Below are 258740 nucleotides of genomic sequence, written 5' to 3' on the forward strand. Positions count from 1 at the left end.
GGATTCATGTCAATGTATGGCAAAACCAACCAATACAATATTGTAAAATAATTAGTCTCCAATAAAAACATAAATAAATAAAAAATAAAAATAGAATAAGGCTTGAATGGGGAAATAGTGGAAACAGTGACAGATTTTATTTTGAGGGGCTTCAAAATCACTGCAGATGGTGACTGAGGCCATGAAATTAAAAGACGCTTGCTCCTTGGAAGAAAAGTCATGATCAACCTAGACAGCATATTAAAAAGCAGAGACATTGCTTTTCCAACAAATATCTAGTCAATACTTTGGTTTTCCCAGTAGTCATGTATGCATGTGAGAGCTGGACCACAAAGAAAGCTGAGCGCCAAAGAATTGATGCTTTTGAACTGTGGTGTTGGAGAATACTCTTGAGAGTCCCTTGGACTGCGAGGAGATCCAACCAGTCCATTATAAAGGAGATCAGTCCTGGGTGTTCATTGGAAGGACTGATGCTGAAGCTTAAACTCCAACATTTTGGCCACCTGATGCAAAGAACTGACTCATTGGAAAAGACCCTGATGCTGGGAAAGATTGAAGGCAGGAGGAGAAGGGGATGAAAAAAGGATGAGAAGGTTGGATGGTATCACCAATTCAATGGATGTTAGTTTGAGTAAACTCCGGGAGTTGGTGATGGACAGGGAGGCCTGGCGTGCTGCAGTCCATGGGGTTGCAAAGAGTCAGCTATGACTGAGTGACTGAACTGAACTGAAGGCTTGAATTATTGTTGCTTTCTACACAAAACCCATTATAAAACTTTCTAATTTTTGTGCTGGTTGTTGGGTATTTTCAGGAGATGTGGGACAAAACTGCACTATCTCTTTTTGTCAAAATCTTTTTAGTTATTTCTTGATTGAAATGTATCTTGTTCCTATCTACAGGTGTTCTCTGCTTACATATTTGTAAAAGTGCAGTAAAGATCTTAGTTTAGTTACTATATTTTCAAAACCTATAATACTTTTACATAAATGAATTTGTTCCATATATAATCCAGGGTCTTTCCTGGTATAAACCCATAGTCAATATTATTTTCATGGTGCAATACACAGTAAAGTTTCTCTGATACCTACAGTATATTTAACATTTGATAAATTACCTCTGTTATTCATGAAACAAACCTACCCTATTAATAAAATATGTGCAAATGATTTAAACTAAAATATTTTATCATATTAACAGTTTCAGTGATTATTACCAAAGACTGACTAGAGGTAAAGTATAGTTTCTTTAAGTTTGAATCTTCATTAATCTACTTAATATTATTCACAAGTAATTCTCACCTATCTGCAGTATATATGGATATGGAGTATAAATGTTAAGTCTCCTCATTTCCTATAAAATTCCAGTTTGATTGTGTTCATCCTTGCAGTAGAGAAGTAATAGTCTTATTCATTAACTTGGATGAGAAAATGATTGATTGATTGCTTAATATTTAAGCTGTTCTTCCATGTGCATTGAATTAACTCCTCTACTGATAGGGTAACTGTCACACATAATGCTTAGACAGCTTAAATAACAAATTATTTCATTAAAAGAACTGCAGTATCATCATTGTTATTTGTTATTCGTACAAATTATGCTAATGATTACTATGTCATATTTTAAGATGCCTAAATGGAATCCTTTAAAATTAAGCAATAATTTTAGGTCTGTAAAGTAATGCAAAAAGATATCCTGCTTGCAAAATAGGGATTATGTGAGCTATGATTTTAGAAAATGACCTTTAATGGTAACTGCATATCTCACTTGTTTATGTATCCTAAATATTTTATTATGTATGTACATCAAATATCTATATAAATAAATATATGCTTGGATACTAAATATATCCATTTCTATTTGATGTCATTTATTTATGATGATTCATAAATGATAAGGCTTTCATCCTTTTTTCTTTCTTAATTTACAGGCTCAATCGTTAGCGGTCCTGTGTTCATATCTGGACTAGCAGAAGTCAGTGGAGAGGCAAAAATTTCACAGTTCTTGTATTTATTGTGTACTAAGATAAGTGGGCTTCCCTGGTGGCTCAGAGGTTAAAGCGTCTGCCTCCAATGCGGGAGAGCAGGGTTTGATCCCTGGGTCGGGAAGATCCCCTGGAGAAGGAAAAGGTAACCCACTCCAGTATTCTTCCCTGGAGAATCCCATGGATGGAGAAGCCTGGTATGCTACAGTCCACGGGGTCGCAAAGAGTCGGAAACAACTGAGCGACGGAACGGAATGGAAGATAAGTGAAGAATCATATTCTTGAATTTCCTGGTGTTCAGTTAATTTTTTGCAGAAGGACTATAACATGGTTACAGGCACTATTAGAAAAGAGCACACTAATTCATTTCAACTTCTATTCAAGGGATGCTTTTTGCAAAACGCTGTATGAGACACTATGGGGTACATAGGAAATGGAAACCTATCATTCTTCTCTAGGTCTTTATTATTTCAGATGGAAAAGAGTGACACGGGAATTAAGCAGAGAATAATGTAAAACAAAATAAAATATGTATCATAAATGTTATATATAAATCATCATAACAGCTTTAAAGGGAGGATCATATTCTATCGTAAGGAATCAAGAGAGTATTCACAAAGATGTGGATTTTTAAGAGCAACTTCAGTTCAGTTCAGTTCAGTTGCTCTGTAGTGTCTGACTCTCTGCGAACCCATGAATCACAGCACGCCAGACCTCCCTGTCCATCACCAACTCCTGGAGTTCACTCAAACTCATGTCCATCGAGTCGGTGATGCCACCCAGCCATCTCATTCCCTGTCGTCCCCTTCTCCTCCCGCCCCCAACCGTTCCCAGCATCAGAGTCTTTTCCAGTGAGTCAACTCGTCGCATGAGGTGGCCAAAGTATTGGAGTTTCAGCTTTAGCATCACTCCTTCCAATGAACACCCAGGATTGATCTCCTTTAGAATGGACTGGTTGGATCTCCTTGCAGTCCAAGGGACTCTCAAGAGTCTTCTCCAGCAGTGTCAGAGAAAATAGTGAGACCGTACTCTTTTCCTATTTGGAACCAGTCGGTTGTTCCATGTACAGCTGACTGTTGCTTCCTGACCTGCATACAGGTCTCTCAAGAGGCAGGTCAGGTGGTCTGGTATTCCGATCTCTTTCAGAATTTCCCACAGTTTATTGTGATCCACACAGTCAAAGGCTTTGGCATAGTCAATGAAGCCGAAATAAATGCTTTTCTGGAACTCTCTTGCTTTCTCCATGATCCAGCGGATATTGGCAATTTGATCTCTGATGCCTCTGCCTTTTCTAAAACGGGCTTGAACATCTGGGAGTTCTCGGATCACATATTGCTGAAGCCTGTCTTGGAGAATTTGAGCACGACTTCACTGGTGTGTGAGATGAGTGCAATTGTGTGGTAGTTTGAACATTCTTTGACTTGGTCTTTCTTTGGGATTGGAATGAAGACTGACCTTTTCCAGTCCTGTGGCCATTGCTGAGTTTTCCAAATTTGCTAGCATATTGAGTGCAGCACTTTCATAGCATCATCTTTCAAGATTTGAAGTAGCTCAACTGGAAATCCATCACCTCCACTAGCTTTGTTCGTAGTGATGCTTTCTAAGGCCCACTTGACTTCACATTCCAAGATGTCTGGCTCTAGGTCAGAGATCAAGTTATCGTGACTGTCTTGGTCATGAGGATCTTTTTTGTACAGTTCTTCTGTGTATTCTTGCAACCTCTTCTTAATAACTTCTGCTTCTGTTAGGTCCATACCATTTCTGTCCTTTATCGAGCCCATCTTTGCATGAAATCTTCCCTTGATATCTCTAATTTTCCTGAAGAGATCTCTTGTTTTTCCTATTCTGTTGTTTTCCTCTATTTCTTTGCATTGATCGCTGAGGAAGGCTTTCTTATCTCTCCTTGCTAGTCTTTGGAACTCTGCATTCAGATGCTTATATCTTTTCTTTTCTCCTTTGCTTTTCGCTTCTCTTCTTTTCACAGCTATTTGTAAGGCCTCCTCAGACAGCCATTTCGCTCTTTTGCATTTCTTTTCCATGGGGATGATCTTGGTCCCTGTTTCCTGTACAATGTCACGAACCTCCATCCAGAGTTCATCAGGCACTCTATCTATCAGATCTAATCCCTTAAATCTATTTCTCACTTCCACTGTATAATCATAAGGGATTTGATTTAGGTCATATCTGAATGGTCTAGTGGTTTTCCCTACTTTCTTCAATTTAAGTCTGAATTTGGCAATAAGCAGTTCATGATCTGAGCCACAGTCAGCTCCTGGTCTTGTTTTCGCTAACTGTATAGAGCTTCTCCATCTTTGGCTGCAAAGAATATAATCAATTTCATTTCGGTGTTGACCATCTGGTGATGTCCATGTGTAGAGTCTTCTCTTGTGTTGTTGGAAGACAGTGTTTGCTATGACCAGTGGGTTCTCTTGACAAAACTCTATTAGCCGTTGCCCTGCTTCATTCTGTGCTCCAAGGCCAACTTTGCCTGTTACTCCAGGTGTTTCTTGACTTCCTACTTTTGCATTCCAGTCCCCTATGATGAAAGGACATCTTTTTTGGGTGTTAGTTCTAAAAGCTCTTGTAGGTCTTCATAGAACCGATTAACTTCGGCTTATTCAGCATTACTGTTTGGGGCATAGGCCTGGATCACTCTAATATTGAATGGTTTGCCTTGGAAACGAAAAGAAATCATTCTGTCATTTTTAAGATTGCATCCAAGAACTGCATTTCGGACTCTTGTTGACCATGATGGCTACTCCATTTCTTCTAAGGGATTCCTGCCCACAGTAGTAGATATCATGGTCATCTGAGTTAAATTCACCCATTCCAGTCCATTTTAATTCACTGATTCCTAGAATGTCTATGTTCACTCTTGCCATCTCCTGTTTGACCACTTCCAATTTGCCTTGATTCATGGACCTAACATTCCAGGTTCCTATGCAATATTGCTCTTTACAGCATCGGACCTTGCTTCTATCACCGGTCACATCCACAACTGGGTATTGTTTTTGCTTTTGCTCCATCCCTTTATTCCTTCTAGAGTTATTTCTCCACTGATCTCCAGTAGCATACTGGGCACCTACCGACCTGGGGAATTCCTCATTCAGTATCCTATCATTTTGCCCTTTGATACTGTTCATGGGGTTCTCAAGGCAAGTATACTGAAGTGGTTTGCCATTCCCTTCTCCAGTGGACCACATTCAGCTGTGGTCCATGTGATCAGATCGACTAGTTTCCTGTGATTATGATTTCAGTTTGTCTGCCCTCTGATGCCCCCTCTCAATACCAACCGTCTTATTTGGGTTTCTCTGACCTTGGGTGTGGGATATCTCTTCACAGCCGCTCCAGCAAAGTGCAGCCACTGCACCTTACCTTGGATGAGGGGTATCTTCTCAAGGCCGCCCCTCCTGACCTTGAAAGTGGAGTAGCTCCTCTCAGCCCTCCTGCGCCCGCGCAGCCACCGCCTATTGGACGTGGGGTAGCTCCTCTCAGCCGCCGGCCCTGGCCTGCCGGGACTCTTTGCATGGTCGGTTGCGCCAGGGCCGGCGTCTCTCGCGTCTGCGCCACCAGGGCCCGGCACCTCTCGCGCCTGTGCTGCCGGCCTGGGGTCTCTCAGCGTCTGCACCTCCGGGGATATTAAGTGATGACCTTATAGAATATCAATGTAAAGGACTGATTTTGACAGAAACAGTATCTCCAGAGTCCATACTCATATCACTATGCCAAGGGGAGAAAATGGCAAAGGAAACTGGAAAGGATAGGGAATAGTAATTTATAGTGTTTAAAACATACATCACCAAACTGTGTTTATGAACAGAGCAAGAAACACCAACTAGTCTCTTATTATCATAGTATATTTGTGGAAAGCCGTTTTGAAGTAAAAATTAATATATGTAGCAAGGTTCTGTATCAGCAAAAACACACATTAGATAGTATCCAATAATACAACAGAGGGATCATGGAGCAAAGATTTAGAAGATGATGTTTCTCTTCTTATTCCTCAATGACAACCTCTGTAGGTTGGAAGAAACTAGAAAAAGTCATGTGGACTAGCTCCAGCTACCACAGTTTTACATACACCTTCTTAGATAACTATTCTGAGATAACCATTTAAGTAGTGGTTTTTTCTATATCAACATCTTCTGAACAATGTGTTTCAATGTCTGTCATCATAAAGATATTCAAGATGTTGCTCTTAAATTATAGCTTATTGTGCACATTCCCCGGAGAAGGCAATGGCAAGCCACTCCAGTACACTTGCCTAGAAAAATCCCATGGATGGAGGAGGCTGGTAGGCTGCAGTCCGTGGGATCGCTAAGGGTCGGACACGACTGAGCGACTTCACTTTCCCTTTTCACTTTCACACATTGGAGAAGGAAATGGCAACCCACTCCAGTGTTCTTGCCTGGAGAATCCCAGGGACGGGGGAGCCTGGTGGGCTTCCGTCTAAGGGGTCACACAGAGTTGGACACGACTGAAGTGACTCAGCAGCAGCAGCAGCAGCACATTCCCAGGTAATTAATACTCAGAACACTATGATTTAGTTAATTATTTCTGAAAACAGCACATATTAATGTTTAACATAATCTTGTACATTCTTGAAGTCAAAGAACACTACAAAATAATGTTACTGACATTTTAGAGTAGATTTTAGAACAATCAGATTGAAAGGAAAAAAAACCTGGGACTCAGAGTAAAATAATGTTTCATACAGGATATGTTTGCTCTACTAGTATTCCAGTTTTTGGTCCTACTATTCTTAGATGTCATGACCCTTTTATTTCCTATTCACTGCATGCATTATATTTAATATGGTACATTGTGACTTTATTTGAATTCATTAAACCATACAATTAACTGCATATATTAATATGTTTGCCTGCCTCTTTTCCCAAAATGATTCTCAAGAGATTTACACGTTAAAAGCAAATGAAGTGTCCTTGAGAAAGTTTCAGACCTGGACCTTAGTAAATATTATAAAAACAATAATTTCTTCATAAGTACAGGGAACCAGTTCAAAAAAGCCTGAAGAATATTAGCTAAATGTTCTCTGGGAAAAATGGAGAAGGTTAAAATTCATCATTTTAGCTGATATCCTTTCTACAGGAAAATAAGCAATGCAAAGAATACCAAACAGTTTTAATTTTGTATGTCTTTTAAGAGGAAACTTGTTTAATTCTTTCAGTTGCAAATAGATTTCTTCTAATAATTATTGATTTTATATTTAATTGCCCTTAATGAGATATATTTGAGTTTAAAAAACTTTTAATGAAAAAAATTTATCATCTTTCTTTTAAATGCAGCACAACCCATGAATTGCAATTTTAACTCTATCATGTCAGATGTGCTAAATCTCATATTTTGATTAGGCTTGAGCCTGTCTTTCAGGAGTACAAGGAATAGAATTTACTTCAACCACAAACTCAAAATATCAATGTTCTCTCGGGAGTATGAAGTCGGATTTTTTTTAAACTTCAATTATTCTTATCTTTTAGCTACCTGGTGGGTTACAGTCCATGGTGTTGCAAAAAAAATCAGACAAGACTGAGCCACTGACCATACACAAAGTAAGAGAAAATTTAAGGTCATCATCATTCTGCTAGCTGCTTAGGAGGAAAAAAAGAGAGAGAGAGAAATAGTAAAGTATGACACCATGATAAAAAATTTTCTTAGGTTCCAACCTTCATCTGACTAAGGCCATGCCAAAGATTGTTCCTGTCAGAGAGTAACTCTGGCTTTATTCCTTTTACTTAGAAAAGAAATAAAAATGTCCTCACCCAGAGACTAAATATCGCACAGCAGACCAAGAAAAGTTCAAGAATCGGTATACTGAATGGGAATTTTTGTTGTGTTTGCTCATCTTGTTGCTTAGTTTCTCAGTGTAGTGGCCACGGGGTTCTTCGGGAGGCCCATGAACTGTGATTCTAGAACAAAAGAACACACATTTTCTGAAAATAGCTATTAAAAGGGATGTGACCTTAAGGGGTATTAATGTAAAATCTTTGATTTTGTTTAAATATGGGGGCTTGCTTTGGGAGCCTGTAAGACTTGGAAGAGGAATCTAGACACCAGGGCTGACATAAGGGCCCAAGGATACAGAATCCCCTTTGTATCAGTTAACCAAACTGAGTTGTAGGATTATTTAAGGGTGAAAGAGAAACTGGAGGCTTGGTTTTTCCTGAAGTATCTTTGTGTATGTGAGTGGGAGAAAGAGAGATTTGAGAGAACATCCTTGATTCTGACACTTGTCTAAAAACCAAATTGGGTCCCAAGGGATGAGGTTGGCTAGGAAGTACTGAAGCAAAGGTTGGGTTGCACAGATGCTCAGAAAATCCTCGGTTTTACTTGTAGACCTTCAATGTAAAAACATCCCCAATGCCTATTTTATCCCAACATTTCTTCATCTTTCCCAGTATTTTTCTATCTAGCCTTTCAAATCTTCTGTAATACTTCAACATTTAAGAGAAACAGGACCACATATTAAAATAACAAATGGAGCATCTAAACCTAATCTTTTTCTAATCTTAGTTTTAAACTTTAGACTTGTTTTCCAGATATGACTATGATTTAAATGCTAATTAGTCCATTATGGACCGTGTCATATTAGAAAGTTTTTTTAGCTTCTCTGAATTTCTCATTTGTAAAATGAGCATAATCATCTATCAAAATGTTATTGGAATGATTAAATGACACATAATAAACTGCCTAAAGTCTGCAATTAAGCTTCCCAAGTGGTTCTAGTGGTAAAGAACATGCCTACTAATGCAGGAGACATGAGAGATTCAGGTTGGATCCCTGCATCCTCTGGAGGAGGATATGGCAACCCACTCCCTTATTCCTGCCTGGAGAATCCCCACGGATGGCAGAGCCAGGTAGGCTACAATCCATATGGTCACAAAGAGTCAGACATGACTGAAGCAACTTGGCAGACACACATGCAAGGTCAGAAATAAATAAATAATTATTTTCAACAAATATAAAGCTTCAGCCATATTTGCTTAATCTTGCACTTCTTTAATTCTGCAGCTTGCTAGGAAACCCCACGGTATATTTTCAGTTTTATTGATATTTGGAGTGTATAACCATGGCATTTTTATGTTTATCTTAAAAAATTTGGCACTATAGCTGCTGCCCTTTGCTGTGGTGCCAGATTATTTTATTCCAGTGCTGGGGAAAAGAGAAATGGGGTCAATAAAATCTTCTTACATCTCTCAAGCCACTTGCTATTATGAGCAATTAATTATTACTCCTGGAAGTTTTCATATTAAGTTTCCACTGGACATGAAAATAGCATAAAATATGATGTTTTAGCTAATAAAAAGTCTAAATAAATATACATCAGGCAATATAGATTAGCTCCTCCTATGAACTTATATTTATAATTTTTATTTTAATAGAAATTGAAGTGACCTCAGTTATTGATATTATTTAAGTAATTTTTGCTATTGTGAGAGATTATTATCTTAAAGATACTTAATTACAATTATATATATTTTAGCAGATTAGATTTTACACTTTACCTAATAAAGGGAAAATTAATCATTATATGTTCGGTGCTCAGTAGTGCATATCCTTTGGTCATTATTCTTTGTTCAGTTGTTAGTGAAGTGAAGTCACTCATTCGTGTCCAACTCTGCGACCCCATAGACTGTAATGGCATCTGGTCCCATCACTTCATGGGAAATAGATGGGGAAACAGTGGAAACAGTGTCAGACTTTATTTTTTGGGCTCCAAAATCACTGCAGATGCTGATTGCAGCCAGGAAATTAAAAGACGCTTACTCCTTGGAAGGAAATTTATGACCAGTCTAGAAATGATATTAAAAAGCAGAGGTCCAACCTGCTTTTAGGTCCAACTTTGCCAACCTAGGTCCATCTAGTCAAGGCTATGGTTTTTCCCGTGGTCATGTATGGATGTGAGAGTTGGACTGTGAAGAAAGCTGATCGCCGAATAATTGATGCTTTTGAACTGTGGTGTTGGAGAAGACTCTTGAGAGTCCCTTGGACTTCAAGGAGAGCCAACCAGTCCATTCTAAAGGAGATCAATTCTGGGTGTTCATTGGAAGGACTGATGCTAAAGCTGAAACTCCAATACTTTGGCCACCTCATGAGACGAGTTGACTCACTGGAAAAGAGTCTGATGTTAGGAGGGATTGGGGGTGGGAGGAGACGGGGACGACAGAGAATGAGATGGCTGGATGGCATCACTGACTCGATGGACATGAGTTTGAGTGAACTCTGGGAGTTGGTGATGGACAGGGAGGCCTGGCGTGCTGTGGTTCATGGGGTCACAAAGAATCAGACACTACTGAGCAACTGAACCGAACTGAGACTGTAGCCTACCAGGCTGGCTCCTCTATCCATGCGATTTTTCAGGCAATAGTACTGGAGTGGATTGCCATTTCCTTCTGCAGGGGATCTTCCCAACCCAGGACTCGAACCCGGGTCTCCCTCATTGTAGACAGACACTTTACCACCTGAGCCACCAGGGAAGTCCAAATCCTGTCCAGTTCTTTGCGACTCCATGGACTACAGCATGCTAGTCTTCCCTGTCCTTCACTATCTCCCAGAGCTTGCTCAAACTCATGTCCATTGAGTCAGTGATGCAATCCAACCATATCATCCTCTGTCGTCCCCTTCTCTTACCTTCAGTCTTTCCCAGCATCAGGGTGTTTTCAAATGAGTCAGCTCTTCACATCAGGTGGCCAAAGTGTTGGAGCTTCAGATTCAGCATCAGTCCTTCCAATGAATATTCAGGGTGATTTCCTGGCTTGATCTCCTTGCTGTCCAAGGGACTCTCCTTTGCTCATACAACCATTATTTTTAAGGTTCTATCTCTTGTTATCACTGTATCTATTTAACTCAGCTGATTAGAACATGCTGCTAATGAAGTTGAGGGCATGGGTGACATCTGCATTCAGGACAGTTAGTTTTATTCTATCCACAGACCATAATCCTAACCTAAGGCAAATTGTACTAAAATTGAAATGCCCTCCATTACAAGGTGGTCAGCCTGGGATATATGTGATTCTTTTATCCAAACTGGAAAAATAATTTAGTTTCTATGTCTGAACGAGTTAAATCACTGTAGTCATAAATAAACGTACCACACTGTCATTTTCTTAAATTACCTATTCATGTATAAGTTCTTACTTCTCGGATTCTTTTGAAACAAATAATCCATTGATATTTGCATCCTTTTTTAAAAATTATCTCTTGCATATGCTATACTATGAATCACAGAGAGATGAATAGTAGTTCCCACTCTGAGTATCCTAGTTGCCATGAGTTATAATCTTACAAAAATAATTTCAACATTCATGTTATTCTCCATGAGTCCACAAATAAATATTATTTGACCACTCTGCTTTAGCATTAATTTTAATTGATGATCTTTATCTTTGCAGTCATATTTTTTGAGCCAGATTTATTATTACCGGAAGGGTCTTGAGCCTTTAGAACTGCACATATATGTCCTACCATTAGTTAGTCCCTAAAAATGTAGCTGAACATTTTAAAACAGTTTATAAATCATTACAATTAACAACTTTCAAACTGCCCATCCAAAGCAACTGGCTTGACATGCCATCTGTTATTTTTCCTTTAAAACCTTCTAGTCTGTTTATCTAAGGCAGCCATTTAACATTTAAAATGATGTTCTTTTTTAAGGTATGTGATGGGCTGATGAAGACAAGCTTTTGTTTTAATTATTAACAATTTCTGTGATACGATATAATTTTTGCAGTGTGCTCAGGGCCTTTTACAAATCAAAAGGAATTCAAATAAAACAGTAATTAATGTCAAATGACTAGTCACAAAAGGCCCTATTTAATTAAAAAGTTCTAATCTTTGATTAAACCTCATCACACATTCTCCTGATTGCAAACTGTTGTCTGAAAAAGGAATGTAATTGGGCACATAGTCTATTGTCTCTCTAAAATGACACCTGCAAATTATATGAGCATGGTTTGTTTAAAATTTGAAAATGATTCCTAAGTTATATTTTTATATTGACTGTTTTCTCCTTTTGCCACTATAATTGGAAGCCTTCTTTTTTGTTAAATACATCAGTTAAATATAAAGTCAAGTAAACTTATGTATGATTTATTAAAAATCAGTTAATAAGAATATTTTGGACTATTTTCTTTTGAACTTCAAATTAAAATAAAATTTATTCTTATAAAATCAATAGAAAAGTGAGAAAATGTAATTTTGAGTCTAATAACTATGGTATGTTTTGTGCTTACATTTAGAAATATTTAAAAATCTAAGTGATTTTTTTAAAAGTTCCCATTTTTTTAATACTTCTCATATTCTGTTTTCTCTTTTATTGCATATTGAAATCACCAGTTACTAATTTAGATTTATATATTGCTTTTCATTACATTTATTTATTTTGTGATCATAGTGTTAGATTTAATCCAGTTCAGTTCAGTCGCTCAGTGTTGTCCAACTCTTTGCAACCCCATGGACTGCAGCACACCAGGCCTCCCTGTCCATCACCAACTCCCAGAGTTTATGCAAACTCATGTCGATTGAGTCTGATGCCACCCAACCATCTCATCCTCTGTTGTCCCCTCATAGATTTAATTATAGTTATATAGATTTAATTATAGTTATAGGTCTATAGATTTAATTATAGTTCTCCTATTCTGGGCTTGATCCCTTAATTGGGAAGATTCCCTGGAGAAGAGAATGGCTACCCACTCCAGTATTCTGGCCTGGAGAATTCCATGGACAGAGGAACCTAGCAGGCTACAGTCCATGGGGTTGCAAAGAGTCAGACACAACTGAGCAACTTTCACTTGTTCACTTATTTGGAATAGAAAATGTACTATGTTAATTAGATCATTAAAAAATAAGGATAGGGGGATTCCCTGGTGGTCCAGCAGTTAGAACTTGGTGCTTTCACTGTTGCGCCCAGGATTTATTCCTGGGTTCAATCCCTGGCCAGGGAACTAAGAACCACAAGACATGTGGCGTGGCAAAATAAAAAAAAAAAAAAAAAAAAAAATCAATGATTTTGGTAAGCTTTCAGGACACAAAATTAATGCACAAAATTATCTTATATTTCTATATACTAACAGCAAAATGTCAGAAAGAGAAATCAAGGCAACAATCCCATTACTATTTCATCAAAAGAATAAAATTCCTAGGAATAAACCTACTTAACAAGGCAAAAGACCTATACTCAGAAAACTAAAAGATACTGACGAAATCAAAGGTGACACAGTTAGAGATATATACCATGCTGTTGGATTGGAAGAATCAATACTGTTTAAATGACTATACTACCCAAAGCAATCTACAGAATCAGTGCAGTATCTATCAAATTACCAATGGCATTTATCATAGAATTATAAAATTATGGTTTAATCATAGACAATATAATTCCCTGTGATATACAGTCAGACATTGTTGTTTATCTATCCTATATAGAATATTTTGCATCTGCTAATCCTAAACTCCCAGTTTGTTCCTCCTCAACCCTCCTCACCCTTGACAATCACAAATCTGTTCTTTGAATCTGTGAGTCGATTTCTGTTTCTTAGATATGTTCATTTGTGTCATAGTTTAGATTCCACATACAAGTGGCATGATATGATATTTGCCTTTATGAATTACTTCATTTAGTATGAGAATATATAGGCCTACTCATGTTTCTGCAAATGGCATTACTTTATTCTTTTTAATGATGTATATACATATACACATATATATCTGTGTGTATACACATATATGTATATGCACAAAAGTTTAACTACATACAAATCTTCAAGTTGCAAACTCAAAGATGCAAATGTGCATTTGCATGTCCAATCCCATAAATTTTTCATATGTCTGGTGTACATTGTTATGTGCACGCATCCTCTACAAGTGACCATGCTTTTGTGTACGGTGTTGTATGGAGCAGTAATGCCCAAACTTTTTAGCACCAGGGACCAATTTCATGGGAGACTATTTTTCCACAGGATGGTGAGGGGATGATTCATGTGGGAAATGTCACTGGACCATCTAACTCCTACTGTGCACCCTGGATCCTAACCTGCTGTGGGGGTTGGGGACACTGGTATAGAATGCAGTAGATGTCACTTGGTCTTGTAACATGAATCATTCAATCATTGGCAGGATTCCAAAGTATAAGGCCAAAATCATTGTGCCAGTGACATCGAGTCACAGTTTAATGCTAATTAAAGAGAAAACTAAAAACCTATATGAAGACTTGAAGAAGAAACACAGAAAAGAATCAGAAAGTTTATCTTTTAATGCTAGCCATGATTGGTTTTATTGGCTCAAGACTAGAGCCAATCTTCACAATATTACAGTATTGATAGGTAGTGAGGAAGCAATTTATGATATGGTAATTGCCTGGGAATTTACTGAAGCACTGAGGAATTATTGATGAAGGTGCATCTTTACCCAGGGAGGTTTTTAATGTGGGTAAGACAAGACTGTACTAGAAGAGGATACCAGACCGAAGTTACATCAGAAAGAAGGAAAAGTTGATGCCAGGTTAAAAAGTAGCGAAGGATAGACTAACTCTGTTGCTTGATGGCAATACCTCCAGGGATATGAAATAGGAGCCTCTCTTAGTTTATCACTCAGAGAACCCAAGAACCCTTAAAAACATAAAAGGGCTCTCTTCTTTTTATGTGGAAGAGCAACTCCAAAACCTGGGCTATGCAAGCTATTTTCCAGGACTGATTTTTCCACCACTTTATCCCGGAGGTAGAGAAATATTGCTTGGAGAAAGAAGTGCCATTCAACATTCTTTGTTGCTCCATAATGCTTTGGATCACCCCCTATTCCTGGATGACTTTCATCTCAAGTTAAAGTGGTACATCTGCCACTGAATACCACAGTGTTCATCTAACCTATGGACCAGGGAGTTACAGTGACTGTCAAGAAATATTATTTATATCACACTTTTCATCAGATGGTAAAGGTGAGTGATGAATCAAGAACAACCTTGTGACAATTTTGGAAGAACTATAGCATCTACAAGGCCATAAAGACATTGACTTTGCTTGGCATGAGGTTGTAGCTGTCACCATGAGTGGGGTTTGGAAGAACATTTGCCCACCATTTATTCATGACTTTTGTGGCTTTGAGACAGTGGAAGAGAAGTCCAAAGAGGTCTTTAGCAACTTGGTAACCTTCATGACAAGCTGGATCTGCAAGAGGTCAACTTCATTGAACGCCTTCTTGTACAACATTCGGAGCTTACTAATGAAGACCTGATGGAATTGGGGGCCCAGAGAAAGGACAAAGAGAGGCACAAATAAGAAGTAAACAGAAGAACCTAAGAGATTCATATCACAAGAAATGGAGGAGAAGGAGGAGACACTGTTAGTTATTTGAGATGTTACTATTTTTGAAGCACAGGAACCTAATATAGAATTGTACACAGAGGTTGCAGCAGCCATTCAGAATGCAATCCACTACTACAGTGCCATCTATGATTATAAATAAAAAAAAAAAGAAATCAAAGCTACTACCCAGACATCACTGGATTATTTTTTCAAGAGAGTAGCAAGGAATCCATCAAGGAATCAGAACCTGTGCAATCAACATCATGCATGAGTGAAATGCAGCTTGCCCTCCATCTCCTTTTGCTAATGATCCTTCAGCTCTGCCATCTTTTACTTCCTTTCCCTCCTCCAGTCCACGACTCTTCTCGCCAGCCCATGTATGCCAGCTGTTCTACTGTATTATCATACTTTTCAAGGTACTGTGCTGTGAGGTGTAAAATGTTTGCTTTATTTTTTGTTTGCTTTGTTATGTATTATTTATGTGAAAAATATTATAAACCTATTATACTGAAGTATTATAGAGCCAATCTGCACTTCCCAGGTGGCACTATTGGTAAAGAATCCACTTGCTAATGCAGGAGATTCAAGAAACATGGGTTCGATCCTGGGTTGGGAAGATCCCCTGGGGTAGGGAATGTCAACCAACTCCTGTATTCTTGCCTGGAAAATCCCATGGACAAAGGAGCCTGGAGGGCTACAGTCCATGGGGTTGCAAAAAGTCAGACATGCCTGAGTGATTGAGCATAGCACAAATAGCTGATTGTGTTAGTTTGGTACCTAGGCTAATTTTATTGGCCGTAGGAAAAATTTGGACTTATGAACACGCTACAGGAAGGGAACTCATTCATATATAGGAGACTTACTGTCCCACATCTTTATCTATTCTTCTGCCACTGGACACTTAAGTTGTTTTTGTGTATTGGCTATTGCAAATAGTGCTGCTATGAACATAGGGGATGCATGTAACTTTTTGAATTACAGTTTCATCTGGATGTATGCCTGGAAGTGGGGTTGTTGGATCATATGGCAATTCTATTTTTAGTTTTTTGAGGGACCTCCACACTGTTCTCCATACTGGCTGCACCAATTTACATTCCCACTAACAATACAGGTGGGTTCCCTTTTCTCCACACCCTCTCCAGCATTTGTTATTTGTAGGTTTTTTAAAGTATGGCCATTCTGTCAGATGTGAGTGATATTTAATTGTAGTTTTCATTTGTATTTCTCTAATAATTTATGACATCTACACCTTAAATTTAAAAAAACTTTTTTTTGTATACTTATCACATGAAATATGTATAAAAATAGAATATATAAATATTTTATTATATTGATTAACACTATATATTAATAAATTGTAACTGAAACTTTAACAACAAGCTGTTGTACTTATGACAATTTGGTATCTCATAAATTATTTTTAATTCTAAGATCAAGCTAATGACTAAAGAAATAGAAACGCTTTCTTGAGTCTTCATCTTAAAGTAGAGTTAAGCTCTTTTGTTTAATTATCATAACAGGTCTCAAACTATAGCATCGAGTCAATTATATGCACGACATATATGAGTGGAGCAGTTTGCTAAAGTCTGTGGATCTGACACATCCGTAAAAAACGAAATTAACTTCATAAGGATAATTGAAACAATAAAGCAAGTTAAAAGACATATTATAAAATGATTCAAAAATTAATCCTGTCAAGTATTTAACATGGTGTCAAAATTGATAACTATCTATGGAAAATGAAAATATAAATATAAATTCTTATTGAATGTTTATGACTTTTTTCTCTGAAAACTTAACAGACTACTATAATTCTTTATACATAATAATGTAATAAATTCTCTAACTCTGGATACAGTTCCTGTGATAACAAAAAATTCTACCAGTTAAACAGTCAACGAGACTTTATCAAAGACCATTCCAATAAGGGAGAAAGACTGAACTCAGCTTCACAAGGGAAAAAAAAAATGTAAGAGTTTTTAAATGAAGGGATGAGCTGGTACAAAAGGACTAGAGAACATTAGTGGGGAGGTTTGGTCACTGAGGTTATCTGTATTTCCTAATTATCACTGTAGAAGTTAGCCAGAAAATTGGGGGATAATTACATTTCAAAGAGATGACTCTCATTTATTCCAGAAATACATTCGTTTGTTGTCAAAGATTTACATCTCAAAGAGGCAGAGAAAGAATTTGCAATTGTAAGTTTGCTAAGCAAATATCTTATGAAAAGTCAGAGGCCTGGAGTCAGGCCAAAGCCTGTCTGTAGTTGAGTTAAGCAGAAAGTGAAGGCCTTCTTGGTAAGATGAATTTTCTTTTCACCTTTTACTTAAAGTGAGCATTTTGTGAAGAGTAGAGATGACACTAATAATAGTTTGTCAATTTTTATATTGCTTACTTTGGACTCCAATGAGTCCTTGTTAATTAATATATCTTAAATATATTTAAGGATTTAAAATATATATATATTAGGATTCTTCCAAATGTGATATCAATGACACCAGCACTGAAGTGATGTGCTATTTCATTTGCCATTGACATTTCATCTCATCACACCACCCTAAAGCAGACATTTCTATTATCTCCATGTTATCGTTGAGGAAATCAAAGTATAGAAACTTTAAAGTAACTTACCTAAGGTCAAACTTGAACTGCCACTGCATGTTGTAGCTTGTTGACCTGGGCAGAGACAAAATGGATTAGATAATTAATAAAATGGAGCAATCATAAGCAGCATCAGTATGGTGATAACAAGGACTAGTAGGGGCATTCAGTTCAGTTTAGTCACTCAGTTGTGTCCGACTCTCCGCGACCCCATGAATCACAGCACTCCAGGCCTCCCTGTCCATCACCAACTCCCGGAGTTCACTCAAACTCATGTCCACAGAGTCGATGATGTCATCCAGCCATCTCATTCTCTGTCATCCCCTTCTCCTCCCGACCCCAACCTTTCCCAGCATCAGAGTCTTTTCCAGTCAGTCAACTCGTTGCATGAAGTGGCCAAAGTATTGGAGTTTCAGCTTTAGCATCAGTCCTTCCAATATAGGGCATTAGCCAACTCCAAATTCCCATCACCAGGAGGATCCCCCAAAGAGAGATTGTAGCCACCCTGAGAACTCTCCAGCTCGTTCTTTGAGATCCTGTAGGGTCTGAATGTTTTTCTTGAGGACTGTGAGACTTTCTTTAACTTAGCTGAAGGTATTTACCCAGAAACAACACGTCTCATTCAAGATGACTCAAGTCCCTCCTTGTTCAGGGATCAGGAGATCTATCTCCTGTCTGTTTTGGAGTACAACCCCTGCCAAGATGTGTTGGCTATTGAGTGTTGTCCTGGGAAATATTATCCCAAGAAACTAGATTTTGGGGGCTATTCATTAGAAAGGCACTCATTGGTAGTTCTGAATACGTATCTGAGATCTCCCAGGGTTTCACAGGTGTAATGAGTGTCCTCTTCTATTTTCTTCCATGGCTTGACTCATGAGTAGTGAATCCAGGAGTCATGCCCTGGTACCTTAACTGCTGTGGGGATAGAAAATATTACAGGGTAAGGGTCTTTCCAAGTGATCTGGAGTTGAGACTTTGGGGACCCATATTTACAGGCTTTAATTAGGACTTGAGTCCCTGGAGCATATAGTGGTGGCTCTTTAGAATCTTTTGGGTCTTGGTTGACACACAACAAGCATATATCCTTTTGGAATTGCCCAGTGGCCATGGTATAAGACTGGAGACTCTGAGCCTCTGGATCTAGGAAGAGGTCATTGACATAAACATCTCATGTAGCATCTCATAAGGACTAAGACCAACCTGTTCCTTAGGGGCAATATGGGTGTGGAGAAGAGTTATTGGTAAACCCTCCTTCCATCCCAGGGAGGTCTGCTGAGTTATCATTTTTGTCACTGATTTTAAGAATTGGTTGACTCTTTCTACATTTCCTGAAAACTGAGGCATAATGGAGATAATAAGTAATGCCCAATGCAAAATCACTGTGGATGCTGATTGCAGCCGTGAAATTAAAAGACGCTTACTCCTTGGAAGGAAAGTTATGACCAACCTAGATAGCATATTAAAAAGCAGAGATATTACTTTGCCAACAAAGGTCCGTCTAGTCAAGGCTATAGTTTTTCCCGTGGTCATGTATGGATGTGAGAGTTGGACTGTGAAGAAAGCTGATCGCCGAATAATTGATGCTTTTGAACTGTGGTGCTGGAGAAGACTCTTGAGAGTCCCTTGTACTGCAAGGAGATCCAACCAGTCCATTCTAAAGGAGATCAATCCTGGGTGTTCATTGGAAGGACTGATGCTAAAGTTGAAACTGCAATACTTTGGCCACCTCATGAGAAGAGTTGACTCACTGGAAAAGACTCTGATGCTGGGAGGGATTGGGGTAGGAGGAGACGGGGATGACAGAGAATGAGATGGCTGGATGGCATCACCGACTCTATGGACATGAGTTTGAGTGAACTCCGGGAGTTGGTGATGGACAGGGAGGCCTGGCGTGCTTTGATTCATCGAGTCGCAAAGAGTCGGACACGACTGAACGACTGAACTGAACTGAACTGAATGCATTTGCAGCAAGCTATTTTAGAAGACTTGTCATGGTTTGGACACTTTGGCCCAATGCCCTGCCTGTCTACAGATTAGGCATTTGCTAGTGCCTTGTCTTTAAGGACTCAGGGTTTGCCATAAAGCTTCCCTGGAAGTCAGACAGCATCTGGGCATGCCTTGGCTCTTCCTTTTCTCCCTTTCCTGGGTCATGGCTTCCCTCTCCTGTTCTCTGTTATAAAAGGTATTGGTGGCTGTCTGGACCATCTCATCCAAAGAGGCTTCAGGGTCCTGCTGTTGTAGCTGTTGTGACTATCCTGATGTCTGATGCATACTGGGGCAGGAATTTGTCCTTTAAAATCACCTGCCCCTCCTAAGAGTCTTAATCCAGATTGGTAAACTTTTGGAGGGCCTCTTTTAGCCTTTCTAGAAAGTCAATGGGGTTCTCGTTGGGCTCCTGAGTTATTGCTGAGACCTGGGCATAGCTGATTACTTTTTCCTGGGCTGCTTTCAATCCTGCCTTTACACAGATTAGAAAACGATCCCTTTCCCAGATGTGCTTGCTGCTGCTGCTGCTGCTAAGTCACTTCACTCGTGTCCGACTCTGTGTGATCCAATAAACGGAAGCCCACCAGGCTCCCCCATCCCTGGGATTCTCCAGGCAAGAACACTGGAGTGGGTTGCCATTTCCTTCTCCAATGTGTGAAAGTGAAGTCGCTCAGTCGTGTCCGACCCTTAGCGACCCCACGGACTGCAGCCTACCAGGCTCCTCCATCCATGGGATTTTCTAGGCAAGAGTACTGGAGTGGCTTGCCATTGCCTTCTCCGCCAGATGTGCTTAGCGTCATTATAATTCCAATTAGGATCTGAAGAGGGGACTGCAGTTTCCACTCAGTTCAGTTCAGACATTCAGTCGTGTCCGACTCTTTGCGACCCCGTGAATCACAGCACACCAGGCCTCCCTGTCCATCATCAACTCCTGGAGTTCACTCAAACTCATGTCCATCGAGTCGGTGATGCCATCCAGCCATCTCATTCTCTGCCGTCCCCTTCTCCTCCCGCCCCCAATCCCTCCCATCATCAGAGTCTTTTCCAGTGAGTCAACTCGTCTCAAGAGGTGGCCAAAGTATTGGAGTTTCAGCTTCAGCATCAGTCCTTCCAATGAACACCCAGGATTGATCTCCTTTAGAATGGACTGGTTGGATCTCCTTGCAGTACAAGGGACTCTCAAGAGTCTTCTCCAGCACCACAGTTCAAAAGCATCAATTCTTTGGCGATCAACTTTCTTCACAGTTCAACTTTCACATCCATACATGACCACTGGAAAAACCATAGCCTTAACTAGATGGACCTTGGTTGGCAAAGTGTCTCTGCTTTTTAATATGCTATCTAGGTTGATCATAACTTTCCTTTCAATGAGTAAGCGTCTTTTAATTTCATGGCTGCAATCAGCATCTGCAGTGATTTTGGAGCCCCCGAAAAAATAAAGTCTGAGACTGTTTCCACTGTTTCCCCATTTATTTCCCATGAAGTGATAGGACCAGATCCCATGATCTTTGTTTTCTGAATGTTGAGCTTTAAGTCAACTTTTTCACTCTCCTCTTTCACTTTCATCAAGAGGCTTTTGAGTTCTTCTTAACTTTCTGCCATAAGCGTGGTGTCATCTGCTTATCTGAGGTTATTGACATTTCTCCCAGCAATCTTGATTCCAGCTTGTGCTTCTTCCAGCCCAGCACTCCTCTTGATGTACTCTGCACACAAGTTAAATAAGCAGGGTGACAACACACAGCCTTGACGTACTCCTTTTCCTATTTGGAACCAGTCTGTTGTTCCATGTCCAGTTCTAACTGTTGCTTCCTGACCTGCATACAGGTTTCTCAAGAGGCAGGTCAGGTAGTCTGGTATTCCCATCTCTTTCAGAATTTTCCACAGTTTATTGTGATCCACACAGTCAAAGGCTTTGGCATAGTCAATAAAGCAGAAATAGATGTTTTTCTAGAACTCTCTTGGTTTTTCCATGATCCAGCGAGTGTTGGCAATTTGATCTCTGGTTCCTCTGCCTTTTCTAAAACCAGCTTGAACATCTACAAGTTCACAGTTCATGTATTGCTGAAGCCTGTCTCGGAGAATTTTGAGCATGACTTTACTAGTGTGTGAGATGAGTGCAACTGTGTGGTAATTTGAGCATTCTTAGTCATTACCTTTCTGAGTATTTATCATTTGACATGTGAAGCCCCATTGCATACCTTCAGGCTTCCATTAAGACCATAGTATGCTCAGGTTCAGATAAAGTTTGACTAAATATGTCCATGATGTCCTTCCATATCATGTCAAAGGCCAAGGTAATATGTTAGAATGTATCTATATATTTGCCTAGGTCATCTGTATAGCTTCCCAGGTCTTGTTGGATCTGTCTTAGTTCTAAGACAGAGAAGGGCTTATGGACCCAGGCTGGTCCGAATTCTCCTCCAGTTTCAACTAACGGACATACTCTAGCTGGCTTTTGTGAAGGGGGTGCTCCCAGATATGGGGGCACGTTTGGATACAAGGAGGGAGCACCATGCAACTCAGGAGCTGTGGGAGGTGAACCTTCACGGGGGGGGGGGGTGTTCCTTCTCTTGGTTGTCTGTGCCTAACACCATTTGCCTAGTAGACTCACTTTTAGGGCATACAACAATCCCATACTTAAGACAGAGTTCCTTCATATCTCTTAGTCAGAAGAAAATTTGGACATAGGGGATCTCTGCCCATTTCCCTTGTCTTTTGCAGAATAATTCTAGCTGAAGGATGGTATTGTAATTTAAACTCCTATCCTCAGGCCAGTGTTCCTTGTTCCCCAGTGGATAGCGTGGCGACGAAGTGGCACAAAAAATTTTAAGTGACTTCTCCTTAGAGTTAGAGGATCAAACAGCTTCCAGTTACCAAGTATGCATCTAAAGGATGTCTTTTGTGAAATGGATTAGTTATTTCCCATCTGAAAGACAGTGATGACAAGGAGGAAAAGAAAAAAAAAAAAAAGAAAACTAATAAGCCTCCTTCAATTTCCTTGGGTGGACTTCCTTAGGGGTGAGTCTTTTTGAGACTTATCCTACCCAGTACTGTTGCAACCTGAGGCATGACAGCCTCCTGGAGATTGAATCCCCGGGCAGGTTGAGGCATGTTGGCCTCCCGAGAATTGGGTCCCTGGGCAGGTCAAGGCTTGTCGACCTCCTGGGACCTCTGGACTGGTAGATCCCAAAGCAGGTTGAGGCATGACAATATTTTGAGGGCCAGATCCCTAGGCAAGTCAAGGCAGGTCGACTTCCTGGGGCCCCTGGACTGGAGTTGGGCGTCTCCAAGGTCTCCATTGTGAACAGTGCTGGGTAGGATTAAGGGGTTGTAATTTTAACTCTTGACAAAACTCTATTAGCCTTTGCCCTGCTTCATTCCGTTCTCCAAGGCCAAATTTGGCTGCTACTCCAGGTGTTTCTTGACTTCCTACTTTGGCATTCCAGTCCCCTATGATGAAAAGGACATCTTTTTTGGGTGTTAGTTCTAAAAGGTCTTGTAGGTCTTCATAGAACCGATTAACTTCGGCTTCTTCAGCATTACTGGTTGGGGCATAGGCCTGGATTACTGTAATATTGAATGGTTTGCCTTGGAAACGAACAGAAATCATTCTGTCGTTTTTAAGATTGCATCCAAGAACTGCATTTCGGACTCTTTTGTTGACCATGATGGCTATTCCATTTCTTCTAAGGGATTCCTGCTCACAGTAGTAGATATAATGATAATCCGAGTTAAATTCACCCATTCCAGTCCATTTTAATTCACTGATTCCTAGAATGTCTATGTTCACTCTTACCATCTCCTGTTTGACCACTTCCAATTTGCCTTGATTCATGGACCTAACATTCCAGGTTCCTATGCAATATCGCTCTTTACAGCATCGGACCTTGCTTCTATCACCAGTCACATCCACAACTGGGTATTGGTTTTGCTTTTGCTCCATCCCTCTATTCCTTCTAGAGTTATTTCTCCACTGAGCTCCAGTAGCATACTGGGCACCTACCAACCTGGGGAATTCCTCATTCAGTATCCTATCATTTTGCCCTTTGATACTGTTTATGGGGTTCTCAAGACAAGTATACTGAAGTGGTTTGCCATTCCCTTCTCCAGTGGACCACATTCGGCTGTGGTCCATGTGATCAGATCGGCTAGTTTCCTGTGATTATGATTTCAGTGTGTCTGCCCTCTGATGCCCCCTCGCAATACCTACCGTCTTATTTGGGTTTCTCTGACCTTGGGTGTGGGATATCTCTTCACAGCCGCTCCAGCAAAGTGCAGCCACTGCACCTTACCTTGGATGAGGGGTATCTCCTCAAGGCCGCCCCTCCTGACCTTGAAAGTGGAGTAGCTCCTCTCCGCCCTCTTGTGCCCGCGCAGCCACCGCCTGTTGGACGTGGGGTAGCTCCTCACGGCCGCTCCTCTTTGCGTGGTTCGTTGCTCCGGGGCCGGGATCTCTCGCATCTGCGCCGCACTGGTCATAGCAAACACTGTCTTCCAACAACACAAGAGAAGATTCTACACATGGACATCACCAGATGGTCAACACCGAAATCAGATTGATTATATTCTTTGCAACCAAAGATGGAGAAGCTCTATACAGTTAGCGAAAACAAGACCAGGAGCTGACTGTGGCTCAGATCATGAACACCTTATTGTGAAATTCAGACTTAAATTGAAGAAAGTAGGGAAAACCACTAGACCATTCAGATATGACCTAAATCAAATCCCTTATGATTATACAGTGGAAGTGAGAAATAGATTTAAGGGATTAGATCTCATAGATAGAGTGCCTGATGAACTCTGGACGGAGGTTCGTGACACTGTACAGGAGACAGGGACCAAGACCACCCCCAATGGAAAAGAAATGCAAAAGAGCGAAATGGCTGTCTGAGGAGGCCTTACAAATAGCTGTGAAAAGAAAAGAAGCGAAAAGCAAAGGAGAAAAGGAAAGATATAAGCATCTGAATGCAGAGTTCCAAAGAATAGCAAGGAGAGATAAGAAAGCCTTCCTCAGTGATCAATGCAAAGAAAAAGAGGAAAACAACAGAATAGGAAAAACAAGAGACCTCTTCAAGAAAATTAGAGATTCCAAGGGAACATTTCATGCAAAGATGGGGCCGATAAAGGACAGAAATGGTATGGACCTAACAGAAGCAGAATATATTAAGAAGAGGTTGCAAAAATACACAGAAGAACTGTCCAAAAAGATCTTCATGACCAAGGTAGTCATGATAACGTGATCACTGACCTAGAGCCAGACATCTTGGAATGTGAAGTCAATTGTGCCTTAGAAAGCATCACTACGAACAAAGCTAGTGGAGGTGATGGAATTCCAGTTGAGCTATTTCAAGTCTTGAAAGATGATACTGTGAAAGTGCTGCACTCAATATGCCAGCAGATTTGGAAAACTCAGCAATGGCCACAGGACTGGAAAAGGTCAGTCTTCATTCCAATCCCAAAGAAAGGCAATGCCAAAGAATGCTCAAACTACTGCACAGTTGCACTCATCTCACACGCTAGTAAAGTCATGCTCAAAGTTCTCCAAGCCAGGCTTCAGCAATATGTGAACCGTGAACTCCCAGATGTTCAAGCAGGTTTTAGAAAAGGCAGAGGCACCAGAGTTCAAATTGCCAACATCTGCTGGATCATGGAGAAAGCAAGAGAGTTCCAGAAAAACATCTATTTCTGCTTTATTGGCTATGCCAAAGCCTTTGACTGTGTGGATCACAATAAACTGTGGAACATTCTGAAAGTGATGGGAATTCCAGACCACCTGACCTGCCTCTTGAGAAACCTGTATGCAGGTGACGAAGCAACAGTCAGAACTGTATATGGAACAACAGACTGGTTCCAAATAGGAAAAGAAGTACGTCAAGGCTGTGTGTTGTCACCTTGCTTATTTAACTTATATGCAGAGTACATCATGAGGAACGCTGGGCTGGAAGAAGCACAAGCTGGAATCAAGATTGCTGGGAGAAATATCAATAACCTCAGATATGCAGATGACACTACGCTTATGGCAGAAAGTGAAGAGGAACTCAAAAGCCTCTTGATGAAAGTGAAAGAGGAGAGTGAAAAGGTTGGCTTGAAGCTCAACATTCAGAAAACGAAGATCATGGCATCTGGTCCCATCATTTCATGTCAAATAGATGGAAAGACAGTGGAAACAGTGTCAGACTTTATTTTTTGGGCTCCAAAATCACTGCAGATGCTGATTGCAGCCATGAAATTAAAAGACGCTTGCTCCTTGGAAGGAAAGTTATGACCAACCTTGATAGTATATTAAAAAGCAGAGACATTATTTTGCCAACCAAGGTCCGTCTAGTCAAGGCAATGGTTTGTCCCGTGGTCATGTATGGATGTGAGAGTTGGACTGTGAAGAAAGCTGATCGCCGAAGAATCGATGCTTTTGAACTGTGGTGTTGGAGAAGACTCTTGAGAGTCCCTTATACTGCAAGGAGATCCAACCAGTCCATTCTAAAGGAGATCAATCCTGGGTGTTCATTGGAGGGACTGATGCTAAAGCTGAAACTGCAATACTTTGGCCACCTCATGTGACGAGTTGACTCACTGGAAAAGACTCTGATGCTGGGAAAGGTTGGGGGCGGGAGGAGAAGGGGACGACGGAGAATGAGATGGCTGGATGGCATCACCGACTCTGTGGACATGAGTTTGAGTGTACTCCGGGAGTTGGTGATGGACAGGGAGGCCTGGCGTGCTGTGATTCATGGGGTCGTGGAGAGTCGGACACAACTGAGCGACTGAACTGAACTGAACTTAACTGAATTTTAACTCATTGCCAGTTTATTCACCGCAGATGGGAATAGATATCATGATGTAAAGCAATCGAAGCCTGTGCCCTGAGACTGAGTAAGAGGATAACTCTTACTGCTCTAAGGGAAGGTTCAGTTCAGTCGCTCAGTCGTGTCCGACTCTTTGCGACCCCATGAATCACAGCACACCAGGCCTCCCTGTCCATCACCAACACCTGGAGTTCAATCAAACTCATGTCCATCGAGTTGGTGATGCCATCCAGCCATCTCATTCTCTGCCGTCCCCTTCTCCTCCTGCCCCCAATCCCACCCAGCATCAGAGTCTTTTTCAGTGAGTCAACTCGTCTCATGAGGTGGCCAAAGTATTGGAGTTTCAGCTTTAGAAACAGTCCTTCCAATGAACACCCAGCATTGATCTCCTTTAGAATGGACTGGTTGGATCTCCTTGAAGTCCAAGGAACTCTCAAGAGTCTTCTCCAACACCACAGTTCAAAAGCATCAATTCTTCGGCAACCAGCTTTCTTCACAGTCCAACTCTCACATCCCATACATGACCACGGGAAAAACCATAGCCTTGACTAGATGGACCTTGGTTGGCAAAGTAATGTCTCTGCTTTTTAATATGCTATCTAAGTTGGTCATAAATTTCCTTCCAAGGAGTAAGCGTCTTTTAATTTCCTGGCTGCAATCAGCATCCACAGTGATTTTGGAGCCCAAAAAAATAAAGTCTGACACTGTTTCCACTGCTTCTCCATCTTAAATTGAAGAAAGTAGGGAAAACCACTAGACCATTCAGATATGACCTAAATCAAATCCCTTATAATTATACAGTGGAAGTGAGAATTAGATTTAAGGGACTAGTTCTGATAGATAAAATGCCTGATGAACTCTGGATGGAGGTTCATGACATTGTACAGGAGACAGGGACCAAGACCATCCCCATGGAAAAGAAATGCAAAAAAACAAAATGGCTGTCTGAGGAGGCCTTACAAATAGCTGTGAAAAAAAAGACAAGTGAAAAACAAAGGAGAAAAGGGAAGATATAAGCATTTGAATAGCAAGGAGAAATAAGAAAGCCTTCCTCAGTGATCAATGCAAAGAAATAGAGGAAAACAACAGAATAGGAAAAACAAGAGATCTCTTCAGGAAAATTAGAGATATCAAGGGAATATTTCATGCAAAGATGGGCTCGATAAAGGACAGAAATGGTATGGACCTAACAGAAGCAGATGGTATTAAGAAGAGGTGGCAAGAATACACAGAAGAACTATACAAAAAAGATCTTCATGACCAATATAATCACGATGGCGTGATCACTCACCTAAGGGAAGGTAGGTCACTGATTTCCTCAACTAGTCCTCCATAAAAGCAGCTTAGGGTGTTTCCAATGGCAAACATTTCATTATCAAAAGTCCACTTAAGGTAATAACAGAAGTAATGACAAAGGAGTGGGTCATCTGGCCCTGTTAGGGGCATTAAGAATATTTTAATAATAAGCAGGGTGGAGCAATATTGCCTACAAGTGGGTAGGGTCCTGATTGTATGTTTAGTAAGTGGCTTAAGAACAAATTGATAAGAGGCAACAGACCAGTTATTCTATAAAAGTAGAGTGGAGATTTGATCCTGGGGTAGGTTTGTAACTTTAGGAGAAGGGTGGTAAAGCTTTGGGCCCAAATGGCCTGCAGGTCTAGCTCCCAAAGTGGCAAACATTGTCCCTGGAAGCCCAATTTCCTTCGAAGGGATGCCAACAGATGGACTTCCAGTAGGCATTGTGTGCCTGTCTCCTGCCCTAGCAGGTTCACTGAGAGAGGTTGATTTTACACATGTTGTAGGAAACATGGAAGATGAAGGCCTGAATGACTAGAGGGATTGGATATCATACAGTGTTTCCCTCCCAAAGACCAGCTATTTTCTGGTTGTCCCTCCAGAAGATTGTAGCGGCAACATTGTGGGCCCAGATGGGGCTCAGGAAAAGAGCATGAAACAGGAGGGAAAGGGGCAGGGCACAACTTTTGAAAGAATGACGTAGCACAAGGGCATAGCATAAACTGATTAAAATCAAATGGGTCCAAGATGACAAGTCAAATTCAACTAAACCTTGATTTCCCAAACTGCAAGCTAAATGACACACCCAGGTGGCAGGACAGTTCCAAGGCACTGTCAAAAGAATGAGGAGTCGGTGGCTCCCAATGTTTCAGATGATCCTCCCACTCATTAGCATATGAATTCACCTAGCTGGAAAAAAATAGCCACACCACATTCCTTGGCCAAAGCACTTGCCCTCTGCAATGGCCCACACCCTGCAGAGTGCTTCTTTCTATATCAGAACAAATCCACCTCTTACCTATTGTGTCTCTGAGACATCAGAGCCTGAGCTTCATTAGGTTCTGAAGCCAGGCACCTTGGGTTTTGGCCAGTCTCAAGTCCTGGGAGAGAGGAGCTGAAAGACATGAGGAAAAAGTAGTGGGAAAAACATGCCAAGGAATCCCCTTCATAACCTGCTAGAGAATCTGCTAAATACCTGACATGTGCTCACAGTTTTCATTGACCTGATCCTTGCCACAAAGAAGAATAAGGACAGAAGAACCCCCACCAGCTTGGGCAATAGCTACTGGATCAATAGTGGAGCCTTTGGGGCACACTGAGGAGTAGCCCCTGCCAGAGTCCCACAGTTGCACCCACGGCTGCTCACCTGTTCGCAAGGGTTGGTTCAAGGAAACAAGAAAAGAGATTGTAAAGAAATTAAGATTTTGTTAGGCATGTGTCCTTCCATCTATAGGAGCGAGTACATCCTACCTTAAGCAGTGGTCTTCTAGAATCTGAGACTGAGACACGTGAGCTTTCTGCTGAGTTTGTTTTTTGCTGTCTTGGTTTCCAGCACTCTGGGCTTCTTGTCACTTCCCCTGCACTGGGTTTTCTTTTTGTTCAGCTTCCACCATGGGAGAGTTCACCCAGTTGGGCTCCTGCTGTGTTTGACCTCCTCCTTGCGGGGGCCATGCTGAGGTTGTTTCAGCCACATTAAATACGAGTGTATAATTTCCTCAGTTCTGTCTCATCACAACAAAAATTTGAAGTGACAGATGGACCAGTGTTACAGCCCTCGAATGGACCAGTGTTACAGCTCCATATTACAGCACAGCTTTATTTATAAAGTAAAGGAAAATACATCCTTCAGTTGTGAGGGCATGCTGACCCAAAAGACATGAAGAGAAGAGAGTCCCCCCACCCAGTTTTGGTTCTTCTTTTTATATGTTTTTTTTCTCCTCCCCTGGTCCTGCCCTATGTAAATTGTGCTAGCCAGGAGTGCTGTTTGTTTTACCTGAGATCCTCACTCCAGTCCTTGGGCCTTCCTTTGTTTTTTATTTTCTCAGGCTTTTCTCTTCCTTGTCTTTTCAGTTCAGTTCAGTTCAGTCCAGTTCAGTCGCTCAGTCGTGTCCAACTCTTTGTGACCCCATGAATCACAGCACGCCAGGCCTCCCTGTCCATCACCAACTCCCAGAGTTCACTCAAACTCATGTCCATAGAGTCGGTGATGCCATCCAGCCATCTCATTCTCTGTCGTCCCCGTCTCCTCCCACCCCCAATCCCTCCAAGCATCAGAGTCTTTTCCAGTGAGTCAACTCGTCACATGAAGTGGCCAAAGTATTGGAGTTTCAGGTTTACCATCAGTCCTTCCAATGAACACCCAGGGTTGATCTCCGTTAGAATGGACTGGTTGGATCTCCTTGAAGTCCAAGGGACTCTCAAGAGTCTTCTCCAGCACCACAGTTCAAAAGCATCAATTCTTCAGTGATCAGCTTTCTTCACAGTCCAACTTTCACATCCATACATGACCACTGGAAAAACCATAGCCTTGACTAGACGGACCTTTGTTGTCAAAGTAATGTCTCTGCTTTTTAATATACTATCTAATTTGGTAACTTTCCTTCCAAGGAGTAAGAGTCTTTTAGCCACTGCCATTTCTGAACACCTTTATCCTATTCTAACTACCTAACATACTCATGGAGGAACTTGAGCAGAGGAGAATTCAGCAGAGAATTTGGGCAAATGTTAAGAGTCCAAGCTTTAGCTAATTGAAATCATATCCCTGGTTTCACATCCATGGATACAGCCAACTGAATGGAAAACATTACAAAAAAATACCAAAAAAATTGCAAACTGCAAAACTTGAATTTACTGCATGCCAGCAAGTATTTACATGACATTTATATTGTGTTTACAACTATCTTCATAGCATTTACATTGTACTAAGTATTATAATTAATCTAGAAATGATTTAAGGAATAATGAAGGATGTAAATAGGTCATATGCAAACACTACTCCACTTTATATAAGGGACTTGATAATCTATTGATTTTAGTATCTGTGGAAGTCCTGGAACCTATCCCCATTGCATACCAAGGGACAATTGTACAAGAAAACAAATACATTGCCCAGTCTTAATTTTAAAAACATCATTCAAAAGATGAAATGAAAAACTATGAAAGGAATTGGGAACTAATTCAACTTAGGTTTTACACTGCAAAGAAAACAGTGACATAATGAAAAGACAACCTACTGACTAGGAGAAAATATTCTGAAATGATATGACTGACAAAGGCTTAACAACAAAAATATATTAGCAGCTTATATAATTCAATATCATAGAAACAAAGAAGTCAATTAAAATATGGGCACAAGATCTGAATAGACGTTATCATAAAGATGATATGCAGAACATGAATATTGCTGATCAGCAGAGAGATGCAAATCCAAACCACAATGAGCTGTTTCCATACACCTGTCAAAACGGCTATCATCAAAAAGTCTACAAATAATAAATATTGGAAGGGTGTGGAGAAAAGGGAATACAAGTACCTTGTTGGTGGAACTATAAATTGGAGCAGCCACTATTGAAAGCAATATGGAGATTCCCTGAAATACTGAAAATATAACTACTATATGATCCAACAATTCCACTGCTGGGTATATACCTGAAGAAAATGAAAAAAACTAATCCAAAAAGATACATGCACCCCAATGTTCATAATAACATTGTTTACAACAGCCAAGATATGCAAGCAACCCTAGTGTCCACCAATGGGTGATGAGTACAACAGAATATTACTAAGCCATAAAAATAATGAAATACTAACATTTTCAACAACATGAATGGACTAGAGAATACTATGCTCAGTGAAATAATGCAGATGGAGAAAAAAATGTACTTTATGTTATCATTTATATATGGAATCTAAAAACATAACAAATGAATGTACATAACAAAAGTAACAGACTCATCTTTAACTCCTTTTCCAATTTTGAACACTTTGGTTCAAACTGGTAAAGGAGCATGTCAAGGCTGTATATTGTCACCCTGCTTATTTAACTTACACACAGAGTACATCATGCAAAATGCCAGGCTGGATGAATCACAAACTGAAGTCAAGATTGAATCACAAGTTAGAATCAAAACTCAACTTTTAAAAGACAAAGCTCATGGCATTTGGTCCTATCATTTCATGGAAAATAGATAGGGAAAATGTGGAAACAGAGTAAGATTTCATTCTTGGGGGCTCCAAAATAACTGCAGACAGTGGCTGCAGCCAAGAAATTAAAAGACACTTGTTCCTTGAAAGAATAACTATGACAAACCTAGACAGTATATTAAAAAGCAGAGACATAACTTTACTGACAAAGGTCTGTGTAGTCAAAGTTATGGTTTTTCCAGTAGTCGTGTATGGATGTGAGAGTTCGACCATAAACAAGGCTGAGTAGTGAAGAAATGAAGCTTTTGAACTGTAGTGTTGTAGAACACTCTTGAGGGTCCTTTGGACAGCAAAGATACCCAACCAGTCAATCCAAAGGAAATCAGTCCTGAATATTCATTGGAAAGACTGGCATGAAACTGAAGCTCCAATACTTTGGTCACCTGATGCGAGGAGCTGACTCGTTGAAAAAGACTCTGATGCTGGGAAATATTGAGGGCAAGAGAAGGGGGCAACAGAGGATGAGGTGTTTGGATGGCATCACTGACACAATGGACAAAGTTTGAGTTTGCACAAACTTCAGGAGATAGTGAAGGACAGGGAAGCCAGGTGTGTTGCAGTTCATGGGGTCAAAAACAGACAACTTAGTGATTAAACAACAGACTCATAGATATAGAGAAAAATTGGAGACTACTAACAGCTCAACATTCAGAAAACAAAGATCATGGCATCTGGTCCCATCACTTCATGGGAAATAGATGGGGAAACAGTGGAAACAGTCTCAGACTTAATTTTTTTGGGCTCCAAAATCACTGCGGATGCTGATTGCAGCCATGAAATTAAAAGACGCTTACTCCTTGGAAGGAAAGTTATGACCAACCTAGAGAGCATATTAAAAAGCAGAGACATCACTTTGCCAACCAAGGTCCATCTAGTCAAGGCTATGGTTTTTCCAGTGGTCGTGTATGGATGTGAGAGTTGGACTGTGAAGAAAGCTGATCACCGAAGAATTGATGCTTTTGAACTGTGGTGCTGGAGAAGACTCTTGAGAGTCCCTTGGACTGCAAGGAGATCCAACCAGTCCATTCTAGAGGAGATCAATCCTGGGTGTTCATTGGAAGGACTGATGTTGAAGCTGAAACTCCAATACTTTGGCCACCTCATGCGATGAGTTGACTTACTGGAAAAGACTGTGATGCTGGGAGGGATTGGGGGCGGGAGGAGAAGGGGACGACAGAGAATGAGATGGCTGGATGGCATCACCAACTCGATGGACATGAACTTGAGTGAACTCTGGGAGTTGGTGATGGACAGGGAGGCCTGGCGTGCTGTGATTCATGGGGTGGCAAAGAGTCAGACACAACTAAGCGACTGAACTGAACTGAACAGGGAGTAGGTAGTGGGAAGGGGCGAAATAGGAGTTTGGGACTAAGACATAAACTACAATGTACAAAGTATACAAGATAATAAGTGTCTATTTTACAAAACAAGAAAAGATAGTCATTATTTTATAACTTTAAATGAAATATAATCTATAAAATATTATATCACTAGGTAGTACACCTAAAACTAATATAATACTCTAAAGCAACTATATATCAATTAAAAAATTATTAGGACTTTTGTTTCTATGCATTTGAAAAGAGAAAATAGAAAAATTTATATAGCACTTTTTGAGTTTAAATTTTTCCTTTGTATTGATTTGACATATTACATTAGGCCACATAATATACCTTTTCCTTATAGGATGATTATGATAATGATGATGATGATGATAAATACTGAAATTAATTATTACAACTTCTGAGCTAGGTTATTTGCATTCAGTAGCTGATTTAACACTGATATATAATGAGCTGTTTTTTTTTCCAATAGTGTTGATTTATTAAATCAATACCATTCTAGAGGAGATCAACCCTGGGTGTTCATTGGAAGGACTTATGCTAAAGCTGAAACTCCAATACTTTGGCCACCTCATGCGACGAGTTGACTCACTGGAAAAGACTCTGATGCTGGGAGCGATTGGGGGCAGGAGGAGACGGGGACAACAGAGAATGAGGTGGCTGGATGTCATCACCGACTCAATGGACATGAGTTTGAGTGAACTCCGGGAGTTGGTGATGGACAGGGAGGCCTTTCGTATTGTGGTTCATGGGGTCGCTAAGAGTCGGACACGACTGAGCGACTGAACTGAACTGAACTGAACCACTGACTTTTATTTTATATTCTAATAATAATAATAATAAAAACATTTATTTCTCAAATCACTTGTCAAGACTTGCATCAAGGTTTTCATATCTGGTAGATCATTAGCTACTTACAGAACACACAGGCACAGAGAGCATGAGAAAGCGGCCCGCAGTAACAGAGCAAGCGAATGGTGAGACCAGGGTTCACGTCGGGGAAACTGGCTTCATAACCTTCAACCTGAAGCATAAAGCTCAGCTGCCTCATCCAGCATTCCCCATGTTACATAATTAACATAAAGTAAGGAAAAGTAAAGGGCTTCCCAGGTGGCAGTAGGAAAGAACCTGATACCAATGCAGAAGAGGTGAGGTCCATATCTGGGTCATGAAGATACCCTGGAAAAGGAAATGGCAACTCACTCCGGTATTCTTGCCTGGGAAATCCCATGGATGGAGGAGCCATGCTGGGCTACAATCCATGGAGTCTCAAAGAGTTGGACATGATTTAACAACTAAACAACAACAAAACAGCAAGAACAAAAAAGGAAGAGTTATAAAACAGATTCCAAAAGTCATGAATCCTTTGGTTATACATCTGATAGCTCTGTGACACTGGAAAGTTATTTGATCTCTCTGATCCTCAGTTTCCTCTTTGAAAAAAGAGAATAATAATTTCTGACATATCTATTTCAGACGAGCATTGCATAATTAACATAAGTATAAAGTGTTTTATAAACTGATAGAATACAAGTTCTAGTTAATATCATATTTATCATTACCGCCCCCTCCAAATGTAAACACATAAATAAAAGTAAAAATTAGTCCAATAGACCCAGAAAGTTACAACTTAATCCCTTAATTTTCAGTGGGGAGAGAAATACTTCATTTTGACCTTAAAAAGTGAATAAGTGCATTTAAATATATATTCAAGGTAAAAAACCTATTTTTGAATTCTTTAAAGTTTTCCTACATTTATTTCAGCTTCTTAAGGTCAATAAATTTATTTAATTCAATACATTTATTATTGTATAAGCAAAGCATGTGATTTAAGCAGTGTTTTTCTTCTTTGGGCTTCCCTGGTGGCTCAGACAGTAAAGCCTCTTCCGGCAATGTGGGAGATCTGGGTTTGCTCTCTGGAGCGGGAAGATTTAAATCTTGATAAAGATTTGCGGCTCTATCAAGGTACTCAGTCTTACACAGATAAAAGTTTTTACTAAAAAAAGACAAGTCAAGCATATAATTTATATTTAGAAATGCATGTCTTTATCATTTGTTGCTGTTCAGTTGCTCAGATGTGTCGGACTCTGCAACCCCATCGACTACAGCGTGCCAGGCTTCCCTGTCCTTCACTGTCTCCTGGAGCTTGCTCAAACTCGTGTCCGTTGAGTCAGTGATGCCATCCAACCATCTCATCTTCTGTCTTCTCCTCCTCCTGCCTTCAGTCTTTCCCAGCATTAGGGTCTTATCTAATGAATTGACTTTTCGCATCAGGTGACAAAGCATTGCAGTTTCAGCTTCAGCATCAGTCCTTCCAATGAATATTCAGGACTGATTTCCTTTAGGGTTTACTGGTTTGATCTCTTTGCAGTACAAGGGACTCTCTGAAAAGCATCAATTCTTTGGCACTCAGCCTTCTATATGGACTCTCACATCCATACACAACTACTAGAAAATTAATTCCCTTTTATGCCTTTGAAAAAATTTCTTTAGGTCTTGAAAATTTACATAAGGTATGCAGTTAGACCAATACTTAACATAGATCAAGAGATTACAAGATGGATGGTAAGTTGTGAGAGTAACTGGAAACTCAGATTTTCACAACAGAAAGGGAGACAATGGCTCAAAAAGTGGAGGGTGTTAACTCCTACTGTAGCATCAGCAAGATGTTAAGGGGATTTTTAATTTACAGGGGTCATGGTCTGCCATAAGTGTAGGGTCCATATTACAGTACGTCATATTCCTTTATAGTTCTGTGCCACATTCTGCATCATCATGACTGTTTTCTTAACCATCCCCTTCCCTCTCCAGCATAAAAGCCTACTGATATCTCAGCCTTTCATTTTGCCTTTCTGTAAATCCATCCTCATAGCTGCTAGGGGTGATCTTTTTTAAAATGTGGACTTACAAAGCAAATCCCTACACAATATGCTTCAGCATTCAACACCCTGGCATGGTAAAGCAAATTCTTCACAAGATTCTCCTTACATTATTGGTCTCATCTTTTACTGTTTCCTTTCTCTCATGCATGATCTAACCATTCCAGCTACCTCTGCATGAATCAGAACATTTTATCAACACAGGTCCTTCTCTTCTACCCTCTTCTGGGTAGCTTCCCAAACTGAACACATCTTCTCACAGGTCTTGTACCTTATTACCCTGAACCTCTCCAGGTGGAGATGGCTTCTCAGCAGGAAGTCTGAGCCCTCCTGCGCTCTGCTGACAAGCTACCTAAAGGGATAAATTGGAAAAGTCACAACTCATGGGACTGCAAAATTTCAGCTTCCGTTGTGGCTCAGCTGGTAAGGAATCACCTGCAATGTGGAAGAACTGGGTTTGATCCCTGGGTTGGGAAGATCCCCTGGAGATGGGAAAGGCTACCCACTCAAGTATTCTAGCCTGGAGAATTCTATGGAGTGTATAGTCCATAGGGTTGCAGAGAGTCAGACACGAACTGAGCGACCTTCATTTTCACTTTCAAACCAACAAATGTATCAGCAAATTCACTGGCAGTCTTTTCTGTTGTCGAGTTTCTCCTTGATCCCATTCTGTTCTTAGTCATTCTCCATTGAATTCAAATTAATGATTTATATCTTTGCAATGAACCACATTTAAAGAAACTTCTGTTTTGAAAACTGATTAATTTTCATCTTTAAAAGATGTTGCATTTGCATTTAGTTAAAGCAATGAGCGCTTCCCAGGTGGCTCAGTAGTAAAGAACTTGCCTGGCTTGTGATCCTATTCCTCTTTGTTTGAAGTCAGCAACATTGGACTAAGTCTTCTTACACACTGATGCCTCTATGATTCTCTGTTGACTCCTTTTTTCACTTACAAGAAACTTTATGATTACATTGTAACCATCGAAATAATCCAGGATAATCTATTTTAAGGTCATCTGATTAGCGCACCAGAGATCAAATTGCCAACATCCGCTGGATCATGGAGAAAGCAACAGAGTTCCAGAAAAACATCTATTTCTGCTTCATTGACTATGCCAAAGCCTTTGACTGTGTGGATCACAATAAACTGTGGAACATTCTGAAAGAGATGGGAATCCCAGACCACCTGACCTGCCTCTTGAGAAACCTGTATGCAGGTCAGGAAGCAACAGTTAGAACTGGACATGGAACAACAGACTGGTTCCAAATAGGAAAAGGTGTACGTCAAGGTTGTATATTGTCACCTTGCTTATTTAACTTATATGCAGAGTACATCATGAGGAACGCTGGGCTGGAAGAGGCACAAGCTGGAATCAAGATTGCTGGGAGAAATATCAATTACCTCAGATATGCAGATGACACCACCCTTATGGCAGAAAGTGAAGAGGAACTCAAAAACCTCTTGATGACAGTGAAAGAGGAGAGTGAAAAGGTTGGCTTGAAGCTCAACATTCAGAAAACAAAGATCATGGCATGTGGTCCCATCACTTCATGGGAAATAGATGGAAAAACAGTGGAAACAGTGTCAGACTTTATTTTTGGGGGCTCCAAAATCACTGCGGATGCTGATTGCAGCCATGAAATTATAAGACGCTTACTCCTTGGAAGGAAAGTTATACCAACCTTGATGGTATATTAAAAAGCAGAAACATTACTTTGCCAACCAAGGTCCATCTAGTCAAGGCAATGGTTTTTCCCGTGGTCATGTATGGATGTGAGAGTTGGACTGTGAAGAAAGCTGATCGCCGAAGAATTGATGCTTTTGAACTGTGGCGTTGGAGAAGACTCTTGAGAGTCCCTTATACTGCAAGGAGATCCAACCAGTCCATTCTAAAGGAGATCAGTCCTGGGTGTTCATTGGAGGGACTGATGCTAAAGCTGAAACTGCAATACTTTGGCCACCTCATGCGACGAGTTGACTCACTGGAAAAGACTCTGATGCTGGGAAAGGTTGGGGGCGGGAGGAGAGGGGGAAGACCGAGAATGAGATGGCTGGATGGCATCACCGACTCTGTGGGCGTGAGTTTGAGTGTACTCCGGGAGTTGGTGATGGACAGGGAGGCCTGGCGTGCTGTGATTCATGGGGTCGCGGAGAGTCGGACACGACTGAGCGACTGAACTGAACTGATTAGCAACCTTTGTTCCATTTGTAAACTTAATTCTCCTTTGCCATATAGCCAAAAATATTGACATTCTGGGGATATGTACATTATTCTGATTACCACAACCTCTCATTTTGGGTTTTTCCAGTATTTTCAGTAAGGATATCACACATGCTGCTTCATTTTATTGCACATAAATGCACAGCAAACAATATGTACTTGTTCTTTTATTAGTGTTGTTAATATTAATCATTTGCTGATAATAGATCAGCCACTGTAATGTTAAGAGATTTTTTTAATGTTAGTGATTTTGTTAATAGATAATGTTAATGCTGATAATAGATTTTGCCACTGTAATGTTACTTATTAACAGTAATAACTACCTTTGTGAGATTATGTTATATCCCTTGTCCAGGGGATTTTCCTGATCCAGGGATCGAACCCAGGTCTCCTGAATTGCAGGAGGATTCTTTACTGCCTGAGCCACCAGGCAGGACCAGTCTTTATAATCTACTACTAACATTATTTTGATACTGTAACCTATCAGTTTGGCCAGTAGGAATCTTTTCAACTTAGTTTTTATTTTTTTGTTACTATATCACTATCATTCATTGATCATTTCTTTACTTTGTTACAAAACAAAATTTTTAAGGCTTTTGTCTCTACCCCAGACCTAGAATCAACCCTTCCTTCAATGATTTCTTAATTGGAGAGTGATACCTGAAGAACAAGTAGGAACTAGAAGAGCTCATTGATTCTGGAGTGTCATATGCCCCAGGCTCTTTTGATGGAAAAAGTCAGAAAATGAATATGTGTCTATACACATATGCTGATAACCATGAAATCAGTACTTTCAATTTCACTGCAAAACTACAGAGGTCACACTGCCTTTACCCACTTCCAAATTTATAGTTTCCTTGCTGGACTGAGAAATAGAACTCCCATTATTTCAATCCTCTTGAGTGTAGCCAATCTTTCACTGATGCTGGGCTCCCACATCTCACAAGAGTGACTCCTATGCTGACTTAAGCCTGCCTTGCCCAGGGCTGCCTACCTCATTTGAGTTTGCATCAGGGAACGTTGACAGTGGAAGAAAGCAAGGAAGCAAGGAGAGAGGAAGATAGAGTGACGTAAGTGATAAATGCTGTTTAAAGAGACAGAGGGAGAACAAAAGAGGAACAAGAAGAATCAGTCTTGCTTTTGAGAGAGCTGTTTATAAATGTCTATTGATTTTTATAAATGTTTACTTAGAAATAATTTCCAACTTACAGAAACATTGCAACAATAACAGTAGTACAAAGAATACTTATATATCCTTTACTAGATTTACCTTTTATAAATATTTTACAATATTTGCTGTCTTATCTTCTCTATATGGCACATGAGTGCAAACAAATTCATCTACAGAAACATATATGTACTTTATATACACATGTGTATACAATCTGTGTATACACACACACTTTTTCTTTCTGAGTCATTTGAAGTTTTATATACCATAGACATTTATTTTCTGAATATTTTTATGTATATTTTCTCAAAATAAGAATATTGCCTTGCATAACCCCAGTACAGTTATCGGCATGAAAAAATGTAACAGTGATACCTTTTTGTCTAATTGACTATGTGTATTCCAGATTTGTCACTTTATCCAATAACTTTTATAACATTTTTAAAATTCAGTACAGAATCAGAATTCTGTCTAGAATCAGAAATTACAATTAATTGTTATGTCTCTTTAGTCTCCTTTAATCTGAATTATTTCCAAAGCCTTTCTTTGTCATTTATGACATTGACATTTGTGAAGAATACAGTTCTCCTAACTTTTTAGTGTGTGTGCTTATTTGCAGAGTCTTATCTGACTCTTTGTGATCCCATGGACTGTAGCCTGCCAGGCTTCCCTGTTCAAGGAATTTTCCAGCAAGAATACTGGAGTGAATTGCCATTTCCTCCTCCAGGGGATCTTTCTGACCAAGGATTGAACCTGTAGTTCCTGCATCTCCTGCATTTGTAGGTGAATTCTTTACCACAGTGCCATCTGGGAAGCCACCTATCTTTCTAGTATATTATATTTTTTAATTAAAATATATATTCGTTTAGACCAGTCCATTCTAAAGGAGATCAGTCCTGGGTGTTCATTGGAGGGACTGATGCTAAGGCTGAAACTCCAATACTTTGGCCACCTCATGCGAAGTGTTGACTCACTGGAAAATACTGATGCTGAGAGGGATTGGGGGCAGGAGGAGAAGGGGCCGACAGAGAATGAGACAGCTGGATGGCATCACCGACTCGATGGACATGAGTTTGAGTGAACTCCGGGAGTTGGTGATAGACAAGGAGCCCTGGCGTGCTGTGATTCATGGGGTCGCAGTCAGACACGATTGAACGACTGAACTGAACTGAATTAATTTCTCATAAATGTATTTTGTGTGAAAATATTTCGACATGTATAGAAAAATGTATTAATAATTGTGTAAACTTCAATACTTTAAAATATCAAAAGCAATCTTATATATACTAAGAATTAGTTGAGTGAACTCCGGGAGTTGGTAATGGACAGGGATGCTTGGCCGTGCTGTGATTCATGGGGTCGTGGAGAGTCGGACACGACTGAGCGCCTGAACTGAACTGAATAACACATGATGATATGTTACACAATAAAACTCAATGTTTTGCTATGGAAAAATGTGCCTGATTTATCATTACTGAGAGAAAAATAAGTGATATAAAAGTGTGATTAGTACTGTAATCACATACCTATCCTACCTATTATTTGAAAAGACCCTGATGTTCATTAGAGAAAATGAAAAGACTCATTTGAAAAGTCTCACTAGAAAAGACCCTGATACTGAGAAAGATTGAAGACAGAAGGAGAAGGGGATGACAGAGGACGAGATGGTTGGATGGCATCACTGACTCAATGGACATGAGTCTGAGCAAACTCTGAGAGATGGTGAAGGACAGGGAAGCTTCGCGTGCTGCAGTCCAGGGTCGCAAAGAGTTGGACATGACTGAGCGACTGAACAACAACAACCTTATCTACATGGTATATCTTACCAATGTGGTATGGTGTTGCTGCCTTTATAAATACTGTGACTGAACTACATTTCAAAAAAAATTATATTAATATTATTTTGTTCTAAATACTATTTCATATCAAACACACAAATATAGAATATTTTTCAAATTACATTTTAATTCCAGTCTAAATAATTAAAACTTCTCATTAAAAACTTTAGAAATTTTACTACTTGGCAGTTTTCTGACATTACATAACTCTAAGAATTTTAGTGACATCTAAAAATATTAATATTATCATAACCTCAAGTATCTAATTCAACATAGGATTTCTGATAGTAATTCTTCTTACAAATTCAGAAAAAAATGTATTCACTAGTGTTTTGGAATATGTAAGGTTGTTATTAATTAATCTAACTGATAATTTTTTACAACATGTCCAGTATATAGTGCAAATTGCATTCTGGAGGAAAATGTCTATGTGCTAAATGTTAAAACAATATGTAAAAGTTGTCTTTTGAATCAACTTGCAGCTATTCAGCAAAGAAAGCCCCATGTCGAAATGCCCCCTATATAATCAAGAAACACGTCAATCCCCACCCCCCAGAAAGAGTCATGCAATAGGCAGCAGAATATTGTTGCTAATTGGTATATGCTTTTCTTCTCAAAGTGAAAATTCTAACCTTTTACTTGACAGATGTTCGGGTAAAATGCCGAGTAACATTTTGAGAGCTTATCTGTGCTCTTTACAGTTGTGTTTATGCTTCTACACACCCAGGAGCAAACAATGAAAAAGTAACCACAAGTAAGACTGTGACCTACTTAGCTCTCTACAGATAATCGTAAATTAAAAGCCAATTTCTTTCAAATATGTGAAATATTTAGTAGATAATCTAATAAAATATTGACCTAGAAAGCACATTTCTAAACATTTGGAACACTTGAGAACAAATGACCTGTAGGATGATTAGAAAATTAGTAATTATAAACAAATACAATTCTAGATTATTGCAAGCAACTGTATGCCAATAAAATGGAAAACTTGGAAGAAATGGACAAATGCTTAGAAAGAATTAGGAAGAAATAGGAAAAAAGAACACAGATCAATCACAAGTACTGAAACTGTGATTAGAAAATTGTCAAAACCAGAAGTCTAGGAGCAGATGGCTTCACAGGTGAATTTATCAAATATTTAGAGAAGAACCAACACCTATCTATTTTAAGCTGTTCCAAATGACTGCAGAGAAAGACACACTCCCACAATCATTCTATGAGGCCAACATTACCCTGATACTCAAACCAGACAAAGATACCACAAAAATAGAAAATTAGAGGTCCAATAACACTGATGGACAGAGACACAAAATCCTCAACAAAATATTAGCAATCCTAATCCATCGTATACCATGATTATACACCATGATAAAGTGGGATTTATCCCAGTAATGCCAGGATTTTTTAATATCTGGAAATCAATCAATGTAATATATCACATCAACAAATTACATAATAAAAACCGTATGATTATCTCAACAGATGCAGAAAAAGATTTTGACAAAGTTCAATACCCATTTATGATGAAAGCTCCCCAGACTGGGCATAGAGGGAACATATCTCAATATAATAAAGGCCATGTACAACAAACCTATAGCTAACTTTCTCAATAGTGAAAAGCCAAAAGTAATTCCTCTAAGATCAGAAACAAATCAAGGATACCCACTATTATCACTTATTCAACATAGTTTTGGAATTCCTAGCTATGGCAATCAGAAATGAAAAATAAATAATAGGAATCTAAATTGGAAAAGAAGAAGTTAAACTGTCACTGTTTTCAGATAACACACTATAAATAAGAAATCCTAAAGATGTTACCAGAACACCACTAAGGCTCATCAATGAATTTGATAGTTTCAAGTTATAAAATTAGTACACAGAAATCTATTGGATTTCTATACTCACAACAAAAGATCAAAAGAGAAATAAAATAAACAATTCCATTTACCATCACATCAAAAAAAAAAAAAAAAAAACTAGAAATAAAGCTTCCAAACGTATGGTGATGAAAGAAATTCAAGATAACATAAACAGATGGAAAGATATGTTCTTGGATTAGAAGAATCAACATTGTCAAAATAACTATACTAAATAAGGCAATCTTAGGTACAGACTCAATGCAATCCCTATCAAATTTCCAATGGCATTTTTCACAAAACTAGAACAAAAAATCTTAAAATGTGTATGAAGGCACAAAAGACTCTGAGCAGTCAAAGCAATCTTGAGAAAGAAAATGGAGCTGGAGAAATCAGGCTCACAGATTTCAGACTATATTACAAAGCTATAGTCATCAAAACAGTATGCCACTGGCACAAAAATAGAAATATAGATCAATGAAATAGGACTGAAAGCCCAGAAATAAACCCAAAAACCTATGGTCCATTAATCTATGATAAAATACTAAAGACTATAAAACGGAGGAAAGACAGTCTCTTCAAAAAATAGTGCTGGGAAAACTGGACAGCTACACATAAAAGTGAAATTAGAATATTCTTTAACACCATACACATAAAAATGAGCTCAAAGTGAATTAAAGACCTAACTAGGAGACCAGATACTATAAAACTTTTAGAGGAAAACAGAGGTAGAACTCTCTCTGATGTAAATCACAACAATAACTTTTTTCAATGAGGTTCCTAGAGTAATGGAAATAAATGGGAACTGATTCAACTCAAAAGCTTTTGCACAATAAAACAAAACACAAACAAAACTGAAAAACAGCCCACCAAATGGGAGAAAACCTTTGCAAATGTCGTGACTGGCAAGGATTAGTTTCCAGAATTTACAAACAGCTCATGCAGCTTTATATCACCAAAAGAAACAATTAAAATTAAAAGACGGGCAGAAGACCTAAGTAGACATTTCTTCAAAGAAGACATACAGATGGCTAAGAAGCACCTGAAAAGATGTTCAGCATTGTTAATTATTAGAGAAATACAAATCAAAACTGCAGTGAGATATCACCTTAGGCCAGTCAGCATGACTATCATCAAAACAGCTACAAATAATAAATGCTAGATAGGGTGTGGGGAGAAGAGAACCCTTCTATACTGTTGGTGAGAATGTAAATTGGTGACACCACTATGGAAAACAATGTGGAGGCTCATTAAGTAACTAAAAGTAAAGCTATGTATGATCTTGCAATCTCACTTCTGGGCATATAGTCAGAGAGTAAAGCATGGTCTGAAAGGATACATGTCCTCCAGTGTTCATTGCAGCACTGCTTACAGTAGCCAAGACATGGATGCAACCTAACTGTCCATTGACAGAAGGATGAATAAAGATATAGTACATACACTATGTAGTACATGTACTACAAGGAAATGGCAACCCACTCCAGTGTTCTTGCCTGGAGAATCCCAGGGATGGAGGAGCCTGGTGGGCTGCCATCTATGGGGTCGCACAGAGTCGGATACGACTGAAGTGACTTAGCAGCAGCAGCAGCAGTACATATACAGGGCTTCCCAGCTGGCTCAGTGGGTAAAGAATCTGCCTGCAATGCAGGAGTTGCTGGAGATATAGGTGTGATCCCTGGGTTGGGAAGATCCCCTGGAGGAAGACATGGCAACCCAATCTAGTACTCTTGCCTGGAGAATCCCGTGCACAGCAGAGTCTGGTGGCTACAGTCCAGAGGTCGCAAGGAGTCAGACACAACTGAAGGCACTGAACACAGCACAGAATAGCATGTATACACAATGGAATATTACTCAGCCATTAAAAAGAATGAAACGATGCCATGTTCAGTGACATGGGTGGAGTTAGAGATTGTTATAAAGTAGGTCAGACAGAGAAACAAAAATGTCATATGACATCACTTGTATGTGTAATCTAAAAATAATAATTTAAAAAAGGATACAGATGAAATTATTTACAAAACAGAAGCAGACTCACAGACTTAGAGAAGGAACGTACAGTTACCTCGGGGGGAGGGTTCAGGGGAGGGATAGTGAGTGAGTTTGAGACTGACATGTACACATTGGTATATCTTAAATGGATGGCCAACAAGGACCTACTGCATAGTACATGGAGATCTACTCAATACTATGTAACAACTTAACTGGGAAAATATTTGAAAATGAATAGATACATGAACATATATAACTGAGTCACTTTACTGTACACCTGAAACTAATACAATATTGTTAAATCAACTATACTGTTATACAAAATAGTAATAAATTTTTAAAAAATATTCTGTATTTTTTTACAGAATATCAAATATCTGGTCCCCAAAAATTTGGGAAGGAGGAACATCAGATACTTTATTGGTATCTCTGAGATGATAAAACTTAGTCTTGAGAAGTTAACTGATTTGCTTACTGGACTAGATGAAGCCAGTCTCCCAGTAACATTTTCAGCATCATTAGTGAGGCAGTCTACGCTGAACAGCCCACCTGACCCCACACCAATACTGTTAGAAACTGTTAGGCACAGTTAAGACTACCTGTGTAATTTATCATGAAATATTGTTATATTTATGAATGAGTGTTTTGCTGAATAAATTGATCAATTAAAGCTTATGTTGAAAATTCTCACTAAGACCACATCAAGTGATTAGTGTTGTTTAATTCCTGAGTCATAAATACCTTCACCCTAAGATGAATAAGTGTATTCAATAGGAATGAAATGCAGATAACTGAGTTTTAATGATTTAATTATCACTTTTATAAGAAAAATAGCAATTTATTAATGTGGCACTCATTTAATGGATTCATTAAAAGAAATCTATCAAATATTGGACCTTACACAAATAGCAATACTGAGTCATAGCAATTAGGATGCCTTATCTGAAACTTAAGCTATATAAATAACAGTGAAAAGTACTGATAAGTTTTTTCACTTTGAAATGTTATGTTACAGTATGCCAAATCAAGGGTTCTTATTTCATGTTCATATATATTAATTCTCCTCTTTAACATTGACAGGTTTCCCAACAATGCACTAAAATAAAACAGAATATTAGTCAAGGGCCTACCTCAAGGATGCTGCTTTTCTACTTAGAGAAAAAAATTATTTATGATGAATGCAACAATAGAAAACAAGAGAAAGTAATTACTAGCAGTCAGTTGTTTACTGTTAGTGTTTCAGAAAACTGAATAATTTCTGCAAGGAAAAGACTTGCCAGGTGAGAAGAACAAAAGCAAACATGGAAATTAACATTGCTTATATGAACAAGGGTACATGCTCAGTCACTTCAGTTGTGTCTGACTCTTTGCCACCCTGTGGAGCCGGCCAGACTTCTCTATCCATGGGATTCTCCAGGTTAGAATGCTGGAGTGGATTGCCATACCCTCCTCCAGGGGATCTTCCTGACCCAAGAACCATACTCGTTTCTCTTGCATTGTAGGCAGATTCTTAACCACTGAACCACAAGAGTAAAGTGATTGGAATTAAAGTATTGGTGAGGGGAAATAGTACTATTAGGTTATTAGTGTATTTTCTTTTTTAAAAAAATTAATTAACTTATTTTAATTGGAGACTAGTTACTTTACAATATTGTAGTGGTTTTGCCATACATCGACATGAATCTGCCATGGTGTACATGCGTTCCCCATCCTGAACCCCCCTCCCACCTTCCTCCCCATACCATCCCTCAAGGTTGTCCCAATGCATCAGCCCTGAGCGCCCTGTCTTATGCATCGAACCTGGACTGGCGATCCATTTCACATATGATAATGTACATGTTTCAATGCTATTCTCTCACATCATCCCACCCTCGCCAGAGTCCAAAAGTCTGTTCTTTACATCTCTGTCTCTTGTGCTGTCTCGCATATAGGGTCATTGTTACCATCTTTCTAAATTCCATATATATGCATTATTATACTGTATTGGTGGTTTTCTTTCTGGCTTACTTCACTCTGTATAATAGGCTCCAGTTTCATCCACCTCATTAGAAATGATTTAAATGTATTCTTCCTAATGGCTGAGTAACACTCCATTTTGTATATGTACAACAGCTTTCTTATCCATTCATCTGCAGATGGACATCTAGGTTGCTTCCATGTCCTGGCTATTATAAACAGTGCTGCGATGAACATTGGGGTACACGTGTCTCTTTCAATTCTGGTTTCCTCGGTGTGTATGCCCAGCAGTGGGATTGCTGGGTCATATGGCAGTTCTATTTCCAGTTTTTTAAGGAATCTCCACAATGTTCTCCATAGTGGCTGTACTAGTTTGCATTCCCACCAACAGTGTAAGAGGGTTCCCTTCTCTCCACACCCCCTCCAGCATTTATTGCTTGTAGACTTTTGGATAGCAGCCATTCTGACTGGCGTGAGATGGTACCTCAGTGTGGTTTTGATTTGCATTTCTCTGATTACGAGTGATGTTGAGCATCTTTTCATATGTTTGTTAGCCACGTATATGTTTTCTTTGGAGAAATGTCTGCAAAACACTCTCTGACATAAATCACAGCAGGATCCTTTATGACCCACCTTCTAGAATAATGGAAATAAAAGCAAGAATAAACAAATGGGGCCTAATTAAACTTAAAAGATTTTGCACAATGAAGGAAACTATAAGCAAGGTGAAAAGACAGCCTTCAGAATGGAAGAAAATAATAGCAAACGAAGCCACTGACACAGAATTAATCTCAAAAATATACAAGTAGTTTACTCAGTTCAATACCAGAAAAATAAACAACCCAATCAAAAAATGGGCCAAAGAACTAAGCAGACATATCTCTAAAGAAGACATAGTGTATTTTCTTTAACATAAATTGTTTTGTGTTCAAAACAAAAAATGTAAAATCAGCAATAGTAAGAAGTCACCCACTGCCCTACCACCCAGACATAAATGCTAACAGAATATCCTTACAAGTGCTTGTTTCTTATCTTCCACTTAATTTTTATGTACAAGTATGAATATACAAGTTTTTAGAAAGTTGTAATATTGTATACACTGCTTTATTAAATGCTGTTTAATGTAAATTTCTGGGCTGTTGTATTTCATTACTTTTTCTTGTATTAACCTCTTTGTGTAAAGCCCTGTGGCAAAATGCCCCTCCCAAAGACGTCCACATTCTAATCCCTGGAATCTGTAAATTTGTTGCAGCATATGGAAAGGGGGACTTCACTTGTGTAAATAAGGCTGTGCTTAGTTGCTCAGTCGTGTCTGACCCTTTGCGACCCCTTGGACAGTAGCCTGCCAGACTCCTCTGTCCATGAGATTCTCCAGGCAAGAGTCCTGGAGTGGGTTGACATTCCCCACTCCAGGGGATCTTCCAGACCCAAGGATCGAACCCAGGTCTCCTGCATTGCAGGCAGATTGTTTACCATCTGAGCCATCAGGGAGGCCTGTAAATAAGGTTACAAACTTCAATTTGGGGAGAATGCTTGAGTTATTTGAGTGGACTCAATCTAACAGCATGAACCCTTAGAAGCAGAGGATTTTCTCCAGTTGGAGGCAAAGAGATGCAACAGACAGGGAAGTCAGAGACGTTCAAAGCTTGAGAAGAAACGGGCTCTGCTGCTTTGAAGATGGAGAGGATAATGTAATGAGTAATGCAGATAATGTTAGAGGACTGAGGGAGACTCCTGGCCAAAAAGTGGAAACTTCATTCTTCTGGTCACATAGATGTGAATTTGGCCAATAACACTGAATCACAGACAGATGAATTTTCTTGTCTGCGTTGTTAACTATTATAATTCCAGAACCTAAAATGTACATCTCATTTACTAAATCGGTGAATGAATCATATTTCTACATGTGTAGATTGTTCTTTAATATCACTTGTACAGCTGTGGTTTTATTTTATTTTATTTTTTTGGTCTCATGTGATGATTCCATTTTTCTTGATTTGAAGGAGCCAGAAGTTCTGTATTAAATGTGTAGTACTGTTAGGATGAGAAATTTCTAAGAAGAATCTATCTTGTAGAAAGAAAAAATAATGCACCAAAGTTAGTTACTAGAAAAAAAAAATCATTTGGTAAAATCAGGAAACGTGTTGTTCAGTTAACCTTAAAGAAAGAGAAACAAAATAGAGAGAAGAAACGTGCATAACTGTGGACATTGCATTTTTACTCTGGTACAAGAGAAAAGAAAAGAGAAGGTAGGACTCTGAGTATATGGAGCCAAGGTTTATTTAAGACTGAAATGTCACTGCCTGGTTACAGGGAGGAGTGTAGAATGAGTCTATCTAATAAAGGCAGTCATGAGAGGAGAAATGTGCATTATTTATAAAAATCTTAAATTGAGTCCAAATGCTAAGGAGCTTCTGGGATACTGTAGAGCTCTCTTTTCTACTATGGTTTAGCTCTGGTATTTGCCTATGAGTCAAGGAATTCAACTTCCATGCTGTCTTGCTCCTCTCCCCATCAGCTTGCTCTCTGAAAATGTCACTTATCCTATATAGTTGAGACCCACTCCTGGGACCAGCGGGCTTGGGGGCTTGAACAAATGTAGCAACTGCTGCTCATTTGCTCTCTCTGCCCACAGGGTGGAGCCCACCCAGAGCTTCACTGGGGGGCATCACTTTGAGATAACACAACAATAATTCTTATCATCCTTGAAATTCAAAAATTAAAGGACTATTTCTGACTTGACTTTTACAGTTCACTTGGTAGTCAATAAAATATTTCAATTAATAAAACTGGCTATTTGTTTAACCCCAAAACCTTTTCCCACATATTTTCAAAGTTATTGATCTTCCTCATTTTCCCATTCTATATCTCTTTTACAATTTCTGTTATTTACTATTGTGTTTTGTTAATGAATACCCTGCAGCTCTCATTGTATCTGTTTTTCCTCTGAGTTAATTTCTCTACATTGGCTCCTTTCCTCTGAGTTACAGGAAAAAAAAAAAAAAAAAGCTGATTTTTTTTCCTATAATTCTCTACTTTTTTTTTTAGTATTCTTTCTGCTTTTGACTGAACCTACTGTAGTTTTACAAATTGCAGTCGTGACTTTTCAAATGTTGTACTATTTCCCTTGCATGGCTACTTCTTCAAATATCTTGGATTCACTATCACCAAAAATATTTTGAGAATATGAACCAAAAGTTTGGAAAGACTTTCTTCACAAGAGAATATATGCTTCCTGAATATGGTTCTGAAACTCCCCTCTGCAGTACCTATCTTTCAGAATGATACATTTACCTGGTTCATCTTCACAGAGGGTAAAGACAGGTAGACAGCTCCCTAAGAGACTATGCAGATTTTGATCAGATCCAGACAAAAGCAAAGGCTCAGTCATTTGCTGCAGTTCCCAGAACTACTGATAAAATATGCAACCACCCTTTCCCCACCACCTGCTCTTTCAGCTTTTTCTCTCCAGTGGGCACGGTATTTACATTTTTCCAAATCTCTGCCTCTTACACCCAGGTAAGTGACTCTGGGAAGCTAAGATTTCAGAAGTTTCCTTCCATCTAGTCTCATCTCAACTGTATCCACAAAACACTCTTTGTTATTCAATTATGTCATTGTTGCCTTTTTCACAAGATGCACACTTTTCTTTATTTTTCCCTTATTTTTCTAATGATGTTGTCAATCATAATTTAGCAAGATTTGAGGCAAGGGAGGAACAGGTGACATCCACACATGTCATCAATTCACTTTGAAACTAATATTGCCAATTAAACAAGATTTTAGACTTGGATTAATCAGAAATATTTCCTTCTTTTAATGTATGCATGCATTTCAAAGTACTTTGATTTTCTTTTCTTAAATGCTTTCACCCTTGACTGAAACAACTTAGAGGGATACACTATGCTGTCCGCAGGGCTCAGGTCTTCTAATCTAGAGTCCACGGAGCACAAGGAATTCTATGGGTTGCACCTTTTTTAAATGCTCGCTTACAAACTATGTAGTATTTTCTATGTATGTTTTTATATGAAAATGTGTTGGAAATTGGTTCTAAAGCATTCAACAAATTCCTAAAAAGGTCCACAACTTAACAATCTAGTGACCATTTTTGACATATTGCTAATTTATATTTGTTGAAATGGCTGAGTCATAAAATAAACGTTTAAAGCCTCACCATGAGTATGTCCTTCTCCAATTGCTTTTGTCTGTTCACAGTACCAGGGTCCTTTACCTCTAACTAGGCAGAATTATATGTCCATCTTTCACCAGTCAGAGTGAGGAAGATTTCTATATTTCAAAGGTCTTTTGGCTGCTAAACCTGAGTAGTAAAATGAAGAGGCTGCTCCCTGGGTAATCTTTTACTTCCCTGCTGCTTGTGAGGGTCGTTTGTAGCACAATAGTTACAATCAATTAAGCTTCCCACTGCAGGTGAGGTTTCTGATCAAAGTAAAGGAAGCTTTTTCTTTTAAAAAATTGATTTTTCAGTTATTAAAATATATCTCATAAAGTGCAGTGCATCACACAAATTCCTCTCATTTCTCTTTAAATTTTAATATTAGTAGAGCAAAGCTGCTTTTGTAACATTTTCTAAAAGAGTTATTTCAATATTTGTTCACAGTGAGTATGCTAATGAGGTATATACAAATCCTAAAAGTATTTGTGAAAATATTTGTACAAACTGAATTTATAGATCACCATCAGATTTATTGGAAAGGGATTCTGCAGCATTCAGCAGATTCTCAAAAGGATCTTTGTCACTAAAGAGTTTAATTAACACTGTATGTTATTGATACACTTTCAGAATATTGTTCATTTATATTTGTATAAATGACTGAACAGTGCAATAATTTTAAATTCTTTGTTATGCTTTCCTCTGGTTAACATGCCTCAATTCAATCATTTAGAATACAAACACAGATAATCCTAACTCATCTACTTATTATAGCCAATACATTTCAGGATTTAATTTGTCCATTTTCAAAGTTGAGTTGGCCAATATTTAAGCAAGTACTCAAGCCTTTAAATTTCTTTTGTTTAATATTATATTTATGGTTGTCACATATCAAACTCACACTGCAGTAGCTAATTTTAGCGAGAAATAAAGACACATTGCTCTTTTACCACCAAAGTTGGATTTAAGTTTTTCAGTATTTAATTAAAATACAATACTTCATTATATTTCTGTTTTAGTATTGGCAATTTATAAGTGACCATGGCCTTTTTTCTCTCATCTTATCTAGAAACAGTTAACACTGACTTGGAAAGATGTGGACACTCTCTCAGACGCTGATGTTAGAAATTAGGTTTCAGCAGCTCTAAAATTCCATCCAGCCATAGTATTTTTAAAGATGATTCATTCCAGTGATTCCAGTTATTTAACATTTAACATGATTTAAAAAACATCATCACTTAAGAGCAGAAATAGTTATTAGATGTGTACTTGTTTGTATATGTTTAGAAGGGAAAAGCTAAACAAAAGTCTGCTATTTCCAGGGCGACAGACAATAGCTGTTTAACAGTGCTTGGTTTTGAATTGAACTGCTCCGAATTTTTAAAAGATAAGAGGAAATAATATGTCTAGCTCACTGAAAAGAGGAATTTACATAAGTAGGACATAATCATCCAAGTAAGATCTTGTCACTGAGACTTGGGAGGGTTAATGATTATGATGATAATTAAAATGCAGAGGATTTGTAGAGTAGTTATTTGCTTTCTGAAGAGCTCAGTGTGCTTCTTATATATTCTATTCTTTTCATTGATCTCTGTGCGATAGCTATACGAAAGGATGTTTAAATACCTCAGAATAATGGAAAGAAACATCTGACCTGTTATAATCATAAGTGATTATAAGCTTTTGGGTTTTGCCTCACCTGAAATGCAGGACCTCCAATGACATAGCTTTTTGAAACATCATTTCAGGTCATCATAGCAAAACTGACTCTGAGGAAAGAGTGCCACCTACTGAATCAAATTGCCCCGGTTCCCTCCAAGGGCTGGTCTCTCAGTTTCAGAATTCTCTTAACATGCTTAACTATAAGGTTTAAAATGGTCCTAACATGCTTAACTTAGCAAGGGATTGTTGCACCATTCATGAAATAATTATTATTGTTTCCAGCTTCAGTCATTTTATTTTAACAAATCATCAGTTATGTCTGTAAATTAACCATTTCATTCAAAAACTTTTTATTTGTTTTGAAAACTAGTATACAAAGAATTATTGAAGAAATCTATGTTCTTTAACGCAGGGAATTTCCTAAACAAAAGCCTGTCTTTTTTATTGTCAAAGTGGCCACAAGGGGGAGCTAGCATGCAATTTCTTATGGGGCAGGAGAGTGGAGGTTTCACAATTAACTGACCTCTTTCATTTCTGGCTAAGGCATAAGAACACATAAATAATGCCATTAGAAATTTATGAAGTTCAAGATAACTTTTCTCAGACTTACATTTTACACAATGTAATCCAACTCCCCTTTTTGATGTATGCTACTTAATACATTAATTAATACATTAGACACACTGTAACATATATATTTTTAATGTGACAATTTCTGTTTTCTGTATGACCTCTCTCTCAGGTACTCTACACCCAAGTACATGGACACATTTTGTTTAAACCACTTCAAATAATTTGCAACTGTAAAACCTATATATAAAACGTTTAAATTACCTCTTAAATTTAAGTCTCAATATTTTAAAATAAACAGATTAAATGTATTCAAAAGTTGATCACTAGTGACTAATTTATGAATGTCCACTTCTGATTTATATGCATATAAAATAATGTATATGTGTATATAAAATATGTAGCACCAGTTGGAAATTTAGTTTATTACTGTGTGAATTTCAAATTAGTAGAAATTACAAGTTTTTGTAAGGTTAATCCTGTAACTTTAATTTGACTGTTCTTTGGGAACTTACTTCTTGTGTACAGGAGAAGGGTACCTGTATGTGACTATATTATATTGTAACATAACATACATATCATATAGAACGGACTCAATATATATCATTTCCTGACAAAGTTTTTAGTAGCAAGATTTAATCATTTTAATTAAAATGAGAAAAAAGTTAACATTCAATCTATCATACTTTTTATAGATATGCTTTACTCTTTTCTAATTTATTATAGAGGAGAGATTTAGTGATCAAAAATATTTTAATTATAAAATATTTCTCTTGAAACTTAAAATTATACTTAATATGTATTACTTTATTAAAATCATATTTTACTTATCTTTATTCACATTCATAAAGGAGAAAGATGTTTTAGTCATTGTTCTACTAGTAGGATAAATTTGTTATTTATTAAAAGGGGAAGCTTTGATTAAAAGTTAGCAAAGGATCAATGGCTGTATGTAGAGATGAACCTCAAGTGTGTCTAATGAGAACTAGAACTAACTATAAATAAAAAATTCACTTGTAAATTTAAATATTATATGGCAATTTTTGATATTAAATCTAAAACAGTTTAGCTGTCAAAGTCATTTTTGAAAATTCTCTGTTAAATAAAAATTTATGAAATCAGATAGTGACATAATGGTAAAAATGACAGAAAAGGAAATAGTGGGAAGAGAATTTTCCAGTCACATAAACATTTGAAAATATAAGCAGCAAAGATTTCTCTTAAGAACTGTATTTTATTGAATTCAAGAATGTAGCAAGTAGGACAAGTTTTGGAAGAATGTTATAATTGCTGCCATTTTGACAACATGCATAAACTCTTGAAACTACAGCTATAGCTAGTCAATATAAATGTTAAAGAGTCTCTTGGAGGCAAATTAAATATCTTCTGTAATTAAAAATCATGAATAATAATGATATTTAATTATTGATTTAATGTAACAGCATTAATCACCCTTTATCAGTCTATAAAAATAGACCTTAATATTTGTTTGAAGCTTTCCAACTTAATCAATTTATTTTAAAACTCACCTACCATATATTATCTTATTAATTAAATAATGCTATGTCTATGTGAGTATTTCTCAATACTCTTTCTTAATGAGGCATCATGTATATATATTTTGTTTGAATCACACAAAAGCTTTGGATGTTCAATATATGTGATAATAAAAGAAGAGCACATGGGGCTTCCCTGGTGGCTCAATGGTAAGGAATCGGCCTGTAGTGAAGAAGATGCAGGTTCGATCCTTGGGTCAGGAAGAGCCACTGGAGAAGGAAATGGCAACCCACTCTAGTAGTCTTGCCAGGAAAATTCCATGGATAGAGGAGCCTGGCGGGCTATGCAGTCCATGGGGTCACAAAAGAGTCAGACATGACTTAACGATTAAACAACAACAAAAGAATAATATGATTTTGGTTTAAGGTTAAGACTATCAGTTGTAATTTCAAATCATGAAATCATGATTATCAACCAGTCTTTTCTTGAGAAATATAAGAAATATAGATATCATGAGTTATGCTCAACTTTATGGTCCTCTGGATTCCTTATTAAATCTCATATGTTCATAGCCTCCTGTGGTATAAAAACCAGTAGGATCTTTGAAATGTTAACAATACTTACAAAATCTCTTTTTGTTTAAACTGAGCTCAATATTTTAAGAATGGTTAAAAATAAATTATTCAAAATGATATTGAAAACAGAAAAAAAAATGTTTAAGAAAAAATTGAATTTGTGTTACAAATTGATTTTACTTTCACTTTTCACTTTCACACATTGGAGAAGGACATGGCAACCCACTCCAGTGTTCTTGCCTGGAGAATCCCAGGACAGCGGAGCCTGGTCGGCTGCGGTCTATGGGGTCGCACAGAGTCGGACACGACTGAAGCGACTTAGCAACAGCAGCAGCAGCACAGTTTTTAAAAATTGTATCTGGTTAAAGGGAAGTCAATGGGAAGTATCATTTGATTCAATTTCCTGTAAAAATGAAATAGGGATGAGACAAAGATTAGAATTAAGGACTCCCCTGGTGGCTCAGCAGTAAAGAACTTAGCAACTAAAACAACAAGAAGATACCTGATACACAGCAGTTTTGTTTTGCTCCCTTTGACTTAAACCCTGGGGTAGTCACCATAAGCATGGCAGTTCTCTTGTAGTAGTAGTGTTAGTCGCTCAGTCGTGTCTGACTCTTGGCGACCCCATAGACTGTGGCTCGCCAGGCTCCTCTGTCCACGCGATTCTCCATGCAAGAATACTGGAGTGGGTTGCCATTCCCTTCTCCAGAGGATCTTCCCCACCCAGGGATCGAACCCGGGTCTCCTGCATTGCAGGCAGATTCTTTACCGTCTGAGCTAGGGGGAGGTATGACACAATTATTCTGGAGGGGTGGTGGGCAAGTTGGTGTCTATGAGGATGTGCTGGTCTTTCTGAGACATTGTGGGTTTCCCCTCATTTGGATAATAGAACATCAAATTAAGAATAATTAATAAATCATATTACCGTTTCCTAGGAACTTTTTCATTCTCTTGTGTTTGCTTTATTGTTAACCTCAAGTAAGAATATTTTATGAGTTTCCTTGAACGAATAAGCAATCCAAAAAAACCCCCAGATTTTTCATATTTAAAATAAGTAATGATTAATAAATGAATGTGTAACCTCTCCTTTTGACTTAAGTTAGTGGCTGCTTTTAAAGCCTCTACACCTCAGATTTCAAGATACACATATTAGGAAAGAGGTACTAACCCCTGCCTGAGAAATGTTTCACAGGGCAGTGTGGTTAGGCACCCACTTGGCAAAATAACCTAGCTTTCAACACACTGCTAGCTCTCTTGTCTAGCAGATGAATGTGCATGACAAACTACCTATTCACAAAATGCAAAGACATTTTAGGATTTGAAGGACTGGCTGGCTGCAAAGAATTCCTTTTTGCATTTTTAAACTCTTAAAGATAGTCTTTCGAAGAACTGGTGAACTTTGGATCCAATCATCTGCAAATTCATACTATAGGTTATCTCATTGAATCCTCTGAGAAATAATAGCTCCTTTACCTGAATCTTTAAGCAATTATCCCGACAACAGTCATCAGAACTTTCTTGTAATTGGTCTGGATTTGATTTCTTTGAATCTTGAATGATTCATGTTACAGACTTGTATGTTAGTCATTCACAATTTATAAATGGCAACTTTACTTTAGTATTTATGAATTGCGATCAATACTCTAGCAATCAAAACACTCACCTTTTCTATTTCAATACTTCAATTTTCTTTTGCATTCTTAACTCATTCCCAGAATGACTGGATCATGAACAAAGAAGTCCTCCCTTATGTATGTTCGTGATAATAGTTTGGGGAGAAAGAATCTCTGAGATTAAGAAGTGAAGTTGTAGAAAAAGTAGATGAATCAGGAGTGTATTTGTGTGTGTTTGTTTATGTATGTGTGTGTGTGTAGTGGTTGTGGTGGTGGAGGTGGCGGTGTTATTACTTAGAAAGTACGAATCTTACCAGATTTCCCACTGATCTGTCTTCATGGTTATGTTTTAGATTCTACGCGTAGAGGCTTTGACAAATACGGTCATTAACACCTGCTTGGTCTTAAGGATACAGCATTCAAATTTCCACATGGAACTTTAATAACAAGATCACGGTAAACAGAATACCTCGAAAACTATTACGAGTGAGTATATGGATGTCCGCTTTACTTTGAATCTGGGCTAAGATGCTGGCGACTGAAAAGGGTAAAGCTATGAGTATTATTTAGCCAGATTTGGGTTTTAACAAGCTCCAAGCTTAAATTGACCGTGAGCCTTTCTCCTTAAAGGAAAGGCGCTTTTTCCTCTGGGGAGACAGGGCCTCTCTTTCACTGGGCTTCTGCTTTTCTTCTGAAGCACTTTCATAATCAAGTGACTTTCCTTGCCGGGGTACCTGGGGACCGCTGATTTTTTCTGAGGATGCAGAAAGTTACATATTGATTGCTGTTGCTCGCGGTTTGTTTCCACCGGCGCGGGCAGAAGCGGTCGCGCCAGCACCCTCGCATTTATACACACACTGAAATACACAACACACACACCCTGCCTCAGAAATGCGTACACACCCCTCTGCACCTCATTTAGATGGGTCCACGCTCAGCAGGAAGATATACGTCCTCCCTTGGTATGAGTGAATGTACGGTGCGTGCGTGTGTGTGTGGGAGAGAGCGAGAGAGCCGAAGCCCACCAGGAAGACGGCAGCTATCTTATTCTGCGAGCACACTGCGATTCCGGCTTCCGCGTACACCGGATAAAACAATAAATAAATCGCTGTCAAACTTTTTTTTTCAGACTCTCTTTTTTTCCAGAGGAAGACGGAGGAGGCGTTTCTCCCGGCAGTTTAAGACTCGGGGGACCCTGCGGCGAGGCCCGGGGCGCCCCCGCCGCGGCGAGCGCGGGGCTGGGCCAGCCCGGCCGGGCCGGGTCTCGCGGCTCTGATCAATGGCTCTGAGGCGCCGGGACCGCAGGCCCCGCCCCCGCCGCCTGTCCGGCGCTCCCATTGGGCGCGGGCCGGGGAGGCCGGGCTTGGCGCCTCGCGCCTATTGGCTGGCGGGGAATCAGTATCAATGTTTAAGCGGCGGCGTGAGGTGAATAGAGTCAGTCAGCGAGAGGCGCTGGGGAGAGAGCCGGGACTGCGAGCCCGGCGGATGCGGCAGCGGAGGGCAGCAGGGGGGACGCCGCTCCAACTGTTGAATTTTCACCTTTCCTTTCCACCGGTGCTGTGCCTGCGGACATGGATTTATTTGCTTTGAAATCCGCACGTCTTTCCCAGGCTGTGAGCTGATCCTGTCAGGCACCAGATTGAAAGAGACCACCCGTTACAGAAAAGGAGGAAAAAAAAAAAAGCCTCCACAACGGACTGCACAATTAACTACGCACACCAGTACTGGACTTTGTGAACAGAAAACACTGACAGAAAAATCGTGAACTGTGATGCGGAGCTAAGCTGTGAACAGTCTCTCTAATCCAGATTTTTTTCTCTTTTTTTTTTTCTCACCCAAGACTGAAAGATTTGGGGGTTCCTTTACGCCTAACAAAAAGGGAAGGTTTTTTTTTTTCTTTTTTAAAATAAAAACACCTAGCAAAACAGACGCCTTGCTTTCCAGAGCCTCGGACTCCGGCAGAAAGAGGTAGAGTAAAAGTGCTGCTGGATTCAGCTTCACCTCCCTCCTCCCCTCCCTGCCTTTCTCTCGCTTTTTCTTTTTTTTCCCCCAAAACATGAATCTGGCTTTTCTTTCTGTAGAGTGAGTCAGAGAAAGCGTTAGGAAGAAGCCACAACTAATGTCTGTGAAGGGAGGATCATGAGGCGAGAGTGAATTCGATTCGTTCCGCTGCTTCTGACTCATCCGGCAGATCGGAACACCTGCATTTCTGGATGTGTCATTCCCGTTTGTCTAGGCGCCTCGAGAACCCGAGATAATGTGTAGACAGACCCGTGCCTAGCATCCCCTGGGCGGTAGCTCCCCGGGGTGGGTGCCCCGGCTGAACCGCCGCGGCCGCAGCTCTTCGTCCGCTGCCCTCGCGACTCGCCCAGAGAGACTGCGAGAGCGAGACTGCAGAATTCATCACGCCAAACCTTGATGTGTTCCTTTCATCCAGCCCACCCCTACTATAGGAAAAAATTTGAAGAAAAAAGAAAAAGCCCGCACTTTATTCGCTTCAAATATTCACCACTTTTATTCCTCGCCAAGGTTTTCCTTTCTAGATGAAGAGGACTGGGAGGCAGGGCCATTGGAAGGAGATGCTGAATAGAAAGAAAAGAGAGGCACTTGACAGCCCAGCCCTGTGAATGCAGAGACTGTTTCCCTTCTAGCGAGAGACAGGGAGAGTGTGTGTGCGAGGACTGGGAGGGTGGCTCCCCCTTCCTTTTTATTCCGCCTCTCCCTCCCCCTTCAAATCTGCACATCCAACCATGAGTTGCCTGTTGATTTCCTTTCGCCTGGGAAGAAAAGCAAACTGGAATTAAACTGCAGGGAGAGAAGTCCTTGCTCGCGGGCAGAGAATGGGATGGTAGCGGCGGCTACTGGCTCAGCGTAGAGAAATCAGAGTGCATTCTACCAACAGAGGCGGAGATACATCTCTACATTTTCCCCCTCCCAACAGAGTCAAACCGCAAACGCAGATCAGGCTGTGGCTTCCTCGTCTTGGGGGAGAGCCTTTTCCGAGGAAGAGAGGGAGGAGCCTCGTGGAGGGAGGAAACTACAAATCCGGACACTAGTTCTTTGCGCTGCATTTCCTCCCCTCCCTTCGGCTGCTTGGAACGGAGAGGGAGGAAAAAAAAAAAGAAACACCCTTGGCTTGGAGATGCAGTCTGCCGCCACCGCTGCCTCAGCCACCAATGCAAGATTAGATCTCTAAATGCAGCAAAACACTGCCTGAAAACAGACTAACCCGCGAAGCAAGCAGACGTTTCACAAGGCTCCGAGGAAGCTTCAATATATCTGACTCTCTCTCTCTTCGCTGTTCCTCATTCCCATCAATTTCATCACTGGAGAAGAGAAACAAGTAAGGATTTCACTTTCTGATCTGCCTAGAGACACACCTCCCAGCTCCCTCCCCCACCCGATGTGAAGAGTATTCCGGAGGCAAAAAGCTGGAGTGGATTTGCAGCGCCCTAGCGGGAGTGAAGAAAACCAACGGATTCTTTAGCTCATTACCATCCTCCCCAGACGCGATTTCCTTCTTATCGCTGGTCTCATCGCTCAAGTTTGAGTCGCCCGAAGTCCAGGAGGGAGAGACAAAGCCCCGGGCTCTTCCCCAGCCGCAGGGAGCCTCCGCCTTGCTCAGTGCCCCTGCAGCTCCGCTGCACCGCTGCTCGCAGCCCAGTGCGGATGCTGTAGATCAACAGGTTCGGGGAACTTGAGCGGAATAAGGAGAGACCGCCGGGTGCCGCATCCCGGGAGCCGAAGGAAGAGAGGATCCAGAGACTTGTGGCTCGCGTCGGGCGCGGAAGCTGCGCCCCGGGCCCCAAGCTGGCGCGAACCCATCCGCTAGCCCCTCCAGTCCGGCTGCTTCTGCCAACACCCCGCCGGTCTGGGATGTACCTTTCCATCTGTTGCTGTTTCCTCCTATGGGCTCCAGCCCTGACGCTCAAAAACCTGAACTACTCAGTGCCGGAGGAGCAAGGGGCCGGCACGGTGATCGGCAACATCGGCAAGGATGCTCGACTGCAGCCCGGGCTTCCACCCTCAGAGCGAGGCGGCGGTGGTGGCGGGCGAAGCAAGTCTAGCAGCTATCGGGTGCTGGAGAACTCGGCGCCGCACCTGCTGGACGTGGAAGCGGACAGCGGGCTCCTCTACACCAAGCAGCGCATTGACCGCGAGTCTCTGTGCCGCCACAACGCCAAGTGCCAGCTGTCCCTCGAGGTGTTCGCTAATGACAAGGAGATCTGTATGATCAAGGTAGAGATCCAGGACATCAACGACAACGCTCCCTCCTTCCCCTCGGACCAGATTGAGATGGACATCTCAGAGAACGCGGCCCCGGGCACCCGCTTCCCGCTCACCAGTGCGCACGACCCAGACGCCGGCGAGAACGGGCTCCGCACCTACCTGCTGACGCGCGACGACCACGGCCTGTTCGCGCTGGACGTCAAGTCCCGCGGCGACGGCTCCAAGTTCCCAGAGCTGGTTATCCAGAAGGCGCTAGACCGCGAGCAGCAGAACCATCACACTCTGGTGCTGACCGCCCTGGACGGCGGTGAGCCGCCGCGGTCCGCCACGGTGCAGATCAATGTGAAGGTGATTGACTCGAACGACAACAGCCCCGTCTTCGAGGCGCCCTCCTATCTGGTGGAGCTGCCCGAAAACGCCCCGCTGGGCACCGTGGTAATTGATCTGAATGCCACCGACGCCGACGAGGGTCCCAACGGCGAAGTGCTCTACTCTTTCAGCAGCTACGTGCCCGACCGTGTGCGGGAGCTCTTCTCCATCGACCCCAAGACCGGCCTGATCCGGGTCAAGGGCAACCTGGACTATGAGGAGAACGGGATGCTGGAGATCGACGTGCAGGCTCGAGATCTGGGTCCCAACCCCATCCCGGCCCACTGCAAGGTCACGGTCAAGCTCATCGACCGCAACGACAACGCGCCGTCCATCGGTTTCGTCTCCGTGCGCCAGGGGGCGCTGAGCGAGGCGGCCCCGCCCGGCACCGTCATCGCCCTGGTGCGGGTCACCGACCGAGACTCGGGCAAGAACGGGCAGCTGCAGTGCCGGGTCCTGGGAGGAGGGGGGCCGGGCAGCGGCGGCGGCCTTGGCGGCCCGGGAGGCTCCGTGCCCTTCAAGCTGGAGGAGAACTACGACAACTTCTTCACGGTGGTGACCGACCGCCCGCTGGACCGCGAGACCCAGGACGAGTACAACGTGACAATCGTGGCGCGGGACGGGGGCTCGCCTCCACTCAACTCCACCAAGTCGTTCGCCGTTAAGATTCTGGACGAGAATGACAACCCGCCTCGTTTCACGAAGGGGCTCTATGTGCTGCAGGTGCACGAAAACAACATCCCAGGAGAGTATCTGGGCTCGGTGCTGGCCCAGGACCCCGATCTGGGCCAAAACGGCACAGTGTCCTATTCCATCCTGCCCTCGCACATCGGCGACGTGTCCATCTACACGTACGTGTCTGTGAACCCCACCAACGGGGCCATCTACGCCCTGCGCTCCTTTAACTATGAGCAGACCAAGGCGTTTGAGTTCAAGGTGCTTGCTAAGGACTCCGGGGCGCCCGCGCACTTGGAGAGCAACGCCACGGTAAGGGTGACGGTGCTAGACGTGAATGACAACGCTCCGGTGATCGTGCTGCCCACGCTGCAGAACGACACGGCCGAGCTTCAGGTGCCGCGCAACGCCGGTCTGGGCTACCTGGTGAGCACCGTGCGCGCCCTCGACAGCGATTTCGGCGAGAGCGGGCGCCTCACCTATGAGATAGTGGACGGGAACGACGACCACCTGTTTGAAATTGACCCATCCAGCGGCGAGATCCGCACGCTGCACCCCTTCTGGGAGGACGTGACGCCAGTGGTGGAGCTGGTCGTGAAGGTGACGGACCACGGCAAGCCCACCCTGTCCGCGGTGGCCAAGCTCATCATCCGCTCGGTGAGCGGCTCCTTGCCCGAGGGCGTTCCCCGGGTGAACGGCGAGCAGCGCCACTGGGATGTGTCGCTGCCGCTCATCGTGACCCTGAGCACCGTCTCCACCATCCTCCTAGCGGCCATGATCACCATCGCTGTTAAGTGCAAGCGCGAGAACAAGGAGATTCGCACTTACAACTGCCGCATCGCCGAGTACAGCCATCCGCAGCTGGGCGGGGGCAAGGGCAAGAAGAAGAAGATCAACAAAAACGATATCATGCTGGTGCAGAGCGAGGTGGAGGAGAGGAACGCCATGAACGTCATGAATGTGGTGAGCAGCCCCTCCCTGGCCACCTCCCCCATGTACTTCGACTACCAGACGCGCCTGCCGCTCAGCTCGCCCCGGTCCGAGGTGATGTATCTCAAACCGGCCTCCAACAACCTGACTGTTCCCCAGGGCCACGCGGGCTGCCACACCAGCTTCACCGGACAAGGGACTAACGCGAGCGAGACCCCAGCCACGCGGATGTCCATAATTCAGGTAGGAGACTTTTAGCATCACTGGGACTTCACTTTCTTGCTGACTTGGGGAGCTGTCCTGAAACCTTTGAAACAGGACGAGCCACACTGCCAGCAGCTGTGAGAGGGGCACTTACTGAAAAGGATTTACATTTTGGCCACTGCCTGCACAGCATAGTCTACACATAACCCCTCCCATGTGAATAGTCGAAAATTTACAAGATGTAAAATGTCTTACTTTTGTTGCATTTTAAACGTTTATTTTATTATAGGTTTTAAAATGTTACCAGGGTTCAGTGTTCACAGTTTATTTTACTTTGCTGGTCTGCATTTCTCTCCACAACAGAGGATTAATAGAGTAGAACATTTTTTTTCAGTTAATTCACTTAAAATTTTTGTATTTCATTTAAAAAATCTGATGGCAAAAGAAAGAAATGTATTCCCCAATATTAAGTAGTTAACTGCTTTTTAAAAGAAGCTAACTACTTAAGTACAGAATAGCAACCAACAACCCATCAGAATTTTCAGAGCATGAATCAATATCAGCTTTTACCACCACCTCCCAAATCAGTGTTTCTATTTAAAAAGTATTCTAAAGGACCCAAATCTTATTAATTCTTCAGCTGAAACTGCAGACAGTGCATTAGTGTAGCTTAACCTTGGAAATGTGAATTATACTCTGAAGATCTTTGAGAAACTTGAAAAAGTATAGGCTCTAGATATGACTTATATCTATATCTATGAAGAGTTTGTATTTATTTTGTCCTGTGATTTTCCTGATCTGTTTCCTTACAGTCATTGAGAGATGAACAGAGTACACTAGAGGTGTGGTCTCATTCCCTGCTGTGAAAACAGGAGGCAAAGTTACACTAAAGGCACCTGTACCAAAAAGAATTCCAGGATGCATTTAGTTTGCATACTGCATATTTTCAGTATATTTAAATGATCTTTAATATATATCAGACAGTAGATTCACATTATTGGTATATGAAAAAAACTAACTGACCCAACATGGGTGCTGGACTAACTAAAGCAGTTGATTGTACTGTGTTTAGTTACTGCCTAGTTTCTTTATCTACTATTAAGTTGTGTCACAAAAACCAACTTAATTTTTGCTTATCAGTGTGGGTTGCTAAAGATTCCTCTGGATGAGCAGTACTTGCAATTTGAAATTGAGTTTACTGAAAGTGACATTTTGGGAGGAAAATTAGTTTGGGACAAATGAAAATAATTTGCTCAGAATTTTGTGCTTTGGAAAAACAAATACCTTTTAGTGACACTTGACTCAGTAATTTTTTTATTATTAAAAACATTGATTATTATAAAACAGAGTAGTAGAATTTCATAATCTTATCATTTTAAACAGAAGTGTAGCAAATAGTAAACCTCAGCAAAACAGTGTCTTATAATATTTTAATGTCCTTGTCAATCAGACTCATACTGAACGCTCCTGAATGCTAAAGTGTCCACTGTAGTTTTAAATCCCATTTTTTACAGTGTTTACTGTACATTAGTAATCATGATTTTTGGAGATCTCTACAAAACTGAACAAGAAATTTCTTCCATGAAAAATTATAGTTTCTATGAAAGTCTGTGTGTAAAACTGGTATTTATGACAATTTCTATAAATACACTTGTTATATACTTTTCTTATAGTTTTACCATTGACAGTTAAAATGATATCACAGAGGGTTCATGCTTAATCTTCCACTTCAAGTACTATGAGTTGAATTCTTATTTAGTGTCCAGTAAAAATGAAGTTTTTTCTGTGAAATCCTCAGCAAGCCTGATTCCTGATCAGTTTGCTGCTGCTGCTAAGTCACTTCAGTGATGTCCGACTCTGTGTGACCCCAGAGACGGCAGCCCACCAGGCTCTGCCATCCCTGGGATTCTCCAAGCAAGAACATTGGAGTGTGAGGAGCAATCTTGGGTAGAAGTACCAGGAGGCTTTGATGGACAGGGGTCCCTGTGCAATGTTTACACCATACTGTTCTTGAAGCTGGCCATTGCCCAAGGGACAGATGATGGTAATTTCTCTCATTAGCAGTAAAACTTGAGCCAGAGCAAATCACACACACACACACACACAAGGTTGGGGAGAGAGAGTTTAAACAGAAAACGAAGGAGGCAAACTTCCTTGTTTTCCTGCTATTCCCTTTCTTCCAGAATCTTACTTCATGACATAAAGAAACAGGATATGTTTAAGTTCTTGAAATGGTTTCCAACCTGGCTCAGTTGCCCATATTGCTTCTACCCTGGGAGTTTTTGCAGTCTTATAAGGGATGCCTTATAAGTTCCTAATATGTGAATTTCTTTTTAAGTGTGTCAAGTTTTTCTCAGTGCCTATTATGGGGAACAGAGTAAATTGAGTACAGTGACCTTGCTTTTTTTCTTTCTTTTTAAAACTAGTGTGCTGCAAACACTTTGTGCTGAAGTGACATGCTCAAATTAAAGCGTTCAGGCATCCCATATTCTTGTTTCAAGTTCATTTATTAGTGTGTGTTTATTTAACACAACCTGTTGAGGAAACATACTATTAAACCCATGTATTTCTGAAGGAAGAATTTTGGTCCACAGAATACAGATAGACTAGGAGCTATTGGGTCTGGTTTATCTTTATTTTCCAGCATCTTGGGTGCTGTTTAAAATATTCCCAGTGTATTTCTATTAATGAAATGAAAAAAAAAAATCATACTGTTTTGAGATGCACTGTTAAAGGGTGGTGAAATGAAATTTAGGAACTTTGGGATTTATAAGATTCATGTTACAACTCAAATTAAAATTTCTCAAAAGATTTTGTGTGAGTTGCAGACTCTAAAATTTTAGGATTAATATCTATAGATTTTTTGGCATGAATTTTTATTGAGAATAGATGCCGAAAAATCATGTAGACTGGTGTAGAAACAGTGGTTTGTGAAAAAGTATTTTATTGCAGATTTTCTTCAAATTTCTCAGCCCATGTAAAGTCAGTCTATAAAGTGTTCAAACAATTGACTAGTGATTAAAACATCCTCAGTAGTGTGAATCATAATACAATATTATTATAATGAAATATGTTATTAACTTTAAAGACACAAAAGTAATTTAGAAGAAAACAGGAGCACAGATTTCGTGGTCGGTTAGACAGATTATTCCACAAATTTATAAAAGCACTCTTCATCGGAACAGTTTTCATGTGAATTATTTCATAGTTTAGTGTAAGGATCTAAAATCAAGTGGAGGTCATTACTAATTGTCATGAGTTACTGCTAATTGTGACTTATCAAGAATTACTTATTAGGTAGATGGGTAAATTTTCCACAGGTGCTTTCAATGATGGCCTGGTTGCGAAGAGGGAGGGGGCTAGGGACTTCTCACTGGTAGGAGAATTTCCAGTTTTGTTTGAACATCTGTGTTTTCAGTTTTTCTTTTTTTTGGTAGCACATAAAATGTAGTCATCTTAATATGCTGTCATAGAAGAAAATATGTTGACCCAACAGAATAAGATATACTAAAATAAACTTTTGAAAAGAATACATTCTTACACAGTTCAATTTTAAAAGATTCACATTCTGGTTGACTTTAGACTTTTTATCCTGGAAGAGGAAATCCTTTTGATATACCTGGATGGCCTTTTCAATAAAAGTGAATTAAACATATGAAAATACCTTCAGTCAATCCAAATATATAAAAATGAGATTGAGGCATAGAGGACTCTAGTATCATAATATAGATAATAAACTCAGTATCTTAGAATGAAAAGGTGAAAGACAAAATACATCTTTCCTAGCAACATTAACTGTTGTCTGTCTTGTTCCTACTTCTCTAATAAAAGAGATTTTTGGCTTGGGGCCCGGATGAGTTCTCAAGACCACAATTTTCAAAACTTCATACTCTGGTATGGTAGACATTTCAGTAACAAGCACACATTCATGATTTTAAAGAATCTTTTGCAGTATTACTCTAAGATGAAACAGTTTTATTAGTTACATGCACTTATTTCCATAAACCTGATATATGTCTCTATTTCTAGGGTTTGTGATGGGCTGAGTAGGAAGGGAATATCCCTATCTTACTGCATGCCCCTAGAATTATCTTGTCCAGTTGCATTTTTTTAAGTTTTTTTAAAAGATAGGTTTCAGTTCTAATTCAAATTCATGTGAATACACAATCATCAAAGATATCTTTCTATTTTTGAAGTTGAAGTGCTAGTTGCTCAGTCATGACCGACTCTGCAACCCCACGGATTGTAGCTCACCAGACTCCTCTGTCCATGGAATTCTCCAGGCAAGAATACTGGACCGGGTTGCCATTCTCCTCTCCAGGAGATCTTACCAAACCAGAGTTTGAACCTTGGTCTCCTGCATTATAGGCAAATTCTTTACCATCTGAGCCACCAGGGAAGCTGGCTTCCTGTTTTTACTATATATTAAAAATAGTACGAATAAAGTAGGAATAAACTTTAAAAGATACTCAGCAGTTAAGGTGGATACTCAGCAGTTTGAGTTTCTTTGGAGAAGAGTTTAAAATTCAAATTATTATCATTCTTGCTGCTAAGTCGCTTAAGTCGTGTCTGATTCTGTGTGACCCCATAGACAGCAGCCGACCAGGCTCCGCCATCCCTGGGATTCTCCAGGCAAGAACACTGGAGTGGGTTGCCATTTCCTTCTCCAATTATCATTCTTAATATGTTATTATTTTTATTCTTACTTTTGAGTGTGCTTTTGAAAATCTCAGCTGCAGTATAAATCTCTGTGCATTTCTCTATTTTATAATAAAGAAAAAAACAAAACTCATAACATTTTTACTATATGAACTAGAACCCCGAGGCTCACTTTTAGTATCAGGTGATCTAACTGCTCATGAGGTAATAGTTTCTTTAACCATTATTTTTTAGCTTTCAAGAAAACTTTCAAAATATTAGCTAGATAGTACTCTATTATCTTTAAGGTCTTATGCTTACATCTTTATCAGACTCTTAAAATGTAAGAGTAAGATGATTTTTAATTTTATTTAAGTTCTTTGAGTGACTTGTACAATTTTTCTTGAATTTTATGAGTGAATTTTGTAATATCAATAGATATTATTGTATAGAAATCTGCACGGAGGATTTTATTCTTGGCATCTTCTTATTATTTAAGGCTGTGTGCAATCATGAAATATAGCAGGCCATAGAAAAGCATGCTCTAAAATTCCTATTTCAACTGCTTGAACATATTTTTAGTCAAGAAAATAAATTTACATGTTCTAAAGCATTACCTGTTGTCTATAACTATATTGATCAAGTCAAACTCAAAAAATAAAATAAGAATATATTTTCCAAAAACTTTTCTTTATAAAGTTACTCATAATACATTTTATTCACTTTTTTATGATGCATAGATACACATTTATATATGAGGTTAAAATAAATGTTAGTTTTAAAATAATCCCAAATATTATCTCTTAAAAGACTTAGAAATATTCATATTTAAATCTGTAGACAAATATTTAATATTGTTGAAAAGGATAATATTTATACTTTATCATGTTTCACTACTATCATCAGATTTCAAATTTTTCACTGTTAGTGCTGTTTATGTAATAAATGCGGTAGAAATACATCTATATAAGAGATGTAAATTAAGAAAATATTAAAAAAATTTTAAAGTTAATAAAGGTTTACATGCCTTAATTCAGTGAAGGCTGGCTCTGCCCATATTTATGAACACGTGAACAAACTTCCTGGCAGAATTAATGTATGCATATACATGTGTATATGTCCTTACATTTTCAGTGTGCTGTACATAAAGGGTCAAGCACAAATATTAGCCCATTTTTATACTTTTCTTATTTCAAAGGTAGTTTTCTTTTCTACGATGAACTCAAACCTTTCTTTTTCCTTGAAAATATTTTTAAACTTGATAATCTCACTGTTTAAAGCTTCAAACATTTTGAAGTTCCTTAAAATAGAGGCAGTTATTCCAGAGTAGTTCAGGAACAACTGGCTTTCAGTGGACAGTAGGTTGGAGTTTATGTAGATTGGGGCTTCCCTGGTGACTCAGATGGTAAAGAATCTGCCTGCAATGCGGGAAACCCAAGTTTTCTGATTCTTCCGGTAGTGTGGTGGGGTGTCTAGAGGCACTGTGAGAGTATATGATGAAACCAGAGCGGGAAGGTGAAGCCAGTGGAACTGGTCTCATGCCAGTTAGGAAGTGAAACTTAACTCCCCTATGCTGAGAAGTCTTGCAATACACTCAATAGTGGGTAAATTCTTACAAATGCACCTGCTAATTGTGATTTTAGTCATTGCTTCAGAATGTATTCCCCTCAGTGATGCCTCTGTTTAATAAATCCCACTGGGCATTATCTTAAAGCCATCTTTTAGCAAAGTCTTTAGGGAGAGGGTGAGTTGTTTTTTTTTCTATTGAATTCCTTCAACCAATGGCTGTCTATTTGTTAGAGACTAACATAATGGTCATCTTGCCTATCAATTTGAAGATAGTGTTGACTTCTGACACCCATCTACAGAATACTTTTAAATCTTCATTGGACCTACACTAACCTATTGTCAACCTGTTTTAGCAAAGGAGATGTTGACAAGAATTCCCTTCAAAGGCACACAGTGTTTTACAGTTAGTCATAGCTTTCACCACTAGCTTTGACAGTGATGTATTGCTATCCTTCGGTCTCCTGAAATAAATTATCTTGTAATAAAGAAGTTCTTAATGGAATCAACATTTTGTCCTGTGACTAAGCAGAAGCCTGTTCTTGCTTCCTTGCTACTGCAGAACTATAAATTCAATATTTTTAAGGTAAAGCAAAAAAAAAAAAAAAAGATTAACAAAATACAGATGCAAAGTTGTGGAGTGTGGATGGCATTTTTCACTCTTGTGCACTGTGTTCTTCCAGTGATAGACTGTAAAATTGGTTTCAGACAGTGTTTGAGAGAATCTATTGATATACATGTGACACACTTCTATTTGTCTGTTCTGATCCTAGTGACATTCTGATTACTGGTATTTGTAGGCTCTGCCCTGGATCTATTCCAAGGATTTTTATTGTAGTGAAATGACTCTTACAGTTCATTGAGCATCTAGCATAACTGTGCTAAATATGATTGGCACGTTTGCATATATTTATTCAAAAAATAAGGCAGTTAAACAGCATAATTATGGGAAAATGAATCATAACAATAAAAGACCATTTAAGTTAACAAGCTTTGTGATCAAAGGATAAATACAGGTTGGATAAATTAGACTTTAGATGTAACTAATCTACATAAATAGACTTTATTCTGATTAGGGGAATGGAATATATTAAAATAATTTGATGGTATAAGAAATGCATTTTATTTCATACATTATGAAATATTTAAAGATTTGAGTTATTTTCTTTATATTTCTATTCTTTGTAATGGTTGTGAACCATATTTGTGTTGAATGAAAAACAGGCAAGGTAAAGATGGCTATTATCTTGTAAACTTGTTTGGTAGAATACACGCTGTAAGAAAAATATTTATTTTTTAGGCTTGTAATATATTTTATTGATTTTTAATTAGTGAAACATATTAAAGGGACCATTTAAAGGAAAAATTTCTTGTTTACTTATTTTATCAACTAGAAGCAGCCTTTGTAGAATATGAAAGTGTGAACATTAAAGCTCTATTTCATGTTTTCAAAGTTATATATTCATAATCGTTTTGTAGATATATGCTGTTTTCAAGAAACACTGGATACATGTTTGTAAATTATATTAATATGGATATATATAATATGGATAATGACTATATTCTCAACTTTTCTAATGCTATTTTGATGGCATATTTATTTTTAAGTGATAGGTTTAACTTACGTGACTCAACTAATTTTTTTCCAGCAACTGTGGTGCTTAGATATGTTTTCTTAAGCTTCACTTGGTGGTAACTTTAAAAATGGAATTTAAGCATAAGTCATCAACTGGTATACTTTTACAATATTTCTACCTGAATCAGTAATCATTGTTAAGCAATGACTGAATTATACTTATACCTAGAATTTTCATGTCCTCCAATTCAGTAAAACTCAAATTAAAATATATACATATATCCCAAATTTTAATAGCTTTTATAAAGCAGAATCACAATTATTTTATTATAAGAATAAATATTCACAGGGTCAAAATTTCATTTTTATTTTCAGAATCCAATTTTCGACAATCAATGTCTTAGAAAAATTTTTAATTTTTATTTATGTGCAGTACAAACATTTGTATCAGTTTCAAGACTCAAAGCTATAGTTTTCACCCTTATGATATATTATTCCTTTTATTTTCACAGATTCCCATGTAAAAACCTTTGCTAAAAGCTCTTCATTTTCTTTTGCACACAGCATAATTTAACAGAATATACTGAGATTATTTTAGGACGAATGTTTGATAGATTTTTGATAATTTTCCACAACACCAGAGCAACTGACTATGCAAAACTGATATATATATATGCAAACAACTCACTTATAATTACCACGAGAGGGATTATCCATCCACAGTATGAGGTTACCAAAATGTACTTTTACTGATGTCCCTATTTCAGTAAATGAGGTAACAGTAAGAAATTAGAATGTTTGATAAATAATATGTTTAAAGTCTTAGAAAAACTTGCTAGAAAAAGTGTTATCCTTTAGTATTTTTGAAAAAAAGAAGACAGCTTTCAAAAGGGAATATTTTTTTTTCCATTTCAAACTTGGCAATTGCTTAGTTATACATCTTTACATAAATATTAGTTATAAAAATTTCTGGACAACTTGAAAAATAATTAGTTTTGATTTCAATAGTTCTATCGGCAAAAACCCAGGAAACTGCTTGATATTGGTGACTTCTATTACTGTGTCTTCTTAAGACACAAAATTTCTATTTTGCTTTGGCAGTTTTGCATCTGTTTTAAAATAGTTTATCCCAAATCAAATTAATGCACTAATAATATGAATAACAGATATAAACCATGCAAAATGAAAGATAAATCAACCATCTATCATTACAAGCATTGCAAATTAAAGATTGTGCGCAAACTTGCCTTCACAAAGTTTTAAGGCAAGACACTTGATTGCTTTATGTTTATTATTTTAGCTTTGGATGACATTGTGTAACATTAACAATTGTGTTTTTTCTTTTTGTTTTAAACCAACCATTATTCTCTTACTTTAATTTTGATTAATTAAATCAGAAATTTCTGATTAATGAGAAATGTTTGGAGATATAGGTGACTCTTACTTGGCATGGCATAGGCACAAAGTCCATTTGTAATTTTAGGAACAATGAAAATATATTGGTGCTAATGCATGCATCTAAATGTAGGATAAAGACACTTTATTGAGTGAAGATATTATATGAAAAATAGGAAATATTTTGATACAATACATAGGTTGAAAAAAAAAGTTTATAACCTTATACTTTAAGTGTTGGCAGATACATGGATAGTACTTATTAGATAAATTTCCAAATCCTGACCTTCTAGGAAGGCTAGTATTTATTCTTAGATAATACTAAGGCCAACAATAAGGGAACTATCTTAGTAAACAAATCCCACTCCCAGTCAAGATAAGGTTACTGACAAAAGCCTATTCTGCAGTGTGGCCCTTTCATCAGCTGTGCCAATACCAACAAATGAAGCAAAATGACTAAGCTGGGAGAAACAAGACAGGGAAAACATTTAAGGAGACTTTCTTTTTTTTTTTTCCTGATTTTGAGCAATAGGTTTTCCATGTTCTTTTTTTTTTTTTTTATAATCAAGACAATTACATAGTAATTTGGGTTAAAATGCATGCCCAGTTCCCCGTTTCAAAACCCAATTTGTTACCACCTGTGGCTATTTCTATTAAAAAAAAAAAAAGAAACATAATTACTATGAGTCTCAGCAGTCTTAGAGTAAATTTTTGCAATTACAATACTTCCCTTGGGCAGATGTGTGAAAATGGCAGATTAATTCCTGCCAGGATCTTTCTGTTCCTTGTGCATTTTTAGTTTTGGTGTTGCCTGCTTATTAGAATGGCTCTGTTTGCTCTGGTTAAAGGTTATGTCAGTGTTTCCATAGTAAATCTCTAGAAATGAAGATTCACAAGTGAACCATTAAATTTTGCCTTAGGTGAAAAGTTGACATGTAACGTCTTAGCAAAGGAGTAGTTATTATTTTCCATCACACTCTGTTGCTGGGTTAAGTTTGAAGTAAATGGTAGCAGGACCATTTGGCAGTGTTGAAAAAGCAGGACTGAGGCTAGCAGGCAAAAAGAAAAGTGCAGTCTTTTGAACTATGAAATAATATCTAATCAACAGAAGCTGATGGAAGTATTTTGATTCAGTGCTTCATCTCTAGCTACTTATTGCATAAGATTTTTAAAGAGCCACAATAAAAATATTGAGGCTGAATAGCTAATAAGAGATTTAACACTCCATCAATTTCTGTTCATTCCTTCGTTTCATTATGATGTGTAAAGTGAAAGTGTTAGGCACTCAGTTGTGTCCGGCTCTGCAACCCCATGTAGCCCGCCAGTCTCTGTCCGTGAAATTCTCCAGGCAAGAAGACTGGAATGGGTTGCTATTCCCTTCTCCAAGGGATCTTCCCTACCCAGGGATCAAATCCTGGTCTCCTGCATTGCAAGCAGATTCTATACTATTTGAGCCGCCAGGGAAGCCCTGAGATGCATAAACTATATTCTTAATAAAGACCTAATTGATTTACACACAAAATAGCTAATGTTATTAAGTTTGAATAGTTTTTTGAATCTCTGGCTCAGTGTTATAACTCTTTATTCATAAAGTTAATTTATCACAAAGTGGTCTAGATAGGAGAATGGTTGAAGACAGTGATCACATCCATCTTGTTTGTCTTTGTCGTTGACAGAATCTAACATAGTTTAATACATAGTAGGCACGTAAAATATGACTTATTTGTGATGACATGCGTGAGCCGGGGCTTGGATTCAAACCTAGAAGTTATTCAGGTTAAAGCTAAGGTTGTTTATAGAAACATGTTGAAATATTGATCTGTTGGTAAATAATGTATTTGAAGGTGGCCTATTTGATAATTTTTATTCATAGTTATTACATTTTTAATAACTGCAATGAAAATTTCTATAAGTTATACTGATAATTTTACCAGTCCATGGGAAAAAAAACAGGTGGTCAAGGTTCACAATTTACACAATATGTTTATAGTTATGTGTGTAGATATATAAATATGGGCTTCCTAGGTGGCACTAGTGGTAAAGAACCCACTTGCCAATGAAGGAGACTTAAGAGATGAAAGCTCAATTCCTGGGTCGGGAAGACCTCCTGGTGGAAGGCATGGCAACACACTCGAGTGTTCTTGCCTGGAGAATCCCATGGACAGAGGAGCCTGGTGGACTGCAGTCCATAGAGTGGCAAAGAGTGAGACACACTGGAGTGACTTAGTATGCAGGCATATATAAATATAAATACATAGGTTATCTCTAATTCACATATCAATAGAAACAGTGTTGGTCAGAATATCTTTCTTTTGTTCTATTACTTGGTATGGTTTATAAAATACCGAAACTATGCGATTCAGATATTATATGTTAAGATATTATATGCTATATATGTTAAGGCTTTGAAAACCCCACAGCTGTAGTAAACTAAGAAACTAGAGATTTTCCTGGCAATACAGTGGTGAAGAATCCACGCAATAATGTAGGAGATGCAGGTTCTAGCCCTAGTTGAGAAATTAAGGTCCTGCACACTATTGAGCAGCTAAGCCTGTGTACCACACCAGATAAATAAACTCAATAAAGACTAAAAAAGAAACTAATGTGATACTTTTTCTATGTTTTAATTTTAAGATAATTATATGTATAGAGACTCCATAAAATGTACTTATTTTCTAAATTAATTTTTAATAAAATGAAATTATAGGTAAATGGCAACTAGTAAATTTTGATTAAATTTATTTGTATTTATTGACATCTAATTTTATGAGTTAATCATTTTCGTACCAGCCATTTGCCATTTATAAATGGGAGAAGAAAATCACTACGGACAGTTATCAAATTCATGTAGTAATAATAACCCAATTTACAAAAATTTCAGAATCTATCTTATGTAGGTGATATGATATTTCAGTTCACATATTGGAGAAACATTAACTACACATTCACATAAACAATATTTTCCCATTTCAGTAGTGTTGTTTAAAATGCATCCACACTCTTCAGAGTTGTTCAAGCCATATTCATTAATTCAAGAGTAAGTCATGAAATATTTTGAAGAGCTCTTAACTGAAATACTTTACTGCCAGTGCAGGAGATGCAAGAGACGCAGGTTTAATCCCTGCGTTGGGAAGATCCCTTGGAGTAGGAAATGGCAACCCATTCCACTATTTTTGCCTGGAAAATCCATGGACAGAAGAGCCTGGCAAGTTATAGTCTGTAGGGCTGCAAAGAGTCAGACAGACTAAACGCACACACGCATACACACATTGCTTTTAAACTATTACAGGACTTAATTACTATTTATCTGAATTTTAAATTTTGATAGCAAAATTCAGGTCAAACAATAAGGAGGCTTGGTAGAATAAAGGCTTCAAGCAGAATGAGCTTTCACACCATATTTCAAATTTAATCATCCTCATTTTCCATCAAAATAATGGAAAAAAACAATGGAAAGGAACATAAAAATATAAATTTAGGAAGTTCAGAATTCATTATCAACTACCATTTATGAAAAAGAAAAAGACTTTCATAAAGAGTAAACTAACTGGGTCAAATATTACATTGATTAGCCTATAAAAAATTCTCAATGGGGATATTTATATTCACAATTATGTAAACATTATAGTTCAAGTCCATCTGTAAATTCACCCTGGAATATTTGTTATTGGTGGGGAAGAAGGCCCATCAACAGTTAGTGCTGTTCTGTCCAGATGAGCAGTCAGGCTGGGTCTTGATTCATGGCACTCAGTCAGTCAGTCAGTCAGTTCAGTCGCTCAGTCCTGTCCGACTCTCCGCGACCCCACGAATCACAGCACGCCAGGCCTCCCTGTCCATCACCAACTCCCGGAGTACACTCAAACTCATGTCCACAGAGTCAGTGATGCCATCCAGCCATCTCATTCTCTGTCGTCCCCTTCTCCTCCCGCCCCCAACCTTTCCCAGCATCAGAGTCTTTTCCAGTGAGTCAACTCGTCGCATGAGGTGGCCAAAGTATTGGAGTTTCAGCTTTAGCATCAGTCCCTCCAATGAACATCCAGGATTGATCTCCTTTAGAATGGACTGGTTGGATCTCCTTACAGTATAAGGGACTCTCAAGAGTCTTCTCCAACACCACAGTTCAAAAGCATCGATTCTTCGGCGATCAGCTTTCTTCACAGTCCAACTCTCACATCCATACATGACCACGGGAAAAACCATTGCCTTGACTAGACGGACCTTGGTTGGCAAAGTAATGTCTCTGCTTTTTAATATACTATCAAGGTTGGTCATAACTTTCCTTCCAAGGAGCAAGCGTCTTTTAATTTCATGGCTGCAATCAGCATCTGCAGTGATTTTGGAGCCCAAAAAAACAAAGTCTGACACTATTTCCACTGTTTTTCCATCTATTTCCCATGAAGTGATGGGACCAGATGCCATGATCTTTGTTTTCTGAGTGTTGAGCTTCAAGCCAACCTTTTCACTCTCCTCTTTCACTTTCATCAAGAGGCCTTTGAGTTCCTCTTCACTTTCTGCCATAAGGGTGGTATCATCTGCATATCTGAGGTTATTGATATTTCTCCCGGCAATCTTGATTCCAGCTTGTGCACTAGATACCAAAGGCCCATGTAGCCAGGGCACACATTCCCCTACACAGTGGATCCAAGCTGGACCCGAAATATTAATATTTCATAATCTGTCTGAATTTTACTTCTTTCCAGAATGTGCTTGTTCTTGAACTATCATACATGCTTTTTTTTTTAAGAATACAGCTGAGAAATCTCTGGAAAGGTGACTTCCAAATAATGTTGGTAGAATGTGAATGTTTTGCAAATATACTAGTTTTCATGAGTTTAATTTCTTTTCACATAAAACCAAATAATCTAAACACGTGTGTCATCTGTTTAAATTTCAGGAAGGGGAACTTGTGTGCACCCAGGGTGGATTCATGTCAATATATGGCAAAACCAACCAATATAATATTGTGAAATAATTAGCCTCCAATAAATAAATAAATTTCTCAAAAAGTTGTTTAAATAACTGAAAAGTATCATCAAAACACGTAATTTGAGTGAAGCAAATGGAAAGAAATTATCGTTTATATTTTTTATACTGATCTAATTCTTTTCTTCTTATCTTTGCCCTCTGGTATCTTTTCTGTGATATCCATTCAGAAAACATATTTTTACATGGATAGCTTAAGAACGTTCTACATTTATGTATAACTTAAATATTTTTAAATATGAATATATATTTGAAAGAAAAAAAATATATATGTATATAGGTTGATGAGACCGTGGTGGTATTTCTCACCGAGTTAGTACTTAACTGTATGGTTGCCCATCAGTATCTGTGGGGGATATATTCTAGGACACCCTGAATTCCAAAATCTAAAGATGCTCAAGTCCCATATATAAAATGGTATAATAATTACATGTAGCCTACACATATCCTTCCATGTACTTTAAATTATCTCTAGATTACCCACAATACCAAAGGCAATGTAAATGCTATGCAAATAGTTGTAAATATAATGTAAATGCTAGGTTAATAGTTGCAGCTTACAGCAAATTCAGGTTTTGATTTTTGAAAATTTCTGGAATTTTTTCCCCCAAATGCTTTTTGTTTGAGATTGGTTGAATCTGGGGATGTGTGACCTGAGGATATGGAGAGCTGACCATATGTACATTTGGACTTTAGATCATGTAGTTGATTTTACATAGTGGAGCTGTACAGGGGTATGTTGAATTTTAGATAGGTTGGATTCAAAGTACTATGTTTGGCATTATTAAAATGTACCTAATAGACAAGATACATTTATTTAGTTAAAACTAAAAAGCTTCTTATTTCCTTTAATCTAGACTTGAGTGTATATTTTAAGAAGTAAAATATTGATATTCTTTTTATATAAAAATGATAAAATGAACCTCTCCACATGACTCTCTCATTTTGTTCAGGCAAGAGTGTGCTCCATTGAGATATAGTAGAGAAAGGATTCTCCATCTGCCACTCCTGAAAATAGAATGCTTAGCTTTTTACCTCTTGATAAATCTTTTTTATTTATTTATGACTATACAAGTCAGAGAAATAGACTAACATATCAGTTCCTAACATAAGGAAAGGAAATTTATAGTTAAACTTTGTCAACAAATTCTTTAAAGTTATTTTCATTTGAAATTTCCTGTTAAGTTTCAGTGAACTGCTGTATTTAAATAGTCATCATTTAACTAGAGAAATTTAATCTCCAAGGACACATCTGTTATTTAATGATATTATAGGTTAGGTTTTGTTTGGTGGAAGTGTGGGATGCAAAGGTGATAGGGGTTGGAAAAGGAAAGGGGCTCTAATTCAGTATCCCCGGGTAATATGATATAAATAATTGGAAAATGGAGATATCATTTCAGTTGGTTAATTGTAATAAACCTATTATCTTGTTAGAGGATTAAGGTAGAATCAACATGTTGGGAAATAGATAAAAGGTGCATGAAAGCATTTAAAATTCAATCATTAGGTTTTATAGCACCCATCTGCTCCCAGAAAATATAATTGGAAATTTGATTCATTGACCTTTAGCTGCCATTTTGGATCATAGTTCCAAAGTCTGTGTTTTCAAGTTGGATATTTGAAGTTAATTTGATCAGAACCATACTCAGTACATTTTTAATTCAATTACCTTTCTGAACAAAATTTCAAAAAATAAAATCAGGCTTAATGGGCTGGTGTGTATTTGACAATAGCATCAGCATAGTTATTTAATTCTGGATCTGGTTAAAGCAACTAATGTTCAACTTCATTAAGGTTTCTATTAACTGAAAGGACTGGCAAACTTTTTATGTTGCTTTATTCACAAACTCCTACTTCTCATTAATTATTCTCCGGATCTATATTACACTAATTTATAGTTACAACATCCAATTACACTAAAATTACCTACCATGACATATGAAAAAACAGTATTTAGTATTACAGGTGATTATCCTTAATTTAAAAAATATTTGGCACTCCTCAAGCCCCTTATGCCAACATAAATATGATGCTACAGAACCCTCCTAAAATATTTCTTACACTTCACTCAGAAGAGTGAAATGTAATAAAATTACATGCCTAACAGAAGAAATAATTATGTAAATTGATCATGATTTCTTGTCAGTGTTTGTATACTGCTCTGTTCACTGAAGTTCATGTAACTTGGAAAAGAATCACGATTAAACAGGTGTTTCTTCAGCCTATGAGATCAAATATCTGAAATATTTATATAGTGATGAGCCAGATGTACAAAGCTTAACCTTATAATCCCATTTCGCAGCTTTTCCAAATACTTGGAAACTTGTTAAGTATGAAACTGATTATTTTGGCAGCATAGTTCCACTAATAGGATTCAGATCTTCCTTATTTACAAGCCAGCACTGTTAATCTAATCTAGTATATTAAATCAACATGGAAACTGAAAAAGAATCCATTTAAGTGTTCATTGACAGGGAAGGGTTTCTCTAAAGCTTTTTTTTTTATCCTTTTTTTCTTTTTTTTTAATTGACTTCTTTTAGAAAACACAGGGTGCAGGTGAATGATGTAAATGTTTTAGATACTATGCTACTACCACTTTGGTGTGAAGCAACTATTACTCTGATTTCTCATACTTTTATCATAATCTTGATATATACCATATATGACAATGCATCTGCCCTTTACAAATATCCCCTTCAGCATCATCTCAGTTGCAAGGCCTTGCATATCATTTGGCATGTGAAATTATTTTAAATGCACTCATTTTTTTAATGAATAGAGGCAATACAGAGTAATGTAATAATGTGTCATGATTTTCATTTTGCCTATTTATTGGTTCTGCAATAATAGCTGGAGAACTTATTGTTATGCTTTCAGTTTGAACTGTTTATGCACCATGCTACTAGGTGCACCATTTCATATTTGTGATGTTCTGTCCTCTCAGGAAAAAAAAGAGTATCAAGATCCTTAAATCAAATTAGACTAGGAAGAGTTTTATACTTTGTCTTTTTTTAAATTAAGTGCATAGATTTATGAACTACCTGACTCTACTTGATTAATAAACTAATGCTCCTTCAGAGAGAGGAAAAACCTATTTTTCAAACTATATGTGACCACCCAATTCCCTATTTCATAAAGTAGGAAAAAGGAAACAGACTATCAGTGAGTAGAACAATTCTTCTGCTCTTTATCTGTCTTGGGAAATTTATCTACTTTGCATCTTATATTTATAAAAAATGTGTCTAATGGACCAAAAATAAAGAGACATAATATTCTTAACATTGCTAATCATCAAGGAAAGGCAAATCAAAACCCCTCACCTCACAGCTGTCAGAATGGCTGCCATCAAAAAGAACTCAAATAACACGTTTGCAAGAACGTGGAGAGAAGGGAACCCTGTACACTGTGGATGTGAATGTAAACTGATGCAGCCACTGTGAAAGGCAGTATGGAGGGTTCACAAAAAACTAAGACTAGAAATACCATAGACCTAGCAATTCCACTCCTGGATATATATCTGCGAACAAAACAAAACAAAACTCTAGTTTGAAAATATATATACACCCCAATGTTCATAGATCATAGCAGCATTATTTAAAATTGCCAAGATACGAAAGCAACCTAAGTGTCTATCAACATATAAATGAATAAAGATGTGTAATATGTATTTATATATACACAATGGAATACTACTTATCCATAAAAATGAAATTTTGCAATTGGCAGCAACATGGGTGAACTTGGAAGGCATTATGCCAAATGAAATGTCAGAGAAATATAAGCACTGTATGATAGCACTTATATGTGGAATCTTACAAATATAGCAAACTAGTGAATATAACAACAACAACAAAAAAGAAGCAGACTTGTAGATACAGAGGGCAAACTAGTAGTTACCAGTGGGCAGGGGGGCAAGACAGGGGTGGGAGTACAATCTGTTGGGTGTAAGAGATGCTCAAGGATGTATTATACAAGATAGGAAATAGTACAGTTATTGTAAATGGAAAGTGACCTTTAAAAATTTTCTTAAAAAATTCTTACAGCTCTAAAAATAATCAAAATTCCTTGAAAAAAAAAAAAAAGGAAAATCTCTACTTTTACAAGGAGAGGCACCTAGCTATCCTTCATGGCCAAAGATATTAAAAGCTAATTTCCATATTAAATTGGCACAGGTCTGAAAACAGATTTTTCTGAAAAGCTAAGTATTTGCAAGTAAACTAGAGAATATTTGTCCAGAAGACCTGGCATACCTAGAAAATATTCAGATAATGACTTTAAATAAAGTTTCAAGAATAATTATACATTTTAATAAAAAAAGTGTGCAAACACTGACCAAAAATCCTATATAGAATTAGGTAACCTAAAAAGAATTCTTCAAGGACAATGGATATGTAAATATATGTTGAATAATAAAGTCTTTGGACCATTATTTTTTTCTGTGTGACATATTAAAAAATAAGTTGCTCTGTTGAGATTGTGCCTCTGTATCTGTGTGGTTAAGACCCAGACATGGCTGGTCAAGTGCCTCTTGGATTTCAGCTACTCTAGAATTGATGCTTTTGAACTGTGGTGTTGGAGAAGACTCTTGAGACTCCCGTGGACTGCAAAGAAATCCAACCGGTCTATCCTAAAGGAAATGAGTCATTAATATTCATTAGAAGGACTGATGTTGAAGCTGAAACTCCAATACTGATGTGAAGAACTGACTAATTTGGAAAGAGCCTGATGCTGGGAAAGATTGAAGGAGGGAGGAGAAGGGGACGACAGAGGATGAGATGGTTGGATGGCATTACTCAATGGACATAAGTTTGAGTAAACTCTGGGAGCTGGTGATGGACAGGGAGGCCTGCTGTGCTGTGGTCCATAGGGTTGCAAAGAGTCGGACAAGACTGAGTGACTGAACTGAACTGAACTAATCATCAAACTGGGAATTTGTAGTCAGCCTCCAGGGACTACATTTGACCACAGGGAGAGTTACTCCCTTCCTGTTTGATTTTTAGCAAGTCACTAGTTTCCACAAGAAGACAGTTTACTCTTGGGAACAACAACTATTACAAAACCCTGATATGCAAAAATTAAATTTTTCAATTAAAGTAATTTCAATTTATTTTTCAGTTTATGTGTCTTTGGTTTTCTTTTTTCAATTATTTTTATATTAAGTGACTATATGTTTTCCTAATTTTAAGAGGAATTCTTACTTATTGGAAAAATTCTGCTAAATAAACCATACCTAAAACAGTGTCTGGTATATAGTTAGAATTCATTATATACTTGTGGATTGAAGATAAAGTTGAATTTAAAAAGTTATAATTGCTTATAATTTAGGACTCAGAGGTGGCTGTTTGGTTTAGATCCACAGTCCCTTCTCTAATTATAAAATCTAGAGGATTCAGCCCTGAAATGATTTAAGGTTATTTTAAATTTTTATTTATCCCACTTAGTGTTAACAAAGATATTTTTACCAAAGAAATATTAATATGTTTAATTTTGAGTTGTTGTACCAGTCCCTGCTGGGATGGGCAATACATGACATACATACACACACACATATGCACACATACACACACACACACAACTAGATTTTTACAACAAGCAGTATATACTGTATAATATTGTAGGCAGCTGTATTTCAAGTTTAAAATATGATATATTCAAAACAATATATTGAAGCTGCTTTTTACTCAAATTTATATGAATATAGCATAGATATCTTTCTATGTCCATGATGTATTTTCATATAAATGATTGAATTCTTGGCCAATTATGAGCATCTTACAATTCATCTAATCTTACTCCCATTGACAGACTCTTTTTTATCCAAATTAGTTTTTATTTATTTTTAGTTTTTATATTTATATATTTATTGACAGATAATTGCTTTACAATGTTGTGTTAGTTCCTGCTGTACAACAAAGTGAGTCAGCTATATGTATACATATGTCTCCTTCTCTCGGGCCTCTCCATCTCACTCCTCTGTCTCACTCTAGGTCATCCCTACCCCCCACCTCACTCCTGGAGGTCACTGAAGAGCTGAGCTCCTTGGGCTATGCAGTCGCTTCCCACTAGCTATCCATTTTACAAATGGTGTTTATGTGCCATTCTCTCAGTGCATCCCACTCTCCCCATAGCCACGTGATTGGCAGATTCCTTACAGTGAGATTCTATTTTCAAGGCCTTGGCTTTTAAAAGCAAATAAAACTTGCTTTTCAGTCCAGAGCAAGTTGCTTAGCTTCTTTTTTCCTGTTTCCTCACCAGGTGTAATAATAATATTTATTACTCATAATGCTGTCATAAGTGTTAAGAATGAAACACGATTGTGCTGAAAAATAATATTCATGATACCAAATTCAAAATAAATATTAACCCATATTAGTACTTTTGTTAACAGCAAAAGACAGAAAACATTCTGGAGCAGTTAAACTTTTGGCTTCTAATATGTAGACATATTTCCTGCAAAAACAAAATTTCAGTAGGCCTCAATCCTGGATTATTTATGATTATAAAAATGTAGTTTTACTGGAATGCAAATTTGTTTTACTGTAAATTTCTATTTTGACCTCTCTAAGAGTGATCACTTTTGTTTTAATATTAGACGTTTTAAAATGTGATTGATTTTTGATAGAATTTGTCTTGTGAAAATTTGTTTCTAGATGTCTAAAACTTCTTACATCACCAAAGTAAACTCTGAAGGGAAGAGATGCTATTAAGTCTTCCTTAGAATTGTGCTTTTTATTCAGGGAGACCTTGTGAGAAGTAAAGCTCACACTGGGTAGAAACTGAAGAGAAGTTTCCATGAAAGAATTGTTGTAAGCAATGAATATTAGAAAGTTAGACACACATGACAGCATCTGATTTCATTTGCACTTCTTTTCATGAGAGAAAATTGAAGCACAGAAATGTTACCACAGCTTGCCAGGAATAGAGAACTAATGTCATCTGACTCAGAGTTTAGGGTGTTTACTCCTACATATATATATGCATTTATATTGAGGTATCCGTAGAGTATGAGAACATCTTATAGCATGAAAATTGCTGCTATGAAGTAATACAACTTACTTCCTAAACTGCAGGTCAATTTAAAAGAGAATTCTTTAAGACTTCTCCATAAGCACCAAACACTCCGCTGGAGCCCATGTACAGCATGTTGTCACAGGATGGGAAACCAGCAGTAGTGTCATGAAGCTCTCTACTTGTTCTTAAATACTGAAAATACTTTCAAACTTTGGAGACTCTAGAAGCAGCCCTGCAGTCTCATATTTAATCACAGAACTGGCTTTGATTATTTTATTCTCATCAAAAATTGTCTAGTAGACATCACTACTTTTATTTGTGTTTGATATCAGGGCTGACCAATTATAGGAATAAAGCCATTCAAGTCGGTGTGACCTGGTATTAGAAGTCTGTAGACAGTGTTGGTTAACAAGCATGCTTAGAATGAAAATAATCTGTGAGATGCGTCACACAATGATAAATAGAATCGAATAGAAAGAAAAGGATAATACACACAAAAGCAAGATGAATCATATAGCACTTGCAGGTTTTTTATTTGAAAGAGTGAAAAATTTCGAGTCAAATAATTTCTTCATATTACTTACTCATACTGGAACTTCTGGCTAGTCTTTCATGAAATCCACAGGCATCAGTTTCTCCATCCATAAAATAGAAATAATTATAATGGCACCAGTCAGTCAAGCTGAAAGAAAATAATAGACTTGAAAGAGTTGAAATACTGTGATGACATCAACCTCTAAAATGTAAAGAAGCACAGGAGACAAAGTTCAGCAAACTGAAGAATTCTTTTCTTTGGGAAGGAATGGGTTACTGTTATCCTTAAGAATGCTTTAGAAGAACTTACAATACAGTTCAGGAAACTTCATGCATCTAAGTGCATTTTGCTTTCAGGTGTTCCCATGATGGTACTGTTTCTGCAGTTTTAAATTGTTTGGAATTGAATATAAACATGCTATAAATCACCTGAGGCCTAAATCCACTTAAAAATATGATTTGTTTTTCAATCAGGTACCTTCTAAATGCATACTCTGTGAGGAAGTCTGTGTCTCACAGAGGATGAAAATGATTTGTGTTTTTTCTAAATCATGACCTGCTGGCTCAGCAGATAAAGAATTGACATGAAATGCAGGAGACAAAGGAGACACAATTTGATTGTGTCATTTTGATTGTCCCCTGGAGAAGGGGATGGCTACCTACTCCAGTATTCATGCCTGAAAAATCCCCTGGACAGAGGAGCCGGGTGGACTACAGTCCAAAGGGTTGCAAAGAGTCAGACATGACTGAGCAAATAATCACATATGTGAAAATGCCTCATTACTATTGATATTTTATCTACCGAAGTGAGTAGAGTAAAACATGTTAATTATATGTTAAGAAATGAGACTTAGTCTTTGTAAGTCAGGAGCCTGCAACTTTTTTTTTATGAAGGGACAGATAGTATATGTTCTAAATTTCAGGGACAGTATGGTCTCTGTCACAGCTACTTAACTTTGCCACTGAAGCACAAAAGCAGCCAAAGACAACATATTAGTGAAAGGGCATGGTTGAGTTTCAATAAAGCTTTATTTTCAAAAACAGAGAATGAGTCCCATAACCACCCAGAGTTCACCAACCAATTTTGTGAGTCATTCCTGTTAATATTTCTTAATTTTTTCTATTTGAGTGTCTGTTAAAAAAACTGCACTATTTAGACTTTAAATTGTTGTTGTTGTAGTCACCAAGTCATGACTAACTCTTTTACCACCCCATGGACTGTAGCCTGCTAGACTCCTCTGTCCATGGGTTTTCCCAGGCAAGAATACTGGATTTGGTTGCCATTTCCTTCTCCAGGGAATCTTCCTAACCCAGGGATAGAACCTGAGTTTACTGCTTTGACAGGCAGGTTCTTTACTACTGAGCCACCAGGGAAGCGCAGACTTTAAATGGTTTCTAACAAAATAAAAATGACTATCTTTTCCTTCAAAACTAGATATTTGATATATTGGAAGAATGCTTTCTTATTGTCTCATGAAGTGATTCTCTAGCTAAGAGTACCAGAGGAGAAAAATTCTTAGAATTAAAGTCTTCAAGCAAAGAAAGAATGGGGGGGGAGGGCAGTGCTTGAATTAGGAATTAAGTGACAGCCTGATAAAGAGTAGAGATATTTCATTTCATTTTGTGCTAATGTTTAATTAAAAATATGTTAACGTTAGTAAAGACACTTAACTTTATTTTAATTTCGGGTAAGAACACTAACCTAAAATAGACTATTTCCTTTGACTCATGCATTTTAAATGTGATACTTATTCTTATATTTCAGAGGGAAATGAAAAATATTCTAGTAATCTAATACTCATAAGTTTGATTAATAATTAATTTTCCTTAAATATAGGAATGCCTTTTTCTTTGTAATGTTCATTTCTGAGGACAAGTCTTCCAGATTCCTGTATGTTATCTTCTAATTTCCATAATTATGGTTTCAAATTACTCTCTTGTTTTTAAGCCAGAAATTCAATCCAATGAGTATTTTTTAATTTATATTTTTATATAATTTTTGTTCTTTGGAAGGAGTTAGTAAATTATCTTTAAACCCTTGCAAAATGTTGGGGACCTAGAATTCCTCAAAAGTATATACTAATTACTGTAAAATACATTGTCTGTTTAGCTGGTTGACTGAATCATTACTTATAAAGAGTTAAAAATTCTCTATGCCTATCAAGCATTGCTGCTACTGCTAAGTCACTTCAGTCGTGTCCGACTCTGTGCGACCCAATAGACGGCCTCCTACCAGGCTCTCCCGTCCTTGGGATTCTCCAGGCAAGCACACTGGAGTGGGTTGCCATTTCCTTAGAAGAGGGAAATGAGAGAAAGGTGCTACACCATTTAATTTCATCTTGAATTCCTCCTACTTTTTTCTTCTCTTAAGAATTGGAATGCACCTACACAGCCGATGACTTGAAAGGCTGATGCAAAATCATATCAGAAACCGATCTTGTTGATAACTTTTTCTTGCATTTGTGAATATAACCATCATTTTAAAAATAATTGACTGTTAATATTTTGAGTCACAAGACTGGTAAATTGTGCTTACCAAATCATTGCATGCAGAAAGTTTTAAATTTTAGTGTATTGTGAAAAAATACACTAAGGAAGTGGATAACAGCCATACAGATTGGTTTACTTTTTAGGTTAGTTATTTGCTTTTTAAGAGTTTTACCTAGTGATTGACTAAATGTAATACCTTAAATTTGCACTTTAAAAGGTAAGTGTTCAGAAGTGCCTATTTTGACAATTGATAATATATGACTATAATGATGGTAAGTATACAGTTAAACTTACTGTATGCATTATATATTTGATAATAGATTCCATTATTACCTTTTTTAGGGTTTCCCTGGTGGCTCAGATGGTAAGGAATCTGCCTGCAATGCAGGATACCTGGGTTTGATCCCTGGATCAGAAATATCCCCTGGAGAAGGGAATGGCAACCCACTCCAGTATTCTTGTCTGGAGAATTCCATGGACAGAGGAGCCTGTCAGGCTACAGTCCATAGGGTCGCAAAGAGTCAGACATGACTTAGTGACTGGAAAAGTCTAGTCAGTAGAATTAAATATAATATTAAGCATATTAAAATAGTTTAATATGAAAGTATAAAAAGAAAGGTACAAATGCACAAAGAGCCATCTTGTTATCAGGGGTAATAGTAGTACTATTTTGCTTATTATGTAACAATAATTTTTAAGATCATTTCAAGGCAATTCACATTAATGTCTCATTAAGTTATTTCTGAAAATATTGGGGGAATGAAGCATTATTTTTCTCTATTTCTCAGAGAGGCAGTACATCAACCGACGGTTCCTGGCAGTCTTTGGCAAGTGTTACTGTTCTACAATGAATTAGGCATATGACAAGTGACCCTATGAAAATTAGCTGTAGTTTCTCTGTTTAAAAAAAAATGTGAACCGTGACTGTATTGTGTCTCCTAGGGCAACTGAAGAGAATGAATAGTAAATATCAATAATACTATTTTGCAGATACTAATGTAGGACAGCATACTACAAATCTCCAAGTATAGAATAGTGATAATGGTGTGGTGATACCATTTACATGCATTTAGATGCAGTGAGGTAGAGTTTCAAAGCATTTCCATATTAGCTAAGTTAATTGGACTAAAAACTGGTTTGAATCAAATAATTCAATTTTTAAAAATTTCTATTTGGTTATGAGCAAGTTTCTCAAAATTAATAAAATTAGATTTTAAAGAAATGTATTTTGCAAAAAGACAGCACTCATAGTGATAAGAAGTCAAATAATGTATCACTAATTTTTCTCCCTCTCTTTTTGTCCTTTCTCTTATGTGGAGCATTCTAGAAGTTCAGGCTTATAATGAATTTTTGTTGGTGATGTATATTTGTGTCGTTAGTTTCTTGGAGGCCCAATTGCAGAGAATTTAGTTTCAGATATTCCCTCCAGGGGGAAAAATCCTTCCATATTCTTCATAGAGATGGAAAAAGAGTACAATAGGAGGAAAGCAGAGGAGAGTTTCTTAAGACTAACTGTTTGATGAAGAGTTAAAAAGAAAACAAAAAAACATCAAACTTCCTCTGCTACTTGGAAGAAAAAGGGAACTGCATATTGCAAAGGGCTGAGATGGAGATGCTTAGCATCCTGAAGAGAACGGATTAGGGATGTTGAAGTTCGCAATCTTTCAGTGAACTGGTTTGGATTCTTTTCCTAAGACATCAACTCTTGGCCTAATGTGCTGCCCTTGCCAGTGGACTACCACATTAGCATCTGGTGGATCCCAGTGGCCTCTGGGCTCCAACTTTCAGCAAATATATAAAGAGAATGTGCAGCATTCTCTATTTTGTGTGCTTTTCTAGGTAACAAACAGCTCTCATTTTACCTTTTGAGTATTTAAATTTTCTTCTTTCTTGTCAAAGATGACTTTAAGATCACAAATTGCATAATTAAATTCTGGCATAAAAGCTATTATTAAAGTTATCAATGCTGTTTATAAAAGGGTTAACATTTTCAAGAGTTTTTCAGATATAGCCACATCACTTCAAAAATTCATCTAAGTCATCCGAGTTGAATAGTGGACTTAAAATTCTCACAGGATATAGCTTGTCCCCACATTTTTTAATTTAAAGTAATGTTAGTTTTTGCTCAATGTGGTAAGAATTTCTCTTTTTTTCCCTTGTGCTTTTAGTAACATCACACAAGTGTGGACCACACTGTATTTGTATAAAATGTATTATTTTGGAAATCACTGATAAATACAGTTATTGCCATACCTCATGCACTTTAGAAATTTCAAAGCCATAGGTGCTGTCAGATAACTTTATAAGTGGTGGCTTAAAATGTTGTTGCCTACTTCAGCAATGTGTAGAGAACCACACCATATATTCTGTTGAAGGCAGAGCTATCAGAAGCAATGTCAGTATGAAAAGTCTTAAAGTGAATTATTCACCTCTTAACACTCCCTGGTGTTCAGACTGCTGTAAAGAGAATGCTTGTTATCAATGTGAAAAGCAGTGCCTTTGAATTAAGGGAAAAGTTCAACTTGTTTCATTTTGTTTGCAACCCGGTGGCATCAATACATACTATCAATCTTCTGTCCTTAATTCAAAGGTACTTTCAAAATTTCACTCCCCTGTTCCTATGAATTAGGAAAACACTAATCATCTAAGTATAACTGAAACTATAACTGCACATCCAACTGAACATTCATTTGTGAGAAGTTTTCTCTTAATGATGACTTAAAAGAGTCAAGTTCACACTTTCGTTTTTCTTCAATAACTCCAATTCTAGATCAATAACACTAGAATGAAAGCTTTCTTCATATTTGTATTGCAACCTCTGAAAGAGTCTTTTTGTATTTGACATATCTGTCTGCTCTCATATGTTACAAAATTATAAACAGGCCGATGGCACAGATATATAAAGCTTATTCAGATAAACATTTATATTATATACACATATATATGTATATATAATTGGTGAGGTAGGTGCTTCTAGAAGTTGATGCAAAATGCTACATCTTTTGTCCCTCATTGTCTAATCTGTTGTCAGTATTATTTATTGTATCTTTATTTTCAAATAGTATAGTTTTGAATTTTAGTTTTAATTTTTCAATTTTAGAACTTTCATTTGACTCTATTTCTTGTCTTTAGGCCCAAGACGAGAATACCGCAAGACAGGTTCTTAGGGCTCAAACCTTGAGGCACTTACTCTCAGGGTCATGCTTTTACATTCCTAGTCATATTTTCAATATTTTAAGAGATTTTAAGGTACTTATTGGTTAATTCTGTCATCTTTTTCATGCCAGGGTCTCTTTTTTATTGATTGTTCTCCTAGTTATGGTTTATATTTTCCTGGTTTATTGCATGCCTTGTAATTCTTGATTGAATCTCAGATATTGCAAATTTTACATTGTTGAATGCTAGATTTTTATATTGTGCATAGCTTAAGCTAAATGTATGCTTGTGTAATGAGTTTACCTACTGAACCTCTGTCCAAAATGCCTCCTCTTTGGTAAGAAACAGACATAGAAACACAAAATAATATCCAAAAAATGCCAGCAGTTTTTAAACCACTGTCTTCTGTGTTTCCACAACAACAATTCTGGAAATGCCAGAACTGTTCGGTTTGTCAAAATTGATCTCTCCATAGGAAGTTTCCTGACTGCCTCATGACTCTATAATGGGAAATGTAAGGTATTGCTGGTAAATTAGCACCAAGGTATTGTGTATGTATTTATCACATAGTTATTGCAGTAATCATAGACTGAGTTCTAACATCATTAACTTAAATGGTATCTATGATGGTGAAAAACAACTCTAGAATCTGCTTTCCTAATGCCCACAATATTTTTCTCTCTTCCTTTTGTAGGCATACAATTGAAGAATAGTATTCTGATTTTTTCTTAGAAATTCTTTTGAAATGAGACTCAAAAGGATGAAGATTTTATTTTTCTCATTCCACAGTTTTCTCATTTTCTAGAAATTCAGTAGTGTTTTACAGTTTACTGGACTTTCATCCAGTTATCATCATTTTGAGATTATTACAGTGCTGCTTATAGGATTAAAAAATTTTTAAATTGTGAATTCCCTAGTGGACCAGTGGTTAGGATTCTGCACTTCCACTGCAGGGAGCCTGGGTTCAATTCCTGGTTGGGGAACTAAGATCCTGCAAGCTGTGAAGTACAGTCAAAAAATAAAAAGTTAAATAGTTATAACAGGAAAGCTATTATACAACTAAGAAAATTTCACATATTATCTCATGTAAAATACAAAACCACATATTTTACATCACCTTATCCTTTGATACCATCAAAGTTGTAAAATTATTTTGACAATTTTTCATACACTTTGGGGCATCTTCAATTCAGTTCAGTTCAGTTCAGTCACTCAGTCATGTCCGACTCTTTGCAACCCCGTGAATCACAGCATGCCAGACCTCCCTGTCCATCACCAACTCCCGGAGTTCACTCAAACTCATGTCCATTGAGTCGGTGATGCCATCCAGCCATCTCATTCTCTGTCGTCCCCTTCTCCTCCCGCCCCCAATACCTCCCAGCATCAGTCTTTTCCAGTGAGTCAACTCTTCGCATGAGGTGGCCAAAGTATTTTAGATGCTGATATTTTCATATTCAGTGTCTTTAGTCTTTACAAAGATTCACTTATTTACAAATATAGAGTCACTTTCATGAGATATTTTCTAAATTAAAAAACTCACCATTCTTAAGGCTGGTTCCTAGTTCTTCATGATATAGCTACATTTTTTCATGCATTGAAAGGAAAAGCTTCTTTGCCATAAATGCAGTCTGAAATCTTTATTTATTTAATGAATGTATTTTATGGCTGAGTAAACAGCAACTACACACAAGAAAATGATCTTTGAAAAAAATGAAAATTAAGCTAAATAATTCATATTTAAGATGACTGTCTTATAGAGTATTTCTTGGGTTTGTCAGTGTGGCTGTATAGTTTTATATCTCAAATCCCTTTGTAGCCTGTCCAAATAAACATGGAATCTCTACATCGGATTTTGAAAGTTAACTGTATAAATTTTAAAGACAAAGTCCAGAAATACTCTTCATTGAGACAATTTAATGAAAACAAGTTTAGTTTTATAATTATCTGTGAGACAGAAGTATCTTCAGTGTATATGAGATGCAGATGATCACCATATACGTTTATATTTAGAATTACCTGTTATTAGCATCCAGTAAAATGAACCTTTTTTGAATGTGTGTGTGTTTCTTGTATAACAGCATACTAAAGAGTTCTATCACCCTAAAAAGCTTCATCTTAACCCTGGCATCCACTGATCTATTCTTTTTCATAACAGTTTTTGCTTTTTTGCAAAGTCTTATAAATGGAATCATACCGTGTACAATTCTTTTGAGACTGGCTTCCTTCACTCAACATAATGCTTTTGCGATTCCTTCAAGTTGTTGGATCAATTGTTCATTTTTGTTGTTGTTGTTTATAGTTTTCATTCTATATATATACCACAGTCTGTTCACCTGTTGGAAGTTATCTGAGCTGATTCCAGTTTTGGCATAGAGAGCTCTTAAAAAATGTACACATATCTGTGTGATCATAGTCTTCATTTATTTAAGATAAATACAAAGTTATTGGGTTAATTTTGGTCTTTTCTTTCCCCTATGGATCATATTTTTGTTGTTATGTCAAAGAATTCTGTCTAACACCAGGTCACATAGATTTTCCACAGCGTTTCCTTCTTAAGTTTTATATTTTCATTTAGATCTGTAATCCATTTCAAGTTTTTAAAAATGTTTTGTTTTGTTTTAATAAGTTGTTTATTTCTGTTGGATTGCCTTTTGCAACCTGGTAGAAAATCAGTCGAATATTTCTGTTGGTTACTTCTGAATAGTCTCATCTGTCACATTGATCTGTGTGTCTTTTCCATTGACAATACTATAGTCTTCATAGTGTAGCTTCATAGTAACTCTTAAAATAGGGTAATGTGATTCCTTCAAATTAAATCTTTTGTTTCAAAAATATTTTGAATATTATAGTTCTTTTTGTTTTAAATTCTAGAATTCTCTTGTCTATAGCTACAGAAAGTCATGCAAAGAATATGAACAAAATTATATTACATGTATAGATTATTTGAGGAACATTGATGTTTTTACTATGTTGAATTTTTTAATCCTTAAACATGATATATCTTTCCATTTATTTAGGCCTTCTTTGACTTATTCCCTCACTTTTTGTAATGTGCATCATATAGATTCTGTATTTGTTTTTGTTTTTTTTTTTTCTTGTAAGTTATCTATTTAAGTATTTGATTCTCAAGGAAATATAATCTGTTGCTTCATATATTTAAGTTTCCAAATAGTTCATTGCTATAATATAGAAATATGATTGAATATGGCAACGTTGCTTAATCTATTTGTTTGTTTTGAGAAGTTTTGTTTGTTTTCTTTTGTCTTGATTTTTGTTTTCTGCTTGAGCAATACTATTACCTGAGTACACAACAACACTGTGAGAAAAAATTTTCCTCCTTTTCCAATTTGTGTGTCCTTCTTTTATTTTTCTTGCCTTATTGACTGTGGCTTTCATGCAGTGGTAAATAGAAGTGGTGAATGATTTCAGTCTTTCAAGTATGATGTTTGTTAGGTTCACTCGCTAAGTCATGTTCAGTTCTTTGCAACCCTGTGAACTGCAGCATGCCAGGCTCCCCTGTCCTCCACTATCTAAAACTCATGTCTATTGTGTCCGTGGTGGTATCTAACCGTCTCATCTTCTGCTGCCCCCTTCTCCTATTGTCTGCAATCTTTCCCATCATCAGAGGCTTTCCCAATGAGTCATTTCCTCATAGGAGGTGGCCAAAGTATTGGAGTTTCAGCTTTAGCATCAGTCCTTCCAATGAACACCCAGGATTGATCTCCTTTAGAATGGACTGGTTGGATCTCCTTGCAGTCCAAGGGACTCTCTGGAGTCTTCTCCAGCACCACAATTCAAAAGCATCAGTTCTTGAGTGCTCAACCTTTGTGGTCCAATTCTCACATCCATGACTCACACATGACTACTAGAAAAACCATAGCTTTGACTAGACGGACCTTTGTCAGCAAAGTGATATTTCTGCTTTTTAATATGCTGTCTAGGTTTCTCATAAAGATGTTAGTTATACTCTTTTTTGATAGGTCCTGTTTATACAACTGAAGAAGTTTCTTTCTATTCCTGTTTGCTGAGAATTTTCATCATTAATAGATGTTAAGTTGTGTCAAATGTTGGACATATTTTTAAAATTTCTATTTGTATGCTTCTAATAGTTAAAAATCTATTTTGACTCCTTTTGCTATTTTCAGCTCAACTTTTTTATGTACATGTAAGTGGTCATATCAAATTAATCTACTTCCACAAATAAAAAGTCTTCCCAATTTCGGGCAACATGGTTCAGCTTTTAGTAGGTGTTTTTTTTTTTTCTCCAGTGATACTAATTTTTAAAATTGGTAATTTATAGATTTACTTTTAAAGTTCTAACAGATGAGCAAGTAGTGGAAAATAGTATATCTTCAGTTCAGTTCAGTTCACTTCAGTCGCTCAGTCGTGTCCAACTCTTTGCGACCCCATGAATCACAGCACGCCAGGCCTCCCTGTCCATCACCAACTCCCGGAGTTCACTCAAACTCATGTCCATCAAGTCGGTGATGCCATCCAGCCATCTCATTCTCTGTCGTCCCCGTCTCCTCCCACCCCCAATCCCTCCTAGCATCAGACTCTTTTCCAGTGAGTCAACTCATCTCATGAGGTGGCCAAAGTATATCTTAGGAATAGTTAATTACCACCTACTGCTAATAAAACTTATGATTTCAAGTATCATTTATAATTTACTACAATTTGCTGAGTACTAGAAGAGAAAGGCAAATATCAAAGAAACCATTTGTATCATATAGAATTTATCTGCTTTGTTTGTTTACTTGATTACTTTGTTTATGTTTTCTATAGAAAAAGAATGTAAAAAAAAATCTAAATTTTTATCTTCATCAAAAATCAATACAACAAACCCAAAAAATCAAATTAGGAGGGTCAAGCAGGTTTATAAATTAGTTTAGATTTGTTTTAAATAATCATTTTGAGTAAATGATCATGTTTTTAAAAAGTAACAAAACATTTGTCTCTTTATTTTTGAGTGAAATAGTTTAAAACGATCATCATATCCTACAGTTTAATTAAAAGTGTTTACTTTAGAACTTTTCTGTTACTACTCATCAATTCCATGGATCCATTTTTTAATAATAAACAAAATTATATGCTTTAAAAATAAATGGTAAAAGTTGTCATTTTCAAGTTGCATTTGAAGGGAATACATTCTAGTGATTCATTTTTATGGAAAAGAATAAAGTTTTCAAGAGTTAAACATATTCATAATTTAATTACTCTGCTGAGACCTAAAAATCGATGTCTTTGACTTCAAATTTTACTTTCTTTCTAGACTTAAAATTTAAGAATTTTAAATGTACAATGTGGAACTCAATCTTTTTAATACACTGATGGAAAATAGCTAAAAGCCCTTCTATTTCTAAATTTAGCACTTGATATATATGGCTTTATGCCTGTTTTTTGTTTTAGTCTGTAAATACTGTTATTTTATATTTAGGTTATTTTTAATGAGTTTTCAGACACCCATGGAGCCTGGGTAATGAAAATGTTTTTTTCTATGTTAAAATCAGTGCGGTTTTTATAGTGCATTAGTCATAAGTTTATTAAAGGCTAAATGGCTATTTCATTATGGTAATTATAAACACGCACTATCTCTCACTTTCCTACCTATATTAATGGCAAAATGCAGACAGACATTATTAGTAAACTTCTGATTCTCTGCTACTCTTAAGTTTCAGACTTCTAAAATTGTACTTTGTGAAATTTCATAATAAGAAAACAACTTTTTTTTAAACTACCCTCATTTCTCCTCCTGTATGTATATTTCTACTTTACTCTTCCTCCTCTCTCTATTTTCCTCCTGCCTTTCTCCCTGCCTTTATTTTTTCTCTTTCTTTCCTTTCCAAAATTATTTCTTTTCTGACTGTCTCTTGTTTGTTTGTTTTTATTTTCATCAAAACAATATTTGGTAGCATTACCATCGCCCAGTGGTCACAAGAACTCTGAGACATACATACAAACATACAAAGACACGTTTGCACATACACTAGCATATAATTTAAAATAACCATTCACTTAATTGGAAAATGTATTTTATTTCTCATTTTGAGTCTCTTATTAGAATTGCTTAGAACTTTGATATTATGCAAACATTTTTAGTTACTGTCTCTATCTGATCAGGGGAAGAAAAGTTTTCCTAGTCTATCTCCCTGTGTCTAACTGAATAGGGATCCATATTGTATGAAGTTCCACATAACCAAAGCCATTAATATTACAAGATTAGCTGTAATAGCCCTGATATAGCAAATATCAGGGGTTTCCACTTTTCACTTTACACTTTGCTCTTTCCTTAATGGGCTTCCCCAGTGGCTCAGTGGTAAAGAATCTGCCTGTAATGTAGGAGATACAGGAAACCCAGGAGATGTGGGTTTGGTCACTGGATAGGGACAATCTCCTGAAGAAGGAAATGGCAACCCACTCCAATATTCCTGCCTGGAATCCCATGGACAGAACAGCCTGACTAGCTATGGTCCATAGGGTTGCGCAGAGTCAGACTGAACTGGGCACACACTCTCCCTAAACCCTGGATTCTGTTTCTGATCTAAATACTCAGGCTTAACTTTCAGCTGACAGCCATAGTGGGTTGATTCATGTTTTCAGCCAATTAAAAAAAAAATGAAGTAGATGATTTTAAGTTTATATGTGGAGTTTCTAAGCAATTTTAGTTTTTAAAATCGGCAAAATTCTTTTGCAAACATTTTTGGTCTTGGTGTTGGTTCCCGTTACTACTTTAATGGAAGATATTTATCTTTTGAAGATGGATAGCTAGTTATGGAAGCAATTAAGGTGCTTCACATAATCTGGAAATTTGTAAAATATATTAGTAAAATATATCTGCTACCAACGACTAGTGAAAATAGATTAGGAGTGAGAAATTAATCTAGCTTGTTTAGCATCATCTTTGCATTTATCTTGACAAACGTCATTAGAACCACAAGAAACAGATCAAGAAATTTGTGGTAGTTTTTCCTGTCCCCCAACTTCTAGCAGACAGTGAACCTTGGAGAGTACTTTAAGCTATTGCTCTCAACATTTTTTTCCAGTAATAGTTGAAAAAGCCAAATAAATTATTAACATGGGACAAGAAAAGAGTCTTATTAGTTGAAATTAGCCTTATTTATAAGGAAAACACATATTGCCCTGCATTAAGCCTTACCTTGGATCCTTTGCTTCATGAATTATGCGCTTCTGTATCACGGATACTTGCTCACTTGATGATCTTATAGGAACCCATAGCTGCTTCAGAGCACAATGCTGTGATATGAAGTGAGGCAGAAAACAGGAGAACCTTTGTCACTGAGTCAGCTGCAAGAAGAAGTAATGTGTATGAATGTACAGTATAGGGAGATCTATGAAAGATCTACTCTCTTTCTCCCAAAAGACTCTGTTCTATGGTACAAGGAGAATTCAGTTCTGTTTGGCAGACCTCCATGTCAGTTTGGAAGCAGTAAAAACAACCACAAAAACAAGTCTCATTTCTCAGTGTCTTTAATTCTCCATGTTTTAAGTAACATTTTAATTCTCATTTTGATTTCACTTTGTTTTAATAATCAAGAGCTAACGCCCCTCTCCCTTGTATTGCATAAAATTTCCAGTGTAAGGATGCAGTTAAGAATGAATTACAGAGATGAGTCCAGTCATAGGTGCTATGCTTGTGTTTGTCACTGGTACAGTTTGAAGGAAGGGCCCTATATCTCTTAATTGAGGTGGGATGACTTTAAATGATGTTACATCAAGGAGGGCAAAGAACCCCAGCAGATGATGCAAATTTGTTTAAAAATGAGTATTATTAAATAATTCATGCTTTTAATATGGATAAATTAGGTCATTTTTCCACTCCTCCCACAAATGTTCAATCTTAATATCTAAGTAATGAAACAACACAGAGAGTGTTATCCATCCTGGTACTAACAGAGAATGCCAGTTATGACAGGCTCATTGTTTACTTTAACAGGTAATTTGTGGACTGGAATCATTTAATTGTTCTGAGTACATAATTACATGTCAGCAATTTCCAATTTAATTAAAATGTACAAATCTGAAGATTAAGGGAATTTTTGAATTATTAATCATTTTTCCACTAGGAAATCTTGTTGCTCTGCAGGAGATTTGTCCAGTGTACAACTATACGTATTTTTTTTCCTTCTTTTTCGCAGACAGACAATTTTCCCGCAGAGCCCAATTACATGGGCAGCAGGCAGCAGTTTGTTCAAAGGTAAGGCCTATTAAATAACTTTCTCGGCTTCCCCATTTGCATTCGTGTCAAAATTGCTTTGCAAGAGTCTACACTTCAGGTTCAAACTCGAGAGACAATACTTTCTCTTCTTTTTCTTTATATGTATTTCAGTAGCTCCACGTTTAAGGACCCAGAAAGAGCCAGCCTGAGAGACAGTGGGCACGGGGACAGTGATCAGGCTGACAGTGACCAAGACACTAACAAAGGCTCCTGCTGTGACATGTCTGTTAGGGAGGCGCTCAAGATGAAAACGACTTCAACTAAAAGCCAACCACTTGAACAAGGTGAGTGAAGCCTTCCAATGCTTACCAAGTATAAAGCTTAAGCAATATTAATCCTCAGAATACTAGTTGTAGTTTATCACCTTGGAATGGAGCTTTTATAATATAGCAAAACAAGCAGCACGTTCCAAGGTTGCCTCAGACAAAAAGGAATTTTTCAATACTTCAGTAACCACAGAAAAATGAAGTTCATGGATTCTAGCCTGAAATCTTCCTAAAAGGAGAACTTTGCCAAAGTCACTAGATTATACTTATTTTTATGAACATTTGCTAACCTTTGCTGTTTTGCATTTTAGTAAAGGAAAATATGGTATATGTTAACTAGATATGCACATTTTAATATATTAATATAAAGATTAAATGAATAAATTTAACATTTTTAGGTGAAATGAAAACTTGATTGAAATTGTATAGCTCTTAGCAGGGTTGGTGTTATTTTTAGTGTGGATTTCAGCTTCAAAGTCTTTTTTCAAGAGTCAAATAACAGCTAAGCCAGAGTTCTGGCTCCTTCTTTTGATTTACATCTAAGTCTTCCCGGATATCAAATAAACATGAACTTGTTTACTCTGATAGAGGTAAAAAAGAAATGTTTCTTCATGAATACATATGTCTTTTCTGAAAGTCTAACTTCAGTTTATTAGCGCGATATGTCTTTTTATTAATCATGATATTTTTAATGTTTCAAATACAATAGAATGTTTATTAATGATTCACCCAAAGAGAATTAAGCTACTCTTTTGTGTAAGACTTAGATGTTGTGAAAAAGCTTTCTTATATCCAATTATACAAAGTAAAAAGAACTGTTGCATAAATTGAATTTCAGAGTTACAAATGCATATTAGTTAATATTAGTTTTCAAAATATTGATAATATGCAAGTATTTTGATATTTAAGTTTTGATATTTAAGTTAAACTATTTGAACTTATTTATTCTTCTAAGTCATTTAACGATAGATGATTCACAGAAAGTAAATTTTTGCCTCTAGTGCAATCTCTCCTATCACATATATATCAGCAGATAGAATGCTTTTTAATTTGTCTAATCATGCTGAAATTTCGATTCAAATATGCACATACACACATATATACATTCAATACAGACATTAATTAATATTTAAGTTTCTGCACTCAGTATAATTATGGTGGCCTTAAGAATGACCCTCTCCAAAGCCTTCTTTTCTAAGTAATAAGCGCCAGATATATTGTACCAAGTTTTTGCATAACAAGGCAATATTGTTTTAAAAATTACTTGAAACAAAAGTTATTTGAATACTTACCTAATATTCACAATTCTTGCAAATTTGAATGTTTCTTATGTGGTCTTTATGGGTTTGACTATACAATGCCATATAAATATTTTAAGAACATTTTAGTTAATGAATTTTTGGATTTCGGTATGTGAATACATAGCCTAGCAGACTTATCTACATGTGTGATAAAGTGGTTTGCAGGTAATTCATTGGCTACTATTGGTAAAGCTGCATAGAGTAAGTAAAGAGTTTACATTTACTGTCACATCTTCATTAGAAAATTTGTTAATTAAAACGAGCCTGCTGCTCACTATTAACTTCTTAATTCCTTTCCATACATTGAATGAGCAATACAATTGATAAGAATGAAAAAAAAAAAAAACCCAATAGGTAAAGGACATTTATGTCTGAAAATGTAGTTTATACTGAAAACCTGTTATTTTTTCCTATTTTGGTATCAAAAAGTAATATCTTAGAAGGTTGGCAATTGTTCTTAAAAGAACATATAGTTGATACATATTTTAATTAATATTACACATAAAATAACTTCTAGTCTACGAGTGAGAATGCCAATAGAGATGTCTCTTGTAAAAGAGTAGTTTCCATGTATCCTTATTAACAAACATGAGAAAGTTATGAATCTGAAAGCCACACTTAGAAGATAATTTCTGAATTACATGGGAGACTGACTTGTACTTTAAAACATGATTTTTGAAGGATTAACTAAAAGAGTATTTCATTGATTGATGGATTTGGCTCATTAATTCATTTATTTAGTAAATGTCTATTAAATGCTTTCAATAGTAAGGAAAGTTAGATACTTTGGAAACATCAGAAATAAATTTGATTTGGAGCCTGCCTTCAAGAAACTGTATGTAACTGTAGTAGAGATGGGAGACTCTCTCTGTGTCTCTCTCTCCTATCTCCTCTCTCATTTACCTTTGTCTCTTGTCTATCTCCCTACCTATCTATCTGCCTCCAATCTGTCTTTTTCTGTCCATCACCTAGATCATCTTTTTGTCTCCCTGGCTCCCTTCCCTTGTTTTTTGTCTTTTTCCTATCTATGTATCTTACGTATACATCTATCTACCTACCTATCTAGATGCAGAGGAAGCTGGTATCTATTGTTTTTACTACTTACCATAAACTATGCTAACTTAATTTCAACATTAGCTTATTTAACCTGAAAACTCTAAAATAGCTAGCATTTGTATCTTACATATAAAAAAACTGAGCTGAGCTTATGCAGAACTTGTTAACTTGCAGAGTAAGTTGGAATTTTATCTTAGATCTAGATATGACCAAAATTTATATCTTTCCTATAGAACTTTATCTCCAAATAGGAGAATTTGCTCAAATATACATTCTGATTCATTGCTATGACTAGATATTAAGTAAACATTGAAGGTTAAGTTAAAATTTGAGTTCATGTATATGAACCTTGGGGGGAAATATCAAAATGACTTACATGCATTGAATTATTAGTGGCTAAAACATAATATTCTTTTTGGTATTCATTGCATTTATAAATAGATGAATTTAGTTCCTCTCACATTTATAGATGTTAAGAAACTGTCAGTATTCCATGCTGTAAGTAGTGAAGTCAGCATTAGAAATAAAATAACATGCCTCCAGGGTTTGTCTTCTTAACCAATGCTTTATGCTATTCATATAATGAATGGTTTACTCAGAAAAAAAAAATTAAATGTTTGAAGAAGCAATCAGCCATTGTCTTAGTCACTGTACTCTGTTAATTTATTTGAAAAGCATTGCAAGCACCAGTGCTAAATTAATTTAATGCACACCTAAAAGAGTAATTTCCTTTACAGATGAAAGGAGATGACAGCAGTGTTCAAATAATTATCTCATGTCTAAGTTTCATATGTTAAACAATAATTTTTAATATCTTAAAAAATCTCCTAAAAACAGAAATAAATTTCCTTTAAAACAAATACAAAAAGAAACCTATTTATCACTTTTGCTCATTCTAAAAAATTTATAGTAGTGCCTTAATAGTTTTTAGTTAAAAGGTTGTAGCCTGTTATATTTCATATTTTTATATTCATTTAGTTGGCTTCTTTCCCTGTTTAAATTATCTCTATTAAGAAAAATAATGTTCTATTTCTAAATTAGAATACTATTTTAACTTAGAAATTAAAATCAATTTAAAAAATAATCTTCATATTTTCAATGGACATATTCTATGCTAATAATGATTTCCCTTTGCAAATAGCTTAGTACATTTGAAATTTTATTTCATTAACTCAATTGTTGCTGTTTTATTTTCTCTTTTGTACCATTATATTTTTTCCATTTGTTTCATTCCTGTTATTTGTATATTTTTGCCACCATCAGTAGCGTCCCAGATAAACAGCACTAGTATGTGTTGCCCATTATTTTAGAAAAAAAAATTTTTGAAAGGATTCAGTAGCTAATTGATGGTGTGATGTACTGCACTATAGCTGAAGATAGCTTTAAGGATTTTATGTTAATAAACCCTCTAATAGAAAGAAGTTATTTTAGTTTCTCTTAGTGTGATTTAAAAAAAAAAAACCTCTCAAAGAATGTACTTAGTTTCTTCCTATTTGAGATCAGTTTTCTGTCTGCCTCTCTGTCAATTAGATTTTTCCCCATATAGTCTCCATCAAATATTAAATGTAGATAGGTAGGTTAGTTGGTAGATCGAGAGAAGGAGGGAGATAATAGTAAAACAGTCTGAATGTTTTAGAATTCATATGGTACCCCGAGTAGCACATTCACACACACATTATTTAATAAGTCATTGTTTATCGGAAAATGACACAGAAAATTGACTGAAATACATTTGATCTAATTCTGCTGATTATATATTTTGGAATGAGAAAAGCTAACTTATATCAAGAACTAATAAAAATATATAATGTTACTTCTGTAAGCAAGAGACACAATTTTATAAAGGAAAAAAACTCTTTCAAAAAGTTTTAAAGGTAATTTACTACTTATGCCTCAGAATACCATTTATACTTTGACTTCAAGGAAATACGGTACCCTTAAATTTCTATCCATCAGAAGCCCTGTAAAGTATTTTGATTGTTAGCAATAATTGCTTTTTTTTCTTTTAAAAGATGTAATAAGCTTTCCCTAAAATTCAGTAGTCGCTATTGATTCCCAAATAATAAATGTGCCGTTTTTATAAATGCTGACCAGCAATTTCTCTGAGCTTCTTATTGATAGCTCAGTGACTGTTCTCAATTTTTCAAGGATAATTATTCTTCTGATATCTTTATAGTTCACTGAAACCAACTCCTTGAATTGAAGTCTGACGCTAGTGGAGTAGCATTGTTCATCCTGAGTACTGATGGCCTGGCTTGTGCTAGAGACTGCAGTGGAACACTACCCACATGGAATGTAATATGCTGTGGGGGCCAGATTGTTGGTCCCCTCCCTGGTGACTGGCCTCCAGGACATTTCTGAGCCTCAGGAGTTGTTCTTTTCACATTCTTTTTCATTTCTCATTTTAATTGCCTTATAATTTCTTTTATTCTGTTCAAGTCTGTGTCTCCCCTGTTCTCTCTACTGCCAGAAAAATCTGACTTCTTAAATTATGTTCTGAATTCAAAACATTTCACAATGGAATCCCTGATTATAATCTAATAAAAATATAATCAGTAAAATGTTGAGAATAAATGAAATACCAAACAAAGTAGGTTTGCTCCAGTGAATTCAGTTTTAAAACTAATTGCATTCCTAGGGTTGCCTTTCCTCTTTCCAGAGGACATTCTAGAAAACTACAAAACTAAAGTTAAGGGATTTTTTTTTTTTTTTGTAGCTGTTCCTTTTTTTCTTTAAGTTAGTGTTTGAATGTTGCTTGTGGACCCATACTTCATAACAGGTTTATAATAGTTTCAATGACTGCAATATTTGTTATATGATTTCAGAGTTTGGTGAGACTCTGAGGTCCACTCCTTTTAATCTCCCTCCCTAATTCACTGCATAATGGTGGAATGTCACCATATTTCTAATTATGTCTGGAAAGGAAACAGTTTCCACAACCTCTGCTTTACCAGGAAGGAGCTATTTCAGAAAGCAGTAGTAGGGAAACAGGATAGTAGAGGATGAGATCCTTGTTCACTGGAGTGAAGGGGGAGCCACGCATTCAGGATTTGGGGGGAGCTTATTGAGACAGAGGGTTGGGAGACTAAGCACAAATGTGACCTATGTTACAATTTCCCCTAGAACTGACCCTGAATAGAAAAGTACTAGCATAGTACTTCTATATTCTCAAGCTTCTGTTCTATATTCTCTTCTGCGTTATGGTTACCTTCAAATCAAGCAGTGTATTTTCCCAGGCCTACCCAGAACAAGCAATAGGAAATCTACTTCTACACAAGTAAGAACATGAAGATGGTGACTGTGTCCATCTTCTCAGCAGCCATCTGGCAGTCTCTGAATATAATTTTTAAAAGAAATATTGCTATAAACTTATTAATAGGAAATTTATCTTAGGAAGGGAATGGAAAATTACAGCCATATATAGGGGGTGGGAAGGAACTGATAAAGATTTAATGCCAAAGAGAAATCATTTATGAAATTTTAGAGGAACTTTTGCTTTATGATTCACATTCATGCTATTTAAGAAATTGTATCATTTTCCAAGAATTCATATTTTCAAGCCCTGTGAGTTTTTATTAGGCTGCATCTATCCAAGAGCACTGTAATATCTTTTTTGCCATCTCCCTGTGCTGTCTTTTAGGACCTTCCAAATTCATCTGGCTTTACATTTTACTAGATAGAATGTTTCTCAGACTGTGAGCAGCTTCACTTTATTTTTGCTTACCAGGCTTTGCAACTGTCCCATAGTTCACCTAACTTTAAAAGTTTCAATGACATCTCTTTTTCTCATGTGCAAACATCTGCTTCTAGAATTCAGCATCTGGTATCATGAAAATAGAGAGATTTTATCACCCTCACATTTGTTGCTCATCGTAAAGCCTCTCTAACAAGTGTTGCATGATTTACTATAGACTCAATGTGATTTTGAGATTCTCTTGCTTTTAATAAGCACAGCAATGACTTTTGCTGAAACATCCCAATTAGGAAATGTTGGGAGAGTATTTCCCAAACTTTTGAAACTAGTTTTGCTCTCTACTTTGGGCAACAGAACCCTCCCCAGCCTTAGAATTACACACTCTCAAATAATCCCAATCAACTAGAGGATTTAAATTTTTTAAAATAATATTTATAAATTACAATGTATTTTTTAAATTTTTATAAATAAAATTCTATACTAATTGTATGCATTTTTATGAAAGCAGGAGTGTGCCCATAAATGCTAAAAATATAAAATGGATATCAGCTCCTCTGTTAATTAAGAACTGCAAGAAAATCTTGTCATTTGGTCTAAAACCTCCCAGTAATTTCCTGTTATTTCACTCTAATAACATGTTATAATATTGCAGGCTCTCTATTCTTTTGAAAGCCATATTACAAAACTTCATGGTAAGAATCCCTGAAGTATAACTCCTCGATAGATAAGAAAACAGATTGACTTCCATGGGGACTTCAAGCTAGCCAAAGAGGTAGTATTTATTCCAGGTTTATAATTTTCTGTCTAGAACCCTTTCCATCCTTCTGTGTCACTCCTGTGTCACATTAATAGACACCTCAAAATCTCTGAAGAAGCACTTCAGATTCATCATCATACTTCTATTCCTTATTAATCTGAAGAGGTCAACCGCCATGCTCCAGAGCTTGATTCTTTCATACGTATTGAATAAATACTTCACATATTCATATATCTTATATACATTGAATAAAGATATTGAATTATAGTTCCAAAAGGTCAATTAAATGTATCATTCCTTATGCTATACACTGATGCTTCTGGATTATTTGTCACCAGGCATTCTGAAATAAATATTCTTTTCAATCTGGATACATTACCTATACCTCTCCTAACTGTGGGTCCTTGATACCTTCTTAGCATGCTAAGGAATGGTGGTGCCAAAAGAGATTTTCAGTCATTCATTCAATATTTTAATAAATGATTGTGTCAGGGATACAAAGATATATGAAAACATGGGCTGGGTCCCCAAGAAGTTCACACAGTATTAAGGGAATTTGACCTACAGATCATGAGATTGGTGCACTGAGAGGTTTGTCCCAAGTATTAACGGAGTCAGGAGAATGGAAACCCTGCCTGGATTTGGAGGATCAAAGAACATTCCTGGAGAAGAAGATATCAGAGGTGATTCTTCAGCATATGTTTAGCTCATTTGGCAGAGTGAAGTTGGGGTGGGTGGGAAGATGACGGGCATTCTTAGAAACACAGGAAAGGAAGCAGAGTTTGGCAGGCTGCTTAGAGGCATGTGAGTAGAGATGTGTGAGAATAGGAATGCGGAATAGAGCCTGGGGAGGTGAGTAGAAGCCCAGTGATGGGACCACTGAAATGCAGCCCTGGGAGGTAACGGTTCAAACTTCTTCTTAAAGGTATGATAGTTATGGCAGTGTCTTGGGAAATAGGAATACAATTAGAAAATCGGGCAAGTAACACAAGGCAAGACAGTATGAGGCCTAGAGTGGTGAAGAAAGGAATGGAACAAAGTGGAAGATTCAAAAGTTTTAGTATACGTCGTTACCTTTATGATTATAATGAATTGCTTAGTATTCACTTGAAATTGATTTTGATATAAGGATTTCTAAAGGAAAAAAAATTCATTTGATGCCCAAGTAAATGGAATATCACTTGAATTATTCAATGCATTTTAATGCATTTAAGTTAGTCTTATGTAGTATATGCCACATATAGTAAATTAACACATAAATATTTGAGATGTTAGCTTTTTCTCTAAGAGATCAATGTTTATTTGTACATAGGAATCCATTTAATAAAGAAATTTACCATTCAAGAATGCTAGAGAGAAAAAAAAAACAAGGAAAAAACTTCAGTTTGATCTTTGAGAAAAGTTTCAGAAAGCAGTGAGGTAGTATACAACTTGGTGTGCTAATGAATCTTAGGATTGTGACTTGGGTGACTGAGTTTTTGTAAAGTGGTAGACACAGGGTGAGAGTATCATGGGGAAAGCATTTGGAAAGTCAAAACCATTTAGAAGATTAACAGAGAGACGACTTAAAATTACCATTTGGTAATGAGAGGAAAAGACCCTGATGCTGGGAAAGATTAGGGGAGGGAGGAGAAGAGGACAGCAGAAGATGAGATGGTTGGATGGCATCACCGACTCAGTGGATACGAGTTTGAGTAACCTCCAGGAGTTGGTGATGGACAGGGAGGCCTGGTGTGCTGTGATTCATGGGGTTGCAAAGAGTCGGACACGACTGAGCGACTGAACTAAACTGAGTGAGAGGAGAGTTTGGCGATATAAACATTGAAACCATTGACATAGGAGCATACTTAAAGTAAATCGATGACAGAGATTATTGAGAGAAAAGACAATAGAATCCATGACAGAATCTGGCTAAAAACAACAGTAAGAAGTTGGGAAAGAGTAAAGCTCAATAATCGTTCAATCAGTATGTTCTAAGACAATGCAAAATCTGGAGAACGGCTACATGAATTATTTGACCGAAGCCAAAAGTTTTTAGATTTCATTTCCACCCATCATAATTGAGAGCCAAATTAAATCAATTCATTAAGCCAATCTAGACAAGTCTGTTTTTATTCAAAACAAAATCTGAGGATAGTTCCGAATACATGATCTCACATCACTGGCATAAATGTATGATTCCAGAACTCACCACTTAAAAAAAAGGAACATTTACCTGAAATCATATGTTTTGAATTTTTACTGTAACTCAGTAATTTTTTGTATAGTATTTATTGTATATATTTATTGTATATTTCTTATTTATTATGCATATGTATATAGTATATGGGAAGATCCCCTGGAGAAGGGCGTGGCCACCCACTCCTATTCTTGCTTGGAGAATCCCATGGACCTGAGAGCCTGGCGGATTACAGTCCACGGGGTTACAAAGTTGGACATGACTGCAGTGATTTAGTATATATAGTATATGACACTGTCTTAGATGCTCTGCTGAATATTTATTCAACAAATATTTGTTAGGTTTCTGGTATGTGTCAGGCACTTCTCCAAGTGCTGAGGATGGAGTAATAAGCAGAATAAATATTCCTGTTAACATGGACTTTACATTTGAATGTGAATGTGTTTCTCAAATGAACCATCTTCAGACTCATGAATCCCATTCTCACAGAACTTATAGTCAGAAAATATAAAATGTAGAAAGTAACATGTTATTGATTAGGTATAAATAAAAGTGTGAGAGTTTCAAAAGGAGGAGTAGGATATTGATCGTTTTTCTAGGAGGACTTCATACATAAGATGAAATTTGAGCTAGGACTTAAGGAATGAACAAAGTTTTTACTCCGAGATAGAAGAAATAGAACAAATCCATAAACCAACCATAGGATACAGAAGTGATATTTAGGGGATAATGAATAGTTCAGTGTGTCTAGAGAAGAACCTATAGAAGGAAGAAAATACGCAAATGAAAACAGGAAAGAGTGGTCAGTAAAGAGGGGGAGATAGGCAGTGATAGTGTCACGGTGGTGAAAGAGAGACAAGAAGCGTGTTGACTCTAGATAAATTAAAACAACAATAAACAAAAAAAAAACGAGGCTCAAGAACATCTATTCAGTCTTATTCCTGCAGGTCTATCTTGGTTTCCATGAGAGAGGTTATGATGGTTAATGAAAAAGGGAAACAGATTTTTAAAGGTTATACCAATGAAGCATCATCAGGAACTGGAGACAGACATTTTTCTTATTCCAAGATAATAATGGAATAAGAGAAAGGGGGGAAAATAGTGAAAGAAGGTGGTATTATAGATGGAAATTGCTTTAATTATTCAAGGTAACTGAGTATCAATATACTGAAGTAAACAATCCACCTAGAAGGAATTTTTGAAGAATTGAATTAAATAGATATTATTTGAGCATAAAAGAGGAGGCTAGCTTTAAAGTAAAGATAAACTCTTTTTCTGTAAGGGAAATATAACAGAAGATTTGAAAAGATAAACGGGATGTTAGAGGCAAAAGTTAAGTAATTGTTGGTTCTGATCTTCTCTATAAAGTGGAAAGCAGATTTCATTCATCTCATTATTTCACAGAAACACTTGTATAATATAAATGACACTCAGATCTGTGAAAAGCTAGAGGAGTTCAGACAATTGCCAAGATAATCTATTGCAAGATGAACATCTGTCAAAAACAGATACTGCTATTATTTCATTTTTATAATTGTTGAAAAAATAAAAACATATATTATACCAACCCAAAGACATTAACATATTTAAATTAACTCCTCATGTACTTTTCAATTTTATAGCTTGCATGGAGTTTTCAAAAAAGATGTTTTGATGTATAAGCCTACAGTCTAGATTTTTCTAGAATTATATTGTTTCAAATTCTATTTAGAAAGATGATATATTGCAAGATGATATATTATGTTTTAGCCCCACTGGGATCTGTGCCAGTACTTGCAATTAAACACATTATCAGTTTTGCCATGAAAAGTCTTAAATATTGACACTAAATGGAATAAATGATTAATATAGATAGCCTATGTCAATTCAAGTTAGTTTCTTCCACCAAATGAGTAGCAAGATAACATCCAGACCTGAAATGGTTTTTTGATTTCAAAATGGACAAGAAATTGTAGACTTGTACTCAGTTTGCATATTGGAGCTTTTCATTCCTTAAACTCTTGATAACTAATAGTATTGATGATGATCCCAGTAGTAACGTAATGATAAATATATATAATCTATCAACAAGAGAAACTATTTAATCAAGTTTCCTATTAAGTCATAATAGAAATCTGCAAAGGGGGAGTCTTACTTAAGATCAAATGGAGATGAAAATATTCTATGATCATTTTAATGTGATAAATACTTACTTTGGGAAGGACACTTAAATGTTTAATCACATCATAAGAAGATCTTGAGTAGTACTTTTAGGATTTGTAGACAGATACAAATGCCCTGCTACCTCTGATACAGGATATATTTTTGAAACAAAATACATATTTCATGGAGATTGATTTGTCTGCCCTGGATTATTTTTTTTTGAGGTTTTGAAAATTCATACTGAGGGATGAAACTCTGTTTTGTTTTTGCCCTGAGTCATTTCCTTCCTAATTTTAATTACTGTGTTTATTACATAATATCCTTTTATAGCCATCCGAGCTTTTACCTCTAAAAGCTGACATTCTTAATGATATTTAAAAGAAGGATTGTGAGAAAACTTCAGAAAGTTTTGATACATGCAGAATGCCTTCATGGCATGTGTTCCTCCACACAGTTGGAAAGCAATAGACAACAGATTGAAACTTAAGTAAATATACCTGAAAAAAATTTTTTCACTCTGAGTTGTGACTCCTGTTCAGGAATGACTCTCATTAACATTAATATATGAATGAATTAATTCCATACATTTTATTTCAGTACCCATATATATGACTCTACCTTCAAGGTGTTTAGTTTTTAAAGTTGTCATTCTTCTGTCCATCTAGCTATAGTTCCATTTGTTAAATACCGTAATATATGTAATAAGTAAAAATAAAATAAATTCTGCTGGAAAATAAATGGAGAATTATTTCATGAATTAGATGAACCTCTAATAGTGTCTTATAAGTAGAGTAGGATTGCAGGATAAAGGTGAATTGAATATCTGAAGATGGGATAATAGCAAGATCCAAGATCATGCTAGAAATGTCACAAGTATGATCCAGGCTTCCCTGGTGGCTCAGAGGGTAAAGCTTCTGTTTGCAATGCAAGAGACCCAATTCGATCCCAGGGTTGGGAAGATCCCCTGGAGAAGGAAATGGCAACCCCCTCCAGTATTTTTGCCTGGAGAATCCCATGGATGGAGAAGCCTAGTGGGCTACTGTCAAAGGGGTTGCAAAGAGTCGGACATGACTGAGCGACTTCACTTTTAATTTCTTTCATAGCATGATCCAGGAGTGCCAAATAAATAGGGATATTTTTATTGAAGTTTGGTGTATAGAGTTATAATGGAGAGTTCAGTACAGTAGCTCAGTCATGTCCGACTTTTTGCAACCCCATGAATCGTAGCATGCTAGGCCTCCCTGTCCATCACCAACTCCTGGAGTTTACTCAAACTCATGTCCATCGAGTCGGTGATGCCATCCAGCCATCTCATTCTCTGTCGTCCCCTTCTCCTCCTGCCCCCAATCCCTCCCAGCATCAGGGTCTTTTCCAATGATTGAACTCTTGGCATGAGGTGGCCAAAGTATTGCAGTTTCAGCTTTAGCATCAGTCCTTCCAGTGAACACCCAGGATTGATCTCCCTTAAGATGGACTGGTTGGACCTCCTTGCAGTCCAAGGGACTCTCAAGAGTCTTCTCCAGCACCACAGTTCAAAAGCATCTATTCTTTGGCGCTCAGCTTTCTTCACAGTCCAATTCTCACATCCATACATGACCACTGGAAAAACCATAGCCTTGACTAGATGGACCTTGGTTGGCAAAGTAATGTCTCTGCTTTTTAATGTGCTATCTAGGTTGGTCATAACTTTCCTTTCAAAGAGTAAGCGTCTTTTAATTTCATGGCTGCAATCACCATCTGCAGTGATTCTGGAGCCCAAAAAAATAAAGTCTGACACTGTTTCTACTGTTTCTCCATCTATTTCCCATGAAATAGATGCCATGATCTTTGTTTTCTGAATGTTGAGCTTTAAGCCAACGTTTTCACTCTCCTCTTTCACTTTCATCGAGGCTTTTTAGTTCCTCTTCACTTTCTGCCATAAGGGTGATGTCACCTGCATATCTGAGGTTATTGATATTTCTCCTGGCAGTCTTGATTCCAGCTTGTGCTTCTTCTGGCCCAGCGTTTCTCATGATGTACTCTGCATATAAGTTAAATAAGCAGGGTGATGATATATAGCCTTGATGTACTCCTTTTCCTATTTGGAACCAGTCTGTTGTTCCATGTCCAGTTCTTACTGTTGCTTCCTGAACTGCATATGGGTTTCTCAAGAGGCAGGTCAGGTGGTCTGGTATTCCCATCCCTTTCAGAATGTTCCACAGTTTATTATGATCCACAGAGTCAAAGCCTTCAGTTCAGTGCAGTCACTCAGTCGTGTCCAACTCTTTGCGACCCCATGAATCACAGCATGCCAGGCCTCCCTGTCCATCACCAACTCCCGGAGTTCACTCAAACTCATGTCCATCAAGTCAGTGATGCCACCCAGCCATCTCATTCTCTGTTGTCCCCGTCTCCGCCTGCCCCCAATGCCTCCCAGCATCAGAGTCTTTTCCCGTGAGTCAGCTCTTCTCATGAGGTGGCCAAAATATTGGAGCTTTAGCTTTAGCATCAGTCCTTCCAATGAACACCCAGGACTGATCTCCTTTAGAATGGACTGGTTGGATCTCCTTGCAGTCTAAGGGACTCTCAAGAGTCTTCTCCAACACCACAGTTCAAAAGCATCAATTCTTTGGCGATCAGACTTAGGCATAGTCAATAATGGAGAGTGTTGGACCAAGTAAATGGACTAGGGTTAGATTATCAACACCTTAAATGCTGTACTAATGATTTTGAATCTAATTATATAGGCCATTAAAACTTTGAGTAGAGTTACTTGATCAGAATTTTGTTGTAGATGATTCAGTTAATATTATACCAGAGAAGGGTTGGAAATCAAAGGAGATCAAAGGCCAAGACTAATCATTCATCAATTTCAAAGGGACATTAGCATGTTTAATATTTTCTAATTTTTGTGTATAATAATGTAATTTAATTGCTGAGCCTGAGAATTTTCATTGAAATCATTCTGAGCAATAAGTGTAACTCAAAATACAGATTATTCACTTCAAAGGACCATCTATTTGTGTCTGTCAGTTATGAATAAGGTTGACTTTTCTCTTTCGTTTTTATTTATAGCAGAGCTAAACACTCTACCTTAAATGTCAATCTTAATGATACACTTAAAAGATTATAAATGTATAACAAACTGTATGGACTTATCCAATCAGATAACAAAAGAACAACTAATAGTTACAGGTCATGAAAAAGAAAATGAGCAGCTACTGTATGTCAAGGACTGCACCAAGCACATTTAAGCAAGTTTGTCCTCATGGAAGTTGATGAAATGGCTGTTATCTCTAATGGATGGAAAACCTGAGCATGAAGGACTGAAGTAGCTTGCCCATGGGTGATGCCCTCAGCAGTGTAGCACTTGCTGCCCTGATGTCATGAGTGTGCTTTCTTCATTCTGGTTCTTTTTGCTTTTTTATAGTCTTCAATAACAATGTACAAAGGAGAGTTCACAAGGAAGTTATACTAGTATTTCTAAATCGAAAATAGGGTGTCTTACTTTTGAAAGTAGAGTTGAATCTGATGATGTATGTCTAAGTATACAGAGATATGAGCGGCTCTTCAGTACCACATATAGTCATCTCATTGCCATTATTTTATTATTATCATCATTATGACTTCCTCTGCAGTGGTATCTGATAGTGAGATGATTGTTTTTCATCCTTATATAGACTGTTTGTCTTTACCCTAAATACCATTTATTTCAGCGCTACAGATCCTGCAGTTAACCTAGTCATTAGACAGAAGACACAATACTTGCCATGCTAACATTTTGATACTATTTGGAAAATACTTTGCATATACTTCTAAAAATCACCTTCATATGTGAGGGCTATTTTTAATTAATGTGTAATTGCTGCTAAACAAAGAATATAACAAGATAGTTCCAGGTATGTGTTCTACCTCCCCATTCATTTCCATTGTTTGATAAAAAAGATACTTTTACTATTTTTGAGTTACATTTTGTTTTTAAAGTACTATCTGTATCAAGCTCTAGCATTAATTTACTTTTAAGCCTATGACAGACTACTTCAAGTTATCTATTATAGACACAAATTTAATTCCGTTTTATTTACAATCCATAATTTGTAAAACACTGTAGTCCATATATATTCTTAAGAAATGTCACAGTTCTCTAGATATTTGATCAAAGTTTTTTTTTCAATTAAAATGGAGCGAAAATGGTATAAATTCTATTTTTTACATTTTTCTACCCCCAACACGTTTTTTTCTACTTTCCCAGGCTCCCCCAACTAGCTCCCTTCTAATCCCAGTTACTGGTACCACCGTCTGTCTAGTCACTCCAATCAGAAACACAGGGACTCCTATTTCCCGTCTCTTCCTCATCTCAGCTGCATCATTAAGTCCTATTGTTACCATGAACCAGTTCTACCTCTTCAGTTCACTTACCTTTGATGCATTTTATCCATCTTTTTCTCACCACCATACCTTCCCAGGGTAGGTGGTCACCTGCTTCCCTGGCTGTCTTGTTTGAGATATAAGTTCAAACTTATAGTTTGTTTGAGATATAACTTCAGATTTCACTCCAATTAAGACTCTTTAGTCAAGGCTATGGTTTTTCCAGTGGTCATGTATGGATGTGAGAGTTGGACTGTGAAGAAAGCTGATCACCGAAGAATTGATGCTTTTGAACTGTGGTGCTGGAGAAGACTCTTGAGAGTCCCTTGAACTGCAAGGAGATCCAACCAGTCCATTCTAAAGGAGATCAGTCCTGGGTGTTCATTGGAAGGACTGATGCTAAAGCTGAAACTCCAATACTTTGGCCACTTTGTGCGACGAGTTGACTCACTGGAAAAGACTCTGATGCTGGGAGGGATTGGGGGCGGGAGGAGAAGGGGACGACAGAGAATGAGATGGCTGGATGGCATCACCGACTCGATGGACATGAGTTTGAGTGAACTCCGGGAGTTGGTGATGGACAGGGAGGCCTGGCGTGCTGTGATTCATGGGGTCGCAAAGAGTCGGACATGACTGAGCGACTGAACTGAACTGAACTGAAATGAAATGGCTTCTGCAGAGTACTTGAAAAATGTTAGGCTTCTGATACTGACAGTGTGAACCCTCCTGACTTGTGACTCTCCTGCTACCTGACTGTACAACACTGGAGGGCTTCATGCAGTTTCTTCTTTCCTCACTCAAGAGAGAGGCTTCAGGTGCATAAACCTTTCTTAGCATGAATTTGTCTCTCTCAGGGATCTGCATATTCTATGCACAAAGTAGATACATTTGTTCTCCAATGTAGTCCCAGTGTTTAGTTTTTAAAAAATGGGTTATTGTGGATAAAACTGCAGATTAAGAATAAGATTTTAGGGAACTCGAAGTCATTGGATAAACATTAAAGGGTCTAGATGGGGTAAATAGCATGATATTGAATTAATCTTTAGAGAAGCCAGTTCTATAGTTAACAAATCCAACAAACATTTAATTACTTCCAGTAACTTAATTGAATTATCTCATTTACTCTATACAGTTTTTAATAGCTTTATAAGGTAGGCAAAATAGTTTTATAGGTAGTTTTTTAAGGGCTTCCCTGATAGCTCAGTTGATAAAGAATCTGCCTGCAATGTGGGAGACCTGTGTTCAATCCCTAGGTTGGGACGACCACCTGGAGAAGGGAAAGACTACCCACTCCGTTATTCTGAGCCTGGAGAATTCCAGTGGACTGTATATTCCATGGGGTTGCAAAGAGTCAGACAGGACTGAGCAACTTTCACTTTCAAGATAGGCACTTCCATTTCCATTTCAAATAGAGGAAATGACCAACCTAAGATCATCAAACTTTTATGTGACTGAGTCAGAATTTTAGCCTAGGGATCTGATTCTAATTTCATGGGTCTTTTCATTATTTCAGAATGGCAGTGGCCACATGAGAAATAACAAAGTTCTAACTGCTCTAAATGATAGTGGAAATAAGGGAGTCATTGGAATGACAATATTTGGAGAATAAAGACCTTAACATCTGGGTAGGGAGTAAGAGACAGTCATTAAATTCTGCAATATTAAAAACTTCCACCAAGTCTAAACAATATGGTTGGATTACTTAATAGTAGTGACTGGCTAAAGCACCATGCAAAGAAAAGTACACGGTACAATAGGATTGGGTGAAAAGAGAAATGGATGATGCGAAGAGTACAATCTGCTTGAAATATATGGTTTCTGTATTTGAAATATGTTAATGAAGGCATTCAAAATGTACTGTACTATTGAGGAAAAAGTGGATAAATTTGGGTTAACTTTTGAGTGTCTTATTAATATTGGACTATATGATATATACAAAAATTAGAGCAAGTAGATAAGCTAACATGTTAAGGAAAATAGTAAATCAGGTTGCTTCTATGAAATACTGGAGACAAATTAGCAAAATGAAAGCTTATCTTGTGAGTGAGTGCAGCAACCTGCCCAAGGTTGGGCAGGTAAAGATTCCAAAGGGCTTAGCTCCTTCATATCACTGGACCCAGAGCTACATAGTAAAATAATTAGATTTTAATCCCTGCAGGTAGTGTTCATTTATTTGTGAAATATTGATGTGTGCCTGCATGCATGCATACATGCTTAGTCGTATCGCACTCTTTGCGACCCTGTGGATTATATCCTGCCTGATATTGTTGTTGAAATATATGTACTGATTTTTTAAAGTGTCAGTTTATATTAGTCCACCTAAAATAATAGAGATGTGGTAAAAATAATAGTGGAAATGAAGGCTTTGCCAAAAGTGATAATAGATGATACTAAGACAAGACATGAAAGTACTCATATATTGAATAGTTACTAAAAAGAAGAGCAAGTGTAGTTCTTCAGGGCATGATGTGAGATCCTCTTGAATTCATACAAGAATATATATTTCAAATAATAAAGATTAAAGAAACAACACTCTAAAAGCCAAAATTTTCTAGATTTCTTCCTTGCATTTTACTGAGAACACTGGTAGTATGTTTTTCCTCTCTCTTTTCTTCTATAAAATATTGAGATTTTAAAAAACTAAGCTACATAAAACTCCAGAGGTTAGGAAATACACTCCCTACTAGATTTTTTTTATGGGATATAACTGTGACTTTCTATCTTTTGATTACTAAATTTATTTTCTGTTTTATACCCATACGTATTTGTATGAAAACACAAGTGAGATTGTGTTCACCTATATTTATCTTCAATATTTGAATGACAAAAGCTTAATTTTTTTTTTAAATTACTCTTAGCCTATATCCACAAGAATATCATTAACTTCTCCAATGTATTGTAATTGTGTTTGGAAATTATATCAGGTTACTAGAGACTTGTCCTTGAAATTACAAAATGTACGAACAATATATAATGCGTCTTCAAATAGATTTATTAGCACAAGAGTATTCAAAACCCATTAACAACCTAATTATTCCTGTGTCCACGTGACAATATTTTATTAACCATCATTTACAAAATTTTGAATGTGGAAAATAATAAAAAGAGAAGCTTTTAAAAAAGCCATAGGGCAATTTACTTATTTTTAGGTTATGAATGTGCATTAGTTGCTCAGTCGTGTCTGACTCTTTGCGGCCTCATGGATTGTAGCCTGCCAGGCTCCCCTGTCCATGGAAGTTTTTCAGGCAAGAATACTAGAGTGGGTTGCCATTTTCCTCCTCCAGTGGATATTCCCAACCCAGGGATCAAACCCACATCTCCTGTGTCTCCTATATTACACACAGATTATCTTCTGAGCCATCAGGGAGGCCCTTTTACGTTTTGAGTAATATGTTTTTATGAATAAAGGTTGCATGTTTTTCTTAATTTGCTTTTAGAATTGTGTTTTGAATATAAATATGTACATTCATTTCACTATATTTATTACATCAGTTAATTTGAACACTCTGGATACTTTTATTAATACCATTAAATCAGCGTTTGAGTGATTTGCTATCATTTCCTTCAGATATAACCAGTTTTTCTCTGGTATTAATTCAATAATGTTAAACTAATCAATTTCACTTTAATGATAACAGTACAGTCAGTAATTCTATATGGGGGGGAACCTATCTGCATCATGAATTACTTTAAAAGAAGATAGATTCCTACCTTGTTTTAATTCAAAGATGTACTGAAATTCAAATGAGTCAATAGTATGTTGCCATATAAATCCTTATTAACATCTTCAAAGATATGTAGATGTGATAGATAGTAATTAGTGTGTTATCTATAATTTGCCTCTAATTTATTTAAGGGAGACTAAAAGTACTTTGTTCTTTTAGAATTATAAGTACCTCTTTATAGTTCTGCTTCTGTTCTTAATGTTCAATATTCATTAAAATATTCAAAAAGGTAAATAAACCTACTTAGTAATAATTATATTGATGTATACTTGCTAATAATTATACTGATGTATAAATTAAACTGACACCTCAAAGTGAAGCATATTTTTTCTATCTTCTCAAATATAGTTTACATTAAAGGATTAAACATTTATTTGTTCCAGAAACTGTACATGGTACTAGGGAAAGACATTATCCACAAAACAAACCTAGTCCTGATCTTTTGTTGCTCACCTCAGAAGATGTTTGTGTTATTAAAAGTTCTTGGGACATCTAATTTGATTTTCTGTTACTGAGACATAACTAGTCTGAAAACACAACTTAGATCTACCATGTGAAAAATCAGCAACTGTGTGGAAATAAGATTTAAAACTTAGGTGAGATACAAGTATATCTTACCTACACCTGTGAAAGTTGTAGGATGGAATTTATATTCCCTTCATACTGATAAAAATATTGAGGAATGGTATCCTGCATGGAATCCTTGAAGAGAAAAATGACATGAGGTAAAATCTGAATAAAGTATGGACATTATTGTATCAATATTGGTTCATTCATTGTAACAAATGTGCTATATGAATGTAGGATGTTAAGATAGGCCCATTTTGTGAGAGATCCATGCAACTCTCTAGTATCCTCTCCATTGTTTTGTAAATCTAAAACTATTCTAAAATTTTGAAATTATTTTAAAAATGATTAACTTTGGAAGAGAAAAAACAAGGATACCAAATTGTGCAGAACTTTAGATAGTAACTGAAGTATTTTAGCATTTTTAATGACAAGCAGGGGGCCATTGAAAATGTATGGGCAGGAGACTAGTGTAATTAATGCAATCACTTAGGGACACCATTTCCTACTGCTGCACAGACAAATTGTAGGAAGGGAGTGGTGATTTCCAAGAGATCAATCTGATTCGGTAATTTCCATACAAAGTGATAAAGGTGAAATTAATGTGGTAGTCAGTGTGACTGGAAAGACAAAGATTTGACACAGTTCAGTTCAGTTCAGTCACTCAGTCGTGTAAACAAAAAATTAGCAGTATTTGTCAATTTATTGGATATGAAACCTATCAGAGAAATAGTGTGGGTGATTTAGAGGAGAGATGTATGACATAATAAGCTACATATAGAATAAAAGTAAAATGTAATTTTAGATTTAGAAATTACAATTGCTGATAGTGTTATATTAGTTAAGGTAAAGGAAGATAAGTTTGAGTTCCCAAGGTCAAATGAAAATTTAATCATTTCCTTCAGGAATATCCTTTGGTTAAATAATTTGAAATCTCTTGAGCAATGAACAAAGAATATTTGGAATTTTTGAGCCTAGAGTGTCACTGTGGTCTGTTTTACAACTTTTTTTGTTATGATAATGATTGCTCTTTTATTTTAAATATTCATATTTTCTCATAAGCACATCATGAACCATATGTCTTAATGCATAAACTAATAATTAGGAGTAAAATAGGAAAATTTCCAGTTGCCAGACATCTCTTAATCAGTAATCTCTAATACATATTCAGAATATCAATTAATGGTTATAATAGAAGTCTAAGAATGGCACACTGCTCCAATTCCAAATTCATATGATGAAATGAAATTTTAGGTAGTTAACTTTTATTTTATTCTCATTTACATTTATTCCTTTGATTATAAAAAGTAATTTTATGTTCTGTATTTCACAAGTGGAAAATAAATTACTTCTGAAATTTTGAAGAAAGGAAAATGGATTGGAATTATCGAATTTGAAATTGACCCACAAAACACCAGTAATGACTTGAAAGAGAGCACTGAGACTTATATTCTTATTGTTTGAAACAGTCCCTTAGATGTCTACCAAGTTTCCCTGAATGTTTTTGTAGACCATTTAAAGTCTTCAAGTTAGAAATAAATTTCAATTAAACTCAGTCTCAATTGGATTTAAATTTGCATTTTATAGACTTGACTGGCTCTTTAGGGTCATTCTTATGAATGAAACCAACTCTTTATTAACAAAAATTCTAAAATTGCATCACCAAAAGAATAGCTATAAAATGATTCTCTGAATGATAAAGCAAACAGAGCAAATTGTTAAAACTGGAAAATACAGTGAAGCACATGTGGAAGTTCTTTTTGCTATTTTCTAAATCATTCTGTAATTTTGAAAATATTTAATAATAATTTTTAAACAACCACCGTATAACAATGGGAGCTTTTTTGTTGGTTTCATTTTGGTTTTTGCCTATGACATGGATTCTAAATGCTAGTTAATATTAAGAATTGTGTGAAAAACCTAAATGTAATTCCAATCTACTGAACTGGAATCTTTAGAGAATGGTCTGGGAATCTCAAGGTTTTATGATGTTTGGAAAACATTACCTGATGACTTTGGCAATAATTTTTTTTTAAAGAATAAATGCAATAAATGAAGGAAAAATAAAATAAAATTAAAAAAAAAAGGAAAAAAATGATAGTCTGGGTGGGAGAAAGGGCCTCACATTCATTGTTGATCTGAATCCGTTCAGTTCAGTTCAGTCTCTCAGTCGTGTCTGACTCTTTGCGAGCCCAAGAACCGCAGCATGCCAGGCCTCCCTGTCCATCACCAATTGCCGGAGTCTACCCAAACCCATGTTCATTGAGTCGGTGATGCCGTCCAACCATCTCATCCTCTGTCATCCCCTTCTCTTGCGCTCAATCTTCCCCGGTGTCAGAGTCTTTTCAAATGAGTCAGCTCTTCCCATCAGGTGGCCAAAGTATTGGATTTTCAGCTTCAACACCAGTCCTTCCAATGAACACTCAGGACTTTAGGATGGACTGGTTGGATCTCCTTGCAGTCCAAGGGAATCTCAAGAGTCTTCTCCAACACCACAGTTTAAAAGCATCAATTCTTTGGTGCTCAGCTTTCTTTATAGTCCAACTCTCACATCCATATATGACCACTGGAAAAACCATAGCCTTGACTAGACAGACCTTTGTTGGCAAAGTAAAGTCTGCTTTTTAACGTGCTGTCTAGGTTGATCATAACTTTCCTTCCAAGGAGTGGGCGTGTTTTAGTTTCATGGCTACAGTCACCATCTGCAGTGATTTTCAGTTCAGTTCAGTTCAGTCACTCAGTCATGTCTGACTCTTTGCGACCCCATGAATCACAGCACGCCAGGCCTCCCTGTCCATCACCAACTCCTGGAGTTCACTCAAACTCACGTCCATCAAGTCGGTGATGTCATCCAGCCATCTCATTCTCTGTCGTCCCCTTCTCCTCCCGCCCCCAATCCTTCACAGCATTAGAGTCTTTTCTAGTGAGTCAACTCGTCCCATGAGGTGGCCAAAGTATTGCAGTTTCAGCTTTAGCATCAGTCCTTCCAATGAACACCCAGGACTGTTCTCCTTTAGAATTCCCTTGCAGTCCAAGGGAATCTCAAGAGTCTTCTCCAACACCACAATTCAAAAGCATCAATTCTTCGGCAATCAGCTTTCTTCACAGTCCAATTCTCACATCCATACATGACCACGGGAAAAACCATAGCCTTGACTAGACGGACCTTGGTTGGCAAAGTAATGTCTCTGCTTTTTAATATGCTATCTAGGTTGGTCATAACTTTCCTTCCAAGGAGTAAGCGTCTTTTAATTTCATGGCTGGAGTCAGCATCCACAGTGATTTTGGAGCCCAAAAAAATAAAGTCTGACACTGTTTCCCCATCTATTTGCCATGAAGTGATGGGACCAAATGCCATGATCTTTGTTTTCTGAATGTTGAGCTTCAAGCCAACCTTTTCACTCTCCTCTTTCACTTTCATCAAGAGGCTTTTTTAATTCCTCTTCACTTTTTGCCATAAGGGTTGTGTCATCTGCATATTTGGAGTCCCCCCAAAATAAACTGATCCACTGTTTCCTCATCTATTTGCCATGAAGTGACAGGACTGGATGCCATGATCTTCGTTTTCTGATTGTTGAGCTTTAAGCCAACTTTTTCATTCTTCTCTTTCACTTGCATCAAAAGGTTCTTTAGTTCTTCACTTTCTGCCATAAGAGTGGTGTCATCTGCATATCTGAGGTTATTGACATTTCTCCCGGCAATCTTGATTCCAGCTTGTGCTTCATCCAGTCCAGTGTTTCTCAAGATGTACTCTGCATATAAGTTAAACAAGCAGGTGACAATATACAGCCTTAACACACTTCTTTTTGTATTTGGAACCAATCTGTTGTTCCATGTCCAGTTCTAACTGTTGTTTCATGAACTGCATACAGCTTTCTCAGGAGGCAGGTCAGGTGGTCTGGTATTCCCATCTCTTTCAGAATTTTCCACAGTTTAATGTGATCCACACAATCAAGGCTTTGGCATAGTCAATGAAGCAGAAATAGATGTTTTACTGGAGCTCTTGCTTTCTCCATGATCCAGCGGATGTTGGAAATTTGATCACTGGTGCCTTTGCCTTTTCTAAAACCTGCTTGAACATCTGGATGTTCACTGTTCACATATTGCTAAAGCCTGGCTTGGAGAATTTTGAGCAGGACTTTACTAGTGTGTGAGATGGGTGCAATTGTGCGGTAGTTTGAGCATTCTTTGGCATTGCCTTTCTTTGAGATTAGAATGAAGACTGACCTTTTCCAGTCCTGTGGCCACTGCTGAGTTTTCCAAATTTGCTGGCATATTGAGTGCAGCACTTTCACAGCATCATCTTTCAGGATTTGAAATAGCTCAATTGGAATTCCATCACCTCCACTAGTTTTGTTCATAGTGATGCTTCCTAAGGCCCACTTGACTTCACATTCCAAGATGTCTGGTTCCAGGTGAGTGATCACGCCATCGTGATTATCTTCGTCGTGAAGACTTTTTTTGTACAGTTCTTCTGTGTATTCTTGCCACCTCTTCTTAGTATCTTCTGCTCCTGTTAGGTCCATACCATGTCTGTCCTTTATTGAGCCCATCTTTACATGAAATGTTCCCTTGATATCTCTGATTTTCATGAAGAGATCTCTAGTCTTTCCCATTCTCTTGTTTTCCTCTATTTCTTTTCACTGATCACTGAGGAAGGCTTTCTTATCTCTCCTTGCTCTTCTTTGGAACTCTGCATTCAGATGGGTATATCTTTCCTTTTCTGCTTTGCCTTTAGCTTCTCTTCTTTTCACAGCTATTTGTTAGGCCTCCTTAGACAGCCATTTTGCTTTTTTGCATTTCGTTTTCCTGGGAATGATCTTGATCCCTGCCTCCTATACAGTGTCACAAGCCACCATCCATAGTTCATCAGGCACTCTCTATCAGATCTAGTCCCTTAAATCTATTTCTCACTTCCACTGTATAATCATAAGGGATTTGATTTAGGTTATATGAACTGAACTGAACTGATACCTGAATGGTCTAGTGGTTTTCCCTACTTTCTCAATTTATGTCTGAATTTGGCAATAAGGAGTTCATGATCTGAGCCATAGTCAGCTCCTGGTCTTGTTTTTGCTGACTGTGTAGAGCTTCTCCATCTTTGGCTGCAAAGAATATACTCAATCTGATGTTGGTGTTGGTCATGTGGTGATGTTGATCTGTATAATGCTTTACATATAAATTCAGAGAAATGTGGCATAATTTTATGATTGAAATGCATAAAAGATTTATACTTTTTGACACTAATTTCACCATGAATACATGAAAAGTAATGGGACTTTTGTTCACCCAAGAGGATGAGTTACAGATACCAAAGCTGTGGAGGGCACTCCTTTGTGAAGGGGGTGAACCTGGAGTATGATTGATTATTTTCCCTAATCAGACGCAAATATAATCAGAATGCTTGGATTCTTGTGAGTGCACTTGTTCAGGATAAGCTGTGTAGAGTGAGACTGTTCGTTTATATCACTTGGAGAACAGTGGGTTCAAAACATCTTGGAAATGTTTCCTTTGCTGAAAAAGCTTAGTTCATTCACCACCACTCCTTCCATTTACTCTGAAATCATTAGAGGTCATGGACTTACCTTTCTTCACAGTTAGGTAGTTAGTGCATTTAAAAATTCTATGGGGAAATTTGTATCTGTATACAGCAAGTATAATAAAATTTCCATTTTTATACTAGGCAACACATATTAACTCTTTTTATTTATCCATTTTTTTGTTGAGTAAAAGCAAGGCTATTGACTATTATATCTGAGACTGATCTTTCTCTTTAACTCAGAATTTATTTTTGTAGTTTGCAAATATATACAGACATTTAGTTATCAGCTACAGTTGCCTAAGTATTTGCAGAAATGCCATATAGTATATAAAGTTGTTTTATTTTATCATCAAATACACAGAAGATGACTTGAAACTTTTTAAAAACTTTGTAATGAATATTAGATCAGGAGTCAGTAGACTTCAGTTCTAGTACTAGTTCAGTAGTAATCCTAGTTGCATATCTGTGTCTTGAACTATGACCTTATCCTGAAAGTGAAAGTGAATGTCACTCAGTAGTGTCTGACTCTTTGCAACCCCATGGACTGTACAGTCCGTGGAATTCTCTAGGCCAGAATACTGGAATGGGTAGACTTTCCTTTCTCCAGGGGATCTTCCCAACCCATAGATCAAACCCAGGGTCTCCCACATTGCAGGTGGATTCTTTACCAGCTGAGCCACAAGGAAAGCCCATGAATTCTGGAGTGGATAGCCTATCCCTTCTTACTACCTTACAATGCTCGATTATATACCAACATAAGAAAACTGAAAAGTAATGCCAACTCTACTTGAAATCTGTTGATTATTTTCTCAATGCAGAAATATGATTACTTCTACATTCAGTTCAGTTCAGTTCAGTTCAGTCGCTCAGTTGTGTCCGACTCTTTGCGACCCCATGAATCACAGCACACCAGGTAATAGCAATAAGCATCCATTAGAGAAGGAAGTCATTTGTACCATCCAAATTTTCAAAAGCCTATTGCTGCTATCGATAAGGATATATTAACATTTCTAGGCAGTAAGGTTCATTTCCTTAGGCTCCAAAATCACTGCAGATGGTGACTGTAGCCATGAAATTAAAAGATGCTTGCTTCTTGGAAGAAAAGCTGACCAACGTAGACAGCATATTAAAAAGCCGAGACATTACTTTGCCAACAAAGGTCTGTCTAGTCAAAGCTATGGTTTTCCCAGTAGTCATGTATGGATGTGACTGTTGGACTATAAAAATTGCTGAGCACTGAAGAATTGATGCTTTTGAACTTATGTGTTGGAGAAGACTCTTGAGAGTCCCTTGGACAGCAGGGAGATCCAACCAGTCCATCCTAAAGGAAATCAGTCCAGAGTGTTCATTGGAAGGACTGATGCTAAAGCTGAAGCTCCAATTCTTTGGCCACCTAATGCAAAGAACTGACTGATTCGAAAAGATCCTGATGCTGGGAAAGATTGAAGGCAGGAAGAGAATGGGAAAACAGAGAATGAGATGGTTGCTTGGCATCACCGACTCAATGGACGTGAGTTTGAGCAAGCTCTGGGAGTTGATGAAGGACAGGGAAGCCTGTCCATGTGGTATCAAAGTGTTGGCTACAACTGAGCAACTGAACTGAACTGAAGGTTTATTCATGTAGCATGTTTTTACTGTGTGTCTACAATAAGCCAGGTACGTTTTAGAAAGAGCAGACAGAAGTCCTCATAGAAAATATAGCTTTCTAGCCACCATATGGAAGGAATGGGGCAGCAGAGCCATGAAGGAAGTGATACACCCAGGTGACTCTCTAGGGAAGAGTTCCAAGCAAGGAGTGACCTGTGCAGTTCCTGTTAGCCTGGTGTATGGGATAACAAGCACCAAGTCCAATGCTGCTGGGGCAGAGGAGGTGACTTTGAGGCAAAGGTGGTGTCAGATGAGGAGGAAAGTGGTAAATCAGTAATACTAGGGCCGTAGGGAAAAGACACAATTCATGCTTATTTATCTTACTGATGATGCTTATGACCTGTTTATTGAAAGAATCGTTGAAATAGGGTTCTCTTTCTCTTATATTAAAATATAAGATTTTTGTGGGGATTATACAGTAAATCAAACCTGCCTGGACCTATTTGCATAGTTTCTCGACAGATGTCTTTGAATGTATCTATCTATATCTCTGTGTCTAGTCTATAACTAGATACATCACAATTGGATTCATCCAATATATAATTTGTACATTTCCTTTAACACTTAGCAATATGTCTTGAACAAATCCCTGATCCCTTAATTTCTTCCAAAGTAGTAGTCTGATTCATCTTCATGTTTAAAGTCAAAATTCAAACTTTTGATTGAACAATTCTTTACTGAGGCATAATTCTATTTGGTAAATTGTATATAATACATATATAATATACTTTATAATTATTTTGATATTTAATACACTATTCCAATTACTCTTACAGACAGTGTACTATTGAAGATATCTTTTACAATAATATATTTTATTATTTTCCTAAGAAGTGGTCCTAGGAATAAATTACTTGTTTCAAAGAACATAACTTTTCTTAAAGTTTCTTGATTAAAAACTGAAACTTCATAGAATTTAAAATAAAATAAATAAGCTATATATTTCTCAAATTTTTCACATTCAAAACCAGCCCATTGTCCATTATGTCCACAGAGGAAATATTCTGGAGGAACTATAATTAGTTTGTCATATTTCATATTTAACTAGACTTCAAAAATCATGTATGAAAAAATAATTATTTGAATTTTTAAACCAGCACCTTAACTGTGTTCATGCTGAGTTTTTATTATATTGTTGGTCTTATTTGGGGAAAAATATTTTCACAAATTAGTTTTAAGTATTAGTGTATATCAACTTAATGTAATAGAGTTTAGTGGATTGTGTTCAAAGGCTCTTTATCCAATTAGAATGAAAAGAGATCATTTAATGAAATAAAGGACTTTTGTTTTTAGATACTGCAGTTTAGAAAACTTAAGCATATTGCCATAATATTCATGAAGGAATATACCTTATTTTATCAAATTATTTAGCTGAATTCAAATGAAAAATGTGAAGATTACTAAAATTATGAATTTTTAGTAGGTGAAAAAATATTTAGTAATATCTATTATCGGAGAATTTGACTTCTGAATAAAACTGAAAATCTTCATGGGTGAGCAAAAAATGATTCAATACATGAGTCATAGTACAAATCTTTATAATACATGTCCAGATAGCATCATTTATGTGTGATGATGTGTAATGTATAAATTGTGAAGTCGTTACCTCTTACCAGGTACAAATTTCAAAATAATCTAAACAGAGCATGTACACTAATTGCATTACAATCGTATGTCCTTCATCACACAGTGTAGCTATATAACCTTTGAAAATCGTGTCTCTTGTAATTCTTAAATGCAGAATCATTTCATAGACATTTAAGTTCAATGCATTTGAGTTAAAAACTACAGTTTCTGAAAAATGTCTGCAATATACTTATAATTTCTGTCTTTCCTTTCTTATTGGAATTATAATAAATTAATGACTTTTGGTGGCTATTTGCCAAGTCATTAATCAAAAATGTTTTATAAATTGAATACTAAAATTTATGGACAAATATTTAAATTCTGTTAAATGAAAAAATTGAAAGAAAATGAAACAAACTTATTTTCATTTGAAATTAACTTCATTAATTGATTCATGGCAGAATTTAATGGGATGACTATACTATTTATTATCCAAAATGGTTCATTTTTTTAGGATGCAAGGGGCTTTTTAATACTTCAGTTGAAGCAGATTTTTTAAGATAAATCTGAATTTATAGGTGTGATATACAGGAATATTTTTTAAAAATAATGGGATAAAAAGTGACTGTGCAGAAAAATCAAAATATAAGTAAAATAGAGAGATTAAAAAATGAGAAGTAAAAATTGATATTTTTTTAATTTGGCTCCTCTATGATGATTTTTTTAAGTGTTTAAGTTTTCAACATTTGAATTTTAGTTTTTAAAAAGAATGCTAGCTTTTTTTGTTACTCTTAGATGTAGAATGTGTACACATCAATTAAAAGTTTAATAGCTTCACCCATTTCCCTGTATGTTTAGAAGTGAAAATGGGTGATTTGAAAGGGAATCCATGAGAAAAAAAATTGTTTAAAATTTCAGTTCAGTTCAGTTCAGTTCCTCAGTCGTGTCCGACTCTCCGCGACCCCATGAATCACAGCACGCCAGGCCTCCCTGTCCATCACCAACTCCCAGAGTCACTCAAACTCATGTCCATCGAGTCAGTGATGCCATCCAGCCATCTCATTCTCTGTCGTCCCCTTCTCCTCCCGCCCCCAATCCTTCCCAGCATCAGAGTCTTTTCCAACGAGTCAACTCGTCACATGAGGTGGCCAAAGTATTGGAGTTTCAGCTTTAGCATCAGTCCTTCCAAGGAACACCCAGGATTGATCTCCTTTAGAATGGACTGGTTGGATCTCCTTGCAGTCCAAGGGACTCTCAAGAGTCTTCTCCAGCACAGCATGTCTAGAATAAATTTAGTTGCTACCAAAGTGAAAGTGTATTGTCCTTACATATGTTGCCTTTGCCTAAATCAATAAATAAATTAATATTATGGCAACTAATAAAGGTAATTTATTTTTGAATTAAAGGCAAATCTTAATATGAATGCATATTAGACTGTCTTTTTTTGAATATATACTAGAGTTTATTAATTTTTAATGCAGATAAACCTATTTAAGGTGACTTATGGCTTAATGAATGCCAGTGAGAACAGGAAGTTTAAAGGCTTATAAAATTCAGGAAGATAATTTCAACTTGATAATGTTTCACAAGGAAGACTGGTACAACTTTCTATTATCATTCATTCACTATTTCCTGGTGTATGGACATTGATATTTAGCATTTTCATGCTTTGAGAAACAGTTCTATGCTTATTGTTAAGTTGTCTGCAATTTTATGAATAAATGAATGAGAGCTCTTCCATTTCTCAGCCGTATCCAGGAAGCATTACTGGCAGTTTTCACTTCCATACATCAACTGAATGCTGCTTTAACTAGCTTCTCTCTTGGTTTATCAGCAATTAAATTCATCTGTGTCAGTTTACTTTTGCTTTTTACATTTTTAATATTGTAATATCTATTGAGGTTAGCAGAAATGGCAACCCACTCCAGTGTTCTTGTCTGGAGAATCCCCAGGACAGGGGAGCCTGGTGGGCTGCCGTCTATGGGGTTGCACAGAGCCGGACACGACTGAAGTGACTTAGCAGCAGCAGCAGCAGGCTGATATGTGGTAATCTTTTAAGTCTTTTATTAAAATGAGTTAAAATAAACCATAAACTGGTTTAGCTACCTCTATTGCAGCTTAGATATTTTACTTTATATAGAAATTTTACTTCTGGGCATTCTAAAATGATGTATGTATTTTGTATTTCACATATCTTTGGGACATTTCTAAAAGTAGCAGTATTAGATGAACTAATCTAGAATGGTGGGGAAGAACACAAAATAACGTGTATTTTAAAATTCACTAATTCTAGATTATTATTTTTCTTTCTTTTTTTTTCGCTATTTTAGATTCCTATTCAAAGAAGAGGAAAAATCTGTTTAATTTTTCCAATTTTGATTATAAAAGTAAATTTCACTTTCAAAATGACTTTCAAATTAAAAATATGTATGCACTCATATTTATATAAATGTATGTATTTGGCAGTAAAATAATCTGTGTGATGCAGTCTGGATTATATGAATTTATTTTATAATTAAATTATTTTATGTTAATTTCTCACATAAACAGATATACTTTTAGGAACTTTAAGGATTTCTTCAATTTAAGAAATAGTGACATTCGGATTCATAGCTTTCTCATAGCTAAAAAGAAATGCATGACGCAGCTTGGGTTGGAGGCTACAGCTTCCAACTCTTCATCTTAAGGGATGTGTCTGTTGTTAGCATTTCCACTTTAAGATACTTTCACAATTTTCAGATACCAAGAAAGCTAGTGTTCTTAAAGTAGTAAGGGTGAACAATGGAATACAGATGAACAATTTTTTCTATATCAATAATTCATTGAGAATTGAAATATTCAAAGTAAATTTTTAAGAAGGAAACTGATATACTTTCATATTTTCTCAAATAATGTTCAAATGTCAAGATTCAGATCTACTAAAATTTTTGTTTTGCTTTTTCATAGTTCATTTTTTAAAGCTTCAGCATATCATTAGAACTACAGATAGATCAGAGTGGAAGTAGATTCTGTGTATTTTATTTGGCAATAGTGAATGAAATAAAATTGCATAAAATCACTTGTATTTATTACTTTAAATATTATAATAATTCAGCATTGGTAAGTGCTTTAGTTTTAACTTTTCAGCTACAAAGAAATATATTTTAAGAAGGGTTAAACTATTACATAGCTGCTGCTGCTAAGTCACTTCAGTCGTGTCCGACTCTGTGCGACCCCATAGATGGAAGCCCACCAGGCTCCCCCATCCCTGGGATTCTCCAGGCAAGAACACTGGAGTGGGTTGCCATTTCCTTCTCCAATGTGTGAAAGTGAAAAGGGAAAGTGAAGTCACTCAGTCGTGTCCGACCCCTAGCGACCCCATGGACTGCAGCCTACCAGGCTCCTCCATCCATGGGATTTTCCAGGCAAGAGTACTGGAGTGGCTTGCCATTGCCTTCTCTGTATTATATAGCACTTTATTCCAAATAGTACTTTTTTAAATTATATAAAGTACTTGATGTTGCTTTTTTTCACATTTTATGATCTGTTTATTGTTTTTGGAGAGTGCACATGTTGTCAGAGATAAATGAATGCAGTTTTATAAATCCCTGATTTAAGAAGAGAATAAAAAACAGCGTATTGAGTTTTTGCAGTTTTATATCCTATATTCTTTTATAGCAAACAATTCAAATGTCTTCAGAAATCAGTTAAAGTCAAAAGTTTGTAAGAATGCTTCCAATGTATAAACTATAGATGCATAAATTATAGAGGTCATATTACAGCATTCAGTTATTTTCTTAAGGCAGTCTACATAAAGAATGACATATCAAGGAAGCCCAGATAATTGACGGCAGTAGTTGGTGATGGACAGGGAGGCCTGGCGTGCTGTGATTCATGGGGTCGCGGAGAGTCGGACACGACTGAGCGACTGAACTGAACTGAACTGAGATTGTGGATATTACATACCCAAGTTTTATGAGGTTTTTCCCAGATTGAGGTAGATGCAAAATGAAATCAAGCCTACCTTGATGTGGCAAAAGTTGACTCAGTTATTGAGATGGAATGCTATAAGCAGGTAAACCAGCCTATGTATATAAGTTGTATGCTGTGTTTTTTCAGCAAAAGGTGTTCATTGTTAAAAATGCCTGATGGAGAGGGGTTGTCTCTGCAGTAGATTTTAGGGCACATTCTAATTTCTACATTATAATAGCGACCTTCTTATCTGTGGAATTATGTTAGCAGTGCCTTGCATTCTCACCATAGAGAGCAATTGTTAGTATCCAGTAAGTAATGAATATGTAAAGGATTCAATAAGAATGAGGGACTTTTTTTCCTGTTCAGTCTTGCTCTTATATGCTGGGCTTTATCCTGTGAAAAGGAGCAAGTTTAACATTAGGAAAAGTGTTATGAAGCATTAGCTAACTCAGAATTGAGAAACAAATGTTTAATCTTCCAAAATGAAATCTGTGTGAGTTCATACTAGTTTTAGTACCTAAAATAAATACCATGAAAAATTTTACGTTTATTTTTACACATCTTGAATTGAAATCTGTCCTCTTGAAATCAGCATTTGATTATTAAAAAAAATAACCTTTTGTTTAAAAAAATTTACCACAAATTGTAAAACAGTAGCAATATATGGTAGTATAATTGTTCCAATTTAATAGTGTCTATTTTTTCCCCCAGTCCTCAGAGAAATACTATGTAGGCCATTGCCAGATGCATCATTCTAGAGTATATTAATCAAGGATCTGAATCGGATGGCAACTCCTGTGTGTCCAAAGAGCTGGGTCAGGATGTTTCTATAACTCCCTGATGAGGAGTAGAAAGATATTGGCCTTTTGTGCTATATAGACTTCAGTGTTTTCTCTTTTATTAACTGCTTGATTACTGCTCGATGTACCTGCTAAGTAGGACACACTTTTTTTCCAGTAAGTGAAAGTCTCATTGTATGGTTGAATGTAATTTTTAGAAAAGTTACCCACTGGCTGCAAGAAATGAAATAAACTATGTTTTCCCTTTGCAAATAAATTAAAATCAAGGGTATGGAAGAGAAGGGAAATTTGAGTGGGTTTTTCTCTATCATAGAATATCTGGATATCTGATATAAAACAATGGCTCCAAGTATGTTGATAATTTGCATCTTAAAAACAAATTCATAAAAAATCAGGGACATGATCACATTTAGTTTGTTTGTAAATCATAGTCTCTCATTTAGGAATTCTAGCCTAATTCTTTGGCTATGACACGCTGCCAGAAACAGAGTTTTTATGTAAAAACATACAAGATAGGTTGAGATTACAAATCTCAAAGAAAAGAAAGAAAAAGAAAGGAAGGAAGAAAATAGAAAGGGGAAAGGAAGGGTGAAGACTCTTCTAAAAGTAAATTATGTCTTCAGGTGAAATTATATTTACTGAAATAATTTTGATGAAAATAACCCATTTTTTAAGTTATAGTCTGTTATTTCTCCCATCAAAATAATCTTGTCTGCAGCATAGTAAATTTTGGTTAAAAAAGTGAGGTTGGATTAAAAATTATGGACCAATGCAGTGGAGAACATATCTGCTGTTTACCACCTTCTTTCCTTTGTATCCACCCCTTTATATACATCAGCACTGTCCTCACAGAAAAATGTTCTGTAATTTAAGTTGGTCTTAGGTTACCAAAGAAGAGATTATGAATCAGCAAATATTCTTGTAGTTAAGACTGCTCAAATTATCTTCATTGTTTCCTGAAGAAATGGACATGAAGCAGAAAGGCCAGGTGCTGGTTTATTTCTGCCCCTTGTCCCTTTAACTCTGGATTGTCTTTTGAAATTCAGAACTAATATCAACTGCTTTATCTTCTTTAAAGATGGTTTATGTGTACTGATACATGTAAACACGGTTTAAGCTTTCTCTAAATACGATGTTATTGTAACAGCTGTTCTTAGTAGTAAATAGGAATAGGTTGATCTTCATATTTTATTTGTAATTATTATTTTGGTTTTCCAGACCAGTTACCATTTTATGAAAATAACTATCTTGATCCTAGAATGCAAAAAGGAGATCAGATTGTATAAAATTATTTAAATCTTCAGTTTTAGTCAAATTGTCCTTATTTTACATCTTAAAAAACTAATTCATAAAAAAGAGGGACATGTCACATTTAGTTTGTTTGTAAATCGTAGCCTCTCCTTTAGCAATTCTAGCCTAATTCCCTGGCTATGACATGTTGCCAGCAACAGGGCTTTTATGTAAAAACATACAAGATAAGTCACTTTAAAAAAAGTAGACTTGCAATTTTGTATAAACTAATTGTATTGAGTCCTAAAATTTTAAGAAATAAACCAAACAAATGATGAACATATTAAAATAAAATATCAATAAAAATGTCAGTGTTACTTTAAATAGATTATTTTAACAAAGGAAAATATACATAATACTTTTTGCAAAGAACATGAAAATAATTATTTATAGTCTTAAACTGTATCCAGCAAAATATACTACATATGTCATAGCATTAATAGTGATATTTAAATTTATTTTTATCATTTATACTGGAAAATGGAAGTTAGTAGTTCTCTATTACAAACAAAATATGATTTTACACATTTTGAGCATTAACAATAAAAATTAGGTAGGGTTTATACATTGAAATTCATGATGAGAAAAAAAAATATTTTCCTTCTGAGTGGTAATGAAACTGCTAAAGTTTTTTTATGTGTCAATATGAGAAAGAAATCATATATGAATGTTGGCAATATTTTTGTCTACTTAAATTCCTCCCACATTCACAGTTGATTGACACTCTCAACAAACTGATAATAGCCCACTCGATTTGTTTAAATAATTCTTATTTTTTTTGAATTTTCAAGTTCAGTTCAGTTCAGTCACTCAGTCGTGTTTGACTCTTTGCGACCCCGTGAACCACAGCAGCCAGGCCTCCCTGTCCATCACCAGCTCCCGGAGTTCACTCAATTTCGTTGTAGACTTGAAGAAATCATTAGGAAATACTTGCATCAAGGGTAATCATGTGTCTATGATCTTATTTATTATTTATTAGCATTTTACTTTTTTAGAGCAATGATTTGCTGTTTTATTCTAAAGTGGGGAAATTCATCTTCTAAGGAGACATCCTTCTAGTGTTTTAGTCACCTGCTTAGATTTTCAGATGATTGTCTATCCATTGAGCTCTATGTACTTATTTTTATTAAGTGAAAACCCTATGAATACAGGTTGATTTTCCACTCTTTCTAGAACTTTATGCTATACAGAATAGTTATTATATATTCATGAAATAAAATGTTTTTTATGCATATTAGCCATGTTGTAGAACTGCAATTTAGCAAATTTTTGCATGAGTGTTTTGTGCTAGAAATCTAAAATCCTTTATTCTTGAAAAGATGCTAGGTTTTTTAACCCAGCATTTACATTTGTGTTGGTTAATGTGTTTAATATCCACTGTGAACAACTCACACAGGAAAAGATGCAAATATCTTGCCAAATAAGCAAAATAGGAAATTATGTTTAAAAGGTAGCTGTCCCTTATATCCAACATGAATAGCTCAGTTGTATTTTTCTCTGTTATTTACTTAGGTTTCAGTTCAGTTCAGTCACTCAGTCGTGTCCGACTCTCTGCGACCCCATGAACCACAGCACGCCACGCCTCCCTGTCCATCACCAACTCCCAGAGTTCACCCAAACTCATGTCTATCGAGTCGGTGATGCTATCCAGCCATCTAATTCTCTGTCGTCCCCGTCTCCTCCCGCCCCCAATCCCCCCTAGCATCAGACTCTTTTCCAGTGAGTCAACTCGTTGCATGAGGTGGCCAAAGTATTGGAGTTTCAGCTTTAGCATCAGTCCTTCCAATGAACACCCAGGATTAATCTCCTTTAGAATGGACTGGTTGGATCTCCTTGCAGTCCAAGGGAATCTCAAGAGTCTTCTCCAGCACCACAGTTCAAAAGCATCAATTATTCGGCGATCAGCTTTCTTCACAGTCCAACTCTCACATCCATACATGACCACGGGAAAAACCATAGCCTTGACTAGAGGGACCTTGGTTGGCAAAGTAATGTCTCTGCTTTTTACTATGCTATCTAGGCTAGTCGTAACTTTCCTTCCAAGGAGTAAGCATCTTTTAATTTCATGGCTGCAATCAGCATCCGCAGTGATTTTGGAGCCCAAAAAAATAAAGTCTGACACTGTTTCCCCATCTATTTGCCATGAAGTGATGGGACCAAATGCCATGATCTTTGTTTTCTGAATGTTGAGCTTCAAGCCAACCTTTTCATTCCCCTCTTTCACTTTCATCAAGAGGCCTTTGAGTTCCTCTTCACTTTCTGCCATAAGGGTGGTGTCATCTGCATATCTGAGGTTATTGATGTTTCTCCCGGCAATCTTGATTCCAGCTTTAGGTTTACTATGACACATTTCTACTAAAAGTGGATTATAAAAAAGTTGTTACCAAATTGCAAGATGAGATGAGAATGATTGTCTTTATATCCTCTTATATAGTATTAAAAGTCAAATATTCTAGAAAGTTGGTTTTTTTTAAAAGATCGTAAATGAGCTTCCCAGGTGGCTCAGTGGTAAAGAATCTACCTGCCAATGCAGGAAATGTAAGAGATGTGGTTCAATCTCTGGGTTGGGAAGAGCCTCTGAAGAAGGAAATGGCTACAAACTCCAGTATTCTTGCCTGGAGAATTCCACTGACAGAGAAGACTGGTGGGCTATATTCCAAGCGATTGGAAAGAGTCAGACAAAACTAAGCGACTGAGCACTGAGAATATTAATAATGTAATGAAACCCTGAACCCTGGAGTCTATATGCTTATTAGCATCCTTATCCTATAATGCATAACAAAAGTAATTTTTGTTGTTGTTGTTAATCTACAAAGAATGTTGGAAAAGGGGTCAGAATCAAAACGAGCAAGACTTCAAGTCTGGAGTACTTCACATTAAATGAATTCAAAATATTTTTGTTATACAAAATCATATAGATCTTAATTCTACTTTGGGTTTTCATCATTCTTTTAAAAATGTTAAAATATAGTATGCGTGTGGGTGCAGACTCAGTCGTGTCCGACTCTTTGTGATCCCATGGACTGCAGCCTCCCAGGTTCCTCTGTCCATGTAATTTTTCAGGCAGGAATACTGGAGTGGGTTGACACTTCCGTCTCCAGGAGTTCATCCCAATTCAGGAATTGAACTCGGGGCTCTTGTGTCTCCTGCATTGACAGGAGGAATCTTTACCACTAGTGCCACCTGGGAAGTTCAAAAAGAATAACATAGTATCCCAGATATTCTTGGTTCCTTACATGTATAAATAAGTCATAGCAACGGGACATCTAAATTTAATGACACTAAACATCTGTAATCTTGGTAAGGAAGTAAAATGTAGATTTGGGGGTAACAGTATACACGTAGATTTCATCAAGTGGATTTTTACCTTGACCTGATGTTCTTTGTGACATCATAGATGAATAAATGTTCTGGATTGAATTATTGCTTTTCAGTATATAAATATGAGGGGAGTGTATAGAGAAATACATATAAAAAGAGGAGAGGATGCTTTATTTTTTCATAACAGAAGATTCTTTGTTCATTCACTTATTTTCAGTACCTTTACTGGAAGATAGATTCTTACGGGAACAAACTTCTCTTACTGACCTGATAGAGAAATTGAAGCTACACAGTATACGTATAAAGTCACTGTTTTGACACAGTTTTGAAGTAAAATCAAAGTTGAAATTATATATTTCCTACTTCTTTCTCTTTAGTTTTCCTGATAAACAGATGCTGATTATGGGGTTCTGGTAATTATTCCTGCTCATGTAATTGGAAATACTGACAGTGTTGTTTTGCATAATTTCAATTGGCAATTTTGAGCACTGTGTAGTGAGTTGAATTTATGCATTGTACAGAAATCTTTGAGTAATATGACACTCTTGAAAAATATTACACGTTGTCTTTCATTCTGAAGCTGTTTCTTTCAGGCCATAGAGATAAAATTATCAGAGATGTTGCCTTGTAGCCATGCCTTGAACACCACCAAACCCAACTTTCAGAGACAGAGAACTCAAATGAGGGTTCACCCTCATGTTACAGAACATATATTTCTGAGGAAAAACAATGACTTTTGGCACCTTGTAGAAAATCAATATGAGATATACCAGCTAACCATTTTTTTTTGCCAACAATTGAAAGGATAAAACATAATTTAAAAAGCCTTGACATCTTTGTCCCCCAATCTGATTCATTTTTATGTAAACAGAGCCCCATTTTGACAACTGTTTGGCTCAAGGCACAGATTTGAAGCATTAGAGATAATGGTAGATTTATTAGATTAACTTTTGCCGGCATCTCTTAGTGTCCTAGATAATTACTGGCCATGGTACATCTGAATGGTTTCAGCTTGTATGATTGTAATGCATGCATTCCCTTTCAGACATTGAAGTTGTGTCAAAGAGATACTAGAGGTCTATATTTAGTTATGTTTCATTGATTTGTGTTTTGAAAATTTATATGTGTGAAATAATTCATATCTCCAGCTTGTTTCATCCTCAAATTAATAAAAAATGCCAAAAATTTCTTTCTATTAATTTTCTGAATTTTTAAGAAAGTATTCTCTTAGCTATCTTTCTAAGTTCATTATTGATCTGTCATTCTTTGATTACTCAAGTGAGCACCATCAGAATTCCTTCATCAAATTTGTACATTACATATCTTTGTTTGTATGATTAGTTGATGCCTTCTCTTTACACACTTACATTTTTATTCTGTATCTAATGCCTTTTTATCCTTTTATGTTTATATGCTGTACTTTACTTGCTACTTTCTCTATTAGATTTTTTACAAGACATTTTTATTACTACTTTTTATAGTTTTTAAGTGATTTGGAGTTTTTTGATTAGGTTAATATTTTATGATTTTATCAACCATTCCCCTATGTTTCTTCATGGTGGTGCCTATTGTTTCTCAAAAAAGCAGTAGATATTTCCCTACTGCATTTTTCTGTGTATATGGATGAAACATATTTTAATGCAGTCAATAAATACACAATTATTTTCCAATTTTAAAAGGTAAAGATTTATATTATTTTCTAGACAAAATGTGGATCCTATATGAAATTTTTGTTTTATTCTTAAAAGATCTTGGAGCAAATCAAAGATTTCTAAACTTGTCCTTTATTTACACTCTGGGTAGGTCATGGTTTCCTCAAAAAAATCTCTGTCTATACCTATTGTCCAGGCATAAGTATTAATAGTGGCCTCTATCACTTTCAAAAATACTCTTGTTTGGATAACAGGTTATGTGATGACCCTAGTATATGTGACTACAGTAAAACAACAAGAAAAATACTTAGATATAGAAATATGGGGAAAAAGCTCTACTTGGGATCAGGAGAATAATTTTTGTTTTGCCACTGTCTACTCTGAAGCTGTTTTCCTGCCTATAAAATGAAGATAATTTTTTCTTGAATGAGCTCTAGCATCCCTCTCATTCCTAAAATATAAATTATAACACCTAATTATACCTCTTTTGAGATTTAAACTGCACAAAGATGGAGTATACATATAAAAATAGGTACAAGGAATGAAGCTTAGATGAATATGTTTGATTTAAGAGATGGCCTGATTGTAGGAGTGAATATTTGCTTTCTTTGCTTAGACCTTTGTTGATATTGCCCAAATACCTTTGGAAAATATAAAACAAATTTATTTAATAATATATTCTGTGTGTGAGCAGTCAGTCATACACATGGAAACCTGAACTTGACCCAAGAAAAAGTTCAGGCCAAGCAATTCTATAAAGACAGTTATTTCCACAGTGTTCAATAAGAGTTAAATAAGACGTACTTTTCCTGTGTCATCGTTTCTTTGAAAGGCAATAAAGCATAAGTAAATAATGAATAGAAGGCCCAACTAAAAATAAACTTTCCTCATTATTTTCATCTAATGGTAAAGATATAATGGAAAATAATTATTAAAATGAAATTTAGTTTACTAAAAATATCAAAGAAAGCAAAAATTAGCATCACTTTTTCTGTAGTTTATCAAATTACCATATCTCAGTATTGCTTTATCTCTTTTGACTCTCTGATTTTTGTCACATAAATTGCAAAAGTGGAGGGTGAGGAAATAAACCCTATATTGTAGACATGGGACATTTCATCTGACCTCCAGAAGGTCTGCTTCTATTTTGCATGTGGCCCATGTCAAATTCTTCACCTTTCTGGTATTTCTCAGATGATTCCACTAAAAGATAGTAAATGCATGATTATGAGTCATCAAATGACTGTTAGAGGTGTTTGATTCTTATGTTCTAATTTTAAAATACCCAGAGCTCGCAGTTGCTCTGAGGCGCGCGCTGGGGCTCCTCGCTGACTCCATTTGCCTGAGGGACCTGTGGCCACCCCCGGCCGGCACCGCAGCCTCCCGGCCCCGAGCTTGTGGGACCTTAATTCTCTGACCAGGGATCAAACTCGAGCCCCCTGAAGTAGAAGTGTGGAGTCCTAATCATTGGATTGCCAGGGAAGTCCCTATAATATTGTATTTTTAAACAATTCAGGTTATTCAAATGAGTCGTCCAGATCTGATTCCCTTTCTGATGAAATACCAGATGGCTCTCATCGTTGGTATTCCTTCCGTTTTTTGTGTTGGAAGCAAAAAGACTTGCTTTGAATAGGCCAGTTTTTCTTCACGGTCGTAAGAAAAAAAAGATAGCGAACGACAGCTGACAGGTACTCCAGGATCCTGATTTTGCCGAGTCCCTCCTGAGGGATCCAGATACTCCTACCATAAGGAAGTCAAGAGGAACATCCACTCAAGGGACATCCACACATGCTCCTTCAACTCAGCTGGCCGTGGCGGATGACCAGAGAAGTACAGAAAGGAGTGTCCACAGCAAAGTGAGCAGCTACCACGGCAGCCTCCACAGGTCTTGTGATGGCAGACAATGGGCTGCTTTTCTGGGTGCCTGATGTCCTCTGCCAGCATTCAGAAGTTGTTTTGTGGACTTTACTCCACGTTCAAATGTTCTTTTGATGAATTTGTGGGGGAGAGAGTGGTCTCACCGTCCTATTCCTCCGCCATCTTGTTCCGACAGTGTCCGGCAGAGCAACCTAGAGCCTGTGCAGTGTAGACTGGGACAACACACACACGCTGTGAGCAGGGGCAAACCCAGTGTGGCCGAGACTCTGCAAGCACTCCCCACAGAAGCCAGAGATATTTGTCTGCAGCGTTCCTCCTTCCCAGAACAGGACTGAACAAGTGAGCCTTAAAAAGTGTCCACCCACCCCCTAATATCAGGGCGGAAATTAGATACTGAAGAGACCAGCAAACAGAAGGTAAAACAGAAGGAACCACCTTGGAAATGACAGATAGAGAAGTCTAGAGACTACTCCAAGAATAAGACCAAAAACCAGAGGCAAGAGGCTTAAGCCCGAATCCTGAGAACACCAGAGAACTCCTGACTCCAGGGAACATTAATCGATGGGAGCTCATCAAATGCCTCCATACCTACACTAAAACCAAGCACCACCCAAGGGTGAACAAGTTCCAGAGCAAGACATACCATGCAAATTCTCCAACAACACAGGAAAATAGTCCTGAGCTTCAATATACAGGCTGCCCAAAGTCACTCCAAACCCACTGACACCTCATAACTCATTACTGGATACTTCATCACAATCCAGAGAGAAGAAATCCAGCTCCATCCACAAGAACACCGACACAAGCTTCCCTAACCAGGGAACCTTGACGAGTCACCCGTCCAAACCCACACACAATGAGGAAACTACATAATAAAGAGAACTCCACAAATGGCCAGAAGAGAAAAAGGCCACCCCAAGCAAAGCAATATAAGCAAGATGAAGAGGCAGAGAAATACCCATCAAGGAAAGGAACAAGATAAATGCCCACCAACACAAACAAAAGAGGAAGATATAGGGAATCTACCTGATAAAGAATTTCGAATTTTGATGGTGAAAATTATTCAAAATCTTGAAAGCAAAATGGAGTTACAGATAAATAACCTGGAGAAAAGGATTGAGAAGATGGAAGAAAGGTTTAATAAGGATGTAGAGGAAATAAAAAAGAGTCAATATACAATGAATAATGCAATAGATGAGATCAGAAACACTCTGGAGGGAACAAACAGTAGAATAACAGAGGCAGAAGACAGGATAAGCGAGCTCGAAGATAGAATTGTAGAAATAAATGAAACAGAGAGGCAAAAGGAAAAATGAATTAAAAGAAATGAGGACAATATTAGAGACCTCTGGGACAATGTTAAATGCTCCAACATTCGAATCATAGGAGTCCCAGAAGAAGAAGACAAAAAGAAAGACCATGAGAGAATCCTTGAGGAGATAATAGTTGAAAACTTCCCTAAAATGGGGAAAGAAATAATCACCCAAGTCCAAAAAACCTGGAGAGTCCCCAACAGGATAAACCCAAGGCGAAATACTCCAAGACACATATTAATCAAATTAACAAAGATCAAACACAAAGAACAAATATTAAAAGCAGCAAGGGAAAAACAACAAATAACACACAAGGGGATTTCCATAAGGATAACAGCTGATCTTTCAGCAGAAACTTTTCAGGCCAGGAGGGAATGGCAAGACATACTTAAAGTAATGAAAGAAAATAACTTACAGCCCAGATTACTGTACCCAGCAAGGATCTCATTCAAATATGAAGGAGAAATCAAAAGCTTTACAGACAAGCAAAAGCTGAGAGAATTCAGCATCACCAAACCAGCTCTTCAACAAATGCTAAAGGATCTTCTCTAGACAGGAAACACAGAAAGGGTGTATAAACTCGAACCCAAAGCAATAAAGAAAATGGCAACGGGATCATACTTATCAATAATTACCTTAAACGTAAATGGGTTGAATGCTCCAACCAAAAGACAAAGCCTGGCTGAATGGATACAAAAACAAGACCCCCATATATGTTGTCTACAAGAGAGCCACCTCAAAACGAGGGACACATACAGACTGAAAGTGAAGGGCTGAAAAAATATATTCCACACAAATAGTGACCAAAAGAAAGCAGGAGTAGCAATACTCATATCAGATAAAATAGACTTTAAAACAAAGGCTGTGATAAGAGACAAAGAAGGAAACTACATAATGATCAAAGGATCAATCCAAGAAGAAGATATAACAATTATAAATATTTATGCACCCAACATAGGAGCACAACAATATGTAAGACAATTATTAACAAGTATGAAAGGGGAAATTAACAACAATGCAATAATAGTGGGAGATTTTAATACCCCACTTACATCTATGGATAGATCAACTAAACAGAAAATTAACAAGGAAACACAAACTTTAAATGATACAATAGACAGGTTAGACCTAATAGATCTCTATAGGACATTTCACCCCAAAGCAATGAATTTCACCTTTTTCTCAAGCGCACACAGAACCTTTTCCAGGATAGATCACATCCTGGGCCATAAATCTAGCCTTGGTAAATTCAAAAAATTGAAATCATTCCAAGCATCTTTTCTGACCACAATGCAGTAAGATTAGATCTCAATTACGGGAGAAAAACCATTAAAAATGCCAACATATGGAGGCTGAACAACACGCTGCTAAATAATGAACAAATTATAGAAGAAATCAAAAGAGAAATCAAAATATGCATAGAAATGAATGAAAATGAAAACACAACAGCTCAAAACTTCTGGGACACTGTAAAAGCAGTGCTAAGGGGGAAGTTCATAGCAATACAGGCACACCTCAAGAAACAAGAAAAAAGTCAACTAAATAACCTAACTCTACATCTAAAGAAACTAGAAAAGGAAGAAATGAAGAACCCCAGGGTTAGTAGAAGGAAAGAAATAGTAAAAATTAGGGCAGAGATAAATGCAAAAGAAACAAAAGAGACCATAGCAAAAATCAACAAAGCCAAAAGCTGGTTCTTTGAGAAGGTAAATAAAATTGACAAACCACTAGCCAAACTCATCAAGAAACAAAGGGAGAAGAACCAAATCAATAAATTAGAAATGAAAATGGAGAGATCACAACCAACAACACAGAAATACAAAGGTTTATTAGAGAATACTATCAGCAATTATATGGCAATAAAATGAATAACCTGGAAGAAATGGACAAATTCCTAGAAAAGTACAACTTTCCAAAACTGAACCAGGAAGAAATAGAAAATCTGAACAGACCCATCACAAGCACGGAACTAGAGGATGTAATCAGAAATCTTCCAACAAACAAAAGCCCAGGTCCAGATGGCTTCACGGCTGAATTCTACCAAAAATTTAGAGAAGAGCTAACACCTATTCTACTCAAACTCTTCCAGAAAATTGCTGAGGAAGGGAAACTTCTAAACTCATTCTATGAGGTCACCTTCACCCTAATCCCAAAACCTGGTAAAGATCCCACAAAAATAGAAAACTACAGGCCAATATCACTGATGAACATAGATGCAAAAATCCTTAACAAAATTCTAGCAATCAGAATCCAACAACACATTAAGAAGATCATACATCATGACCAAGTGGGCTTTATCCCAGGAATGCAAGGATTCTTCAATATCTGCAAATCAATCAACGTAATACACCACATTAACAAACTGAAAAATAAAAATCATATGATTATCTCAATAGATGCAGAGAAAGCCTTCGACAAAATTCAACATCCATTTATGATAAAAACCCTCCAGAAAGTGGGAATAGAAGGGACATATACCAACATAGTAAAAGCTATATATGACAAACCCACAGCAAGCATTATCCTCAATGGTGAAAAACTGAAAGCATTTCCCCTAAAGTCAGGAACAAGACAAGGGTGCCCACTCTCACCACTACTATTCAACATAGTTCTGGAAGTTTTGGCTACAGCAATCACAGCAAAAAAACACATCAAAGGAATCCAAATTGGAAAAGAAGAAGTAAAACTTTCACTGTTCGCTGATGACATGATCCTTTACACAGATACCCTAAAGACTCTACAAGAAAACTACTAGAGCTAATCAATGAATACAGTAAAGTTGCAGGATATAAAATCAACACACAGAAATCACTTGCATTCCTATACACTAATAATGAGAAAATAGAAAGAGAAATTAAGGAAACTATTCCATTCACTGTTGCAACGAAAATAATTAAATACTTAGGAATATATCTACCTAAGGAAACAAAAGACTTGTACATAGAAAACTATAAATCACTAGTGAAAGTAATCAAAGAGGACACTAATAGATGGAGAAATATACCGTGTTCGTGGATTGGAAGAAAAAATATTTTAAAAATGAGTATACTACCCATAGTAATTTATTCATTCAATGCAATCCCTATCAAACTACCAACGATATTTTTCACAAAACTAGAACAAATAATCTCACAGTTTGTATGGAAATACAAAAACCTCGAATAGCCAAAGCAATCTTGAGGAGGAAAAATGGAACTGGGGGAATTAACCTGCCAGACTTCAGGCTCTACTACAAAGCCACAGTCATCAAGACAGTATGGTACTGGCATAAAACAGAAATATAGATCAATGGAACAAAATAGAAAGCCCAGAGATAAATCCACGCACCTGTGGACACCTTATCTTTGACAAAGGAGGCAAGAATATAAAATGGAGAAAAGACAGTCTCTTTAACAAGTGCTGCTGGGGAAACTGGTCAGCCACTTGTAAAAGAATGAAACTAGAACACTTCATAACACCATACACCAAAATAAACTCAAAATGGATTAGAGAGCTAAATGTAAGACCAGAAACTATAAAACTCCTAGAGGAGAACATAGGCAAAACACTATCTGACATAAATCACAGCAGGATTCTCCAAGACCCACCTCCCAGAATATTGGAAATAAAAGAAAAAATAAACAAAGGGGATCTAATTAAAATCAAAAGCTTCTGCACAGCAAAGGAAACTATAAGCAAGGTGAAAAGATAGCCTTCAGAATGGGAGAAAATAATAGCAAATGAAGCAACTGATAAAGGATTAATCTCCAAAATATACAAGTGTTTCCTGCAGCTCAATTCCAGAAAAATAAATGACCCAATCAAAAAATGGGCCAAAGAACTAAATAGACATTTCTCCAAAGCAGACATAAAAATGGCTAACAAACACATGAAAAAATGCTCAACATCCCTCATAATCAGAGAAACGCAAATCAAAACCACAGTGAGATACCATTTCACACCAGTCAGAATGGCTGCTATCCAAAAGTCTACATGCAATAAATGCTGGAGAGGGTGTGGAGAGAAGGGAACCCTCTTACACTGTTGGTGGGAATGCAAACTAGTACAACCACTATGGAGAACAGTGTGGAGATTCCTCAAAAAACTGGAAATAGAACTGCCATATGATCCAGCAATCGCACTCCTGGGCATACACACTGAGGAAACCAGAATTGAAAGAGACACATGTACTCCAATGTTCATCGCAGCACTGTTTATAATAGCCAGGACATGGAAGCAACCTAGAAGTCCATCTTCAGACGAATGGATAAGAAAGCTTTGGTACATATACACAATGGAGTATTACTCAGCCATTAAAAAGAATGCATTTGAACCAGTTCTAATGAGATGGATGAAACTAGAGCCTATTATACAGAGTGAAGTAAGCCAGAAAGAAAAACACCAATACAATATACTAACACATATATATGGAATTTAGAAAGATGCAAATGATAACCCTGTATAAGAGACAGCAAAAGAGACACAGATGTATAGAACAGTCTTTGGGACTCTGTGGGAGAGGGTGAGGGTGGGATGGTTTGTGAGAATGGCATTGAAACATGTATATTATCATATGTGAAACAAATCGCATGTTACAGGATGCTCGGGGCTGGTATGCGGGGATGACACAAAGGGAGGATAAGGGGAGGAGGGAGGAGGGAGGGGGATTCGGGAGGGGGAACTCATGTACACCTGGGGCGGATTCATGTCAATGTATGGCAAAACCAACCAATATAATATTGTAAAATAATTAGCCTCCAATAAAAATAAAAATTAAAAATAAAATACCCATAATTTTGCCATTTTATGACAATATTTTTTTTACAGAGCAGTCATGATTTAAATTATTTTCCACCTATTAATATTTTTCTTTGGGAACATGTATCTTGCCTATTTCTGCTTTTGTGTATTTGAACACACTTTTCTGTTAGAGAAGCATAGAAATACAGCTCTGGGATTCTGATTCCATCATTTCAAAAGTCATTCAGAGTGAGAGTACTGAGCATTTATGACCTTTTCACTTCAACTGTAAACTAATATCACCCTCAGAAGACTAGGGGTTTCCCTGATAACTCAGTTAGTAAAGAATCCGCCTGCAATGCAGGAGACCCTGGTTCAATTCCTGGGCTGGGAAGATGTGCTGGAGCAGGGATAGGTTTCCCAACCTAGTATTCTTCGGCTTCCCTTGTGGCTCAGCTGGTAAAGGATCTGCGTGCAGTGCGGGAGACTCTGAGTTTGATCCCTGGGTTGGGAAGATCCCTGGGGAAGGGAAAGTCTACCAACTCCAGTATTCTGGCCTAGAGAATTTCATGGACTATATGTATAGTCCATGGGGTCGTAAACAGTCAGACATGACTGAGCGATTTTCATTTTTATTTCTCAGAAGATTATGTGTTCTGTTCATTCAATGCTTAAATTGGTATGGCAAGTAATATTATAGTGAGCATATTAAAAGCACCAATTATATGTTTTGCTTTGTGATTCTAAAAGAGTCCAAAAATGAGTAGCTCTTACTTGAAAGAGGCTCTGCCTTCAAATTTAGGTGTCCAAATTGTGTTATACTTTCCTTGACTTGTTGATCCTGCCATAATGTTATAACCTAATCCTAGTGTTCATTCAGTGGTTCTGTGAACTAAGTGCTTTGCCTGCATGTGCACATTTAACCCCCACAATAATCCTATGAGGATATCCCCATTTTATAGATGAGAAAGTGAAAGAGTATAGAATTTAAGGGATTTGACCCAGAACACATGTAGTAAGTCTTCAGATTCAGCTATTGGGGTTGCCAAATTCAAGTTCTGCCTTCCTTAATAGTCCAGTTGCTAAACACAATTGACACTTGTAAGAATCCAGCTCTAGAGACTGAAATTCTCACGGTCCTCAGGGATGGTTTGAGTATTCCCTCATGGCCTCAGTTATGCTCTCTGAGTCCTGAATGGGCTCAGCAGTGCATATGCAGTTGTGTGTAGCAAGACAGGCCTTCTCTGACCCATAAATTTCCCACATGCATGGAAGGACACAGTCCCTTCCTCACTGTCTTTGCCACATTCTGAACCCCTGCTGCTGACTGCATTCAGAGAGCCGTAAAAGGAAATAGGCGTGGCTGCGGATGCCAGCAGGCTCTCATGTGACACTGCTTTCCTGTGTCTCTGCAAAAATGTACGTGCATGTGTGTGCAAGTGCACATGTGAATTTGTGTAGCCTGTCTTTGTTTTTATATCATCAATTTACTTTTATGAATATTTCACAATTGAGACATTTATCTAGTTTTATAAGTCTCCCCATTTTTGTAAAGATGTGATCTCTTTCCCTAGGAAACTACTAAAGAGTTCAGTAAAAAAAAAACCCTCTTTTACCCCCTTAAATTCTGAGAGAATTAGCAGTTAAATCAAATGAATTTGGATATATTTAATCAGATTGCTTTTAGGTATAACATATGCCAGATATAAACTGCTTGGCATGAAAGAAAGTTCTCTTGAGAAAGGAAAAATCTATAGGTAATGTGGGTGAGTAGTGAACTTATGGGGAGAGTAAATTGGCCAAGGTGATACTCTCAATTGGGAAAATGAAGGAAGTCAAATAAATTTAGGGATAAGAGAAAATGTGTTAAAAGGAGAAACGATAAGGAAAGGGGAGTAAATGCAGCTCGCTTTACTTATCTTCATGGAATCACTTCTGTGCCTTCGAAGGAGGGAATTAGGTGTTCTTTCTCCTCTTCCTGTTATATTCTATTGATCCTTATTGCTAGAACTTCAAATTAAAGCCAGAGTCAGTAGTCATGGTACTATTGTCTAACCACACTGTAACATTAGCAGTTTTAGTTTTTGTAAACTAAACCAAAAATCTATTTTATTATGACTTTTAAATATAGTAAAGTACATTTTGAATTCCCAAGTAAGGATAATGAATAAATTTTCAGAACATTGGTCATTAGCAATTGTGGAATATGTGTGTGTGTTTGTCTGTGTATACACTCAGAATATTCAGTTGCATGGATATTCACTAGTGACGCTTGCTTTCTGTCACAAGAATGCTGACTCATCTTGTTCTTTTTACTGTTATTATTTTTGTTTTAATGTTATCATTACTGTCTCCACTGGAGAAGGGAATGGCAAACCACTTCAGCGTTCTTACCTTGAGAACCCCATGAACAGTATGAAAAGGCAAAAAGATAGGACACTGAAAGATGAACTCCCCAGGTCAGTAGGTGCCCAATATGTGGAGAAATAACTCCAGAAAGAATGAAGAGATGGAGCCAAAGCAAAACAACACCCAGCTGTGGATATGACTGATGATGGAAGCAAGGTGCGATGCTGTAAAGAGCAATATTGCATAGGAACCAGGCATGTTAGGTCCATGAATCAAGGCAAATTGGAAGTAGTCAAACAGGAGATGGCAAGAGTGAACCTTGACATTTTAGGAATCAGCAGACTAAAATGGACTGAAAAGGGCGAATTTAACTCAGTTGACCATTATATCTACTACTGTGGGCAGGAATCCCTTAGAAGAAATGGAGTAGCCATCATGGTCAACAAAAGAGTCTAAAATGCAGTACTTGGATGCAATCTTAAAAACGACAGAATGATCTCTGTTCATTTCCAAGGCAAACCATTCAATATCACAGTAATCCAAGTCTATGCCCCAACCAGTAACACTGAAGAAGCTGAAGTTGAATGGTTCTATGAAGACCTACAAGACCTTTTAGAACTAACACCCAAAAAAGATGTCCTTTTCATTATAGGGAACTGGAATGCAAAAGTAAGAAGTCAAGAAATACCTGGAGTAACAGACAAATTTGGCCTGGAGTACAGAATGAAGCAGGGCAAAGGCTAATAGAATTTTGCCAAAAGAATGCACTGGTCATAGCACACACCCTCTTCTAACAACGCAAGAGAAGACTCTACACATGGACATCAGATGGTCAATACCAAAATCAGATTAATTATTTTCTTCGCAGTCAAAGATGGAGAAGCTCTATACAGTCAGCAAAAACAAGACTGGGAGCTGACTGTGGCTCAGATCATGAACTCTTTATTGCTAAATTCAGGTTTAAATTGAAGAAAGTAAGGAAAACCAATAGACCATCCAGGTATGACCTAAATCAAATCTCTTACGATTATACACTGGAAGTGAGAAATAGATTCAAGGGATTAGATCTGACAGACAGAGTGCCTGATGAACTATGGATGGAGGTTCGTGAAATTGTACGGGAGGCACATCCATAAGAAAAAGAAATGCAAAAAGGCAAAATGGTTGTCTGAGGAGGCCTTACAAATAGCTGTGAAAAGAAGAGAAGCTAAAGGCAAAGCAGAAAAGGAAAGATATACCCATTTGAATGTAGAGTTCCAAAGAATAGCAAGGAGAGATAAGAAAGCCTTCTTCAGTGATCAGTGCAAAGAAATAGAGGAAAATAATAGAGTGGGAAAGACTAGAGATCTCTTTAAGGTATTTAGAGATACCAAAGGAACATTTCATGCAAAGATGGGCTCAATAAAAGACAGAAATGGTATGGACCTGACAGAAGCAGAAGATATAAACAAGAGGTGGCAAGAATACACAGAAAAACTATACACAAAAGATCTTCATGACCCAGATAATCATGATGGTATGATCACTCACCTAGAGCCAGACATCCAGGAATACAAAGTCAAATGGGCTTCAGGAAGCATCACTATGAACAAAGATAGTGGAGGTGATGGAATTTCAGTTGAGCTATTTCAAATCTTAGAAGATGATGCTGTGAAAGTGGTGTACACTCAATATGCCAGCAAATTTGGGTAACTCAGCAGTGGCCATAGGACTGGAAAAAGTCAGTTTTCATTCCAATCCTAAAGAAAGGCAATGCCTAAGAATGATCAAACTACCGCACAACTGCACTCATCTCACATCCTAGCAAAGTAATGCTCAAAATTCCCCAAGCCTGGCTTCAACAGTACATGAACTGTGAACTTCCAGTTGCTCAAGTTGCATTTAGAAAAGGCAGAGGAACCAGAGATCAAATTGCCAACATCTGTTGGATCATCAAAAAAGCAAGAGAGTTCCAGAAAAACATCTACTTCTGCTTTATCAATAACGCCAAAGCCTTTGATTGTGTGGATCACAACGAAATGTGGAAAATTCTTTAAGACGTGGGAATACTGGGCCACCTGACCTGACTCTTAAGAAATCTGTATGTAGATTAGGAAGTAACAGTTAGAACTGGACATGGAAAACAGATTGTTTCAAAATAGGAAAAGGAGTATGTCAAGGCTGTATATTGTCACCCTGATTATTTAACTTATATGCAGAATATATCATGAGAAACGCTGAACTGGATGAAGCACAAGCTGAAATCAAGATTGCTGGGAGAAATATCAATAACCTCAGATATGCAGATGACACCACCCTTATTGCAGAAAGTGCCGTTTGGTGAAAATGAACGAGGAGAGTGAAAAAGGTGGCTTAAAAGTCAAAGCTCAGAAAGTTAAGATCATGGCATCTGGTCGCATTGCTTCATGGCAAATAGATGGGGAAACAGTGGAAACAGTGACAGACTTTATTTTGGAGGGCTCCAAAATCACTGTAGATGGTGATTGCAGGCATGAAATTAAAAGATGCTTGCTCCTTGGTAGAAAAGTTATGACCAACCTAGATAGCATATTGAAACGCAGAGACATTATTTTGACAACAAAGGTCCATCCAGTCAAGGCTATGGTTTTTCCAGTGGGCACGTATGGATGTGAGATTTGGACTATAAAGAAGGCTGAGCACCGAAGAATTGATGCTTTTGAACTGTGGTGTTGGAGAAGACTCTTGAGAGTCCCTTGGACTGCAAGGAGACCAAACCAGTCAATCCAAAAGAGGATCAGTCCTGGGTTTCATTGGAAGCACTGATGTTGAAGCTGAAATTCCAATACTTTGGCCACCTAATGTGAAGAACTGACTCACAGGAAAAGACTCTGATGCTCAGAAAGATTGAAGGTGGAAGAAGAAGGGGATGACAGAGGATGAGATGGTTGGATAGCATCACCTACTCAATGGACCTAAGTCTGAGTAAACTCCGGGAGTTGGTGATAGACAGGGAGGCCTGCTATGCTGCAATCCATGGGATTGCAAAGAGTCAGACACGACTGAGTGACTGAACTGAACTAATTGTTTTTGAATGGAGGAAATTCACAGAGAAACTTTCAGATAGGATCTATCCTGTTTTAGTTGACTGTTTGAATGGTTTCAGATACCTGTCTTCTAATTTCAAGACTAAAAGAATGAGAATTCAGTCATGCAGGTTTGTGGTCTCTGTGATTTAATCACAACTCAGCCTGTAACTGTCCTTGTGCCATTTTGTTTTATCATCAAAGTAATATGAATTAAATGCACTCCCTCTTTTCTGTAGCATTTGTCAAGGATAATTATGATAGTAAGGCTATTATGCCTTCCTGACATTTTGGTAGGCATTACAGATTACAAAATTTACTAACTGGAGCTGTCCAGTAGTCAGTAGAAATTCTGTAGAAAACCAAAAGTGTATCGAGAGTTTTTCTCCTTTGATTGCTATTCTGATAATATAAATCTGCTTTTAAAAACTAATTTTACATAATATTTCCATATCTGTATAATATTTGAGAACCAAATATCAGGATAAAATTTAATTGAATAGCTGTTTCTTATTGTAAAGCCTGGCCCAGTGACTAAAGTTTCTACCAAGAACCCACTGAAACCTAAATGTGGGCATGGTACTTAAAAGACGTTATTTGAAACAAAGTGACCGGGGGTAATTTGCTATGCTACAAAATCCATGCATTGATTTTCATTTAAAGAAACCGAAATAACACAGCAGAAAGATTGTACTGTGAAAAATATCACAAAACAGTAAGATATATTTTCTTGCACTGTGTGTGAGATACCAATGTCACTTTTTAATACATCCTTAGATTCAGTCACTTTTAGAGAATTTATGTAACTTGGATGTATTGATACTTAGGCTTTGAAATTGCAAAGGGCACCATAAATCCCAATAATTAACATATACATGTATTTGTATATGTATAGTTATGTGTGTGAAGGCTTCTGTGGCGGCTCAGATGGTGAAGAATCTGTCTGCCATGCAAGAGACCTGGGTTTGATCCCAGGGTTGGGAAGATCCCCTGGAGGAGGGCATGGCAACCCACTCCAGTATTCTTGCCTGGAGAATCCCATGGACAGAGAAGCCTGCTTGTTTACTGTCCATGGGGTTGTGAAGTCAGACACAACTGAACTGCTAACACAACATGCAAAAATATATCAAGTTTTTATCATTATTATTATTTATTAGTTCCATAACAGATCAATTGAAAAATATATTCAATTTCTTTTTAGATCTATGACTTTCAGTCTTCTCCCCTCCCACAATATTGATTTTATTTCATGAAGTAAATGCTATGTACTGAAGATTTGTTTGTATCCTACTGCCAAATTCTTTCTCTGAAACCTAATCCCCAAGTTGATGGTATTTGGAGGTGGGGCCTTTGGGAGATGTTAGGTCATGAGGGTGGAGCCCTCATGAATGGGATTAATGCACTTGTAATGGAGGCCTCCTTCCACCATATGAGGACACAGGAAAAAAACAGCCTTCCATGAACCAAAAGCTGGATCCTCTCCAAACTGAATCTGCAGGTACCTTGATCTTGGTTAGACGTTTTCTAAGCTTCCTGGCGTGCTGTGATTCATGGGGTCGCAAAGAGTCGGACACGACTGAGCAACTGAACTGAACTGAACTGAAGCTTCCAGAACTGTGTTAAATAAATTTCTATTGCTTATTAGCTTCCAGTCTGTAGCAGTTTGTTATAGCAGCCCAAACAGACTAGGACAAGTGCCTTATACAAATGATTTATTTATTTATTTTTAATTCTTTTTTTGCCGAACTGCTTGCGGGATCTTAGTTCACTGAACAAGGATTGCAGCTTAGTTCCCCATGGCAGTGAAAGTGCTAAGTCCTAACCACTGGATCACCAGGGAATTCCCCAAAAAAATGAGTTAATTTTAATATACTGAGACATAAATCCCTAAATGCATGTGTGTATTGAAGTAACTTTAAAAATGCCTTTTCTAATAATGCATATAGCTATTGTTAATGTACAGTATATTTTAGTGAAATTCAGTGTCATATTTCTTAAAGGAAATATATGTCTGCCTATTTTTCTATTTGGGTGAAAAATGTAGTCAACTGCCTTTTGATCCATGTATAAAAACTGAATATTTTAATGTTAATACATTCATTCTCCAAAGGTGTAGGAAATTTATTAATACATGGTTTGAGATAATGTTGAATATCTGTGGACTTGAATCATCTATTCCAGCTATCCATAGTAAAAATATTCTCACTAAAAATATGCATGTGTTTGAAGCTACATTTACACATATGGTGATATACTTTCTTGTAAGAGACTATTTCTTTTTTCATTGTTAATCCAAATACTCATGTACATATGTGCACATTTTTTAATAGTCCCCTAGTGTACATGGGAATTTTAAGCAAATTTGCCATGCAGATGACATTAAAATATGATTATTAAACATAAAACATTGAAAGTAATATAAGTTGAGAAGCTAGCAATCTGAGGAAATAGGGAAAAAGAGCTACTATTTAGCAAGCATTACAAAAAATTCTGTTTCACAGTTTTTGGTAACATTTAGGACAATCTTACACACATATTTTTCCTAGGTAATTTCTGAATAGACTTCTACTCCTTGTATCAGTTTTAGTGATTTATGTACTAATCTCTGATACTAAGTTTAGCTTATTTATAAGCCATAATATTGAAGACAACATTTTAATTTATTCATGTCAATCTTGTTTCACTTTTCTAGAATCTACATTTTATTTTTCCTATTGTCATTCTGGACAGGTATCTGAGTATTCTATATTTTTTAAGTTTATAGACTTTTTTTTTTTGACGTTACGTATTAGTTTCTTAGGGTTAATGTAGCAAAGTGCTATTGATTGGGTGGCTTCAAACACAGATTATTTCACGTACAGTTCTGAAGACCAGAAGTCCACACTCAAGGCAGCAGGGCCATGCTCTCAGAGCCCTAGGACAGGACACGCCTTGCCTCTTCCTGGCTTCCGGTGCCTGCTAGCAAACCCAGACACATCAGTTCTATGTCTGCCTCCATGGTCGTATCGTGTTCCCCTTGTTTGACTGTCTCTGTATCTCTCTCTTTTTTTTTCTATAAGGACACCAGTCATTGTTAATGGACATCATCTTAAGTAATAATGTCTGCAAAGATTCTGTTTCTAAAATAGGTCACATTCTGAGTTTTCAGGTGGACATGAATTTGGGAGGATGCTAATTTAACCCAGTGTACTCTCTGGCCCCCAGCTCATGTCTGTCCAGTTTGTAAATCCATTACCCACTTTCAACTTCACCCCACTGTCATAACCCTTTCCAGCATGAACTCTAAGTCCTGAATCTCTTCCAGATATCAACTTGAGAAGTCCAAATTGCAGCATCTAAATCAGGTGTAGCATGGTTCATCCTAGGGCAATATTTACTTCTTGCCACAGACCTATCAAGCTAGAAAACAAGTTGTCTGCTTCTAAAATAGTGGTGGAAGAAGCGTAGACTAGACATTCTCATTCTGAAAGAGAAATTGGAAAGAATAAGGCATTACTAATCTAAAGGATCTGTGTAGATCACAAAAAACTGTGGAAAATTCTTCAAGAGATGGGGATCCCAGAACACCTTACCTGCATCCTGAGAAATCTGTATGCAGGACAAGAAGCTACAGTTAGAACTGGACATGGAACAACAGACCAGTTCCAAATTCGGAAAGGAGTACGTCAAGGCTGTATACTGTCACCCTGCTTACTTAACTCATATGCAGTGTATATCATGCAAAATGCCAGGCTGGATGAAGCACAAGCTGGAATCAAGATTGCCAGGAGAAATATCAATAACTTCAGATATGCAGATGACACCACCCTTCATGGCAGAAAGTGAAGAGGAACTGAAGAATCTTTTGATGAAAGTGAAAGAGGGAAGTCAAAAAGTTGGTTTAAATTTCAACATTCAGAAAACTAAGATCATGGCATCCTGTCACATCACTTCATGGCAAATAGATGGGGAAACAGTGACAGACTTTATTTTCCTGGGCTCCAAAATCACTGCAGATTTTGATTGCAGCCATGAAATTAAAAGACATTTGCTTCTTGGAAGAAAAGTTATGACCAATAGACACCATATTAAAAAGCAGAGACATTACTTTGCCACAAATGTCCATCTGGTCAGAGCTAGTATGGTTTATCTAGTAGTCATGTGTAGATGTGAGAGGTGGAACATAAAGAAAGCTGAGCAATGAAGAATTGATGCTTTTGAACTGTGGTGTTGGAGAAGACTCTTGAGAGTCCATGGGACTGCAAGGAGATCCAACCAGTCAATCCTAAAGGAAATCAGTTCTGAATATTCATTGGAAGCACTGATGCTGAAGTTGAAGCGCCAATACTTTGGCCACCTGATGTGAAGAACTGACTGACTTGAAAAGATCCTGATGTTGGGCAAGATTGAAGGCGGGAGGAGAAGGGGACGACAGAGGATGAGTTGGTTGGATGGCATCACTGACTTGATGGACACGAGTTTGAGCAAGTTCTGGGAGCTGGTGATGGACAGGGAGGCCTGGTGTGCTACAATCCATGGGGTGACAAAGAGTCAGACAGTGAATGATTGAACTGAATCTAAAGGAAGCTGACAACACAGCAGGAGAATTTCCATTAGCTTTCAAGGCCTGAAAATAAACGTCTGTGTTTTTTGTGTGTTTTAATGCTTTGTCCTGACCTCTGCACTTAGCCCACTCTTCCTGGTCCCCGCATCTGTATTCTCAGACACACTGTCCCTGCATTTTATTCCATATCTGTCCCCTTCAGTTCGAATTGCAGTGTTTCTAGTGGAATGTAATTGTTCAAAAATGTTTGTCTCTGTGGATGTTGAGGGGATCCATGCTGTTAGATACAGATTCATAGATTATTCCTTGATAATCCCATTCCTAATTCTGACTTCTCTTGAGATGATTGAGTGGATCCATTACTTATATGCCAAATCTCTGTAGCAAATAACTGTCCACCATTGTCCCTATTTCCAGAGCATGCTATCTGGATAAATAGAGACTTTGCCAAATCAAGTGGTGGTTTCATTTTGCCTGAAAGTCCATTCCTGTTAATCTCTTTCACATTGCACTATAACCAGCAAGGAGAAACCAGACCACACCTAATGTACTTTGCTTGGAAATCTCCTCAGCTAAATATCCAAGTTCATTGATTATACATTCTATTTTGCACAGAATAATTTGTCCAGGTTTTCTGCTGCTTATAACAACAATTGCCTTCCAGAGTCCAGGAACGTTCCCATATGAGCTCTCACAAGAAGCAATTGTACTGTTTGTACTTCTGTCTACATTGTTCGTGATAACCACATAGGTTTTCTCTGAGATGACAGATGCTTTCTGTACAGCTCTCCTTGGCTTCTTCCTGAGCTCTCAACAAAATCACCTTTAATGTCCATATTTCTTCCAGTAGCTTCCTTAAGGCAATTTAAGCTTTTTAAAAAACATACATTTCAAAATCTTGCATCTTCTATCTGTCCCCAGTTCCAAAGTCACTTTTACATTTTTAGGTTGTGTTTTAAGACTAACATCTCACTTCTGGTACCAAAATCATTATTAGTTACCTAAAGCTGCCATAACAAAATACCATAAACTATGTGGCTTAAAATAATAGAAATTTATTCTTTCCCATTTCTGGAGATTAGTGGTTCCAGATTAAGGTATCTGAAGAAGGAAATAGCAACCCACTCCAGTGTTCTTGCCTGGAAAATCCCATGGACAGTGGAGCCTGACTGTCTACAGTCAGTGGGGTCGCAAAGAGTCAGACGTGACTGAGAGACTAAACAAACTAACCAACCAACCAGTCATGGTATCATCAGGGCCCTGCTCCCTGACGGCTCTGGAGGAGGACTTTTTGTCTCTAGCTAGCTTCTGGTGATCACCAGCAATCTTAGACACAGTACTGCAAACTTAACTTCCATTTTCACAGGGTGAGCCTCCTGTGTGACTGTCTCTGTGTCTTTTTTTTTCCTAAAAGGACAGCAGAGTTTGGAGGAGGGCCAACTATCATCCAGTATGACCTCATCTTTAATTATATCTTCAAGTACCCTGTTTCCAAAGGTCATAGATTCTGGGTGGTCATGAATATTTGGGGTACAGTATCCAACCCAGTGAATAACCTTTAGCTTCTTTATCCCTAATTGGGATGTGGTGCATTTTTCTGAATAAAAAGTCTATACTTTATGTGACTTTGGTTATACTATTTTAAAAATATAAGATATGTTTTGAATATATCTGAAAAATGTTAAATGTTGATTTCTTTTTTTTTTTTTTGGATTATTATCAAATGAGTGTGAAGTGCCTTTTACACAGTAAAATGGTCAGTGGATAGAAAAAAGTTAAGTTTGTGGTAGGACTGAAAATTTAAGAGAATCATGTCAAATTTATGAAAGACAAATGAACCTGGTAACAAAGTAAGAATAAATGAAAGTTGTAGACTGTAACTTTTTCTCATCTAACTTCAGCAAGAACTAAATTGTCTTTTCAGAATTTTCAGTTGAGTACATAATGAGATAACTTACAGATTAATTCTTCTTCTTCCCCTAAAAAATACTCTATGTGTTCTGTTTTCTCTTTACTGTGCTAATCATCACAATAGGCATTATTTAAACATGTGCATGAGGCAGACTTATTTTCAGGTGTTTCCATCTGTTGTGGGAATATACTTTAAGAAGAAGAGAGAAACACAAACACAAAGACAGAGGGGGAAAAAATGAAACATCTGTAGGGCATCAGGGCAAAAAAAAATGTTTGAGCTGCCCATTATTAACTACTCAGCCTGTTTTATATTGGATTCTGCATAATCACATTGCAGGGGAGGGGCAAACAACAGATGATGAATAAAGGTTGAAATAAGGAAATGAGTCTATTTAGAAAATAAAGCTACTTTGCTCACCAGCAAGCATTTTTGTTTTGGCAGAACTTTTAGGCAGCAATCAGTTTCATATGTTAACTACACATTTCAATAACATTAATGAAAACGAAATGTTCTTTTTTTAGTCTAAGTTGATCAATATATACCTAAGTTAGGCAGAAGTTCAGAAAAAGCAAACAAAAGCCAAAAGCCACATTTCCTTAGTTTTATATTTAATAACTTCTTCTACGGTGCTTGGGAAAAAGTAGAAAATGTTACAGAAATACATATGTTCATCATTAGTACTGTCAGTATTAATTCTAAAAATCAAGTTTCTCGGCAGCAGAGTAAAGTGTTAAATATAGTACACATAGTCTGTTGTTTCAAGTACCAAACAACATATATTGTGTAACTAACATTAAGAAAAAAAATGCAGTTAAAACTATTAAAGCCTTACTCTCTAGGGATATTGGACAGTTTGCAAGTTTAATTTTGATCCTGCTTGTTTACATCTTCTTTATTGAAGAAAAGTTTTTATTTTATTTAGGAAAAATGACTCGATCAGCATCACAAGATTATTTTCCCTATTGTCCTAGGCATTCATATAGTTAATTTGCATGTTTCTATCTCATCTAAACTGAAGTACTTCAAACAAGTAATTTCCTTCCAATAAGACTGTCTTTTGTATTTGGGGAAATGCCAATAACCATGTCCATAAGGACTGATCCATCTAGAGAATTGTAATATAAAATTTGAAGTCAGTAGAGAAGGATTCGTGATTCTATCGGCCCTATTTTCCAGCTTGGCTTTTCTATTTGTTAACTAAAAATATTTTATTTTTCAAGCATTCCCGACTTTGCTTTCCTTTGCTATCCTCACCCTACACACCATCACAAGTAGACTTCAGTCTGTTGATCTGCCTCCTCCAGGTGAGCAATTTCTTCATCTGCTAGCTTTCTTTCTGTAATCCGAATTTTACTTGTTAAATGATGGCAGTCAGAGGACTAGACACACATACATTATATATTTACATACGTATATGCTTACACATATTTGTATATATATCCAGGCAGAACTTGTAGACTATTTTTAAAGGAAAATAGCATAGTAAATGAGTAATTTATCCAGTGATATCTGCATTGGTACTGTTAGTTATAGCAGGAGAATCTATCTAATATTAAGGATTGAAAAGAGAATATAAATATTTGTTTATATTGTTGTTCATATTTATTATTCTTATGTGAATTGAAGTGGCTCAATTCTTAATCATTTAATATAAAAATATCTACAACTTGCACTAATTTCACTTAGGAAAACCTGTAGGTAGGAAAAGCAAAGTAAGAAATTGATGGAATGAAAAGTGGATTGGGACAAGAAAAAGGAGCTGGTTATTTTATTTGGATGTTATATGTGGGTATAGAGTAAACCTTCACTGTTTGGCACTGAAGAATTATGCTTTACCTGAGAAACTGGATCCCCAAATTCTAGTTTCCTTTTGGAAAGACAATTTCATTTTGTGTTAGATGAGTGTTATTTTGTAGAAATGCTTTAAAGGCTCTTTTACATGTTACCTTGAAAAATGTTTACACATGACACTAATACAAATTTTTATACATATATATATATATATATAGCTGTGCTTGAAAAATACATGTGTATGTGATAGCAGTCTAACTATCACTGTTGTATTTATTTGTGTAGCTTGACTGATGCCAGAAAAAGGTTGCATCATTTTTGCATGGAAATGAATGGAGACTGGAGAGAAAAAAAAAGAAAAGACCTTAGGCACAGAACTATAGAGTCAAAAAGTTATATTTGTTCCTGATTTTGGAGGGTGAACTGGAAAGTTTGGCAATGTGGATGTGCAGACATACTCTCTCTCACACACAGACACACATCTATAAAAAGTCTTTTTTTTACCCTTAAATAGTTGTGATTTCACATTCATTAAATTGCTACCCATTTGGGTAAAAGAGTTTTATTTTCCAGTTCTGTAAAAATTGAATCAAAAATAATATTTATACCCATAGAGCAGTTCAGTTTGTAAGATGTACATTTCTGTTTGTCATTTTGTGTATTCTTAAAATTCTTTCTCTCTCAATCTGAGACCCACTTTCTGTTCATGTTGTGGGTGTGCTCCCTGTGACTGTGTGTGTACGTACACACCTGTGCTTTCCATGGCCAGCTTCCAGCATGAAACATGGAGCCATCTGGGCACTGTGACTGAGCACCAGGAAAACCAGTAGGTGTTATTGCGTGGATTAGGCCATTTTTGTTTAATATTCACTAAATGGTTCTTGAAGAATTGTGCCCTTAAGCAAGGCTCCTTCCATTCATTTCCATCTGGTACAGGAATGTGTTCCTTTATCGTGTGTACAAAGGGTGAATGCAAAATGGTATGCACAGTTGCTTTTCAGTTGTATTTATTTGTTGATTATTATCAGATATATTGGGGTTATCTTACTATTTCAAACTTATATAGTTCTTTTAAAGTATCAAAATAGTGAAGCTAGTATAAAATTCAATTTAGAACTCAACTATTGGAGCTCACTGGATACAATATTTTCTACTTATATATAGAATATATATATTTTATTTATTATTATACTACAATTATTATATGTAATACAATCATCATATATATGTAAGTTATTCAGTAATCAGAATAACTCTCTTTTTGTTTAAATCACTACCTCCAAAATGTATGGTTTCTTTTTTTTTTTTTTTTTAATATTTTTATTTATTTGGCTGAGTCAGATCTCAGTTGTATCATGAGGGACCTTTCGTTGTGGCTGACGGACTCCCTGGTTTGGCTGCACTGGCTTATTTGCTCCCTGGCATGTGGGATCCTAGTTCCCCAACCAGGAATCGAACCTGCATCCCTTGCATAACAAGGCAGATTTTTAACCACTGAACCACTGGGGAAGTCCCAAAAGTGTGTGGTTTCCATAGCTACAGCTCTTATGTTTACGGATAATGAGTAGTTCAGTGACCTAATGTTAGACTTCATACTTTTAAAAGAAAAGCTTAATCTCACAACACATCATTTATATTTGAGATTTTATGCAAAATTATTTATAGATATATGTTTTTAATAATAAAATGAGTACCTAATAGTTAGGAAAGTTCTATTTTTCTGCATACTCCTAATTTAGAAGTTTCCCAGTGTGTAACAGTACTTAACACTATAATCATATTTATAATAATTAGCTAGATAATTTTCTTTTGTGATCATGTATATTTTTATTGATTCAACTAATAAACATTAAAACATTTTATTAGAAATTTGCCAAGTTAAATAGTAAAATTTAATTTTAATTTAGCCTGGACCTTGTATTTTAATATTAGGTAATATTAGATTGAGAAACATACTCATCTGAACTTCAAAAATGAAAATAAGTCACCTAAAAATTTAAGTCACCTTATAGCAGAAAGTGAAGAACTAGAGCCTCTTGATGAAATTAAAAGAGGAGAGTGAAAAAGTTGGCTTAAAACTCCACATTCAGAAAACTAAGATCATGGCATCTGGTCCCATCACGTCATGGCAAATAGTTGGGGAAACAATGGAAACAGTAACGTATTTTATTTTTTTGGGCTCCAAAATCACTGCAGATGGTAATTGTAGCCATGAAATTAAAAGACACTTGCTCCTTGGAAGAAAAGTTATGACCAACCTAGACAGCTTATTAAAAAGCAGAGACATTACTTTACCAACAAAGGTCTGTCTAGTCAAAGCTATGGTTTTTCCAGTAGTCATGTATGGATGTGAGAATTGGACTATAAAGAAAGCTGAGCACTGAAGAACTGATGCTTTTAAACTATGGTGTTGGAGAAGACTTTTGAGTCCCTTGGACAGCAAGGAAATCCAACCAGTCCATCCTAAAGGAAATCAGTCTGGAGTGTTCATTGGAAGTACTGATGCTGAAGCTGAAGCTCCAACACTATGGCCACCTGATGTGAAGAGCTGACTCATTGGAAAAGACTCTGATGCTGGGAAAGATTGAAGGCAGGAGGAGAAGGAGACGACAGAGGATGAGATGGTTGGATGACATCACCGACTCAAATGACATGAGTTTGAATAAACTCCGTGAGTTGGTGATGGACAGGGAGGCCTGGCGTACTGCAGTCCATGGGGTTGCAAAGAGTCAAAATCAACTGAGCAACTGAACTAAACTGAAAAATTTAAGATTTGAGTCATACTTTCTCAATTCAAGTTTCCTCTCCTTTGAGCACACAGTTTATACTCCTGACTATGTGTCAGTGACAGATTATATTAATACATTCTCCAACTGACTTAAATCCTATAATGCTCTAAAGGAATTTTAGAGTTCAGTTACAAAATTGCTGCCATTTCCTAAAGATTACAGAGATTTGGTGAAAAAGAATGTGTACAAATTAGACTTGTTAGAATTTGTTTGTTGTTGTTGTTGGTGGTGTTGCTGGTTTTTTGTTTTTTTTTTTTGCGTGCGCGCGTGTGTGTGTGTGTGTGTGTGTATGTGTGTGATAGAATTGTCTAGCAAGTTTCTTTGGGCCAGATTAAAGAAGGCTTTGAACAACAAACTGAGTAGTTCAGATTATGACTATTTTCACTATGACCTTGGAATTGTTAAGCAGCTACTCAAAAATGACTTTGACAGCACAAAGGATCACTTCTTTCTAAGACTGAGCATACATATTTTTAAAGGGAAAAGCTCATATACAGTATGCTCAATTTAAAAAAGACTGTCTCTATGAATTTCCCTTGTAATTTCAATATGGATTTCCTTTTAGATTAGATTGAGAGTCTGAAAATAAAATAAGTTCTCATATACTAACAGTTATTTCCCTGTTATTATTACTCAGGCACTTTATGTTTATCATCTGTTCTATGCTTTGGGTTTAGTCGATTATTAATTAAACATCGGAAAATGCTCTCCAAGATAAGAAAGTCCTTAAAACACCATGTAGGCACCTTTTGATGTTTATACTTCATTATGTGTGCATATGTTTCATATCCTTTTAAAAACACGTTTTAATCTTTGCTCTGATTCAAGAATAGTTTTTTCCAATAGTTTTTTTACGCTAGGTTTGATTACATATCAGGGTGACCCAGAAGGTCCTGTATCCTCTCTTTCTGTATGTGAGTTTCATACTTTTTTCCCCAATATCTTTGCTTTGGTCTGTTTTAATGATTGCTGCTGCTAAGCTGCTAAGTCACTTCAGACGTGTCCGACTCTGTGCGACCCCATAGACGGAAGCCCACCAGGCTCCCCCCTCCCTGGGATTCTCCAGGCAAGAACACTGGAGTGGGTTGACATTTCCTTCTCCAATGTGTGAAAGTGAAAAGTGAAAGTGAAGTCGCTCAGTTGTGTCCGACCCTTAGCGACCGCATGGACTACAGCCAGCCAGGCTCCTCCATCCATGGGATTTTCTAGGCAATAGTACTGGAGTGGCTTGCCATTGCCTTCTCTGTTTTAATGATTACAAAATGTTAAAGCAATTAATAGAAAAATGGCCTGTTATTGCCAGTAAAACCCATGATAACATGCATTTGTGAATATTTACTCTAGAACATGGATATTGAGTATATTGACTTTGCTTAAATATTCATTCTTGGGGTGACCCACTCTTAAACAGAGTAAAAAACACCAGCTTTGTAAACTTGCAGTTATAGTAAAGGTAATAAGAACTAACTTAATGATTTTAGAGATGTAATTCCAAGAATAGGCTTTATTTAAAATGTCAATTAAAATGTCACTGTCTCTTTTCCTACTGTTTATATCTTTCGAATTATAATAATAGTAGCAATGACAGTGGTAGTATTAGCAACTTTGTGGTAGGAGTTGTTTTAGTATGATGAGGGCCAAATTGTTTTGGTTCAAAAGACCTGTTTGTTTTTCTGAATCTACCTTGACTCATTATCAAGTTTAACAGTTCTCTCAGAAAGATTTCTCTAACAGGACGCATTTTTGGTGAAACTACATGTTTATTGTCATTTGTGCATGTGGATACATTCATATTGAGGATATTTAGATTCAATTTATTTTAAATGGTTGTAACAAGTAATTTTATAGGAATTATATATATTGATAATCATAGTTTCATCTATTTTCCCCAGTTTTAAATCTTAAAAGAAAACATGTTTTATATTACTTATTTATTTTTAAAAATTACATTTTAAAATGGCTCAGCTGGAATTCCATCACCTTCACTGGCTTTGTTCATATTAATGCTTCCTAAGGCTCACTTGAATTCACACTCTATGGTGTCTGGCTTTAGGTGAGTGACCACAGCATCGTGGTTATCTGGGTCATTAAAAGCTTTTTTGTACAGTTCTTCTGTGTATTCTTGTTACCTCTTCTTAATCTCTTGCTGTTTTTGTGCTTTATTGTGTCTATCTTTGCATGAAATATTCCCTTGGCATCTCCAATTTTCTTTTTTTTTCATAGTTGATTAACAATGTTGTATTTGTTTCAGGTGTACAGCAAAGTGACTCAGTTATACATTATACATGTAATTCGTGTCCCATCTAGGTTATTACAGAATATTGAGCCGTGTTCCCTATGCTATATAGTAGGTTTTTTTTTTTTTTTAATTGGAGGCTAATTGATGCCGTGAAAATGCTGCACCCGATATGCCAGCAAATTTGGAAAGCTCAGCACTGGCCACAGGACTGAAAAAGGTCAGTTTTCATTCCAATCCCAAAGTAAGGCAATGCCAAAGAATGTTCAAATTACTGTACAATTGCACTCATTTCACATTCTAGGAAGATTATGATCAAAATCCTTCAAGCTAGGCTTCAACAGGATGTGAACAGAAAACTTCTAGATGTACAAGCTGGATTTAGAAAAGGCAGAACCAGAGATCAAATTGCCAGCATGCTCTGGCATAGAAAAAAGAAGGGAATTCCAAAAAAAAAAATCTACTGCTAAAGCCTTTGACTGTGTGGATCACAACAAATATTCTGTGGAATATTCTGAAGAGATGGGAATACCAGACCACCTTACCTGCCTCCTGAGAAACCTGTATGCAGGATAAGAGGCAATATTTAGACCTGTACATGGAACAACGGACTGGCTCAAAACTGGGAAAGCTGTACATCAAGGTTGTATATTGTCACCCTGCTTATTTAACTTATATGCAGAGTACATCATACGAAATGCTGGGCTGGATAACTCACAAGCTGGGGTCAAGATTGCCCGGAGAAATATCAACAACCTCAGATGATACTACTGTAATGGCACAAAATGAAGAGGAACTAAAGAGCCTTTTGATGAAGGTGAAGGAGGAAAGTGAAAAAGCTGGCTTAAAACTCAACAGTCAAAAAAAGAGATGACCAGGGAAAATCCGATGCATGAAGCAGAGCACCCAAAGCTGGTGCTCTGGGACAACCCAGAGAATGGTGTGGGGAGGATTGTAGGAGGGGGGTTCAGGATGGTGGGACACATGTGCACCTGTGGCTGATTCACGTCAATGTATGGCAGGAACCATCACAATATTATAATGCAATTAGCCTTCAATTAAAATAACTGAACTAATTTTTTTAAATGAAAAAAAATAAAATAAAAATTACATTTTAAAAAATACTGACCTGAACAAGACATTCATCTGTTCTTTTGGAACTATGTCCACCTAATTGAAGGTAACCAAATTGAAACTTTAGTTCTATCTCTAGAGTAGAGTTCTATGAATTTAATGAATAGCTTTTGGAGATCAGAATGTCATTAACATATAACAGTATTAAAATCTTTTTAAAAAATCCACCTTCTGGAGCTCCCAAATCCTACTGTCAGGCATTGATTACTAAATAGTAAGTAGGAGAGGATTAGTTGCATCTGAGTTAACTGTTTTCTGAGAATGCTAAAAATGATACCAATTCTGTTTATTTGTCTCTAGCAATTAAACACAAACAAATGATAGAAACACATAAACAGTGAGACTTACACTGGTAAATAGGTGTTCATCTGAACAGAAATCATATAGCAGACAGGAGAGAAAAACACTGAAAAGATGATCTTGCTTGCTTCTTACAAAGAGTTTGGCGTAACATGCATATTTTCATTGACCGTCTTTGCAGAATTCTCACTTTCCAGGAGAGTGATTGGAACTTTAGATGTATCCATCCATGTCATCAACAGTGGTGTCGTTATCAGAGATGCTGTTAGTTACACAGATGACAAAGCTGAAGGAAAATGTCTCTTCCATAGTAGTATATTGGAATAGTCTTGGGTCTGAAATTCACAGTATTATTTAACTTCCTAAAATTTAAATTTGTCCTTGTAAACCAAACAGCTTTTACTAACTACTGTATGCCAGAGTATAGGTTTCTCACTGCATATAAATCAGGAATTTTGGAAGTTGCATTAACCCTTTTAAGAAAATAATATTACAAAGACTTATTAATTAATTCATGTTGATGGAAGCTATCAGATAAACCTTAAAACACTGAGGCAGCTACCTTAAATCAAAAGAGAGAAACTGGTACATTTGACCCAACAATGCAGTAGGAAAAAAAAAAAGGCAAAAGGAGAACCTAGCAGGGAAGAAAAAAACTTATAGATGATGACATGTAGGTTTTTGTAGAATACTCACTGTTTTTGTAATTTAAAATTATAAAGAGATGATTATTTAAACATAGATTTTAACATCAATAACAGTATCACCAGTTTAAAAAATTAACTTAAGTGGAAAATATTCTGACTTCCATGTTTCGGTGGATATATGTCAGGTAGGATTTGTTTATATTATTGAAAATGGTACCAATAATAATAAGATAATTCTCAATAATAAATAGAGAAGTTTGGAATTTTATATGAATATAGTATTTAACAGATCTGATATTACTTTAAGTACTGTGTATCTCAGAGCAAAAGAGAGCTATTATACATAATTTTGTTAGGTCCTGGGATCATTCTAAAAACTGACATTACGTTCTCATAAATGAGCTGAGTAATTTGTAAGGAATGGTCATTTGTATTATAGATAGCCAATAGTATTTTATACCTTTTCAATTTAATCTGACTTTATATCCATAGTAGCATTCTGTTCAAATTCAGAAGTGAAACTGTTGAGTGTGTTCTCAAAAAATAGAGCACGAAAGAATATACCAGGACCTCAGAGTCTTGATCCTCAAGGAGTGTAGGGAACTCATTGAGGCAAATAGATTAAAAAATAATAGGCAAAAAAATGAGGCATGCAGTAATGCTAAAAAATAATACAATAGGAAAATCGAGGCATTATGTTTTTCCAAATATAGAAATGTATTTTGGAAAATATTTTCAGGTATTTTCATTATTTAGTTTTCTAAGGAGCCAGAATAAATTTTGAAAAGTTTCTGAGATTCAACATCTTCATTTGTAACATTTTCCTTGCCTTGTAGGAGTATTATTACTTCTCTCCTATAGTGATACCTATAGTGATCTTATTTCTTCTAGCCCTTCTGTCTTCTGACCTTCCAGAATATTTAATCTTCCTGATATGGGATCATATGCAATCTTATGGTTGGTTAATAAATAGCAGTTAGAACTGGACATGGAACAACAGACTGGTTCCAAATTGGGAAAGGAATACGTCAAGGCTGTATATTGTCACGCTGCTTATTTAACTTACATGCAGAGTACATCATGTGAAATTCCAGACTGGAAGAAGCACAAGCTGGAATCAAGATTGCTGGGAGAAATATCAATAACCTCAGATATGGAGATGACACCACCCTTATGGCAGAAAGCAAAGAAGAACTAAAGAGCCTCTTGATGAAAGTGGAAGAGGAGAGTGAAAAAGTTAGCTTAAAACTCTACATTTGGAAAACTAAGATGATGGCATCTAGTCCTATCTCTTCATGACATATAAATGGGGAAACTATGGAAACAGTGACAGACAATATTTTTGGTCTCCAAAGTCACTGCAGATGGTGACTGCAGCCATGAAATTAAAAAACACTTGCTTCTTGGAAAAAAAGCTATGATCATCCTAGACAGCATATTAAAAAGCAGAAACATTACTTTATCAACAAAGGTCCATCTATTCAAAGTTATGGTTTTTCCAATAGTCATATATGGATGTGAGAGTTGGACTATAAAGAAAGCTGAGTGCTGAAGAATTGATGCTTTTGAACTGTTGGAGAAGACTCTTAAGAGTCCCTTGGACTGCAAGGAGATCACCAGTCAGTCCTAAAGGAAATCAGTCCTGAATATTCATTGGAAGGACTGATGCTGAAGCTGAAGCTCCAATATTTTGGCCACCTGGTGAGAAAAACCGACTCATTGGAAAAGACTCTGATGCTGGGAAATATTGAAGGCGGGAGGAGAATGGTACGAAAGAGGATGAGATGGTTGGATGGCATCACCGACTCGATGGACATGAGTTTGAGTAAACTCCGGGAGCTGGTGATGGACAGGGAGGCCTGGCGTGCTGCAGTCTTTGGGATCACAGAGTTGGACACAACTGAGCGAATGAACTGAACTAAATAATAACAGCAAATTTGAGAAAGCAGGAAGAGAGATAAAGTAGATGTAGGAAGAAAAAGATATTTTTCTAATTCAGATTTATGAAATGCAGGATTTATGTTGTTAATATAAATATCTGTTGATTCATCACACATTAAGGCTTTCTTTAGTTTAGAAGTGGGATGTAAGCAGATTGGGGCAGTCCTGGAGTTGGAATGATGGTGCCAGAGTCATGCCAGCTCCTTGGTGCTCTGTTGGAAACATATCCTGGTTGCAGCCAAAACGCTATATGTTTCAGAAGCAGTGTTGATTTGAATACTACTTGCCCTGTGGCCATCCCAAGTTTTTATATTTATAAGTGTTGCTCAGGAGTGTTCCAGTTGAGCTCCTAAGTATTTTAGAAATCTTCTGATCCATGCAGTAAACTGCTCAGATACTTACATTTAGTGCTCCATGCCCTGTTGCACTAAATTTGGTCCTTTATTCACAGCTTTGCCACTTTCTTTTAAATTCTAGCCAGTTTTTCCTATGTAATTTTATTTTTGGTATTACAATCTATGTCCTTCCACCTATGCAGCTGGTCTCTCATTATCCCATGAAGTGCACATTTCTCTGTGGTGATTGTTGCATGTCCTGCTCTCTTTACCTAGATCACCCTCTCCCTGCTCTCCACTGTCTGTTGAAACCCTGATTATCTTTTGAGTTGCAGATCAAGCACTATCTCTTGTACAAAGCCTTTCACAATATTACAGTCTATGCTTTTCTCTGCATTTCTGTCATTTGTTTTCCTATCAATTCATCAGTTCAGTTGCTCAGTTGTGTCCAACTCTTTGTGACCACATGAACCACAGCACACCAGGCCTCCCTGTCCATCACCAATTCCCAGAGTTTACCCAAACTCATGTCCATTGAGACTGTGATACCTTCCAACCATCTCATCCTCTGTCATCCCCTTCTTCTCCTGCCCTCAATCTTTCAAAGCATCAGGGTCTTTTCCAATGAGTCAGCTCTTCTCATCAGGTGGCCAAAGTATTGGAGTTTCAGCTTCAGCATCAGTCCTTCAATGAACACCCAGGACTGATCTCCTTTAGGATGGACTGATTGGATCTCCTTGCAGTCCAAGGGACTCTCAAGAGTCTCGTCTTCCTTTGCTGCTGCTACTGCTGCTGCTAAGTCGCTTCAGTCATGTCCGACTCTGTGCTACCCCAGTTTAAATTATAATTGCTCATGAATTATTTTCCCTATCCTAATTTCAAATCAAGTTTCTAGCTTCCAGTCAAAGTGTAAACTCCTTGGTGAAAAGATAAAACCTTGCAGACTGGTAAATTTTAGAGGTGGATAAATATGAATTCCTTTAGCACACCCCTTTACTTGACATAACACCTATTCCACAAAATTCTATCAAAGATGCCTTTGCTTAAAAACTTCCAATGCACAAAGTCGGTGTTTAGTTCTTTCTTACCTTATGAATGATTGAATATACTATTTTTTTTTTTAAACTGCCGAATCACACACATCTACTACTCTCACTGAATTTGAGCTATCTTTAATCTTGTGGGGTATTTGAGTTGTATTGTTTATCCTTGAGAGGTCATATCAGAGTCCTTTATTCAAAAAACAAAAGCAAAAACAAACAAACAAAAAACCTTGTTCCAGTTATTATCGAATTGAACTTCAGAATCAGTTCTCCTTAGTGTACCTGTTAAGAAAGAGATGGCCCCATTTATCTGTAACTTCACTTCCAGGGTTCTGCTTCTGCCCTAGGTGATGACTGCATCTCCAGTGTGGGATCAGGGAGGGGAGCAGCTACGTTTTGAAAGTTAATTTCAGAGCAGTGTGCCACAATTCACAGTTACATATGTGCCACAGGTTCCCAATGCATGGTTTAGACTCTCATTTTTTGTTTTTTTTGTTTTTAATTTCTGGTGCTTCCATCTCAGATTTCCTATAAGGAAATAAAATCCTTTTGCTTTTATTCCTTAATATATGTTCCCCTTTAATTTCTTTTTTCTTCATCTCAGAGCATTATCTGTGATTGTCAACATTTATACCAGAAAATTCATTCTGGGAGACCTGTTATTATGTCCAAAGTGTCACAAGCACACGAAACCATCCCTGAAGGTGTGCAGGTGCATTGAATAGTAAATGTGAATGCTCCAGGCACCCCAGATACCCAGTTGCAACTGGATTCAGTTGAATGCGATATAGATCAGTGGTTTCTGGTGTCTGAAAGCAGCCAGGACAATACATTCTGAAACATTGTGTGATGCAAGTGCTCGCCAGAGGACTAGTACTTCAAAGCTGTTGCAGTTTGACTATTTGATAGCATTATACCAACTTCCTTTTCAAAATGTGCTCTCTGCCTATCAAAAGCAGATGAATGGCATTTCACAACTGAGGTCAAATCTGAAAGCCAAATTGGCAGTGCACCCACCTAAAATATATACATTTATCTCATAGCATTTTTATTTTGCAAACTATGTTCCTAAATCCTGACTGCTTATGGCCAATTATTAGGAAATAATTTAATTCCTGGAGTCTATACGCAATGTTATATCATGATATCACTGGCAAAATGTAACAAGCATCCTCAGGAAATGAGCAAAAGAGCATGTTGTAATAAGATACATTATCTTACACTAAAAAGCAAAAGAAGCAAAAACACATCCCATATCTATGTATTTGTGTATCAGTTATTTGATGAGTAGAACAACCTAGGTCACGGTGCATAAGTGAGAAACACGGGAAATACAAGGCAATAGATGAAAGATCACTTAGCTGAAGAAAAGGAACTGTTCTCTGATGCCACATTTTCCCCTTTTCTTCCCTGCATAAAGGATACACCAAGCATATTAAAAATTATGCTAAAATTAAACCTGGCAGTCATGTGAACACTAACAGAAAAAAAAGTGTGATAAAATTATTAGGATACTCCTTTTTTTTCCCGACACAGAGAAAGATGTTTTGAGACAACTTCCCAATACTGTCTTGAGAAATAATATTGAAAGTGGAATTTTTAGCCCCTTTATAGTTAAATAGAGGGAAATCAGAAAATTTATTTTTAACTAATGTGCTAGTAAATGGAACATAGAAATCATAAATGCAAATAATCAAATGAATAGATTGTTAAAGTGCTATTTATATGGAATGACTTACCCTATCATTGTAACAAGTGTAAGGAGTTTACAGTATGGTAAAGGGAAATAAGTGAATAATCATTAATATTGTCAAAAAAGGAGTGAATGGTTTATGGCAGAAAGCTGTCAGTTCAAAGGATGTTATGAATTGTGTCAATTTACTGAAACATTTTATTTGAGGTTATTGAACTGTATTATGACTAGAATTTTAGTTAGTATTGGTGTTTTGAATTGGTATTTAGTATTTGTATTTTAGTGTTGGTGTTTTTTCTGTTGGAATGTATTTGGGTCAATTGTACTTTGTTGTGTTCATAGAAAAGTGTGCATGCTTGTGTGAAATTGTGTGTGTGTTTGTGCTGAAGAAAGAAAAAAAAACAGCAAAGCAAGATGTGGTTACATCATTAAAAAACTTTCAGTAGAAAACTGGTATATTCGAACTGTCCAAGGTTCTGGTTTGTCATTGTTTACTAGCAGATAATCTGTGAGAGGGGTCAATTTAGATTCTGCAGAGTTCATCTCCAGAACACTTGGGCCAGCCACGAATATAGATGGGTGCCAGCTCTCTGCTTTCCCAGACAGCTAATTAGGTGTTATGAAAGCTTACATTGGTGAAAGAAGGTCAAGTGAGAAGTGAAGTCACTAAGTCCTGTCCAATTCTTTGCAACCCCTTGGACTGTAGCCCACCAGGCTCCTCTATCCATGGGATTTTCCAGGCAAGAATATTGGAGTGGGTTGCCATTTCCTTCTCCGGAGGATCTTTCCGACCCAGGGTCGAACCCAGGTCTCCCACATTGCAGGTAGACGCTTTATCATCTGAGCCACCAGGGAAGCTCGAAAGAAGGTAAACTAGAAATAAAAAAGAAAACTGAGAACAAATGAAAAATGAACTTCCATTTATAGAGCTGTCTACTTAGAAACAACTCTAATTTTAAGATGCTGTTAGAAACAGGAGCAACCACCACACTAACAGAAGAGCACTTTTCCTATTTAAAGCTATTTACAAAACAGAAATAAAACTATTGTGTTGACAGTCATGAAGCACAGAAAACTCTCTCAAATGGCCTTCCCCTGCAACCACAGCCCTTCAGAGCTTCCTTTCTTAATGTTCTGATTTATGGATTTTGGTTTTCAGATTTCTGTGACAGAGACTTTATTTCATCATTATAAAAAATAAATCAGATGTGTATGTGAGACTCCTATTCCAGAAATAATATGCATGTTTTCAGATGTACAAATATGTGGGCTCCAGAGGCAGCAGGCAAAGCTGAAACCAAGGGGAGGAAACCCTTTTATGTTTTCTAATATTTCCCTAAGTGTTAACAAATTAGTTGCTAATATCTCTCTTTGGGCGGTGTGGTATAATGCTTTGAAGACAAGGAAAATAAGCTTATCTTATAATTTACTTCTTGAGAGTGATACAGATTAAAATAAAGAGATAGATTTACTCTGAAGTAAGAAATTTTATAGACTGGTTCCTCAACATGTTTCCTTTGTAGTGAACACTACAGAGTCACAACACACAAGGATTTTTTTCCTCTGACTTTTCCCAAAATAGCTATATTCAACATATGCCCCTTAATCTTTAATAATCCTTGCTGCCTTAAATAGTGTTTTGACTTCAAATTTTACAGTTATACATAACGATTGTTGGCACCTCTTACCCATCTTGAAATGGCTGTGCACTCTTAATGATGTAGTGACATTACAGTGTTAAGATCACGTTATGAACATTAAGTTCTGGTAACCTTTGTGGAAGATTGCTAAAATCCAATACTTTGGGAACAGATAATTTCATGTATTACCTAAATCTTTTTTCCTCACACATATGTAACTTTCACAGTGACTGTTCCTTTGAAGGTATATTTTGGCAGGAAACAATTGCTTGCCTAATATCTTTAAGATTAAGTTGTTAAACAACTTAGTCTAGGTTTAAAAAAAGATCGAAAGAGCTTTCAGATTTGTCAGCCAATATGAATATGCAAATTTCAAACATCTTTATTTCTAAATCAATTTGAATGATATAAAATTTTAAAATCAGTAGTCAAGTTGTTTATTCAGTCAGAGATTTCAGACTCATTTAAAAGGAAAAGAGAAATATTAAAATGTTGTTTATTGGTGATTTTAAATAAAAAGATTTATGCATGTAAATTATAAAAATGTTTATATACATATGCTTATAGATATATATCTTTTGTATTACTAATACATAATTTCTATATTACTAATATGTAACTTTTATATTACTAATATATAACTTTTCTGTGCATTTTATTCATTCACCTGTATTTCTCTTATGGTAGTTACTGATTTTTAATTTTCAGGAATACATTGGAAATGCATTTGAGTTTTAAAATATTGTTTGGACTATCTGCTGGAGTAAGCTCAATTTTATTACACACATACAAATAGAGATTTGTACGTGTGTGTGTATGTGTGTAGTTTATGGTGGCAGCTGAATTGCAAGTACTTCTAGTAATTTGAGTGACTATATCTTTTGCAAAAATAAAAAAAAATATTCACATAAATTTAGGGCTTCCCTGGTGGCTCAGCTGGTAAAAAATCCGCCTGCAATGTGGGAGACCTGGGTTCAATCCCTGGGTTGGGAAGATCCCCTGGAGAAGGGAAAGGCTACCCACTCCAGTATTCTGGCCTGGAGAATTCCATTGACTGTATAGTCCATGGGGTCGCAAGCTGAATTGCAAGTACTTCTAGTAATTTGAGTGACTATATCTTTTGCAAAAAAAAAAAAAAAATCACATAAATTAAAATTGACCTAATTAAGATGACTATGTTTAGATCCCTCCCCTAGGGATCTTATATAATAGCAGATGTGACTATAGTGGTAAAGAAAGTGCTACTTGCTCAGTCATTTCCAACTCTTTGTGACCCCATGGACTGTAGCCCACTAGACTCCTCTGTGCATGGAATTCTCCAGACAAGAATACTTAAGTGGATAGCCTTTCCCTTCTCCAGGGGATCTTCCCAACCCAGGGATTGAACCCAGGTCTCCTGCACTGCAGATAGATTCTTAACCATCTGAGCCACCAGGGAAGTCCATAGTGGTATAGAAAGTGATTCTTAATAGTAAACAAGAATTTAAATGTATGCAGATGTCACATGGTCCTTCAGGTAATTATTCATTTAAAAGATTAGACACTGTAAACTTTCTCTATAGACAGAACTGCCCATATTTCCAGCTGTTGGACTTCAGAGTTGTTTTCACTTTGCAATATAAACATGCTTACCTCTTGGTTACTCTCATCTGTATACCTTTTGGATTATCCGATCTTTCTTGGCAAAGGGTGATTTTGTGAAAGAGTTATCATGTTATATTGAGGAAATGACAAAAAATAGGGTAAATAATTTCTTTGTAATCCCAGATTGGCCCAGAAGAAAAAGTGAATCTTGGGTCAAAATTCTCTAAGTTTGTTTTCTGTCCAGGATCCCTACATTTTTTTTTTTTGATGCAAATATCTAAACTCTGTAAATAGTGGCTGTCTATATAACTTGCTTCTTTCTTCATTTCTATAGTTCATAATTCACCATGTCTATTCTGGAATTCATTCCCCCGAGGTACAGAAAGAAGTTTGATTATCTACCTTTATAGCTCTAGAGCTGGAGAAAATCCTCCACGTTATTATCCTTTATTATGCACACTTAGTTTATTGAGGGGATTTTAAAAAATTATAATAGAAGGTGTGCATAGCAAAAATCCTCCCAATATGACTCCTCTTCCCTTAAGCCTCTAGTTCCTCCCTCCATCCCTCTCTCCTCTCACTTAGCATTCCTTCTTGCCTCTCTATTTCTTTTTGTCTTGCTGGTCAGTTTTTTTTTTTTTCTTTTTTGGTCTAGCTGGTCATTCTTTATTTACTGCCAATGTCTCTCTTATGTACCAAACTAATCATCTATTTATTTATGTTACTTCAGAAATAATTTGACTTTCTCATAAATTATTTGACCCTTGGCAATTATAGTTCACTTTCTGTTCATAGTTTCTGCTGTTTATACAAAAGTGTTCACTTAATTTTCTTCACTGTCTGTGAACTGCTGCTGTCAAGTCTATTGCTCAGTCATGTCCGACTCTTTGCGACCCCATGGACTATACAGCCCACGGAATTATCCAGGCCAGAACACTGGAGTGGGTAGCGGTTCCCTTCTCCAAGGGATCTTCCCAACCCAGGGATTGAACCCAGGTCTCCTGCATAGAACGCAGATTCTTTACCAGCTGAGCCACCATGGAAGCCCAAAAGTGAAGCTGTTTCCACCCAATTTCCAACCGGAGACCTCGCACATGTTAGGGGGACATGATAACCACTAAACTGGGGAAACCACAGGGTTGTAGTTTCCTTAGTGTAGTGGCTGCTGTCAAAATTACAGTCTAATCCCAAGGTGAACAGCATGTAATGTGTCATAATCAGTACTCGAAATTTTCTCCCTCAGTTGTGACATGAAGTTGAGTAGTAAAACTGCAGAGTTTATATTGATGGTTTCAAATTCAAGGTCGATTTATGCTTTCATACATCTGCATTATTCTATCTCTTTCACTCTCTTCTTAGATTCATATTGAATTCATTCAGATCTGGGCTATCCAAATTGCTGAAACTGAGGCCATTCAATATTGAAAAATAAAACTATGTTAGTGTATTTCAAAGAGAGCGTATGGGTTGTAAATGAAGTTTTTAAAAATCACAACTCTAAAAGGTATAGAAATATTACCAAGTGAAATGGATGGTAAAGTTTTTCACTGGATTTTTGAAGAATAAAATTAGTTGAGTGAAATAATACATATTTTTTTTCTAAAACTTACTGACACAGGTATAATATTGATGGTTTACTTTCAGAATACATAGTGTAAGCAGATACCTGACATTAAACATTTTCGATATGCTGTTGTTTAAATCCTACTCTACTTTCAATCTGCACAGAGAGGCTTTCCAGAAAATTGCCTAGCTTCTTCTGCTTCTGTTTGTGTCCATCTGTCTGACAGCCTTCCAAATCATAGACAGTATTTGAGTTTGTGAGTAGATAGTAGATAGTTTAGTTTGAGACTACATCTCAGTATTCTTGACTGCATTACATAATAAGCTTAACATATTCTATTCACTGCTAGGTAAATGTATTTTAAGAAGAAAGGCAATTAGAATAGGGAAAAGCCACCTAGATACTTCTTTTTAACATTTCATGTGTGAATGATACATGCTATGAAATATCATAGAATTTTTGTTCTGTCAAAACACCATTTTGATTCCTTTCTAAGAGTTTAGTTTTATAGAAAATTATTTTATCCTAAAACCTTTTGAGGTAAATTAAGTTGTGGTTTATTTTTTTTTCTTTTTGGATAAGGAATTACTTATGTGTTTTAAATATAAACAGATTTTCTATATGACTTTTAAATGTAACTGTATATATTTATCAGTGCAGTTAAATTTGCTGATTTTTCCCTTGCACATAGGACACTATACATTATAGAGATCCTCTTGCATCAATTAAATGGTAATCCCAAGAGTTCCCAAATGTGTAGGGAATTCTATTCCCAACACATGGAGTTAAATTGTAAATATTCTCTCTTGAAAAATAGTCCCTGTTTTAAAAAGGATCATTAAACATAAGGAGGACAACCATTTGTTGATGAAAGGGAAAACTGGGAAGATATAGTTCAAAGTTATAGCTTAAAATATTGAGTTCATGGACTGTTGTCATCGTGAAGGAATTTTGTTTCATATTTTCTTGTTCAGCATCTTTGAAATGGTGGTAATTAAAAGAATGGTTTATTTAGATTATCTACATGTTATCGTGAAAGAGAAGCAAAATTCTCCCAGAAAGCATTACTGTTTAGGAAATCAAGATTTGTCATTCATTCTGAACTATATCTGTTGACTAAATCCATTTTCACTTACTCACACCAAAAACAAAACAAACAAACAAAAAAATTGAAGAAACCTGATTATGTGATCCATCTGCAAATCTACTACAATAGGACTATGTACATTTTTGACAAGGTTGTTTATAACACATTTGGATAGAAAATTCTATTTGCTACTCTCAGTAGGAAAAGTAGGCTTTTAAAGGAAAAGTTTTATTTCATGACTGTTACCAAAATAACAATTACAAGCAAAGTAGGGATAAAACATGGGAAAAAAAAAAAAACAGGTTAGGATTTGGTATGGAAGTTTGCAATTCAGTTTTTGTACTGTTATTTGATTTGAAAAATTAATCCTGGTAATCCTTTTTGAAGTTCCCTGTTTCCAGGATGGGTTATTCAGAACAAAGACTGATATCCCCAGAAGATTAGTTTACAGTGATGTTCTATTCTACTGAGAATGATTCTCCAATGGCCACTTTTTACTTCTTTCCAGGCTATGGGAATTCGTTAATATCTAGAGAATAGACTTAAATAAAACCATTGTCTCAACCAGCAGGTTTATGCAACCATCCTGAAATGTTTTAATTATTGTTTTCTTTTCTTTTTAATTAAGAGACCAGAGGTCAAGCAAACCCAGGGAGAGTGGATCACAGTCTCGGTAGAAATGTAGAGGCAACCCTAGTGATGGCTTTGCTGTCTTTCTTCTGTTTTGCAGAACCGGAAGAGTGTGTTAATTGCACAGATGAATGCCGAGTGCTTGGTCATTCTGACAGGTGCTGGATGCCACAGTTCCCTGCAACCAATCAGGCTGAAAATGCAGATTACCGCACAAATCTCTTTGTACCCACAGTTGAAGCTAATGTTGAGACTGAGACTTATGAAACTGTGAATCCCACTGGGAAAAAGACTTTTTGTACATTTGGAAAAGACAAGCGAGAGCACACGATTCTCATTGCCAATGTGAAACCTTATTTAAAAGCCAAACGTGCCCTGAGCCCTCTCCTCCAAGAGGTCCCTTCAGCATCAAGCAGCCCGACGAAGGCATGCATCGAGCCTTGCACTTCCACAAAAGGCTCCTTGGATGGTTGCGAAGCAAAGCCAGGAGCCCTGGCCGAGGCGAGCGGCCAGTACTTGCCCACTGACAGTCAGTATCTGTCCCCCAGCAAGCAACCAAGAGACCCTCCCTTCCTGGCTTCTGAGCAGATGGCAAGGGTCTTCGCAGACGTGCATTCCAGAGCCAGCCGGGATTCCAGCGAGATGGGCACCGTCCTGGAGCAACTTGACCACCCCGGCCAGGATCTGGGCAGAGAGTCGGTGGATGCAGAGGAGGTCGTGAGGGAAATCGACAAGCTTCTGCAGGACTGCAGGGGAAATGACCCTGTGGCTGTGAGAAAGTGAGAAAGAACAAAAGGCACTGGCATCTTCCTGTTTCTTCTTTTGATTGAAAAATGATCCCTCCTGGTGACAACCCCATTTTACAGGGATGAAGAAAGACCGATGCAGCTTTCAGGCTCTTAGTTAACATCTGAAGTGCCCACGAGTACGTTCTTTTCACTGCTGTTTCTTTTTCAGAGATAATGATGGTTTTGTTCTGACCAGACTTATATTAGGACAGAATTAACAATGCTCAAAGAGGAAAGACAAACAGAGAAGAAAAAGGAGCGGAGATAAAAGAGGATGATGAAGCAAGTAACCTTTTGACAATCTGTTAGGAAGGTATGCAGTGTGAGAATGGAAGATTTTTTCCTGATCGCTCTAAGACTGTCCTCCATGATTTATGCTGACTTAACTGTTTACCTATAAACCCCATACAAAGCAGGGTCATAATTTTTGATCTGTGGTAGAATTTCTAGCAGTCACCACAGGCTTCTGCTGAACGTCCTGCAAAGACCTTGCAGTAGTCCAAGCTACACCAAACATTAACATATATTTGTGGTAAACATTTCTGTATAAAGTTACCTGCCACACATATAAACACAGAGAACATTCCATATCATTAGTCGAAAAAAAATTAAAAACTGGGTCATTTGTAAAACTCCTCATGTCGTATAAAAGTTAAATGTAAAAAGATATATTCCATTTTGTCCTGCACACACATAGACTAATTCACTTCATGAAAGGAGAAGAAAATTTAAAAGTTTAAAATGCCTCTTTAGCATTTTAGTGTCCAATAAACATATACATAACAACGGATATGTTTTAAATTTGCCCTGGAAAAGTTCTGAAAAATAGTTACCATTGAGTGCTGATATTCAGAGACAATTAACATGATTGATATGTTTTATTCATTGGTGGACACTAAAATAGCTCAGGAACATGAAAATGTTTTAGACATACACAAATCACATGACCATTTAAATGTGCAAATGTAAGAAGATTAAATGTGTTTACATCAAATGACATATTTTTATTGATTTATTGCAGATTCAGTGCATATGAGCCAAATTGTTGAGTGTATAAGAGCTATATTGTGTATTTTATTAAATTAATATATAGTTGTGTTGCAAAAATATTTGGGCTTATATTGTAAATGGCAAGTGTTGCCTCGGTAGCTGTCGAACTCTATGAGTTTTGTTTTTCCCTGCTTCCTTTTCCCCATGGAGTGTTGGAAGCAGTGCCTCAGAGCAAAGTCTCTTGTTTAATGTATAGTCTACCAAGTACTACAGTACATAATCTGTTCAAAATGTGTTTGAGTGAGCTGATGGAGCTAACTGAAAGGTCAGAAAATACATCTGTCAGTCACGGTTATGTGCAAGTCCTTTGTGGAAGCTTTTATTAAAGTCATGCTAAATCACAAGAATTACATTTGTACCAGTACCTGAAACTTCTTAATGTTTTTCAATAACTTGCAGCTTCTGCCTATGTAGATATCATACTGTTGATTGGTTCTCAAAAGTATCCTAAGTGGTTCAAGGTGTGTGTTCCCATTATATTTCAAAACCATGCAAAATGCTTTAATGCATGTGTGGTACCAGCACTGGTTACTTGCATTGTGTAGTGTTTTACAAGAGGTCTTGGTCTTAACAAAAGGTTTGCCTTTTTTTTTTTTTTTTTCAGTGCTCTTCTGCCTCTTTTTTCGGTGTCCTTTGAGAACAATACACCTTCTATTCCTTCATTTTGTTGCACCTTTCCTTGTGACATTTAGCAAGTTTCAAACTTACTTCCATATGAGGCTAGGAAACCTCAAATTTCAGGAATTGGGAAAAAGTAAAATTAGCACTTGCAGAAGTAGCAGCAGATGGGAAAATGCCTTGATTGACATTTTCCTTCAGCGTTTAAAAATTTTGGCATTTTACAGCTTCATGACAAACAGTTTCCAGCCCATACCTTAGAATATGTGGTGCTGAGTTAAATAAAGGCTGTTTGTGCACTGGAGCAGAAAAATGCATTATTTGCAAACTGGTGGAGAATTCTGTGCCTTCTTTCCTGGCCACCAAGCCAGTGTAGTAACAGCATAAATGTCATAAAATCCTTATATCAAAAACAAAAGCAAAAACAAACACAGAAGTGAATTCAGTTTTGTAATTTTAAACCTCGAAAAATCCAACTGAAAAGATTTCCGTCCAATGCTGTCAAGATTTGAGACTGTACCTCGTTTGCAGAACTGCTTTGAAAGGGAAGAGCGGACGACTCCCATCAGCCTTATTCTCTTGAGAACTGTATTTGGTTCCTAGTAACAGCCTTTCCAAAGCTCTACTCTTGGTTTTTATTATTCATAAATGTTTGAATTAGAAAAGAAAGGATCTTGTACATGTGAAACTTAATTGACTCTCTATATTTTGGACAATTTATGTATCTGAAATGTGTTGTCTCTGTTATATGATGTTATTTTTTGCCAGGAGACTACAGGTTGATTTAGCTTGCTAGCTGCGATTTGATGGAAAACTGATTTCCATTTAGTCTTACCAAGTGTTGCCTCTCTCTTACTAGACAATAGCAAGTAGTAAAATCTAAGGCAGTATGTAAATGAAATCAACAAAGAGAGTAGGGTTTATTTTTTAAATGTTCTTAATGCTGAGTAACCAGTTGTTCAATTTATTAAAAGTGTCTGAAGACATTAAAACACTATCAGATTTTAAGAATTGGTTGTGCCAACGTGTGAGGAATTACTTTTAGGCTCTCTGTCACCAGTGATTTACTAGCGTTAGCTATTTAACACATTATCTGTATTTAGTAGTGATTATTTATTTACCAGTTGGTGATAATTCAGCAGTCAGGACTCTAAGCTTTTATAGTTGAGTTGAAGGGAATCTTGCTTTTATTCATTTAACTGGCAACTGCCTTTATCACAGACCTCTGGTGCTTGGCTTCCATGGAAGGCTCTGAGATGCCAAAATTACCCCTTTGGGGAGCAACTTGCTCTAAGGGGTGATGCAGTGATATTTCAAGGGGTTTTTGTCGCAATTCAGGATGTGAAAAATTATCTTAATTCACGTGCTCTGATTACTAGCCCCTCAAAAGAATCCCACACATTCAAAATAAATAAAAATACTTTGTCTTTTAGTTCCTTAAATAACTGTATCAAGCACAGAAAAGGAATCTATAGAATTTTTCATAAGAAAGTCAAAGTTCTAAAAATTGTTTACTGACGAACTAAAAAAGTACCGGTAACAAAGCAGTGTTTCCATGAAATGTTAATGTGTTAATGATAAAAGATTTTTTCATCAAAATTAAAAGTAGTGAGAATCAGTGTTAGTTGTAAGTATACCAAAGTAAAAATAAAAGAGACGTATCACTCAATTTCAAAGAATGCTTTCATTTTATTTCTTAACCTGGCATACTTAATCCTTACTGCAGGCAATATGCAAATATTGGCTCACTACTCCATAAATTAATTGAATTCCTGGTTGGGAAATTGACTTGTTTTGTTTTTCTAAATTAGCTGAGATCTTGTAAAACATGACTTCCCTGTAAAGGATCTAGGTACTGCTCAATTTAAAAAATGACACCATAAAAAAGAAAAAAAAGTAATGTAGTGATGGAGCAGTATGCTTTATTAGAATCAGGTTAAAAGCTGTTTGTTGCCTAATGGAGTAGAAGTTGCTGAGGTCAACAAGTAGACTGAGATTTGGCATAATATATGCCCACTCGTTATTGTCTAATTATATTCTTTCGACAACACACAACACTTATCGGAGCATTAATTCAAATGAGAGTTTAGGCTATCAAGATGTGTTGATTCGAAATGTAATGGAATGAGACCTGAATAAAGTCTGACTTTCCTGGCTCCAGTGTTTCGTAGGTTGGCTATCCCCATTTATCAGCCCCATCGCTCCATAAGGTTCTTAGCTGCACCAAGTGATTGGTGAACGAGGACAACAACAAAGCAGAATACATTGTATGGATTTATCTCAACGCTATTGTTTAATGGCTGTGTTTAATGTGACCTATCTGGAAAATGAGGACTCTGAATAAAAAGCTATTACTAATAGTGGTGTTGCCTTCCCTTGCATTCTCTAATACACTGTGTACCGCAGGGACCCCGATCATAATTATTTTGGAAAGCAATGTGACATCACAAATGTTTGTGCTATTCCTTTATTTGCCAGTAAAATAAGCTTTTAGAAAACTTATTTAACAATAATGTCACTCAGTGGGAATTCATTACCAGGCTTTCAGATAGCCTGATAAGTTGGATAGTCAAATACTTACCATGGAGTCATAGCCTAATGATACTAGTGGCTTTTCATATTTATGACTGGTTTGAAGATACTTTGGTACAAGATCCTAAAGGACTTCAGAAAAATCATTTTCATAAGACCTCTCATAAGCTTACATGACTGATAAAACCACCTATTTATAAACGGCATTTTAAAGTTAGTACATGTTTATTGTGGCATCTTAAAATAATAAGCCTCTCTTTCTACTTACTAAACAAATGTTTACTGAATTCCTACTCTGTGTTTTCCTTGGGCAATTATGCCTCAGGAGTAAACAGTAAAATCCTAATGGTACCTGAGTCACAGTAGTCTGGTGGGAGAAACAAAGAGGTAAGTTCTACTCTTTATGAACTAGATTTGCTTGTTGGCATTTTCCCTCAGCTAGACCACACATCCCATATCTCTGCCAGTTCACACCCAGTGAGTGGCATCTTCTAAATTACAAGCCAACATAATGTTCTGCCCCTGTTGATTTTTTTCTTTTAATCTTTCTTTTCTTCTGACAATATACATTACATCAAGAAGTGTGCATTGCTTTTCCATATTTAAGATCTTTGTGGTTTAGACTTATTAGAATAGACTAAATGTCCTATCCATTATTTTGCTCATTTATTGGTTAACATGTCTGTTTCTTTTTCAATGAGCACCACTTAGGTGTCAGGTTCCATACAATGGTCCTAAGGTACAAAAAACTAAAATAATTACATTTTACCTTCAGAGTACTTTTTGCTTTTACCTAGGTGGTATATGCTAACACAGAAATTGACCTTATATTGCCTTGAATTATATTGCCTCATAGAAATTGACCTTATATTACCTTTTATAATAAAAAAATATTTCCGTGTTAAGTAGAGCAAAACCACATGGTTATCACGTCATTTATTGCTTTCAAGTGTGTTAATTGACTCACCTGAACCAGTTGACCAGGGCTGAAGGAGTTGGAAGTCATTCAGATGAACAGCTCTACCTGGCTAGGTTGCAATGAGGAGGAAGTCATGGGTGGAACATGTATCACAAGCTTCTGTCATGTCAATGAGCTATTAAAGCCCCTCAGATTAGGGTATTTTTTAAGTAGATATGCCCCAAAGATACAATTATTTGACAATCAGAGAGCAATCATTTGAAGAATATAAAGAGAACAAATTCTTAAGCATCACTATAGCATCAATACAGCACAGAGAAATAGATCATCAAGTTAATGGACCATCTTCAAACTCTTTATTACATGCTTTTGTAGATGGTTGCACATGGTTCACCAAGGAAATATATCATTTTCTGTTCATATTAGAAATTAATAATGCTGGATAATCCACTGTCCATTAGGATTTATAAAAGAGTGCAACTTCTTTCCCTGTTCTCCCTTTTTAATAATTCAGAAAAAGTTGCCAAACAATAACTTAGTTTCTGAAGCTACTTTAAGTGTTAATGAGTATCTTACATACCAATACTGATTAGAGAGGGAATATTTTGTGTTTTTTTGTTTTTTTTACAAATTTTGTATCAGACAGACTGACTTCACCCATTAGATATGTTCTATTTTTTATCTTACAAATGAAGCATTTCACTTTGAGAGGAACAATTTATAAATGATCTATAGCATTCTAATTAACTAAATTTTGATTATTCTTTATATTTCAAAACCTATTTTCCTGAAGGTACAATATTCAATCAAATTATCTCATAATATTTTTCAAAGATTGTTTTAAAACAGAAAAAATATTGGAAGTGTTCTTTGTTACTGTTCAGCATACACAGTTTATCATGATATTTTGTATAAAATATTGGTCAGTACTATTTATATGAAAATTGTGCTTATTTCCCTAAGGGTTTGTAGCATCAGGCAGGTCAAATAATAGTTACACAAGCCTAGTTAATATTGATAAACTCTATTTGTAGAGAATTTTCCAGTTCCCAGAGAATTTTCACAAATTTAGAAGGCATTACAAAATTAGAAATTCTGAAAAACAAGGAGGTAAATAAACTTAACCAAAGGCATTGAGCTTGGAAGTCTTAAGACCACACTTGAACTTACTGAGCAGTTCCTCTATTTGCAGCAGTTTTTGTGGATTCCAAAATCTTGCCCTATTTAACATCTAGCCTTTCTAGTATCTTAAATTTATCATACTAAAACATTGAATTATGCCAGTAATAGGCCTTTCACTTTAAGTTGACAGTCACATCATATAACCTAGATAGTCTCTATGTTAATAGTTCACAACAACATTAAATAATTTCAAAATAGAGAATAGGGATTCTACTCTACAAGAAAAAGAAAAGACATCACAAGAATTGAGCCTCTCTTAAGATTGCCTTCAATCCTTTACTGTCATTTATAAAATTGTTTCACAGCATTGATGGTATGGTTTCCAAAGTATTCTGAAACGTTGTGGAAGATTTGCTTTTTCATGAACTTAACATATTCTCACGGAAGATATTCATAGATTTTATTTAATTCCTTTACATCATAAGGTTATGCATATGCTGAATTAATAAGATTATTAATTGACTTCTTAGAAATAATCACATAAACTAATAATATTGAAAGGACATTTAAATATTGCATTCATACATATGGATCCATATGCACATATGGAGGCATAAGAGTCAAGTTATTTCAAAAGTCAGTATCACAAAATAAGATAATTTAAGTAGTAGCAATATGAACACACTTTTTTATTTATGACTTTCCTCATCCATATTTGATAAAATATTATATCATTGCTGTTTTCAGTAATCTGTTGAAAAAGAGAGATTACTATAGCTATCCAAGTCATTTTCAGTCTGGTTAATCAAAAGTGAAGTGTTCTGATTCTTTCTGAGTTTTGCTTATTCATTCATTTTTAAATATCTCTCTTTGCAATTTGCAGAAAATCAGCCTTATTCTCAAGAGGTCCAGAAATAAATTTTAATGAAATTTTAACACTAACTGTTTTATGTTTTAAAAATTTTAATTCAGATAGATGGGATATGGTATTCATTCCTTCACTTTATTGATCAGCTGAATATCTTAATATTATTTCTTTGCCATCATATTTTGATATTCCGTTCCGTTCAGTCGCTCAGTCGTGTCTGACTCTTTGCGACCCGTGGACTGTAGCCTACCAGGCTTCTCCGTCCATGAGATTCTCCAGGCAAGAATACTGGAGTGGGTTACCATTTCCTTCTCCAGGGGATCTTCCCGACCCAGGGATCGAACCCGGGTCTCCCGCATTGGAGGCAGACGCTTTAACCTCTAAGCCACCAGGGAAGCCCTATTTTGATATTATCCCTCCTTATTTTTGCAGTTGAAATATGTTTTCACTATGATAATTTGCTTTGATGTAATATTTTTGAATTTGTATTCTATTCTATTAAAAATCAGGTTTATTTATATAGATATCTTTATAGCATTAATTTTTATAGCATTATCTGCTGTCTTGCATATAATCAGTCTCTTATTTTCATCTTAATTTCATAATTTTCTATCAATATCAAGTATTATATAGTCTTTCTCATCTGTTTATTTTTTCATTATGGATGTTCATATAAATATATTTCTATATGTCTCCTTATTCATGGATCAATTATGGAGGTAGTGATGTGCAATCCAACAGCAAGTAGAAAATGTTCAAATTGCTTTTATTCACCTATAGGAAACAACTATTTTTTAGATGTAGCCTACATAGAGTGTTAAAATTGACAAAATGCTTAATAAAATATAACAGAGGTATAAAGAGTGGTAAATAAACTAATATACAGGGTTTTTAGTTAAAATCTTTATGCAAGAGTGCCTCACTACTTCATTGAAAATTTGAAAAAGTGATAGAAATTAAATCATCTTACTCTATTATTACTAGTGCCTACATGTTAAGAAATTCTCATTTTGAAAACTCATCATGTGAAATGTTTGGCTTTTCCTGAAGATAAGAAAAGACCCTTCCTTCTGAGATATGCTTATGATTTCTCAGTCTGCCTTTTCCCCTCAAACACCTCTAAAATTCAACTATTATACTTATTTAATCATTTCTCTCATTTTGGATAACTACTAAAATTTAATCTGTGTTCATAATCCAAAGAAGAAAAAGAAATAAATGAATGGGTCAAAAGTGACTTCTCTGGTGATTTTCCTTCCCGAGAATGTGACATTTCACTTCAATTCAATATTAATTTATGGAGCATGTATTGTGTTTTTTAATACAATAGAGCATACAGATATTAACAAAATTCAGGTTCTGTCTTCATAGAATTTAAAATACACTGGAAAAGGAAGTTATTTACACAAATGCAGTTTGTAGTTGGTACCATGAAAGAAGTACAAGTTGCAGTGGGTAAAAAAAGAGACAGAGTACTTTCAGCTTAGGAGATGAGAGGTGGGGAGGGAAGGCAGCATTTGAACTGAGCATTTAAGGTGGGACAGGGTTTCGGCAGCAGAGACATACAGAAAACGCATTCTGGAAGCAGAGAGAGGCAGTGTGTGCATAACATTTAAATAAAGTCAGAATATTCTCTAAATAGAAAGCTAGAAAGATTTGGGAAGATGGGTTAGGTCAAGATGGGGATTGTACTGATGCTGATATATCACATGAATTTCTCTTCCAGGGAAAAGAAACTCGAGGATACCTGAATTAGGCTCACTAACTAGGAGAGCTCTGTGAAAGTCTTGCCAAGCTGAATGTGAATTCAGGAAAATAACACTAAGACAGCTTGCTGCTGCCTGGTGATCCATTCTTTATAAGATGCTGCCTAATAGCACCTTGTTCTTGGGTCAGGTCCAACTACCTAAAGGCAATGCCAACTTTGCTGAATCTTGCAATTCTCATCTTCAGGCTCTCAGCAGAGTATTTATGTGTATGTTTCCAGCTTCCCAGAAATAAGTCTTTCTTTGAAATTGTAATCATGTTTGAAGCTTTAGGAGGCAGAGAGAAGAGAAAGATAAAGACCAAGAGCATAGATGATTTTCATCTCATGGAAAATTGACTTGTTAACATTCCCAGATTTTCCAGTCTGGTACCTGGTGAGTACTGTTTGAAAGAATAATTCCATGTCTTTTTTTTTTTAATCTATGTCCATTGACCCAGGGTCTTCCTGGCTGATATAGGCATATTATCTTAATTTTTCCATAATATTCCATGCATATCAGAGAGGAACTTTTAATTGTTGATTATTTAGACACTGACATAAGAAATAATGGTTTTCCCTCATAGCTCAGTTGGTAAAGATTCTGCCTGCAATGCAGACCAGGGTTCGAATCCTGGGTTGGGAAGATCCCCTGGAGAAGGAAATGGCAACCCACTCCAGTATTCTCACCTGGAGAATACCATAGAAAGAGGAAACTGGCGGGCTACAGTCTATGGAGCTGCAAAAGGTGGACATGACTTAGCAACTAAACCACCACCACCACCATAAGAAATAATGCCTTAGTTTACTGGTTCCCAACTGGGGTCAGTTGTGCCCTCCCAGTAGTATTTCACAGAGAGCTGGACAATAAAAAGGCCAAGTGCCAAAGAATTGATGCCTTCGAACTGTGGTGTTGGAGAAGGCTCTTGAGAGTTCCTTGGACCGCAAGGAGATCAAATCAGTCAATTCTAAAAGAAATCAACCCTGAATATTCATTGGAAGGACTGATGCTGAAGCTGAAGCTCCAATATTTTGGCCACCTGATGTGAAGAGCCAACTCATTTGAAAAGACCCTGGTGCTGGGAAAAACTGAGGGCAGAAGGATAAGAGGGTGACAGAGGATGAGATGGTTGGGTGGTATCAGCGACTTGATAAATATGAGTTTGAGCAAGCTCTGGGAGACAGTGAAGGACAGAGAAACCTGGCATGCTGCAGCCTATGGTGTCACAAAGAGTCGGTCACGACTGAGCAACTGAACAACAACAATTTCCCCCTGCAAACTCCCCTTGTGTCCCAAATGCCACATAACATTGAGCAGAGTTCTATGTGCTATACAGTAGGTCCTTGTTGGTTATCCATCTTAAATACAGTAATGTATACATGTCCACCCCAAACTGAGAGACTGAACAACATATAGAGGAAACTTGGATTTTTAAGAAGTGGGAGAATTGGGTTGCTACTGGCATCTAGTAGCTACTAAATATCCTGCAGGGATTTCCCTAGTGATTCAGCAGTTAAGAATCTACCTGCCAATGCAGGAGACATGGATTTGATCCCTGGTCTGGAAAATAAAATCCCACTTACCACCTGTCAACTTAGCCCATGCATCGCAACTACTGAGCCCATGTGTAGCAACTACTGAAGCCCGAGTTCCCTAGAGCCTGCACTGCACAACAAGAGAAGCCGTCACAATGAGAAGCCTGCTAACCACAGCTGAAGAGTATCCCCCACTCGACACAACTAGAGATCACCCTCCAGCAGCAAGGAAGACCCACAGCAACCAAAAATAAATAAACAGAAGTTTATAAAGAAGAAAACATCCTGCAGCACACAATAGAGTGTTCCCCTCCACCTCACAAAAAAAATGTCACTAATGTCTGAGTTGAGATATCCTGCCTTAGAAAGGATGTGTTTAGGAAAAGAGGAGTGGAAAATATTAGGTTTAGGGAAACAATCATTGACTATTAAATGAATTGATATGTTTTCTTCCTGAGTTTTGAGAAGAGTTCTGGAAATTCTCCTAATTACTTAACATAAGGACTTATTTAAAATTTCTTACAGATATATTCTTCTCTGGAGATTGGCAGGCCGGTGTGTCTTGTAATCATGAGTATAATCTCAGGCTCTGCTAAGTACTGAGTCACTCCAAGATGGTGGAGTAGAAGGACATGCGCTTATCCCCTCCTGTGAGAATACCAAAATTGTAACTAGCTGCTGAACAACCACCTACAGGACAATGTTGGAACCCACTAAGAAAAGATACCCCACGGCCAAGGGCAAAGGAGAAACCACCACAGGATGGTAGGAAGGGCACCATCACGTTTAAAATCAGTTGGATGGCATCACTGACTCAATGGATGTGAGACTGAGCAAACTCTGGGAAATAGTGAAGGGCAGCAAAGCCTGGTGTCCTGCAGTCCATGGGGTCACAAAGATTCAGACATGACTGAACAACAGCAAATCAGTATCAGTAACTCACTGGAAGAATCTCCACGGAAAGGCGTTGCTTGGAATGGCTCTTTCCTCCTCCTGAAGCAGTCAAAGCTGATTCCCTAAGAAGGGCAGGTAAAATGAAATTCCCCAGGTGAAAAAGGACGGAAGAATCTGCCTCTGGGACTATCGCAATCATCTCGTCTACTGCTGCCTTAGAGGTCAAATGACATGATTTATTTATGCTCCAAACTCAAGTCGCTTGTCCTTAATGTGTATGTGGAATCTGTCACTCCCATGACACTGGGAGTTTGTGGGGCCAGGTATTAGAAAAAGTGATGGTGGTGGGAGATGTCAGATCAAGAAATGGCAATGGTTAAACAGAAGTTGGGGATCGTAAATATGTCCGGATGCTATAGGATGAATGCTTCTATTGATTTCTTGGGCATCTTCCGATCTGACTTTAATTCTTTCAAAGTAATGTGTGGAATGCCAAAAATGTCAGATTGACTTTCTAAATGAGGTGAGGGGAAGGTGAGTGCAAATGGTTTCTTAAAAGTTTTATTTCTTTTGACACATATTCTGTTTTACCCATCTGTAAAGCAGGGTGGGCGGTTCCAATGCACATTTTATGAATTTGAACTTCAAATGACTCTGGTTTAAAAATAATAATGGTAATGTATTAAAAGGGTGACAGGAACTCCAGTGGCAAAGTTGAGAGTCTGCACATTGACAGGCTAATTAATACAAATAGTAGTTATCACAGCCAATCCACATTTGAGATTTTATTTGTTACAACTCAGCTAAATATGCATTAAGTGAGTTAAAAGTAAAGTTAACATAAGGCTATGGTTTTTCCTGTGGTCATGTATGGATGTGAGAGTTGGACTGTGAAGAAAGCTGATCGCCGAAGAATTGATGCTTTTGGACTGTGGTGTTGGAGAAGACTCTTAAGAGTCCCTTGGACTGCAAGGAGATCCAACCAGTCCATTCTAGAGGAAATCAATCCTGGGTGTTCATTGGAAGGACTTATGCTAAAGCTGAAACTCCAATACTTTGGCCACCTCATGCGATGAGTTGACTCCCTGGAAAAGATTCTGATGCTGGGAGCGATTGGGGATAGGAGGAGACAGGGACGACCGAGACTGAGATGGCTGGATGGCATCACCGACTCAATGGACATGAGTTTGAGTGTACTCCGGGAGTTGGTGATGGACAGGGAGGCCTGGTGTGCTGTGGTTCATGGGGTCGCTAAGAGTCGGACATGACTGAGCGACTGAAATGAACTGAACTGAACTGAACATACACTGTAGTGAAGGCTGGTGTTACCAACAGGGCAGGAAAACATTGTGAAAGGGAAAACCATAGTCTGAACCTATGAGGTATTCTTTCCAGAGAGACTCAGTCACCCTCCAGCACATGCACAAACTTGCTGGGTTTTATTTATACTGGAATCTTTCTATATTGAAAAGCAATATAATTGCTGAAATACCACTACTGTTCAAGGTAATCTACTTCCTAACGGTTTATTTTCATGGTGAAATTTGCATTTTATTTCACAGAAAATATTGTGACTCCTCCTGCCCTCAGTTCAGTTCAGTCGCTCAGTCCTGTCAGACTCTTTGCGATCCCCTGGACTGCAGCACGCCAGGCCTCCCTGACCATCACCAACTCCCAGAGTTTACCCAAACTCATGTCCATCAAGTTGGTGATGCCATCCAACTATCTCATCCTCTGTCGTTCCCTTCTCCTCCTGCCTTCAATCTTTCCCAGCTTCAGGGTCTTTTCAAATGAGTCAGTTCTTTGAATCAGGTGGCCAAAGTGTTGGAGTTTCAGCTTCCGTATCAGTCCTTCCAATGAATATTGAGGACTGATTTCCTATAGGATGGACTGGTTGGATCTCCTTGCTGTCCAAGGGATTCTCAAGAGTTTTCTCCAACACCACAGTTCAAAAGCATCAATTCTTCGGCCCTCAACTTTCTTATAGTCCAATTCTTACATCCATATAGACAGACTCTCACATGCCACCTGCCCTATTTTAGATGAAACAACAAAGCAAAGAGAAAAATGGAAACAGTTAAAGAAGAGAATGAATATAAGAACCTTCTTACCCATTCATCCCCTCTTGGCAATACTGAACCTGGAGTCTGGAGAGAGCATGAATAACCCTGGTTCTTTCTACCCTCATGCCTAGTGCACTGACTTTATTTTTCAATCTTCTCTTTCTTCTTCTTTAGAGTGCTTGCAGTTCAATAAAGGTAATTTCCTCAGGTGATGTTGAGTCCTACAAAGTTCATTGTGAGGGTATGTTCATTTTAGGAAATGTAAAAGACAAGTGAGACATAGAATGTCTTGCCAAGTTTCAACATCACTCCTGCTTGTCTGACTATTATTGGTCTCAGACAGATGAGGGTGCTAATTGTAGATCACAGCTTAATGTAACAAAGCACTGCTTTCTGACCTCCTGTGATCAAGAGCATGACACTTGGTGCAGTATACTTTCCCTTGTCATTGAAGCACATGCATCATTATGTATGTGCATTTTCCTTGGGGGCTTCAAGGTTCAAATCATAGGGTGACAACTGCCATTTTAAAGGTGACTCATTACAGTCATTTAGAGAGTCCCCTAACAGATGGGTAGGACTTATTTCTCAGGGAACTCTGGCAGGTTACAATTCTCAACAGTTTTTAATCATTTCAATAAACTTATACACATCTGTCAATTACCCTATTTGGTAAAGTTAATAATGCAACAATCTGACAGTAACAAAGTGGTAGATTTTTTAAAAAAAACTATTACATAATATTTTTACATAAACAAAAATATAGGTCAAATAAATGCAGAGGTTTATTTTTTATTCATAAGAAAAGACTCCTTTTATTTTAATAATAAAGTTCATATTTAAGTTATTATTCCGAAGAATTCTTAGATGCCTCATATAAATAGCATCAGGGACCAAACTATAAATATATAAAGAAAACAATTTTAAGCATAATTAAGCAAAGTTGTTTTTCTCTTTGAAAGCTTTGATCATTATACAAAGTTTCCCAAATGGATGAAAATGGAAGTATTTCCATTTGCAAAGTTACAGCAAGGAAGTATATAGTAGTTAAAAGTCATAGACTCTTACCCCAGAGACATAACTCTTATCTACCACTCTCTAGTGATGTGACCTTATATCATGAGTGGGCAAACTATAGCTGTTGGGTCAAATCCAACCCCCAGCTTATTTTTGTAAATAAATATTCATTGGAAACCAGCCACGCTTATTTATGTATTGTCTATCTGGTTCTCTAGTACAACAGCAGAGTTGAATAGTTGTGACAAAACTGTATGTCCCACAAAGTATAAAAAAAAAAAAGTTGTCTGGCCTTTTACAGAGGAAATTTACATTGTAAATTTACATGAACTACTACACATGTATGCTAAGTTGCTACAGTCATGCCCAGCTCTGTGTGACCCTATGGATTGTAAGCTGCCAGGCTCCTCTGTCAAGGGATTGTCCAGGCAAGAATACTGGAGTGGGTTGCCATGCCCACCTCTAGGGGATCTTTCCAATCCAGGGACTGAACTCGCATCTCTTAGCCTCCTTCATTGGCAGATGAGTTCTTTACCATTTGCACCACCTGGGGAACCCGAACAGGGACGCTATGGCTGCATGGACTGGAAATCCAACCCAGGCCTTATGTCACTTCTGGCAGGCATGAATTCTACCACCAAACCACCCACACACCATAACTACTAGATTCTTCAGTTTTTTCATCTGTAAAATGTAAGAGTAACTAACTTCTAAAGTAATTGTAAGGAATAAATGAGGTAAAACATAAAGTGCTTAGAAGCATTTTGAACACATAGAAAACTCTCAATGAACGCTATCGATTATATCAAACAGACTAATCTTAGTAATTCAAATATAGCCGTACATAATCACAATACATCATTGCAAAATCTTGTTGAAGGTCTTAGATTATTCTAAACAAAGCAAAAAAAAAAAAAAAACAACAATAATAATGAAATAGCCCGAAGTTCACTGTGTCTATTATCATTTCCCAGTCATCCCCAAACACTATTCTTTGCACGTTAGTACTCCAGTGTTCTTGCCTGGAGAATCCCAGGGACAGGGGAGCCTGGTGGGCTGCCATCTATGGGGTCGCACAGAGTCGGACACGACTGAAGCGACTTAGCAGCAGCAGCAGCAGCAGCTAATAAGTCATTTAAGCACTTGCCACTATTTTACCAGAATCTGGGATACCTTTGTTTGCCACTAGCTGCGGAAGTATGCAGTCCATGGTCAAATGCTTCTCAGTAAAGTTAAATAAGTGGCAGCTGGCCCCATACAGCTCTGTTATAATGAAAACATGAGGTGGCTGCCATTACACAGTCCTGCACTAATGAGAACAGTGGGAGGCTAGCACTACAATGGTCTAATGGAAACAGGAAATGGCTGGCATTAAATTGGTATAATAAAAACAGGAGGTGGCTAGCATTATGCTGGTGGAACAAATAAATTAAGATATGTCAAGCCTTCCCAATTTCATCTCTCTTATATATGACCATCATACCCAAAATTTAGACGAGATCCATTCAAAGTCAACCAGTGTTGGATGAAAACAAGGTTTTTTTTCCCACTGCGCTTCAAAAGTTTGTCCTATTTCAACTTGTGTTTCCTCTTAGGCCAAAGAAAGCAGGCTGTAAAATAACAATATAATTTACACTAAACTCTTTTTCCCTTTAATTTCAAAACCAAAAACAAACAAACAAAAAACCACAAGGTAACATTATTTCTGACTCCAGACGAAGCTTGTCTGCAATGAGTTAACAGTTTCAAAAACAGTTTCTACTTTGGTCCTTGCCTTTTCCTCTCCTTTCTCTGTGAAGTATTCAATGGTGACTAAATGCTCAGAGTGGCATAAAACAAAACAGAAAAGAAATAAAATGCTACAGAGAACAAAATTAAGCACAAAATCAATTAACTAACAGACTTGTTTTCTCTGAACAAAAGGGAAAGATTTCTCATATATTGTTTCGTTTTCAAACTTATTAGCATAGGTGGAAGACTTGTGTATACCTCTCAAGACAATATATTTACAAGAATATTATGTTTTATTGTAAATCACAGAGCAAGCTGTATATGACTAACCCTGATCTTTTTAATCTGGAGGAAAACAGAGAAAGTTGGCACAGTTCAAAGTCATACATTAAGACAGTACATTAATCCTATCACTCAATAAGTCCAACCCCCATTAAAAAAAAATGCAATTGGAACTATTTTTTTACATTAAAATTTGTATTTATTTATTCATTCATTCATTTATTTACAAATGATGTCAAAAAAGAACAATGCCAAACCTACTCCCATGAAAAGGGTCATGTTTCTAAAGGCTCACATACACTGATGGTTTCCCAATGTGGGGAACAGACAGGAACATTTTGGTGAGGTCATCAGGTGACAAAACAGCAGTATGATTCCAACAAAGTGAAAATACTGATAATCAAATAAAACCATTTTTAATTCAGTTTTAGACATTAATATTTAATTTATTTCACTCCGAAAATTTTATTAGTCTTCTCTAAGACCACGACTGAGTGACTGAACTGAACTGAACTGAAGACTACTACTGAATTATCTAATGAACAAATGCACGTTCACAAATACATTTCTATCCAATATATACTAAAGAAGCATATAAATAGAAGGAAAAATTATCTTATGCTATTACTATCATATTTTTACATTTGTGTAAGACTAAATCATTCTTCTTGGATGTGCTTTTCTAAGAAATGATCAAAATTGATTAAATTTTAAGTAAGGAATCATGGACAAAAAGTCAATTAAAATTCCTTATTGATTTTTTTCAAAGAGGTGGAGTTTATTAATCAAAAATAAGTGATTTCTCTTACATGTTTAAAGCCAGTATTAAATCTATGATGCACTGAACGCTAATGCATGCGTTGCATAAAATCTGTTTTTGGGCTTGCATGGGATTCACAGACATGGCTTAATCGAGACACAAAGTGATGTGTGCCATGCATTCAAAATTAGCATCTGGCTGAGGGCCACTCAATTTGGCATCCTAAGAACTGATTTTATCCTCTGCCAAGTTTCTGCAGGGACTAGACTCACTGAATTCTGAATCACAGCCTGTAATTTCCCCTTCAACAGACTCTCTTTGAATTGAGGGACCAGAGAAACTTGCAAGTGAACATAAAAATTAAATGTGAAATATAGAACTCTCCAAAGAAGAATATTCTTGATACAAGATGCATATAAAACATGAAATGTTTCCAATGAATCACTTTCAATGTGGACCACTTACTAGCCAGCTCACTCTCCATTCAATTTGTTTCTTACACAGATAGAGAACACACTATAGACTGCCCATTCTGCCAGACTCCAAAGAAACACTTGAGAGCTTATGAAATTTGCATATTATCAATTCACTTGACAGGTCTCATCATACTGTAGGCAATATTTTTTAATAGCCAACTTTGTGGAAGAAATGGCATTTTGCCCTAATATCAAACTAACCAATTCTGTCATGGTTGGCATCTTTATTACATTATAAATATATCTGTCAATACCAGCTGGTGTAATTGAGTCCTGTTTTGTAAAACAGATAGCTGTTAAAACTATGGATCTTTTATCAAAGTCAAGTCAACAGGCAGAAAAGATTATTGTTTAACGGAATTTTAGAAATATATAAATATCATTATTGCAAGTATTTCTGATTCAAAATAATGAATCGACCTTTCCTCAGGTTATGTTCAGAATCATTTATAATTGTGTCCCACTGAAAGTACTGCATTAAGCGTTTGATTATAGTGATCTTAGCTTTGTGCAGCATAGGCAAGGAATGAAACCAAACACCTGGAAATTACAAGGGGATCGCAAACGCCTGAGGAGGCAACTGTGAGAAGAACTTGAAAAGACATGCTTAGAACAAAAAAGATAATTTATTAGAAGCAAAAAGTTGTCCTTTATTTTGAATTCTTAAAAAAAAAAATAGCTCCAAAGATAAGGCTTAATGTTTTCTTGGAGATCAATAAAATTCTTTTTAAATAAGTAGAAAAGATGCCAAAGGAGAGAAAATTCAAAGAAAAAAATTTGTAAGTGTTTAGCCTTCTTTTCTTGCAAAGCTCATCAAAACAGCTTTTATTGCCTTTATAAAATAATGACATAGGATTAAGTTAAATTTATATAAACAAAGTTGGCATTTTTTTTAAAAATCAGTATTTAATCTGGATAAAGCAACTTAATTTCTGATTGCCCCCAAATCCTAAACCTAACACCTGTTTCATTGTGTTTTTTCATAAGAAAGTAAAATATTCTTATAATCTTATCCAGAAAGAACAAAATTCCCATGAGAAATTTCTTGTATTTTTAGCATATCTGACCTTTTAGGATTCCACAGGAAGACATCATGATAATAATCCACATAGGAACAATTTTTATGTGACTCATTTTAAATAAAAATGAAAAGTTAAATGAAAGATTCTTTAAGTCAAATTGAAAATGTAATCTAACAACGTGCTTTCAATAGTATTTTACAAAAGTAGATCAAGTAGATCAAAAAATAACATTCTGAAAATTTAAAATGTAATTTGTGCTTGAGACACACATGTTTTTAGTAATACTTCTATTCAATAAAAGTATTCATTTTAATTTCTCTAAAGACTGAACTGTCCTTAAAAAATAAATGTTTCAGTGTAGATGTGCCTACAAGGCCAGTTCAAGATTGAAAAAAAAAAAAAATGAACACCTAAGAATACTAATAGTCCCAGAAATATTCCTCTTTAATTCTTACAATGCTCTCATCTCTGCCAACCGGAAAATATTTAGGCATTGCTGAACACTGGAGAAGGGAAGAAGGGCAGGGGTCTCAAAATCAAATCAGGTCTCCCACCTTACTTGACACAAAAGGACCCTGCATGTTATTGTACTTTTAAATATCCACAATAAACTCAAACAAACAATTTTCACAACCTATGAGTCATGTACTACAAAACCCATATACTATCTATTATTAAACAATACATTTTTATGTGTTTTCCTCTATTTCATTTCAGTATCTTGGCTTAGATTTTTCTCAAGAAACTATGCCTATTCAACTGTCATTACTGTTTCATTTCAGAGATCTCAATAAATAGCTAAATTTGATGCACAGTTCATAACTTAATATTAAGTATTTGAGAACTTAATGAATCTAAGTGTGGAAGATCAGTTGTGGGTATAGATAGTACCTGGATCTCCGTGTGAGTAATCTGTGCCCATGTTCAGAACATCAGTAAAGCAGTGTTATAAAATTAGAAGTAAGCTTCAAAGTGATTGTCATATTTGATGTTTTTAAAGAATCAAATTGATAATGGGTAGAATTAAATAAATACTGGATTTCACAAATGTTTTATTTTCATAAAATTTTTATTTTGAATCACATATGGATTGCAATATTTAATTCTATATGTGGGGCTTCCCAGGTAGTAGAGAATCAGCCTGCCAATGTCACAGACAAAGGATTGATCCCTGGGTCGGGAAGATCCCCTGGAATTGGAAAAGACAATCCTTGCCAGTATTCTTGCCTGGAAAACCCCATAGATGAAAAAGCCTAGCAGACTACCATCCATGGGGTCCCATAGAGTCAGACATGACAATTCCATGTAATATCTATTTCTATTTATCTATCTATCTGTGTCCTGTTAGTTCTGTTTCTCTAGAGAATCCCCATTAATACAAGCGGTATAACATGATATTGTCAGGATTTTGAGTCAATTTGCTTCGTGGTCAGTTTGGTTAGGATAGTAAAAGACTATGTTGAGAAATAATATACCTGAATTAATTTCATATCCAAGTCATGTATAAGTTGATTCTCCCAAACATCTTCATCAAAAGTGTTGCTGCATGAAGGAACTATCTCGCTGTTCTCAAGGTTAAGTCTATACAGTGAATGAAGGGATGGAGAAATGGATGAAAAGAATGGACTTCTAGGACATGAAAGCAATGCATGCAAAACCTGGATGCCCAAAAGGTTTCAACTTGTTTAGGAAAATATATTAATAGGAAATTTTATACTAGAATGATTATTGCTGTCAAAGTAACAGCCTGTAGAATGATTTCTTGGTAAGGTTGGTATAGACCAAGGTTTCTCAATATCTCCTTGGAGCACTGCTACTTTCTTAAAAGAAAACATATCTACAAGTTCTCAGTTTAGTAACAGATTATTTGTATTGTTATGTAAGTTGACTGGGTACAAAATAAGCTAAATGTGAATTCCATACATTGCTATTTTTTTAACTGAAAAAAAGAAAGTACAAATTATATACAAACAGGAATACAAATTTAATAAAACTCAAAAAAACCACAATTAATGTAAGATAGTAGGATATTACTGTATCTGTGACATTAAACTGCCACTAGAAACGTAAGCATGATCATGGCACACCACTTTGTTTAGGGATGACTGCAGTTGGTTACAAGTTTGATATTGTTAATTGCCTGTGAATCTTGTAATGACAGAAATCTCCTACCACATATTTCTTTTTGACCTATTGTAAAACTTTCATTAGTATGCATATGTTGATATCTTCTGAATGAATGCTTTATTTACATATTAATTATGTCTCTATTCTTTTCTCTTTAGCCTACTGCAGTAAATAAGTGTTGATAGATCTTAGTAACTAAAAGTTTCTATGATCTTTAAAATGAACATTTATACTTTGAAAACTGAGATAAAAAATATTGTGACACTCAAGGATGTGTCTCTGTATTCCAGAGAACATATTGACCCCGGTTGAGAGAAACTATTACAGAAAGATATTTTATGGTGATCATGTATTAACCTGGGTTTATTTTATTTTTTTCCAAAATATTTTTGTTCTACTTGTCCTATTCTCCATGTTTTTTCTCCAGAATGCAAGCATTAGGGAGGTGGGAGGGGGGTTCATGAGGGGGAACACATGTACACCCGGGGCAGATTCGTGTCAATGTATGGCAAAACCAACCAATATATTAATGTAAAGTAATTTGCCTACAAAAAAAAAAAGAACGCAAGCATTAAATGCAAGCATTCTGTGAGATGCATCAGAATGTACCATAGAAATATAGACACATATGGTTCGGCTTTAGCAATTGCATTTGATTGTATGGCTGTAAATAAGAGTGTCTGCCTTCATCTACAACTGAGTTGAAAAAAAGCAAATCAGTGTCATCCAGCAAACCTTCACAACATGAGATCATGGTTAGGTGGAGTGATAATCTTCCAGACGAAGAAAGGTCAATGAGATAAGACACTGCTTAACAAGTCTTTAAATTTCTCCACTTTGGCAAGGTGCCTAACAAAGAAGCAAGAAGTGGCATTGAAGTGTCTCATTCTCACCTTGGCGAACCCTTAAAATGCAATTTACTATTGCTCTCAATTACGGTATATTCCACAAGTGTTGACTATTTTTGACTTACAGCAACCTCACAGTCAAATGATGATGAATGAATATAATGAAGTGTTCCATTTTAACAGAGATTTAGTGCTAAAGCAAAAAAAGACATTTTAGACTAATCTGAATGACTCCTACTTGAAGCTTTAATAAACTGACAAAACAATCTGCTAAAAGCTAGAGTGAAAGAGTTTTTCCACGAAGACAGATATTTTTTCCAAGGAAATAAGTAATTTCCTTCAAAAGGAAGTGATAATCTGGTATGTTTTCCCAGTGTGCTATTTGTATTAATTATCTAGATTCTAGAAGGTCTTACTTCATATTGCTAAGATACTTGGTGACTAGCAATGAATTCAAATATGTCAGTTTAGCAAGAATTGCTCAATTACACTTTAATGGAAAGAACTTTTTCTTGTTATGTCTTATGCACCACATATTTCTCATAATAAACGTGTATGTGTATATATTGGCAGTTTAAGGTCTACATGGTGGTTAAAAGCAAAACAACAAAACAAAGCAAAAACTGAGAAACATTGGCAGGGAAAATGATACATATGGATGTGGGTGGCAGTGTTTGAACAACAGATCTGGTTGTCCCTAAGGGAACATTTTAGGAAAAAAAAAAATTATATCAAAGTAGTGCATTGTGTTACACTTAGTGAAACTTTCTACCAAATATTTGTATGTTATCAAAATTATAACCTTTGCTTGGCTTGGTTCTCTTGAATCTCATTTGTGAGAGAATTTTGGGATAATGCCGTGTTCTCTCTTCACCCTATGCATTTAAAATTTTGTCTTTCTTGGATAGATTAGTTTGAAAAGATTGAGTTGCATTACTTATGTACATTGCACAACATGAATATCTATATACATTTCTTTCACCATGTGCAAAACTTGGGCTAGAAGCAAACAAGGAGAACAACTTATTTTAATTTCATTTTGTGAGAAGTTTTACAAAGCTCACTTCTTTTTCTTTATTCTCATTCAAAAGTTTCTCTACTTCAAATTTGAGATATCTTTAATTAGCTGCTGCTGCTAAGTCACTTCAGTCGTGTCCGACTCTGTGCGACCCCATAGACGGCAGCCAGCCAGGCTCCCCTGTCCCTGGGATTCTCCAGGCAAGAACACTGGAGTGGGTTGCCATTTCCTTCTCCAATGCGTGAAAGTGAAAAATGAAAGTGAAGTCGCTCAGTCGTGTCTGACTCTTTGCGACCCCATGGACTGCAGCCTGCCAGGCTCCTCCGTCCATGGGATTTTCCAGGCAAGAGTACTGGAGTGGGTTGCCATTGACTTCTCCATCTTTAATTAGAGATCACTTATTAAGAGCACAGGCTTTGAAATCAGAAATAAATATATGCAAATCAAGTTCAAACTCATGTAATCTGGGTGAATTTGGGTAATTTATAAATTATCTGAATTACATTTTCTCAATTGTAGGATTACACCTAATTCATTAGGTTATTGTGAAGATAAGAATGATAGTGTTTATGATATGAGATAAAAATTCTAGTTCCTGTGTACAATAAAAGATTACTAGTGCAAGAGGGTCTTAGATACATCAGTGAATGTGGGAGTATTAAGGAAGGTGGCAAGAGATACATACTCTCCCAATTAATTTGATATATTTTATCTATTTAATATTAAAAATAAATGCTTTGTTACATATTTTTATTACTATCCCTCTTTTAATGCATAAGAAAACAGAAGTCTGACATAACCCACACAGGATTTTAACCAAGTTTTGAAAGGTGTGCCTTTTGAACAACATGCTTCATCTGGGTAAATTGCACCCACCCAAAGGGCTGGAGAATACCTATATTTTGAAGGCATACTTCATTTTATTGTGTTTTGCTTCATTGTACTTAGAAAATATTGTGGAGTGTTTCCCCTTTTTGTTTCATTTTCATTAATTTTTTGGGGGAATATTTGTTTTACTGGAGAAGTAAAACACTCCAGTATTCTTGTCTGGAGAATCCCACAGACAGAGGAGCCAGGAGGGCTATAGTCCATGGGGTCACAAAGAGTTGGACATGACTGAGTAACTAACCACCAGCAGCATAGTTACTTTACAAGGTTGTGTTAGTTTCTACTGTACAGTAAAATGAATCAGCTATATATATATATATATATATCTCCCTTCCCTTCTGGACTTCCTTCCCATTAGGTCACCATAGTGCATTATGTAAAGTTCCACATAGATAACTAATGACGACATGCTATTGTGGCTTTTTTTTTTTTAATAAATTCAAGTTTTGTTTTAATCTTGCATCAAACAAGTCCATATAAGTGTCATTTTTCTAACAGTATTTGCACACTTTCTGTGTCTCAGTGTCATATTTGATAATTCTCACAAATTTTTCAAACCCTCCACCAGCAAAAGTACTGACTTGCTAAAGACTCAGATGATGATTAGTATATTTTACAAATAAAATATTTTTTAATTAAAGCATGGATATTTTTAAAAACATAATGCTATTGCCCTCTTAATAGACTACAACACAGTATAAATATACCTTTTTCATGTACTGGGTAACTAAAAAGTTTCTTTGACTTGCTTATTGGGATATTCACTTTATTGAGGTGTTCTAAAACTGTTCATGTGAAATGCCAGGTTGGATGAAGCACAAGCTGGAATCAAAATTGACAGGAGAAATATCAATAACCTTAGAAATGCAGATGACACCACCCTTATGGCAGAAAATGAAGAAGAACTAAAGGGCCTCTTGATGAAAGTGAAAGGGGAGAGTGAAAATCTGGTTTAAAACTCAGTATTCAAAAAATGAAGATCATGGCAGCGGGTCCTATCACTTCATGGCAAATAGGTCAGGAAACAGTGACAGACTTTATTTTCTTGGGCTCCAAAATCACTGCAGATGGTGACTGCAGCCATGAAATAAAAGATGCTTGCTCCTTGGAAGAAAAGCTATGACAAACCTAGACAGCATGTTAAAAAACAGAGACATGACATTATGGACAAAGCTCCATCTAGTCAAAGCTACAGTTTTTCTAGTAGTCATGTATGGATGTGAGAGTTGGACCATAAAGAAAACTGAGTGCCATAGATCTGATGCTTTTGAACTGTGGTGTTGGAGAAGACTCTTGAGAGTCCCTTGTACAGCAAGGAGATCCAGTCCATCCTAACGGAGATCAGTCCTAAATATTCATTGGAAGGACTGATGCTGAAGCTGAAAGTCCAATACTTTGGCCACCTGATGGGAAGAGGTGACTCCTTGGAAAAGACCCTGATGCTGGGGAATATTGATGGCAGGAGGAGAAGGGGATGACAGAGGATGAGATGGTTGGATGGCATCACCAACTCAATGGACTTGAGTTTGAACAAGCTCCAGGAGTTGGTGATGAAGCCTGATGTGCTGCAGTCCATGGAGTTGCAACAAGTTGGACACGACTGAGTGAATGAACTGAACTGAACTGAACTGAAACTGAATCTCTATGACTCCAAGGAATGCCTGTACCACTCAAACTAGACCTTAATGAAATGAAATGGGTAGGAAGATTGAAAAGAATTTTGGGATAAGGGAACATCAAGAGCAAAGGTACATATGTCTGATATTTCATCCATCATTTGGATATTGGGAAGCACATCCATGTGATTGGAATATAGAATCGGAAAGAATGAATGAGAATGTGATTTTCAAAATATTCTAGATTTAGAGGTCCTTGATTGTTAGGAGTTTGAACTCCTTACCAAAGATGATAATGAAAGGATTTTGAAACTGCCCAGCAGAAAAATAATTTATGATAGAGTAAAAACTAAATAAATAAAATGAATTGATGAGGCAATTTCCTGTTAGAAAATTATAATGACCTGAACAGTTCTTTACATATATCAACATACATTTTCAAACTCACAATGTTTCTTCCAACTTCATGAGAAAATTGAAACACTCAAAAGAGAAAATAGCATAGCACCCACATCCTCTGCCTCCTCCAGAGTCATCATGGATGACAGTTCTGTTCTCCCAAGGAAATCTATTTCTCCATTTCTGTACCAATTTCCATCTTCTCAGAGACTACTCTAGGCAATTCTTGCCACTTCTGAATTATCAATTAGTTGGTTTCTTTTGCCCATTGCAATTAGTAAACAAATGTATTGTTATTTATAAACACACATGCACATGCATTTCTCTTGACCCACTTGCCCCACCTGCTAGTATATATATTGTTGATTTCCCATTTACAATGAAAGTCCTTGAATAAATTTTCTATGCTATTGTCTTCAACTCTCCTTCTGTTCTCTCTGAAGTCCAGTCCAATTAGGTTTTTGTTCTCTTCTCTTATTCTCATTACTCTGCTCTTACCAAAATTATTGAAACCAAGGCTGACTTCCAGGTTGTTGAATGGAATAGTCAATTGCATGAGCCTCTTGTTGAGGAATTGATCCCTTCTTTCTCACTGATATAGGCTCCCTGGTGGCTCAGGTTGGTAAGATCTAGGTTTGGATCCTGGAGGGCTACAGTCTATGGGGTCACAAAGAGTCAGACATGACTGAGTGACTAACACTTTTCACAATTTTCTCATTAATATATTTTTTTAACTTGGATTACAGGACTGTCTTGGTTTTCTTTCTGAGACAGATTGATTCTTCAGTATCCTAACTCTCCCTTTTCTTCATTAACTCTTAAATTGGAACACCTCAGAGTTCAGTCTTTACATCACCTATATCTCTATTTATATGCATTCCTTTTGTAGTCTTTACTGGTCTCATGGCTTTAATCATTGTGTCAACAATTCTTAAATTTATAGTTCTCATCTAGACCCCTTTTGCTAAAGGGGTCACCAATTCCATGCATCCAATTCCTTCCCTGATATTTCCATTTGCTACATCTAATTTAACATCTCAAAAGATTGACCTTTGCTCTTCACAATTAAAATGAAATGAAACAGCAAAAGAAGCCATTCATAACCTTCTGAATCTTAGTTGATACCAACTAAGCTTTCAGTTGCTTAGGTCCTAACTACAGAGGCCTCCTTTAACTTTTTTTTTCCCCAAAATACATTTAGATTGTCAGACAATTTGTTACTTCATTCAAGATATGCATAAACCTTCCACTATCCATGGCTTCCACTAAACTACAATAGTCCAACACCATTGTTCTAGCCCAAGTTCCTTTATAATATCCTAACATGTCTTTCTGCTTCTAGCTTTGTATTTTTAAATGGTTGTTCTCAAACTAAATGAAGAGTGACCCTTTGAAATCATAATAGGTAAATAGTTCTCCAAGTCCTTTAGAGAGGAAAAAATAGAAACAAGCAAAGACCTTATCAGGGCTTACAAGGTGAGTGTGCTCTTTATTGGCTTTGCTTTATGCACTGCTGTACCATCCCTTCACTCTGTTTTCAGGAACATTGGCCTCTTTCTTCTGGATATCACTTGGGTTAAAGCCTTCACCCAAAGTCTTGACTGAATTCTCACTTGGTCACTGGTACTTACTCTGATCACTCTGCTTAATATTGCATCATATTCACTCCACCTACATCCTCTGGTAATCCATGTTCCCTGTTCAGTTCAGTTCACTTCAGTCGCTCAGTCGTGTCCGACTCTTTGCGACCCCATGAGCTGCAGGACGCCAGGCCTCCCTGTCCATAACCAATTGCCAGAGTCCACCCAAACCCATGTCCATTGAGTCGGTGATGCCATCCAACCATCTCATCCTCTCTCGTCCTCTTCTCCTCCTGCCCTCAATCTTTTCCAGCATCAGGGTCTTCAAATGAGTCAGCTCTTCGCATGAGGTGGCCAAACTACTGGAGTTTCAGTTTTAACATCAGTCCTTCCAATGAACACCCAGGACTGATTTCCTTTAGGATGGACTGGTTGTATTTCCTTGCAGTCCAAGGGACTCTCAAGAGTTTTCTCCAACACCACAGTTCAAAAGCATCAATTCTTCGGTGCTCAGCTTTTTTTTGTTGTTGTTTAGTATACTTTATTATTTTATTTTTTGAATTTATTATTTTAATTGAAAACTAATTATTTTACAATATTGTAGTGGTTTTAGTCCAACTTTCACATCCATACATGACCACTGGAAAAACTAGATGGACTTTTGTTGACAAAATGATGTCTCCGCTTTTTAATATGCTGTCTAGGTTGGTCATAACTTTCCTTCCAAGGAGTAAGCTTCTTTTAATTTCATGGTTGCAATCAGCATCTGCAGTGATTTTGGAGCCCAAGAAAATAAAGTCAGTCACTGTTTCCACTGTATCCCCATCTATTTGCCATGAAGTGATGGGACCACATGCAATGGTCCTAGTTTTCTGAATGTTGAGATTTTAAGCCAACTTTTTCAATCTCCTCTTTCACTTTCATCAAGGGGTCCTTTAGTTCTTCTTCACTTTCTGCCGTAAGACTGGTGTTATCAGCATATTTGAGGTTATTGATATTTCTCCTGGCAATCTTGATTCCAACTTGTGCTTCCTCCAGTCCAGCGTTTCTCGTGATGTACTGTGTGTATAAGTTAAATAAGCAGGGTGACAATATACAGCCTTGACGTACTCCTTTTCCTATTTGGAACTAGTCTGTTGCTCCATGTCCAGTTCTAACTGTTACTTCCTGATCTGCATACAGGTTTCTCAAGAAGCATGTCCCCTGTACTAAGCTTCCTTCTTTTCTTAACAATTGCAACTTTCTGAAAAATAATTTCTCTTGCTTATTGGCTAATCTCATTACTAGAACATATGCTTTCTAAGGCAGAGGATCTATGTTTTTCTTTTATATTGTTTTCTTTGCTATTACATTCCAAATACCTAGAATAGCATGCTTTGAATATAATGGGCCTTCAGTAAATACAAAGCAACTGAATTTATTAAACAACTAGGAAAATTATCATTATAACTTTAGCAAATAAATAATGTAGAAGGCAAAACTGATTAGACAGCATCTACTCTGCTGCTTCATAAACCCACAAAAGGCAAGAAAAAAGCAAAGCAACAAGTGAATTTTCACAAAACGTATGACATGGATGTCTTTTGATCATCAAAACTAGAATCAGGAAGTTTAACAGATAGACAAGGATGACACATTTTGCCCACTTGAGAACTGTGAGACTGAGAATTTCTCTCATCCTGAATTCCAATACACAGAAGACTTAATAAAATAAATAAGCTATCATTTTCTTAATTAAAAAAATTCATAGAGATAAATATGATATAATCCATAAATAGTCCTAGTATTTACTGCCTAGAATTAAAACATTTCATAGGTAGAAATTTTTAAAGAGTACTGTGTGCTAGGTTACTCTTTTCAGATTCCATTTTGGCCCCTTTCCATTTCGGTTTTTTGACTTCTTATTCATTTCTGTATATGTCTTCACTCAGAAAGTCATACATTTATCTAGTCATTGTTCACTTTGGACTACTAATTGTCAGGCAGTGTTACATTTCTTTGGGATAAAGTTCTGAACAGTACAGACACAGCCCTCTTGTCATGGAGCTGACATTTTAATATGTCCAGATGATAATTAAGTAAACAGATAAGATAATTTCAGATGCTGATATATGTCATGAAGGTAATAAAATTGGTGTTGTAATGGAGAATAATTGGCAGATGAGTTACCATATTAAGACAGCTGACCAAGTAAAGATGTCAGAGAAGATAGTGTATGAGTTATAATTAGAAGAAAGAAAAAGAATCCAAGATAATTCAAAACAAGAATATTGGGAACAAGATTGGCAAAGTAAAAAAAAAAAAAATCAATGGGCTAAATTTAATACTGAGTATGAAACTCAAAAGTAACACACTGAAAAGTTTTACTACTTGCGGCTAATCCTGTCCCCCTCCTTGTTTTCCCCACTGCAGAAAATACCACAGCTTACTCACTTATCAACTAAAAACCTGAAAGTTCTCCTTAGATTGTTTGCTTCTTTCATGCTTTTGTTTTGCTTTCATTCAATCCACCAACCTATTCTATAATCAAAATAGATCCCAAACCTGTCCACATCTCTAAGTTGTGTTCACTTATCTCACACGCTAGCAAAGTAATCCTAAAAATTCTCCAATCTAGGCTTCAACAGTATGTGAGCTGAGAACTTTCAGATGTTCAAGCTGGATTCAGAAAAAGCAGATGAACCAGAGATCAAATTGTTAACATCTGTTGGATCATAGAAAAAGCAAAAGAATTCCATAAAAGCATCTACTCCTTCTTTGACTACACTAAAGCCTTTGACTGTGTGGATCACAACAAACAGTGGAAAATTCTTAAAGAGGTGGAAATACTAGTCCACCTTACCTGCATCCTGAGAAATCTGTACAGAGGTCGAGAAGAAACAATTAGAACTGGACATGGAACAATGGACTGATTCCAAATTGGGAAAGGAGTATGTCAAGGCTGTATATTGTCACCCTGTTTATTTAACTTTTATACAGAGTACATCATGAGAAATGCCAGACTGGATGAAGTACAAACCAGAATCAAGTTTGCTGGGAGAAATATCAGTAACCTCAGATTTGCCACCCTTATTGCAGAAAGCAAAGAGGAACTAAAGAGCCTCCTGAAGAAAGTAAAAGAGGAGAGTGAAAAAGCCAGCTTAAAACTGCATTCAAAAAATGAGGATCATGGCATCCAATCCCATCATTTCATGCAAATGGATGGGGAAACAATGGAAACAGTGAGAGACTTTATTTTCTTGGGCTCTAAAATCACTGTAGATGGTGACTGCAGCCATGAAATTAAAAAACGCTTGCTCCTTGGAAGAAAAGCTTTGACCAACCTAGACAGCATATTAAAAAGCAGAGACATTACTTTACTGTTAAAGGTCCATCTAGTCAAAGCTATAGTTTTTTCAGTAGTCATATATGGATGTGAGAGATCGACCATAAAGAAAAATGAGCACTGAAGAATTAATGCTTTTGAACTGTGGTGTTGGAGAAGACTCTTGAGAGTCTCTTGAACTGTAAGGAGATCAAACCAGTCCATCCTAAAGGAAATCAGTCCTGAATAATCATATAACATAAAGTAGCAAATGCTGTGTAAAGGCTTACTAGGTATTTATTAGGTATAATTATAAGTGTTTTATTGTTTTCACTTATTTATTCTTCAAAATATTCCTGTGTAGTTATCTGTTATTGTTACTGTTACTCTAATTGTATCAATGAGTAGAACTAAAATTCAGTTTCCTACCTTGAACAAAGATACCCACATGGTAAGGGTGAAACTACACTTCAAATCCACCCAGTGAAACTGTGGTGGTCAAATTTAGTTGCTCTATATCACTATCTCTATGGAAAGAGAGGCAATATAAGATTAGCTTCATGATAATCAGTTTAGATACTAGGCAAGTAAGACAAGAAATAATAAATAACATGATCTATTATGGCAGTTTTATCAGATTCTGATTAGATCCCTGCTTGAAAGAACAAAACTGGAGAAGAGGATCAAAGCTTGAGAATTAAATGAAGTAACTCCAGGATGGCATAACTGAGCTTCTGGACTTAAGGTGGAGAGCTGCAATGCCTGCATCACCTTTTAAATTTTGAGTGTGAATGGCCATTGTGTCATGTATACAAAAAAGTGTACTTCAATCAGGCCATTGCACATCAAAAGACTAGGATTGTCTGACCTTGGAGGCCTGAGGACCTTGAATTCAGCCTCTAAATTATTGGGGGAGGCAGCAGACATCTCGCTTAAGTAGCAGCAGCAGGAGAACGAGATTACACAATTCAGGGGAATTATTTTACATGTGAAACAGATTTAGAGTTATATGATTTTATGATTAGTTGTAAAGTAGGGTTGGAAATACTCTTCATTTTTTCTTTTGCTGAGATGAATATCACACATAATAAGGTTTGCAAAGGGTCAGTTAACAATTTTATGCCTATTAATATTATGTCCTGGATGCAGAAAGCCAATCTGAATAGTTCAGAATTATTGGGTTAACTTTCTTCAATAACAGAATGTGTGTTTGCTACTTATGATTGTGCAGTAATTATCGCATCTTCACTTTGTCTGTATAGACACAGCCAACATTAACTTTTATGGGGTGTGAAATCAAGCAAACTGGAACTAATTGAAGTGTTAGTCAACACTGTACTGAAATTGAATAAAGCATGATTCATACGGCTCAGGTAATAATTTAAATACACATCTCATTCCAGATAATCTTATTTTCAAAGTAATCAATGTGCGTTATGTCATAAGCATGAGCAAGTATCTTCATGCGTGTATATCTATCTATTCATCTCTCTATAGATATGGCTGCACATGGGTGTAAACCTATTATCTAAGATTCAGAATGTACCAGAAACTTACAACATTATAAAGAAATAGGATAGCCTAATGTTAAATATGAGTCAGACAGATTTTGGTACAAATCTAACTGCAAGACTTTTGGTAATTCATTGTTTGCAAATTACAGATAACAATACCTATTTCAGAGTTTAAATAATTACTATAAATACAATGCCAGGGGAGACTATGAACTAAACAAATGGTGCCATATTAAGAAAACAGAGCCGTGACTCAGTCCCATAAAACTTGTAAGCCCTATGTCGATAAAAGTATATTCAATTAGTCTCCTTGTCACAGCTCGTTTCCTCATTTCCTTGCCAGGGTGTTGTCAGGTCAGTCTAGTTGCTCTTACTAGGGGACAATTTTGCCTTCCAAGTGACTTCTGGAAATGTCATTTTGGCTTACTGTGCCTTGAGGGAGAGTGGTTGCTACTTGGATCCAGTGGGCAGAGGCCAGAGATAATGCTAAATGTGCTGCAATGAACAGGAGACCTGTACCCACCAAGTAATCATCTGCTCCAGAACGTCAGTGCTTCAGACACTGGGAATCCCTGGACTAATCTTGCTGTATTTGAAGTTTACAATGACCATATTGAATCAAGAATTCCATAATTATTGTGCCTACTAATATGTCAGACTGAATATTTTCAATACAATGCTTAGAAGGCAAGGGCCTTTTCTTCACGGCGATTCCAGTGCCTGTCTGCTATCTTTTTCCTGTCCCTCTTCCATCCTCAAATATTCTTTCTCTCAGGGCGTACCCACCTTTCAGAATTTCTGGTAAACCATTTGTGACCTCTCCAAGCTTCACTTATCTTCTCTTTTCCAAATGTCCTCACTAGTAGTCTGTATCATACAGTTTAGTACCTACTTATGTACCATCATGGATAGTACACTAATTGTTTCATGTACAGTAATACTATTGCCACGAAAGAACCTTAATTAGAAATCAAAGCTATATTCCCAAATCCTTACTTATTGATTAATTTATAAAGCAAGGATGAACTCTCTATTCATGCTTTTAGACGTGCAAAAAATCTAACATTTTAAAAATCTAACTGAAGTAAATTTTTATAGTGAGTCATTTTATCTGGCAATGAAAAACTTAATGTTATCAATTCAGTATAAATTCAGTTGCTTGAGAGTTTCCCAGTTGTTTCAGGATCAGTTCAGTTCAGTCGCTCAGTCGTGTCCGACTCTTTGCGACCCCATGAATCACAGCACGCCAGGCCTCCCTGTCCATCACCAACTCCCGGAGTTCACTCAAACTCATGTCCATAGAGTTGGTGATGCCATCCAGCAATCTCATTCTCTGTCGTCCCCTTCTCCTCCTGCCCCCAATCCTTCGCAGCATCAGAGTCTTTTCCAGTGAGTCAACTCGTTGCATGAGGTGGCCAAAGTATGGGAGTTTCAGGATAAATTTGATCAAAGGCAGCTCTGTATCTTCCAAACTTCTCCTTAGTAAGATATCTGGCTTCTGCGATATTTATGTGACCTGGGGTGGGAGCCTGGAGAGGGGTGGGTGCAGATGTGTGAACAGCTCATGCTTTCCTCATCTCAGCTAAAATAACATAGCCTGCTAGTTCAGGTAACATGCAGGTCTGAGAAAAAAGAAGGCTCTTCTTAATCCTCATCAAGGAGCAGAGAGATTGCATGAGGCTGACCTATACCTCGTTTCTCTTGTCTCTACCCTTTAGGCTGTGGTTGCTCCTTCGCCATGGTGGGTGGACATGTGATCTCTTCACCAGCACATCCAGAACCAACCTACATTGCTTTGCTGCTGCTGCTGCTAAGTCGCTTCAGTCATGTCCGACTCTGTGCGACCCCATAGATAGCAGCCCACCAGGCTCCCCCGTCCCTGGGATTCTCCAGGCAAGAACACTGGAGTGGGTCACCATTTCCTTCTTCAATGCATGAAAGTGAAGTCGCTCAGTCGTGTCTGACTCTTCCCGACCCCATGGACTGCAGCCTGCCAGGCTCCTCCGTCCATGGGATTTTCCAGGCAAGAGTACTGGAGTGGGGTGCCATTGCCTTCTCCACTACATTGCTTTACTTTTCTCTTTATTTGAAATGATTTTCATAGGGCTGGGAGTGTCCTATGTGTGTGTGTTTATGGAGGAGGGGAGTATAGAAAAGATTTGCAGCAAATACTTCTTCTGCCTATTTTTTAGCCTTTCCCTGAATCCAGAATGTCACTTCTGAAATCCATGTCTTTTCCTACACTTAAAATACAATTTTTGAAGTCTAACGTCCAAGCATAATCACTTTAGGGTCTGCTTTGACTCCTGAGTCTAAGCAATGGAGAGAGCCCAGAGTGATCAGAAGTACAGGAAAAATCAGATCTATAAACTTTCCACAAAGCATTTTGCAGCATATGGTCACAATGGACCAACTTTTCTATACCTCCTTCTATTGCTAAATATTCACTGGAAGGGCAGATGCTGAAGCTGAAACTCCAATACTTTGGGCACCTGATGTGAAGAGCTGACTCATTATAAAAGACCCTGATGCTGGGCAAGATTGAAGGCAGGAGGAGAAGCGGATGACAGAGGATGAGATGGTTGGATGGCATCACCAACTTGATGGACATGAGTTTGGGCAAACTCCGGGAGTTGATGATGGACAGGGAAGCCTGACATGCTGCAGTCCATGGGGTCGTAAAGAGTCGAACACGACTGAGTGACTGAACAACAACTTATTGCCATTGCTCCTTCCCAATTACTCATGCAATTTGTTTCTGGGTTTCACCTTTGGAGGTTTTCATATGTCTGAAATTGTCAGTTTGTCTTCTTCTCTGTAGACACACTCTTCCTTCAGACTTGCTTTAATGAACATTCCTATATGCAGAGAATTGCACATAAATTATCCCATTTCTAATGAAACAATTGATAACTTTGTGAGAGCCTTATTTACTTTTTTATTTTATTTTCTCAATTTTATTTCTAAAATCATGGCTTTTTGTCTAGCTGAACAGTGGCAGTTAGCACACTGTGGGAATATAACAATCAATTGCATTTATGGTTATATATGTAATGCATACAAGCATCTGTACTTCTAATATTGTCTGTTAAGTGAACTTAAAAAAGCACTTGAATTAATTTAATACAAAAATTTAATACTCCTTGAGCAATGCTGTAGTTTCTTTGTAAATATCCAGTACAAAAAGAAAGCTGAATATAGAAGATTTACGATAACAACAGTTTTTTTATTTGAATATGTACGTTATGGGCTTTCCATATTCTGCATCCTCACTACATCCATTTAATGGTGTCATAAATATTTAAGCACTAATGTGAATCTGTTCATCCCTTTGTACAAGCAATTTCATTTTCTTTTGCTTCCTGGGATAATACCAATTGCCCATCTCTGCACCTCTAAACAAAAGCAATTCAATCTCCTACAATTTTTCACCTGATGCTAGTCATAAGCAGCCAGAAAAATGGAATCTTCTTGTTAATGTCATCATTTGCATAGTTATTAGTATTCCAGTGCATCATTGCTTCAGAGAATGAGAGAGAAGTGACATTATATTTTATTCAATCAAGAAACAATCAGTGTCAAAAGCCTGATGTCCTGACCTAACCTTTTTAATTATAGTTTCCTTCCATATGGGACTGTACTGTGAGGCACACAACCTTATCTTTCAATAAAAACAAAAAAAGCTTACACTATACAGGAGAAATCCACAACAAGACTCCTTTTGAACACAAGAATAGAAATTATGTGCGTGTTTCTCCAGGGAAACTGTTGGTCCTGCACACTCCTGAAATCAAATATTTCTATGAGTGTTCACTGATGATGTGATTGCCTGTTTTACTGCTTGATTAGGTCAATGCTGCCATTGCAATATGGTATCACGTTACCAGCAAGGCAATTTTACACAACTAATTTCCTTCTTTAAAGGAAGCAATAAAGGACAGGCAATTGGAAACCTCACAAGTTTTAACTAGCATCCTTTACTGAATAGTGCACACATCTGCAAACAGAAATATCTTCGTGTGTACACTAACACACGTGCCTTCAATTTTTAAATGATGATGGGGTTTTCACAGGTCCATTAACATCCTTGTAAGAAACAAACAACAAACAAAAAACAGCTGTGAAAAGTAAAGAGCTCAGATTGACACATCTCAAACTCCTCTTAAGGTACTTTTGGATTCTTTGGGGATTTAAGAGTGTGGTTGTAATATGCAAAGGTGAAAAAAGAGGAGTAAAATACCGGAAAGTAACATAGTGTGAGGACAGAATCTCATATCTAATTCATGCTTTGGCAAATATTGTATGCATTGATTTCATAATTATTTTGTCTTTTTTTTTTAAAGTTAAAAGGCCACTTATAGTGCTATAAAGAATAACATAAGCTCTTTTTTCTCTTATGTGGACATACTTTGCTTTTTGGACATCCTTTTACTGTCAATACTTACATCTGTTGTTTAAAAAGCTATTCGTGGTGCAATTGCTTTTTAAATGCAAACCCATATGTGTGATCTCTAGAGGAACTGGTAAATTCCACCAAATGGGCATTTCTAAATTACATGCCATCTGTAGCTAGTGAAGAGAGGACTAAACCTGCTCAGCTGTGATTTTGCACCAATGTTTCCATCATTTTGATTGGCTCTAGGGAAATCATCAGTTTCTGGCATGAACTTTTCTAACCCCAACAGGTTATTATGGTCTGCTTGAGTTGCATTGACTCAAATAATATTATATTTTGGCACTTGTTAGAACTCATTCAGCTTTCAACGTTGGTTTCTTTACCACACCTTACCATTGTGACATAAAAATCCTGTTTTGTGTTTGATTTTTTCGGTTTCAAACCAGTGAAGAGATAGTAAAGGTATTCCATTTTCTCAATAGGGTAGTTTAAACTGCTGAAAGAAAAAAACAAATAAGCCCCCAGACTGCACATTCTAACAGTTGAATTACCTTAGTAAAAATTGCCGCATTATACAACAGAAAAATCATGGCTAAGAGATCACGTTGGAAAAACAATGCAAGAGGGTAAATTTCTAATATACATCTTTTACCAATGCTCCCTTGCAAATATAGAAGGAAGAATATTTCACTTCTTTTCAGTTTAGAGATGTAATTTTTCACACTTTTTTTTTTTTTTTTTTGCCAAAGGCTGTTTCAGGCTTATGTATTTTAAACTGCAGATAAAGTCTCAAAACATCAATGTACATTTAAGCTCTGAACTGAAATTCTAGGTATTATTTCAATAACTGTTGTTGAATTTTTACATACAAAATAATTTGCAGTTGAAGAAAGAAGTCATTCTAATTAAATCACTTCCTCCCTCTTGCTTTTAATTCATCCTAACATTTTTTGCAGAGATTTTGAAACATGAACAAAGTCAAAATATTAGCAAGACAACTATTATGACTTTGTAATATAACCATAAGTAGGGTGCTAATATATTTTTTTCCACTGCTTTCTATAATAACTCTGAAGTATCCTCCTTTGGCTTGAATCAAAGCAGATGGCTGCCTTGTGTATATATGAGAGCTAAGGGTTCTGTGGCCAAAGATACAGGAAATGGGAAGGTCAGCGTGGATCACAATGAGAAATGTCAGCGCCAAGAGTGTAGGAAAGAAATGGACTGATTGAAACTTGCACTTATAACCATCATGGCAGACAGCAGTAAAGAGGTAAGTAGAGAAGACAGAAAAAAAAAGTGCACCAAAAGTCAAATGAATAGTGGTTTAAAGAGCCAGGGGAAATGCAGGCATGCTATTCAACACTGATTAGAAACATACCATTTCCCTGAAGTCTTTTTGAAATTCTAATTTCTAACCCTCCATTTGTTCAAAGGATGTCTATCAGGGCCAGTGCAGAGAGCTGGCTCACTAGGACTAAAACAGAGCAATAGAATATGAAGGGGAAAAGTCTAGAATTAGACAATATAAAATCTTTTTTTTTAATTTTTTAATTTATTTATTTTAATTGGAGGCTAATTATATTATTGTATTGGTTTTGCCATACATTGACATGAATCTGCCCCGGGTATACATGTGTTCCCCATCTTGAACCCCCCTCCCTCCTCCCTCCCCATCCCATCCCTCTGGTTCATCCCAGTACACCAGCCGCGAGCATCCTGTATCATGAATCAAACTTGGACTGGCAATTCATTTCACATATGATAATATACAGGTTTCAATGCCATTCTCCCAAATCTTCCCACCCTCGCCCTCTCCCACAGAGTCCAAAAGACTGTTCTATACATCTGTGTCTCTTTGCTGTCTCGTATACAGGGTTATCATTATCATCTTTCTAAATTCCATATATATGCATTAGTATACTGTATTGGTGCTTTTCTTTCTAGCTTACTTCACTCTGTATAATAGGCTCCAGTTTCATCCACCTCATTAGAACTGATTCAAATGCATTCTTTTTAATGGCTGAGTAATACTCCATTGTGTATATGTACCACAGCTTTCTTATCCATTTGTCTGTAGATGGACATCTAGGTTACTTCCATGTCCTGGCTATTATAAACAGTGCTGCGATGAACATTGGAGTACATGTGTCTCTTTCAATTCTGGTTTCCTTGGTGTGTATGCCCAGGATTGCGATTGCTGGGTCGTATAAAATCTTTTAAAAAATGGCACAATTAATTTTTTCAGAAACACTTGTCAAAATTCACCCTGGATTTTATACCTTCATCTTACTCTAATCTTCACACAGACCATCTTTAAATGGAATCAGCATATGAAATAACACTGATGTCATCTCTTGTATGATTTAATTTATGGTATAAATTACCTAGAAATGTTTTAATGGAATTTTTGTTGAAAACTGGCAGGAAGAGCAATTTAACATTTCCAGGTTGTGTGGAAGATAAGGATTTGATCCATGATCTCTTTCTCTTAGGTACAAGCAATGACATGTGGTCATTCCCTAGTCAGTAAACCCTGGATTCATAATGTATTTAACCTGCCAGAATTTGTATTGGAAATTTAAGATCTTTTAGCAATAATTAACAAAACTTGCAATTTGGGATTCACACATGTATTTAATTTAGCTAATGGAAAACTCAATACTTTCTATGCATTAGATAGGAAACCTTATGTAGAAAAAGAACAAATGAATTTTCCAACTATTATCCTCAATTATCTCTCACATAACCTTATTAAGGGGACATTTCAGCCATTTCTCCTTGTGCAGACACCCACAATAAGGGAAAGATTATGGTATCCTGTCTGACAAAGTGTTGAAGCTAGTATACATAGAAAACAGATATTCATGGCTTAATAGGAAACAGAATAGAGAAATATATACAGCAAAGGGGTAACTGTAGAGGAAAGAACTCCAAGGGGAAAATTCTGCAAAGACAGAAGTAGGACCTTAACCCTCATCATATATCATGTATCTTACCTCTTAGGAGCAGAGCCAAAGGGATGAGGGAGAAGAAAAGAGGATGATGGTATTTTCTGATCTTTTGAAATATGATATTTGTATTCTGTAACATAAATGATCAATATTTTGTGTAGATCTGCTTTATAATCTCTGCTAAATCAATCATTCAAAGGTAGCTTCTTGTATCTAAGTAAGCAACAAGTGACAAAATTACCAGCTAAAATACAGGTGAAATTATCAATTTGGTTACTTTTTGCTTAAAGGAAGGTATAGTTTTGGTCATTTAAAATATGCTTGGCCTTCTTTGGGAAGGATCTTGAAATATTCATATTTGAGAAAGTATTACTGAGAAAACAGAGGGATTTCTATTTTTGTTTTTTATATTTTGCTGAACCTAGCTTCAACTATGTCTTTGATTTGATTATACAGCCATTGTTATTGTTGTAAAGTCCCAGCTGAGAGAGAAAAGAGTATGGTGTGCAATCTGCCTTAGAAAAAAATGTCAATGTATACTTCTGTCTGTGGAGGGTGGTGGTGGTGGTGGTGGTGGTGGTGGTGTGTGTGTGTGTGTGTGTGTGTATTTGCATGGTGAACACTTAAAACACACTTAGACGATTAGCAGAAGACTATAAACAGAATTGTTAGAAATTGTGTATAATAAACAAAAGTTCTTGTCTAGTCTCCAGTGGCAGTACCACACCTGGAAAATTATTTTCAGTTCTAAAAACAAATCATTGAAATAATATCAAAATTGGGAAGTCCTCAGAAGAAAGTAATCAGGATACTCAAAGAATACAAAATGGTCTTTTGTGACTAATGGCTGATGAAAATGGGTTTCGGTAGGTGAAGAAAGATTATAATATTGAGCTGTTTTCAGTACTTGAAAGACAGACTAAGAAGATCATTTTATATTGTTCTGTTGGATAAACCTAAGGACAAAATGACAATATGTGGAGACATTTATCATAATGAGAATTGTACAAAGGTAGAACAGAAGTTGCCAGTCAACACACATATTCTAAACTAGAAATATCTTTGATGAGTTTATTTAAATATGAAGTGAATAGATGTAACAAATTAAATTTATGATCTTTTTCCAACCCTAAAGGCTATGACCTTATCTCAAATCAATATTATTTTGAGTGTCTTCTTTGATATCTTAAATCCTGTACAATTATATCTTACTATATAATAGATTTACTGAAGGAAGTTTAGTTGTGAGAGGCATATGAAATTAAAATTTCCAATCTATTGTTTTATGTCATGTGTTATAAACTTTCTGACAGAAATATTTAAAAGATTGAACTTTAATCATAAAATTGAAGTACATGTATTTTACAAAATTCAAAGCCAGGATTTTGTGAAGAATGAAGTTTTAAAGATTTTAGTAAGCACCATGGAATTTTTGTTTTCTTCTGTAAAATGAACTGAGTTCAATATTAAATTCTTTTCTTTTCTAAGCAGTGCAATTTTATCTAGGCCACTCTTAAACATGTTGAGGAAAATTTCAAAAAATATCCCTACCTATCTGTTTCCATCATCATAAGCATTATGGTTCTTTTTTTTTTTTAGTGATTTTTTTTTTTTTTATTGGAGGCTAGTTATTTTACAATATTATATTGGTTGGTTTTGCCATACATTGACATGAATCCGCCCCGGGTGTACATGAGTTTCCCTTCCCGAACACCCCTCCCACCTCCCTCCTCCCATTATCCTTCCTCTGGATCATCCCCGTGCACCAGCCCCGAGCATCCTGTATCATGCATCGAACCTGGACCGGTGATTCGTTTCACATTCGATAATATACATGTTTCAATGTCATTCTCCCAAATCATCCCACCTTCACCCTCTCCCACAGAGTCCCAAAGATTGTTCTATACCTCTGTGTCTCTTTTGCTGTCTCGTATACAGGGTTATCATTTCCATCTTTTAAATTCCATATATATGCATTAGTATACTGTATTGGTGTTTTTCTTTCTGGCTTACTTCACTCTATATAATAGGCTCCAGTTTCATCCACCTCATTAGGACTGATTCAAATGCATTCTTTTTAATGACTGAGTAACACTCCACTGTGTATATGTACCAAAGTTTTCTTATCCATTCGTCTGAAGATGGACATCTAGGTTGCTTCCATGTCCTGGCTATTATAAACAGTGCTGCGATGAACATTGGAGTACATGTGTCTCTTTCAATTCTGGTTTCCTTGGTGTGTATGCCCAGGAGTGCGATTGCTGGATCAAATGGAAGTTCCAGTTCCAGTTTTTTAAGGAATCTCCACACTGTTCTCCATAGTGGCTGTACTAGTTTGCATTCCCACCAGCAGCGTAAGAGGGTTCCCTTCTCTACACACCCTCTCCAGCATTTATTGCATGTAAACTTTTGGAAAGCAGCCATTTTGACTGGTGTGAAATGGTATCTCATTGTGGTTTTGATTTGCATTTCTGATTATGAGGGATGTTGAGCATCTCTTCATGTGTTTGTTAGCCATCTGTATGTCTTCTTTGGAGAAATGTCTGTTTAGCTCTTTGGTCCATTTTTTGATTGGGTCATTTATTTTTCTGAAATTGAGCTGAAGGAACTTTTGTATATTTTGGAGATTAATTCTTTGTCCGTTGTTTCATTTGCTATTATTTTCCCCCATTCTGAAGGCTGTCTTTTCACCTTGCTTATAGTTTCCTTTGCTGTGCAGAAGCTTTTGATTTTATTTAGGTCCCATTTGTTTATTTTTGCTTTTATTTCCAATATTCTGGGAGGTGGGTCATGGAGGATGCTGCTGTGATTTATGTCGGAGAGTGTTTTGCCTATGTACTCCTCTAGGAGTTTATAGTTTCTGGTCTTACATTTAGATGTTTAAAACATTTTGAGTTTATTTTTGTGTATAGTGTCAGGGAGTGTTCTCATTTCATTCTTTTACAAGTGGCTGACCAGTTTTCCCAGCACCATTTGTTAAAGAGACTGTCTTTTCTCCATTTTATATTCTTGCCTCCTTTGTCAAAGATAAGGTGTCCATAGGTGCGTGGATTTATCTCTGGGCTTTCTATTTTGTTCCATTGATCTATATTTCTGTCTTTATGCTAGTACCATACTGTCTTAATGACTGTGGCTTTGTAGTAGAGCCTGAAGTCCGGCAGGTTAATTCCCCCAGTTCAATTCTTCCTCCTCAAGATTGCTTTGGCTATTCGAGGTTTTTTGTAATTCCATACAAATTGTGAGATTATTTGTTCTAGCTCTGTGAAAAATATCATTGGTAGCTTGATAGGGATTGCATTGAATGTATAAATTACTTTGGGTAGTATACTCATTTTCACAATATTCTTCCAATCCACGAACATGGTATATTTCTCCATCTATTAGTGTCCTCTTTGATTACGTTCACCAGTGTTTTATAGTTTTCTATGTACAGGTCTTTTGTTTCTTTAGGTAGATATTCCTAAGTATTTAATTCTTTTCATTGCATCAGTGAATGGAATAGTTTCCTTAATTTCTCTTTGTATTTTCTCATTATTAGTGTATAGGAATGCAAGGGATTTCTATGTGTTGATTTTATATCCTGCAACTTTATTGTATTCATTGATTAGTTCTAGTAGTTTTCTGGTAGAGTCTTTAGGATTTTCTGTGTAGAAGATCATGTCGTCAGCAAACAATGAAAATTTTACTTCTTCTTTTCCAATTTGGATTCCTTTTATGTCTTTTTCTGTTCTGATTGCTGTGGCCAAAACTACCAGAACTATGTTGAATAGTAGGGGTGAGAGTGGGCACCCTTGTCTTGTTCCTGACTTTAGGGAAATGTTTTCAGTTTTTCACCATTGAGGATAATGTTTTCTGTGGGTTTGTCATATATAGCTTTTATTATGTTGAGGTATGTTCCTTCTATTCCCACATTCTGGAGGGTTTTTATCATAAATGGATGTTGAATTTTGTCGAAGGCTTTCTCTGCATCTATTGAGATAATCATATGATTTTTATTTTTCAGTTTGTTAATGTGGTGTATTACATTGATTGATTTGTGGATATTGAAGAATGTTTGCATTCCTGGGATAAAGCCCACTTGGTCATGATGTATGATCTTCTTAATGTGCTGTTGGATTCTGATTACTAGAATTTTGTTAAGGATTTTTGTATCTATGTTCATCAGTGATATTGGCCTGTAGTTTCCTTTTTCGTGGGATCTTTACCAGGTTTTGGTATTAGGGTGAAGGTAGCCTCATAGAATGAGTTTGGAAGTTTCCCTTCCTCAGCAATTTTCTGGAAGAGTTTGAGTAGAATAGGTGTTAGCTCTCCTCTAAATTTTTGGTAGAATTCGGCTGTGAAGCCGTCTGGACCTCGGCTTTTGTTTGCTGGAAGATTTCTGATTACAGCTTCTATTTCCATGCTTGAGATGGGTCTATTAAGATTTTCTATTTCTTCCTGGTTCAATTTTGGAAAGTTGTACTTTTCTAAGAATTTGTCCATTTCTTCTAAGTTATCCATTTTATTGCCATATAATTGTTGATAGTATTCTCTAATAATCCTTTGTATTTCTGTGTTGTTGGTTGTGATCTCTCCATTTTCATTTCTAATTTTATTGATTTGGTTCTTCTCCCTTTGTTTCTTGATGAGTCTGGCTAGTGGTTTGTCAATTTTATTTACCTTCTCAAAGAACCAGCTTTTGGCTCTGTTGATTTTTGCTATGGTCTCTTTTTTTTCTTTTGCATTTATTTATGCCCTAATTTTAAAGATTTCTTTCCATTAACCCTGGAGTTCTTCATTTCTTCCTTTTCTAGTTTCTTTAGGTGTAGAGTTAGGTTATTTAGTTGACTTTTTTCTTGTTTCTTGAGGTGTGCCTATATTGCTATGAACTTTCCCCTTAGCACTGCTTTTACAGTGTCCCAGAGGTTTTGGGTTGTCGTGTTTTCATTTTCATTCATTTCTATGCATATTTTGATTTCTCTTTTGATTTCTTCTATGATTTGTTCATTATTCAGCAGCGTGTTGTTCAGCCTCCATATGTTGGCATTTTTAATAGTTTTTCTCCTCTAATTGTGATCTAATCTTACTTCATTGTGGTCAGAAAAGATTCTTGGAATGATTTCAATTTTTTTGAATTTACCAAGGCTAGATTTATGGCCCAGGGTGTGATCTATCGTGGAAAATGTTCCGTGTGTGCTTGAGAAAAAGGTGAAATTCATTGTTTTGGGGTGAAATGTCCTATAGAGATCTATTAGGTCTAACTGGCCTATTGTATCATTTAAAGTTTGTGTTTCCTTGTTAATTTTCCGTTTAGTTGGTCTATCCATAGGTTTGAGTGGGGTATTAAAGTCTCCCACTATTATTGCATTATTGTTAATTTCCCCTTTCATACTTGTTAGTAACTGTCTTACATATTGCAGTGCTCCTATGTTGGGTGCATAAATATTTATAATTGTATATCTTCTTCTTGGATTGATCCTTTGATCATTATGTAGTTTCCTTCTTTGTCTCTTTTCACAGCCTTTGTTATAAAGTCTATTTTATCTGATATGAGTATTGCTACTCCTGCTTTCTTTTGGTCTCTATTTTCATGGAATATCTTTTTCCAGCCCTTCACTTTCAGTCTGTATGTGTTCCTCGTTTTGAGGTGGGTCTCTTGTAGACAACATATATGGGGGTCTTGTTTTTGTATCTATTCAGCCAGCCTTTGTCTTTTGGTTGGGGCATTCAACCCATTTCCATTTAAGGTAATTACTGATAAGTATGATCCCATTGCCATTTTCTTTATTGCTTTGGGTTTGAGTTTATACACCCTTTCTGTGTTTCCTGTCTAGAGAAGATCCTTTAGTATTTGTTAGAGAGCTGGTTTGGTGACGCTGAATTCTCTCAGCTTTTGCTTGTCTGTAAAGCTTTTGATTTTTCCTTCATATTTGAATGAGACCCTTTCTGAGTACAGTAATCTGGGCTGTAGGTTATTTTCTTTCATCACTTTAAGTATGTCTTGCCATTCCCTCCTGGCCTGAAGAGTTTCTGCTGAAAGATCAGCTGTTATCCTTATGGAAATCCCCTTGTGTGTTATTTGTTGCTTTTCCCTTGCTGCTTGTAATATTTGTACTTTGTGTTTTATCTTTACTAATTTGATTAATATGTGTCTTGAAGTATTTCACCTTGGGTTTATCCTGTTAGGGACTCTCTGGGTTTCTTGGACTTGGGTGATTATTTCTGTCCCCATTTTAGGGAAGTTTTCACTATTATCTCCTCAAGTATTCTCTCATGGTCTTTCTTTTTGTCTTCTTCTTCTGGGACTTTTATGATTCGAATGTTGGAGCGTTTAACATTGTGCCAGAGGTCTCTAATATTGTCCTCATTTCTTTTAATTCTTTTTTATTTTTTCCTCTCTGTTTCATTTATTTCTACAATTCTGTCTTCGAGCTCACTTATCCTGTATTCTGCCTCGTTATTCTACTGTTTGTTCCCTCCAGAGTGTTTCTGATCTCATCTATTGCATTATTCATTGTATATTGACTGTTTTTTATTTCCTCTAAATCCTTATTAAAACTTTCTTGCATCTTCTCAATCCTTTTCTCCAGGTTATTGATCTGTAAGTCCATTTTGCTTTCAAGATTTTGAATCATTTTCACCATCAAAATTCGAAATTCTTTTTCAGGTAGATTCCCTATATCTTCCTCTTTTGTTTGTGTTGGTGGGCATTTATCTTGTTCCTTTCCTTGCTGGGTATTTATCTGCCTCTTCATCTTGCTTATATTGCTGTGCTTGGGGTGGCCTTTCTGTCTTCTGGCAGTTTTTGGAGTTCTCATTATTATATAGTTTCCTCGCGTGTGTGTGAGGTTGGACGGGTGACTTGTCAAGTTTCCCTGGTTAGGGAAGCTTGTGTCAGTGTTCTGCTGGGTAGAGCTAGATTTCTTCTCTCTGGAGTGTAATGAAGTGTCCTGTAATGAGTTATGAGAAATCAGTGGATTTGGAGTGACTTTAGGCAGCCTGTATATTGAAGCTCAGGGCTATTCTCCTGTGTTGCTGGAGAATTTGTGTGGTATGTCTTGCTCTGGAACTTGTTGACCCTTGGGTGGTGCTTGGTTTCAGTTTGGGTATGGAGGCGTTTGATGAGCTCCTATCAATTAATGATCCCTGGAGTCAGGAATTCTCTGGTGTTCTCAGGATTCGGGCTTAAGACTCTTGCCTCTGGTTTTCGGTCTTATTCTTGGAGTAGCCTCTAGACTTCTCTATCTATCATTTCCAAGGTGGTTCCTTCTGTTTTAGCTTCTGTTTGCTGGTCTCTTCAGTGTCTAATTTCCACCCGGATACTAGGGGGCGGTGGTGGACACTTTAAGGCTCACTTGTTCAGTCCTGTTCTGAGAAGGGAGGAACACTGCAGACAAATATCTCTGGCATCTGTGGGGAGTGCTCACAGCATCTCGGCCACACTGGGTTTGCCCCCACTCACAGCGCATGTGCTGTCCCCGTCTACACTGCACAGGCTCTAGGTTGCTCTGCAGGGAACTGTCCGAGGCCAGCGCTGTGTTGTATGCACTTCCCAGGTCTCAGCGGCTCAGGTTCAGGTACTCGGGTACTCCTCAATGGTGCAGACTTGATTGGGCCTGCTTTTTGTGCCTTCCCCGGCCCGAGCAGCTCAGGTTACCTGGTGTTTGGTGAGCACAGTCGCTGCAATTTATTGCCTCCCCGGTCCCTCCCACTCGGTTTTCTGGCTGTACAGATGGCGCACCTTCTCAGGTGGATGTTGACCGGTCAGAAACCCAGGAAGTCTTGGTTAGCAACGAAGCCTGCCTGCAGTTTGGTATTGGATGCCTCTCTGGGGCCACGGTTGCCCCCTTCCGGCTCTGGCTGTCCTCCCCTGCCTGTGTCGGCAGGGGATGGGCCTACCGTAGCCGGCCAGCTCTGCTCAGTCCTTTGTTCTGTGAGTGGGGCTGGCAGAGTCTTAGGTTAGGGATTTTCGCCTTTTTGCGGGGTAGCTATCCCACAGTCTGCTTTGCTATCCCCAGTTAGTTCTCTCAGATTGCTCTTGCGGTATTTAGGCCCAGTCCTTTCTCTAAGCAGTTCAGCTGGCTTCTCCCTGCCCAACCCCTGCTTGCTAATGGCGGATGTGGGCATCTGTGCTGCTTCTCTGCTGGGAGTTACCATTTGGCAGGTAATCTTTGGGTTTTAATTACTTCTTTCTTTTTCCTCCCAGTTATGTGGCCCTCTGAGGTTCCAAGGCTCGCCACAGACTCGCCAGTGAGAGTGTTTCCTGGTGTTTGGAAAGTTCTCTCTTTTTTAAGCCTCACTTCCCGGGACGGAGCTCCGTCCTTACCTCTTTTGTCTCTCTTTTTATCTTTTATGTTTTTTCCTACCTCCTTTAGAAGACAATGGGCTGCTTTTCTGGGTGCCTGATGTCCTCTGCCAGCATTCAGAAGTTTTTTTGTGGAATTTATTCAGCGTTCAAATGTTCTTTTGATGAATTTGTGGGGGAGAAAATGGTCTTGCCGTCCTATTCCTCCGCCATCTGTTACCTCTCCCTGCATTATGGTTCTTACAGACTTTTTTTCCATTATTATTTTTATTAATTTTTTGGAGTATAGTTGCTTTTGAAGAAAGGCATGGCAACCCACTCCAGTATTCTTGCCTGCAAAACTCCTTGGAGAGACAGACTGGCAGGCTATAATCCATGGGGTTGCAAAGAGTCAGACATGACTGAGCCACTGAGCACACGCACACATATTGTTGATTTACAATATTGTATTAGTTTCTGCTGTACAGCAAAGCGAAATAGATATATGAATGCATATATACCCTCTTTTGTATTAGTAGATTTCCTTCCCATTTAGGTGTGTCCTATTATTTTTCCTTGTAATAGAAATAGTTATCTTTGATATCCAAGATACAGGATTTTTATTATTTGCAGTTGTAAGTTCCCAGTGATTGACATTTTAAGGGTATTATATAATACCAGTACTTAAAATATACTGAATTTTACTTCAAAATTAAAAATATATTAGCTTAGAAATAGAAACTTTCAAAGTACTTATTGTAAAGTATATAAAAACAGATAATAGTGTCTTGTAGAATGTTCACATTTGCTTGGATCAGCTAGTCAGCACAACTGATTTTCTACATTTCCTCTCAACTGCATTTTCAGGAACATAAATTTTCTAGCTTAAACTCAGTCATTGTGGGAGTATCTACACCATGGAATTGGCAAACATTATAAATAAGGGTTTTTTCCCCACTGAAAGCGAGTTACTAAACACTGACGCACTTCTGTGCTGATGCTTCATTCATGTCTGACTCTTTGTGACCCTAGGGATTGTAACCTCCCAGAAGTCTCTTCCAAGGAATTCTTCAGGAAAAAGTCCTGGAGTGGATTGCCATTTCTTCCTCCAGGGGATCTTCTTAACCAGGGATCCAACCTGAGTCTCTTCTGTCTCCTGCATCAGCAGATGGGTTCTTTATCTCTAGACATACTGCTGATAAAAATTATACCATTAAAGATGTTTATATGTATGAAGTTTAAATCCCAAGCAGTAATATTGTCATATTTTAATTATATGTCTACTTGTTACTAACATATTATCTGTATGTAGATAGAGCTGTTGTGTGACATTGGAATTTGTTAAGGAAAATTGCTTAGTCATTTGTTTTTTTACTTGCAAGGATTATATTCATAATGCTTATAATTTATATATAATGCTACCAGAGAAAATAAATTAAATATAAGTTAGATAAACTAAATTAAAAGTAAGGTGAAAAATAAGACTACAAAGTCAGTCCATTCTGGTTACACTCACTAGATAGACTGCATTTCCCAGTGGAAAGTGTACATATGTTAAGAAGGATAAATTGTCATATATTTATTTAAAAGCATGCTCATCATCTTTATTTAAGAAATCAAACACCTAGTGTATATAGTAGTGAATCCCAGCTGTGTCCACCAAAACAAATCCATAGTGCTTACTCATGTCTTGAGGATTTATGGAATAAGCCAACCAGAAGTAGTTTTGCATTTCTCTTACCTAGAAGAAAAGTCTTCCTAAGAGAATGAGGTAAGGGAGAAAAGTGAGCAGAATAACAGAAATATTGTAATCAAAAAGGAGTGATTCTAAATTCAACATGACATATCTAGCACTCAGACTTGTCTCTGAGTCCAAAGTTGGATCCATTAGTAAGATTGGAGAAAGCAACTGTCATTAGAATTCTAAAATGGTGGAGAAGAAACCAGGAGAGCTTTAATGATCCTCTAACCAAAGACAGAATAATAAAGAAAATGATTCAGCTTCTTCACCACAATAACTAAGCAAGTCTGGAATCATAAAGATGCACTTGTGTGAAGCAGAGAGAGCACTGTGTGAATAGGAAAGAAGTAAATATACTTTCTTATGAGCACATTTAAACCTTTGTTCAATACCAGAAATCATATGCAAGATTTAACAGTAGGTTAGGGTCCTGCAGGAATAAGTGGAGATCAACCACCAACGAAATAAGGGTTACACTGGCATAGCAATACATATTACTAGCTCTATGAAAATCAGGCAAAAATATTTGTTGACATTTATTTTTGCCAATTTCCCAATTTCTTAGCTAAGATCCTAGCTATATAACCAACAACTTTCATTTTTATTTGGTTAAATCACTGAGTCAAAAAACTGGTAAATGAGATAAAAACAAAAGATAAAAAAGAAATCAGAGGCAAAATATTGAATTTGCTCAGTTTTTCAACTTTAACAAACAGGATGCTATAGTATGCCAACAAATTAGGCAAATCCTAACTATTCCCTTTTGATTATTAATCCAATACAGGCAAGAAGGCAGAAGCACAAAGAATGTCAACTGCTGTACTTAGTGTTGGAGCTTCAAATAAGCCAGTAGTTGTTTTTCTGTGATCTTGTGTTTGCTTGCAGGAATATCAGCGTCATAGATCCTTATGTGATTGATCTTCTATGTATGATTAGTTACACCAGACTCATAATCTTTGAAAATACATATCACGTATAAAGAAGAACTTAAAATACTTATTTTGTTATTCAGAAAATTGAAAAGACACCAGGCTATAAGTGAAAGCAAAGACTGTCAAGAACTATCATAATATGAAAGATTTCATGATTTGCTATCCTTTGGCTCCTTTCCCTCTTATTTTTGTCTTACCAATTTGTGTGTTGGGAGTGGGGTTTGCTCGCTTTTGGGGTACACTGGGTAGAATTGGATCTGTACAACATCAAATGTACAAATACAAAGATACATATATTGAATATAAGTATTTCCTTCCTGCTTGTTCTTGTATTAGTCGTTCAGTTGTGTCCGACTCTTTGCAACCCCATGGACTGTAGGGTGCCAGGCTTCTCTGTTCATGGGATTTCCCAGGCAAAGATACTGGAGTGGGTTGCCATTTCCTTCTCCAGGAGATCTTCCCGACCCAGGGATCGAACCCAGGTCTCCTTCACTGCAGGAGGATTCTTTACCATTAATTTCCTTAGCCTGGTGTCAAAAGCTATAATTCTTAAACGTGATGCTGAATTTGAAATCTGTAACTCTACTGAATCTTGCTTTGTTCTCTTCAATGCTCAGGACCCATGCAATGCTTCCAAGGAGATCTACAGCTTAAACCTTACCATGTGTCATACTCATTAAAGTAATACATGTGTGGTTAAAATATACTTCATTTCATTTTTACTTCTTTCTTCTCCTTTTCTTCAGCTCTAGAATATCAAATCATCTTCAATAAGTGACCTACATTTTATTCACCCTCAAAGCAAAATAAGAAAGAAACCACATTTAAGAATATTTCAAGACAAGATGTTATTGAACATTTTGCTTTTACTTACAGGCGTACCTCATTTCATGGCACTCTGCTTTATGGTACTATGCAGACATTGTGGTTTTTACAAATTAAAGGTTGTGGCAACCCTGTAATGATCAAATCTATCAGTGTCATTTTTCTAACAGCACTGGCTTACTTTATGTCTGTGAGTCACATTTTGGTAATTCTCACAATATTTCAAACATTTCATTATTATTATATTTGTTGCGGTGATCTCTGATCCATGATCCTTAATGTTACAATTGCAAAAATGTTATGAATTGCTGGAGGCATCAATAAAATATTTCTTAATTAAGATGTGCATTTTTTAAATATAATACTGTTGCACACTGAAAAGCTGACAGTGTGGTGTCTACACAACTTTCACATGCACTGGAAACCAAAGCATCTGTGTGGGTTGCTTTACTGTGATACTTGCTTTAATTGGATAATCTGAAACTGAGCCCATAATATACACGAGGAATACTTGTATTAGCATGAAAATGTTTTAAAGGCATTTAAAGAAAACTTGTAGTGAACACAAAGGGTTTTTTTAATTGAAAAAAAGGATGTAAGAGAATTTTAGTTCTACAGCAAAACTGAGGACAATGCAGAGCTTTCTCTATACTCCCTAACATGCTCAGCTTCCCCACAACCAACACGCCACCCATCTCCCCCAGCTTGTATATCTGTTACTGTTGGGGACATTGTCGGTTGATGGTTGCATTGACACACTGCATTGCAATCACCCAGTATGTGGTTTGAATTCCAGTTGAGGACGCCTCTTGTAGTAGAGTGAATAAGAATCCACCTGCCAATGCAGGGGACACAGGTTCAAGCCCCGGTCCAGAAAGATTCCTCATGCTGAGGGGCAACTAACACCCATGCACCACAGCAACTGAACATGGGCCACGACTGATGAAGCCCACGTGCCCTAGGGCCTGGGCTTCACAACAAGAGAAGTCACCGTGGTGAGCAGCCCCTACACCTTAACAAGGAGTAACCCCCTCTCACTTAAACCGGAGAGAGCCCATGAGCAGCAACAGAGACCCAGAACAACCAAATAGTTAACTAATTAATTAAAAACATAAATGAACAGATTCCAGTTCACTGTTGGCATTGTACATTCTATGGGTTTTGTCAAATGTATAGTGATATGCATCTATAATTATGGTGTCATATGGACTATTTTTACCCTAAAAATCATCTGTTCATCTGTGCTTTTATTAATGCTTCCCTTCTTTGCCTTAATGCCTTCTTTGACTTGGTACTATGCATTTAAGTTTCTTCCATGTCTTTTTATGACTTGATCGCTCATTGCTCTTTACTTCTATATAATGTTACATTGTCTGAATGCATCTGAATTTGTTTATTCACCTGCTGAAGGACATCTCAGCTATTTCCAAGCTTTGGCAATTATGAATATGGTTGCCATAAACATCCATCTGCAGATTTGTGTGGAATACAGTTAAATTCTACATATCAAATAATCAGCTGGATAGTTTCTTTTCATTATAGTAAAGAACCAGTTTGGATCACTTAAACTATTTTAAAATATTTGTATATTTAGTTCAGTTCAGTTCAGTTCAGTTCAGTCGCTCAGTCGTGTCCGACTCTCCGCGACTCCATGAATCACAGCACGCCAGGCCTCCCTATCCATCACCAACTCCCGGAGGTCACTCAAACTCATGTCCACAGAGTCAGTGATGCCATCCAGCCATCTCAGTCTCGGTCGTCCACTTCTCCTCCTGCCCCCAACCTTTCCCAGTATCAGAGTCTTTTCCAGTGAGTCAACTCGTCGCATGAGGTGGCCAAAGTATTGCAGTTTCAGCTTTAGCATCAGTCCTTCCAATGAACACCCAGGATCGATCTCCTTTAGAATGGACTGGTTGGATCTCCTTGCGGTACAAGGGACTCTCAAGAGTCTTCTCCAACACCACAGTTCAAAAGCATCAATTCTTCGGCGATCAGCTTTCTTCACAGTCCAACTCTCACATCCATACATGACCACTGGAAAAACCATAGCCTTGACTAGATGGACCTTGGTTGGCAAAGTAATGTCTCTGCTTTTTAATATACTGTCAAGGTTGGTCATAACTTTCCTTCCAAGGAGTAAGCACCTTTTAATTTCATGGCTGCAATCAGCATCTGCAGTGATTTTGGAGCCCCAAAAAATAAAGTCTGACACTGTTTCCACTGTTTTTCCATCTATTTCCCATGAAGTGATAGGACCAGATGCCATGATCTTTGTTTTCTGAATGTTGAGCTTCAAGCCAACCTTTTCACTCTCCTCTTTCACTTTCATCAAGAGGCTTTTGAGTTCCTCTTCACTTTCTGCCATAAGGGTGGTGTCATCTGCATATCTGAGGTTATTGGTATTTCTCCTGGCAATCTTGATTCCAGCTTGTGCTTCTTCCAGCCCAGCGTTCCTCATGATGTACTCTGCATATAAGTTAAATAAGCACAGTGACAATATACAACCTTGACGTACTCCTTTTCCTATTTGGAACCAGTCGGTTGTTCCATGTACAGTTCTGACTGTTGCTTCCTGACCTGCATACAGGTTTCTCAAGAGGCAGGTCAGGTGGTCTGGGATTCCCATCTCTTTAAGAATTTTCCACACTTTATTGTGATCCACACAATCAAAGGCTTTGGCATAGTCAATGAAGCAGAAATAGATGTTTTCCTGGAACTCTCTTGCTTTCTCCATGATCCAGCGGATGTTGGCAATTTGATCTCTGGTTACTCTGCCTTTTCTAAAACCTGCTTGAACAGGCTTTATATATTTTGTATATTTATATATTTTGTATATATTTGTATACAGTTTGTATATTTAAACCTTTATATAATTTTATCAGTGTCTGTTCAAAGACACTAATAATTGGCAAGCCATCTTGGTGATTTACTTAGAATGACTATATAAATTTGCCAGATTTAATAAATAATTGCATACTCTTTACTTATTTTACTAACAAAAGAGAAGCTTAGCTGAAATTGTGTTGTTCGGTTCTCAATTTTTTTTTTAAGATCATGTAGATTCAGGATTAGCATTTCCATGGTTTGTTTCTTCTTTACCAAGTTTCTCGACCCAGCGTTTATTAGAAATCTCCATGTTTAAAAAAAAATAACAAACCATGACAAATAGTTTACCACATTTGAAATTTTGAACAATCAGTGGCATTATTCCAGTTAGTAGCTCATAACTCAGAGAGTGTTGGAGGCCGTGGGTACATATTTTTTCCTATGACTATTTATTTCTTAATATATGTCAAATATAATAAGAAATTATTGATTTTTCATCTAATAGTTGTTTTGTCAGAAAGCCCATGAGAGGGTCAATAATACATTTGTTGGAATCTTTATTATTCTTGATTATAAAATAATACATGAGCATTTGGGAAAATTTACAAAATATGAACATTTACAAAAGGATTATTTTACTTATAAAAAATCGAACAGATAAAATGTTATGTTTTATCTTTGCATTCTTTTGATTCCTGTTATCACACCATTTTTTGTTGATGTGTAGCAACTAAGTTGTGTCTGACTCTTTTGTGACTCCATGGACTATAGCCAGCCAGTCTCCTCTGTCCATGGAATTTCCCAGGCAAGACTACTGGAGGGGGTTATCATTTTCTTCTCCAGGGAATCTTCCCAACCCAGGGATTGAACCCAGGTCTCCCGCATTGACAGGCGGATTGTTTACCACTAAGCCACTGAAGACTCCTGAATAAGGCATATTTTGGTCTGTGTAAAGCATGAATTTTACTTTTATTCAAGTTGAGTTTTTTATAGGTTAATCTCACTTTTTAATTTTCATTTTGACCAATTGTATTAAAACATTATCTAAGGATTAAGCTACTCTTTCTTTAAACTTAAGTAAAGAGATTTATTTGACCCCATGGGCGAGAACATAAGGAAGATTCACTTACCATATTCTATAGCACCTTCTACAGAAGGTGATTAGTTTCTTAGGGTTCTTATGATAAGGATTAGCTTCTGAAAACATCACATGGTATACAAGGTCTTAATCTAGTTTAACATTGACATTTGCAAATGTATGTTTTGCAGTTTCCAATAAGTATTTTGAGGTTCAGTTTTTGTTTTTTTCATCTCCTAAAGAATGATTTTCTCAATGCTGTACCCTACACCATTATTTCCCAGCATTTTCTTCAGTCAATTCAAGAGGAATTGTGTCATACATTATCTGGAGTTGCACAGAAGAGAAAAAAAAGGAAAAGGATAACCTGTCATAGAGAATTCATATTATAAACATCTGTGAAATGAATGAAAGTAGCAAAATGCTCTTAGAAGTGTTCTTTGATCTCTCAAAGTGATATTAATTTCAGATGTCGTTCCTCAGTATTTCTCCCTGCAAATGACTATTACAGAATTTATTATATTTTATCCTAACCACTGAAGTTCCTTTTCTGTCTCAAAAGATATCCTGAGTTCTTTGGATCCACGATTACAGTGGATGCTGAAGCTGTGAGATAGTGAGTTAGTAACAGTGAAGGCAGAGAAAACAATAAGCATTCTAGATGTACTTAGTCATTTTCAGTTACTAGACTTGGTGAGTAATTAGATAGAGAAAAAAATTTCAGGAAAACTCTGGTTTTTGACCTTCAATAATTATCAATGAAAGGGTAATCTTGGGAAGACAACCGTATTCAGAGTGATAAAAATAATCAATTCAATCTGAAGCAATAATGCATTTGAAATGTTTAGTAAGTATTGGATATTTGAGTTTAAAATTCAGTAGAGAAATCTACACTGAAATTTAATATTCATCCAAGGTACAGTTGATAGCTGAAGTCATAAAATTAGAAAAGGTCACACAGGGAGCAGGTAGTATGAAATTAGAGTCACAGGTGAACTCTGAATATTTCCCCATTTAAAAAAAGGATAAAAAGATGACTGAGGGAAGGAGGCTTTATTAGAGAAGGCATTATTATGTGTAAGCATTAAAAAAAAGTCCTGAAACAAGGTATGTGTTGATAGAAATTGATTCATCTCAGTAAAAAGTTAGTCTTAACCAGTTGGAATTCTAGTCTTGCTGTGTGTAGGGTATCTGTGAGGAATGTTAATAATTAAGAGAGTTATTTTTTCTGTTTACCAAATATTCAGTTCACTTTCATTTCCAAGCAGAAATCCTTGTCGCCTCTGTCCAAGAAAGACCATCCAAAAGTCTCAGCTAACCATTGCATCAAGCTCAGTATTCAGGATCTTAATAGCCCTTTATCAGAGATGATGGATGGTGATCGCTGGATAGTTCCTTTTTGTGGATCCTCTTGAGAATTATGGGCAAAAAGACAAGTTTTCTGTTTCACACTCAATTTACAATGGATAGATATGATCAGAATCATAACAATAACCACACACCCAAAAAAGGAGAAGAGTGGGAGACACATAATAGTAATGTCAATTACTCAGCCATTAAAAAGAATGAGATAATGCCATTTGCAACAATATAGTTGGACCTGGAGATTATCTTACTAAGTGAAGTGAGTCAGACAGAGAAAGACAAATATTGCATGATATTGCTTATATGCAACATCTAAAACATTCATGCAAATGAACTTGTTTACAGAACAGAAACAGGTTCACAGACTTAGAAAATGAACTTATGTTACCCATGAGGGGAGGATGATGAGGCGTAATATACTGGGAATTTGGGATTGACATGTGCACACTGATATATTTTAAATAGTTAACAAACAAAGACCTCCTGTAAAGAAAAAAAAAATAATCTGACACTGGGGAAGGCTACCTACTCTGGGAAACAGGAGCTTTTTATGACTGTATTCAATTCTGCTCCCTGAGAGGGCTGGTTCTCAAGTTCATTGTTCTAGAAGTGTTTTCCTTTCTTACCATCCTCCATTTCCATAACTGATTTGAATATTATGGACCATATTCTCCTTGAGAGTTAATTTATTTGAAAGAATGTCTCTAAAACGCGTAGTTTGCTTCTTATCTACTTGATTCCAGTCAACATCATGTATCTACAATCTGTTTTTTTATGGACATGCTTACTAAATTTTATTTTCTTGCATTCTCTTCTTCACCATTATGTGAATTCTCACATACATTCAAGCATTGAAATTACTTTGTTCTATTAAGCTTTCATGGTGGAGGCATGGCTTTTCTTTCTTTTGTCCAAATGAAAAGATTTACTGTGCACTACCTTAGCTATTCAAGGTATTTTAATAATGAGTCAAAACGCAAACACTGTTTGGAACCTGCCTCTAAACAGACTTTTATAAATGTTTTAATCTTGATAGTCTACTGTTCAGCATCATGAGAAATGCTGGGCTGGAGGAAGCACGAGTTGGAATCAAGTTTGCCAGGAGAAATATCTATAACCACAGATAAGCAGATGACACCACAATTATGGCAGAAAGTGAAAAGAACTAAAGAGCCTCTTGATGAAAGTGAAAGAGGAGAGTGAAAAAGTTGGCTTGAAACTCAACATTCAGAAAAATAAGATCATGGCATCCGGTCCCATCACTTCATGGCAAATAAATCGGGAAACAGTGTCAGACTTTATTTTTTGGGGCTCCAAAATCACTGCAGATCCTGATTGCTGCCATGAAATTAAAAGACCCTTGCTCCTTGGAAGTAAAGTTATGACCAACCTAGACAGTGTAGTAAAAAGCAGAGACATTACTTTGCCTACAAAGGTCTGCCTAGTCAAGGCTATGGTTTTTCCAGTGGTCATGTATGGATGTGAGAGTTGGACTCTAAAGAAAGCTGAGCGCGAAAGAATTGATGTTTTTGAACTGTGGTGTTGGATAAGACTCTTGAGAGTCCCTTGGACTGCAAGGAGATCCAACCAGGTCATCCTAAAGGAGATCAATCCTGGGTGTTCATTGGAAGGACTGATGCTAAAGCTGAAACTCCAAAACTTTGGCCTCATGATGTGAAGAGCTGACTCATTAGAAAAGACCCTGATGCTGGGTAAGATTGAAGGCAGGTGGAGAAGGGGATGACAGAGGATGAGATGGTTGGATGTCATCATCGACTCAGTGGACATGAGTTTGGGTGAACTCCAGAAGCTGGTGATGGACAGGGAGGCCTGGCATGCTGCAGTCCATGGGGTCACAAAGGGTCAGACACGACTGAGCGACTGAAATGAATTGAACTGAACTGTTCAGCTTTGAGTTATATTTGCATTTTCTAAATCTTCAAGTTTCTGAATTTTCATTTTTATTTTTTCTTTTCTTCTTGGAAATATTCAGTTCTTTTTGAAATCACCTCTTTCTTATGATCTGGTAAAAATCCATCCAATGATGCTTAGTACACATTACTAGTATTCTGTTTTCCAACCTTTTCTCCTAATACAACATTATTTGCCTTCCAAATTACGGTGGGAGACATTAATAATTTCACCATTGCAAAAACTGGATTACTTTCCTTCTAGATTTGATATCAGTTAGTTCGCTCATCACTCACAGCAGGGGTACTAAGGCAATGACATAAAATTTTGTGTTGACAGCACACCATGTCTGGGTTGCAGTGTCTATATCAGCCATACCATCCTGATTATTTTAAGCAAGTTTTTAAAAACAAGGTTTATTTTTACTAACTCCTTGAAAAAGGCAAAAACATCATTGCTTCAACTAACTTTTTCTTTCAAGTTGCAAAATAAAGTTACAAATTCCGTATTAAAAAAAAATCCTCAAAAAATTTCAAGTATTTAAAACAGTAATAACTCAAATTAAGGGGAACAAATGTTTGTGTAAGTCAAGTGGTTTCTTACTTTTCTCTCTAAATAAAATCGAAGTAGGAACAAATTAATTTGCCAGTGATAAATCATTATAAATGATGTTTAATAATAGGTCCTTTATACATTAAAAAACGCTTTATAAAGTGAAGATCTGAGTTAAATCTTCCTTCCAGATGAGTACATGACTTCAGATATTCTTGTTATTCATTTGCTAATTTGTGTCTACTCTTTGTGACCCCATGGACTGCAGCATGGCAAGCTCCCTTGTCCTTCACTATCTCCTGGAGTTTGCTTGAATTCATGTCCATTGAGTTGGTGATACTATCTAACCATCTCAATCTATGCTGCCCCTTCTCCTTTTGCCTTCAGTCTTTCCCAGAATCAGGGCCTTTCCCAATGAGTCTATTAGTCACATCAGGTGGCCAAAGTGTTGGAGCTTCAACTTCAGGATCAGTCCTTCCAATGAATATTCAAGATTGATTTTCTTTAGGATTGATTACTTTGATCTTGCAGTTCAAGGGACTTGCAGGAGTCATCTCCAGCATCACGGTTCAAAAGCATCAATTCTCTAGAACTTAGCCTTCTTTATGGTCCAACTCTCACATCCATACATACATGACTACTGGAAAAACCATAGCTTTGATTAGACACACCGTTGTCAGCAAAATGTTGTCTTTGCCTTTTAATAGTGTGTCTAGGTTTGTCATAGCTTTCCTTCCAAGGAGCAAGTATCTTTTAATTTCATGACTCAGTCACCATCCTCAGGGATTTAGGAGCCCAAGAAAATAAAATCTGTCACTACTTCCACTTTTCCCCCTTCTATTTGCCATGAAGTGATGGGACTGGATGCCATGAGCTGTTTTATGTTGTTTCAAGCCATCTTTTCACTCTCCTCTTTCGTCCTTATCAAGAAACTCTTTAGCTTCTCTTCATTTTTTGCCACTAGAGTGGTATCATTTACATATCTGAGGTTGTTGATATGTCTTCTGGCAATCCTGATTCCAGCTTGTGATTCATGCACCCTGGCATTTCATATGATTTACTTTGTACATAAGTTAAATAAACAAGGTGATAATATACAACTTTGTCATACTCCTTCCCCAATTTTGAACCAGTCTATTGTTCCATGTCTAGTTATAACTGTCGCATTTTGACCTGCATACAGATTTCTCAGGAGGCAGGTAAGGTGGTCTGGTGTTCCCAACTCTGAGAATTTTCCACAGTTTATTGTGATACACACAGTCAAAGGGTTTAGCATAGTCAGTGAAGCAGAAGTAGATGGTTTTCTGGAATTTGTTTGCATTCTGTATGATCCACCAAATGTTGGCAATTTGATATCTGGTTCCTCTGACTTTTCTAAATGTAGCTGGTACATTTGGAATTCTCAGTGCATGTATTGCTGAAGTCTAACTTGAAGGATTTTGAGCATAACATTATTAGCATGTGAAATGAGTGCAATTGTATGGTGAAAGTAAAGTAAAAGTGTTAGCTGCTCAGTCGTGTCTGAGTTTTTGTGACCGCCCCCTGGACTGTAGTCCACCAGGCCCCTTTGTCCAAGGGATTCTCTGGGCAAGATGGTAGTTTGAACATTTTTTGGCATTGCCCTAGTTTTGGAATGGAATGAAAACTGATCTCTTCCAGTCTTGTGGTCACTGCTGAGTTTTCCAAATTAGCTGTATCTTGAATGAAAAATTAACAGCATTATCTTTCAGGATTTTAATTAGCTTAGCTAGAATTCCATCATCTTTATTAGCTTTGTTCATAGTAATTCTTGCTAAGGCCCACTCGACCTCACACTCCAGGATTTCTGACTGGAGTGATCACATCACCCTGGTTATCCAGGTAATTAAGACATTTTTTTGTCATCATTCTTCTGTATATTGTTGCCACTTCTTAATCTCTTCTCCTTCTATTAAATCCTTGCCTATTCTGTCCTTTATGGTGCCTATCTTCACATGTAGTGTTCCCTTGATATCTCCAGTTTTCTTGAAGGGATCTCTAGCTGTTCCCATTTTATTGTTTTCCTATATTTCTTTGCACTATTTATTTCAGAAAGCCTTCTTATCTCTCTTTATTTTTTTCTGGAACTGTACATTTAATTGGGTATATCTTTCCTTTTTGCCTTTGCCTTTCACTTCTTTTCTCAGATATTTGTAAATCCTCCTCATACAATCACTTTGGATCTTTGCATTTTGTTTTCTTTGACATGGTTTTGGTCACTTCCTCCCGTACAATATTATGAATCTGTCAGTAGGTCTTCAGACAGTCTGTCTATGAGGTCCTTTGAATCTAGTTATCACCTGCACTGTATGATTATAAGGTTTTGATTCAGGTCATACCTAAACGGCCTAGTAGATTTCCCTACTTTTTTTAAGCCTGAAGTTTGCAATAAGGAGCTCATAATCTGAGCCACAGTCAGCTCCAGATCTTATTTTTGCTGACTCTATAGGGTTGCTCCATCTTCAACTGTGAAGAATATAATTAATCTGAATTCATTTTGATATTGGTCATCTGATTATTTCCATATGTAGAATCATCTCTTGTGTTGTTGGAAAAGTGTTCTTGCTATGACAAGTGTTCTTGACAAAACTCTGTTAGCCTTTCCCTTGCTTCATTTTGTACTCAAAGGACAAACTTGCTTGTTAACCCAGATGTCTCTTGACCTCCTACTTTTGCATTCCAATTCCCTATGATAAAAAGCACTTTTTTTGTTTTTTTTGGTGTTAGTTCTAGAAGGTCTTGTAGGTCATCCTAGAGCCATTCAACTTCAGCTTCTTCAGAATTAGTGGCTGTGGCATGGACCTGGATTACTGTAATGTTATACGGTTTACCTTGGAACCAAACTGAGATCATTCTGTCATTTTTGAGGTTTCACCCAAGTACTGCATTTCAGACTTTTGTTGACTATGAGGATTACTTCATGTTTTCAATAATGACTTCAGAGGAAAAAAACAAACCCGATCTAGGGCCACAATAAACTGTAAAATGTTGCACATAACTTATGCAATTGCTTTGAAATCCCTCTGAAATTTATCTGCCCATGCTCCCAGTTGTGTGCCAATTATAAATGCCTTGAAACATCATCAATTGATACTTTTATTTTTCTTGAAAGGCCCATAAGTTTAAATTTGAATAAATGGGTAATTTGCTTCATTCATATATGCCCTTTATTGTTTGCCTTTTACATTCTAAAATAGATTAATATTTCTAATATTTTAAGGCTTTTTAAACATTCTGTGGATTGTAGATAAAGTTAATACTTTTACATACCTTCCCAGTTTTACAATTTCATTTGCACTTCTATAATGAGCTTGAATAAAGACTTGTGATACCTGACAGTCAATAGTGTCTTTACAAGTGGCATTGTGGATTTACCTCTTTGATGAGCTAATCTGGTAGCAAAGAAGAGTGCCTTATGAAAAGTCACCGGAAATTAGCAATGTACAATAGCTAGATTGGTTATCATTTGTATGTAATGTATGTAATGCACACATGTTCAAATACCATTTATAAGATGTATTTGCAAATCAATTAACGAAGGCAACTTACCTTGTCATAGGGCTTCACTGGCGGCTCAGTCGGTTTTCCGAGTCTGCCTGTAATGCAGGAGACCTGGGTTTGATCCCTGAGTCAGGCAGAGTCCCTGGAGAAGGAAATAGGAACTGACTCCAGTATTGCCTGGAGAATTCCATGGAGAGAGGATCCTGGTGGGCAATAGTCCATGGAGTGGTGGAGTTGGAATGCCTGAGTGAATAGCACTAACTTTTCATAGTCATTTAACTTTTTAATGCTGCTTTATATCAGTAGCTTTCTTTACACTCATAATCAAGATTGCAGGGGAAATATCAATAACCTCAGATATGCAGATGACACCACACTTATGGCAGAAAACAAAGAGAAACTAAAAGCCTCTTGATGAAAGTGAAAGAGAGTGACAAGCTTGCTTAAAACTCAGCATTCATAAAATGAAGATCATGGCAGGTGGTCCCATCACTTCATGGCAAATAGATGGGGAAATAATGAAAACAGTGGCAGATTTTGTTTTCTTGGGATCCAAAATCACTGTAGATGGTGACTGCATCCACGAAATTAAAAGACACTTGCTCCCTGGAAGAAAAACTATGACCAAGCTAGACAGCATATCAAAAGCAGATATTACTCTACTGACAAAGGTCCATCTAGTCAAAGCTATGGCCTTTTCAATAGTCATGTATGAACGTGAGATTTGGGCCATAAAGAAAGCTGAGCACTGAAGAGTTGATGCTTTTGAATTGTGGTTTTGAACTGTGGGTAGTCCCTTGGACAGCAAGGAGATCAAACCAATACATCCTAAAGGAAATCAGTCCTGAATATTCATTGGAAGGATTGATGCTGAATCTGAAGCTCTGATACTTTGACCACCTGATGTGAAGAACTGACTCACTGGAAAAGACCCTGAGGCTGGGAAATATTGAAGGTAGGAGAAAAAGGGGATGACAAGGAATCAGATGGTTGGATGGCATCACTGACTCGATGGACATGAGTTTGAGCAGGCTCTCAGAGATGGTGATGGACAGGGAAACTTGATGTGCTGCAGTCCATGGGGTCGTAAAGACTCAAACACAACTGAATAAACACTACTGAACTGACTGACATAACAATAGTTTCATGAGATGTGAGGGACAATTCGTTATATTACTGATCTGGGTGGTGGGAAAGGTGAAATACAATTAAGTTCCATAGATGGTTCAAAGCCATATAACTACTCAGAAGAAAATGTGTCCTCTTATTCATTCTTCATAAACAATTAATTATTCCTTTAAACGTCTAATTGCTCATAAATTAAAATACAGTAGTAAAAATGAAACATGTGTAAAACATATACATATACACACACATGAGTGTGTGCTTAGTTGCTCAGTCGTGCCCAACGCTTTGTGACCCCATGGACTGTAGCCAGCGGGCTCCTCTGTCTATGGGAATTTTCAGGCAAGAATAGTGGAGTGGATTGCTGTTTCCTCTTCCAGGGCACCTTCCCAACCCAGGGATTAAACCTGACTCTTCTGTGTCTCCTGCATTGTAGGCGGATTCTTTATCCATTAAACCATTGGGGGATGCGCTATACACACACACACATACACACACACACACACACATATGTCATGGAAAATTCTTAATGTTTAATTACTGTCTTTTATTTTAATTTGGAATCTCCATGAAGACAAATATCATTGGGGTAATTTCTTCCACAATTAAATTAGAATAACTCAGAAAGTTCTAAGATAATATTGAAAGTTAAAGTATTATTTGCTCAGTTATGTCCAACCCTTTGCAATCCCATATACTGTAGCCCCGCCAGGCTCCTCTGTCCATGGAAATTTCCAGGCAAGATTACCAGAGTGGGTTGCCATTTCCTTCTCCAGGGAATCTTCCCAACCCAGGGACTGAACCCAGGTCTCCTGCACTGTAGGTGAATTCTTTACCATCTGAGCCACCAGGGAATCCCTCTAAGATAATATTAAATGATTAGTATACTCTTCTGTAGTATTAAAGTTTTTCAATTTTATAAACTCATAAGAGCCCACAATGATCATCACCTCCCTGGATTCATGCCCCTTTGTGGTCTTCTCTCACACCAGATAACAAATACAATACTGTACCCTGTGTAACTAATTCAATATTGAGGAAATAGTGCAGTCAGAGTTCCAAGTCTAGGTCATAGGAAACACTGCAGTTTTGTTTTGTTCTTAGATTGTTTGCATTAGGAGAAGCCAATAGTCATGTACTGAGGGTGCTCATGTTATCACTGTGTAAGGAGCCACACTAGAAGGACCTGAAGCCTTCTGTTCATAGATAGAACTGAGTCCTCCTTTCAAAAGACATTGAGTGGGTTATTCTGGAAGAGAATTCTCTTGCTCAAGTGTCGCCATCAGGAAACTTCAGCCCAAACCCACTCTTCAGTGGTGACCTCCTGAGAGAACCTGAACTTGAATCACTAGGCTAAGCCACTCCTGAATTCCTGACCCACAGGAACGATAAGATAACAAATGTTTGTTGTTCCTATTTGCTATGTTTCAGGTAATTAGTTATGCAACTATAGATAAACACAGACAATTTGAATAGGCCTACACCCCCCCAGATTTCACTAGGTAGGCACATTTACTGTCATTACAGGAAGGATGCTCTTTAAGTGCAGAAGAGGAGAACCTCAGAAAAATTGGAATTGACTCAGAAAGAGAGCATTATGGGAGATGATTTTAAAGAATGAAGGCAGATAGAAATGGAGTAAGAAAAGAGGAATTCCAAGCAAAGCTAACAGAATATATGTATCCACAAAACTATAGTCCCCACAGGAAGCTTGAAGAAATTCCCTGCACTTGACAAAGTTTTGTTGCTGGTGTGAATGAAGTAATTGATGAACCTGAAGAGGTAAGTGAGTGCATAGTAATAAAGGGCCTCCTTTGTTTGGAAGGCAAGCTAAGACTTAGTCTTATAACTTAAAGAATCTGAGTAGATACTTAAGTCTTCTAAGTAGGAGAATGAGTAAATTTAAAAATAAAAGCCAAATAGAAAATGATTGCAATACTTCCAGCAATAAAATGGCAAAGGTAGATTTAAACATGCAGCAGTGGCTGTGGAGAAAAAGAAACTCATCACAAAAAAAGAAAGAAAATACTTCTAATGAGACAGCAGAATTTTCATCTGTGACTAAAGGAGAGCTGAGGGTGTACCAAATCTTTGCCATCACAAACTTACAACCTTTCAGTGTCTTTCCATTACTTTATAAAGAGAGACAAGGACATTTTCACTTGTGCATATTAGCTTTTGCATTCTCTTTTCTTGTTCCCCACCACTCATTATCCTTTATGACATCCTGAAATCACGCTAACAGATGAGTTATACCTCTCTGCACACTCATCAGACAGAACATTTCTCAAAGGGACAAACCCATAGCATTATATATATATATTTTTAAAGTTACAAAACTACATAAATAATTGATAATCAAAATGTTTGCTTAACTGAGAAGGAAGTCTGAAAAAGAAACAGAAGTTTAGCTTCACCTATCATTTATAATTCCAAATATAGGCACTTAAATATTATATTGTAGAATATTCAAATTAAATGTGAATGCACTAAATACTTGTAATTAAGATATGACCATTGAATTTTCTGTCAGTAATATGTAGATCTTCCTTGATTTATAATGGAATTGGGGTTACATCCTGATAATCAAATCATAAATTGAAAATATCTTAAGTCGAAAATGCATTTGATACACAGAAGCTATTGAAAATGATGACAACTTCCGTGGTGGATTAATTGGCAAAGAATCTGCCTGCAATGCAGGAAATCTGGGTTCCATACCTGGGTCAAGAAAATACCCTGGAAAAAGGATTGGCTTCCCACTCCAGTATTGTTGTCTAGAGAATTTCACTGTCAGAGTAGCCTGGCATCTAAAGTTCATAAGGTCACAAAGAATCAGACATGACTGAGTGATTAATCCTTTCACTTTCACTGAACATGATAGCTAAGCTTAGCATACTTTATGTCAACTTACAGGAATGCAAAAACGAAAAATGGTTGTCTGAGGAGGCCTTACAAATAGCTGTGAAAAGAAGAGAAGCAAAGGGCAAAGGAGAAAAGGAAAGATATACCCATTTGAATGCAGAGTTCCAAAGAATAGCAAGGAGAGATAAGAAAGCCTTCCTCAGTGATCAATGCATAGAAATAGAGGAAAACAATAGAGTGGGAAAGACTAGAGATCTCTACACGAAAATTAGAGCTATCAAGGAAACATTAAAGATGGACCCAATAAATAACAGAAATGGTTTGGACCTAACAGAAGCAGAAGATATTAAGAAGAAGTGGCAAGAATACACAGAAGAACTGTACAAAAAAGATCTTCACAATCCAGATATTCACGATGATGTGATCACTCACCACATTCCGGAATGCGAAGTCAAGTGGGCCTTAGGAATCATTGCTATAGACAAAGCTAGTGGAGGTGATGGAATTCCAGTTGAGCTATTTCAAATCCTGTGAAAGTGCAGCACTCAATATGCCAGCAAATTTGGAAAACTCAGCAGTGGCCACAGGACTGGAAAAGGTCAGTTTTCATTCCAATCCCAAAGAAAGTTATTGCCAAAGAATTCTCAAACTACCACATGCTAGTAAAGTCATGCTCAAAATTCTCCAAGCCAGTCTTCAGCAATACGTGAACACTGAACTTCCAGTTGCTCAAGCTGGATTTAGAAAAGGCAGAGGAACCAGAGATCAAATTGCCAACATCTATTGGATCACCACAAAAGAGAGTTCCTGAAAAACATCTACTTATGCCAAAACTTTTGATTGTGTGAATCACAACAAACTCTGGAAAATTCTTAAAGAGATAGGAATACCAGACCACCTAACCTGCCTCTTGAGAAATCTGTATACCGATCAAGAAGCAACAGTTAGAATGGGACCTGGAAAAACAGACTGGTTCCAAATTGGGAAAGGAGTCTGTAAAGGCTGTATATTGTCACCCTGTTTATTTAGCTTATATGCAGAGTACATCATGAGAAATGCTGGGCTGGATGAAGCACAAGCTGGAATCAAGATTGCCGGGAGAAATATCAATAACCGCAGATATGCAGATGACACCACTCTCATGGCAGAAAGTAAGAAGAACTAAAGAGCCTCTTGGTGAAAGTGAAAAAGAGTGAAAAAGTTGGCTTAAAACTCAACATTCAGAAAAACAAGATCATGGCATCCAGTCCCATCACTTCATGGCAAATAGTTGGGGAAACAGCAGAAACAGTAAGAGACTATTTTGGGGGGCTCCAAACTGGTGGCTCAGAGGTTAAAGCGTCTGCCTCCAATGCGGGAGACCCGGGTTCGATCCCTGGGTCGGGAAGATCCCCTGGAGAAGGAAAGGGTAACACATTCCAGTATTCTTGCCTGGAGAATCCCATGGACGGAGAAGCCTGGTAGGCTACGGTCCACGGGGTCGCAAAGAGTCGGACACGACAGCGACTGAACGGAACGGAAAATCACTGCAGATGCTGATTGCAGCCATGAAATTAAAAGACGCTTGCTCCTTGGAAGAAAAGTTACGCCCAACCTAGACAGCATATTAAAAAGCAGAGACATTACTTTGCCAACAAAGGTCCATCTTGTCAAAGCTATGGTTTTTCCAGTAGTCATGTATGGATGTGAGAATTGGACTATAAAGAAAGCTGAGCACTAAAGAATTGATGCTTTTAAACTATGGTGTTGGAGAAGACTTTTGAGTCCCTTGGACAGCAAGGAAATCCAACCAGTCCATCCTAAAGGAAATCAGTCTGGAGTGTTCATTGGAAGGACTGATGCTGAAGCTGAAGCTCCAACACTATGGCCACCTGAGGTGAAGAGCTGACTCATTGGAAAAGACTCTGATGCTGGCAATGATTGAAGGTGGGAGGAGAAGGGAACTACACAGGATGTGATGGTTGGATGGCATCACTGACTTGATGGACATGAGTTTGAGTGAGCTCTGGGAGTTGGTGATGGACAGGGAGGCCTGGCCTGCTGCAGTCCATGGATGGTGTCACAAAGAGTCATACCCGACTAAGCAACTGAACTTACTGACTGACTGGGCAAAATCATCTAATCCAAAGCCTACTTTATAATAAACTTCTGAATATATTAATTTAATTATTTGAATACTGTGCTTAAAATGAAAACCAGAATGACTGTCTGGGTCCAGTAGGGTTCTCAGTCTATTGGCTGTTTATCTTAGTTACTGTGGGGCTGACCAAGAGCTGCAGCTGCTGCCCTGCTCGGCTGCCCTGCTCAGCATCTTGAGCGAGTTTCCTAAGGCCTATGGCTAACCTGGAAAAATACCAAAATTCAAAACATGAAGTATGGTTTCAAGCACATGTGCATCACTTTGGCACCATCATAACATAAAAAAAGTGTAATTCAAGCTATTATAAGTCGGGGATTTTGTGTATTAGTTATCTGTGTACTCAATTGCTCAGTCGTGTCTGACTCTTTATGACCCCCATGGACTGTAGCCTGCCAGGCTTCTCTGTCCATGGGGTTCTCCAGAGAAGAATACTGGAGTGGGTTGCCATTCCCTTCTCTAGGGGATCTTCCAGACACAGGGATCAAACCCACATCTCCTGAGTCTCCTGCTTTGGAGGGTGAATTCTTCACCACTGAATCAACTGGGAAGCCCTCTTAATTATCTATTGCTGCAAAAAAAATCACCACAGTACTTTGCGGTTTAAAACAATGAGCACTTATTATTTTGCATTTCCTAGAAGTCAGAAATCTGATTTTGGCTAAGCTTTGCTCTTCTGGCTCTAAGTCTCTCATAAGGTTGCAGTCAAGCTGTGGGTCTAAGGCTAACGTCTTATCCAAACACACCATCAGAAAATGAGGCAATCCACTTCCAAAGGTATTCAGGTGGGCATCAACACAGGGCATTCTGATAACCCTGAAGTTGGCTTCTCACAAGGTCCGTGATCTAGAGAGTAGGAGTGAGAACCAAGGTGACATTCATATTTGGAGACCGTTGTGGAGTCTGCTGATCAAAGATAGTATTACAATTTTTCATAAATAAAATAATACTATGAAAAGAAATATATATATATTCATATATACATATTAATATATACATATGGTGTGTGTGTGTGGAAAGAAAGTGATGATATGCACATATAAATATATTCCTAAGCTTCTCTAAAGAAAATGGTCTTGGGAGTAGCATTATACCAGTAACCCAGTGCATAGGTAAGCATTGATGATGGTTTTGGAGCAAGTTCTACACTAGAAAAAACTACAACTTCTAGATCCAAGTAAAAAAAAAAAATATATATATATATATAAGATGGGCCTGAAAAACTTTATTGTGCCACAAATTAAGTATTCAATGAATATTGCTGTTGTTTTTCAGTTGCTACATCATGTCTGACTCTTTGAGACCCTGCAGACTATAGCACTTCAGGCTTCCTTGTCCTTCACTCTCTCCTGGACTTTGCTCATATTCATGTCCATTGAGTCGGAATGAATGAGGATGTCTAAAAAAACCCCAGAAAACCAGCTTTAAGAGGCTACAACTGATGAAGTCTGAAATATGAGATTTAATGTAAGGGTTAAAATAAATAATAAATAAATAATAACATGAAATAAATAATAACAAAATAAATAAATAAAGAGAGGTATTTATTTATGTTAAAATAAATGATAACTTATTTTAGTCATATTTGAGTTTTTGATATATTAGCTTGCTAGGGCTTCCATGACAAAGTACCACAAACTTGATGGTTTAAGGAGCGTGCATTTATTCTTTCACTGTCTGGGCACTTGAAGTCCAGGACCAAGATGTGGGCCCGGCTGGTTCCTTTTGAGAACTGTAGAGGCTCCAGGCCCATTTCTCTGTTTGTAGATGGCTGTCTTTTCCCCATGCCCTCACATGCCTTTCCTTCTGTGTTCAATTATTTCCACATTTCCTCTTCTTATGCAACAGTCATACTGAATTAGGGCCACCTGAAAGGACCTGATTTTAACCTCTGTATAGTTCCTGACTCCAAATACAGTCATATTCTAAGGTACAAAGGATAGGGAAGCTGCCCATGAATTTTGAGGAGGCTACAATTCACCCATAGCACTTAAGTGATATAAATAAGTAAATGAATAAATGTATGAACAAAATAATGGTGCAGAATACTAAACTCTCCAATTCAATAGAATGCCAATTAATAATAATCACTTAATAGCAGAGAAACTGGCAAACATACACCTTTATATCAAGTGATTATAAATTGACATTTACTGAGTGTGTTTCTAACAGTGGTACACTGAGAAGAATACAGCAGCCCTTCAGTGGTGTTCCTACCTTGGTTACATTACTTGACTAAATATAAGAAAAGAGCAGAACTATTCAAATTTAGACACATTCTAAAGATCACTCATTTATTAAAAAATGTTTTTTAAAAAACGTCAAGGTTATTCAAAAATAAAGTTCTACAAAATTCTTGATTGAAGAGACTAGAGAATTGTGACAACCACATGCCACTCATGATCTTACGTTAGATTCTAATCTATAAATGCAATTGGAAATATCAGCAAAATTTGAATGGGATCTATAAATCATATTGTAGTATTAAACTAATGTTACTTTCTTGGTGTTGATGGCTGTATTGTGGTTTATGAGAGAGTGTTCTCCCTAGGAAATACGAAAATGAAAAAGTTTGATGAGTGACTGATGAATGATTGATAAGGTCAAATATGGTAAAATCGCCAATACTGGGGACTCTGGATAATGGAGGATTGCAGATACAAGAGTTATTTCTTCTATTCTTAAAACTGTTCTGTAAGACAAATGATTTTTAAAGAATTCCTCAAATAACTAAATAAATAGCACTCAAATATTTTATTAAAAATCTCTGCCCAAACTTTGTAGAAGGAGATTCACTCCCCAGCCCTGATATTAGGCTAAGCAGATCCTCCTGCTTTCCTTTCTATGTTTTATGTTGTCATCTGTGTATGTTGTGATCTGTGATGTATCTGAAGCATGCGTTATAAAAAGCATACAGTGTTGCTTTTAAGAATATTCATTTAATTTTGGCTGCCTTGGGCCTCTGTTGTGTGCAGGCTTTCTGTAGTAGTGGCAGGCGGGGTCTACTCTTGGCTGTCGTGTGTGGGCTTCTCCTTGTGCTGACCTTTCTTGTTGCAGAGAACAGGCATAGGCTCAGTAGGTGGCGTGGGTAGACTTAGCTGCTTTGTGGCATGTAGGATCTTCCTGGACCATTGATTGAACTCATGTTCCTTACATTGGCAGGCAGATTCTTAACCACTGGACCAAGGGGGCAGTCCCCTACAGTGTTGTTTTAAATGTATGAATTCTAATTGCATTTTTCTATAAATTCCTTTCAGTGTTCGATTCTTATAAAACTCAGTTCTGATTCTGAGCCCAATCCATTTCATTTACCCATCTAGTTCGTGGCATTTAACTCTTACTATGTATTTAGAAAAAAAAAAAAAAACAAGAAGATAATTTCTTTACAGTGTTGCATTGGTTTCTGCCATATAACAACGTGAATCAGACATAAGTATACATATCTTCCCTCTCTCTTGAACCTCCCTCCCACCCCCAACCCAGTCCAGCCCTCTATGTTGTTACAGAGGGTCAGGCTGAGCTCCCTGTGTTATAGAGCAACTTCCTACTAGCCATCTATTTTACATATCACCATGTAGTTTACCATAAGCAACAACAGTACTTTTTCTATCTCTTCTCTTCAGTTCAGTTCAGTTCAGTCGCTCAGTCGTGTCCGACTCTCCGCGACACCATGAATCACAGCACGCCAGGCCTCACTGTTCATCACCAACTCCCGAAGTACACTCAAACTCATGTCCACAGAGTCGGTGATGCCATCCAGCCATCTCATTCTCCGTCGTCCCCTTCTCCTCCCGCCCCCAACCTTTCCCAGCATCAGAGTCTTTTCTAGTGAGTCAACTCGTCGCATGAGGTGGCCAAAGTATTGCAGTTTCAGCTTTAGCATCAGTCCCTCCAATGAACATCCAGGATTGATCTCCTTTAAAATGGACCGGTTGGATCTCCTTGCAGTATAAGGGACTCTCAAGAGTCTTCTCCAACACCACAGTTCAAAAGCATCGATTCTTTGGCGAACAGCTTTCTTCACAGTCCAACTCTCACATCCATACATGACCACGGGAAAAACTATTGCCTTGACTAGATGGACCTTGGTTGGCAAAGTAATGTCTCTGCTTTTTAATATACTATCAAGGTTGGTCATAACTTTCCTTCCAAGGAGCAAGCGTCTTTTAATTTCATGGCTGCAATCAGCATCCACAGTGATTTTGGAGCCCAAAAAAATAAAGTCTGACACTGTGTCCACTGTTTTCCCATCTATTTCCCATGAAGTGATGGGACCAGGTGCCATGATCTTCGTTTTCTGAATGTTGAGCTTCAAGCCAAACTTTTCACTCTCCTCTTTCACTTTCATCAAGAGGCTTTTGAGTTCCTCTTCACTTTCTGCCATAAGGGTAGTGTCATCTGCATATCTGAGGTTATTGATATTTCTCCCAGCAATCTTGATTCCAGCTTGTGCTTCTTCCAGCCCAGCGTTCCTCATGATGTACTCTGCATAGATGTTAAATAAGCAAGGTGACAATATACAACCTTGACGTACACCTTTTCCTATTTGGAACCAGTCTGTTGTTCCATGTCCAGTTCTAACTGTTGCTTCCTGACCTGCATACAGGTTTCTCAAGAGGCAGGTCAGGTGGTCTGGGATTCCCATCTCTTTCAGAATGTTCCACAGTTTATTGTGATCGACACAGTCAAAGGCTTTGGCATAGTCAATGAAGCAGAAATAGATGTTTTTCTGAAACTCTCTTGCTTTCTCCATGATCCAGCGGATGTTGGCAATTTGATCTCTGGTGCCTCTGCCTTTTCTAAAACCTGCTTGAACATCTGGGAGTTCATGGTTTACATACTGCTCAAGCCTGGCTTGAAGAATTTTGAGCATGCCTTTGCTAGCGTGTGAGATGAGGGCAATTGTTCGGTAGTTTGAGCATTCTTTGGCATTGCCTTTCTTTGGGATTGAAATGAAGACTGACCTCTTCCAGTCCTGTGGCCACTGCTGAGTTTTCCAAATCTGCTGGCATATTGAGTGCAGCACTTTCACAGCATCATCTTTCAAGACTTGAAATAGCTCAACTGGAATTCCATCACCTCCACTAGCTTTGTTAGTAGTGATGCTTTCTAAGGCCCACTTCACTTCACATTCCAAGATGTCTGGCTCTAGGTCAGTGATTACATTATCGTGACTATCTTGGTCGTGAAGATCTTTTTTGTACAGTTCTTCTGTGTATTCTTGCCACCTCTTCTTAATATCTTCTGCTTCTGTTAGGTCCATACCATTTCTGTCCTTTATCGAGCCCATCTTTGCATGAAATGTTCCCTTGGAATCTCTAATTTTCTTGAAGACGTCTCTTGTTTTTCCTATTCTGTTGTTTTCCTCTATTTCTTTGCATTGATCACTGAGGAAGGCTTTCTTATCTCTCCTTGCTATTCTTTGGAACTCTGCATTCAGATGCTTATATCTTTCCTTTTCTCCTTTGCTTTTTGCTTCTCTTCTTTTCACAGCTATTTGTAAGGCCTCCTCAGACAGCCATTTTGCTCTTTTGCATTTCTTTTCCATGGGGATGGTCTTGGTCCCTGTCTCCTGTACAATGTCACGAACCTCCGTCCAGAGTTCATCAGGCACTCTATCTATCAGATCTAGTCCCTTAAATCTATTTCTCACTTCCACTGTATAATCATAAGGGATTTGATTGAGGTCATATCTGAATGGTCTAGTGGTTTTCCCTACTTTCTTCAATTTAAGTCTGAACTTCGCAATAAGGAGTTCATGATCTGAGCCACAGTCAGCTCCTGGTCTTGTTTTTGCTAACTGTATACAGCTTCTCCATCTTTGGTTGCAAAGAATATAATCAATCTGATTTTGGTGTTGACCATCTGGTGATGTCCATGTGTAGAGTCTTCTCTTGTGTTGTTGGAAGAGGGTGTTTGCTATGACCAGTGCATTCTCTTGACAAAACTCTATTAGCCTTTGCCCTGCTTCATTCCGTGCTCCAAGGCCAAATTTGGCTGCTACTCCAGGTGTTTCTTGACTTCCTACTTTGGCATTCCAGTCCCCTATATTGAAAAGGACATCTTTTTTGGGTGTTAGTTCTAAAAGGTCTTGTAGGTCTTCATAGAACCGATTAACTTCGGCTTCTTCAGCATTACTGGTTGGGGCATAGGCCTGGATTACTGTAATATTGAATGGTTTGCCTTGGAGACGAACAGAAATCATCCTGTCATTTTTAAGATTGCATCCAAGTACTGCATTTCGGACTCTTTTGTTGACCATGATGGCTACTCCATTTCTTCTAAGGGATTCCTGCCCACAGTAGTAGATATAATGGTCATCCGAGTTAAATTCACCCATTCCAGTCCATTTTAATTCACTGATTCCTAGAATGTCGACGTTCACTCTTGCCATCTCCTGTTTGACCACTTCCAATTTGCCTTGATTCATGGACCTAACATTCCAGGTTCCTATGCAATATTGCTCTTTACAGCACCGGACCTTGCTTCTATCACTGGTAAGTTGTCTCCAATTTCTAACTGGCATGGACAAACCTACAATGAACCTGTCTGTATATGTATATTTAGTAATCAGTAATTCTCAAAAGCCTCTTGATGAAAGTGAAAGAGGAGAGTGAAAAGGTTGGTTTGAAGCTCAACATTCAGAAAACAAAGATCATGGCATCTGGTCCTATCACTTCATGGGAAATAGATGGAAAAACAGTGGAAACAGTGTCAGACTTTATTTTTGGGGGCTCCAAAATCACTGTGGATGCTGATTGCAGCCATGAAATTAAAAGACGCTTGCTCCTTGGAAGGAAAGTTATGACCAACCTTGATAGTATATTAAAAAGCAGAGACATTACTTTGCCAACCAAGGTCCGTCTAGTCAAGGCAATGGTTTTTCCCGTGGTCATGTATGGATGTGAGAGTTGGACTGTGAAGAAAGCTGTTCGCCAAAGAATTGATGCTTTTGAACTGTGGTGTTGGAGAAGACTCTTGAGAGTCCCTTATACTGCAAGGAGATCCAACCAGTCCATTCTAAAGGAGATCAATCCTGGGTGTTCATTGGAAGGACTGATGCTGAAGCTGAAACTGCAATACTTTAGCCACCACATGCGACGAGTTGACTCACTGGAAAAGACTCTGATGCTGGGAAAGGTTGGGGGCGGGAGGAGAAGGGGACGACAGAGAATGAGATGGCTGGATGGCATCACCGACTCTGTGGACATGAGTTTGAGTGAACTCTGGGAGTTGGTGATGGACAGGGAGGCCTGGCGTGCTGTGATTCATGGGGTCGCGGAGAGTCGGACACGACTGAGCGACTGAACTGAACTGAACTGAACTGATATCTGATTTATTATATTTTTATCATGCACATTAATAGCTTAAATCACTCAGAGTGCCCTTTTTCATGTAATGAAAGTCAAGGATCCAACTTTCCTTTCCATATGTAATGAGTCATTTTTTAAAAATCACTATCCCTTAAAAATTCAATATATCTAAAGGAAAAATCCACATGATTTAGCAAGAGAAACCAAAAATAAATATATTTTAGCCAGCACTACTAACTTAAAAACTAAGGAAACTAAGACTAGATAGAAACTAAGGAGACATAAGAAAATCTTAACCGAAACAAAAAACAAGACAACATCATTAAAGAAATAACAAAAATGCTGCTTTTCAGTTCAGAATAAGATAGAAGTAGTCAGTATGATAACTGTTGAAAGTAGACTATTCAAGGATAGAATATGCATAAGATGTGAAAAACCAATTGATAAATTCAAAATTGAGCAATGAGAAAAACAATGTTTTTGCTTAGAGTTGATATGGTTGCATGTATATAATATTCAATTACTCATTTAAAAATCTGTTGAAATGAATACAAAATATTTAGTAAGATGACTGAATATAAAGTAAATGTACAAAATAATCAAATTTTATCTATACTACCAATAACAAAAAATGGAAATGGAGCAATATCCTTGTCAAAAATAGAGAAAGGATAAGAAAAAAAAAAAAAAACTAGAAGCAAAATTAAAAAATAAAACAGTGACATAGGACCTACATGAAAACTGCTATTTTTTTTTTTTTTTTTTTTAGTATACTTTCCTCAGTGATCAATGCAAAGAAATAGAGGAAAACAACAGAATAGGAAAAACGAAAGATCTCTTCAAAAAAATTAGAGATATCAAGGGAACATTTCATGCAAAGACAGGCTCGATAGAGGACAGAAATGGTATGGACCTAACAGAAGCAGAAGATATTAAGAAAAGGTGGCAAGAATACACAGAAGAACTGTACAAAAAAGATCTTCATGACCAAGATAATCACGATGGTGTGATCACTCACCTGGAGCCAGACATCTTGGAATGTGAAGTCAAGTGGGCCTTAGAGATCATCACTAGGAACAAAGCTAGTGGAGGTGATGGAATTCCAATTGAGCTATTTCAAATCCTGAAAGATGATGCTGTGAAAGTGCTGCACTCAGTATGCCAGCAAATTTGGAAAACTCAGCAGTGGCCACAGGACTGGAAGAGGTCAGTCTTCATTCCAATCCCAAAGAAAGGCAATGCCAAAGAATGCTCAAACTACCGCACAATTGCACTCATCTCACACGCTAGTAAAGTCATGCTCAAAATTCTCCAAGTCAGGCTTCAACTCTATGTGAACTGTGAACTTCCAGATGTTCAAACAGGTTTTAGAAAAGGCAGAGGCACCAGAGATCAAATTGCCAACATCTTCTGGATCATGGAGAAAGCAAGAGAGTTTCAGAAAAACATCTATTTCTGCTTCATTGACTATGCCAAAGCCTTTGACTGTGTCGATCACAATAAACTGTGGAACATTCTGAAAGAGATGGGAATACCAGACCACCTGGCCTGCCTCTTGAGAAACCTGTATGCAGGTCAGGAAGCAACAGTTAGAACTGTACATGGAACAACAGACTGGTTCCAAATAGGAAAAGGAGTAAGTCAAGGTTGTATATTGTCACTGTGCTTATTTAACTTATATGCAGAGTACATCATGAGGAACGCTGGGCTGGAAGAAGCACAAGCTGGAATCAAGATTGCCGGGAGAAATACCAATAACCTCAGATATGCAGATGACTCCACCCTTATGGCAGAAAGTGAAGAGGAACTCAAAAGCCTCTGGATGAAAGTGAAAGAGGAGAGTGAAAAGGTTGGCTTGAAGCTCAATATTCAGAAAACAAAGATTATGGCATCTGGTCCCATCTCTTCATGGGAAATAGATGGGGAAACAGTGGAAACAGTGACAGACTTTATTTTTTTGGGCTCCAAAATCACTGCAGATGCTGATTGCAGCCATGAAATTAAAAGACGCTTACTCCTTGGAAAGAAAGTTATGACCAACCTAGATAGCATGTTAAAAAGCAGAGACATTACTTTGCCAACCAAGGTCCGTCTAGTCAGTTCAGTTCAGTCGCTCAGTCGTGCCCGACTCTTTGCGACCCCAGGAATCACAGCACGCCAGGCCTCGCTGTCCATCACCAACTCCCGGAATTCACTCAAACTCATGTCCACAGAGTCGGTGATGCCATCCAGCCATCTCATTCTCTGTTGTCCCCTTCTCCTCCCGCCCCCAACCTTTCCCAGCATCAGAGTCTTTTCCAGTGAGTCAACTCATCGCATGAGGTGGCCAAAGTATTGCAGTTTCAGCCTCAGCATAGTCAAGGCTATGGTTTTTCCCATGGTCATGTATGGATGTGAGATTTGGACTGTGAAGAAAGCTGAGCGCCGAAGAATTGATACTTTTGAACTGTGGTGCTGGAGAAGACTCTTGAGAGTCCCTTGGACTGCAAGGAGATCCAACCAGTCCATTCTAAAGGAGATCAATCCTGGGTGTTCATTGGAAGGGCTGATGCTAAAACTGAAACTTTAGTACTTTGGCCATCTCATGCGATGAGTTGACTCACTGGAAAAGACTCTGATGCTGGGAGGGATTAGGGGCGGGAGGAGACGGGGACGACAGAGAATGAGATGGCTGGATTGCATCACCAACTCGATGGACATGAGTTTGAGTGAACTCC

At 37.2% G+C, this 258740-nt stretch overlaps 1 protein-coding gene across 3 annotated transcripts; it reads left to right on the forward strand.

Moving 5' to 3' along the window:
* Nucleotides 1–58988: 58988 nt before the first annotated feature.
* PCDH17 (protocadherin 17) lies at nt 58989–184321 on the forward strand. 3 transcript variants are annotated; one of them, XM_055426008.2, is made up of 4 exons: nt 58989–63978; nt 99445–99503; nt 99636–99808; nt 179606–184321. In XM_055426008.2, the coding sequence occupies exons 1-4, from the start codon at nt 61408–61410 to the stop codon at nt 180286–180288; spliced, it is 3486 nt and encodes a 1161-aa protein (XP_055281983.1). In that variant the 5' UTR covers nt 58989–61407; the 3' UTR covers nt 180289–184321. The 3 variants fall into 3 exon arrangements, with proteins under 3 accessions (XP_055281983.1, XP_055281984.1, XP_055281986.1); XM_055426009.2 differs by having other exon boundaries at nt 99639–99808; XM_055426011.2 differs by lacking the exon at nt 179606–184321 and adding an exon at nt 104324–107275.
* Nucleotides 184322–258740: the final 74419 nt, after the last annotated feature.

This window comes from Moschus berezovskii, chromosome 13 (genome assembly GCF_049115385.1).
Source record: "Moschus berezovskii isolate FMDL1 chromosome 13, NW_MosBer_1.0, whole genome shotgun sequence".
Classification (NCBI taxonomy): Eukaryota; Metazoa; Chordata; class Mammalia; order Artiodactyla; family Moschidae; genus Moschus; species Moschus berezovskii.

Excerpts from the sequence above, each read along its gene's own strand:
- PCDH17 (XM_055426008.2), top strand. The coding sequence starts at position 61,408 with ATGTACCTTTCCATCTGTTGCTGTTTCCTCCTATGGGCTCCAGCCCTG. Across the intron at positions 99,504-99,635 it reads AGGCAGCAGTTTGTTCAAAG|TAGCTCCACGTTTAAGGACC; the intron begins GTAAGGCCTATT and ends TATGTATTTCAG. Across the intron at positions 99,809-179,605 it reads AAGCCAACCACTTGAACAAG|AACCGGAAGAGTGTGTTAAT; the intron begins GTGAGTGAAGCC and ends TCTGTTTTGCAG.